General features: G+C 38.8%; 16 protein-coding genes and 1 long non-coding RNA gene across 41 annotated transcripts; 10 read left to right on the top strand and 7 right to left on the bottom strand.

Annotated features, from left to right (window-relative positions):
* The first annotated feature begins 367 nt into the window (after positions 1–367).
* Positions 368–13,069, top strand: LOC137127361 (LIM domain and actin-binding protein 1-like). 3 transcript variants are annotated; one of them, XM_067504243.1, is made up of 11 exons: positions 442–508; positions 1,598–1,686; positions 2,989–3,131; positions 3,382–3,427; positions 6,591–7,034; positions 9,161–9,215; positions 9,685–9,782; positions 10,215–10,278; positions 10,474–10,505; positions 10,618–10,751; positions 10,890–13,069. In XM_067504243.1, the coding sequence occupies exons 3-11, from the start codon at positions 3,010–3,012 to the stop codon at positions 11,941–11,943; spliced, it is 2,049 nt and encodes a 682-aa protein (XP_067360344.1). In that variant the 5' UTR covers positions 442–508; positions 1,598–1,686; positions 2,989–3,009; the 3' UTR covers positions 11,944–13,069. The 3 variants fall into 3 exon arrangements, with proteins under 3 accessions (XP_067360345.1, XP_067360344.1, XP_067360346.1); XM_067504244.1 differs by lacking the exon at positions 1,598–1,686 and having other exon boundaries at positions 368–508; XM_067504245.1 differs by lacking the exon at positions 442–508 and having other exon boundaries at positions 1,579–1,686.
* An 804-nt stretch (positions 13,070–13,873) lies between these two features.
* LOC137127362 (SPRY domain-containing protein 3-like) lies at positions 13,874–30,969 on the bottom strand. 4 transcript variants are annotated; one of them, XM_067504246.1, is made up of 11 exons: positions 30,861–30,969; positions 27,708–27,854; positions 27,445–27,520; positions 24,145–24,269; positions 23,152–23,284; positions 22,836–23,024; positions 18,684–18,833; positions 16,855–16,912; positions 16,120–16,239; positions 15,895–16,022; positions 13,874–15,813 (listed from the first exon to the last, which is right to left on the bottom strand). In XM_067504246.1, exons 2-11 carry the CDS (start codon positions 27,833–27,835, stop codon positions 15,679–15,681), a joined length of 1,242 nt encoding a protein of 413 aa, XP_067360347.1. In that variant the 5' UTR covers positions 27,836–27,854; positions 30,861–30,969; the 3' UTR covers positions 13,874–15,678. The 4 variants fall into 4 exon arrangements, with proteins under 4 accessions (XP_067360347.1, XP_067360348.1, XP_067360349.1 ...); XM_067504247.1 differs by lacking the exon at positions 30,861–30,969 and adding an exon at positions 30,670–30,814; XM_067504248.1 differs by lacking the exon at positions 30,861–30,969 and adding an exon at positions 29,735–29,802.
* Positions 30,970–35,725: 4,756 nt separating this feature from the next.
* LOC137128286 (insulin-like growth factor-binding protein 6) lies at positions 35,726–38,607 on the top strand. Its single transcript, XM_067506153.1, has 4 exons — positions 35,726–36,184; positions 36,764–36,792; positions 36,889–37,008; positions 37,123–38,607. The coding sequence occupies exons 1-4, from the start codon at positions 35,875–35,877 to the stop codon at positions 37,225–37,227; spliced, it is 564 nt and encodes a 187-aa protein (XP_067362254.1). The 5' UTR covers positions 35,726–35,874; the 3' UTR covers positions 37,228–38,607.
* Positions 38,608–42,041: 3,434 nt separating this feature from the next.
* On the top strand, positions 42,042–49,298 carry LOC137128233 (phosphatidylinositol 5-phosphate 4-kinase type-2 gamma-like). 2 transcript variants are annotated; one of them, XM_067506061.1, is made up of 10 exons: positions 42,049–42,399; positions 42,491–42,588; positions 43,370–43,466; positions 43,931–44,080; positions 45,521–45,667; positions 45,962–46,000; positions 46,781–46,894; positions 46,966–47,218; positions 47,338–47,441; positions 47,576–49,298. In XM_067506061.1, the coding sequence occupies exons 1-10, from the start codon at positions 42,196–42,198 to the stop codon at positions 47,654–47,656; spliced, it is 1,287 nt and encodes a 428-aa protein (XP_067362162.1). In that variant the 5' UTR covers positions 42,049–42,195; the 3' UTR covers positions 47,657–49,298. The 2 variants fall into 2 exon arrangements, with proteins under 2 accessions (XP_067362163.1, XP_067362162.1); XM_067506062.1 differs by lacking the exon at positions 45,521–45,667 and having other exon boundaries at positions 42,042–42,399.
* Positions 49,299–49,608: 310 nt separating this feature from the next.
* LOC137127694 (arf-GAP with GTPase, ANK repeat and PH domain-containing protein 2-like) lies at positions 49,609–70,142 on the bottom strand. Of its 6 annotated transcripts, none has more exons than XM_067505009.1 (20): positions 69,366–70,141; positions 67,605–68,829; positions 59,194–59,252; positions 59,016–59,103; positions 58,703–58,788; positions 58,460–58,601; positions 58,251–58,385; positions 58,032–58,153; positions 57,723–57,884; positions 57,328–57,411; positions 56,952–57,056; positions 56,692–56,851; positions 56,044–56,172; positions 55,823–55,960; positions 55,600–55,659; positions 55,160–55,311; positions 53,706–53,796; positions 52,412–52,634; positions 51,787–52,090; positions 49,609–51,302 (listed from the first exon to the last, which is right to left on the bottom strand). In XM_067505009.1, exons 2-20 carry the CDS (start codon positions 68,743–68,745, stop codon positions 51,021–51,023), a joined length of 3,663 nt encoding a protein of 1,220 aa, XP_067361110.1. In that variant the 5' UTR covers positions 68,746–68,829; positions 69,366–70,141; the 3' UTR covers positions 49,609–51,020. The 6 variants fall into 6 exon arrangements, with proteins under 6 accessions (XP_067361110.1, XP_067361114.1, XP_067361115.1 ...); XM_067505013.1 differs by lacking the exons at positions 67,605–68,829; positions 69,366–70,141 and adding exons at positions 60,667–62,758; positions 62,836–62,978; XM_067505014.1 differs by lacking the exons at positions 67,605–68,829; positions 69,366–70,141 and adding exons at positions 60,667–61,728; positions 62,836–62,962.
* A 203-nt stretch (positions 70,143–70,345) lies between these two features.
* On the bottom strand, positions 70,346–80,794 carry cdk4 (cyclin dependent kinase 4). 2 transcript variants are annotated; one of them, XM_067505016.1, is made up of 8 exons: positions 80,546–80,794; positions 75,408–75,642; positions 75,189–75,324; positions 74,878–75,045; positions 74,339–74,448; positions 73,073–73,123; positions 72,835–72,970; positions 70,346–71,783 (listed from the first exon to the last, which is right to left on the bottom strand). In XM_067505016.1, the coding sequence occupies exons 2-8, from the start codon at positions 75,623–75,625 to the stop codon at positions 71,682–71,684; spliced, it is 921 nt and encodes a 306-aa protein (XP_067361117.1). In that variant the 5' UTR covers positions 75,626–75,642; positions 80,546–80,794; the 3' UTR covers positions 70,346–71,681. The 2 variants fall into 2 exon arrangements, with proteins under 2 accessions (XP_067361117.1, XP_067361116.1); XM_067505015.1 differs by lacking the exon at positions 80,546–80,794 and adding an exon at positions 77,735–77,845.
* Positions 80,795–83,942: 3,148 nt separating this feature from the next.
* On the top strand, positions 83,943–93,543 carry LOC137128116 (E3 ubiquitin-protein ligase MARCHF9-like). 6 transcript variants are annotated; one of them, XM_067505842.1, is made up of 6 exons: positions 83,943–85,559; positions 86,195–86,420; positions 88,119–88,208; positions 91,648–91,803; positions 92,350–92,542; positions 92,715–93,543. In XM_067505842.1, exons 2-6 carry the CDS (start codon positions 86,376–86,378, stop codon positions 93,029–93,031), a joined length of 801 nt encoding a protein of 266 aa, XP_067361943.1. In that variant the 5' UTR covers positions 83,943–85,559; positions 86,195–86,375; the 3' UTR covers positions 93,032–93,543. The 6 variants fall into 6 exon arrangements, with proteins under 6 accessions (XP_067361943.1, XP_067361941.1, XP_067361942.1 ...); XM_067505840.1 differs by having other exon boundaries at positions 83,945–86,420; positions 92,715–93,540; XM_067505845.1 differs by lacking the exon at positions 83,943–85,559 and having other exon boundaries at positions 86,362–86,420; positions 88,119–89,972; positions 90,108–91,803; positions 92,715–93,540.
* A 1,427-nt stretch (positions 93,544–94,970) lies between these two features.
* Positions 94,971–103,485, top strand: mettl1 (methyltransferase 1, tRNA methylguanosine). The gene is made up of 6 exons (XM_067505560.1): positions 94,971–95,190; positions 95,639–95,766; positions 95,891–96,075; positions 98,751–98,864; positions 102,319–102,420; positions 103,120–103,485. Exons 1-6 carry the CDS (start codon positions 95,111–95,113, stop codon positions 103,234–103,236), a joined length of 726 nt encoding a protein of 241 aa, XP_067361661.1. The 5' UTR covers positions 94,971–95,110; the 3' UTR covers positions 103,237–103,485.
* A 9,195-nt stretch (positions 103,486–112,680) lies between these two features.
* cyp27b1 (cytochrome P450, family 27, subfamily B, polypeptide 1) lies at positions 112,681–120,014 on the top strand. 2 transcript variants are annotated; one of them, XM_067505945.1, is made up of 10 exons: positions 112,681–113,046; positions 113,623–113,813; positions 114,121–114,311; positions 115,219–115,419; positions 115,945–116,112; positions 117,163–117,326; positions 117,417–117,583; positions 117,666–117,747; positions 117,870–118,067; positions 118,699–120,014. In XM_067505945.1, exons 1-10 carry the CDS (start codon positions 112,819–112,821, stop codon positions 118,810–118,812), a joined length of 1,704 nt encoding a protein of 567 aa, XP_067362046.1. In that variant the 5' UTR covers positions 112,681–112,818; the 3' UTR covers positions 118,813–120,014. The 2 variants fall into 2 exon arrangements, with proteins under 2 accessions (XP_067362046.1, XP_067362048.1); XM_067505947.1 differs by lacking the exon at positions 115,945–116,112 and having other exon boundaries at positions 112,682–113,046; positions 118,699–120,013.
* A 1,084-nt stretch (positions 120,015–121,098) lies between these two features.
* On the top strand, positions 121,099–127,298 carry mcrs1 (microspherule protein 1). Its single transcript, XM_067505674.1, has 14 exons — positions 121,099–121,279; positions 121,974–122,128; positions 122,262–122,400; positions 122,488–122,652; positions 122,779–122,888; positions 123,010–123,118; positions 123,262–123,400; positions 124,491–124,566; positions 124,746–124,774; positions 125,683–125,775; positions 125,865–125,947; positions 126,084–126,171; positions 126,618–126,745; positions 126,832–127,298. Exons 2-14 carry the CDS (start codon positions 121,974–121,976, stop codon positions 126,916–126,918), a joined length of 1,401 nt encoding a protein of 466 aa, XP_067361775.1. The 5' UTR covers positions 121,099–121,279; the 3' UTR covers positions 126,919–127,298.
* Positions 127,299–132,248: 4,950 nt separating this feature from the next.
* Positions 132,249–139,897, top strand: LOC137128242 (uncharacterized). Its single transcript, XR_010914526.1, has 4 exons — positions 132,249–132,315; positions 134,012–134,086; positions 135,270–135,481; positions 135,583–139,897. It is a non-coding gene; the product is annotated as an uncharacterized lncRNA (long non-coding RNA).
* Positions 139,898–141,815: 1,918 nt separating this feature from the next.
* suox (sulfite oxidase) lies at positions 141,816–147,734 on the top strand. 2 transcript variants are annotated; one of them, XM_067505216.1, is made up of 5 exons: positions 141,816–141,947; positions 143,407–143,477; positions 143,793–143,966; positions 144,579–144,851; positions 145,367–147,734. In XM_067505216.1, the coding sequence occupies exons 1-5, from the start codon at positions 141,848–141,850 to the stop codon at positions 146,588–146,590; spliced, it is 1,842 nt and encodes a 613-aa protein (XP_067361317.1). In that variant the 5' UTR covers positions 141,816–141,847; the 3' UTR covers positions 146,591–147,734. The 2 variants fall into 2 exon arrangements, with proteins under 2 accessions (XP_067361317.1, XP_067361318.1); XM_067505217.1 differs by having other exon boundaries at positions 141,825–141,947; positions 143,786–143,966.
* Positions 147,735–151,557: 3,823 nt separating this feature from the next.
* Positions 151,558–156,497, top strand: mmp19 (matrix metallopeptidase 19). Its single transcript, XM_067505484.1, has 9 exons — positions 151,558–151,768; positions 152,048–152,133; positions 152,279–152,409; positions 153,282–153,494; positions 153,583–153,828; positions 154,523–154,648; positions 154,854–155,018; positions 155,108–155,235; positions 155,333–156,497. Exons 1-9 carry the CDS (start codon positions 151,676–151,678, stop codon positions 155,561–155,563), a joined length of 1,419 nt encoding a protein of 472 aa, XP_067361585.1. The 5' UTR covers positions 151,558–151,675; the 3' UTR covers positions 155,564–156,497.
* A 150-nt stretch (positions 156,498–156,647) lies between these two features.
* On the bottom strand, positions 156,648–168,080 carry LOC137127922 (transmembrane protein 198-like). 2 transcript variants are annotated; one of them, XM_067505486.1, is made up of 5 exons: positions 167,650–168,080; positions 159,880–160,126; positions 158,663–159,238; positions 157,657–157,734; positions 156,648–157,414 (listed from the first exon to the last, which is right to left on the bottom strand). In XM_067505486.1, the coding sequence occupies exons 2-5, from the start codon at positions 160,028–160,030 to the stop codon at positions 157,362–157,364; spliced, it is 858 nt and encodes a 285-aa protein (XP_067361587.1). In that variant the 5' UTR covers positions 160,031–160,126; positions 167,650–168,080; the 3' UTR covers positions 156,648–157,361. The 2 variants fall into 2 exon arrangements, with proteins under 2 accessions (XP_067361587.1, XP_067361586.1); XM_067505485.1 differs by having other exon boundaries at positions 157,586–157,734; positions 167,650–168,074.
* A 2,687-nt stretch (positions 168,081–170,767) lies between these two features.
* Positions 170,768–180,526, bottom strand: timeless (timeless circadian clock). Of its 3 annotated transcripts, none has more exons than XM_067505796.1 (30): positions 180,390–180,526; positions 179,767–179,906; positions 179,516–179,669; positions 179,252–179,366; positions 179,077–179,139; positions 178,856–178,957; positions 178,596–178,751; positions 178,384–178,517; positions 178,200–178,287; positions 177,911–178,087; positions 177,184–177,401; positions 177,000–177,103; positions 176,713–176,882; positions 176,462–176,587; positions 176,158–176,309; positions 175,870–175,967; positions 175,082–175,229; positions 174,739–174,940; positions 174,491–174,630; positions 174,217–174,296; positions 173,977–174,097; positions 173,811–173,893; positions 173,530–173,684; positions 173,190–173,415; positions 172,991–173,059; positions 172,715–172,833; positions 172,299–172,530; positions 171,851–171,902; positions 171,684–171,748; positions 170,768–171,494 (listed from the first exon to the last, which is right to left on the bottom strand). In XM_067505796.1, the coding sequence occupies exons 2-30, from the start codon at positions 179,846–179,848 to the stop codon at positions 171,367–171,369; spliced, it is 3,759 nt and encodes a 1,252-aa protein (XP_067361897.1). In that variant the 5' UTR covers positions 179,849–179,906; positions 180,390–180,526; the 3' UTR covers positions 170,768–171,366. The 3 variants fall into 3 exon arrangements, with proteins under 3 accessions (XP_067361897.1, XP_067361898.1, XP_067361896.1); XM_067505795.1 differs by having other exon boundaries at positions 170,778–171,497; XM_067505797.1 differs by lacking the exon at positions 180,390–180,526 and having other exon boundaries at positions 170,769–171,497; positions 179,767–179,862.
* Positions 180,527–181,523: 997 nt separating this feature from the next.
* Positions 181,524–187,500, bottom strand: prph (peripherin). The gene is made up of 9 exons (XM_067503986.1): positions 186,953–187,500; positions 185,187–185,247; positions 184,654–184,749; positions 183,880–184,044; positions 183,666–183,791; positions 183,337–183,557; positions 182,672–182,724; positions 182,393–182,466; positions 181,524–182,254 (listed from the first exon to the last, which is right to left on the bottom strand). The coding sequence occupies exons 1-9, from the start codon at positions 187,498–187,500 to the stop codon at positions 182,174–182,176; spliced, it is 1,425 nt and encodes a 474-aa protein (XP_067360087.1). The 3' UTR covers positions 181,524–182,173.
* Positions 187,501–190,716: 3,216 nt separating this feature from the next.
* Positions 190,717–198,622, bottom strand: pmela (premelanosome protein a). Of its 3 annotated transcripts, XM_067503984.1 has the most exons (13): positions 198,496–198,622; positions 197,484–197,579; positions 197,245–197,391; positions 196,856–196,990; positions 196,219–196,380; positions 195,841–196,125; positions 195,339–195,754; positions 194,735–194,828; positions 194,474–194,647; positions 194,256–194,358; positions 193,742–193,947; positions 193,567–193,657; positions 190,717–191,245 (listed from the first exon to the last, which is right to left on the bottom strand). In XM_067503984.1, the coding sequence occupies exons 1-13, from the start codon at positions 198,551–198,553 to the stop codon at positions 191,089–191,091; spliced, it is 2,124 nt and encodes a 707-aa protein (XP_067360085.1). In that variant the 5' UTR covers positions 198,554–198,622; the 3' UTR covers positions 190,717–191,088. The 3 variants fall into 3 exon arrangements, with proteins under 3 accessions (XP_067360085.1, XP_067360083.1, XP_067360084.1); XM_067503982.1 differs by having other exon boundaries at positions 194,735–195,754; XM_067503983.1 differs by having other exon boundaries at positions 190,717–191,242; positions 194,735–195,754.
* Positions 198,623–209,216: the final 10,594 nt, after the last annotated feature.

Below are 209,216 nucleotides of genomic sequence, written 5' to 3'. Positions count from 1 at the left end.
TATTGGTTGTGATATGCTGATAAGCTGTATTTCGCATATAAAAGCATTTAAAGTCATTTTAAGAGAGTTTATTATTATGTGTGGTCATAGTAGTTGTAGAAGTGTCATTTTAATGTAACCCGTTGGACCAAAGTTAGAGCGAAAACCTTATGCTCTGTCACACGGGGCAAAGCCGAGGTACCCAGCATGTCTGCTTCTACTCATTCTCTTGCATCATGCCTGAAAAATGAGCAAGTATTACCTGTTTTTCTCAGGAGTTGTGGAGGGTGGTATGCAAGTGCATCATTTGCTTCCACGCTCCCACAGACCGAAACGTACCAGGTAGAGGTAATGCAATACCTGAGGTAGTTGGTGCATAAAACCACGTGACCTGGCTCTTCCACTCCCGTGACACCTTCTGTTCACTCCACCTCTGGTTGTCCGCACCGGGCGGTGACGCAGTGGCACCAGCAAGTGTCAGGTGTCTCGGGGCTTCACAAGAGAAGTCACCCAGCAGTGGTTCGCACAGGTAAGACAAAAATAAATGTAAGAACGGGAAACGTAGGTAGGCTAAATAGCTCCAAGCATGGTTTTTGTAATTACTCTTTAAATTTGATTGTGAACTTGTCAGCTTCTAGATTTAGGTGTTGGTTTTCACAATAACGCACGTGAACTCTCAGAGAGCTCACTGCAGTCCGACATTATGACAAACCAACCGAGCTGCTGTTGGAATCCCGGCGGTTTTTCACTTCACGCTATATTTCATGGACCTCAAATACAATACTAATACAACGATGTAGGCTATAGAGGTATATAAATATATTTGAACTCATATAGCTTTTTTGCAACCTGAAGTCACAAACGCTCTCTATCAAACACCTGTAAAAGTTTTTCAGGTAACTCGCCTCCTACTAGAGCTACGAGGGACAACGTAACCCGGGTAAACGCGGATGTTTGAGTTTAAATTAATTTTCTTCATAAACGTTTTTTGTTTTGTTTTAATAATTATTGCGTCCTATGCCAATTGTTTGTTAAGCATTTATGAACCCCTCCTTACTTACGAGTCATTATGTATCCAACTGAATGAGGTTGATTTTCGTTAAGGAGAACTTAAGGGGGCGCAAAGGTCAATATCTACTTTTCACTGATAACAAATGATTAACATGAAGCTAAATGCTGGTGTTTATAGATTATAAGATTTTCAAACGTTCATAAATCAGACAGCCAGTAATGGCTATAAGGTTTCAATGCTAAAATTCGGAGCAGTAATGCATAATGGTAATGATATCATCTAGGTTTTTAGTGCAGTATGAAGCTGATGGTGTCATCATAAAAAAAGTGACATTACAAAATATACTGATATTTGCTCCTTAAGCAATAGCGTTTTTTGTCTACCCTCAACTTCACAAACCAGATCATGTTTATATATACAGGAACAGAATGCCATGGCCCCACCCTCTATTTAAATTCCTAACATTTCCCACTGTGTATTGATTTTCAGATCAGAACTCTGTAAGGCTCAGCTATCCTCTGTCTATGTACCATGAGAAGGACTTGTTTTTTTTGTAGAGGTTTCCATGTTTTCCCTGGTTTCATCCATTGCTTGGGCCTTCTCTAGGGTTTAAGGATATTTAAAAGAGGTGAACTGGCAACTCTACACTCAAGCCACCTGTGGTTTTCCTGTGACGGACTGGTGATCTGCACAGGGTGTGTCTCTACCTTTCTTGCACTGCTTCTTAGAATTGGCTTCAGCTCTCTTGTATCTGGCAAAATGTATGTAAAAAAAAAAAGTAAAAGATTTTTGAGTTTGTCCATTAGCAGTGTTTTTGTGCTCAGACTCACTAGGCCCCCAAACCTACAGTACCAACATTATAGACATAATAATCCTTATCAAAGTACCTGAGACTCACTGTGTTGTGTGTAACTTATGACTTTTCTTTCTCCTCGCTGTTAATTCTTGACCCAAACATCTGCCTGACAGTAAACAAAATCACTTTAACATCTATAATTACATGGTATTAATATGTATAATGTGAAATTATTTCTAAAGTGATGTACATCAATTACTCTGTAGTTTATATAGTCAGAGACTTTGACATCTTTGACCATTTTTGAGTGTTAGAATCAGACAAATCAGAGCTATGGTGGAATTCTGCTTTGTCCAAAGTCCTCACTGTATGTGTCAACAGTATTGCTTTTTTCTGATGATGTAATAGGTGTACCTGGAAAAAAAAACAAATAGTAGGAGAAATAATTATTACCATTTTGGCACAGTGGTGATTTAAACACATTATTGCATACACTAAAATTTGTATTCATGACTGGTTCCACCCAGTCACAGAAACTGTGTCAGAGACTCATCGCATGTCTGTAGCACTAACTTAAGTGTGGGTTTGTGTCACAGTGCAGTTGCGGTATTCAGCGTTTGTCTGATCCTCTTGTAATGATAATGTTCTCATGCTGAGCTTTGCATTTTGCATGAGCTGGAGTTCAGGTTTGAACATGTTGACATGTGTGTTTGCATGCATAACTGTAGGAGCACATACACAATAAACGTGCACTGTTTCGCATATATATCAGCTCATCAGGGAGTGACAATAAGTGACCAGACTAAGGACTTGTTGCAAATTTTAAAAATCAATTATCTCAGGCAGAAGACAGTTTCTCTTTAAGTACACATCTGGATTTCGGCACTAGCCTTCTGAAGAGTCTGCAAACATGAAGCTAGATTTTAATCTTTAGATTTTATCCTTTTAAACAACTAATTTTTCCTATATATGCAAATCCTGTTGCCATGTATGGGTGTCATTATACCAGGTGACTAATGTCTACAACACACAGCTGCTGTATGCAGGTGGATTGATTACAGAGACAAAGAATAAAATAACCATTATTTTCTCCTTATGAATGTTCTGTTAGAATTAAAGTTTGAAAAATTATTTTGGAAGTGGATTGTAACAACAGGAGTCAAATAAATGTTTCTTACAGTTTTTTGTGTTTCTGTTTTAGGTATTAGATAGTTTGCCAGAGATGGACAGCGGACCATTCAATCGAAGGTCCTGGGCGACTCAGTCCCTGCGTGTCACTGCAAAGGAGCTGTCACTAGTCAGTGGCCGAGGGAGAAACAATGCCATAGCTGAACGCTTCTCCAAGTCAGTAACACGCTGGTTTTATTAAAGTTTGGATTTAATTTCTATTTGTAGAACTATGTGCCAGAAAAGAAATTATTATTAAACACATTGCTAGAAAATATCAATGTAGCCCACATCAAAAAGACTCTCCTTAAATGCTTTTACAGATATCATGTTAAAAATAGGAGTTTTGTATGATTTTTGTTTGGTTTTATATTGTAAAACTTTGTTTTGAGTCACCAGAGGTCAGTGTTGTTTCCTTGTTTTTTAGGTACCAGAGAGCTGCTGAGGAGTCAAGTGCAGAGAAGAAAAAAGGAGTAAGTGTTTTTGTTAAGCCTGTTGGCTAACATTTTAGAAACATTTCATTTCCCAGTGACATCAGTTATGAGATATCTCTAACTTGGTGTTTATGAATTTGTAGCAAACAGCTGTTCCTGAATTTGATAGACAGTGAACAGATGATGATTAGTGTTTCTCACAAATATATTAAACTGTGTAATTCGCAATTTAAAATTTATGATATATCATGTTCACTGCATTCTGATAAGTGTGCATGTGCTACATATCATGCTTCATTTGTTCTGTAGCTGCTGGAGGGGGTAGACTAATTGCTGCATGGTGAGAGTCGGAGTGCACACAAACACACACACTCACCATGCCAACACATTGTGTGTGCCAAATGTCTTGTCCTGGCTGACCTCTCATTGGCCACTTGTTGCGATGAGCAGGCTACTAAATCCATAATCCTACTTTAGTGTAATCCCTTGCAGAGCTTTCTGTAGTTCCAACTGTAAGTTAGCTGCTTTGTCAGTGCGAAACAAACCTGGGCTGAGATTAAATGAATTACTGATCAGCTATTAACATGCAGAAATATAAGGTAATGTTGTTGTTGTGTATTACTTAATATTTTTTTTATCACTGTGTGTGAGTCAGCTGTGTGAAAAGAGTGTCAGGTTCTTTAGTCTTTACTTACTGATGAAGCTGGTAATAATATTGACAAGAAGGTTTTGTTTTTTATTTCTGTAGGTGTGATAGGATTTCTGTGTTGTGCATTACTTTTTTGTGTGAAATGTTTAACAGGCAGGTTTTGTTCTGAGCACCAGTTTCTGTAAGCAATGCACATTTTAAACTTACATTTTTGTGTGTTTCCTTATAAAAAAAGATTATAATATTTATCAGGGACCAATGATAATTTGTTTATATGTGTTAATGGCACATTTACAGGGAGACAAAAATCCCATTAAAGGGTTTGAGGGATACACTCATGTTCTGATTTGTCTGAGCCAAGTTAGAATGAGCAGCATAAAAGACCATCTGTCTGTCTGTATGTATGTGTGTACGTGTCAGGGAGGGTGTGGGAAGGGTTGACATTTTTTAAATAAAACAATGAAACTATTAGGACAGTAGATAAATTACATATATAAAATGCAGATTTAAAAAAAAACACACACACAAATTTTTTTCGTCAATTGCAGCTTCTTAATATAGGAAGAGTTGCTGCTTTTCTCTGTTATTTGTCTAAAACAAATTATTTGGGATTCTTAGAACTTCACTTTAGGTTCCGGTAATGGGCTTATGACATTATTTTTGTCAGTTTAGAGAGAAAATAATTCATCATAATATGCCTAAATATATCTTACCCTCACTATTTAGATATTCTAAAGTTTTACACTTCACGTTGATGATTTTTTTATTGTGCATGCTCTTCGCATAATTATATAGGAAATTTTCACACTCTGACACACTATCTACAGGGAACTAATATCTGTGCTCAGCCTTATAGCTGTGAGTCAGAGGTGACAAATTCATCTATTGCAGCATAAGCAACTTGTGATTACAAACCACAAGGGTTTGGTACAGTGGTCTTTCTTTCCAGGACTAGGTAGTTTTGTGTGTTTTTTGAAAGAATGTGTTGTTTAAAAGATGATTTGTTTAACCATCCATTTGTATTGGAGCAGGCTGATTTCTAAAGTTTGCATCAGCTCCCTTGTGTCTTCACATCTTCACACATGCATCAGTTAAGTCCCTTGTAATGTCCATCTGGCAAAGTAATGCATTTTCAGTGTTTTTAAGGACAATGAAAACTGTTGTACAGATCAGTTATGTAGGTTTATTGTTTTGTGTTATTGTCACCAGAGATCATCCAAGATGGGAAAAATGTCAAAGCTGAAATAGTGTTCAAAGAGTTAACGTTGCCCTAAATGTATCATTTCCTCCTCTGGTTTCCTGGGTATTCTGACTCTCTCTCATTCCTTTTCCTGGTGTTAAAGGGGTTGGGTTAGCTCTTACGCGTAGATTGTGTCTAGCTGCAAACATCTTGGAGAGCTTCACGTTACTCTGTCTCACACAGACCTGTGCAAAAGGACCAGACGTAAGGACTCTTAACTTTACTTGCTAAACAGTTGTTGACCTTGTTTAATCACTCCATCGCATTCAAAGAGATTTCTTTTTTTTTTTTTTCATTCAGGGAACAATCACTGTCCAGTTCTTTCGTCCACTGTGGACATGCCTCACAAAGACAGTAATTGTGCATCTTTTTTCCCACTGTTGTTAGTTTTTAGTTCGGAATTCTTTCCTCCCTTCCTTTTCTCTTTGTCCTTTTCTGTTTGTCTGTATGCACTTGAATATAAGGTATTTGTATATATCAGGGTAACTTTATGCACTAATTTGCTTTTATTAGTTATTTCAGTAAGTCAATCTTTTGGTCAGAAAATGTGAGGCTTGGTTGTGATCTCCAGTCATCTCTAAATTAAATTGAAAATTGTATTTTTTTGTATTTGTTTGTTTTTGAGGAATTCTGGTTTTAATAATATAGTAGTAGTTAAATAGTTAAATGTCGCCTGCTGACTAGGCCTCAGTCAGAATGTCTGCCTACAAAAGCTCACATTGTTCACTTTGATTTTATTAGTTTATTAGTTCACTTATTCTGTGGTGACTTTTCTCAAGTCCACATCCCCTTTCTTCAACGGGTCATTCCTCTTTCATATTTAAGGAAGTTCATTTTGCTCATACTGGAGTAGTCTGCCTCCTATTGTCATGCGGTGTGCTGCCAATCATGTTTTTTACTTTTTTTATGAATGGCAGAATGGTGAACAGAGCCCTCCTCAGTGTTTCTTGGGAATAGATGAAGTTGTTGTGTGGAAAGGAATGCAGTTAAAATTGTGCCTGTGGTTTTCCATCTTGCACATATTGTTGCATTTCAGCAGCCACAGTAACAAATGTATTTTCTGGACCAACGTTTGAACAGCTGTTCACCTAATCTGTCAGTGAGGCCAAGTTCAGATTTAGGCATTTCCTTTCTCCCATCACGCTGAACTGCAATTTAAGCTGTATGTTTGACACAGTGATTTGTTGCCAAATGTAAAACACAGAGTATAGAACAATTGCTTTTGACTGGAAGTGCTCTTGTCATTGTTTTAAATGTGATTTTGTTAATTGCACAGTTTAATTTCTTTTAATCTCATCTTGTCTTTCTCACAGTCTTTTGAGAGTGTGACACCCTCCGTGCGGTCAGGTAATCTGAGTTCTCTAAAGAAGCGCTGGGAGAAAGCAGAGAACCTTGACCCCAACAAAGGTTCCTCCCTCACACCTGCTAACCAATCCAGCATTCGCAGCAGGCCTCCCTCCTTGACCAGACCTCCTTCTATCAGTGAAAACACCCCTCCATTAAAGAGCCCTGGCTTGCTGACTGCTCAGGAAGCTAAGCCTGTAGCTAGTTGTGTCCAGCAGCCCTCTGCCACTCCAGAAGCATCCAAAGCTGAAGAACAAAGAGGGATGGATAGGGATGTGCTGACAAACAGGGGAAGACCGGAAAAAGTCGAAGACCAAACTCCAACCAGCCCCTGTGCCTCTTATGAAAAACCCAGAGTGCCACTGAACAACCTGAAGATGAAATTTGAGAGGGGAGAGGATGCCATGGGCAAGGTAAAACATTTTGCTTTTGCAGTGCTGTTATCTTGGGAGGTAAATAACATGAAACATGAAAGGCTATTAGGTTTTAGCAGACACTTCTTCAAGTTTATTTGGGGCAGAGTGTGATTAACACTTCACCAAGAATTAAAATTAGAAACTTTATTGACTGTCATTGAATACATATATATGTATATATATATATATATAATAAATATGGATGCTGCAATCAAAATCACTCTGTATTTAACCAGTCCCCCAGGGGGAGCAGTGTATAGCTACAGGCAGCACCCGGGGAGCTAGCATTGCAGTCCATGACTGCTGAGTGTCTTGCTCAAGGACACACCAGGTGCATTGAACCAGTAGATTAATTAGCACGTCCCCCCAATACATTAATTTTTTTTTGTCCTTTCTGCTTATCCCGTGAGTTCAGGGTCGCCACAGCGGATCATTGTCCGCATGTTGATTTGGCACAGTTTTTACGCTGGATGCCCTTCCTGACGCAACCCTCCCCAATTTCTACCGGGCTTGGACCGGCACTGCACAGCTGGGGAGGGGAATAGGCTGTTGGGGGTTCAGTGTCTTGCCCAGAGACACTTCGACAGGGCCGGGGATCAAACCACTCACCTTGTGGTCGTTGGACAACTGCCCTTACCAACTGAGCTACAGCCGCCCCTCCCCTCAATACATTAATAATTACCTTATTACCTACAAAACTGCCATAGTCCTGGGACATCACAGAGAAATGTCATCAATCAATGTCAGCTAAAAAGGGTCTGATACCTTTTATTTCAGGGAACATAAGGGCTGTAGGTAGGGTGGAGAAGGTAGTGGGTTCAAATCCCACCCCACCAGGTGTTGCCCAGCTACCAAGAGCCACCTTGGTGCTGGTCCCAAAACCGGATAAGACGGAAGGGTTGTGGCAGGAAGGGTTGCGGCAGGAAGGGCATCCAGCGAAAAAACACATGCCAAAACAATGTGTGGAACATGTTCTGCTGTCGCAGCCCCTAAGGGGACAAACCGTTGATTCTTTTTTTGAAGTGCTGTAGGTAAACACATCTGTTGTCACACTAGTGAAATTTTGAGTTTGTTATCATTTAGCTGGGGGTTGGATTTGTGTGACAGAGGAAATTAAAGCAGCCTGAGGGCTGTGCTGCTTCAAATGGACAGAGAAGCCAACTGTTTTACCTGTTGGTGACACAGGGACAATTATGTGCACACGAACACACCTACACACACACATACACACACCCATAATACTAGGTATTATTAGATATCAGTTTGCTTCACTTTCATTTTTCTTCCAAAACTTTGTCTATGGTGTCCTTTTCTCTTACAGTAAATATAATTCTTTACTGCAAAGGGCACTTCAGGCTGAACAGATGTGAGGCTAAGTAACCATTGTTAATGATTTTAAGTATGTTTTATTGTTTAAGTGTTCAGAAGACTTTGTTTTGACACTGTTATTTTATAAACACAAAACATTTCCACTAGCCTGATGGTAAAGACTGGTGTTCTTGTGATGTTCCTCCCTCACTACTGATCGGTATGAGATGTTTTTACATCAGTACTGATGACCTGTGATATTCCTGGGTATGCATTCATGTGAAACCTTTGAACTATAGTACTTCAACCTTGATATCAGTAATCATTGCCTGAGAAATGATTAGAATTACTCCTTGCCTTTACACGGTCATTTAGACTGAAATACAACCACAATTCAAAAAAAGTTGGAATGATGTGTAAAACATAAATAAAAACAGAATGCAATGATTTGCAATCTCATCAAGCTATATTTTATTCACAAAAGAATATAAACAACATATCAGATGTTGAGACTGAGATATTTTACCATTTCATGGAAAATATTATCTCATTTTAAATTTGATGGCAGCAACACATGTAAAAAAAAGTTGGAACAAATTTTGTGAATGTAAGCTTTACAGTAATATTTGTACTGTATGGCTGATAGATAGGAAGGAAGTGAAATGTTTTAGATGTTGTTACAGATTAACAAATGTAGCCATTGATTTATGCCATAAACTAAAATAAGGAGAGTGAAGGAACCTGTGATTGGTGCACATAGGAGTTGCTAATTTTGATCTGGCTTTCTTATTGTACCACTTATTGTACTCTTACAGGGTGGCAGGACAACACTACGCAGTTCTTCCTCAGAAGACGTGGACCAACATTGTGGTGTGACATATGACACAAACACACAAATTCTGAGTGCTTCATGTACAAAAAGATTTAAATGAATTGCAGTGTGCAACTACTGTTGCACACTGCAATTCACACTGCCCAGTGTTTTGTTGTTGCTTTTTGTTCCTCTTTTCTTTTCTCTCTCCAATTTCCACTCTCCCCAACCAATCAAGGCAGATGGCAGCCCACCCTGACCCTGGTTCTGGTGGAGGTTTCTTCCGTTGAAGGCAGTTTTTCCTCTCCACTGTTGCCTAGGGCTTGCTAAAGAGAGATTTGTTGGGTTTTCACTACACACTTTGAGATTACTTTGTTGGGAATTGGTGCTATAAAGTTGAATTGAATTGAACTGTTAATTCATAGTATCATTCAAAGTAATTTTAATTAAAGACTAAAAATTATGTTGTGGTGAAAAACAGCATAACAATATTCAGTGCAATACTTGTGATCTTCTCATCTGCTTTAGGTCTGTCTGTGTCTGAAAGAGTGCTAGAATCATCATCCCTGAGGGAGAAGATGGCCAAGTACCAGGCTGCTGTTTCTAAACAGGGCAGTGCACGATCTGTGAGTTCATGCAATTGTTTCTGATTAAAGCACCTGTTCAACTCATTACACAAATGCTCTGTTTTGTATTTGCATTGGTTTAAGAGATCCAAGCATTTAATCAAAGTCATCATATTGTGTTGAAATTGTTTTCTTAAAATAAGAGTTTAATAAACTTTTTGTGAAAGATGATTTAATGAGCCATAAGCAAAATGTTTTCATTAAACAAACCACAAGCAATGATTTTCAAATACCATGTGTTGTACTGTGTATTAAGAATTATGTATTTGTAAATTATTTTAATAAAAAAGCTGTAGTTAATATTGGCAATCAAAAAACAACTCTTGAAAATAACTAATACCTGTTGTTGTTAGACATGTGAGTGTCTTTAAAAATCACACATTTAAAACATTTACCGGCCCGTAAATGTGTGTTTATTTGAACTTTCTCTAGGGTGTGATCCCAGAGGTACTGGCTCCTGCACCTCAGAAACATGAATGTGCATCTGAATGCAATGGTAAGTCTTAGTGGAGAATAATTATTTATACAGCATAATTTAAAATATAAAATGGATAACTTAACTACAATAGTCATATCCCCAAATTACCATGGCACCCAGATAGAGATTTTGTTTTGTCTTAGTCCACTTTGTGTTTTAGTGGCTAATAATGAGCAGCACAGAATAAAACTTTGTGTGTTTTGTGTATTTTAGGTGAGAAAAGTGAGCCAACCAAAGCATTAAGGGTGAGTTAGCTACAACACGCAAGAGACATGCACGAATCATTAGTAGAAATCCAATTTCACCCCTTGTTAATTTTGGAAAAATGTGGCAACAGTAGAAAATTTGTTTATTTAGAAGTTCTGCCCGCCGGTGAAAGAGACGTGCGTTGCCTGTCTGAAAACTGTGTACCCACTGGAGAGAATGGTGGCTCATCAGCATGTCTACCACAAAAGCTGCTTCCGCTGTGTTCACTGCAGCACAAAGCTCAGGTTAGTCTCTCAAATATAAACGTACTTCATAATTTACATCATCAGGTTGTACACTCCAACTGTAAGTCAATGGAAGAATCAGGAACAGGAAACATAGCAAATAGCTAAACATTTCTTTACTACTCTGTGTGTTTCTAGTCTTGGGAACTATGCCTCTCTGCATGGTAACATCTACTGCAGGCCCCATTTTGATCAAATGTTTAAAGCCAAAGGCAACTATGATGAAGGCTTTGGCCATCGGCCTCACAAGGAGTTGTGGGAGCCCAGAGCTGATGGAGAAGAAGGTGAACAAGCTGTGAAGCACCAAGAACAAGAGCGAGTAGCAGTGAAGCATCCAGGTGAGAGTATCGGAGACAAACAGCCAACAACAACTGTGGAAACATCCTCACAGGTAAAGGTTACAGACGTGACTGCCTTACTGGAGACACCTTTGCAGACACACGGTGAGAAGCATCAGTCTACCGAGAGGCCAGCTGAGACACGCAGGCTGAGGATCGCCTGGCCTCCTCCAGCTGGTGAGAGCCACTCTGGTACAGCAGCACATAGTCCAGTCAGCGAGGGAGTTTCAAGCCGACCCTGGAGAGCCAAGTGGCCCCCAGAGGAAGAGGTACAATCATCCATCTGTAGCTCAGAGCGGGCTGAACTGAAGAGCCTGAGGAGGAGCTCCTCTCTAAAGGAGCGCAGTCGACCTTTTACAATTGCAGCAAAACCCAGTCCTGTGACCAGTCTAGGTTCCAGGGAGCCTCGCCGCCCTCTCAAATCCCTGCTGGAATGGAGATCATCATTCGAGGAAAAAACCTCATCGCAGGAATCACACAAAGAAAATAAACCGGGGCTCGAGCAGGTGAGAAATCAGGAGAAGAAGGAGAATAAGATGCCTCAGACACAAAGTATGGAAGCAGCAAACACAAGTTACAGTATGTCAAAGACTTTACACAAGCAGCACGAAGAAAAAGAAGAACAAGTGAAGAGAGAAAATGTCTCTGATGAGATGGTGGTAGAAGACATCTCCCTGAGAAGCACCTCCCCAACCCCCTCTCCTCCTTTGCAGCCAAAACAGAACCATACTTCCCAGGATGTCAGATTTTGGGAGGAGGACAAAGAAGGAAGTGATGCTGAAGAGCTAAGTGCAGAGGATATAATCAAGAGGAACCGCTACTATGGAGAGACGGAGGATGACTCTGAGTCGTAGGAACATGTCTTACTGTAATGTTCATTCACATCATAACACATCATTTTTAGTTTTCCCAGTTTGATCATACATTTAGCTTTTCCACACTTAATAGTGTTATAGAGTGGTCGCAAAAGGCATAATAGGTGTTTGTGTGTTTGCATGTATGTTTTAACTGCCATTAGCTTCTGAAGTACAAATATTAGATTTTTTTCTTTTTCTACATTTTAATTACATTCTAAAAATTGTCTAATGTATCCTTTGATTATAGCCTCTTGAATATGAAGTTGGGCCTCTATTAAAGTGCATTTCTGAAACTCATCTACTGATGTTTATATGCACCATCAGTGGTGGTATAGTTTATGCAGTGCTTTTGAAATGTAAGCAGTACCAGAATGCTTCAAGAAAAGAGAAATGATAGGAATTAAAATGCAGGAAAGAGTTAAACCTGAAACCAAAAAGGGAAGACCACATTGTATTTTTAAGGCATTGTCTTTCCATATTATAGTTTATATTATGGCACATTTCCTCAACTTAAATCTAAATTAAGGGAAAAAAACTCAAACAGGTATACTGTGGAATAGGATTTGTCCTAATCCTGTGTGAAGATTGCACAGGTTGTGTCTTTTCTCAGGGATGAGGACACCATTAGTGACAGGGCTTTCTTATGTCCAGATGCCTTTGTACAGTAACTTCTCTCATGGGACTCAGTGATTAATACTAAAATTTTGTATATTTGGTAATTACTTTTTTCTTAATGACTTCTATCAGTTTACACAGTGATCAAACCAGAAGAATACTGTATAGACAATATCATATAGTTTTATATTCTGACCATTTCTGAGCCTTTACCTTCTCCCAGGACATGAATAATCATATGACATATATGTACGTTAATCAAGGCTTCTAATGAAAAGTATCCTTACAATCAAGTATCTCAATATCTGTCATTTTTCCCCAACATTTTCAAATATGATCCAGTTCTAATTGTATGTAAAACACTTTGTATTTTACTGTAAAATGTGGAATATACATTTGCTTTGCATATTATTTTTTACGTTTGTATAATGACACATTGAGAATTAATGTCTGAGATGTAATTGGATTGAAATGCATTAAAATGTAATAGTAGGGAAGTTTTCACAAACTTGCCACCATCTCTTTTATTATAAACCTTAAATAGTTTAATATATTAGACTTATTGTGTCCTTGCTTTCCATTTTTGATGAGGAACAAGAGTTTTGGACCATGAACCCTAAAGTTAACCAAAAACCTGGACTTTTGCTTGAATTTATAATGAAACAAATGGCAGTGCACTTTCTTCACACAAGAACAGATATATCAAGATATTGAAATACAAAATACATTATCTTTCCAAATGTATGTTAATTTTTGAAATTGTTTTAAAATTGTTAATGTAAGTATTTTTTGGGCTGGAGAGGCAGTCATTTCCATTTTAGTGGAGAGCCAAGTTATATAACCAGTTAGGCCAAAGAAAAAGCTCTCTTTTTTTAAACTCAAAGATATTACATTTATCAAGGAAACATTTTTAATTTTGAGATCCCTATACTTATGATACTATTAATATTATGCACTACAACTACAACTGTGAGGAATAAGCACACATGATTCATATTAAACTCTCTAGTGAAAGAAAAACAGTACAGAATAATGCAGTGTATGCAAATATTTATTTTTTAAAATTATTTTTGGCTGGTAGACAACATTTGTTGTGAACAATGGCTGAATTCAACATATAGCAAAAATCTCAAAAATGACCTCAGAAAAGGCAAGTTACTTTTGATTTTCAAATATACCTGAGAGCAATACATTTTAATAATGGCATAATCTTCAACATTCAGACCTTCAATAAAACATTCAGATGTTCAACAACTTCGAAATATCTCATAATATCTTGTTTATTCTTCGCTTGACATTTTCATACTCAAGAAAATTGTTCTTCATGATTTCTCCAACTGAAACAACTCGTATTCAAGTTTAGAATTATCTAAAATTATTTACTGCTATTAGATTCATGTTTTTTTTTTTTCATTCATGTTAAATTTACCAAAAAGTTCCAACCTCTCCGACTCATGTAAGCTCTGATTTCCCATTCAGAAGAAAAGGATATCAATACATTTTGTATCCCTTTCATAACCACAATGGGGGCTTTTTTGGTTGTTGTTTGTGTATGTGTGTCAGGCAAATGATAAGCTACATAGTTAAAGCTAAAGTACGCAATTTTTGGGGATCAAGCTAGTTGTAACATGAGACTCAAAATCAATCCACTTAGTGTGTAAAATGCTGACTGTGTCAAAGACTGTGGTGTGTTACAGATATGCACAAGGCAGCATTTCAGTTTAGCATGTGACACACAGAGTTTGACTTTTCTTGGACAGATGAGATGACACTTCTCCACATTAAGGCAAATTATGGATCTTATCTCCACTAAAAAAATTTAAAACATGTTACATACTAAAGCTTTAAAGAATATATAAAGCATTAGTTCGATTTCTGTTGAGGAAAAAAATGAGAAAACAATTTACAAGAGACAAATAACGAAGCTTATACTGACCCTACAGTAAATGTCAGTCTAAATAAGTTTGGGGTTCTTCTTCTGACATGGTTTTGGTTTTAACGTAACATCTTTCAGATATTTATCACAAATAATACCTTCATATGTTCTTATGGCATTGTCAACAATATTTGTGATGCATTTATTTTTTTTCTATTGTTATTACACATTATTAGCCCATACATTTCAATAAATGTAGCTTGCAAAATTGCTATGAAGTATCCAATAATAACTATGGATTTTTTTTATGTCAGAACAAGCACCCCCGCTTGTACAGAGCAACAAAGATACTTTTACTGATTTCGCTTCACATAGAAAACTCACTTTATTGTGTTTATTTGGTGCATTAAAGTTTGGCTGAGGCATGATTTTGCAAGACTTTTCACTCTTACCACTGAGTGTCAGCACTACACCATCAATAGGACCAAGCACAGCAGACCTCTGCTAATGAGCACTCCATGGCTGCAGGCTTTGTCTGTGGTGCTACACCTTTCCTGAAAAATATTATTGCAGATAATGTTCCTTCTGTTAAAACAAATGGAATTTATTTGTTAGCTAGGGCCTTTTCTACCTGGATTTTTACATTCATTATTCTGGTAAAATCCTTTTTTTGGCAATTTTTTAACTATGGACCATAAACATTATAAAAAATAGTGTTTTACCCTTAAACATCTCTGGCTGGTTTAACTAATTTACAGTATAAAACCATTATAGGCACATACAGTATGTAAGATTGACATACATTATTTTGATAATTCTTAACAAAAACTTATGCCAGCATGTTAATTTACTCTTACAGCATAAAGGAGCCACAGTGACCTTTAACACTGAAGCAACTTTCAAGTAACACCTTGGAGTCTGTTTAGAAGGACATATTTATTGTCCAGTTTCCAAAATCAGTCCCTCCAGGACCTTGCAATGTTGTGTGTGCAACAGTTAATTCAACCCACCCCCAAGTCAGTTCTACACGACTTTGCCATTTAAAACATCTGAAAGTCATTGCAACACAACATGCATCACAATTTTCTAAAGAAATATTGTCACAAAATAAGGCTATTTTGGGCTGCAACAATCACAAAAATTTCCGGGAAATCCTGGAGGGGACTGAATAATGTACCACAGCCTCCGTCACTGCCATTTTCTCTTGTTTGACCTCTCAGTTTTCATTTACTCCACCGTGCTCAGCCACTGAGTGGGTGCAGGTCCACTCTGACTTTCTCCCCAGTGCTCATCATGCCAATAGTGGGGTAGAAGCCTTCTACCGGTAAAGCCACTTCCCTCCGGCCCACAACTTTTCCATTTCGAGTGAAGAACACCTGTTCAAACAAAAGGCAGCGAAGAGATTATATGAATGTTTGCACTGGTTTTTATTTTCCTAGATTTTGACTGCATCTCACCGTGACCTTCCTCCCCTCCAAATTTTCTCCCTCATCCTCCTCCACCTCGTCTTCGTTGTTTGCATACAACTCATTCTGCACCTCACCAGGCTTTGGAAACTCATCAAGGTCCCAGTCTTCTACATCATCTGAAAGAAACATAATTAGAGCTTGCACCATCTGACAAGGCACAGTGTGTTAAAAAAAACAGGGAAAACTGAAGGAAAACAATGTAACAATTTCCACCTCCACCATCAAGGTTAAAGTCACGTGGAAACATGATCCCACAGCCCATAATGTCCCCTTCAAAACAGCGTGGTCCAAATGGGTCCCCGACCCCACTGCCCTGGAACAACTTTCCATCATCTACGAGGAAAAAAGGTCGCTAATTAGTGCTTTATGTGAGATACAAAAGAAAAAGATTCAACTTTCAAACTCAAAACATCATCTGTCAACATTTATGTAAATCTTTTTGTTTGGTTGAGCAGCAAAAAACAATCCATCCATTTATTTTCAAAACCTCTGATCCTGTTCAGCCAACACACATTGGTTGTGTAGACAGACAAACAAACTCCCACTACATTACAGTCAAGTCAGAGTTTCCTGTTCACTTGAACTGCATTATTTGGACTGTGGGAGGAAACCAGAGCAACCAGAGGAAACCCACAAACACAGGTGAGAACATGCATCAACTGTTAATTTGCAATAAAAGACCTGTACATTTATTAGGAACTACTTTGAGTGGTGAAATAAAAAAATAAGCTACACAGAAATAAATTATAATTATTATTAATTCATAATAATGACATATTCTTTACTATCTGCTGATTCAACAAACACAAATGGCATTAACAGTAACTATTTATGACACAAAAACATATGCACACTTCAAAAAATAATAAGACACTAACGATGCCCATAATCTTATTTGAAGTCCAATGTTTACACAGTGACAGATCATCATGATCAGCCTACCCTCACCTGCATGATAGGCTATGGACCCTCTGCTCCAACCTGGATGTCTGTTTTTAGGGTAGTCCTGTAAATCAAAAGAGAAAGGAAAAACATCTTAGGAGACAAGAAATACAGGTGATTTTCTAACTAACTAACTAGATGTCATCAGGTACAGTGAACCAAACTTATGTGTCCACATTGTTTTATTTCATTGGATTCAGTCGATACTGATAATTATAATAATATCTCAAGTCAATGAAGCCTTTCTGAATTAAAGGAGTTTGTTACCGCCGTTGCTCTAACATCTACCATGACCTTTGTGTTAAACCTCTTCTAATGCACAAGCTCAGCTATTCAACACACTTTTGTGTGTTTCCTTCCTGTAGTATATTTTTAATCTTTAGACACTCAAAGATATATTTTTAGAAAAGATGAGTAGTCCAATCAAATTAATCTTTCACAAAGCAAAATCATCTCTTGACTAAGGCTATCTTCTACACAGGAGGGGATTCTTGAATTGGATTTCCTACAGAATAGGATGCATTTGTACTAAGAGGTATAAGCAGAGTACTTCTGTGATGCTAACCATAGCACAAGGAAAGAAAACTGGAAGCATGACAGGAACAGACAACTGTGTAAAAAACTTATGTTATGACTTTCCTTGCAACAACACAAGAGAAAAGGGCTGCATCATCAACAATTTCCCCTTTATCCATCTTAAGGAACAACTGAGCATCTAGTAACTGTTGGGTATGTTGAGTAATAGAAAGGACTTTTGCTTTGATTATTGTAGCAAAAGATAATGCTTCCCATCAGCAAACTGAGACGTCTTGCAGGAGATGACGAGGAAAGGAAGAAAACCTGAAGAATGACCATTTGATGGATTTATAACGCTTAACTAAACCACAGACACCCTGTGAAAAACAATTCCTGACAAACAATCATTGAAATGACAGAGCTCTATTCTCCATGCTGTCTTAACCCAGGGGCATAACATGCCCACGCACAGTAAGTAAAGACACAGGAGTCAGGGGGAGCTTAAAGTCAAGGGTGAGCTCAACAGTGATCACCACCTTCTAGGCTGTGAATGCAACCACAGTAGAAAGAAACAACATCTGACCCATACTTCATTTTGTACCTGTCACTTAAATGACGCGCTGACTGCATCGACAGCAATTGTTGCCCTGATTTATTTATATTAAACATCATGGGATGGAAATGATGAGTTCATCATGATTTCATGCAAGGCCAAAGGCAACTGGTTGTGTCTTTGATGTGTAAACATTCAGTCTTCTCTCAGACCAACTTATTTCCAAAATATGAAACATGGCTTGTCATTATTTGTGATTAAATACCACAGATCTGAACAAATTAATTAGGATATCAATCTATAATTGACTAGCCTGAGGAACTTTACCATACTTTGATTCTTTTTTATGTATTCTTGTCATGTGTAGTGTACGTGTATGGAAAGAGAAAACAAAATAAACATATATAATTACAAAAATCAGATGTTTTCATATGTTATTTCACATACTTTCCTGCTGTATTTCAGTTAACATGATAGATTAGCATATAACTGGAAAAACCTGCGTTCTATGGAAAACCAGACATGAGGGTAAAATGAGACAATATTTATTCTGTTGTTAGCTTTTCCACTTTCGGTCATCCATCACTCAGACTGGAAACTGTGAGAGCAGGTGGGGCATATAAGTGCAAGGGATATCAAGGTGTTAGAGGGGGGAAAGAGAAGTTATCTTTACCAACAAATAAGAACAGAGTGTAGAGAAAGGAACACTGTGCATCCATGTTAATGACAAGTGATCATTATGATCAGAAAATGAGATGGATTTTACCCTGCGTGCCAGCCCCAGGGCAATGTAACACTTCTCCCCAGCATCTGTGATTTCTAGTTCATAGTAGTGGAAGCGTGTGTTAAGAGGTCGACGAGCCTGAGCCAAGCCCACATCCATGATGCTCTTCCCCTTCCCTGTGTACTCCAGCAGCTGACGAAACATACACAAACATACAGGTTATGACAGTTCACAGGGACTGCATTAAAGGGCGACTTCACCAATTTTCAACTTGCTTTCTATGACTTTAGTTTAGGGTATAAATGTCCATTAATGCCTTTAAACTCCTCTCTGACTTCCCTGTATCAAAATATTTCTCTGACTCTAGCTGGAAAATTCCTTCAGATGACATCACCCGGAGGAGTTTTTCATCATTAGATGAGTTCAGACGATGTCATCTGGAGAAGCTCTGGAAAAGAAGGTTGACCATAATTACAAACTCCATAGTATGAGTGATGAGATGACACAATCAGAAATGAAGGTTCCTCCAAGTGATGTCATCTGGAGGCATTTTTCAGCTAGACGTAGAGAGATATATTAATATAGGAATGTCAAAGGGAAATTTAATGGCATTTGTGTACATGTACATGTACCAAACTACAACTAAAAGAAGCTAATTCAAAACCAGTGAAGGCGTCCTTTCCTAGTATGACCATAAAATCTAAAACACAAAGAAGACAATTTAACACAGCATTAGGCAATATGCTGTGGGGTCTATCTTTATTTTTATGATTGTGCTTTCAAGGTTACTGTCAATAATGGAAGGAGAATTTTGAACTGAGTAAATAATTTTAAAGGACAAAATGTCTAATATTGATATTAAGAATTCTAGCTGCATTAATAAATACTTTTAACAGGTTGAATGACTTGTCTAATGTGAAAGCTTCCTAGTAGTGACAAACCAATTGACAAATATCATCAAGCTCTGCAGTTCTTCTCAGCTCCTGAGAGACGTTTCGTAGTAAAGATAGTAAAATTCAATAGACCCAGAGGTATTATGCTGCTATAGCTACATCTAGAATTACATGTGGATACCAGTGTATGTAAGCTTACTATATCTGAAATGCTCAAATAGTATGCATGAGTTAAGAAGGCATTAACTACTCCCCGTATTTAATTTTCCTTTCAAAATAATCTGTTCATCACGTCTTTAGTCATTTGTATAGATTAACTGAAACGCTACCTCATTTTAAGCAGGTGGTTAAAGGCGTGTCAGCCAGACTGGGCAAAATCTACCCAGTCCCCCCACACTGTACACCATGTTTTAATGCTTGGATGTCTAGTTTTTCTGCAGCTGCTTTTTGCTTCTCAGGTTGGGATGGAATAAAATCAAACAAGTTGAGTGAGTATGTTTTATTCAAACTTACACTATGACGAGATAACCAAATAGTTTGCAACATCATGTAATCCATCCTTTCTGGGAAAAATAGTGCAGGGCATAATGTTTTTTACTATCTGCAGCAGATAAAATCACGAGAACAATTGATTCCTTTCTAAGGTGATCTTCCCAAAAGTGATTAGAAGTAGATGTAACACAAAGTCTATAATTTGACCAACTGAAGATAACAATATCAGTGAAAACAAAACATTATTGTATTGTAAGTGTCTAGGCTGCTCTGCCCAATATCTTACTGCTAACATAGTTGCTAATTTGCCTGGTTGATGTAAGTTGCAGCAACACCACCACAGGCTGCAAGGGATTTCAAGAACAGACCAATACACGTGCATTAAATCCAACACCTGTCAGCAATTCTAACATGTTAAATATACATATGAAGAAACACATTCACATACAGCCACTCCAAGACAGAAGATGGTTTGTGTCAATTTTGTCTATGCTTCCTGGTGTCTGGGCTTCATTATCTACATGAGCCTAATTTGCAATTTAGTTTTCTCCCCATTTTATGCAAACAATATCTTCAAGTGTTAGTTGCCATGCTAATTCAGGCATTTGGACACAGATGTAAAATGTTGACTTACAGGTATGTTATACACTCATCTTTATTGGGACACAAGAAATCCAATATTGTCTACAAATAAACTGTAACTGGCTCAGCAGTAGTAAGTGATTTACAACCGTCACCCAGATGAAATTAGTTACAAGCCTACACCAATCAGCCGCAACAATTAAACCACCCGGTTGTTTTAAAATAAGATATAGTGTCGTTTTTATAATTAATATTATGAACCAATAAATGCTGATATGGCTTACCCCCGGTCAGCACATACAGTCGGGAAAATCCTCTCCACCTTTACTAACAGTAATCTTTGACCACTGTTTTATTTTATTAATTACTGTGCGTGTTTTGCTATAATTACCATAATCAATATTGTTTAAATACAATTTCTCAGTGGTGTAATTTTACATTTGTACTTTAAGGAAAATCTATATTATCTACAGGTGCTTAGTACTTTTGCTTGAGCAAAAGATTCGATTTGGTACTTGTAGTGGAGAATTGTTTTAGACCAATACTTGCACTTTTACTTGAGTATTGAATTTATGTACTTCTACCACCTCTGCACACAGTGTATCACATTTTCTATGTATGGGACTGTGTATCTGCAGACTGCTCAGAGTGGTCATGGCAACTTATGTCCTCCATGACATTATTAAGACCACCATTGTTAATGTTGTGTCTGATTGGTGTAAATTTCCTACATTTAAGTCTGTGTTGTAAAGTTTTGCAGATTCATCTTCTGGGAATGTGTGTCTCCTTCTACGCCTTCTCTTTCTTGTTAGTATGTAATCATAACCTCTAGAGGCAAACAGCTGCTACGCTGTGCCCTGTAACTGCAACTAACTTCATCTGGGTGACGACTGTAAATCACTCACCACTGTGTAGACTGCTGTGCTAGTTTCACCGTATTTGTAGACAATATTGGATTTCTTGTGTTTTAATAAAGATAAGTGCATAACACACCTGCATGTCAACATTTTAAATCTGTGTCCAAATGCCTGACCTAGCACGCAATCACACAAGTCTCAGCAAATTACAAAAGATTAACACTCGAAGATATTGTTTGGATAAATTAAAAACACACACACACACACACACACACACACACAACTGCCAGTTAGGCTGATGTAGATAAAGACACCAAAACACTAGGAATTGTGTATAAAATTGATACTTTAAACTATCACAAATTACAGCAAAACATCAAAATCAATGCTAACTTGATTTTTGAACTGGTTTATCCCTCAAATCTTATAGAAAACCACTTTTTCTTTGTTATTGGAATGTTTTGTTTTCTGACAGCTTTCATGAAGATTTAAGATCTGCATATGTATAATTGATGAGTTGCAGAGTGTTCAGACTTTGATTTGTGGGTCCTGCATTCTGACAGTACAGGGCCAGATTTGAAGAAGAGAATGATAAATAAATGTGGGGGTGGCATGTAGGATACTTGCTTGTGCCTGAGGGCTTTTCAGCTCCTCCCATCCTCTTTCAATTCAGGTTTTGTGCGTATTAATGCCTGACTCAGACACAAACACTGCAGCCCTGCTGTCAGAGGGAAGGGCGGAGACCAGAGCAGATAGAGAGAGAGACGAGGTCAATGAGCACCTCTAAGAAAATCTCTATCTCTACCCCTCTATTTTGTGCTTAGCAACAGCTAATATTTATGTCTTATTTTCTTTATCGACTGGGTTTAAGAATTACAAGTTGGAACTTTGCCTTATTGATATGGATTTTTTTTCTGATTGTGGATATGACACACATCCACTAATTCCATATAGAGACACTGATAATATGTTTTTGGTCAGGTTTGATGTTTTTATAGATTCCTGTTATATTTAAAGACCAAGAGTTTTTGATAACACCAACTGAGAGACTGACAGCAAAGCTGAGTGTCAGTAGACAAACACCTAGTGTTATGTATGATCTAATGGGTTCTCATAAAGTCTTGATCAAAAGAGAACTCCACTGATTTACCGCTGCACTCCTTTAACATCACACAAAACAGTTTAAAATAATCAAAAATCACTGCAGCAAAATCAGAGCCATAATTATTTTTCTTTTTCAAAACATGGCACCTATTTTACGCACAATGCAACTACAGTGGCTGTTAGCCGTTTGTTGGAGATTCTAGTGTAGAGCCTCAAACAGAGATCAGAGGTGGACGACAACCAAAGACCAAAGTGTGGAGACTTACCGTCCCAGTCACCTTGATGTCATGGAGACGGGCCCAGTCCTCTTCATGACTGTCCACTATCATCTGTCCATCATCCTCCTCCATCCCCCATTCTGCATTCAGGTCCAGCAGCACTTCTTCCCCTAAAGAATGCATTCCCACAGCCGGGTAGAGAGCATCAGGAGATGCTGGGACTTCCACACTGCCAACCTTAACACACAATCACAAACAATACTGTTAAGATAAGTGTAAAATTAATAAAACAAGACAAATTTGTTTATGAATTTATACTGGTTGAACATGGTGCGTAGTAATACACACGTAATGAAGTACTTACTTCTTTACCATTCTTGGTAAAAAAGACAGTTAACTGACCATCGTCAGCATCCGCAGATATTCCACAGCCAACTTTGTCACCTCTACAGCATTTTGGACCAAACTGCTGCCCTATAGTATTGCCGTTATACAGCCTGTGGAAAGATAGTAATGTTAAGATTATTGATTTTCATATTTTGCAGATGTTCATAGAAAAACCATCAGAGTAGAATGTAAAGGAAAAAAATGCACATAATCAGCAGCTTATCTGAATTATCTGCCATGCTGTAATTCTTTCCAAATAATAAAAAATCTAATCTAACCATACTGCAAATGTTTATTTGACCTGCTGTCTGTACTGACAATTGCCTTGTCTCCTAAAGCAGATTTTTCTATTACTGAATTTCAAAACACTTTACAGAAACTCCAGATTTTCAATACAGGACACAGGGGGTTTAAGATGCTGTAGCATGAACCAAAATGTGAATTGTTTGAATCCAGATATAGACCTTTTCTGCATGTTTATAACATCATTTCCTCCCATATGTCTCCTGTCAACACTCTAATGAATAGATAACAAAGTAATTAGTCCAATCCATGTGGTAATAAAAAACACAATTATAATTAGATCGAATGCCTTTTATATCTAATTTCCTTGCAATACAGAGATTATTGCCTTATGCTCATGGTTCCCATCAGAACTGTGTTAGTGTTTTAGGGGAAGTGCAACAGTTTGTATGAATTAACATTAGTCTACAGTTTATTCCTAATAAAACCAGGAAATTCTCTGTTACACCTCCCCAGATTCATTCAACTGAATTTTTTATACTGGAAAAGAAAAAAGTATTCTGATTTTAGTTCCTCAGTGTGTATCAAGAGCAAAGACTACTTAAAATATAAGCAAAGGTTCAGTTATGTGAAACGAATATAACATGTACAGCAGTAAGTTATATCAGAGCTCATGTATCCTTAGAACATGTTGTTATATACAAATGAAATGATCAGTTTCACATACTTGCCATCATCTGCATGAAAAGCCACAGAATGTGGGAGCCAGCCTGGCTGATGGTCTAATTTATACGACTGAGGCACCAAACCAACAGCTATCATACCCCTTACTCCTGTGTCGAGGATGGTCACCTGCAAACAACACAGATGTATCTTAATTACAAAGGAGCAAGAAAAGAATTATCGTTACAATGTAAAATATCCTTCCATGTGACAAAACCATTTATTTTATATTCACACAAATGTATTTTCATCTCACTTCAAACAACAAGATATTGGCAAAACCTGGGCACTGCCAGAAGCTGTAAGTATTAATATTTATTCTTAACAAAGTGAAGAGCCATTTTTTCCTTTCTCTGGCACATCTTTAAATGCTAACCTAGAATTGGAAAAAAAGCTGTGAGATCAACGACTCATTACGTGTGGGAGGCTGTGTAACCGGGGCAAACTGTGAGGAATAGGAGGCATAGGAGAGAGGGACGGTCAGGGTGAAGGGGAGATATAGATATAGATATATATATATATATTTAATGTTTTGGATTTATAAGGTGTTACACAGTCCTCACATTACAATGATAATTGGCTCTGGTAGGTTGATTCACTTAGTCCTAACTACCTTTGACCAGAGCTCCTCCCAGGTACCTTTTTACCAGTGCCTGCAAGGCATGAGGTCGCAAATGCAACAGGCTATCATCTGACGTGTACAGGTTGATAACCTGGCTAGGCTACAAATGGCTTTTCTGATCCATCAGCTGAGCATCTCATTTCCTCAGTGAGACCAGAGGCACTCCCTGCCAAAGCAGGGAGCCCAGCTAGTGCTTCCACAGCCCTCCTGTCTTCTCCTGGCTATGGAAGTGTCACAATAAAAACATATGTATTTTCCACAAGCAGTGAAGGACTTTCTCTATGACAGGCAACATCTTACACTATTTATACTATTTTCACCCTCTCTCACTCTGCTTATATGAACTTCCTTTCAAGTAATATTTATACACATTTTAAAATCTAAGATGACATTCAATATGACAGTCAGCATTATCAAAACATGTGCTTTCACAGTTATGTGTGTAAGAACAAAACTCTTGCTTTACCCTTGAACCCTTGTTGATAATATTTATCTCTCCAGCAGTTTACTCTACAGTACGGTATGGTCTGTACAGACAGAAAAAAAAATAATTTATGAAATATGATTACCACAGTCATCCCCATCATCCCAGATCTTAAATGTCCAGTGACCTGCTCTTGGTATATTTACAGGAAAAACTTAGGCTCATAGGCTCCACCTCAACATGTTCAAGCCCTTGTGTTGTTTTTCACTTTCTCAACATGTTCAAGCCCTTGTGTTGTTTTTCACTTTGGGGTTGAAACTTCTCTTTCGCTTCATTGAATTTCCAAACCAACCTGAAACTACATAGTTTACATAATGGTTCAAAGTCAAAACACCAACCAGCACCATTGTTTCCATAACTAAATAGTGGCCATATGACATTATCCCTGGGGATCCCTACATGAACAGTCTCCACTAGAGCACTGCTGCAAATCCAGAGCAAAGGATAGAGGAAATTCTTCTCTCCCATGACCTCAGCATTTGTCTCCTGGGGGTGAGAGAAATTAGATCCCCTTTTTCTGTGTCACTGTAAAATATACAGAGGACCCATGCGATACACCATTAGATCAACAAGCGGCTTTCACTTAACTATTATTCAATAATTCCATTTCAATGCCCATTTACGCAAATCTTTTTCTAACCACAATCGCGGTAACTTCCAGAGAGTGAGTCAGAAGGATGAAGCACATGCAAGTCTGAGAGGTTTAGTTACTGTTTCACAGTAGACCAGCACAGGATGTGTATGTTAGGCACGTTTGAACACGGTTTATTCTAAGAAACAGTCACTGTCCTGAGATATGAACTTTAGTGTCTATATTACCAAGAACTGTTAAAAAAACGCATGTGGTTTGAAATGCGCATACATTTTTAGATATGTGAAACCAATCTGTCAGGAGTAGAAAAGTAACACATTCTGAAAGAAAAGCACCACTGAAACTGAAGTGTACTGCATCTGCATGTGATGCAGTTAGTTAACTAACAGCAGTTATTTTAAAAACAAGTCAGCTAAAAAGTCAGCACGAAACAGTGTTGGACCAAACCGTGGAGCTTAAGTGTAAGCTTTCATAAATAGAAAAGTGCAGCTGTTAACATCTGCCTGTGATGGTGCGTCTGTAATCAAAGACATATTTACTCATATTATTGCGTTATAAATCTGCCACGATTTATTGTGAACTGCGGTCATACCATGTTGGTATGAGATGGTAGGCTGACAGTTGTAGCAACAGTAACTGAGGAGTACAGGACTCTGACATGTTGGCTGAGGTGAATCAGCAGTCTCTAGCATCAACTTGGCAGAAAAAACACAAAATGGGATCCTAGTGACTACTTTACTGAGGCTGTTTCTGGAAGATGAAAAATTAGAAGTTCAGCATGCAGAGGGAATTCTGTGTCAATTAAAAATATTTATATTTCAAATATTTTGTGCCTGGGGGGGCTGGTAGCTCAGTGGTAGATAATTGGGTTGGGATGCAGAAGGCAGCAGGCTCGATTCCCACCCCACCAGACGTGGCCCCGCCCAGCCACCAAGGGCAACCTTGCTGCCGGTTGCAGCAGGAAGGGCATGCGACGTAAAAACTCTTGCCAAATCAACGTGCCGACCCCTGAAGGGACAAGCCGAAAGCCATTAATATTAATTGTGCCTGGGACTTATTTGCTGAAACTGCTTCTGGTTTTGGAGTAAATGATTTTGGCATATATGACTTGATAAATTAGCAACCACGTCAGGATGATCTGTGCTCTTCCCAGGAGGTGTCATGACTTCTTTTTTCATTCTGGCTCAAGAAGATGAAGGTCAACAGTCAGACACAATGGCTTGCCAAGTCTCCTCTCACCTCACAGAATGAATGAGTCCTACATTACCAAAACAATATGTACTTACACAATAAACTTAACACTCTGTGTTTTATGTTGTACTGTTTTGACAGATAGTACAAAGGAAATAATAATGAAGCAGTTGCACCTTGTAGGAAACAAAAAAAGATCCAACTGATCCAGTCAAAATTGTGGTTTTGGCCCTCATTTTCAAAGAGACTCGGGCTAACAAATGTTCATTTTTCATGATGCAGAGTCAAGTGATTGAGCTGAAAATGTTTTATGTAAATAATATGTGAAGCTGAACACCTTTCATATCTAAGTGCTCTAATAAATGTAATTGTCTTATGCTGAATCATGAACTGAGAGGTAATAATCAACTCTTACTTCAAAATAATGATTTCTTCTTGACAGCGGCCTCGCCGCTACAAAACAGCCCACTTCATCTGAATTTCCATGATATCTACAAAGAGTTTAAAAATAAAAGCAAAAATATTAACATAATAATAATTTCCACCAAAGGCAATAAAAGTAGGATATTTACTCAGGAGGCACAAGATAGGCTGTAACATGAAGTCAGGAAATAAAGTACATGACTAATAGATGTCCTTAGGTTGAACTTTCACAGTGGCATTGCTCATCACTGTTACCTGAGTATGTCTCCGTCTCTAAGCATCCTTTTGAGCCGCTCCCTGTATCTCACTGCACGCACCTCACGAATTTCTCTGATTCGCCTCCTCCAGTTCAGAAATCGATAATGAAGGTTTATGTCATCCATGTCTGGATATCATTACAATCTAGAATACAAAAAACAAATACAAAAACATCAGTTACTGCATTAGAAAATATCCCCCAATTAACATTAAGTAACTATCCTAAAGACAAATTCCATTTTCCACATCTATTCATGGATGTAAATCATGCCCTACAATTGATATGACATATTCAACATGGCATATTCAAAGACGCTAGTGATTGTTTTGTCATCATTATTTATTATTGATGCACACATCATAACAATCATGGTCAGAACAATTCGATATTGGTGTATTCCTAAAAGCTTTAAGCCAAAATAGCGAGAAAATGTAGTCAGTAAAAGAAGGGCAGCACCCATCTCTGACCACGACATGATTACCACAGCTGTCTGAAAACAACAAAGGACCTGGGACTGTTCACCAGGCCAAATGCTTCCTTTGTATGTTTGTGTTTTTCCATTTACGTTTAATCCCACATTCCACAGACAAGCAAAGGCCTGGACAGTGATTGTACGCTGCCAAGAGGTATGAATGTGAGTCGCCCATTTGCGTTATTCCCATAAGAAAGAAATGTTAATTTAACAGTTTTTCAGCGATTTTATACCGTATTGGAACATACTAAAATAAGAAACTGCTCAATTAAATCTGAATAGATTAACCCAGAGAGGCCTCAGATTTATGTTACAAATTTAATAATAGTGACAAGGAAAAGTAAGTGAACTATGTCAAATTTCATCAAATGTGATTTGATCTTCACCAAAATTACAAACATCAACAAACTCAGTATTTCATGTCATTCTTTACGTCATTTCATTTCTTTATTGAACACACCCATTAAAATACAAAGTGATGGTGGAAACAGCCTTTTATTAATTGGCTGAAACACTTTTGCCAACAATACCTTTAAGTGAGCATTTCTTGTATCTGTGGATTAGACCTGCAGGATGTTCAGAAGGAGTTTTCACCATTATTTAATAAATAACTGCTTGAGATCAGCCATATTCTTAGGACATCTGGTGTGAATGTCTATTTTGAGTTCATTCAGAATCAGAAATACTTTATTAACACACATCTCACAGCCTCTCAGGTCTGGCCTCTGCCTGACCTCTTTATCTTTATCTTTACCTTATTTATTTTGTATTCATTAAGCATTCTGTACCTTTAGAGTGTTCTTTGTCTTGGTGCCCTTTCTACAAAGAGTATGTTCAAATGTTCAAGTTCAAATCACCTCCAATTATACACAATATGTCTAAAAAAGAGATCTCAGAAGACCTAAAATCAAGAGTTGTTGATTTGCATGTACCTGGACTATCTCATTTTACAGAATACAGGTACATGCAAATCAACAACTCTTGTTTGTCGGTCTTCTGAGATCTCTTTTTTTTAGGAGAAATGGCTCACGTGAGCTGATGCTGCTTGTGAATACCACACTGACACTGTTTAATTGTTTTTAAATGTCGTGGTAGTTCTAAAGCCCAGTGTTTCATTAACTGTTCAGAAAAGCATTTTAAAGTGGTAAAAAGTTACCTTTTTAATATGTTATTTTATGTTTTATATGTTTCTATGCCTGACATGTTTTTTACATTTTATTCTTACTTTTAATCTGCTTGTGTAGCACTTTGAGATTTGTCGTAAATATATAAAGTGCTTTATAAAATAATTATTAATATTATCATTATTATCATTATTATTATTATTATTATTATCATTATTATTATTATTATAACTTTTCCACCATCACTTTGTATGTTTAATGGGTGTGTTCCATAAAGACATGAAAGATCATGAGGATTTGGGATTTGTTTTTGTTTTTCAGTAGAGAAATACTGTGTTTGTTTATATTTATGACTTTGATGAAGATCAGATCACAGTACCTCAACAATTGATGCAGGAAACCAGTAAATTGCAAATATTTCACCTACTTTTTGCTCACTGTGTGGTGGCTTCTAATCATCAAGAGCTGGGATGGTGTTGACTGGATGTAATAAAAGCAGTGAATTTCTTTTGGGTTTTTTTGGCAACTAGAAGGAGCATTTCACACGTAAAAAAGTAATGTGAAAAATAAATAAATAAATAATGCTGTACTTTAAATCAAATACTGCATCTCTGGGTCAGATAAATTATTCTGCAGTTGCTGAATACTTAAACAACTAATCTCAAAAAATACAGAATGCAAAATGACTTACTTAAGGATTTACCTTTTATATTTACATTACTACATATATTTGAACTTCAGGGACAGCAGCATACATTATTTTGAAAAATTGCATTTTAGTAGTAAGGACCAAGTACAGCAACGTTACATCAAGTACAGTAATATGTTACTTTTGGTACTACTTCTTTCTAATATTTTCACTTTTACTTAAGTAAAATGCTGAATGCGGACTAAAACTTGTAACAGAATACTTATACACAGTGGCATTACTGCTTTCACTATTACAAAGTAATAGGTTATGAAAAAGCAAGGTTGACTAAGTTGGACACACCTATGCAGTTATGTAGGCAGTCAAATTTAGCATATACTGTTAAAGTGCTGGTGGCTTTTTATTTCTAATAAGGTAATAAGTAATGAGTTTATTTTTAGTAAAAATCTAGTGAATCTGTGCATTGCGGTAACAGCGACAGCACCATAAAGAGGTGTATGAGTAAAATATGCCAGTACAGTTGAAAGCCTTGAGATTTTGTCTGTTCCTCTTATGACATGGACAGTGAAGGAAATCATAAAACTGAGTTGCGAACCTTTAGACAACTGAATAAAATAATGGAGGTTCTACATTGAAATGTGTATTGGTGCTGTAAACTACTAAGCGACATACGTTGTCCTATTACTTTTTAACGTGTTAACTTAACGAATTACCAATTTACGAGTTTCCATTCAACGCAGCACCACAGTTCCCAAACTACAGGCAGTTCTTGGTTGGCCGGCTAGCTGGTTTCAGTGTCTTTACATTATCGTCCTGTACGGCTACTAAAATCGAGTAAACATGACTATACCGCTGGATATGCCCACACGGTTTAAAGCCCATTTGTCTTATTTGGATTTCTTACTGTTTTCAAACTTGTAAAGCGTCGTCCTTCGGTTTTTCTTCCAATTTTAAGGAGGTGAAGTCTGTCACTTTACGTCCGACCTGCACTGTCGGAAGTCCCGCCCTCTCAGCCAATCACATGAGAGTAGAAACACTGCGTCATTAACGTGTGTGTGTGTGTGTGTGTGTGTGTGTGTGTGTGTGTGTGTGTGTGTGTGTGTGTGTGTGTGGGATGGTGTGTAAAATATAACTCAAGAGTATACTGAGATTGGGTATAAAAAGCATCCTAGAGAAGCTAAATCTTTCAAAAGTGGGGATGGGGTTTATCACAATGACTTCAATGTTAAATTGCAAAGAATTTAGGGATTTCATTACCTACATTACATAATATTAAAAAAAATTAAGAATCCAGAAGGGCAAGGCTAAAAACCAATTGTTCATGTGAATGATCTACAGGCCTTCAGGCAGCACTGCATTAAAAACAAACAGTCTGTAGTGGAAATCACTACATGGGTTCAGGAACACATCTGGAAACCACTGTCCTCTCTTACTACAAAGCCATTTTAAAGAGTTTAGACAATTATCTCAGTTAGAGTAATTATGTTATGATGATTAAATTCCCTAGCTACTTTCCCTAGAGGTGTGAACCCAGATGACTCCAAAAACACAGCAAAATGTTGGCAAAAAACTAAGTGAAAAGTGAAGCAGAAATTACAGGCTCTGACTAAACAAATCATTGGAGCTGATTAACATCAACATCAGTGGACTGGTTCTCTGGACATTCTCTTTCAAATTCCAGAGCAACCAGTGTAAACCACTGTCAGACTTATAAACATAGTACAAACAGCCATCATTATTAGTGTGGTGGTCAGTGTTTACTTTAAATTGTCCTACTACTAATTGAGCTTCATTATGTTGAAATATCTCACCTGGTGTGGAAAGGTATCATTGTTTTAGGCCATTCATGTTAATGCAAACACATTTTAAAATATTCAAAATAATAGTTTTACAATAGATTTAATAAAATGTGTGATTATTGTTATTGAAATGCTTTTTATGTTTGGTATCAGCAGCAATAGAAGAACCTGGGGAAGAGTGAAAAAGTGGAAGAAATTGAGGGCCAGGGCCAGGCTATCAAAGTGAGAGCTGTTTCTCAGACTAGAGTGGTAAATATTCCCTTCTTGTTGTAGCTATTGTATCACTTAAGTCTGAGTTTAGATTCTACATGAAAGAAAGTAACAGAAGGTGTAGCATGAGCAGTCTGTCAGCATGTCTGGAGGCGGTGAGGGATTGTACAGAGCGTAGCTGTGTACCCTTGGCCCAGCCCACCCTAGACTGCTCTGAGTCAAACTGCAGAGCTGTTTTCATCAATGTTTTGAATGTTGTAGGTGAAGTGTACTATAGTGTAATTTAATCATGCTGGAATTTGCATGGAGCATGGTGCTCATGGCAGAACACCACAGAGAGGCCAATGTTCTCCAATAAAACACTGCTGCCAAAAGTCTCACGACAGTGCTTGTTGGAGAATAGAAGCCATCATTAAAAAATGTATCTGGATGAACTTTTAATGTATCTTGCAAATCTATTTTGCCTGTCCATTGGTGTGCGACAGGGCTCATTCTTGGGCCCTCTTCTCTTTTCCATCTTCACCAAATCCCTGCGTTTTATCATACGCCCACATAGTTTTCATTGCTGTAAATGTTAGACTAAATTGTTTGGCAAGAACATGCAGCACTTATTATAGTGTAAAAACAAACTGTAGAAAAAAGAGCATTGAGATATGGAACTGCCTTTTTGCCTCTGGACAGCTTACCATTATTGCAGAGACAATAATGGTCTCTGCAATAATTTCCCAAGGATATCAGGGGGACAATGTTTGTGCAGTTGACTGCCAGCTGAGGCTCCCTGGAATTTGGGTGATGTAGCTTAGTAATGACTCTTAACATCAAAGTAAATCTACAAGGAAAATCCAAGTTTTGAAAGGTCCATTTAAAGCCCTGACCTTAACACAGTACGGATTCTTGACCTCAATTCAGTTATTCACATCAGACAAAGAAATTCACTGAGATCCAGCAGTAAGTTAGAATAGTACAATTTTCCCTTTGAGCATTGTACAGGTGAGATCTGCAGCTACAGGAAGACATTATTAGATGTTATTGCTGCCTAAGGGTTCACTTACTGTTTCCAATACAGTGAATATTTAATGGGTGTGTTTAATAATGACATAAGTTTATTTTTAGCTTAAGCACATTTTATTTGTCTGTACTTGTGACTTACACGAAGATCATATTTTCTGACCAATTATAAAGTTATAGGTCAATCCAAGGAGTTCACAGTACTGTGTACAAGTTTCAACCACTGAAAGTAAAATGTTTTTAAAGCATGAATGAATAGTTTATGTTTATCAATTTACATTACACAAAGCAAGTATAGCACAGCAGGTGCCATCCTTTGCCTTGATGTGAGGTCAGGGCTTGGTGGGACCCAGACTCCAGATCTGTTTCCAAACTCCTCTTCTTGTTGTGGATAAAGATAAAGTTCTTTATGTTTCTGGCTGAATGTTTGGGGTCACTGTCATGCTGAAAAATTAATTTTGGGCTCATCAGATGCCTCCATAGTGGTACTGTAAAATGAATGTGAACATGCCACTCTCACGTTTTTCCAAGAAACAGTGTAAAACCTGAATGAATTAGATTATAAATTACAGAAAATCTATGAAGCAGCAAATTGTAACACTGAAGATGCCGGAATTTGAGAATTTCTTCATCCATGAAAATGTATTTAAATTAATAATTTGTCCGTTTTTGTGCTTATTTAGTTAATAAATTCATCATTAAAACATTTTAATAGTACCATATATTTTATTATATAGTGCATAAAAAAACATAAAAAAAACAAAATGTTTATTGAATGGAAGTGGGAATGTTTGCGTCTGGCAAAAAAATTGCATAACACACTGATGCAAAAAAACAACAAAAATCAATATCACTCTCAGGCTTAATACACCCAAAGATATTAAAGGAATAAAGGGTAGGCTATGGCAGATTCTTTTGCGGTTGACAAATTCGTCTCAGTATTTTGTAATTTTGCTTGATCCGGTAGTCTTCCAAAGAGCTGCCTGTCTACTTTTACTGAACTTGAGTAATCTTTAAGACATGCAAATGTATTTTGGCATGCATGTATCTTGTAGATCCCCTTTAACCCTGAGAAATACTATGTTGTGTACACTGTGTTCTCATACACATTATCTGAGTGGGCACTGGATATTAATGATACATTAGGTTAGAAGACACCCTGTAAGATTCTTGAGATCCTGTCTTTTAATTTAATGTTTTTGTGACTCACATAGTGGAATTTACAGGGTGGGACTATTTGCTTGTGGCTATTAATGTCTTAGTCATCCAGCCTCTGAGTGGCACTCCTTCACCCTCTCGGGGTCGACCATTTCTTATAAATCTTTAGCCCTGCAGTCACAGACTCTCTGAGCAGTGTTTGTTTATTGGTTGCTATTTAAAGCAAAGCAATAATGTCAAAAACAAGGATGAAAAAGTTGGAAGCAACCAAATATTTGCTCAGGGTATTATGATGATGCGTTTTTATTTTATGAAGCTTTGCTGTTTTTTGTATACTTTTTAATTTAGTTTTTTTTAACCAATCTAAAAGTATAATGTTATCAGCTCAATATAACCTTCACAAACTACATAAGATTAGCTAAATTTTTGTAGCAACATTTGCGTTATTTTTCATAGCGCAAATATTGCAGTAAACTCATTTTAGGTAAATTTAGTATTAAACAATTGCAAAAAATAAGCTATTGCAGCTGCCGGGCGCCTGCAGTAGAGGAAAAATTTCAATATTTGCATAAATATTAAATATATTTAAAGTTAAATATTTAATAACATTTTAAATAAAATGTATTGGAATAAAATATTACATAAAATGGAGGCACTTAACTGAGTTAGGAATACTGTAAAATTAGATTATATACAGTATTTGAATTGACTTGCTGTACCTGGAAATTCGCATCACTGCTGATGGTTTTACATTTGCTTTTAGTCTGGAGTTGCTTATATCCGAGTACTGCACTATCAACACAAATTAGTTTACTTGACTAGAAAATTCAGTGGTAATACATTAAACCAAAGGTGAATCTAAACCAATTAAATTATACTGACACATACAGTAATGTTAATGCAGTAGACATATCAAGTTGATGTACTCTTTTCGTTTCTCAGTCTAAATTCACCAATAACATTTTATTATTACTGAGAAATGAAACAAGTACAATACACAGAAAGTTTCCATCATATTTTAAAGAGTGAAAGGTTTTCGCTCTCAAACAATGCATGCTGGGAAGTCTACTATTGTGCTAGCTTTGTTTGTTTTATAAGTTAATAATCAAGCATAATTTCATTCATTCAACGGATCATTTCAAGTTAAAAGACCTTAAGTCAGGACATTTATACTTCATTAGTTCTGACAGGTAAAAAATAGTCATATTATCTTAAAAACCACTTGTACCTGATTATATAACGAATACAAAACACAAGCAGTGATTTATTTATTTATTTATTTAGGCTGCTGAGCCATGGTTGGTTGGTCACAAGAGAAGGCAGAGCAATGGAATAGCATACAGAGGAATCACTTAATCATTTGTGATTTATGTCTGTGTAGAAAACATTAGTATCCTGCAGGATGACAGACACAAATGGTATGAGACTACGTGAGTGTGTATGTGTCAAAAACAAGGGGAAACAGGGTGTGCTCTCCTGTGTGGAAATGACAGGGAAAGCTAACATTCTCCATCATGTACCCTCCCATACCTTTCCCCCCTGGTTTGGGCTCTTTAAAAGCTGCTGCCAGCGGTATCTGTCAGCCTCATTTTCCTTTTATCGTGACTTGAAGGAATTATAACCACCTTTCGACACATAGACACCGCAGTCTGTGGAGCTAAACAAAGATTATTAATCTATATTGAAAGCAGGAAACTAGACTAAGGGACTGTTACCAATCATTAGTGAGTGACTTTCATTAAGATGTATCAGTATTTAAAAATTCTGGTGCTGCTCCTTGTGCCACCATTTCTGTCAAGCCCAGTGCCACTAACCACATCGTCCAGAGGATGTCTCACCTGTAAAGGCAACCAGAGTCAGGTGTCTGTAGATTTAAATGCCACCACACTGGCCACTGGAGAACCATGTGGTGTGTACACTCTGAGCTGTGCCCACGGTCTGCGCTGTGCACCTCCACAGGATGAGCCAAGGCCCCTCCACGCTCTGCTGGAAGGCAGAGGAATCTGCAGTAATGGCAGCAGTGCCAACCCGACTGAAGAGATCCAAACTGCAGGTAAGTCTCACACAGTGCCTGAAAGTAGCATGAATGAATAAATAAAGCAGGTGAGGAATCATGGTGGTCGTTGTACAGCAACTCACACTGGGTACTTTATCTGACAACAGGCTATTTTATTTATTAACACCAACACTTATTAAAAATGAAATGATTAGATTTCATATTTAGTATACAAACAGCCTGTCAGTCAATTTTCCTGTACCAAGATTATGGGTTCGTGCTGGTTGTGAGAAGATCTTACCAGAGAAACACACCTTTTTTACACACAGTGTTTGTTTTTCCATGGTCCAGTTCTGTACAAGCTGTTAATCTGATTAAGCTAATGTTATGATAGTTGGTTGCATGGAAATATTTTGTACGGCTCAGCGGCAGTAATATAATCATTGATGCTGTTTTCAATGAGTTTTTCTATGAATCTGATTTAAATAATTGGAATTTGGAGTGTTGAATCTGTAAGTAATTCTATTGTGGTGTGTGTGATTAATAAAATAAATAATTTGTAAATAGAGTATTACTAAAAAAGATCAGTTAAAGCTCAGATCAGTGTTAAACATTGTTCTTATTATTTGACCCCAGCCCCAGCACCTACTGAGAATCCAGAGGAGGTAAAAGATTTCATGTACTTCGATTAATATCAACACATTCAGTGAATGTCAAATATGCACTTACTTGTATAATTTGAAATATGTATTTTCCTAAAGGCTCCATGTCGTAAGCTGCTAACTACACTAATCCAAGGCCTTAATGCCCACGTATTCAAATCAAATCATGACATTTACATGCCCAACTGTGACAAGCGTGGTTTCTTCAGAAAGAAGCAGGTGAATTTCCAAACAAAACTAATTTCAGAAAATGTATCTAATTATATTTATTACATTAAGTATTTTTCTCTGTATGAGGGTTACAGAATCTATTTGTTTGTTCTTTTTGTGCAGTGTTGGTCATCTCGAGGTAAGCGGCGTGGCGAGTGTTGGTGTGTGAATGAGAATGGCATGCCAGTCACTTCAAACAACAGAAAGAAAGGCAGCCTGAGTTGTTAGGATGCACGACGACTGGACTGAAACAGAGGAGGCTGACGTTTTGTTACCAATTAGAGAAGAAGATGAAGGACCACCATGGAAAGTCTAAAGGAACTAAAAACAGTTCCTCACATTTAATTCATCATCAGCCAGCTGCAGCTTTACAAGCTGTTTCAAAATTAGGCATAACTTTGTCTCCTTGCGCCCTCTACAGAAAATATTGTATTATATTGATCTAACATCGTTTCATGTCTAATCTACGTGTTGCAACATATTATGCTTACGCAAAAGTGATGATGTGCCATATTGGAGCGTGATTCTTTATTGAGAAAACAGAAAATCTTTCTTTCCCCATATCTTTAAGTCTTGAAACTACACCCATAGTTTGGGCTGCACAAATTCAAGAAGTTTACTTTCAAAATGTTTACTGTCATTTCAATTGTATAGGAACAACTGGAAACATGTTTTTATTATTACTGGATCTGTACCATACACACTGTGCAGGTGTAATATGCTGTTTTGTATGCATTCAATATATTATATTTATATGTTTGAAAATTTGAAACGACTCGACGACTGTAATTACTGCACATAATCCCTGGATGTAATCCTATTTATATTATTTGAATATTTTATTTATGTTATGAATACAAAACGTTAAGACTGATAGTAAAGGACAGTATAACAAAACAATTCTTGGCAGGATGTATGCATTTTCTGTTGTTTCTGAATAATAAAAAAAAAAGCTTGTGTGTCTCTTACTCGAACCTTGCTGATTAAGAGAACAGATGGAAAAAAAGCAAAAGAAGGCAAAGAAGAACATTGTGGCTAAATGAGGGTTTTAAGGTAATAGATTACTTTTAATGTATGTACAGAAGGCAAACAAAGTAAGTCAAGGACACATGCCCATTTTCTTAGAGTCGCAATGAACTGTCGCGACCATTTTGTGGTGACTCAAGGTATTTTTTAAACCACTTTCAGAACAAATCAGTTTTGCATAAAAGCTTATAAAGTCTTGACATAGATTAAAGATCACATTTCTGAAGATTACTATAGATTTTACTGTATGTTTTGGTGTAATAAACCACTATGACATATTCATGTCTGTCTGCTTTCTGAAAGCACCATAATGTTTATGATAACTTATAACTAAAACACAACAAATGGAAAATATATGTACTGCGTGTGCAACAGAATACAATGCAACTATGAAAAAAGAAAGACCCTGATAAAAATCTTTGTGGTAAAACTATAGTTTATTTACAACAAATTTAACATTTTGTTTTTTCAACATTTTGCACAATTTTCTTCTGAATTCCTAGACACAAATAAGGGCTCTTTTTTTCTTTCTCCATAACTTTTTAAACAGAAATATACTGTATTTGAAAGACCCTTTAAGTCATTAACACCACACACTGATTTACACGTCAGATTTGACATTGTCTGTGCACATTATGTGTGTCTGTGTGTATGTAATTTAATTGTAAAATTAAAATACAGTAGATTCACAGTATCAAATGCTTTGTTAAATCATTAAATACTTATATTATATATATTATATTTTTTTCTTTCTGATGCTGTTGTAATTTCTTCCATTAGTATCATCAGCGCTAAAGTTGTTTGTTAAAAATCAACATTGACTCTCTCTCAGTAATTGTTCAATACAATTATTGTATTTTTGTACATTTTTGTATTTTGTACTGTTTGTCAAACATTTTTAAGATCTGAGAAACAATGACACTGGTCTGTAGTTTGCCAAAATGTGTTTATCACCTGTTTTAAAAACTGGAATCACTTTTCAAAGTATCTTTAATATTATTATTTTCTTCCATCCACCATTTACCATAATTGTCAACTTATTTTTAAACTTTATACTTCTTCTTTGCAGTGTTAGTTCTAAGTCTCTGTGATTTCCTTACATGTATTTTGTAGGACTATCGTTATCTAAACTGTTATATATATATATTTTTAACTCTAAACTAAACAGACAAATCAGTACGCACAAAAACAACCGGAGCATTTTGCTTATTTTGTGCATATACACTGTTGCCCATAAAGCTAGAATAAAATATTTTTTACCTCTTCTCATGTAATTATTGTGATAATGTGATTTTTTTTTCTTGATAGAAAAAGTGTATATATTCTCAAAACTTTATTGATCAATCTCTTCCAGTAAAAATAAAGCCACAATTACCTTGTATTGTACCGTGTTTACAGAGTGGGAGAAAATACAAACAACAACCTAAAACCGGGTTCATGTAGGAAGCATTTATTGATGTGATAACATATAAGAGGTTACTCCTCTAACAGACCATATTGTAGGGATTTTGGTAAAGGTTGCTGAAAACACAATTGCAGGTGTTCCAGTCCTTCTATCCAAAAGGAAGGGACCAAAGGACAGTTCCACTGAGTATGAAAAAATATGCCAAATTCCTTAATGCATTTCCAACATTTAGGATCTGGGGTTAAGCCCATCTAAAACAATCTCACCAGCAAAACATAATATCTATGCAAACTATAATGGATAAGGTTATTCATAACATCTCTTATAATTACATAATGTGATCTTATCTTACAATTGTATAATATTCTTGGACAGCGTTTATCATAAAGCGATAAAAAAGTATGTAAAAATACATTACATGCACAGTTTACTTCTGGTACAGACCATATTCCAATCATTCTGAAAATTTTTTATTTCTTCGTCAGTTCTTACTCTCCCATATACCCACCATCCTCAGTTTTTCATTATTTAACCATCATATGTTATAAGTAAATGATTAAATATATAATTTATTAGTAGCCTATTATTGACATTATTTGTAATTTTATTTATAAAAAATATATTGTTAATCAGTAATGCACTAACTGAGGTTATTCTGCTGGGTTTGGAGAATAATGGATGAAGCCCTCTACTATAAAATCTGATGCTGTTTAGCCATATCTGATAGGTCAATTTTGAAAATTCTCAAAAATTATATACTGTATCATCTCAAAAACTAAAAAAAAAGTTTATTTCTCAAACACAATAACTGATATAGTAAATGACACAGCATGTTCTAGCTGCTAAAATAGTTTGAAAGCAAATTAAATCTTAGTGGGCAAATCCCACAAGAAAACTATGCAATGGAACTTTACTGTGCTAAACAATCTAACTTACACACTGTGAGCAGTTAAAACAACTCTATATGGGACTATGGCAGAATGCAAAACCCACTAAACTGTTACCTGCCCTAAAACTGAATACAGGGAACAGTCAACAGTAAAGTCACAACCCCCACTGTAACAGTATTGTGACATGGTTAAGATGTGCATTACCTGCGACTACAGTATGTACCACATGGCTGTGACCACATGAACCCTCCACAACACAGAGCTTGCTTCAGGCCTATTTAAATGAAAGGCATCTCAGTAGAATATACAGTTAGAATATACTGTGATCTACAACACAACATTTTATACAAGTCTTTTACACATGCATACTTTGACAAGATGTGTGCTTATTAACTCTTTTTACCCACGCAACTCTCAGACTTCTCCACACAAAATAGGAAGGACAAGCGTGCACTTGCTGGCAATACTACGATCAAAGTCAGAAACAACTTGTGAAACACTTGGAGCTCACTCCTGATAGATATAAAATCTTCTGAGATAGCAAAACAAGATTATACAGAGTAATAACACTAAGTCCCCACCAATTTACTCAAAACAACATAGAAAATGGTATTATTAGTAGAAATAGTAGTAGTAGTATGAGTAGTACTAGAAATAGTCATGGCCACATGCAGAGTTTTGGAAATACTAAGGTCCAAAAAGAGAGCTAGCAAAATAAATGTAATTTCCATGGTTTACAAATGTACTTTTTAAGATGTTTTGTGGGCAACAATTAGGTAACAATAGCTTTAAAACCATGTCAGTGGGCAGTGGGGTAAATTAGCACTTAAGTTGTAATGACTCTTAAATGTTGCAATGAACTATTAGCACATAACCTGCTCCTTCGCTCTTAACGCTTCTCCTCTGTCTTTAAAATTATATTCTTTGTTCATTTTTTTCTCCCTTAATTTTTACTGCTGTTCCTTTTCTTTGTGAGCCCTCACTTATCTCACCTGCCAAAGTGCAATTTCATATACATACTGCCTTTTTTTTTTTTACATCTTTTAGTCTACATGAATGTAAGCAAAATGCATTTTATACACATACAATCTATAGCATAGGCTATAACAATGAATATGCCAGTTTTTTATTGATAAACCGAGACTATAGGGCCCAATGTGATAATTATACCTCAGTGGTAATTGGAATGTGATCAGGTCAGTAAGTTTTTGTTTGTTGATGATGCAGTTGTTTTATTTTCATGTTGTTTAATTAATTCAAGTGAAACTAACCATAGTAGGCATGTCGAGGAACAGCCAATCCGAAGCTGTTTGTCAGATGATGTTTGAGGATAAAGACAATGCATCCGTGGGTATATGAATAACCATGAACTACAAACACTTGTTAGTAAAACCCTTTTGCCTGGATCGGCTTCAACTGTCTGTCCACTTCGTTGACATAATCACTGAACCACCCTGTTGAGCAAAGGCATTGTAGTAAGGACGAGATTATTCACTACACCTGAGCTAGCATAGCTTCTTTTTATCACTAAAGTGGAGTTATTTAGGTGATTTGCACTTCGGAAACTGGCCATGTTGAGAGTAGTAGTAGAAGTAGCAGGCTAATAGTTATGTAGTAATATTTACAGGTATGGCAAAGCGTTTGTTAGCTACCTTTAAAATGAATAAATATTGTCTTTGTGTCATCACACAGACTGTATAATGTTGCGGAGCTAAGCACCTGCTTGATTAGTTGTTGGACTGAACAGACGCAACACGATCACAAGCCGCTTGGCCGGGAGGCTGCTTCTGATCCTGATCTGATCCTGCTGCTGCTGCAGAGCCTCCACCAGGCGGACTTCAGGCTACTTTACATATAGGACACAGGACGCAACAGATGAAAACGGAACACCTGCTCACAGACCGAGACGTGGATACCTGTGAAAGCACGATGTCTTCTCCCAGTGTCACGTCCAACCCCCTGAACGCATTGGCACCCAAAAGGAAGACAAAGAAGAAACAGTTCGTGCAGCAGAAAGTCCAGGTTTTCCGAGGCAGTGACCCCGTGTTGAGCGTGCTGATGTGGGGAGTCAATCATTCGGTGCGTATGTGAGCTGCTTAATGAATCAAATATGTGGTAAAGCTGGTCTGAGTGTAAATATGTTCATTAACTATCCATTGATCATGTGAAGATTAATGACCTGAGCCAGGTGCCCGTACCTGTCATGCTGCTCCCAGACGACTTCAAAGCCAGCACCAAGATCAAAGTCAACAACCACCTCTTCAACAAGTAGGATACTGTGCTCCACTCATCTGTCTGCATCATTGTGGGAACTTTTATCTTGCTTCCTGTCATTTGCACAGATTTTGCACGATTCTTTTGATTTATTTGCCTACTTGTGCAGACAAATAATGGGAACAACAGTGCTTTTCTACACTAACAATACATTCACCATTACTACCAACACCACTACATTAGTACTACAACAACAGTGATGAAAGAAATGAAATTCTGAGCTTTACATCACAGAGGCTGAGCTTCAGTAAGACAAAATGTTTAACAGAAGCTTATTTAAAATAATTGTTTTTAAAGACTACAGAGTGCACTCTGTCTGCTGTGTGGGCTCTATACAAACCAAGTCTAGGAAAGTGAGTAGCTTTCAATAATCCTATAATCCATCCAAGAATCCAGTTACTTATAAACAGAGGTAAGAAGAACAATAAAACATTTTCTCAACTTTAAGTGTTGTTGCCTTGGTGAGATTTTACATCGCTTCACATGTAACGTGAATCTGAAACAGCTGCATGCTCAATAGTGTAAATATGGCCAGTGATGCAATTGTTAGACAATTAAACGTTGAAGTACTTAACACATGGCGCCAGATAAATTATACGTTATAGGGTTAGGGTTAGGGTTATATTTTATCTCTGAACTGAAAAGAAGACATCAGGAGATAGAGAAAATAAAAACAGAAACCTTTAGTGATGCCAGCAATATTGCTCATGCTGAATAGATCAACGTTTTTTTGTTTTTTTTTTATGTTATGCATTTAAGCTTCTTTGCTCCTTAGAGAGAATCTTCCTGGGCAGTTCAAATTCAAAGAGTACTGTCCACAGGTGTTCAGAAACCTGCGAGAGCGCTTTGGCATTGAGGACCAAGATTATCAGGTATGAGCTAAATCCACCACAAATCAATACTGAATTGTACAGAAAAAGACTTGAGGTTTTTAAAAAAAAAAGCACAACACAGAGCATTCAGTGTTTTGTAATGTGTTCTTTTTAAATAAAAAACTTTTTGTGTGCATTGATAGACTCTTTTCTAAATTTGCATCTCTTTGTATGATATTTGCATGTGCCATGTGGCTCACAGAGACATCTGCCTGTCTGCTCAGTGCACATATGCTTAGCACACTCTAATGTGAGGCAGGCCGTATGGATACTTTATAGCAAATGCGCTGATAAATACAGTCATACAGACAAACAAACAACACAGAAGAGACTAGTCAGCATCACTGCAGATACAGTTTTTATGTTGCACTGTGATCCACAACACAACATTTTATACATTTCTTGTTGCATCACACAGCTTATGTTACATTTGCTCATGATGTTGTTCTTTCATTCACCAACAGGTGTCTCTAGCTCGCAGCCCTCCAGTCAAAGATGAGGAGGGGCAGTGTGAGGGGCTGCTGCTGACATCGTATGACCGCACTTTGGTAGTAAAAGAAATCTCCACTGAGGAGGTGGAGGAAATGCACAACATTCTCTCTGAGTACCACCAGGTATGAATGACACAAGTTCGACAACATTGTTTTAAACCTCATATTAGTGAGTTATTACGTTTCCTTCGCTGGTGTATAGTTTCAGTACATGAAATCTGAGGATGAATCGTATTAGTCAAAGAGGTGCTTTTTTAAAATAAATGATAATCCTGGTTACCATGGCAATGGTTTTACAACTTCAAAGGCACAAGATGAGCGTTTGAATTTCAAACAGAGGGAGTTTTTCTACAAAAGATGCATGAACAGGGCTCTTGTTTTTGTCATCTAAATTTTAGTTTATGAAAGGTACTCTGTTGTAGCTTTTTATGTTTCTACACACAACAAACCGATGGGAATAGCGCTAGTGCATTATAATCACCTCACTCCTTAAGGATGTTTTCACCTTTGATCCTTTACGGCACTGAATATGGGTGGATTTAGACTCACCTACATCATCACTGGCACAACTAATTGATTTTAACACCACACAATTGGTTAAATAAAGATCACGTGACAGCAGTGTATTTCAAATGATTTTAGTATAAATTGACCTTTATCTTTAGGTACCAGTTACTGGTGAATCAGCATCCTGGGCATTATCTCCACATTATGAAGACAAAAGAACACGCCAAGCAACTGTGCAAAAAGGTTCTAAGAGAACAGTTCCAACTCAGTGAATATCTCTTAGTGTACAGTTAATTCCATCATTAAGGAAAATTGAGCAGGTTGTCAAAAACTGATGAAGACTAGTAAAGGAGGGTATTGAAACAAGTTTGATTCCTCTGAAGGAGTTAAAATCTTAAACATACAACAACAGTTTCCTGGGTTCATCAGCAGTCAAAGCTTTATGGGGGGGTGGTAGAGAGAAAAAAGACTCATATTGAATCTCAACTAGAATTTGTCGGAAGGCCTGAGGGAGATTCTGAAGTTATTTCGAAGATGGTCGTTTAGTCCGAAGAGACCGAAATTGAGCTTTTTTCCAGCAAGACAATAACCCCCGGCATGCATCCAAAGCTAAATGGTATAGAGACAACAGGGCTGGTGTTCTGGAGTGGCCATATCAGTGCCCAGACGCAGTACAGGTCAAAACTAATAGATGGATTGAAGATTGAAAAGGTAAAGGTAAATCAATCAACCACGATTCAATGTTGTAAAAAAATAAAAGGTGAAAACTACCAAGGGAAGCGATTCCTTTTTTGGCCACAGTTGTTATAGAGAAGGTCAAAACAATTTAAATTGCATGTCATATTGGTAGTAAATATGTTTTGTGTAATAAAATGCATTTTGCATTTTGCATTTTGCATTTTAACATGTCACTTTAGGAAACAACTGCTAGGTTGCATTCAAGTACCAGAGTAAACTATAACAGTGAGCCAGTGAACCTTCTGTTGCTCACAGACCCAGTAACGGGGAGGAGCGTTTAATCAAACACCATTCACTGTCTACTCACTTCTTATGCAGCATATTGTCACGTGCCATGGCAGTACGCTGCTCCCTCAGTTCTTGGCCATGTACAGAATCACTGTGGAGAGTGAGGACACCTACCTGTTAGTTATGAGGAACATGTTCAGCCACAGACTGCATGTACACAGAAAATACGACCTCAAGGTAAATCCTGCAGACGTCATGTAGCTAGTTATATTCACAGACTGTAATCAACACAGAATACTGATAGGACGTTATCTGTAGTTGGCTTTAGTTCATTTTACTACCTGTTTTCATAAATTTAGAACATTTGAAGTATCTTTACATACCTTAAATTATGACATATGGGCTTCGGTCCTCCTGATTTTAAGTTTATGATTAATCAGCAATCGGATTAATCAGCAATATATGTGTTATTTTTCATGGACTTTTAATGATAAAAATTACCCATGATAGCAACTGTCTTTTCTTTTTTAGGGGTCCCTGGTGTCTCGGGAAGCAAGTTTTAAAGAGAAAGTGAGATAAATTATAATTATAAACGTTGTGTGACAAGCTCCTACTTTAACTGTAGGTTCTCTATTGTTAATTTAATGCAGATTAAATAAAAACAAGCATGTTTGGTGTTATTCGATATAGACTAATTTGAACGATGATGAATTAGGTCTGCGAGACTAGCTGAGTATTCTAATATATAATTTATTTATTTTTTTGATAGTTTTTTCTAGCTTGGCTTGGCTAAACTGACTTATAAAATTGGCGGAATGGCCCTTTATCAATCCTACAAAGCCCTGTAAATGTATTAGTTTCATATTTAGAAAAACACATAAATTAGAAATCTTAAGACCCTGGTAAATGTTAAAATTATAGCGCAGTCAGTTAAATTAAGTCTATAATTGTTTCCCCCAGTTTGACAGGCTTTTTTAAGGACAGAGTGTGAAATCACATTTCCTATAGTGTCATACTAATACTATGTGGCAAATGTGATTTTAAGATGCGGTTCTTAGAAGTGTTTTCAGTGAAAAAATCCCTAAGAGGTAGACAGTTTAAATAACATCAGAGCCCTTGTTCTCGCCCTATAGCAACTCTGACCTAGATAAAATGCTGGAAATAGGTGGTTTAATGGTTTAAAATAATTGCACAGCTTTGATTTGAAAAGCAACATTTAATATTATTTGGCTCTTATGTCAGAGGACGTGAGACAGACATGTCTTAACAAGAAACATGCTAACGAAGTTTGTGATTATGTGATCTTTATACTAAATGAAACGCTTGATACCCTTCACTTTGTATTTCCAGGTGAAAGAGCTGCCCACTTATAAAGACACAGACTTCAGGAATAACATGCAAAAAATTTACTTAAGCAATGAGGAGAAGGATAAGATCATGGAGAAGCTCAACAGAGACATTGAGGTGAGAAAGGAGGGTTAAAGAAATAAATGGTTTCCTTTTGTGATTTGTGCTTGTGTATCCTCTTTCTGCAGTTTCTGGTGCATATGAGGATCATGGACTACAGCTTACTGCTGGGTATCCATGACATTGAGCGGGCGGAGAGGGAGATGGAGGAGGAAATGGACTCATCTTTTGAAGACGAATACAAGGATGAAAATGACCTAGCTCTTCCCTCACTCTCTGTCTCACCTGAGGGTATAGCTGGCTGCATGAACTCCTTCAAACCCATAAGTCCTGGGGAATTTGATCCTTATGCGGATGTGTACGCTATTCAAAGTGCTGTAGGTGAGTCCTCACAGCAGAGACATCTCGGGTGAATGTAGAAGGACTTAATACATCTAAACCTCATCTCAAACATGCAGAGTAATATCACCCATCAAACATCGTGAATCACTGTCATGTAGGTGCACCCCAGAGGGAGGTGTATTTTATGGGTCTGATTGACGTGTTGACACAGTGCGACACCAAGAAGAAAGCTGCTCATGCTGCCAAGGCTGTCAAACACGGGGTGAGAGATCATTGGTTTTTAAATGGATTGGTACGCAGAAACTGCATACTTTACTTTTTATATTTCACTTATCACATCTCAGCCGTGTGCGTGTGTTTGTTTATGCGTGTGTATGTGTGCGTGTGTGTTTGCAGGCAGGAGTGGAAATCTCAACAGTTCATCCAGACCAGTACGCCAAACGCTTCCGAGAGTTCATCACTAAGATCTTTGCTTAATTCAAAGCTTCAGTCCACGCTACCATCATCATTTTAAACTAGTGGAGTTCCACTATGCAATATATACAAAGCCAAATCAACATCACGAAGCACAGAAAATTTACGACTAAGTTATGATTTGATAAATGATTTACATGCTCTTTGAAGATTGACTGTATTATTATACATAATACATATACATATTATTCTGCACTACGTAAAAGACAGGTGACGTTATTTTCTTTAAGAACTTGAATTTGAAGTTTTCCTGCCAACTCATTGTTGTTGTTTCTTTTGTTTTTACTTAAACTCTAAGACTCTGCCAGAAATACTGGATTGTTCAAAGTGATCAGTGAGGTCAAAGTACAGACCTCTGAGTTACATATATATATATATATATATAATTTTTATTAAAGCAGTATGTATTTTGCTTTAAAGAGGTAAAGGAATTGGAAAAGTTGATCATCAATAAACATTAGTAGTGGTTTTCCAAATCATAATAAAACCTAAATGAATGCAGCAGAATACAAATTTCATCTGACTATTATACCATTGTGTTGCCCTTAACATTAAATAAATATAAATGTATCACTATCTGTAATGATTAAAATAGTCTCAGCTCAACTCATTGTTCGGTATGTATTGTGCCACAGTACATCCAGTGCAATGCTGTGTTAGCTTTAGTAAATGCAGCACACAAGCTTGCACCATGTCAAAGTAAAGAGCACAATAGAGCACTGATCCATTCACAGTTTGAGATTTCAAGAGCTTTTATGTCAAATGTTGTAGGAGATCTATCCTTTGCTTTATTCACTTTATTTATTCACTTAAATGAGTTTCAAGTTGTGTAACAGTCGGCGATATGAGAAGGCTAATATCATACATTCCGTATCTAACGTGTTCCTATAAATTGTATTCTCAGTGGTGAAGCGTTAATTTTTGTCTTTATTTAGTCCTCTCCCATCTCCCACTTCTCTTGGCACACATTCCTGAATCTCCTGCTAATCTCCTGCATGAGATTTTTTTTGGACATTAAACTTGTAGCCGAGTGGACAAATATAAAAGAGATGATGGACAAGCTTCTTCTCCTTCTTCAGTTCAGTGCAAAAATACAGACAGATGTGTTTAGAAGCTAATATGAGTTTTTAGCATTTACTTATCAACTGATAAAATTTTTATTATAATATTGCCTGTTTGTGTTTGAAAGGACCATAAACTGGGCAGTGGGTCTATATGGGCCAGTAGCCCCGCTGAAATTTACAATAGCTCCACCAAGAGATTATCTGATGTCTGGCAATCGAATCTTGACTTGTTTCAACCATTTCTCTTGTTACCGTCCAACAGCATTCCAAGTTGTCATGGCAACCAAACAGTCCAAGTACAGCTTCTTTTTCCTGCACAATTTCTAGCACAGATATCATTTGTCGATCTTTGGCTCTGTATAGCTCAGGCTGTTAAACTCAAGACTGTGTGGTTTGAATCATTCAAACTTCGTCGCTGCAGGTTCAGTGATTCATTAAATTACACTATTCTGCTGGGATTTTAAAGAAACTATTCACAGTGAGTCCATCTTTGACAGGGAGCGACCTTGAGGTTGATGATAAAGTTTTTATCCTATAATATTGCACAATTACCCTCACCTTGTTAATTTGAGAGCTATGCAAAGACCAGATCCATTGAGAGGATTCTGTTTGGATGGAGGAGATAAAAGGTGAGAAGAAACTGATGTTTTATGAGTTTTGAGCAGGTGAACTGTTCCTGTAAGGTTCATCATGTCTATAAAACATTTTGGCACAGTTTTTTACGTTGCCTTATAATTATTGTGTTGCTTATGTCACTTTTGCCCATAAAAATCCCTTATTGTATGCTATATATTTTTATCTGAAAACATATCTACTCGCTTATTAAACACAGTCTGATAAGAACAGGAAACATAAATAAATACACACACAGCACTGAATCAAACACCAGAGCTTGGGCAGCAGCCTTGATGTATTGATAATGAATGCTCTACGAATCATTGCATGAGTAAAAAAATACAAGAGAGAGGAGAGAAATGTTTACATCACAGACATGTACACTCATTAGAGTCTATGGATCAACACAAAAATACATACAATACTGCAGGAGGAGGTTGGTTTTTTATGACATTTTTCAAACAAGAATGTGGGCTCTATTCTGCTATTTCATGTTGACTTTCATTCACTTGTAAATACAATCATTGACATTCAAAGGCCCAGTTTTATAGCTCAGAACATTTTTATCCATTAAACCATACTTTCAATTTGTATTAGTCACAGCAGGAATAATATTGTTTTAATTAAAAAATAAAACATCCTGACATTCTACTAAAACAGCTTCATGTGAAAAAAACACATTAGTATTTGAAATAATTTACTCAAATTCTGTTTTTGTATACATTCATTTAAAAATCAAAACATTTGTTACATTGCACATCTCTTAATAAACTCATCTTGATAATGACCTGTCATAATGCACGTATCCTGTACAGTGTTTAATGTCACACACAGTGATGATCTTTCTTAATCAGGTGGTTTTCAAAGATAAATCAAACCAAGATGCTGCACAATAAATCTGAACAGCTGAGTAACCCTTTAAGTTTTATACAGAGAGCCAACTGTACAAATCTTACAACTGCAATCTGGAAAACGAAGCACTTTTAAATTTTTTGAATATTTTAGCATTTTATTAATGCATCTCTATACAGTTATTTTGTATATGATTAAAACAGCCTCTCCTTTCAGCCACTATTTAAAAATCTACTCAAACAACACTTTTATGCACTAAATGACCGGCTGTGTGTAACATAACTCATTTTATGCACTCTAAATTTGTGACATTCGTGGTCAATAGTTAAGAAGTATGAATTTGTTTACTATTGGAATTCCAAGCAACATACACTTGAAAATAGAAACATCCATCTATCGAATAGCAAACTTATTGCACTTCGTTACTACTGGGCTCTAGATGCTCAGTGAAGCGGTTTGAAGATTTCCATTCTTCAATAATAACTGCATGAGGAAATATAAACCATACCAGCAGGTATTCAGTGCAATACATTCCTATTAAATCTGAATGTTGAGGCATCAGGATGTCATGTCATGTGTAGGCAGAAAATGTTTTGTTTTGGTTATATCTTTCTAGCAGACTTAACACATCTGTGTTATTACCAGTGGGTAATTTCAACTCAACCAAACACTCACGCATCCTCTAAAACCTCAAATGGATTCAGAAGTGCAACATCCATGTTTTCAAGCCATGTTTTCACAATTCCCGCTGGCCTGTGTGAATGTAGAGGACATTATGGGGGCAAAGCAACAAGCTCACACACACACACACAAAATACACCACACAACATTTCCAATTATGACACTGTTCTTCTAGTGGTGCTGTAGCTCAAGCTGGTGCCACTGCTCTTGTGCGAGACCTTGTGTGTCGTGGCAACTGTCAGACTCTGTGTCATGGCAACGGGGAAGCTGGATGTTCCAGCTGCTGCAAAACTAGCTGTTGTGGCGATGGAGGGGGACGGTTCATTCGGACATCCATACTGCAACAAGATGTCGACACACTCCTGGCTACCAGCACTGTGAGCCAGAGCCAGCGCCGTCTGCCCCTGACTGTCCCGATACCGAACATCACAGCCATACTGAAATGAATTTGAAAAGAAAGAGAGATTAAAAATGTAATTATTTTATAACAAGCCCTATATTTTATATTTTTGGGAAGATTTATCACGTCTAACAAACATGACTCAGCTGTCTTAAATGAAGTTCAAGGTTTGACCCTGTGAGCTTGAACTCTTTTTTTGTATAGAGAAAAATATAGACTCAGCTTGAGTACTCTGCTGAGTCATCTGTTTTAGCACTTTGTTTTCTTGCTGAAGGTCTGACTTAGAGGATATTAAACGACAACATTATTATTTTCGCTGTTTTTCCTTAACCTAATCTGATGATTTTCTATGGATGAAGAAATTTCACACCTTGTTGAATTAGCATTTTCACAATACCAAGATCACTTTTCTTGTTTTAGTCTTTAGTGACATGATTTGGACCAGCTGTAGGAAAGACTTTTGTTTTTATTTTTACAGCACAACTGACAAAACAGTGAGATAAACAGTGAGGGAAACCCACCCAAACTAGAAGCTGTGTCATCACCACATCAGCCTGGTGACAGGCAGCGTGCAGGGGAGAGCCGGGAAGCCGCAGCGCTAAGAGTGACCTGGAGGAGGGTGCCAGGCTGAGAGGGGCATTAATGTCCTCCTTAGTGCAGTGGGCCAAAAGGAGCAGCAGCTTGGGAAGGTTGTGCTCCATCACTGCCAGCAGAAGACGGCCGGATAGTGTGATGTCTGGGCCCTCGCTGGGTGTGGGAGGAGACAATGGTGCCACAAACAGTTTCTGCTCATATTTGGCTCTGATCCAGGGCTCTCGCTCCTCTCTGCACGAGCAAAAAAGCAATGAGAAAAACAAGATGAATAATCAGTGTAATGCATCTACAGTCTCTTATCTGTCATCTGTTTAAGAATGACAACAATTTTTTCTTATTATTACACATAACTCAAGTTATGGACTCTTTGCATGTGTGGATTGCATTGGTAGTTACCAACATCCGGTGAACATTTCATGTCAATATAATTACCTAGGAAAATGGTGACGCGTTCAATACTTATTTTAACCACTGTATTGTAAAAACATTTAAGTAAAGCAGTTAAAGTTACATCTCATATACATATTGTCTTTTTTGACTGCATGTCTTTACCTTGTAGCATCAGGTGCAGGTTTACGGTGGCCCAGTGTGCGTGCCTCCCATATACTGTTGACCATGTGGTTGCCAATGGCACTGAGAACCAGCGTGAGCTCCCGTGGTAAATCATCCAGGTCCAATGAGCGAACACGTGACAGGTGGGTCCCTAAGTTTCGATGGATCCCAGAACATTCAATGCATATGAGGGCTCCCAGATTCAGACTGGCCCAGGTTGGATCTTTGGAGAGGGAGGGTACACACAACAGATTAGGCTGCCACTACATCTGAAACTACACTGAGTGTGTATGGTTAATAGATTTTCTACCATTTGCATTACACTGTGTCAATATCGACATGGTATGGAAAAAAAGTTTCTGATGTTGAAATCCTGTTTCGAGAAGTCTTGAAGCAGAGCTAATAAAATGTTGACTGTGTTGACAAGAATATTACACATTTGATTGTGTTGTTGTTTTTTGGTTAGTGACATAAAAAATATCATAGGGTACTATGATATTAACAATAGTTGCAAAAGTACATCATTATTATACTTTGCATGGTATGTTGGACAACATCTTAAAACATATACCTAATTTACTCATTTTATATTTGCAGATATTTTCCTTTACAAAGCTAAAAGGAGCTTTTTGAGTCCAAAAGTGACTCTCCAGGGGTCACAAACATTTTTCTCAGTAATGTGTTTGTTTAAAGTCGATTTCACCATCTTTCAACTCACTTTCCGTGGCTTTCGTTTATGGTGTAAATGTACAACAATAATGCTTTTAAACTTCCCTCTGACTTCCCCATATTAAAACACTTCTCTGCTTCCAACTGAACAGCTACTCCGGATGACATCACCTGGAGGAGTTTATCATCATTAGCAGTTCAAATAAAGTCATCTGCGGGAGCTCTGAAAAAGGAGGCTCACCATGATTAAAAAACTGCATACTAAAAGCACTGAAGGTTCCTCCAAGTGAAGTCATTTGAAGGTATTTATCAGCTAGACGTAGAGAGATATTTTATAGCAGGAAATTCAATGGGAAGTTTGATGGTATTTATGTACATCTACCACCCAAACTAGAACCACAAGAAGCAATTTCAAAATCAGGGAAGGCGCACTTTAATTTTAAAAGGTTTAATATTCCCCACAGGTGTGTCTGGTTAATTCTTGGTTCACAGACTTTGAAATGAAAAAGAAATCAACTGAAGTTTAAGGAACAAGGACAGTTTGGAATGATGACACATTTACATGGGTAAAATTAGGCAAGGTACTACAAACAGAAACATGCTTAAAGAAAAGTGTATGACTAACTTGGAGCATCACAGTCAACACAGAAGTTGTTGCCCCTAGCGTTGCGGATCGCCTGCAGAACCACTGCTTCACTCTGGCTGTTCTTGCGAACCTGTGAAAACACACACACACAGAAAATGTATGGTTAAATGAAAGTAACCCCAACATAATGATTATAATTTTCAAATCTCCCAAAGAAAAAGCTGTTGTAAATGACTATTATCATTATAATGACCATTTAAAGCTGGAGAATTAGGGCTTTTGGCCTCCTTAGACAAACTGCTTTCAAGACTCCCATATTGGGGTTTAGGTATTTATTCATCATCCATTATAAATGTGGAAATGATCACTTATTACAAATTACTGAAGTAATCCATATTTGCATTGGGACTGTTAGCTTATCAGGTGCTGGAGATAAGGAAGGTTCTAGTACAGCAAATTAGCTGCCATAAACCATTTTACAGTAGCAGGAGTAACAGTTTTCCAATGGGCTGTGAGGAGACTCCAGGTCCACTTTCTCTTTATCCAGAAGTCCCAGAGTGCAAATATACGGCACACAATATAATTACAAAATACTGCAGTGTTAATGTACCTCCAAGGACACTTAATGTCAGTTTTGAATCTGTATTTACATTTATGGAGATATTGAAACTGCTTCACCTTGGATTTTCCATAAATTGTTGCACTTTGTTGCGTAACTGCTGCAGCCTGTAATATAATAAATGTGCTTCAATCATTGCAATCTGTTGCCTATATTTTCCTGACAAAAATAGTAATTGTTACCTTCCATTACAGGAAAATTTGAAAATGATTGCTGTAAATCAATAGTCAGTTTAAGGAGTTCATAAGACAAAATTATAATGAAATAAAATAAATTATATTGTGTTTATGTCTCACCCTGCAGACATTTTCCAATAATTTCACAATATAACCTATAACGTTTTCTGCAATTTGTGCACGAGCCTTTGGCGAATAAAGCCTTTAGAATTATACTGCTGAATTAGGAGAAGGTGGTCAGAGCAGATGGAAACACAGGCACAATTTCATGCCAATATAGGTAACAATATTGTGCTACATCCCCTGATCTGCATAAACACAACCTCAGATTACCATTCCCACCTTGATGCAAACAGGAACACCTGAGACCAAAGCACATCTGCAACTGTCATAATATTTTGTACTTTGTCATTTATCCCACCTGTTTGAGGATATGCTTGGAAAAAGCAGTAGTGGTATTTTATTACTTTAAATATGGTAAATAAAAACAGTCTTTTTATGTCAGCACTGTAATAGATTGGCAACCAGGATGATTGCCTCGTGTTAACATTGAGTAAATGTGTATTTGCATAAGTTTAAAGGCTAGAGTTCTTATTATTACAACAACAACAGTAAAAACATGTTGAATTAGGGGTTACAAAACAATTGTTTTCATTGTAAAATACAGTGAAAGCATCAAGTGCAATATATTCCTCTACCTTGTATTTGCTGCTCTCACACAGCTGCAGGCTGGCGAGGATCTGGCTTTCGATGGCTTGGACCCAAGAGTCCCTCTCCTCTACACTCTGGGCTTCAAAGTGCCACGTCTGGCCAGTGCTCGACACAATGAGGAAGTCAAAGTTATCCTCATCTGACACAAAAAATGTAAACATAGAACAATGGGGTTTCATGAGAGGTTATTTTGCCCATGCATAAAGCTAAGACAGTTATATACATGTACAGAAATTTGGCCAAAACCCTAACTTAGATGCTAAAATTGTATACTGTATAAAAGGTATGAAAACCTATATGATAAATGTGCAACAAATTAAGAATAAGCGTAGAATAGTAGTAACAGGAACAGGTGCCAACAGACAGATTAGCCCTTGCAGAGGGTCAGTCAAAGCTTGATAGATGCTGTGTAGGACATTAACATTACCTGTCTTGCTTACGTTTCTTAGGCTACCAAAGCTTTTAAGTTTCCACATTTTGCGCTTGGCTACATGAGAAGATAGAAAACGAGAAAAATCAAAGAGATTAAATAATAAATTAATCAATATATTCAACTCAATATAAATCTTTTACCAAATTATCATCATATAAAAATAATTACTAATAGGATTTGCACAGTGCTAAATATAAAGACAGTTGTTTGAAATTACCATCCGCTTGCCCAATTGCTGCATCTCCTTTCTGATTCATGCTCTTCTTTCTCCGATGCTTCTTCCTGTCGGTCACCGGGGAGGCAGAACCTACATCTTTGGTGGAAGAGGAGCTGGAGACTCCCTCAACTGCAGAGTCTAGCAAAATGTAACCAAATTATGTGAATTTTGAACAAATAGTGTTTAAGCTAAAAAAAAATGCATAAAATTCATTTACTCACCAACACTTTGAGCATGGTTAGATAATGTGGAAGGACACCGCTGTACCCCTCTGTTACTCCTCAAGAACAATGCGCCACCCAACCCTTCCATTTCCTCCACTTGGAGGAGGCTACTGGCACTTACAGGGACTGAAGAGATGATCGTGAGCATATAATCAGTAACAGACACTTTAGCACCACTTACATGTATTTTAGTTTTTAAAATAAATCACTTCAACAAATAATTCAAAACAAAGAATCATATACAGTGTTTTACTAACTCTTGAAAAACTTGAAAAATCCCCTTTGATACTTACAAAGTCTTCCCTCCTGCATATTGTTTTTCTGGTAAAGAGGCTTGAGCACCCAACCACAAAAAGTCTTAAATTCGAGCAAACATTTACTGTTCTACGTCCAGCTTTTCTCCAACATCATTTTATCAAAACTGCAGAAATAAACTGCTTTACGAAACAGCATTAACCCCTGATGTTTATTGCTCGGTTTTCCACTCATAGTTGGAACATAGTAGATTTTTGTAGTATTTTCTGTAAATGCATTTATTTATTATATGTCTGTAAAGGAAAGGTTTAGCCAAGTGTATTATTTGTGAGGCAGTCCCCACATGTTCTTGTGACATGTAGCATGCAGAAAATGTATTTATTCTTTCACCTGGGCTGACACCCTCAGGTCCAGACAAATCTTTGGCCCGCCCGTTGAGTCCTGCTGGAGGTCCACAGGCAGGTACAGCTCGGGGCGGCCGTTTTCCCGGCACTTTCACGGTCACTCGCAGCAGGTCCATCTCTTTCCCAGGGGTATTCAGCATGTAGTCCTGCCAAGCCAAACATCAACCATTACCATCTACCACCAGCCATCAGAGGTGCTTTTAGCAGCATAATGCTTCAAAGGATTTTGTCAACTCTCTGACTCACATTGACACTGGAGTGGTAGGACAGTATGCCGTCGTTGGATAGCGTGACATACTTCTTTTTCCACTCTTTGTTGAGTGAGTTCCCGCTGCGCTTCAGCAAGATGCCCTGATGGAGGTGACAAAACTGAAGAGTGAGAAATTATTGCTAATGTCTTATGTGTTCGTGTCACACGCTTCGGCAGCACAATGACTGCTGGCTGCCAGAAACACCCACCATCTATTCATCAGGCCAATATGAAAGATCACAACACTACATCATTCCACATGATGAAACTGCTTTCGCACATTTGATATCAAGAGACTGTCTGTGCAAAGTCCTCTGCAGAGGGTCACAAAAAGGATTATATTTGTTTCTGCAGATCTGTGTCCAACTGCACCTGCTTGATAGGAATGGAGCGTCCACTGCCCAGGTCTCCCTTATAGTCTACACTTCTCCTGTTTGAGTCACTGCCCCTCCGACCCTAGATAAAAAACAGTAACTGCATAAGACGCAAGAAAAAGGCAATAAGTTAAAAATGCTATTTATAAATGATAAAGCATAGAAGCTTTTTCCTGTAAAATGGAGGTGGTACTGCTGACTGTAAAAAGTGGCTTTCAAATGTACATAATATTTATTGGATTAAATGAGATTTAAAAAAAAAACACCTGAAGAAAAAAAATGAGGATCATCTTGCAAAATGACTTGTTAATAGTAAAGCCTATAAAATAAATCTATGTCATAGCAAGCATAGACCTTGGGCCCCAATACAGCAAGGATTTGGACAATTTGTACCGCAAATCGAGATGTGCGTCTTCTGGTGGCACTGCGGACTGACCCAGGTGTGGCACTGTCCTGTTTCTCCCCTCTTGTTGTCCTGCCAATCTCTTTATGACTGATCACAGGAGTGGAAGGAAGTGATGAGGAGTAATCACTGCTTTGACCACCATTACTGGCCTTAACAGAAGGAAGAGTGAAAGCAACAGGAGGGAGTAAGGGCCGATTGACTGATAATTGAGTAAGAGGGAAAATTTGTTTGATCAGTGTGCAGCCCTTTAAAACAGCTTGACAACAAACCTCACACAGTGTCTTTAACAGTTTTACCTGTCCTGGAAAGACTCCTGACACTGGGGTGGAGCCTCCAGAATGACTGGGCGAGTTAGGGAGAGATTTACAGGTAGCTAACAGAGCAGCTTGTTTCTTGGCTGCCATGATCTTCTGGGCAGCTGTAGAACAAGTAAAGAAAGACAACAAAGGAAAGGAACATAAGTATATTCTACAGCAGCATTCTCTATATTTTTTGGTTTTGACAGGGACACATACCATCAGTAAAGACTCTGTTAACATTGAGGCCGTATGTTGCACAGGTTTCATAGTAAGTGCATCGCCGCACATCTGAGCACAGCTGTCGAGCCCTGGCATCGTCTATCACTCTGGAGTTGGTACTGCTGATCTTATCTAGAATAAGCACACATGTAACCACAACAGAGTTCAAAATTACAAACCAACTTGTATGTACGCGAGTGTCTTACCCTGAGTGCCGACTACTATGAAAGGTATCTCAGTGACAGGCCGGTGGATTGCAAGCTGGTTGTAGATTTTGTAAACTTCCTGGAAGCTGGCCTCATTTTCCAAACTGAACACCAAGATAACTGCATCCACCCAACCTGCAAACTAAAGAAAAGGGAGAAGAAAATAGCGTAAAATGTATGAAAGCAAACTGTGAGCAAAGATTTAATTTTTAATTTTCACATTCAGGTCATTTCTGAACTCACCTGAGCACCTGGCAGTTCTGTTTCTTCCCTGATTATCAACAGGTGGCTCTGTCCATCAACAAGGACGTCTTTGATGTACTGACGCCCTGCAAATAGAGAGAAGATGTTACAGACTTTTTCTAAGAGGATATTTTCACTTATTATAGCAAGAAAAGCACATTGCAAATAACAATAACAACAACAACAGAGGCCTAAAACATCTAAATGGAATATAGTTATATTCATGTATTCATTCAAGGTCTGATGTGTTCAGATGTGATGCTGACAATGTCATAGACAGATAGGAAGGTAGATGAGGACATGCAAAACCAACCCTCAGAGTTCTCCAGTGGCAGGTAGCTCCCTGTCAGGTGTCTGTGAACCAAAGCGGACTTCCCACTGCACAGACCTCCCAAAACTCCCTGGAGAGAACATACAAACATAGAGTAAAAGAAATAATTAACTGAGAGTTAAATCCCTAACAGTGGTTTGTAAAAGCATGTTGTCCTTACCAGGTGAAGCTCTTGTATAGGTTGACTCAAGGCCCATTCCTGACTGCTGGTACATGTTGCTAAAAAAAACAGAATTAAATGTATAAATAAAAGGTTAAAATCATTCTATGGTGTAATTGCAATTTTAACAGTGGTTTAGGCTACTAACTAACCACTAAAGTACTTACAAAAATTATAAGACTTCTTTATAGTCATACAAGGATCTATGATTATACAAACCAGAAACAGAGGTGGTTACCTCTTGTTATGTGTGGGAAAAAACAAATCCTCAATCCAACTTAAACTAACTCTGCTTTCAGTTCTTGTGCTAACACTACTTCAATACTCAATGAACAAATAAAGAATTGATATTCCTCTTGGCCTATTTACAAAAATGTTTGACTATTCTTTTAAAACATTTTTAATTATCTTTCAGCCAGTTTTAATCTGGCCGCCCGTGCACTCTTTGAGGATAGTCGGCTTGAGCAAGACTGTAGCTTTCAGTGAAGTCATTCAAGTGTGCAAAAGTCTACAAAAGTTAGCTAACATGCCAGATATATTTATTTCACCCTGGCACTGTTACATGTGAAAAAACGAGTTTAGCCAGCTGTAGTGAGATCATTCATCTTGTTTCCAGCAGTTTCCCTCATTTCATGAATTTTATAGGAGTCAGTGTCAACTGAAACATGACAGATTGTTCCATTTGGTGCCTGGTAGTGTCAAGATGATGAAGCCTGAATTCTAAAAGATTTTTGAACCATGCTGATCAAAGGGCGTAGAAGAAAAATCATTATTACCATTTTTTTAAAGTTTTATCAAAAATATCTTAAAGAACGCCTTCACCGATAATAGCTTGACTAGTACACGTAAATGAATGCCATTAAATTTCCCTCTGACTTCTCTATATTAAAATATCTCTCGCTGAAAAAAGCCTCTAGATGACATCACTAGAAGAAACCTTAGTTCAGATTATGTCATCTTGTTGCTCACACCATGGAGTTTATAATCACGGTCAAACAGCTCTTTCCACAGCTCTTTCAGATGACATCATCTGAAAACTGCACTTGGAAATATAATAAATGGTAAGTCAGACCAAACAACTTGTTAGGAGTAATATTTTTAGTTGACTTTTTAGTTGATCTCAATGCATTATATTCACCAAAGAAAAAAACTATGTAATTATGAGACCTTATGATGATCTTGTAATTAGTAGTTTTGTGATAGTTTTCATTACTTCCAAAACTCTATAGTAAAAAAGAACTGCTGATAGATAATTCGATGGCTTTTCAAAATGTCAACAAATCGCTTTAGACTATAAAGCAAGATTCAATTAGCAGCCAAAAGTGTGACTCTTGGCATTCATGACAACACATTCTGTTTCCTGTAGAAGTTGGTCATACTGGGGACACTGGCTGACTCTGGAGTGCAGGTTTAACTGGAGAAACATGAAAGGTTAGGTGAATGCGCAGAGTTTTCGGGAGCCATGGGAATAACCTCTTTGGAAATGGTTAATGATCTGAGGAATCAGGGAGCCAGTTTCTTGCATTTAACTTTGAGGGGTAGGTCACTGGTAGATAAACACTCCTTTTGACCAGGTCGGTAGCAGTGGGCTGTGGCGCGACGTTTGTTGGGAATAGTGGTGGTTGGTAGCCAAAGACTACTTGGAAGGGGATCATTCCTGTGGCAGCAGAAGCTAAAATGTTGTGCATGTACTCCACCCAGACCAAATGTCTGGCCCACGTAGCTGGGTTCCAGGTGCACAAGATGTGGAGTTCGGTTTCAAGATGTTAGATGATCCTCTCCGTCGACGTGCTGACCGATATGCCCAGGAGCTGAAAGAATTTGGACCAAAACCTGGCTGTGAACTGGGGCTAACAGGTGGAGACGTTCTCATGGGGGAGGCCGCGTAACCTGAAGACCTGGTGGATCATGAGTTCAGCAGTTTCTTTGGCTGAGGGGAGTTTAGGAAGCGGAACAAAATGTGCCATTTTGGAAAACTGATCAACTATGGTGAGTATGGTGGTGTTCCCTTCAGAGGAAGGTAGGCCAGTCATGAAGACAATTGAGATTTGGGACCAACTACTTTTAGGCACAGGAAGGGATCGGAGTTGATTACCTTGGACCTGGTTTTTAGGGGCGTATAATTTATTCCACGGGGCAGGCTGAAGGTGCTGGGCACTTCTCCAGAGTGTGGACTTGCTTGAGGATAAAGCCTTTCCAATCTTGGGACCCAAGGCAAATTGCCAAGCCAAACGAGGGTTCAGTGTTTTTGCTGAATGGAGGTACTCTAGATTTTTATGATCTGTCTAAACCACAAACTGTTGCTCTGCCCCCTCTAAACAGTGTGGCCATTCTTCCATGATCTCCGATGCTGTAGTTCCTCTCAGCTGGGGACAGGTGCCAGGAGGTGCCGGCTATAGTTTTTGATGAACGGTAGAAATTGGCAAACCCCAGGAAATTTTTCTAGCTGCTTTCTAGTCTCGGTAACTGGCCACGAGCATACCGCTTCCACCTTGGCCGGGTCCATCTGAATGTGGCCCGCAGAGATGATGAAACCTAGGAAAGAGACCGACGGTGCATGAAATTCACACTTGTTTGCTTCAACAAGTAACTGGTTCTGCAGGAGCTGCTGGAGAACCTGATGAACATGATGGATATGCTAGGTTACAAGATGGGAGAAAATAGGAACGTCATCAAGATAAATGAAGACAAATGTATTCAGTCCAAAATAACAGTCAATGAAACTAGCATCAGCGCCTTAGTCGATAAACACAGAGACAAGAGTGTGATTGGGAACAACACTGATCTGAGTAGGAGTGAGAGGACGGGAGGCTGGTGGTGACAGAGATTGGCTCAGCAGTGACCCCCGACCCGCGCTGAGCCCCCCTTTCTACTGGACATGAGATGGAACAGTGACCTGAGCTGCCGCAATATAAACATGAAGCATCCCTGAAGCATCTCCCTCCCCCTCTTGTTGTCTCTCTCAGACAGATGGGAGTGGTCCAGCTGCATGGGTTCAGATGTCTTAGCTGGCTGATGTAATCTATCACCAATTCCCTTGTGTCAGCATGAGGAGAACATGAGTAGCCTCGGTAAGAAGTGACCGCACTTATGCGACCTTAGCCCATTCAAATGGAAAAGCAGGTGTAGTTCGAAAGTTACTTCACACTGAGTGAGGAAGGCTCTGCTGAAGCCCGCTTCCCCACCATATCTCTCTGGCGGGGACAGCTTGGGTTCCCAGTCCAACATGATTACAGACTTTGTCCTGCTGCTGTAGGTGGGGCAGGAGCTGATGTCAGAACTGTTTTCCACACCTGCTGAGATAAGTTATACAACCTGACTTCCAGGGAGTCTAAATGGGCTTCCTGGCTTATAATAGCCCCCTTAAGCGCCACTCCTGCACACTGGGGCTGGTCAGGTCCATGTTGGCCAGATTGTACTGTGATGGTGTGCTTACACACACCAAACTAAATAGAATGACCCAGTTAAATTACTGCAGATTCAGATAGGTTTTAAAGAGTTTACTGAAAAAAAAAGTGCGAGGAGTGTAGGTGATCATCAGGTGGGGGAGACGCTCAGCCGGGATCTGGGATGACAGGAGAGATCAGTACGAAACAGGTCGGTGCAATGCAGATGATCAATACAAGATGGCAGTTGACTTACTCAAAATGTACTGCAGTAGGCTCCAGGTGAAGGGAGGTGGATGGAAAAGGCAGTAGTTGGCGTCCGCCACATGGTCTGGAAGAGAGGCAAGGGGGAGAAGGGTCGAGTTGTCCAATAATCCGAGATCCAGTTCACAATCCAATAGCCAAAAACAGAGTCTGAATCCAGGGAACCAGAGACCGAGAAACAAAGAGTAGAGGTATCCAAGGGAGCAGACAAAAGCAGAGCCGAGAAACAGAGCCAGGGTAGATAACCAGAGAGGCAGAGAACTAGTAGTACAATGCGGGGCAGAGGCAAACAAGACAGGTCCAAGGTCCAAAGTTTCAAACTCCAAGGTCCAAGGTCCAAAACGCAATGCAATGCAATGCAACGCAATGCAATGCAACGCAACGCAACGCAATGCAATGCAACGCAACGCAATGCAATGCAACGCAACGCAATGCAACGCAACGCAATGCAATGCAATGCAATGCAATGCAACGCAACGCAATGCAATGCAACGCAACGCAACGCAACGCAATGCAATGCAACGCAACGCAATGCAATGCAACGCAACGCAATGCAACGCAACGCAATGCAATGCAATGCAATGCAATGCAACGCAACGCAATGCAATGCAACGCAACGCAACGCAATGCAATGCAACGCAACGCAATGCAATGCACAAAGTCAGATATGAAAACACAATGAGGAGCATGGTGGAGAGTCAACAAAAAGTGATCAGACAATCTGGCAATAGGAGAGAGAATCTGGGCTGCTTAAATACAGAGATGGAGACAGAGGTGAAAGCAATTAAACTGATAATGACAGTAAAGTTGGGGCACTGTAGAACGGTAGAACAGGAAGTGATCATTTCAGAACAAAAGTCCAAAGGTGGAAGTGAAACTGGAGACTGTGACATTTTCACACATAGCAAGATTAAATGTGCCGAATTGGCTATTAACAATTAATTTTTGCTTTGTACAACTGGATGTACAGATAACTCACTGATTTCCTCGTATCACTGAAGGAAACTTGAAAACGTGATGATTCTTAGGCAAGTTCTGAAGTGTAGTCTTCAAATTCCTGCCTTAGAAGAAACATGCAGCATTATACTATATGCTGCAAATTTAATCTCACTTTATAGCCTAATTGTTGACATCTTGAAAAGCAAAGTCCACCGAATTATCTATCGACAGTTCTGTTTTTCTATAGAGTTTTGTTTTGGAAGTACTGTAAACTATCACAGAACTATCCTAAAAACCTGCTTAACCAAAGGCAGGTTTTGAAAGGTTCTCATATTTATGAGATCCCTAAGTCCCGTATCTCGAGAAACATAATTCGTAAATACGAGATCCGGATCTCCCAATTATGAATGCAAATGCGCCACCATAGATCTCAGTTGTTTGCACAGCTTGACTGTGTATCCAGTAGAATGGAAATTAATCTTTAACAAGTGATATAAGATACAGTAACTGATATCAAGTGACTCATCTCATTAAATTGAGGTAATCGTCAGCATGTCTAGAAGTGAGCAAACTCATCCCTCTGCCAGTTGCTTATTCTTTGAATTTTGAACTTTACGAAATGTAAGAACTTACATGAGGATGTGGAACAACTTCATAATCAACTCCTTTACACAAAGAAAAGCATAACGTATCTACTGTAATTGAACTGAAATATAAAAATATTCGTAAACAATGCCCATTGTTTCATTGCAATTTTTTCTTACATTACTTACCTAATCTACCAATAAGTTAATGTTTAATAACTCAAACAGAGTTGTATTTGCATTGGATTTTTGGCTTTGTATCATGGTGATAATAATATCTGCTTGGCAGAGACAAGTGTTAAACCTAAAGACTCACATTGTGTTCAAAGTGTCAGAATGATAAATATCTGTGATTATAATCAAACCCATCTAGTTCATTGCTCTTTGTTGTCTTAATGACCCTCCAGCAGTGCTGACTTATTGCATAGCAGTTACAGTAGTTCAGTAAGCTTTATCACATTTAGTACTGAAACGGTTTAATCATATGAAAACCCATGATAAAGAAGGAGTAGGCAGTACAGTTAGTTACATTTCTTCTTAGTGTGGCAATTAGCATGAGTTGCTTGCTTCCACTTGACATTGTGGTTTGAATGCTTTAGGTTTGCATTTACCGATGTTCAATGCTACACACACACACACACACACACACACACACACACACACACCCACGCCTACCAGTGTAGACACAAATATAACATCCTCAGTTTGTAAAAATATTTACAGATTTAATATAGAAAACACATCACCAGAGAAAATGACACAGTAACTGTATGTACACATACACACACACACACACACACACACACACACACACACACACACACACTCACTCACTCATAGATCAGTGCTGTGGTGTCACTCTGCTCTCTGGGGACACAGAATCTAACTTTAAACCCCCACGATGCTCCTTTATCCCCATCTTTGGGCAATCCCCACGCCCACACTTGCCTCCATCAACAGCGTCACACCACAGACCAAATAGCATCGCTCATGGTTTGCTGTTGCCATGGCAACTCAATTTTCCAGAAGCCTCCAGCCCCGGTCTCTATACAATAAATGGTCTCTCGTGGATACAGCGACATGTGTCAGAGGCAAAGACACATAATGCCCAGTTGTATTCATGAAATCATAATATGCAACAGGCTGTCTCACATTTCACATTATTTTCTGAATTAAATTTGATCAATAATTTTTATCTGTCATCAGAATACTGACATAAAATGCTTAAAGTACAGGTTTGATATGACAGGCTGTTGACTATGCTGCTCATGTGCTAACACAATGGAGTGTCGATGAATGAATAGGCTCCATTCGTGGGCTGATTAACTCTATGCACAGAACAGGAAGTAGCAGGTTCCCGCTCCCCTCACTCCAGCAATGAACACAGCTCTGTGTATCCCCAACCTTAATTATTCATGTCCCACTTACTCCTGACAAATTATTCAGAGCTTACTCCAAACCTACACTCTCTGTCAAAGATGATTTTCTTTAAAATATATTCATTAAGATAGTTGACATTGTATCATTCCTTTTATTTTATGTAGAGAAGCCTGAATATTTCATTAAGTGTTTTTGTAATTTTTGACAAGACTGAACTAATTTCTATTTGTTCTGAGTGTCATGGTTTGAGAAATTCCCCAGAACAGGCGTCCAAATCACGGAGTACATTAGAGAAAGACCAGAGAGAGATCATAGCATTTTCACTTTCTTTTTTATTACAATGCCTACAGCTTTGCCTGAGATGAGATCCACACATGCAAGCTTTGTTTTTAGAGATTATGATTTATATTGACATTCTACAGCAAATCAAATGATCATAATGTTTGTTTTTTCCATAACTAATCAATGTAACAATTATTGCCTTTGGTCATTAGTTGTTTGTTGGTTAAAATGTCAGAAAATAGTTTTTTAAAATGTAAATGAATTCCAGTGACATCTCCAAATAGCTTGTTTTGTCCTGTCTCACATTTAAGAAACTAGAACCACAGAATGCCTGGTAGTTTTGCTTGAAACATATTGTAAATAACTCCCCGTGCTTGTGTGGGTTACCTCCGGGTACCTTAGTTTCCTCCAATAGTCCAAAAACATGCAAGTTAGGTTAATTGGTGTCTTAAATTACCCATAGGTGTGAATGGGTGTCTGTCTGTGTATGTCTCTCTGTGTGGCACTAAGACAGACCTGTGACCTGTCCAGGGTGTACCCTGCCTCTTCCCAGGGGACAGCCAGGGTAGGCTCCAGCCCCCCTGCTACCCAAATAGGATAAGCAGTGACAGATATTTTAAACAAACAAAGCATCAAAATGTTTTTCTTTATAATTTCATAGATTGTTCGTCTACTACTTTCCTGTCAAGTGAAAATTCAAATAAATAATTGCTTAAGCCGTAGACCGAATCTGAATTATAGTTGTGCAATGACAAAGTAAATTTTAAATATTAAGATTAAAATAAATAAGACAATGAAGGGTTATATTTATGTGGATCATTGAAACCACAATTGTGACAAAATCAAAAAGTCATGATTGGATTAAACATTCTAGTTTATGCTAGAACACACAAGTAGTTATGGACACAATGAGAATTCAGGACAGTAATTAAACTGCAAAATTAAAAACTAGAGTTTAAATATGTTTTATGGCCCTCCCTGTTATAAATTCATTACCTAGCATGTCAAAACATTTAAGAGCGAGCATTTGTAAAAATAGAAAATACACATAATACATGTATTCTGACTTGATTATGGAAAATGACAACTATGTATAATTTTTAGCGACTGACTAAAATAAATTAAATGTTTTCTAAGAATTCAATGAATTCTAAGAGCTAAATAGTTCAGGTCCACATGACTCCAGAGAAGGCGAATAGAAATAAATATTTCATAGTAATAAATATTGTTTAATCACATTGAACAAAATGGTTTTCCTAGCAGCTTAATACCAAACCACTTGGGCAATGATGGGTGAAATGAAACAGCAGATGGTGACAGTGTTCTCTGTAACTGTCACTCACGGATAATATTAAAAATAACAGCATTTTATATGAATGTTGTTCTGCTGGTTCGTGTTACCAACTCATTCTGGGTTTTTTATTTTAAGTGTATTGCCAGCATTGACAGCTCAAAATAATTTGTTTCACTAGAAGACGACTAATGTATGAAACTACGTAAACAGAAATGATGTATGTTTAATTTTACATGCTTTACATTAAAAGCTTGATATTATGTTTGCAAGAGGTGAACTTACCTTCCTCCTCACTTGAGCCTCTTTCCAGCGCTGGATAGAGGGGAGGTGCAGTGTTGACACTGGGTGGTACAGCTGTAGTCTTGGTGAAAATCCCACTAATGAACTTGAGCATCTTGCGGTCCCGAGGAGGAGCTCGCTGGATTGTTCCTCCCTGGGGCTCCTTCCCCTTCTTCAGGTCTTCAGAGAGGGAATGTAGGTCGCTGTTGTCCAAGGTACGACTTGTAACTTTTTTTTGTGGCCTGGAAATGTTGGTGGCAGGTGGTGCAGGCGAGGAAACAGACACCGTCTTAAATCTCTCCCCCTGGGGGCTTTCTCGTGCCATTATGCCTGAAAATCCTCCACTGCTGGGAACTCCAGGACGAATGAGCGTGCCCCTGCCATCACTGTCAGCCCAGGATGCCCTGTAGGGCCCCAGTGCTGTAGCTGCCATTAAGGGGGACTGATCCCCCATACGGTTATCTCTTCGATCCAAAGTCTTAGCAGAGTGATACAGACTTGTATTGGCCTCTCTAAGTTCCCTCCAGCATGCAGAGTTGCCTCCTCCATGTGGTCTCATCATGACTTCAGGACGTGGGCTAACCTGTGGCGGAATGGAAAAGGGGAGGCTGCAACGTGAGCGACTGTTCAGGTCTGATCCATTTTCTCCCTTTAGGAAAAGCATGGGGGGCTCTCTGTAGAGCTCTGTCTTGGGGCGCAGGTTATCAGAGCGAGGTCCCTCTCTGCGCACAGTCCCCTCAGAGGTAGTTCCTCCATACACTTTGACCATTTGCCTAACAGGTGGATGGACAAAAGAAGTGTCTTGGCTTTTACTGACTGATGCAATGTCTTTTTGGTGTCTGTGAGTTTCCCTCCCCTCAGGCTTCCCCTGATTCTCCGTGGGGCTGCCATATTGGACCTGCACCTGTTCAACTTCCACCTGTGTGTTTTCTTTTTCCACCACTTTCTCACACACGGGTGCTTCTTGCTTTTCAGGGGCATTGCTCGTTTCCTCCCTCTCCTCGGCTTTCTTAGGGCTCTCTTCCCCCTCTGGAAGAGCCTCCTTCTGATTCCCTGCTACATCCTCTGGCACAGCCTCAACCTTCACCAGAGTGAGGGAAATGAGGTAGGTGGTGCGTCTCTGTGGGTTGCCTGCTTTGCTCATGGAGACAGCAGACCTCAGCACAGTGGCACCTGCTTTCTGACCTACCCAGATCTGGACACTTCAGTCATGGCAACCAGGACAAGACTGAAGCAGAAGCGAAAAAAGCCTTAAGTAGCTGAATTTGTCTGGTATAAGGCTTGTAGACTTGACAGAAATACTACTTTCTTTTTAAAACCTTAATAAAGACAAGAACAGTCAAGGGGAAGAGTGATAACTGAGGAATGTTTCAAATAGCAAATTTTCTAGAATATATGTTAAAGGCTGACCCTGTGGAGAAACAAGTCTAGACTGTATTTCTAATGCCTCCATTAATCCTCTTCAAAGCACACCGCTACTACTGGTCTCTACCCCGATTCATTCATAATCCTTTCCTCTCTCAGCTTTGCTTTCCTTCTTAAACTCATTTATTCTGAACATATCTGATGTGTAAAATCTGAGAATGAGATAAGAAGGCATTTCTTTCTACAGTGAGGATACCTTAGCCAAAGATTTAGGGCTGGAATTATGCAACAGTCAATACATTCAGTTGATCCATTTTTTTAACTAGGACTAAAAATGAACACTGGCTGAATAATGCCACCTTACTACAGTGTGTGTCTTGGCTTCTGCTTATATCATACCTTAATTTTTCCTGCAGATTATCCATTGCACAGCTCTGTGTGCACTTGATTTCATGAAGAATTTAGCAGATTACCATTCAAAAGCCACATCAAACAAGATTGATGGAAAAAAGAGCTTCAGCTGATCAATCCAAGAGAAACGGCGTGAAGAAAAAAAAACAAAAAACATCAAAATGAAAATCATTCACTTGTCACGACTCTTCTGGCAGCTGAAGCCTTCATTCGACAATGTCATGCATAGAATTATGTATGCACGGTGTGAGGGTCACTGGGAGATGCTGCAAAACATCTGTTGTTATGTCTCCAGAAAATTTTACAAAAGACATAAAGTAGCTGGATTTACGCAATTCAAGCAATGCTTCCGTGTGCCTGTATCCCTCCTCTGGAGAGCAGCTCCTCTCGGTCACCGCATCCTCTCCTCCGAGTGCCTCATCCAATTAGCAAGTCAATAAAATGTGTCTGTGAGGCAGAGGAAGCCCACCAGCTCACCACGGCCCCTCCTCCTTTTTCTTCCCTCCTCTCTCCCCTCGCTGCCACAGAGCCTTGCAGCCTCCTGCTAGCCTGCCGTTAGCCCTCCCTACAACCAGCTCCACACTGGGATCCAGCTCAATGGGCTGGGAGTGAGAGGCTTGCACTGAGGTGGTGGTGGTCTTTGCCCACATCCATCAGATGTTTATCTGTGCCGACACAACAAAAGAGACAGGAGGGAGAACGAAAAAAAAAAAAAAACTCAGCTGTGCTCCTGCCAATGCATCTGCTCTGTCTTCAGCTCTTTCTCTCCCCTCTCCTTTTCCAAAGCAATTTATGGGCAGCTCCTGATTTCTCTCCCTGCCTCACTCCCTGTCTCCTCAGAGGAAAAAAGAAGTGTGGATACACAACACAGAAAAATCTGGATGCATATTCACTATTACAATAGGTGAAATAATAATAATAGAAAATAACAAGCAGATGTTATTGACAACAAAAACCTCAGTATTAACGAAGGGAAACAAAATACCCTTTAATTACATTGCATGAGAAAAAATGAAGAGCAAAACTGAAGATGCTAATGAAATCAGGGGGTTTGGAACATTAGATGCAAGACTAAATAGGACAATAAAGAAAAAAGAGGGAAGGACAAAAAAAAATAAATAAAAGCTTCTTGGAAATAAAAATGCACAAAATAGCCTTTGACACATGTGTCTATTTGGTGTACACTGCTTTTACAATGGGAGGAAGTGACTGTCTTTTCCTAGTGTTTGTCTCCTTATCATGAATCTGCTTTTTGCGCTTAAGTTTCCTTCATAATATTGTAATTTACCAAAAATACAAAAAGTTGTTAGAATTTTCTACACACACTTGGGACTAAAATTCAGGATATTTTGGCTTCAGCTAGTCTTTAACATCCATCTCTTGTAAATCTGACTTAGGAGCAGAATATTAAGTCACTATATGTAAAAGCAAAAGAACCTCCTGGAAGCACAAAAAAATAAATCTCCCATTGATTTAGCCAGGCACATCGGTTAACTGTTTATTTGGTCAATATTAAGAGGACAAACAACATGTAGTGAGAATACGTTTGTTATTGTTAGTATTTAATATAGCTAATTGAGTTTTTCACATACATCAGTACATTCCTATTTTTATGGACTTACATCAATTAATTTTGTATAGACTGTCATCTGTATAATAATACAAATGAAGTCTGAAAGTGAATAAAACTGCTTTATTCAGTTGTACTTACAGTGCTGGTTGATTTCAGTTGTTTTAGTGAAAGAACACATGAAATGAAATCCAACCAAGATTAGGAAGAATTTAAGAGCAGCACCACTGTCTTTCTTATGGATTACGACTTCAAACTATTGTATTCCTGATTAATAATTTGGTTACAGCCCTTGCCTGTCACATGGTGTTACTGTTCATCTTCTATGATAAACGTTAAAACAAATAGAGTAAAACCCCTACGTGTGACTGGCTGGCCTAACCCTATGAAATGTGAAAAATAAAGGGAAACATCTCCACATCCTTCTGTCTAAATAGTGAAATCACAAAAATACTGATGCTGTCATTGAAGACACCACACATTGGCATCATTAACTTTGACATTTAGTTGAAAATCATGGCAGTGATTTTTAAATTCTCTCCTCTTCATTTTTTTATTCCATATCACAGGCTTAATCCTTTTATGATGCAGCAGTAACAAAAATATCCCAAAGCAGAACCCACATGTCTTGAAAGGCAATGTACTGACTGAAATTGAAATCCCCTGATGATTAGGTCAGGTCAGGTCTAAACTTAGACCCTGTTACTTCTTTCTGCATGTTTCACTGCATCACTCTAGCTTTTTTTCTGAGTCAATGTCTCCTCATCCTGGAAATATGAATGTTCTAGTGCATTCAAGGCAGATATCCGTTTCAAGGGGTCGAAGGTCAGCATTTTCTGCGGAAGTAAGAATAGCAGGATGTGACACAGTGTACATTTCAAGTGTAATGGAATAGTTAGTTAATGGACAAGATCTGTCACGTCTTCATAGCACATCTGTAGCTGGAACTAGCAACCAGTTAGCTTAGCATAAAGGCTAGATGGAAGTGAGCCTGGTTCTGCCCGAAGGTAACAATGCCCCCTCTGTAAAGTTCACTAATTAACACTTTATAATTTTAATTTCAATCCCTGGAAAAGTGAATGCAATAAAGTCACAAAACGGAAACATATAAATGATTAATTTTTAATCATTTAGTTGTTATTTCAAACAGATTTGTACCTAAAATTGTACATTTTGGTAAAATTTTATAATATAATATATTAGAGGCAATAAAGAAAGGAATGAGGTATTTAAAATGAATGAGAGTCACTTCTTTTTACATTAGACGCACCTCTTTTTATGATGCAGTCAGTACGACTCCACTACCCACTTTGACCTCAATAATAAACACTTAGTAGAATTATCACCTTTCTGACAGTTTCAATCAAAAAAATGGAGAAATTATAACCTTCTACAAGAAGTGTTCACGGCAGAGCCATTGGTGGGTATAATGTTATGACTGATCTCTGTGTGGGAAATATTCCCATGCACCCTAACTTGAGGATTACTTTTCAACATTCATATTGAAACATCAGTGGCAGCACTGTTAACACACGAGTGACAATATGAGTACAATTGCTAGGTTTTAGCAGCACTTGTAACCACAGCTTGGACACAAATTAACAAGAGTCCAAACTAAGGACACTTTCTTGTCAGTGATAAAAACAACCTTGGAAAAAAGAACCAATTAAAGATCTCCATAAACTAGGAGACCCTTTCTTTTTCCCAAATGGAAAACTTCATGCACTCATGACCCACAAACTAATCAGTTACTCTAATGAGAGTGGTGTGAGCTTTTTACATTGGGACTAATAATTTGGACAAACAAAACAGCTCCAACAAACTCTGAAAATGAATCAATTAGCAGGCAGGACAGACTAAAATGTTTAAATTGTGGTCCTATCTTACCATCAATAGTTGCGCCCCCTGCTCATTTATTTCTGGAACAAAGTCAGCGATTGGGCGAGGCATGAGAGGAGGGAAGTTTGTCCTGGATAGTGTAACATCAGTCGGCCACTCCTCCTCAGGTGGCAAGCCAATAACTCTGAATTGAAACATCATGACAATTATTTTTAAGGAAATTGGTATGGATTACATTTCATTGTCTTGTTGTCATTTAATGTGATGGAAAAGGCTTGATACTCACTCAAAAATTTTCCCAAGTTGGTCCACTTCTGATTCTCCACAAAACAAAGGTCTAATAAAGCAAAGTTAACAAATTAAAACTTAACTATCACCTACTGTTAATGGTTATACACACATACACACACACACACAGACACACACACACACACACACCAGTAATTTCTGATGAAAACAGAACCCAAAACAGCAACATCTTGTTATACACAAATGGGAAGTTTGCAAGTAAAGCGTAGATATATTGCATGCAAAGTTATGTTGGATCATTCTATTGTTTGCGGCATCTCACTTGGATCAACCAATATATTCATGAGACAAAGAGATACAACATTTTAAATGCAGTACATCTGCTCTATTAGTGAGGAATTAAATTGTAGTTATGATTACATTAAACAGAGCAAAAAATTTTGAGGCATATACTGAAAGTCTTCTTCCAATTTCATGCAATGTGTCATTTATTACAGTAGATGGAGCTATGTTTCATATCACTGCACTGAACCACACTGGTGATTTCCTGGCCTGGAAGACTGCAAACAAGTGGGCACACATCACCTCAGGCAGCAGCGTCATAGCATAGGGGTTCTATGAGCTTTGTTTCTGTTTGTATGTTTGCTTTCTTGAAGAGCAGTACAACTGAAATAATATATTTTATTTAGCTGTAACCAAATTTGTCTGGCACAGCTTAGCTGTTTTTAGCACTTCACTTTCTGACAGCCTGAAGCTCAGACTAGATTTCATCAGGGCCACACATAACCTTGTGATGTAATCCATCTACAGATAAAATATGAACTGCAAACTCAGCAGAGGTGTGTCAGAGTTCAAAACTGAACATTCACATCTCTTAGTGCACAACTTCAGTCAATGAGAGAAATCTTAAAAAACAAATTTTGGTTGTTTTTTCACAGAAATTCATATATAGAATGTGTCTATAAATTCTTCACCACAAAAGTGTTGGTGTTTGATTTTACAACAATATCTAATTGTTGAAACTTTAAGATTAGTCATATTCATATATAATTGTTTTATACAGTAAATTTGTTTGATTAGACAATACAAACAATTGTGATAATCAATATAATAAGACAACCATTAACTTCTGATGCACTGCTCAAACCTAGTCTTTTCACTACATTATTATTTTTTACTGATTTAAATAAAAACAATTGACACAGATCTTGGTACACAATCAGGTTATAATCTCATCATAACATCATGCTCATATTACACCGTGTTTGCCTTTTGTTATCCAAAATATATTCTGCTAACTCACTTGCGTCTGAACATCTCAGCAAAGATGCAGCCAGTGCTCCAGATATCTACAGGTGTGGCGTAACTGGACTGTAGCAGAACCTCAGGAGGGCGGTACCACAGTGTCACCACCTGACAGACACATGTATGGAGTCAGTAAGGCCCCACCCAGCCCCTCAAAAAACAACAAAACAAAACAAAGCAAAACAAAAAAAACGTATAATTAGAAGCACATAGTAACACGGAAAAAAACTAAACAAACAAAACAAAACAAAAAAAACACACTCCAGTGCATTAGTGGTTTTGCATTGCTGGCATTTTCCAAAGCTTAACGCTACAATAAGCAAACTACATGTAGCAGTAGTATGCTTATTACACACACTCTGCCCAGCTCTGCTTCTCCCTGCTCAGCTGCTATTCTTTATTGTGTTCTTGAGGTATATGTGTTTAGGAAATTACTAAATGGTTAAAATACAATTTTTTACAGATAAAGTTATGGTATGCTATGGAAAACACAACACAGACACAAAAACTTCCGATATGGACCAGGTAAGTTCTTACCACAGGAGTGAGGGCCATGTGGCAGCTGTGGATCTTGGCCAGTCCGAAATCCGCCAGTTTCACCTGGCCCTGGCTGGTTACCAGAATATTCTCTGGTTTCAGGTCTCTGTGCATCACGCGGTTAGAGTGAAGGAATGCAAGACCACACAGTAACTGCCTCATGAGGTCCTGCAAAGTAAAAAAAAAAAAACAAACAAACAAAAAAAACAAAGGAAAAGCACAAAGCCACTGAAACAAATGATTTCATAGAATTGCCTTAGGACCTACCGAAACAATAAATTATGCAGTTTTATTTTGACATTGTTTCTCACTTTAATGCGTTCAGGAGATAGTCCAGGAGATGGAGTTTTCTCAAGGTATGTCTTAAGATCTTGGTCCACATGTTCAAACACCAGAGTGACTTTAGTCTCCTGGTCTGACCTCGTTGTGGCACACACATCCATGAGCCTGGCATGTGCAATAAAAATACAGTCACTCTATGAGTGATGCTCACAATGAGCTGTAGGAAAACCATTTGATTGCCGTCTCACCTGACTACATTTGGGTGGTCAAATTGCTCCATCCTTTTTAACAAAGCCACCTCTCTGACTGTGGAGATGGGCAGGCCATTTTGGTCTGTCTGGACACGTACACTCTTCAAAGCAACAAATTGCCCACTCTCTGTGTCCCGAGCCTTATAGACTGTCCCATAGGCGCCTCCTCCGATCTCTGCCACCGGCTCATACTGGATACTGGTGGCGTGGGCCATGGCCAGGATCAAACAGACTGAGAGACAAAGCATAACATACAAATTGGATAAAGAAACTGCAACTGTAAATAAATCTTGATAATGCACCACAGCAGTATCTGAATTTAAAATAAATTATTGTCACTGCAGTGGCCCTTTCACTCTTCTTCTTGACAAGTACAACACTGGAGAAACTGACCATTTTCACAATTCTGTTTGATAGCCCAATAATCCAAGTAGTTACAGTATAATGCATCTTAAGAGGAACATTACGTACGTACAAAACATTTACATAGATTTCATAGCTGTTAAGGCATTTCCTTGAAAAAGGCAAATGTAGCATCGTTTTGGCTCAAGAGACAATTTAATTGACAGAACAACAGTTAATAACGTCTCACAGTACAATAAACTCTCCATGAACTCTCAGGTCCATCTTGGGTGGGGAATACATTCTTCTTTTGTGGCTTTGAGAGGCTGATGGATCCTCAGTTGTAATGATAGACTTCTCCTTAGGCTAAAAATAACACGTTGCAGATGCTAGAATTTGTATCACTTCTGTCCAAACCTTTCACGTCCAAAATTAACGGATGCTCCTCAACAGCTCTTTCTGAACATCTGTTTCTGAATGACAAAATCTATCTTCAGTCATGCAACCAGCAGCCGATCTCAAAAGTCATAGAAGTCACTTTCATGTTTACAAGCTGTGCACATGGAAGTCTAGGCTGCTCATATTTTCATAGGTTTTATTCATTTAAAATGTATCCAAGCTTTAGCACCAAAAGGCCTTAGCTTGTTGGCTAAGTTGTCATTCCTGAAATTCTCCAGTGACTCCTCAACTGCAGGATGCATCAGTGCCAGGACAGGGAGGACACAGAGTGTGGGGGAGAGCTTCTTTAGCAGCTGATGAGCAGTAAACCACTGATGCTCATCAAAGAGAGGAGGTAATCAGTGGTAGTATTTCGTGTACAGCAGTATACTAACAACAAGCTGAGCTACTGTACGAGGACAAGACCAGTTTTTCTGCTCATGTTCAATTTATAACAGACTGCCAAATGCTGTTAACCAGTGTGTAGTGCATGAACCATTCTATTGTACACAGAGCAGGCAGCATCAAAGAGGAGGGTGTTGTATAGCTCTGTGCTAAATGCACAACAATTGCAAAAAAAACAAACAAAAAAAACATTTCAGCTATTGAAAGCCGGTCATTTAAATAATAATGTGACATTTTGTATGAGGTCAGAGACATGTTATGATTAAGAAATGTGTTATAAATAAAATATCTAAATAGTATTCACTAAAATCAAAACCTAAAAAATAATCAAGGTACTACTTTGCAGTGATTAAATATTTTCATGAACGGCTTTACTCACTGATTTGTACCACTGCCCACATTCGAGTAAAACACAATAGAAAAATCTCATCTCCCACAGCATTTTCTCTTTTTGCTCAATATTCTCAATTTTAATAAAAAGCCAAACAAACTGGACAAAAATAATTTAGTCTCATTTCAGCTCAGTTGCTCCACAAACTCCTGGGGAAAATATCTATGTTTTAAACCTGTTGCTAACTTTGTGTGCTGTTTGGTTTCTGGCTCGTAACTTACTGTGGGTTCATTTGCACTAAGAACTTAAACAGTGTAGTTTTTCAGAAAACCTAAACAATGATGCTGAAATGCTGCATAGCCTGGAGGAGGAGAGCTATTATTACAAGGATAAAACACATGCAGTCATTTGAGTCTTTGCTCATATAAATACAGATTGGTTGCACTTTAACTATATACTGCAACTGTACTTTAAATTGTCATTGGTACCTAGCAATACTTCTCAATATAGTCCAATTATCTTTTTTGGAGCAGATGGTATTTATGCTCAACTCTATTAGAGTGAGGCCTCTATGTGCTTTGCTAAATGTTGAAACATACCCACAGAGGACTGTGTCATGGTCTTCCACAATCACGTGATGCTTTACAGAGCACGGGCTATAGGACAAAGTACCTGACCTCCTCGAAGAAGTCAAATGTCGTACTAAATGAGGAATTTTAAAACAAATACACTTGACACAGGACTTTTGGCCACTGCTCTGCCGACACAGGAAGCAACCCAAACAGTTTTCTGTCCCATTTCCTCTCACCTTCCTCTGGCCCCTCACCGACTCCATCCATTTCTTTAGTCTCCAGCCAAGAACAATTTCACACCTTCCTCCCCTTTATTCAGGTGTCAGCCTTTAAGCTGTCAAACCAGTTTGGTGTATTTCCCATCGACCAGAGGCTGTTCGCTTAGCTCGTCACCTCTCACCCAAGTTTTCATTATGTAATACACGAGGGTGTCAGAGTCCATTGGTTTTAGCTGTCTGTTTTTCGTGTCCTTTTTTGAATCTTTAGAATATCTTAAATGTTGGATCTCAGGAACACAGTATTGTGGATTCAGACAACTAATACTGCAAACACTTAATTTCTCATAAAAACTTTAGCTTTGCATTTGAATTATTCATTGGGTAAAATTGTTCAATTATGAATGTCACTTTGGGACCTAGGAAAACGCCACTGGTACACTTCACTGCTGTTTGATATTTTATAAAAAAAAAAACGATTGATCAATCAATCCACAAACTATATTCTATATTTGAAAATAATTAATTGGAGCCTAACTCACATGTGTGTACATATATATATATATATATATATATATATATATATATAAAGACTTAAATACTATCAATAGAAAATGTTTTAATGTTATTCTGTATCACACTATGTATTAACTATTATGTGAGTGGAAAGGGTGTGGAAGAGATCAAGTAGGGCTGACAACTCAAGGTTTTTTAGAGAGGCAGTTTGTTTAGACTGTCAGTTTGTTTGCATGACTGCTTTATGAGCCCAGAGAAGAAAATTAACGCAGCTGCCTTTACACATACCCTATATCTAGTTGGGGCAGATATTAACATTTGAGTTAATTTGCAGATGCAGATTCTTAATATAAAATTACAAACCAAGTAATAAATTATGGTGTGATAACAGTGATGTCTACACATTAATGCACCAATTATTGTACAATGCACTAAAATTCAATACGGAAGCTGCCATGCACACTGTTGCCGTTTTATCAAGAATCCTTTTACTGTTTTTGTAGAATCAGTTACCCATCTGCATTTAATACGGTGGTCTCCATTTTTGCCTCGGGCAAAAGTATAACTTTCCAGGAGCTGGCTGCTAGGTGTTTGGATACTGACAGTGGATGGTGCACCTCATACGCCAACACAAACACGTAAACAAACAAGGGATACATACAGGGCCAGGAGCACAAAGAGAAGTTACAAAATATAAATTTTGTGGTTTTCATCTGATGTAACCATATCTCCAACTCTTGCTGCTCAACTTCCCGATATGTTCTGATGTAAAATACCAATTCTTATAGTCCTAATATTTCTATAAGCTGCCAAAACACAATAATTGAAGTGGTCAGTATAAACTGTAGTTAAAGAGGAAGTGATGTTCTGGTATTGATGTTTAACACACCACATTTCTTCCTGTTAAGCAATAAAAATTGAGTCAGAGTGTCTGTAAACAACTGACTGCATTCCTGTGTATCTGCAAGAAATACAAATTCCTACCGACAATATTCATGTGGGAACTCAGATGTGAATCAGACTTTAAACAAAAGTTTCTTTCTCAGACAATAAGGTAAAAACCAAAGAAACAACATGCAGCAACATGTTTTATTTTCCTGAAAAAGAATCGCCTTTATGACACTGGAGATTTGTTTAATTTACAAAAAATAAAAAAATTAAGTAATTAAATAAATGATTTTTCATTTAATTATCTTGTTTTTCACTTTAAAGACAGACCAACGCTAAAATCACACATTAAACAGACAGCATGTCAAACAACATTTATTTTCATTCTGGTTTCACTTAAGGTGAAAGTCGCAGCTCACTTTAGTCTTTTACCATTCACAACTTATTGTGAATACACAACTTCCCTCAGTAGGCAGACAGCCGTGTGTCAACTGGACTCGCAGTCTGAGAAATACACTAACTACTTAGAGAGAGAGAGAGAGAGAGAGCGAGGGAGGGAGAGAGGCCTGGAGAAAAAATATATATCCAGGTCAGTTTTATTAAATGTCAAATGTCAGAAAGTTTATGAATGTTGAACATTTACAATTTGGAATTAGTGTATCATTATCTATGACCAGTGTTTTTCATTTTTTAAGCATAATCAGATAACTAAAGCTTACATGTGGTAAATTGAGATGTTTGCCTTTGAGGGCACAGTTACACAATAAAGCAGTTAGTGCTCTTTGGATCACAAACTAGTGTCCCTGTTTTAAACTACCTTTTACATATCATTGTCTCCAACAGGAAGTGGTCAGGCTGTACACGACTTGACAGCATGAAAGCATCCCCCCCGTTTCCTTTTCTGTGACGAGAGCAGCTAACAGCGGAGCGGACAGATGTTGCCACAACACCTGGAGGTTTTCTCTGACACTGAGGTCTTTAACCCACCAGTCTGTATCGGCAGCTATTGATCACCGGCACAGCCTTTCACCATTGATTATCGGACAGGCGGAAGCTCACACTTCTCTCCCACGTTTCATTCATTATTCTGCGTGGTCAACCCAAACGGAGTGGGCGGAGGCAGAGAGGAGCAGGCCAGACAGACGGAAACCCGTCAGTCCCGACACGTGGTGGCCCTCCATAGCGCTTCTTTGTTAATTAACTGTTAGAAAGAGTAACAACAACAGGCCAGACGGAGTTTACCTCCTCACCTACACGTTCTCTGTACTAGTCAAGTTCAGGCTGGAGCGGATGAGCCAGGTCCCCGCCTGCAACTTCCATTTCTTGCACATATAATGTAATGTAATATAGATTAGTGCTCGCTGCTAAAGTGTCACAGACACACACACTTCCACACAGTGTAGACGACAGCTCAGATACTGCACTCACCTCGCCTGTTTCTTTTCTTTGCCAGGTATTTTAGCTCTGTGAGGAGGACATGCTCCTTAATGTGCCACGTACTGTCTTGCTCCCACAGAAACTGGTCTCAAGTGGCAGGTTGGGTGCAAGCTTGGGTCCACAGCCCCGGCAGTGGGCCTGAGGGTCTGATCTGAAGACAGATGGAAGACAGGGTTAGGCCTCCGCAGTTTTTGTCTTTCCCCAGCCTGCACCCTTTTTGGGTTGTCGCTTCCTGTTGCTTCTAGCATATCTGGCGAAGGCGGAGCTAAAACCACCAGCAGCCCATCATGCAAGAATAAGTCAAAGCTCTGCTGTGGCATCTTAAACTTTTAAGTGACAGCAATCCCACGATCCAAGCTCCACATATTATATATATATATATATATTATAATATATATTGAATGACTTTGGTCTGTTTTGTATCCCAGAGAGCCTATAAATATCAGACTCCTGTTTAATTCGCGAAGTACAATGCAGCAAAATAGTTCGAAGCAAACAGACAAGAACAATATACACATCAAACAACATCAGTAACAATTGATATAATTATGAAATTTACACATAAATGTAGAGCATAAGAAGACGCTGTGTGTAAGAACCTAAAAAAAATATAATAATATTAGCAAATAAAACAATGTACTTATAAAAGTAGAGAACAGACAGTATTTTATCTGTATACTACACAAATGAAATTGAAAACATTAAAAGCTAAGTTATATTGTGTATGTGTTAAAGATAGCTATTGCCTTAGGGAAAACAAGCTTTAAAACTGGAAATAAATATATTACATACATTATGTTTAGCATTTTTAACAGTATTAAAAGTGTAATATTAATTTTTTTTGTTTTGTTTTTGTTTTTTACCAGATATTACCTAGTTGAAATCAAAGTTGATCCTCTTTTACTGTATTGTCAACATGCACTTTGAGTGTCTGTGGAAAGTATATGTATAAAGATTATCAATTAAAAAAAATGTATCCAAGAATAATGTCAACACAACAGGGAGAAGAAACTAAAAAACAAAACAATAGTTTATATGGCAAAAAATGAAATAGGGTAATGTAAATCAACAGCTAAGACATAGAGACTCATCAAATTACTTTAATTTCTGAGGTTTTTGACAAAAACTTTTGTTTAAGTTATACAACTAAAATAAAATATATAATAAATAGTTATACAACTGAGAAAAAAGCACACAAACATTTTTCCATCTTTGGCAGATTTTTAAATTATGTATTCTTCTCTCTAATCAGCGGGAAAAAATGTACGTATGTACATTTACATTTAGCTTTTATTCAAAGCAACTCACATCTAAGGAACTATGTTTTCTCTATGTACAATCACTATCTCTATAAACACACATACACAACAACACGACACGACATTATTATGGGCAGCAGGGTGGTCGAGTGGTTAGCACAGCTTTCTCACAGCAGGAAGGTCCAAGGTTTAACGTGATTGTGAATGGTTGTCGGTCTGTGTATGTCTCTTTGTGTTGACCCTGAGATATTCTGGTGACCTGTCCAGGCTGTACCTTGCCTCTTGTCCAATGAAACCTGCTCCATCCCCGTGAACATGATTATCTATTATATCCTACAACAGTATCCATATTTGGGACAAACGGTATGTGTGAATACAGAGTAGAAATAAAAAACATCATTTCCCCTTTTTTTTCTGAGCTCACGTAATTTATTGTTCTTCATAAAATCTTTTTTTGGTTTAAAGAGTTAAAACCTCAGAAATTATATTTTAAAAATGGCCGGACATGTCACATTTAGAGATTTTGCTATAATATATCAATATATAGTACTACTACATTGGCCAATTTGGCCATTTAAATATTGGGAAGGAACACTTGGATCCTATGATATACCACTGCAATATGTGTACTTTAGGTTATCGAGTCTCAAAACCCAGCAGACATGATAATCAGATTGGTCAATCCACAGTCGTGCACATCCTCTCAGATGGCCTCTGTCGTTGCAACGAGCAAAGTGGCAGAAAAAAGACACTTTGATATTTATTGTTGGGGTCTAATCTGTGATGAGAGTGCACCTTAAAGGCAAGGACTCATTAAAGGTGAACTGCTGTTGCTCCATGGATGTTCACTGGATATCAACAACAACAACAAAAGCCAAGCATGCAAACATACAAAAAAGAAGATGTTTTGGTTTTAGCTTTTAATACAACATAGTGTAGAGATTAAATGAGCAGAAAGAAATAATGTGACAGTGAAGGTGGGATCAAAACTGGTCCTAAAAAGAAAATGTATTTTCTAGTGTGTTTTGTGTATATAGCAGTTTCCTTCCTGAGGGAACGTCAAAGATCAAATATCTGGGGTAGGATGAGTCAGAAATAATCTTGCTTAAACTTCACTATGCCCAGGAGGAGTGCAGCTGATCAATTTTTATAGTCAATGATCTTAGCCTCTGAGTGTCCTGTTTGGTTACTGCACTGTATCAGACACTAATAAATGTTGTGAAGATGGACTCCATGATAACAACTGGATCATTGATGCCTGTGGCAGGTTGATCTCTGGACCTACGTTGATCCAATTTATGATCCTTGAAAGGGATAGTCTCAAGGGAACTTAAATGACCCCACAGCTGTGATTGTGGTGCTGCTGAAAGTGAGGGGTGGTGGGGCTCTCCTAAAGTCTATTATCACTGTCTTAAGCTTGTTCAGCTCCAGGCTATTTCTGCTGCACTAAAATGTTTGCCATACTACAGTCATGTCCAAAAATTTCGGCACCCTTCTCTTAGAAAAGTCTTCCAATTGCAAATTTTTTGGTTTTTTACATGCTTATTGTTTTTGTTTGCACTGGAACAAGAATCAGATAGGATTCGCAGAACAGTTTTGTTTTCAGCACTTTGTTTTATTGTTAGGGCAAAGATCTTCTGCAGAGTGTGGAGGCTCTTCAATTACTGAAGACCCAGTTTTGAAGCTGATGCTGTGTTGTATTGAAGGCTGAGCTAAGGAAGTCTCTCTTTCATCCAAGCATTGATGTCAGACAGACAGGCAGGAATGCGTGATGCGAGTCCACCTTCATACCGTCAGTGTTCAGAGCAAGAGGCCATTACTTTGTCAGTAAGCTCTGTGTCTTTGCAAATGCAAGTTAAAAAGGGGGGGACTGTGCAGAGTTGCAGTGACTGACTGCATATGTCTGTCTATACAGGGACTAATTGACCAGTACAGTACATTAAAGTGGACAGGGACAATTTGTCTGGTCCAGCTGCTTTGTGGGTTACTAACTGGATTTACACATTAAAAAACATAAAAAAAAAAAAAAAACAAGAATTGTGCACAAGTCTTGCTCAGTTTCATTTTTTATTTATTTTTTTGTGCTGGTGTCCTGAACAAGAAATTCAAATGGAATACAGTGCTTCAGTGCTTCGATAGCTTTTTTCCCAGCCACTGCTCCTGCATTTGTGTTCCTGCTGAATGCTAGAGGGTAAGAACGTAGATGCTGTCAGTATCTGCACTTGTGGCCAGAAATGGGGATGTAGTACAGTGACAGTTGCATGCAGAGTATAACGGTGGATGGAACAAAAGTCTAAAAGAAGACAGCGCTTTTCTAAAAATGTTTTGTTGCTCCAGGGCTTTCTGCCCTACCAGGAGAACTGCTGAAGAAACACTTTCTGTTGTAGAGCTTTTTAACTTTATAGAACTTTTTCACAGCAGACATCTTGACTTGTCAACAAACATGTATGTCCCATTAAACCACAGTATTGTGATAGTGAGACAGCATGATCAACAGGACCTTGCAACAAATTAGGCTAAATGCAATTCAACCATTATCATTATTATGCCTGCTGTGGAAAAGGCTCATTACAATTTTCACATATCTGTTTAGTGTATGTTTATAATGATTAATAATGAATAAATGGTAACAGTAATGTACTTCACAATAATATTTACAACATAAATTAACTGTCACGTTTTACACAGGCATAAGCACAGAGGTCAGAGAGGTCAGGGGTCAGTTAGCCTGTTCAGTAATTCATCCATGTTGCAATGCTGCCAGGCTTTTCAATTAATTTAGGTCACAGAGCCTTTTGCCTGCATTTCTTTACATTGAGATATCATTTACATTACATTTATAATAAAGAAAATATTTTAAAAAGCGAAAAGGGTGATAGTAAAGCAGGCATTCTGATTATCAAACAGTAAACTAGACAGTCTTCTCCGAGACAATTGCCAGGACAGATGTGAGACACACAAACACACACACACTCCCGGGGTTTGTTATAATAATAATTTTTCTTCACTGGATCAGCAAATGAGCACGTGGCCTCGTTGTCACATGAGTATCAGCACCTTGGACAGCAGCCTCTGTCAGCTCACTGCTTACTATGGATGGAGATCTCCCCAGTTCCCAGCCGCACACAAGCAGGGTGTTATAATGGAAAGTGTTACTCTACAGTCAAACAACTTTGTGCTTTCTGCTGCTTTGCCTAAAAAGCCCCGTCAGCTAACTTTAAATATTCTTGCGGGCACATCTGCCTGTCACGTGAAGAAGCATTTTATTTTCCCACTGATTCACTAAGGCCTCGTTTTGATGCGGAAAAGATGTGATGATGATGATGATGATAATGGGGGCTGCTTTTAACAACTCGGGAGGGACAATTGTAGCCTGCCTTCGGCTCATGTTGTGTTTGCAGGAATCCATATCCGGCGTCCTCGCGCTCTTCCTGATTTGTGGTGCAGAGATGGATGGGGAAAGAGGAGAACTGCCATTGCAAGTTGTCGAGGATATCTTTTTGTATTGTTCATCAATCTTTTATTTTTTCGGCTTCCAGCGCAGGGAGAGAGTAACTTATAACCGGGCTTCGGGACCTGCTTAATGAGGGACGGTGTGGATGACACCCGCTCCATCTACAGTGCGAGAGAAAAAATAGGCTTTAGCGAAGATGAGGAGTCTAGAGGAAACAGTGTTGAACTGATAGATGCCACTGCGAGACAACAAAGGAAACACGCTTGTCACCTCGTGTAATTTAATCTCCCCAGTAAGTAAACCAGAAACTCAAATATAAATCGGATTTACTTGGATGTTAATGGGATGTAATATTAACTCCCTTTAGAGACCCTCGCTGCTTTTCCTCGCGGAGTAAACAGACTCCAACAGCTTCTGCTCTTTTAAAGCATCCGGAGGACCATTAGGGATGCAAAGGAAAAATGGGATGAAAATGTAGGCGTGAGAGGATCGTGCTGGACCCCTCTGACTTTAATGTTGGTCCCCGATAGTTCGTGGCTCTCAGCCTCCATTGAATCCCGAAATAAAACGCCTATATCCATGAAAAATAATTCCTCCCTATTGGCTGGACTGCGGTGCACATGCTGTAACAACAGGATATGCAAAGAGCTATGGGCTGATCTAATAGCCTATCGTGTTTTTCCTATGCTTTTTTTGATCGAGATTTGTAGTGTATTTAACAGGATGTGAACTGTCTGCTTATAGCCCATGAAAGAGTTCACATGCAACAACAATACAATAATAATAAATTACAATGGAGCTAAAGGCTGTTTTGTTTCACAGAGCAGTTGTGCCTGTGTAGTAAAACTGCTGAAGAATGTTTAAGTATCGGATCCGGTTATTTTTCAATGAACTTAAAGTGTTGCTTCTGATGCGCTCTGGATCAAGCAGGAGGACTGATACGGGCTGTGGTTGGCCGCCGTTGAACTGCTCTCAGCGGGACGACGAGGAGGAATATTATGGCTCTGACCCCCGGCCACGGAGTCTGGCATTTGAGGATAAAGAAGGAGCCAAATCTCAGGAAGGAGGCCTGGACGCTGCGTCCCTCCCGAGCCTCTCGGAGAGCGGGATGCGATCACCGCAGTGCCGGATCTGCTTCCAGGGACCGGAGAAGGTAAACTTAAACAATAACGGGATAACTGTGGGGTCTTGTGCTTTGACAAGGGAGTCAGCATCTCAATGAGAGCCTGGTCCCTTCTACCAAACCTCCGATTCGAGGTTTTGGTTTGGGTTAGGGTATTTCGGCGGGACAAAGTGTTTTCTTGCTCATGGGAGTGCCCAAGAACACGTGGCCTTTACAGGGGGGAAGTGTCTTCAAGCAAGTAACAAATCCAAGTCCTCTACTCACGTGGGAATCAAGACACTCAGAAAAGGGCATATCAGATGCACCTATCTGCGAGCAATTTGAGAATATTTAGTTCAATATATCTACAAACAAAGCCTTTGCTCCCAACCTTTTGGCACCAGTTGGTGTCCCTTAAGCATTAAAAGAATAATCCAGCAATTTAGAATTACTACTTCACAAATTTTAGAGAAGTGCATAAACAGATTAAAAAAGGGTTCCCCAGAGTAAAGCAGCAGAGGCCAAAATTCCTCGACTTTGGACCGCAATATGATACTGTAGTGGCTTAAGCCCTTTTTAATCATCAGCTTATTGACGTTCTCATTGAGACCTCTGAACTAATGACAACATATATGTTTACAATATATAATAGACATATATACATGTTCAGGCAATAACAATACAATGAATTCACCCAAGAAATCATGAGCTTCAATCACCAATTTGCTTTGGTGGGTGTAAGTCTGTAACAACTTCACCCTCTGTTCTTCTACTCTTGAATCTGATAAGCAAAAACTCCCCTAAAACCCTCTAACAGGAAAAAAGTTAACAACTCAAAACAAGCAAGAGAGAATGGATCCCTCTTCTAGGATGGAAAACAGCTGTTGTGTGTACAGAGCGAAGCAACTTAGTGGATTCTTGTCATTGAAAGAATGACAACAAAAATACTGTTGTTGTTCAAAGATATGAACTGGGGGGCACTGAGTAAACCCCAAGTGCTGCCAACAGATATACCTGAGGTACCTGACCTCCGATATGATCCCACAATCACATGCAAAGGTGGAAAAAACTTACCTTTAAGAAACTGAGTCATCTTTTTTGAAATGTTCTCCCTAGTTAGTAAATTAACAGTCTTTAAGCTTGAGCTGAAATTTACCCAGACTTGAAAAAATGGACCTGCACTGATTTACACATATGTGGTGCATCAAGCCTGTAAAGTAAAGCTCTAGATGGACAGAAAATCTTCCCATGGGTGGGGAAGTAAAAATTTCACTCGTGATACAATACTTATTTGTATGTGTATTGTAGGAGTTACAAATGTAAATGCAGTGTAAATCAAATCTGTACTTGTATCTGAATGTTTGTGCAAAATCACATTTGTAAAGTCATTCTCTCAAGTACAAATCTTGATTTACACATTTCTGGATCTTGAATTGATCATCTCATCCTGTCAATACAAATCCACAGCCACACAATCTGTTTTGCACTTTCCTCCCACGGGTGGGGGAAAAAAATAATCCACACTCGTATCAGCCAATCAGGTCGCTGTTCCTCCAGCCAATCAGAGAGCTGTGACTTTTGAACTTTGAACACTTAATGTAAAAAAGATGGAGCTAACATGCTAACAGGACTTCCAGGGAACATCCCGGGTAATGTGCAGGTGAGTTCATATTTAACAAACTAAACATGTTGATGGAGTATTGTTGAGGAATATGTCAAACTGTTTTTTGTTTTTTATCTGGATTGCAGGATGAAGTTGGGGTCCAGGACGCATTACATGAAGCTACAACCAACATCTGTTTTCTTAGATGGCTAAGGCTTCTGTTTCTCTGCACTACAGTTATCTATATTTTTAGAATTCAGCAGAGCTCTTCTCTGTACATTAGTACCAGTTACTGTATATATATTTAAAATGTTTTATCGTTGTTTACGAATGCAAACAAGGAAGTCAACTCTGCTTTTCAGTAGCTCTGTGTAGTCAATTAGACATATAAAGTACCTTAAATAAATAAATAGCTGATAAAAATAAAATCTAACCTCTTTCATCTTGGTTATAACGTAATGCTAGATAATTTTTGTTTTCTTTTACAAATTACTTTTGCTTAGTCCACCTTTTTACCCACACAAATTGTGTCCTTCTCTATTATTTGCCCTGTTCAACTTTGGAGCAACATGGCCTTAAACAAGTTTACATGTAAATTTGTATGAAAATTGCAGCACACAGCAGAATTGAATTTTTGCAGATGTGTTGATTGTTAGCAGCTGCATAAAGAACACTGAAACAAACCTCTGAGAGTAACACAGACAGCTTTTCCTTTTTATTGTTGAATCAAAAGTATAAGAAGTACAGATATTTATAGAGTTTATTATTTACATGAGTACAGGTGGTCATAATGTTATGTAACAGTAAACCAAAAATTTGGAAGCATTTTATGTTATTGCCAAGTAAAAGTTTCAAATACAAATCTTCAAATAAGTTAACGGTAAGTTAATGCTTAGAGTAAGACCACAATTGTACCTTCTCTAATGTATTCACAAAATCCTTGCATTCTAGGAAACTGTGTTACTGCTCCTAGTGTTGTATTCCCTTCCCCTGTATGTAATCTGTTAATCCATGGATATGCGTTTTTTTTATCTTAACAACAAACCATCATCTCTTGAGATGCTTAAGGAGATATCTCTATTATGTATAACAACAACCATAAAGTCAACTATAGGTTTGGACGGCATGGAAAACGCAGAGGGGGGAAGGCTTTGACACAATGCCCTCAGCAGTGATGCTGACCGCAGTTATTTTAATGGACATATCCAACCTCACCTGCAACTGCCCAATTTCATGGTGAACCCGAGGCAGCGACACTGTCATCAGCTGAGCCACTTAGCACCCAATCATAACTGTAACTGTGTTTATTTATTTAACACAGAAACTAATGTTAGAAGGCAGCTACATGCATCAAGACGTTTAGTTTGTTAAATATGAACTCACCTGCACATTAGCTGAAATGTTACCTGGAGGTCTTGCCAGCATGCCAGCATTTGTAGGCAAAATGTGATTTGTACTTGAAAGAGAGCCTTTGTGCACAAACATTTATGAATGTGACTTTGCTCAAATGCTCAAATACAAGTACACATTTTATTTACAATGCATCTAAATTTCTAAATCACAAAATACAGACACAAATATTTATTGCACCGAATTAGCTCCATAGAAAAACTAAAAAACTGGATTAGTCCTTCTGAAAATAGCAGTGGGCATCAGTTAAGAAAAGGCTTGAAGCAAGAGGAGCTTTATGCTTACTACTGTTCCAGTGACGTCCTTGTGGTAATAGATTCAGCATCTGATGCACAAAATTAGGCCATAAAAAAAAACAAAAACAATGAAAACAGGGATCAGAGAAGCAAGTTAAAGGACCATTAATAGCAGTTGCTTATTTATATTCATTATTAGTCAGAATGATTTGTGTAAAGGTGGCAGCATGAGTTCAATAACTTGCTAAAAGAATCTTTTGATCATTGCTTTAGGCCACAGGGACGTGACACACAGTACAACTTGTGTCTTTCGTACTCACATGAAGAGGAAGAAAGTGGGTGGATACACTTAAAGTAAATGTTTTTTTTTAAAAAGTCATTCTTGTCCTTGACACAGAGGTTTGGAGCAAGCCCAGCCTGCTGAATGAAACCACCCTTGAAGAGACAGACTTTGCTAAAGGTCTCAGAAAGTTTTGCTTTCCCCTCCAGATATTCAACTAATTAAAGACCCAACACATCACCTAGAGTCAGACAGAAAATAAAGTGAGATGTGCAAGAGATCTGTCAGTCCAGGGGCCTTAGGGAATCTCATACTGACAGCAAAATCCTAAGCCAGATGTCGTGGGATTTCTTTGTGATAGTAACAGGAGAGATGCAAACTATAAACAGATGAAGGTAATAGTGAAATGTGTCTGACTTAATTACAATTTGTTGTTTGTTTTCAATCTGCCTGTAGCATAGTATATAAATGCATGTGTATCCTTTAATTGGTGATGCGGTACTTTAGCCAATAAGCACATCAATATTCCTTCAAAGTCGGGTAACTGTACATTCAGATTTCGCAATGTGTGAAATATCTTCACAATAAAGAGTAGCACGTTATTCTACAATTAGCTATATTTAACTGGTGTGTCAACTGCCAAAAGCTTTCCTCAGGATTTTTGTCCTGCGTTCACGCCAGTCTTTTCTGCAAGTGTGTCAAGTTGGAATCTTATCATCCCAAATGTTCATCTGGACTGAAATGTGGTGACCAGGCAAACTAGAGCAATTAGATTAAATCACTGGAAGTATTCCTAGACCATTTATAATGATGAAAACCTTCTTAATTGGTGCCTTGAAGGAATGTGACTGACTTAAAATGATGTTCACACATTTAATGACATTCAAATGTACTATATTAGGGCCAATTTTGTGTTCAAATAATAAGCCTCACAGCACTTAACCATCATTTAACTGACTGCTATTGATGCATGTACTTGTTGTCTTGCTCTGTGCATCCATTCTTTGAGAGGTTCACATATACTGCAGCCACATAACCCCACGTAGTTTAAAAGATTTAAAACCTTGCTTTTGAAGATGTAGTTATATTTTATTTCTTCTGAGTATTTAATCAAAAAATACACTATTGTACAGGATTTAAGATTACTTCAATTACACATCAGAAGACGATGGTAAATGACAGAAGTAGAAGAAAAGTAACTGCTTGGCATAATGTTTGAAGTAGCAGGAAGCTTTGCAGTCTGTCAGACAGACGATGGAGAGCCAACAACATGTTCTGAAAAGAGAGATTGGAGGTACAGAATCCTACAGTTTTATGCACATCTGATGGGGAGATTAACACTGTGGCAAACGCACATTGCAAAGCTGCATATTTTTATGCAATAGTGCTTAATTCCTTACCACATTGAAATCGTGTAACATTTGAAAAATGTTTAAATTTCCTAAAGGTATCATTACATTTGTATACATGGAGTATGCTTTCCTATTAATTATATATATTTAGACAAATTGTCTCTTTTTAAACCCCTTTTCTGCTACATAGCAAAAAGAACATCTAATGCCCTCAGACAATATCTTCAGCAGATAAAATCTTTCAGTCTTTGTCAGGCCTGGAGATTTCTGAGTGGGCTCATTCATGACAACAGGTTTTATCTTTATTTTTACTGCTATCTTCACCAAACTAAATCTTGTAACAGGAAAATTCAACAACAAGTGTCGGTCTCATGCAGCTGCTGTTTGTGTTCTGCAGGGGGAGATGTTGAGTCCCTGTCGATGTGATGGGTCTGTACGCTGTACGCACCAAACCTGCCTCATTCGCTGGATCAGTGAGAGAGGCTCCTGGAGCTGTGAGCTTTGCTACTTCAAGTATCAAGTCCTGGCCATCAGCACCAAAAACCCACTGCAGGTACACTGTTTAAAGTTTAATATAGTAAGTAAAAGACTGACATAATATTTGGCAGAAAAAAACATGCACAAAGCTGCCAGATTTAGCACTGATCATAAGTTGAATGAAAGGACAAAAATACATGCATCAGAGGTTGTGCAATGTTTGTATTACCACATAAGAATCATTATGGTCTAATGTTGTCCCGTATATGTTTATTGATTTCCAAAAAAAGCACATTAATGGACAAAAGGGGGGAAAAGTGGCAAGAACAAAGAGTCAGAACTCAGCACATGATTTAACTAAAGGGTCCAGCACATGTAGATTCATAGCCAAAATCACTAAATGACGCTATTTGAGTGTTAGCAGATAAAATGATTGTAATACTTATGTAGATGACTGAGGGTACAAAGAATAAAACATCTAACTCGCTGCTTTTTAAAAGCTACAACAATTGGAGGATGTTTTTTCCCATTGTGTCTAAATTGAGAATACTCAGGTCAGGATTTACATTTTTGCTATTAGTGTAAAAGCTCTGAATATCTGTGTGTCACTGTCTGTTTCTAGTGGCAGGCTATCTCTCTGACTGTGATTGAGAAGGTGCAGATTGCAGCCATTATCCTGGGCTCTTTGTTCCTCATTGCCAGTATCTCCTGGTTGGTGTGGTCCTCTCTCAGCCCTTCAGCCAAATGGCAGCGGCAGGACCTTCTCTTTCAGATATGCTATGGCATGTATGGCTTCATGGACATAGTTTGTATAGGTAAGACAGATACCTACTGCAGTAGGTAGTAAAATTATCAGGACATTTACTTCTGAAATATCAACTTATTGTGATGTTAGTTTTCATTAACTCTTCACCTATTCTCCGCCGCTTATTGAACAACCAAGTATTTATATTTGACCCTGTTTCCCACCCTCTACTCCTTGTTCAGGTCTTATTGTCCATGAAGGATCGTCTGTTTATCGGATCTTTAAGCGCTGGCAGGCTGTGAATCAGAAGTGGAAAGTTTTGAATTATGAGAAAGCAAAGGACCTGAGTGACCCCATCAGTTCCAGCAGTAAAGATGCTGGTTGTGTTGAGAGCTCTTCTCCCACCGTCACAGACAGTGGACAGAGGGCAAGACGGCATGTCAGGACTATTCTCCACCACAACTGTGGCTACACAATTTTGCACATCCTCAGCCAGTTGAGACCCAACAATCTGAACAGTGCCAACCATGAAGTGGTCATGAGGGTGACCACTGTATGAGGTTGGGTTATACAACAGATAAATGCGCTCCAGTGTTTAAAGAGGAGAGAATTTCATAAAAAAAAATCCTAACCTGCCACATACACACTGCCATTAACTTCTAGTCTCATATTTTCTTTGCAAATTCTCCCTGAGCTCACAGAGGAAATATTTCTGAGGTTTGGGAAAAGGACAGTTTTATAGCAGACTCTGAAGAAAACAACTGAAAAAAAATTAAATGAAAAGCTTGAAAAAGCTTTAACTCTTAAAGTAATTATTCATTTTTTACAATAATGACAAATGTAATTGAACAATTTTTGGATTTGCATTCCTAAAAAATATACAAATTTATACGAAAAATACGAATTTTTTTAGTAAAAATAACTGTTTCCCTATCATGTGCACCCCGTAGTTTATTTTTGAGGGTTCACCCTGACTTGGTAGATCATGAATACCAAGTTACAAAACCCAAACAAACTCACACAGTTGGTTTTAATGTATACCCCTAGTACAATTATTGAAAAAATGTTTTGTAATAAAGGTTTGTCAATCTTAAAAGAAAATGTGCTTTTTTTTGTCTCATTTGTGAACAACACAATTGATCTTGCCCCCTTTGTGGCTTAAAAACTGACATGTGATACAGTTAATGTATGCCGATTGAATTTTCCTGTTAGAACTGCAAAAATATCAAAACATAAATAGAAAAATGGACCTTTTTTTAAAACAGGAAAACTCATTAAATAGGCTTTAAAAAAACAGACAATAGTCAACAATCATGACTTCATTTCCTAATTTCCTAATAAATCCTAATTCTAACAATGCTAATTTCAAAACTACTGCCTACCTCATTTTGAAGTTGACAAAAGTACACACATTCTTTATTGCAGTAAAGAATGTGCAGTCTTATTCTTTCCTTCAATCTCGGGGGGGCAGATTTCAACAAACCCCGTTGCCACCCTCCTAGAACTGACCATGACTTGATATACTTAGATACTCACACCCACACTGGAATCACAGACTGCAACCAAGACACCCATGCTGGGGAAACAAGACAAGTAAAGCTAACGAACATGAATCTCTCTCTCTCTTGCTCCCTAACCCCCAACTCTAATGCTACAAATACAAGACCTTCAAAAAGGTTATAAGCAAACATGTTAGGAGCCTCATGTAGGTAGTGACTATAGCTAAGCTAAAGTCAGATTACAGCTGGCTGTCGAGGTTAACATGCTGTATATAGCTGTTAGTCAATTTGGACTGTGCAGTGATGAAAAAAAATCTAGAAATTCCCCTCAAATGCATTAAAACTAAAGTTTTGAAATTGAAGGATTGTGTTAAATGTAGGCAGTAAAAGTAAAAAGAAAAATATGGAATGTACTGATACTGTACTATAGATTCTAAGTACAGTAAAAGTAAGTATTTGTAGTTCATTACTTCTCACCTCTGTGACCTTACAGCCCATAGGCCTATATAATAAATCAGTATGAGAGTAGTTTTGTGTTTTGGTTAAGGGAGTACACAGTGCATCTGGTGAAATATTTGCAGCCTTCAGAACAAGAGCAAAAATTAAGAAATATTCTCATATTAATCAGTTATTTCATACCCTAAATCCTGCGTACTATATTTAACCCACTGGCCTACTCTCTGTGATTTGGTCAGGGTACTTTTATTTATTAGCATTAAGCTCACAAAACTACACAGCCTTCGGGGTTCACTTTAAAGATAGGAGGAAATGGAAGAATAAGGATGATTATGTTTATGACTTCCAAATTGTTATAGCAATTTCACTAATAAAATCTCTGAAACAGTTAATATTAAAAAAATACATCTAAACAATGAATACAATAGCTAACTTGGCATTTTAATGAACTAAAATTAGCACGTTTATGGTTAAAGCTAGCTGACGTTTCTGACTTTCTACAAACCTGGCAACTCCGGGAGGACGGTTGATGATGACGTATAAATCCCGCGACTCACAACAGAATAGAAACAAACGTGACTTCGAGGGTAGCTGCAGAAATAAGTGGATACTAGTTTGTATTTAATAATAGTTAGGTGACGGATTGAACATTGTCTGCAGTAACATCAGTATTTGAAGCCAACATGAGTTCGTCGATGCCTCAGAAGCGTTACTACAGACAGCGAGCTCATTCAAACCCGATGGCACACCACACGTTTGATTAGTGAGTGATGTACATGAGTCTGACTTGGATTTCTAATGTTAACCACTGAAGACAGAACCCTTTGACAGTACTTGCTGAATCTCTACATTTACAAATGTTGAAGATGACAGGAAAGTCGGGTTGTCCGTGTTGTTATCCCGGGAAGCAACTAATGGAATAAACGTTTAGCTTTACTAGCCAAGTTCAAAAATAAGTCTCAGATTTCTCACTCAACTCTAATGCAATTCAACACAGCTGAAAAATTACAAATCAATATTCAGCAACACCATTCGAGGACAGCAAGATTTTATTCTGAGTAATTTTAAAAGAAATGTTAATTGGATTTCCTTACTCAAGCATTTTCTATTTTTATTTTATTTTTTTTGTCTTTTCGGCTTATCCCGTGAGTTCAGGGTCAAGCATATATTACAGAAAACACTGTTTAGAGCAACGTTTCTTTCCTCTTCAGCCCTGTATGTCCTGAGGAAATGGACTGGTCCAAACTGTATCCAGACTTCTTCACTGGTAACCCCTCTGAGAGAGAGACCCCACAAGTTGAGTTTGCGGACATTGGATGTGGCTATGGGGGACTTTTAGGTAGATATGTTAAGTCATGTGAACAACTTAAGTCTTCAAAGGTAAACTTTTGCTCTCTGTTGATGTCATGTCTTCTTCGTTCATATCCTTGTTTGTGTCTCTGTGCATCTTTACTTTCTCTCAGTGGAGTTATCTCCACTTTTCCCAGACAAACTTATGCTGGGAATGGAGATCCGGGTGAAAGTGTCTGATTATGTTTGGGATCGTATTCAGTCACTGCGTGCCTCTGAACCCGGGAGCTATCAGAACATTGCCTGCATCCGTAGCAATGCAATGAAGTACCTCCCAAACTTCTTTTCTAAAGGACAGGTATGCAGCTATGTGTTTGTCTGACAATAACTTTAAGATAAAAGTCATCAGTCATTTCATGCCACAGTTAGCCACTGAAGATTATGTGGTAATCTTCATTGGTTTGTGGTGAAAGAGAGACATTTTAAATATCAAACTGTTGTAGTATTTATCCCAGAGTATTCCCCCTAAAAATTTCTATTTAAATATGCATGCAAGGGACAAGGCCATCAAAACAAAAAACTTTACATGACAGATTCAAATGGGCAAATATTTTTCAAAAGACCGTCCAATTTCTCAGTTTCAATATTTTAATATGTTGTCTCTGTATTATTTCCATTTAAAAATAAATGTTAAGTGATTTTTGAATCACTTTATTCTATTTGCATTTACATTTAATATATCCTAACTGTTTTGGAAACTAAGTTATGTGTGGGATATACAAGGAAAACGAATATATTACATTAGCAGTCTATGGAATAAGGTAAATTGTATAGGATTTATCCACAAAAGTATGATTTAAACAGGACAAGCATAGATTATAACCAAATCCAGGCAAACAGCAAACATACTTGAAAATATGTTTGCATGATTCTCATTAAGAATCTAGTTGGCCACAACACTAGCTCTAAACTCTCCAGCTCTGTGTCTTGCATTCGTTTACCTACACTTTTATTGGCCAGACTGCACCTGTATTTATAAAATATGGGGTTATGAGACATAACCAACATTACACAATGTACAGTATATTGGATTATGTAGGCAACTTAACATACACCAGAAATGATAAGATGCCCTATGATGCATCTGTACCCAGCCACTACACCACTAGGTAAAACCTTTACTTTATGTTCTTGTTCAAGAATCAGCAACATTCTCACTTCAACTGTGATTCAGACATTTCTACAAACAGTTTTATATGAAAATGTACACGACTTTTACTTTTATAATTTAGGACTGGAGGATAAGATGTTATTGATTATTGTTGTTGATATTTCTAAGGCTAAAGATATAAAACCAAAACCATATCTGCAGGGATAAAGCATTACATGAAGTACTTTTCTTTGCTAGATTTGATTTAAAAAAACTTGTCCTCTTATTATAGCTTCTATACAAAAGGCCTGTAAGTCTTTATTAGCTCTTTAAATGTGGCCCATAATAACCTGGCTCTGCCAAGACAATATGATTCCCAGGCCAAAGGTCTCACGAAAAAAAATTACATCCTCATGTTTATTATATGGACTGAATCACTTTATGACGATCACTCAATTGGGTCATTGACAATTGAAAACAGAGCAGTGCAAGACATAATTTATCTGTTCCAATTAGGTGCTGTACTCTGTGACCTGTTGAAACTTGCACTAGATTACACAGTGGGTTTAGTGTACTGGAGTTAATTAGGTACACTGGATAAAAAGCGTCACCTCAAATGCCCTGAGCAAGACTGGGAAAACTGAGAAATGAACACAGGAGAGTAAATTCTTTAACACTGACACATTTATGGACTAGAAATTTCATAGGTGTTTCATATAAAAACATTGATCTGTTTATTTTTTTTAGTTTTTAATAATAAATAATAATATTATAATTAATTAAAAATTCCGCGACTCACAACAGAATAGAAAACAAACGTGACTTCGAGGGTAGCTGCAGATATAAGTGGATACCAGTTTGTATTTATTAATAGTTAGGTGACGGACTGAACATTGTCAGGAGTAACATCTGTACTTGAAGCCAACATGAGTTTGTCGATCGCTCAGAAGCGTTACTACAGACATTCATTTGTACAGTTTAGCCAAACTGAGATTTGAGGTGTGTAAGAGAAGCATATTACAGTTTAAAACATGGACAGATTATTGAATGGGCAGAGCCCAATTCTTGATTTAAAAAGCTCATTTAGAAGACAAAAATGGCCAGAGAGAGATATATACCCATCACAAAAAGATGCAAAAGAAAACTGAAACATAACTGGCTGTCATTTGCATTAAGTTGTTTATTTTGGAGATTAATTCACCAAGAACGTTTTTCATCTTCAGCACTGATCGTGAGAACTCCACTGTCCTCACTTAAAGCAAAGAAATCAAAGATGATCACCCAGACTAGAAAATGTCATCCCTACTTAAATGCATGTGGTGTTTTCAAGCTTTGAAACAACATATTATAAAGATGTGAAATACTTTTTTTAACTTCTTCTTATGATTTTTTTAACTGAAAAATAAAAATTCTAAGTGCAAAGTGATTTTTTTCCATCTGCTCACTGAAGCAGCCCCTGAGGCTACACCAGTCCCTTGTGATTATTCTCCAAATCTGTCTGTCTATACTTGACATTATTTATTTTACTAATAACAAAAGAGTTAGTGGAATGGAGTTCAGCCAGACTGATCTCACTGGAGCCCGCACCTGTACACTTGTTAAAGACAGAGACATTGGGAAATTTATGGGGACAAAAAGCATTTAAGGAGGGAAATTCCAGTTTTGCAATCCATGGTGCTTAACAACCAGCCAGAAAATATTATGGGGACAAATTTGAGTGACTTTATAGGTATTAAGTAGCAGGTATCAAGGTAAAAAAAAATTCTGTTTTGATTTAATGTGTTTGAATAAAACCAAGTGATAACTAGACTTAATAAGAAAAATATTTGCTTTGTGCTAATTTTAATGTTTCTGACCCTTTCTTCCTTCCTTCTTTCTTTCAGCTCAGTAAGATGTTCTTTCTCTTTCCCGACCCTCACTTTAAGAAAACCAAACACAAATGGAGGATTATTAGTCCTACGTTGTTGGCAGAGTATGCCTACACACTGAGAGTCGGGGTACGTACAGAAAGACTTGTCTAATTTAGTTGATCAACCAAAATGTAATTGTAAATTATTACACAAAAATCCACTTGAACTTCACTTCAGCTTCTGAAGATATATCATTAAACCATATTTTAAAACGCACTCATTGGCCACTTTCTTAGGTACACCAGATATAAGCATGTAGACATGGTCAAAACTGGTCAAACACAACAAAAGAATAAGGGGTGGGGGTTATTCAAGTGACTTTAAAATGGCTTAGTTGTTGGTGCCGGAGTCCTGCAGGGGTCTAATTTTGCAAACCCACACCCTCAAAGCTTGTTAACTGATTTTAAATCAAATTGGCAGCCAGACTGACTCATTAATATAAAAGACAACAACCCAACCCCTCGTAACACATACACCAGCCAACTACAACATATAGACAGAGCTCAGTATGGGCAGTCTAAAGGTATGCAGCAAGCTGTGACAGTCAGCATTAAATATTTCCATTTCTGAGCCCTGTCCACCACAACATGAAAACCACCAGGTGGTGTTAGTGTTGTGGCTGGTTAGTGTCATAACTCACTTTAGCACATCGAGTTCGTAGCCTGTTTATAAGCAGGACCTGCAGACTGACTTGTCTGAGCAAACTGTCCCATTCAAATGTTTGAGACACTTGAGCAGTCAACTCCAGTTGTTTAAGAAATGCAACATAATACAAATATAACAGATTTGCTAATTATAGGCCACATATCCAGTTGCATGCTCAGTTATGGAATCACAATTAGATGTGATAAAACTTTCCTAGTTAGTTACTTTTTCATTTCACTCAGGGCACATGCGCATTTTGTTAGTTTTTACTTGTGCTCGGGATTTAATATCATTATTTATTATTTAATTTAATTCAATTGAAATGTATTTATTAAAAGCACTTCACAACAAATTCACCTTAAGGCACGTCACATAATAAAGTCTATAAAGCTATATAGAGAAAACCAAACAAATGCCCCTTGACCAAGCTGTAGGCAACAGTGGAGAGGAAAAACTCACTTTAACGGAAGAAACCTCCAGCAGAACCAGGCTCAGGGTGGGCAGCCATCTGCCTTGACCAGTTTAGTGGATAAAGGAGAGAGAAAAGAATAGAGCAACAAAAAGCAACAAAACATTGAGCAGGTTGGTAGGACCAGTAGCTACACACTGGAAAACGTACAGCTCCAAAGCCGGGGACAGCTGACAGGGAGACGGAGAATGACACCTATAGGAGAAAGAAGATACAAAGTTCATGTTATACGGTGTATTCGAACCTGCTGCCTTCTCCATCACAACCCAGTGCTCTACCACTGAGCCACCAGGCCCCCTTGATGATATCTAGTACCAATGTTTCACTCGTTCCAGATTACTGTTTTTGCAGGTCAGCTGTGGGTGCCCAACCTGGTGCAGAACTCTGAAGAATATTTACTCTGTCAGAATATTTTAGAAACTGCTGATCTACTGTGATGTTTTTTACAGAGAATGGTCTGAAAAGGAGCAAATATCTAGTGAGCCACATTTCTGTGGGTGAAAATGCCTTGTTGATGCTAGAGGTCAGAGGGAAATGGCCAGACTGGTTCGAGCTGATAGTAACTCAACCACTCATTACAACCAAGGTTTGCAGAAGAGCATCTCTGAACACACATGTTGAACTTTGAGGCAGACGGGCCACAGCAAACAAACAAATCTGCATGATGCTGTCATGTCAATATGGACCAAAATCTCTAGAGAATATTTCCAGCAGCTTGTTAAAACTTGGCCTGTAGAATGAAGGCATTTCTGAAGGCAAAAGTAGGTCTAACCTGGTAGTAGCAAGGTGTACCTAATAATAAAGTGGGTGGTGAATGGGTATGACACGACAATTGGAGATTCTTTAGTTTAGGTGGCCTGCTCTTCAACACAATTATAACTTTTTCCTCTGATAACAAATAGATGCTAGTGTTGATTTGCTGGGAACACAGAACATTTTATCTGTTCTAGTCAATTGTGGACACGTGACATCAACAGATCCTGTTCTGTGCACAAAACCTTTTCCTCCTCAGTCAGCTGTGTAGAGCATTGACCACAGAAATGGCATCTGTTTCCTGGTGTATGTTGACTTTGGGATGGTCCAGTCACCTCTCTGTATCCAGCCTTTACGCTTCCTGTTACAGTTGATTTTTCTATTTATCTATAAATTATTACTGTTTATACTGCAATTGCATTTAGATTTTAGGTTCCTTTGAAGACTGCAAAAGTGCAGTAAAAATCAGTTTCACACATGTAAACAAACCAGTATGTGCAGAGTGATTAGTTCAGCCAGTTAGTTGCTCTCAGTGTAGATCCTGTAATAACATTATGTTATGTCATATAATAACATAATGGCCACCACAGACAGCTAATTTCTGTGTTTACTTTAGCTGAGTTAGACCCTGATTCAAATTATCCGTATAAAATTCACGTTTATTTGGAAAGGTGTGTGTGAGGCTCGTACTGATTGGTGTAATGTGTGTTCTTTTGGGTAAGTTCTCATTCCCTGAAAACCACATATCTGGGAGATAATAGGGGGAGTTTTGAGCCTTTAATGGAGCATTAAATGGCACATGCTTATGCTTGAAGATATTCTACTTTTTCTTGTCAGAATTTTTAAATAACTGCTAACAAAATTAAAAATAAAGTTTGATTTCTTTCAGTATCACTGAAAAATTATAAAACCATCTAATAGTTGAACGGTAAATTGCGTCTCTTCTCATAATTTTATCAATTGATTGCAGTGTGACGAAATGGCAGAATTCACTGAAATAAAATTGAGCAACTAGCATGGCATGCAGCTGGTTGACGTCTGTACACACCCTCCTTGCACCTAGAGCTGTCAGGGCAGCAGTGGCACAGTGAATAGGCTGGGAGTGCTGACGAAGGTTTTGGTAATCAATGGAATACTTGTGTCTAAATTTAAACTTTATCTTTTTCCTCGTGTGTGTGTGTGTGTGTGTGTGTGTGTGTGTGTACAGGGGGGCTTTTAGCATTGGCACATAGTCATAACTACGGGGTGGGGGGGACTGTCAAGAAAATTATTATTTACAGAGGCAGATTCATACCAAAAGTATTGATTGTGTTTTTAGTTTTTCTCTTTTAGATGAAAATTAGACACCACCTGAAACAGTGAACTGGTTCGTTTAACGTGAGGCAGATCATGCAGTATCTCATCCTCCTCACCCTGGCTTCTCTGAAATAAAAAATGTAAATGTCGACATGCACTGGTGTGGAAATCTGTACCACTGCTCAGATTTCTAAGAATTCCTTTTTCTAATAATGTTATCTGTCCAATTTCTAAAGTAAACTACAGTGACACAGGTGATTAACCTCTGTGAATGTGTTGTCAGTGGGTTATTTTTATCTCTTCAGCAAGAAACCATTTCCCCAATTTACTTTACATAGAATTGTGTTAGTGATCTCTGTCTTTGTCTGGTCATTTCAGGGTTTGGTGTATACCATCACAGATGTGGAGGAAGTCCACCTCTGGATGGTGAAGCATTTCACTGAACATCCACTCTTTACACATGTCACAGATGAGGAACTGGTATGTTAATATAAAGCTTTTCATTGGTTTCATTCTAAACTTGGAAATGTTCACACACTTTTCCAAAAGGGTCAGTCCCATTGAAAGCCTTGATGTTTTAACAGATAAATAGAAATTGGCATCTGTCATCTGTTGTGTTATGATGCTACAAACTATAAGGGCACCTCCACTGTTTTCTTTTACCTGCTCCCTATGGCTCTTGTTAGGGGAATAAATGTATACTAATGCCATAAAATGTCTGTCTGCCTTTCCTGTATTTAAATATCTCTGTGCTTCTAGCTGGAAAATGCCTAATCAAATGACATCATCCAAAGGAGTGTTTTAGGTCCAAGGAGGTCATCCTGTTGGTCCTAATACGGAGGCTGTAGTCTTGGTTGACTTGCGTCTCAGAGCTTCTCTGAATGACCTCATCTGAACTTCTGATGTGGGAAAAACTCAAGCCAGTTTTCCAGCTAGAAACATAAAGACATTTTAATATAGGGAACGCAGACAAAACTTTTGAAACATTAATATACACGTGCTTATGTTAACAACAGGATATTGCTTAAACCATTCCAGGTATTAGGGATTTTAAAAGTAAATAAGAAATAAGTTCTTTTTGAATTCAATGAAACACTGGTGATACAGTGACTGTCTGCTCATAACACAGGAAGGCAGTGGCTTTCCTTGATGTAATTGTTATTAATGTTATTTTGACAGGTTGCTGATGTCATTATAAATCGTTTGGGTACCTGTACAGAGGAAGGAAAGAAAGTCCAAAGAAACGGAGGGAAAAATTTCCTTGCAGTTTTCCGTAGGATTGAAGAGTCGGACTAAGACCAAACAGTTTGGACACAATGAGAGACAGAAATAATGATTTTCTGCATTCACACATGAACAGCAGGGGAGATGCAGCTGCTGATCTGTGTGTCTGGAGGCTGTGGGTTGTACCTCCAGCACACAAGGTGTTATGTTTTTATTTTCTGTTATTAATGGACATCATTAGAGGAATTGGGGCACTATGTATTTTATTCCTCAGATCATAATGGACAGCACAAGGGAAATAAATCTTTTAAGAACCCCTAATGTCACTGTCACTAATAATTACTGCATCTTTTTCTTTTTCTTTTCTTTTTTTTTTATGATAAATTAGATTCTTCTCTTTTTTTTAATTTTATGTAAAGCTGTAAAATATTGCAGCAATTGTACTTCAAATGACAGCAGAAACAGGTACAGTATGTTTTATAGCAAAAAAGCTATGTCTTTGCATTAAGATCATCTTGGGCCCTTTCTCACAAAATTCCTTCGTTGAATCAGTGTTCTAGATGTGAAGAGCTATTTAGGCTTTACTGATACATGGACTTGGCCTTTGGTACTAATTTGAATACTTTAAAATTACTTAAATCTGTATCAGATCCATTTTTTAGGTGCTTCAAAGTGGATTTATGCTTGGAGAGTATTTTGCCTTTAAATGGCTTATTTAAAACCACAAATTGACCAAGTTTAGCTCCTTTCTGTTATATGATGTCGAATTAAGATTATTAGTCTTTAGCTACTTGACTACTGTCTGGTAAGAATCTTTATGAAGTTCAGATCAAAGAAGTTTCTAACAAACACTGGTTTGTGCTTTTTGATTTCAGCTGATTGTTATACATTGGTATATTTGTCTGTCAGGAGTTTGGAACACGACAGTGCAGGTTTAAAGACTTTTGGCTGCTGCAGGGGGTTGTGATTAAGAACAAGAAAGACATGTCTTAATGGTAATCTCTGGAAAACTAGATGATCACAGGAGATAACAAATACTAAACTAAAAAGTCTACAACTAATTCTAATAATATTAAGTAACATTTTACTTTTGTGGCCTTTGCAAAGTTGACATTCTGAGGATACTCTGCAACATCTGACTGATTTGTTTCCTGAAACCTTTTTCCAAATCAAAGTCCTTGCATTTTGTCCCTATTGATCAATTGCTGCTGGACGCTATCTTAGTGATACAAATGTATGGATTGGATTCAATACTGAGAGAAAAATGATGCTGATGCAGCAATTAGTATTCGTTATACAGTGAAATATGGAATTATTTTACACAAGCAAATGAAGAGCATACATGTAAATACCCAGCAGTTTTTGTTCAACCCCATTTTTGTTTTTATCCTAATGAGTGTGTCATTAGGCATGAATTATAAATTAAGATGCAGTCCAACTAACAATGTAGGCACAAATATTTGTTCATGGCCATAATGTTCAAGTACGAAAACTGTCCCCTTAAAGCATTGTCATGTTTTAAGAATGACTGTTATATTTCTTATTTTTGCCACAAAGACAGAATTTCCCTTTAGCTTGCCTGATGTTTGGTAGATTTTACCCTCACAGAGTCACTCTCACAACTGATTATATAGCTGGCCCACTAGATGTGACTGAAAGCTTTATAAATTGCAAGTAAGGGACCTTTATGTTGATATGTTTTTGCCAAACTGCTTTTCTCAAGATTAAACCTTAAATCTCTGGCATATTGTCATCCTATGTGCATCTGTTGAGATACATAAAGGAAGTATTTGCAGAATGTTTGTATAGTATAAATATGTTGAACAGTCTAGTCCATAATATCTGGGATGTTGTTGAGAAGCTGCTGTTCTGTTGTCACATCAAACAACAAATTAATCGCAGAAGATTTAACAAAAAGTAAACTTAATGTTTAGCATTTAGCAACACTAGTAAAGCAAAGTGTATGTTACCTTTGCTTCATACCCAAAGAATCTGTTGCATCTGGATGTCAGAACGTTATTGAGGTCAAAGGTAAATCCCTCTCTGAACATGTTTACCGAGGCAGCTGTCCACTGCCCTCGTTAATACATAATCTAAATACCCCTTAAGCAATTTACTTTTGAAGTTTTAACACAAAAGTCTTAGATCGTTAGTCGCTGAGTTCATCATCACCTCTCTTGATCTGTTTTCTTCTTAACTGTGCAGATGATTTGGCTTAACGGTGCTTTCCTCTCCACACAATATTAAAGCAATAGTTTGACAATTTGAGAAGTATACTTACTTGGTTTGTTACCCTTAGGTGATTTAAGTCACTAACAAAGTAACAAAAAGCAAAAGAGCTGCATAGACCTGTAGGATGTGTTTATGCATTATGTCAGACTATTTTTTGGCCAGAGGTAGTAAATTCCTGACCATGAAGTAGTCCAACACATGTCACTGTAAAACTATCTGCATGGATTAAATAACATTTAACATTTTAACTGATGAGCATTAAAGGTGCTGGTAGGTAGACTTTGTTAGTGTTGGCTGAACCGGGCTGGTTGTTTCCCCGTGCTTCCTTTGTGCTAAGCCCAGCTAACAGGCTCCTTTGTTGTGTCATGACAATTATAGCAAGAAATGGAAAACATTTATATTTTTAGCAAAATGTGCAACTATTACTTTAAACAGCTTCATCTTCCTAGACTTGAACAAAGTCTTTGATTGTGTCGACCACCAGGTTACGACACAAGCTGACATCAGGATCTCGTTATTCACCATAGACTCCAATAGCTGTCCTAACTTACATTATATTAATGTAAGCTCACCAATTTTCAACTTGCCTTCTATGACTTCAGGGTGTAAATGTACATTAATGCTTTTAAACTTTCCTCTGACTTCCCTATGTCAAAATATTTCTCTGCTTCTAGCTGAAAACCTCCTCCAGATGACATCACCAGGAAGAGATTTTCATCATTAGGAGTTGAGATGATGTCATCTGGAGGAGCTCATGGCTTGGCCATGATTACAAACTCCGTAGTGTGAGCGAAGAGATGACAATCTGAACTGAAGGTTCCTCCAAGTGATGGCAGTGGGGGCATTTTTCAGGTAGAAGTAGAGAGACATTCTTATGTATGGAAGTCAAAGGGAATTTTAATGGCCTTTATTTACATGTACTACTCAAACTAGAAGCAAATTCCAAATCAGTGAAGGCGCCTTTAACGTTACTTGGTTGCCAACAATACACACTTCCTACTAGTTTTAATCAAGTTCAAATTAATTGCAGGGCAGACAAACCCATTTACTTTCTGCATGAAGCCTAAAACATTCACGTACAGTAGCAATAAATGAGTCAATGACACTGCTACACCAGTGGGAAAAGTGGGAAAACTTGTAGGCAAGAATCAAGTTGACTACTGCCCTTTTTCTGCTGTTTATGCACTGGCATTTGCTAAGGATGAAGTGAGGATTACATTTTTTTTAGAAAGTGCACTGCTGCAAGTAAAATGAATTTCACGTTAATGCAGTACATTGTGATGTACACTTTACACTATGATATGACAAATCTGAGCAGTGAATCATTACAGCTCATCAACTTTCTCACTCTTACTTGTGCACAGCAGAGAAATAAAAAGCTTTGGGGAAGGTTTGGAGGGGGTAGTATATACTGTACTGTATAGTAATGCACGTGTATAAATTTTGGGGGGGAAGTGGTTAACAAACCATAACTGGAGACAATGTGACAAAAGTAGAAAGTTTTGTATAACAGTTGTTTCTTTAAGGCATTTTTTAGCTTGGTTTGACCAATAGCTGCAAAGGTGCAGGAACTGTCACATTAGTTGGTCTAAATTAAATAAGTGTGTTGTTTCAGGGGCATCACATCTGCTGCAACACCAACCACTGGGCCGTGAGAGGCCGTGTCAGGATAATAATGTTTACATTTCTGTTTATTTTATTATGGTTGTCATCATAGGTTATCACTCTCTAATCTCTTGCCATTGTATGCAATAAAACCAAAGTTTAAATACAAGAGACAGAAAAAAACAGAGCAACACAGGTGGCGGTTTGTTGTGGGATGATCTAATCCCTCCTAATGCTGACTCCATGGCTACAGCCATGCTCTAAACTGTCTACAGCAAAGTTTCATATAATCCTCCTCTCTCTCTCTCTCTCTCTCTCTCTCTCTCTCTCTCTCTCTCTGACACATTTACTAATTTTGGCCAAGTCAAAGACAGTTAACTCTACTTTTTCCCCCTTCTTGATCCTGGTTAAGGCTTGCATTCCTACTGCCTGCCTGACATCTCCCTTGCATTTAGTTAAGCAAACTCATCTTAAACCAAAAAATACAGTACAAACATCCTTCTTAAAATCACAAAATCCAGTCTACCCTCTCAGAAAAGAGTTCATTTCTTTTAATAGGGTCCATTTTGGCCCATATGTACTGCGCATGATAATTTGTAGGAAATCCAATGTGTTTAAACTTCTCTGTTGATGGACACCAGTAATTACTTTGAGGTGGAAAGCAGCTGCAGGCCTTTCTAACTGTTACACCTGGTTCTTGTGACATCATGACTGACTCATTATCTAAGACAGCTCAACATTTTATGACTAAAATATGACACAGTGCCAGTTGGTCATATCATGTCTACTGCTGCATGCATGATGCAGGTGGTGCCAAATCCCTTACTTTGTCTTTTTATGATAGATAAAAAAATAGTTTGTAGCTGTTTGAAATATAGACTCTGGATACCTCTTTGCAACAAACAATGAAAAAAATCTGTCAGTCAATCTTGACAGCTCCTGAAGTATTTCCATCACCACAGCAAACATGAAATATGCAGGAAATTTTTTATTTATTTTTTTGCCACTGTATTCAAATTTTTTTTTTACACAGATCCGGCAGCTCCTAATTTACTAGCTAGTTTGACTTATTAAAGCTTCTTTATGTTCCCATTTTTGTTTTTCCTGGTGTTTTTTATATGGCCTCTAGAGGTTGCTACATATTTATATGGCCTCTAGAGGTTGCTACATTATTTTGTCATGAGAATACGAAATGTAAAGATGCAGCGTAATAATCTTACTATAACTCTAACATAACTTAAAACATCCTTAGATCTATTACATTAAAAATTAGGTATAGGATATTTATCTACCTAAGTTTTTAATACTGCTGATCACATATACTCTTCAAAGATATTGCTGCTTCCACAAATGTTATATGAGCTAAAACATCAGAATAAAAACAAGATCAGGCATGATGCTGTGGATATAATGAAACTACTGCCAAAAGCTGACTAGCACTTTTCTGTCTAGATGTCTTGATGTCTCTTGGTGAACATGACCAGGCAGAGTGTGTCATGGAAATTTCTCAGATCACCACTAAATGCATACTTAAACGATTTGAAACCGCCAGGCGTCTGACTGCTTCACCTGCAGAGTAGATTTATTATACTTGCATGTAGGAGAATCAAAGTTTCTCCATCAGTCCACGGTATCTATCAAAGTAAATGTTAAATAGTCTGCACTTATATAGCACTTTTCTACCTATTGGCACTCAAAGCACTTTACACTGCTTCCAATTCACCCATTCGCACTTACAGCTGTGCAGCAGGCTGTGCACTCAGCTGTGCAGCTACCCAACAATCACTGGGAGCAACTAATTTGGGGTTCAGTGTCTTTCTCAAGAACACATTGACATGTGAGGAGCCGGGGTTCGAACCAGCAACTGCGGGATTGGTGGACGACCAGTCTACCTGTTTCTATGTGTTTTTATATCCACATAAGTTTACCTTAGGGTAGTTCAGGTAGCCACAGCTGCATTTCTCCTTACATTTAAATCTGCACAGGTTTCCTGTTTGAAACAAGTGTTTTTTTACTAACCAGATACACTGCAGTATACAACAAACACTTATTACTTTAGCTTTTTACTGTTGGTTGTACATGAATGATAATATTTAATATAATTACATTTTAGTTTCTTTCAAGTGTTTTTTATCGTACATTTTGGGCAAAAATGATTGTAGAGTGTTCTGTATAATTACACATAATATACAGTAGGTGTGCCACAGCCCAGAAACAAAACAATCCATTACCTATCAGATGCTGTCACTATAGACATTCAAATGTGAACTTAATCCAACAGATGTCTTTTACCACATCTGAAATGCCTATTGACATGAAAGTGAACAATCTTTATCAATTACCACATGTGTGGCAATAAAAATCATTATTCAGTCATTTTTATTGCTGTATTGTTATTCTTTATTACTTCATCCTTATGTCCCATATGCTCACAAGCAGCTGTCTAACATTTATTTGTTGTTGTTGTTAGTGACTCTTTGCACACCTACATTCTTTAGCTTTTTGTCATACAAGTAAAATTTTTTGTTTGAACTTGTCATAAAAAACATAAAACTACAATTTTAACTGCACTGACCAAACAAACAATCCAATTGTAAGAACAAAGGTTTAGTAACATTATACCTGTTCGTAAGAACATTTTGCAACATCACAGTTATTGCCAGTGTAGCATTTTAGGTCAATTTATCTGATAGAACTGGGGCCATGACTTAATGCATTTGAGTGAAAACTAAAACACTCTCCTTACCATTCTGCTGATTGAAGGGAAACATATATTCATTCACTTCCACACACACACACACACACACACACACACACACACACACACATATATCTATCTATGGATAGATATAAAGATATAGATACATCTTTGTGTGTGTGTGAGTCTATGTGCATGTGCAAAGACAGTCCCCTGATACGACCCAGACAGGCAGACTGCCGTCATGAACTTTAACACACTAGTCTGGGAGTGTAGTGGTCTCATTTCTGGGCACTAGGCCAAAAAAGTAAAGGGAACTACCTCTCAGGCTCTCCCTCCTATGCTCAATACCATGAGCCACAAATGGACCACATCAGTTCACACTGCGGGACAACACAAAGAAACCATTCTTTTCCAGGAATGCTTATGCTTTTCATAATAACTATTAATCCCCTGTTTTTTGGGCAGGGCTGGGTTTATAAAAAATTTCTGCTTTGGTAGAAAGTTTAATTTGTGTCAGCTTCATGTATGCTCTTCAGTTACCAGCCTGCTGAAAATGAAAGTGTAGACGAGCATCTGAGCCACAGTGCCAGAGCAACATATGGAGTTTTGTGCATCTTTCTCAGACAAGACCAGAGGAGCGAGAGGTGTATAGGGCAATTTGAGGGATTTTTAAATGTTCATAAACCTTAGGTTACATTTCTTTGCAGTGTGTTGTGTAAGGCCACTCATCAAGGTACTGGCGACCTTAAAAGTTGTTTATGTGTTCATGTAAATTTCAGAGGTCAGTGATTATCTTTCATCCTTGAAGATAACTCTGCATCTTTGAATCAGGAAGTCTTGTGTACATGCCGGCTGTATAGATGTCTGACAGGGCGGTTTTGATCTTTGCTCCATGTTGCTTCTAAAGCTAAATGCTTCTAAAGAGTTATCTTCTGATTGACATGTTCAGGTCAAGTACTGTAAATAGTGAGGGCAAATAAAGTTGGGATTGCTGCCTTAGTTGAAAAATGGTCTGCCTATATTACACTTTTCTCTTAGTGGCAATATTCACTGGAGCTGGTGTTTTCAAATCTACACTGATTTCATGTTGATCACCTTTAGTGTTTCTGATCACAGTTTTTCAAACATAATATAACTTTGTTATGTCACTGTCTTTCTGCTACTGATGTTCCTATTCAAGCCTTTTGCATGTATCAAGGTTTGGAGACAATTGCATATATATATCTTGAACATTGTATTGCTGCAATACCTGCTTCAAAGCTTTCCTAGAAGCATGTCACTGATTTTTTTTAAGAAAAACTATTTGTTCATGGCATTTTGTACTTTCAATCAATTAGATTTAATCACAGTCTACACAAGCAGGATATACTCATGGGACTAAGTCCTCCTTCAGCCCTCAGCCAAATAAATCAAGCACACTTCACTTATTGTTTGTTGGGTGTCACATGAGATTGGACCAAAAAAAAAAAAACACAGCACCCAAAACACAACACTCTGTGCTAGATCCTACAAAACCAGCTGCTCAATTCAAATTGTCATATATCATGTCAGAAAAAACTGGGCAACAAGATGACAGTGGCCACAACTTCTGTGGAATAAATTTCTCTTTATGACTGACTGACTTTGTAGAACTGCACACTGGGGATGAACATCAAAAGGCAGCAGGCATGCCTGTTGTAAATCCAATGAATGCTCCTTTATAAATAATATTTTGAACTGGTTCAACAGCTTTTGGCTTGTCCCTTCAGGGTTCGCCGCAGTGTTCCACACGTTGATTTGGCATGAGTTTTTTTGCCTTTCCTGTCGCATCCCTCCTATTTTATCCGGGCTCAGGACCAGCACCAAGGTCGCCCTTGGTGACAAGTCTGTCAGTTTGGGAACAGGCTTTAGCATGCTGTGGGGCTCATTTTCAGGTGCAAACCCTTGTTTATCCTTTTTTATCCATTAGGGTGCACACATTTATAGGATTGTAGGCTCCAGCTGATATACTTTGGTCATAACCTATAGGTTATGGTATTTTGTGTATTATATGCAGCTTAAACACTGGTTTTAATCACATATTTCACCCACAATCGTATAATAATCAGACAATACAGTATAATCGCAGTGGATATAAAAAATACATCAAGAAAACTATACATTTGCAAGCAGGGATTGAACACACTCACTCCACCGGGAGTGCAGAGGTCTTCCATTAGGCCTCATTATTTTATAGCTTAGGCAACCAGTCAATATGCTACGTTTCTCTGAAACTGGGTGATCTAAGAGTTCTAATTAGAACATACCAAATACAGGGGCAAATGTCAAAGCAGATTCTGAGTATAGCCCCAGGGTTGTTACTTCACAGTCCACACACATGGTGCCTTGGAAAACTTCCATTTCAAATGAAATCAGGTCAGGATTTTCTCTCTCACTAGGAAACCCTCCAACTCAGCAAAATCATGGCTCAAACTGGGTAAACAAAGCACCACCAGGACTCACTAAGGCTATTCTTGCCCCTTTTTCCACTTAAGCCTTAATAATGTTCATATATAGTTGTTTTTTGAGACCCTCTACAAACACACATGGAGCCTTACGAGTTTGACCAAACCATCATTTCTGAGACCTGGTTCTGCTTGGTCTTTTTATGGTGAAACTAAACTCCAGCCATCTCATCTCTGACAAACAACCTGGTTTATCCTTTTAGATAAATTGAATCTATAACAATACTTTTAAGGACACAAGACACCAATTCCACAAGTGCGTGATCAGTCTAAATATGTCAGTCTGAGAGCAAAGTGCTTCACATGGCATCCGAGAAACAGAGGAACTGAATTACACAGGGAACAGAGAAACTAGCTATTGTTTTTCCAGGACCTCCACATGTGCGGTCTGGGCTGGTCCGAGCTCAGTCCTCTGATTGGACACACCTTCCTCACAGCTCACGCCTTCGCACTCCCATCCAGGCGGGGCGGGGCCTTCGCTGCATTTACACCCGTGATTGGCCAACAATAAGTAAATTTACAGCTTTATCTCTGCGGGTCCGAGGAGCAGGTCGCGCCTTATAAATACAGCCACCAGTTAGGAAAACAAAATGAGCACAGACAGCCAAAGGAGACGAGTCAGGGCACCGCTCTATGATATCTGTGAGAAGGATGCTGCAGCAAGCTCTTAGAGTATCCGGCCGGAGCGCCTTCCCCCTGGTCAAGTGGATGGAGAGATGGGCTGAGGCTGCGTCTCTCGGTCCTGAGGGGACCAGACGGCAGGCTATGAGGTCTCTGGACGACATGCCCGGGCCATCGGTCGCTAGCTTTGCCTGGGACTTGTTCGCCAAACGGGGGTTATCACGGCTGCACGAGTTACAGGTAGGATGGTGCTGACGTTCAACGTGCATTACTTTAAATGAGTGGGGGAAATTTTAAAGCACGCAAGTTTTCACAAGGCTTGCATTTAAGAATAAAGTTATGGAGCATCACATTAGGACATCGAATCGCAAGAAGGATGCACGGGAGGCGTTAAGGGGACAGATTGAATGCAGTTCATACAGATAGTTGGGGATGGGGGACAAAGAGATGAGGAGTGTAAAGTGGTTACTGGACACAACGTGTCTCTTACTTGACTTAAGATTGACTCTATTTGTACACTGGAGCTTTCTGTTTTGTGTAAATTGCATATTGCACCATGACTCATTCTGCACATACATAATGATGGACAGTGAGGATCGGAGAGCCAACTATTACCTCATTTTTTAAATGTAATATAAAAAATAAAATGTAATATAAACATACACTGTAATATAAAAACATGCCTAATTAATTTAGGCATCACCTATCAACATGTCATCAGGGGTTAAGAAAACCCTGGGCTTAAACTAGGCCAAACTTGTCAGTTACCGCAATGCCCACAGAGTTTTAAGGTCAAACCTTGTTCTCATGCTCCAGCTGGAAGGAGTCCAGCGATTTGGCCCCATGTGGAAGGCGAGTTTCGGCCCCATCCTGACAGTCCACGTGGCTGATCCAGCACTCATCGAGCAGGTCCTGAGGCAGGAGGGCCAGCACCCCATGCGCTCTGATCTGTCCTCCTGGAAAGACTACAGGAAGCTCAGAGGACATCACTGTGGGCTCTTGACATCGTGAGTGGTGCATAATCACCTGCATGTAACTGGGATAAGGGCAACTTTTCAGGCAGTCAAATGTCTTCTTCTAAATGTATCTAATATATTTCTATGGCATAATTTTAATCAAAGCAGAACAATTAGCCCTTTAAGGCTTCATAACGTAAGACTTCTAATAATTTAAAAAGCACTGTAAGAGAGTCACAGTGTCCAAGTGTATGAGGCACATTGGATAAGCAGCAGTTAACTATTAAGGACAACCATTCAGCTGTTTGCACAGATGTCAGTATGTATTTTTACTGTGTGTCTCTGTGTGTGTTTATAGCGAGGGGGAGGAGTGGCAGACAGTGAGAAGTCTCTTGGGGAAGCACATGCTGCGGCCGAAGGCGGTGGAAGCTTATGATAAAACCCTGAACAGCGTGGTAACTGACCTCATTGACAAACTTCGCCTCAGCAGGAGCCCTCAGGGCCTCGTCTCTGACATCGCCAGCGAGTTCTATCGTTTCGGCCTCGAGGGTAAGTGTCTTAGTGGCACTGCCATGCTTCACTATGGAATGTGCCAGACATTCTGAACACTGGCAATTAGGGCCAGCCACAGGATGTAAAACTGAGAAAACGTTTTCTGTCTTTGATTCACACAGAAATGTATGCAAAAACATAACCAGATATAATGAGATGGTTTGTTTGTTTTTTTATCTGTTGTCAGCTTCCATAACCACAGCTTACTGAATACAGCTCATTGCATTTTACAGATAACCCTTCAAAAGAAAAATGCACAGAGCCGACATACACTAACAACATTAACACTTACGCTTGCCGTAAGACACAACTATGTTCATTCAATATCTTCTCCCAGATCTTCTCCAGTGCCTCTGTGGTCACATGAGTAGTTCTCAAACATTTACTCTACTGTTGTCAAGATGACTGTGTCATGGAAACTGGACCGAGAACTAGACTGTGGATATTGATACTGTCAAATACAACTTGACTTAACTCACAATGAAAGGCCAAGTGTCTAATGACTTAATGTATAACATGTGTCATACACAACCCCCATTGTTTCACTTGGTCATAGTGTTTTCTGTAAAAACCAGACATAAATACTGAATACTTTGTGTATATCAACCATGTACACTTTAATGAAACATTTTGCTTTCTGCTGTGAAGTTATAGTTGTCATGAAGTTATCATGCTTCTCATATTATAACTTTTTATTTAATTTTCAAGAAAAATATCTCTTGTCCTCAGGTCCCCCTGACCATATTCCTATAGCTCAGTTTAATTTAATCATAACAAATTGTAACTTGTGGTTACAAAAGGCTTTATTTCCTTAAATGAAGATACAATAACCTTTGTACCATCTTGTCCTAACCTTCTCGTTTTCTTTCCCTGTTTTGTTGTGTGTTTTTATTTTTTTTGACAGGCATTTCCTCTGTGTTGTTTGAATCCAGAATTGGTTGCTTAGATCAGGTTGTTCCTGAAGAGACAGAGCGTTTCATCCAGTCTATTAACACCATGTTTGTGATGACACTTCTCACAATGGCCATGCCAAGTTGGTTGCACCAGCTGTTCCCTAAACCCTGGAAGATCTTCTGTCAGTGCTGGGACTACATGTTTGACTTTGGTAGGTTACATGTCCCTTTTTTTGTAAGAAAATGTTACAAAATTACACAAGGAACTTTTTCTTTTCCTTTCGGCTGTTCCCTTTCAGGGGTCTCCACAACGGATGATCTGCCTCCATCTAACCCTGTCCTCTGCATCCTCTTATCTCACACAAACTCACTTCATGTCCTCTCCCACTACATCCATTAATCTCCTCGTTGGTCTTCCTCTAGACCTCCTGCCTGGCAGCTCCAACCTCAGCATCATTCTACCAATATATTCACAGTCTCTCCTCTGAACATGGTCAAACCACCGCAAACCTCTGACTTTATCTCCAACACATCTAATGTGAGCTGTCCTTCTGATTTCCTGATTCCTGATCCTTTCCATCCTCGTCACTCCCTGTAACCTCACTGTTCCACTTGGATCCCTCTCACTCAAACACATGTATTCTGTATTGCTGCAGCTAACCTTCATTCCTCTGCTTTCCAGAGCAGACCTCCACCTCTCTAGATTTTCCTCCACCTGCTCCCTCCTCTCGCTACAGATCACAATATCATCTGCAAACATCATAGTTCACGGAGATTCCTGTCTAACCTCATCTGTCAGCCTGTCCATCACCAGAGCAAACAAGAAGGGGCTCAGAGCCGATCCTTGATGCAGACCCACCTCCACCTTGAACTCCTCTGTCACACCTACAGCACACCTCACCAAGGTCTTACAGCTCTCATACATGTCCTGCACCACTCTAACATACTTCTCTGCCACTCCAGATGTCCTCATACAATACTCCTGCTCGCCACCCTGTCATACGCTTTCTCTAAATGTACGAAGACACAATGCCTGTGACCTTCTCTGTACTTCTCCATCAGCATCCCCAAAGCAAATACTGCATCTGTTGTACTCTTTCTTGGGATGAAACCATATTGCTGCTCACAAATGTTCACCTCTGCCCTTAGCCTACCACTACTCTTTCCCACAACTTCATTGTTTGGCTCATCAACTTTATTCCTCTGTAGTTACCACAGCTCACATCTCCCTTGTTCTTAAAAATTGGCACCAGTACACTTCTCCTCCAGTCCTCAGGCATCCTCTCACTCTCCAAGATCTTGTTAAACAAACTAGTCAGAAACTCTACTGCCACTTCTCCTAGACACTTCCATACCTCCACATGTATGTCATCAGGATCAACTGCCTTTCTACTCTTCATCCTCTTCAACGCCTTCCTCTTTGTAATCTTTGCTACTTCCTGCTCCGCACCATTCATCAACTCTTCAAAGTACTCTTTTCATCTTCCCATCACACTCCTGGCATCCACAGGGGAATACAACCACAGTGGGGCACAAGTCAGTGTCTACTTGTGCCAGTCCCAAGTCTGAATAAACGCAAAGGGTTGTGTCACGAAGGGCATTCGATGTAAAACATATGCTAAATTAAACATGCAAAATTATCCTGATCACTGGATCAGGAAGCAAGAGATTAAAGTCCTTCACCCTCACGCACGATAAGATCATCTGAGCTGAACCAAACATAAAGTCGGATGTTGAACATCAGTCAGGATGACAAAAGAGTGGATGTAATCAACCTCATAGTTGAGTTAGTTATCCCCAGATTTGCAAATCAAACATTTCAAATGTTTGAGAAGGTCTAGCATTTAATCACCAGGCAACATATTAGGTGATTCAAACATCATGTAATAGAAGCGATTACAACTGACATATTTTTATTTCATTGCCATAACAGCCCTTATTATCTGTGTCTGTAGCAAAAGGTCACATTGACCTGCGTCTGACAGCTGAAGCAAAGAAGATAGCTCGTGGAGAGAAGGTGGAGGGCCGCTATCTCACTTACTTCCTGTCCCAAATGGGCCTGCCAATGAAGACTGTCTACAGTAACGTCACAGAGCTTCTTCTTGCAGGAGTCGACACAGTAAGAAGGACTGCTCTGTCCCCTTCTTCACCAGATTCTTTTGTCAGTCTGACAGATTTTTAAACTCTTTTGTGCTTTGTGCATTCCCAGATCTCCAGCACGATGTCTTGGTTTTTGTATGAGCTTTCCCGTCACCCTGAGGTGCAGACCTCACTCCGGGAGGAGGTGTTGAGTGTACTGGAGGGCCGAAGGATACCTGAGGCGGCAGATGTGGCTCGCATGCCACTCCTGAAGGCCACGGTCAAAGAAGTGCTCAGGTATAAGTCTAAATGTTAAACCTATATCTAGTTTTCTTACCCCAAGTGCTTATGCTTACATTATTAAACTTTTATTTACTAGGTTGTACCCTGTTATTCCTGCTAATGCAAGGGTGATTCCCGAAAGAGATATCCAGGTTGGAGACTACCTCATCCCTAAAAATGTGAGTGTTTGTCTGGAATCGGATGCTATTGGTATTTACAAAATAGACAAACTTGATTCCTGATGTGGCCTTAGTAGAATGAGCTCTATTATTTAGCTAAATATAAATGTGCTTCCACCCAGACTCTGATTACCTTGTGCCACTTTGCAACATCACGGGATCCAGCAGTGTTTCCAAACCCAAATGAATTCCAACCGCAGCGATGGTTGAACAAGGACCAGACTCATCACCCGTATGCCTCGGTGCCTTTTGGGGTTGGAAAACGCAGCTGCATAGGTCGACGTATCGCTGAGTTGGAGCTCTACCTTGCTCTTGCCCGGGTAAGTTGGCTGAACTTGATCTTCAGTCTTTTTAAGCTTTTAACATATACATAGATTGGGTTGTACTGATTGCTGAGATTACTGAGTAGCTTTTGAAACACCAGGACCCAAATCTGGTTTTATCCAGGCTTAATCAATAGTTTTAGTGGACACAGAAAGACTGCATAAAGTACATGAGTGGAGAACAATTTGTTTGTGGACAAATAATACCCACAAGTGGGTTGACAAGTGCTTCAATGTTTATTCAGCTGTAGTTAAATCATATTATTATATGATAGCTTTTCTAAGAAACAGATCAGAAGAAAATAAACACACTCTTTTAGATGCTGCCTGTATGCAGATTCTTTGAAGTATTTAACAAGGGATTAGCCTGTTGGAATAGTTTGTCAAAAACTGCAGTATTTCTGGCCAATCCTCTTGCTGCACTTTTTCTTGGAAGAATGGGGAAAAACTAAAAGAAGGGGCTTTAAGCCACTGTGCAAATTCAGGTCTTAATGAATTAATTTGAAAACTTAATCCAGGGATTTCAGTTAAGAGTCACTACCCAACATTAACCACATGGTGAGCAATTGATTTGTAAATTTCAATCACCCTGTAGTAAAACTGTGTTCTCTGTTTCTGCCCATATTAGATCCTAATAGAGTTTGATGTGAAACCGGACCCTGAAGGGGTTTCTGTGAAGCCAATGACACGGACGCTTCTAGTTCCTGAAAATATCATTAGCCTCCAGTTCATTGAACGATGACCTGCTCTCCCGAGCTGCTCAGTTACCTGGAGTCAAACTCAAGTCTTTCTGCAGAGGGGGGCACTAGAAGGCGGAGTTATCACCAGCCGTGAACATGCTGCATGTAGACGATCGTATCAGAACAGACCTTCAAACTTTGACATGACAAAGACCAAAGCCCTTGGTACGTGTAACCTATTTTCTAGAGACTGACACTTGGAGAAAGTCAAATAAAAACAGGATGAAGAAGGATGGCTTATCACTAAGGCACTGGGCATTGTGTAACTCCAAATTTAACACTGTTTTTCAAAACATAAAATCACCATTAAGCACTTATTTGCACAGAGACAAAGAGCAAAGCTAGTTTGACTTTTATTTTATCCTTAAAGTGAGCCAGACCACGTTACATTTCCTGGACTTTACACATCAGCATTTGAAGCAGTTTTTTTCCTGAATCTAGTAACCCTTCTTTAATCTGATTATGAAGTGTGATTTTCTGCACTGTCAAATACATACAGCAGCAATATCAGCAATCTCCTCTGTTTTAAGAACCTAATTCTGGTGTACTAAGGGGCACATTACATGTCTGATTGAGAGTTTGAGAGACACATTGTGCTGTACATTATTCAAGGCTATTAGCTTATTAACCTCAGACTAAATCGTGGAGACGGTGTTTCTTATATCAGGAAGTCTTATTGAGCTACTATGAAATTGTTATCTAGATATGATGTTCATTAGTGTATATTTAATGGTGCTTATAGTGCAACGTTTTAGTGATCAGTTCCTTTTGGTAAAGGCAGCTCTTGAAATTATCCTGTGTCAGAATAAATGGTGCCACTGAAATCCTCAGAATAGGCTACTCTGTGTTCAGGCTTTGCAAATATGTCTGTAATGTTTTTAAAATGTATGCCACAGTTCAATAGTGCAGCACATCTTTTTTTTTGTACTAAACCTACTTTAATATACCATCATTTTGTAAACTTATAAACTGAATGCTTCAGTATCTGAACTTATTGTATTTATTTTTTATTTAACACATTTTGAAACCGTTACTGTAAATGTTAATAAAATATTGCTAATAAAACTGTTTGTGTATTTGATTTCTGCTATTTAAAGAAAACCTATTAATGTCAATAATATTGTTTCTTTTGTGTTAACATGATACCTAATTATGTTCTGCAACGATGCAGCTTTTAAATCTGCTTTGACAACAGCTGTATCACATTAAGTAAAATAAACACATTAAACATGTTTCTAAATGTCATTTCGATGCCAGTGAACTACTATCGAGCACGTAGGCATTAACTTCCAAGAAACACAACACTGAGTACTAACCTTCCTGTGTGGCAGATGGTCCAGCAGCAGTGGATCAATAATTTGGACCAAACCACTCTACTGCCTTATCACATCTACTTTTACATGGGGAACTGTAACCTATATCTATAATCATGTTAATTTCGGAATTCATGCAATTTATTTATTTATTTCTAATTAAACCCTCGTGCAAAATCAGGTATGATAAATAAGATCCTGTTTTAAGCTATTAAATAATTTGATTATAGTCCTGGATTTGTGGGCTTAAAAATATTGTAGTATTGATTCTTACTTTGGTGTAGTCTATTTGATCTGCGCACTACTTACTAGAAGTTTGATTTGGACTGACTGAGAAGGGACTGTGGAGAATGCCATTATAATTGACAGAATAGTGCTATCCTATAGACTATTACTACTGTGTAAAACCTGCAATGGCACTGGAAATATCATTCAAGTACAAAGGAAAAGTTTTAGGTTCCTTTTGGGAAAAGGATCTACAGTTGGTCTGATAGCCAAAGCAATAAACTGATATTAAAAATAACTCTGTTAGTCTAACAGAACAATTTCCTGTGGACTCCCGTTGATCTTTTATGGTGCTAGGGGTGATTCTGGTTTATTAAAAAGTAAGAAGAGATACACTGAGTTGCTCTAAAATTCTATTCAAAACATCCTTGTGGAGTCTAGTCGGGATGGGGGTCTATTCAACATGTTAATTATTTAAGTGAAGCAATTGTTGACATTAGTTTATTGAAATCTGTAGGGGATAAGCATTAAGTATGAATGTGGTCTACAGCTGTTCTACATGAGGGTCCGTCTGTGACTTTTTTTGCAAAATACCATCACAACTAAACAAAGATATTTACCTTGCCAGAAAACAAAGCACCATAGTCTATCTTAAAAAATGACAAGGTTCTTATAAAATACTTAACTATTCATGCAGTCCTATACTCCAATCCAAAAGGTGGCGGTAGTGGCCCATGAAGCCTTGATGAATCCTTACAGGAAGAAAACATTCAGACTAGCAGAGATGCTAACGCTAACAGTCATACGTCAAATTTATGTTACCACTTAGCCATGTAGCTAGCAAACAAGTGTTGATTAAAAAGTGTAAGTACACTAGATAGATACGGCTTAACAGATCAGAAACCATAAAAAAGGACAGTAACAAAGAACGGTGAGTCATGAGAGCGGAAAGCTAGTTGTATTAGCTTCCCAATAAACAGTGTACAGTTAGAACGTTGTATTAGCTAAGCTAACGCTAACTAGCCATCACAATGCTAAACCAACGCTATTTTGATCACATTATGTTATCTTAGCAAGCAAGTTGAAGTGTCAAGTTGTCTGTGCAAGCTACTATTTTTATACTAAATTAATTTCATATTACTTATTATATATTAAAGGAAGTAGAGAGGTTAATTTGCTACGCTTAGACGTAAACAAAAGGCGTCGTTAAATCAATGCTACTTTTAACTGCTAAACAAAAACAGCAAGTTAAGTTAACTAATGTCAGTTAAAAATTATTCTCACATAACTCTAAAGTAGTGACATGTTCAATAAGTCATTCTGACACGCAGTTGGTGCCTGTACCTTATTATGCCTGTTAATATTAAGGCATGTAACAGCCGTGCTGGTTAGGTACCCAGCAGTTTTGTTGGGTATTAATTCATCTAAAAAAATACATGTGAAAGTGAGACTATATTTAAGTTAAGGGTTTTCCTGCTAATCTCATATTTACACAAATCTCTGCTTCCAGATACTCTTAAAATAGTAATTTTTATGTGCGACCTGGAACGATATATGTTCCATGGAAAGGAATGAATGGAGTGTTTAAAATATTTCCTTTTATCATCCACGTTATCATTGGCCAGATGCAAACAGGTGACTCTGTTGTCAGTGCTTCCATGCCACTAGCTGGTGCTCAGAGTCGGTCAGAAGATGAAGAGTCTCTCGGTGTAAAAGATGTGAAAAGGACGGCAACTCAAGCATTTGGGAGTGGTGTTCCCAAACGCAGAAGTTCCTCCAGGTTGGACATATTTCCCTGAATATTGCATACTTGGCAGTCAAATAGATATTAAAGTAGAACAATGGATATAGGTTTGTTTTAGTTCATCTGCAGATGGACTAAAGAGCTGTTTTGTACGTAACACTTCTCTCAGGTCAATAAAGAGGAAAAAGTTTGATGATGAGCTGGTGGAAAGCAGCCTTGTGAAGTCATCCAGCAGAGTCAAGGGCCCTCCTGTCATGGAGCCTGTCCGCTGTTCAGGGAGTGAACCTTCGTCGAGTGAGAAAAAAAAGGTACGTATGAATATAAAATCAACAGATTGCACCTTAGCTTTTGTACATTTGATGGTTATTTTTCTACCTTCAATACACCTTTTTCAGGTGACAAAGTCAGGAACTGCTCTCACGCCACCTCTGACTATGGTGATAAACCCTGCACCTATCACTAAAAGAGTGAAGAAAAGCAAGCAGCCTCTACATATAACTAAAGATCTTGGCCGATGGAAACCCACTGATGATCTGCTGCTTATTAACGCGGTTTTGCAGGTGAGTAGTGCAAAAGTTAGGATCATTTTGTTTTATATTAGTCTGTTTGTCAGTTTATGAAAAACCAATATGTGATGAGCATTGTGTTAATCTTGAGTTTGTTTGTTTGTATGTATGTTTCTCTAGACCACAGATTTAACCTCTGTTCATCTGGGGGTCAAGTTCAGCTGCCGTTTTACTTTGCGGGAAATTAAAGAGAGGTGGTATGCTCTGCTCTATGATCCAGTCATCTCAAAGTAAGCAGGCAGAAACTCTTATCGCTTACTCAGAGTTTCTATAGTTCACTTCTTTTTTTCTTCTTTTTTTTTTTACAATAACTTTATTTAATTCTCATTGTCCCTGTTGTCTGTCTGATAGGCTGGCATGGCAGGCTATGCGACAGCTTCACCCAGAAGCCATTGCAGCAATCCAAAGTAAAGCTCTCTTTAGTCAGAATGAAGAGGCATTGCTGGCCAAGATTGGTTCAGTAAGTAAAAGGATTAGTTAGGATGACCATAATTCTTTAGTAAAATATATGATGGCCATATATTAGCAACAGAGAATACTTTTTTTTTTTTTTAAAGCCCATGAATGCTAACAAGTGTATTTGTATTACCTTTATCACCTCAGACTAGTCAGCCCAAACTGGATGTGTTCCAAGATCTTTTGAGCAAACACCCAAGCGTTTTTCATCCATCTCGTACTCCCAAGAGTCTGCTGGTGCACTGGCAGCTGCTAAAACAGTACTACCTACTGGATGACCAGAGTGGTGAGTTAACATGTCTGCACATTTATAATGAACTTGTTTGGACGGCAGACAGACACAGGAGTATGACAAAAATGTAATGGTGTTTGCTGTCTAAGCAAAAAAGACAATTTTGAACAGTAAAAAAATGTGAAACTTGTAAGTATGTAGTTTGCTTTGAAAGCCCAGCATTACAAAATGAATTCTAGGCAAGCCAGACTAATGTCAAGTAGAATTAGAGGAATGGACCTAGGTGGTGTCCATTACAATAAGTTATTTACATTGTCAAAGCAGCTTGGTCAGACTTACTGCAAACAGAACTGCATATTTTTAAGGGTATTCAAAATAATTAAACCAAAAAACATTCACAACAGGCACTAGGAAAATATTCGAGTAGGTTCTTAAAATATAATTCTACAATAACAGATTTCACATAAAACGATAGTGAACTGTTGCTAATTTTGCTAAAGCAATGAATAGGTGCATCCCAAGAAAGGGAGAAGGTGGTGAATTGTGAATGCGAAGCAACATTGTAATTTGCATTGCATAAAAAGCTAATTTCCATCTCATAATATAGTATATCAGTTATTTGGGCAAATGATACCTTTAACTGAACAGTGCCAATAGCTGTAATCAGTCATTACTTTTAAAAGCTGACTGTGCCTCTGTAAAGTGGTAAATAAAAATCATGGTACCTAATAAAGACAACACCCTACTGAAATCAGCCATTCATCCAATTGATTGCATTTAATTCAGCTGTTCTCAAACTTAAAAATGTCATAGCCTAATTTCACATATAAAACTCTAAGTATTTATTCATAAATATTCTAGGGTAGTTACAAAAAGAATTACAAATAAAATACTTTTTTAATTGTAAATGGTCCTACTGCTTACCTGCAGTACCATCTTGGGCCTACACTTTGGAGAACACTACAATATGGTATACTGTGCCTAAAAAAGGATTCTTCACTATTGGGAGTTTTCACCTTTTGTTTTATTACAGCATGGAATCATGGTGTAAAAAGTATAATGTATGAGAAATACAGTGTGGGTTTTCTGAAATGGTGTAATGAGCTCTATAGTTATTAATCTTGTTTTTGGATGTCTTTTGCAGTCCAGCCCCTCCCTAAAGGGGACCAGGTCCTCAACTTCTCTGATGCTGAGCAGATGGTTGATGATGTAAAGTTAAAGTAAGACAATCTTTTCACTTTTTATTTCTTCACATTTTTGCTGTGTGTTAGTGTGTCTGTGTGTGTGTGTGTGTGTGGCAATGGATGATACACAGATGGTTGTCCTTCTACTCAGTGAAGCATTATATGTCCATGGGTTTCCAATACTGATCTGTTTTCTGCTGTTTCTCGTCACACAGGGAGAGCAGAGATGAGGTTTTGGAACATGGTAAGAAATCATCATATGTTAAACAGCATCATTTACAATGTGCGTCTGTGCATTATAACCAGCCATATCAGGAATAAAGGCAGATATACACAGTATTTGTCTAATTTTTGTATGTAATTAAAATTTCTGTTTTTAAAATTAGCTTTATTCTTCTTGGATTTTGGCTCAAAAAAGTATATATTAACTTGACATTTACGGATGTTGACCATAGGTGTTCTCTGTTTTGTTGTAAAAAGTTAACTACAAACTACCTTAAAGGACACCTTCACTGATTTTGAAATTGCTTCTTTTGCTTCTAGTCTGGGTAATACATGTACATAAATACAATTAAAACTCCCTTTGAATTCCCTGTATAAAAAAATTTCTCTACTTCTAGCTGAAAAAAGTGCCTCTAGATGACATCACTTGGAGGAATTTCAAATTATGTTATCTTGTTGATCCCACTATGGAGTCTGTAATCACAGGGAAATTACTCTCCATGATGACATCACCTGAACTCCTAATGATGAAAAACTCTCCCAGGAGATGTCATCTGGAGGAGCCTTTCAGCTAGAAACACAGAAATATTTTAATATAGGGAAGTTAAAGGAAGTTTAAAAGCATTAATGTACATTTACACACTAAACTAAAGCAAGTTGAAAATTGGTGAAGTCACCCTTTAATACAATTTGTCCTAAGTAACAATGGACATATAAATTCTAAATTGACGACGAAGCTGAAATTCTTCATGATAAGTTAATGACTAAGCTGAAGTCATAAGTTAGTTTAGTTATGGTTCGGCTGTGATAGTCAAATTCATGCATTCAGTTCTTAATACAGCTAACAATAAAGTCAGTTATTTTTCATTAACATATACAAGAAATTCCTTATTCCTAATAAATTAAAAAAATCCTTCTCTTTCATTTCAGAGCTGATGATATCTGATCGCCACCAGAAAAAGGAGATCAGACAGTTGGAGCAGGAGTTGCCTCGTTGGCAGGTCCTTGTGGACAGTATCACTGGTACACAACACTTTACCGATCAAGCATGTTACAGTTATGTTTGTTGTAAGGTGTTACGGATTGGTGTTCATGTGTTTTGGTGTGACCAGGAATGAGCATGCCTGACTTTGACAACCAGACACTTGCTGCGCTACGAGGACGAATGGTACGCTACCTAATGAGATCACGAGAGGTAAGTAGTCTTCTCTCAGAAATAGTTATTACAGAGATACAATGTGGAGATTTTTGTGTTTGAGTGAAAATAAAAATGTCTGTGAAGATTCTTTCACTGTAATGCTAATAATTGTTTTTAATTCACCTTGACACAGATTACTTTGGGCAGGGCAACCAAGGATAAACAGATAGATGTAGATCTGTCACTAGAGGGCCCTGCCTGGAAAATATCAAGAAAACAAGGTGGTTATCAGGCTGTAACATGACACACAAATACATGTTTAAAAACAGTTTCTATTTGGTTATTGAAAACAACAGAGAATAGAAACAGCAGAACAGAAACCAGATAAATATTATCACATTTTAAGTTTTCTGATCATATTTTTAGTTTTTTATTTCTATTTATTTTTATTTAAAATATTTTTGTGATATTTACTGTTATTTTCAAATATTTATACATTTGTATGCAACATTTTTAGTAATATCATTTGTATTTAGCCAGGATAATGAACAACAACACACAACATTTGAGTTATCTACAGTAGACATGTGAAAAGTATGCATTTATAGTTAGGCTGCTGGATGCTAAATAATAGTTTTATCTAGCAACATTTGATAAACCTGTGATTCTTCTGAGAGTAAACTTGTAGTAAGAGTTAAAGTTATAGTGCTTATGGTGGTGTTTACAGGAATTATTAAACTAAAGAACAATGGAGACTTCTTCATTGCCAATGAGGGCAGACGACCCATCTACATAGATGGCAGACCGGTCCTGTCAGGCAACAAGTGGAAACTCAACAATAACTCAGTGGTGGAGGTTTGTGGAGGGATTTAATCTAGTCATGTGTATTTGAGTGCTTCAGAGTGAGACATAGCTCTAACATACTGCATCTGTTTCTTCAGATTGCAGGTCTTCGCTTTGTGTTTTTAATTAACCTGGAACTCATCTCACTAATAAAAGCTGAAGCGGCCAAGATGACACAGCAGTGAAGGCCAGCAGAGGAGCTAGCACACAGGGCTTGCTAGCAGACAAATGGACAAGTCGCTTCTAAGGTTCTTATCTAGGTTAACAGCTGTTCTGACAAAGCACAGTAGTGTTACCAAGAATGGGACTACAACAAACATGCTAACCGGAATGTGAATAGTAAAACAGCTACATTTTACTTGGTGTTTGGACATTTTTCATGTTGTATTGTTGGCACTCTCATTGTAGAGCCCTGGTCTTTTTCCAGTTTCTCAGAATATGGTATTTAAATTCTGTAGTAAAGCTTTTTCAACATATTAAACTTGTATACACAGTTTTTCTGAGGTGCTCTTTAAAGCCCAGCCCACACTAAGTTTCACATAATAAAAGAAAACTGTGAAAACCAGCACATGATGATCCTGCCATATCTCCATCTGTAAAAGCTACATTTTCATTTTAACTGATGCAGTGACAGCAAGGACTGCTACAAAGCCCTATAGAGGACACAATATTCAGCATGAAACAAACTCCTTGTTCACTTGATGTATTCAGCTTGCTTCTGATAATTATTGAAATTCTGTAAGCACTTTTATTAAGGTAGCAATTTGCACACATCATTAACAACAAAACCATTTAAAGACATTTACAGCTCCAATACATTACTGGTTTACACTGTTGAGGCCAGAAAAACGGATATCGATTGTAACCTGAGAAAGCCTTTTAGGCCTCAAAATAAAAGTATTCTGGAAATAGAGGTATTTTACTAAAACCAGCACAGAGAAACAGAAAAAGAGCCATGACAAGCCCATTCTACAACTAAAGAGCCAGAATGGATTGATAGACCCAGTATACAGGGAAGAACCAATGTGGATCTGACAGTAAGAGGAGATAGAGGTTGATTTTCATATTAATTAAAAGAAAATGTATAAGTTTAGTTAATCATTAAAGAAGCATAGGAGAAAAATGGAGGAAAAAGGAACTACCTTGACAAAAATGGAATGATGGGGTCATTGTAATGAACAAATCTGTGGATTGCATAGTCGGTATCCGCCTGACTAGGCAAGACTGCTGTCCATGGGGCCTGGAGATGAGAACTCCAACATGAAGGAGGAAAAGAGATAATTGAATCATGCTGCAACCAAAGATTTTCAACAATCAATTTGTACAATTTTTGATTTTTACACTCTTCAATGAGAACCACCAAGGAGGTTGTACGTAGAATGATGTAAGTAAGTAGAATGAAGCCAAGATAGGGGAAGAACACTTTTATTATTTGCTGTTAGCTTTTGCGTCTGCTAAATAAAGTAAATCTGCAGTTAAAGTAAACGCTTCCTTGCTTTAATTGTAATTTTATAAGGTTTCCTTAGCCTCTCCTCGTTGATGAACTAAACTATTTTTAGAATGCAACTGTGGAACTGTGTGGATTGTTGGCTTGCTCTGTGGGTGGAAAGTCTGCTTGATCACTCTCTTCCATCTTTTGGAATGGTTTATTTGAGAAATGTTTCAATGGGTAGCACGATACTCTGGCCCATTCACAACTAACATGAACAGGTCAAAAGTTAAGTTACACATAAATGAAACCCAAAATAACCAAACCAAAACCAATTCAGAAAATCTACTACTGCGTTTAAAATTGTAAAATGTAGCATGTGGGTTAAAAATAGTGTCATCAAAACACAGATGGTGCAGGCCAGGGAATCTGCTGTTGCCATAGCAACATACTCCTAAATCTGTATGTGCTGCAGGTTATGTTTCCACTGCATACTCCAAACCTGACATGTCTCATACAGGCAAAGTTTAGACAATTTATACAGCCCTCAACCACATTTTACACAAAAGTGGTCAAATCCAGACAATTTACAACAACATTCATTTGTCTTTTATCATTTAAGGTTGCTAGACTTTCAGCAGGGAACACCCCAGACTGAATTGAGGGAAGATTGTAAAGAGCAATGGAAACTGGGAAGAGTGTCAGTGAATTTTGTGTTTATTTTGTCTACAGATACAGAGGTTCAATTTCCTCCGTTGCTTGGCCTCTGGCTGTAGCATAATGAACCAATCCCTGTGCACGTTACGCCAACTGAAGCAGCATAGTCCAGGCCCACTGGTGAGAGGGCAAAAGTTGCTACTTTATTGTTCTCATAGTGCGCTTAATTACGTCCATAGTTGCATCATAAAAGAGGGCTGTTCTTTTTCCTTCAACATTTATACTTTTCTGCCTGTACCTGTTTCCACGGGTGCTGGACCATGTTACAGAAGTCTCACTGTCATCCTTGCAGCCCCGAGGTGAGTGGGGGCACCGTGGTTTCCGCACTATAAGAAATGTCTGTGAAATTAACATTAAATTGATGTAAAATCATTACATCAAAAAATGTAAAGAGAAAAACACTAATGCATTGTTTAATTTACAGTAGAATTGTGTAAGGTGGCGAACAAAACACAGCTGTTAATTCTAAGGTAAATATATGTTAAAATATATATTTTATTGTATAATTGACAGAATACTGTATGCTAAACACATAAAAACTGTAATATAAAAACCAATTCAATACAGTTAAAATTACCTAATGAACAAGACTTAAAAACAAGATGGTGTTAATATAAAGATTTTTGTCCTTTTTTTTACAGAAAGAAACTGCATTACAATCTACAAAATCATGTGCTTTACTTTACGGATAAGAATGTGAAAAATTACACTAGAATTATGTAAATAGATTGCATTGCATAGCCTTTAAGAGATATTATACTTCCAAAAAGGGAAGTCATAAGTAATTGGAACTAATACATTTTGAAACATTTGAGTGTCACATTGGGTACAATGGGCAGCATGGCAGTGTAGTGGTGGGTGCTGCCACCTCACAGCTAGAAGGTTGTGGGTTTGCATCCCTGGCAAACCATGGCCTTTCTGTGTGTGTGTGTGTGTGTGTGGATTTCCTCTAAGTACTCTGATTTCCTCCTCTAACTTCAACTTTATTTATATAGCGCCCAATTCAGAACAAAGTCATCTCAAGGCACTTTACAGAATAAAGTCAAGACTCTAAAGGTGTGTAGAGAGAACCCAACAATTCCCCCTTGAGCAAGCCCTAGGCAAGGTGGAGAGGAAAAACTCCCTTTAACAGAAGAAATCTCCAGCAGAACCAGGCTCAGGGTGGGGGGCCATCTGCCTTGATGGGTTGGGGTGAGTGGGAAGTGAAGAGAGAAAAGAAAAGGCAAAAAAAGCAACAACAAAACATTGGGCAGGTTGGTAGGACCAGTAGCTGCACACTGGAAAACACACAGCTTCAAAGCCCAGGGACACCTGCAAAGAGGCACAGAGATAGGGGGACAGAGAAGGACAAAGACAACTACGGCAGAAACACACAAAGTTAATGTCATACAGTACTGACAATTGTGGGGAGCTGGTTCCACAGGAGAGAAGCTTGATAGCTAAAGGCTCTGCCTCCCGTTCTACCTTTGGAAATCCTGGGAACCACAAGTAGGTCTGGATTCTGAGATCGAAATGGCCTACTGGGATAATATGGTGCTGTGCGGTCCATTCAGAGCTTTATATGTAAGAACAGGGTTTTAAATTCTATTCTAAATTTAATGGGAAGCCAATGGAGAGAAGCTAGTGAAGGTGAAATATGATCTTTCTTGCTAGTTTGGATTAATTGCAGGCTCTTTAGGGAGTTACTGGGACATTCTGAAAGTAGGGAATTGCAGTAGTTCAACCTAGAAGTAACAAATGCATGGACTGGTTTTTTGGCATCACTTTGAGACAGGATGCTCCTAATTTTGGCAATTTTCCGTTGGTGGAAGAAGGCTGTTCTAGATTGTCTTATATGTGAGGTAAGGGACAAATCCTGGTCAAAAATAGCTCCAAGGTTCCTTGCAGTAGTACTGGAGGCCAGACTTATGCCATCTAGAGTAACGATATGGTTGGACATCATATTACTGAGATTTTTAGGACCAAATACTATGACTTCAGTTTTGTATGAGTTTAAAGGTAAAAAATTGTGGGACATCCAGGCCTTTAGGTCTTGTAGGGATGCTTAAAGCTTGATTAACTGATTTTTTTCATCTGGTTCCATAGATAGATATAGCTGGGTATTATCAGCATAGCAATGAAAATAATGGAGTGTTTTCTAATAATGTTGCCTAAAAGAGACATATATAAATTAAAAAGTATTGGTCCTAACACAGAGCCTTGTGCAACTCCATAGCTAACCTTTGTGCGCATGGAGGATTCATCATTAACATTAACAAATTGAAATCTATCAGATAGATAAGATTTAAACCAACCAACGTAACACGTTATTATAGTAAGAAAGTATTTGTGTGACTTGTCACTGTATGTAGTGTTTCGTTTGTATGTAATCTGTAGCAGCTATAGCTCAGTTTGTAAGGCAGTCGTCCACGACCATAGGGTCAGTGTTTCGATTCCCCTTAAGCGGCCATTTAACTAAACCATACCCTGAATTTTTACTGCCTAAACCTAGCCAATATTGTTGTAGCATAACCTTACCCTAAGATAGTTTTTTCTAACCATAACACAGTTTTGTGTGTATGTAAAGTCACTTCAATGACATCAAATGGTGGGGCTCCTGAAGTGTCCTTTAGTGATGCCTAACTCAGCTGTCATTGGGCAAGAGGCGGGGTACACCCTGGACAGGTCTCCAGTCTGTCTCAAGGCCTACACAGAGAGACATACAACCATTCACACTCACATTAACACCTACAGGCAATTTAGAATCACCGAAGTAACTGAAGTACCTGGAGGATACAGCTGGCTGTGGCTTTAGACCAAGGGGCTTGTAGCTGTGAGGCAACAGCGCTAACGATTTCACCACTGTGCTTCCCAAAGATATTTCTCCCATTACATTAATCTTAACCCAGTAATATTTACAATTAGTTAATGTTAAATATCTCAGTGAAAATGTACAGTAAAGTCTGTTATGCTTATGATAAAGTGACTGAAAAACTGTATGTCCAAAAAACATAAAATGATTTTTTTATAATAAAAAAAGCAGCTTATGTCATAATGAGATATTTCAATTTAATGGACTTTCTGAAACACTGAGATAATTTTCATGGCTGTTTAAGGTGACAATGTAATACTTATGTTCTATACAGTAGCTGTTAATTTGTTTTACATTTTTCATGATACAATGAAAAATTTCTTAAGTTAATTGATTATGGGTATTTTAAATGTAACAGTTATCGTTTTCAATTTTGTGACATTCCCGCAAAAATAAACGCTCTCGTTTCAAGTTGAGCTAGTCTCGTCAAATCACAGAGCAGCAGCGTTTTTTCCCGTTCTCTCATTGGACTACTTGATTATCGCGGGAGCAGCAAATTTGTCACTGCCTCCGTCTATGGGCGAAGTGCGCGCCCAGTCTGCTGCTGAATGGATTTGTCTGTACGGGAGGACGTAGCATTGGCTGGTAACCTAACAATTAATTTTCTTTAAGCTTGAAACACATAACATTTTTTCAGCAAAATACTAGCTTATGGTTTTGAGCGAGGGTTTACTTTGTAGTTTAGAATAAGGCTCACTGACTGGGTCTGTCTAATTAGTGGACGCATGAACTTGGACTGGTGTTTTTTTTTTTGCAGCATTATTCGAGGGTGAAAATGTTCTAGGGTGAAAACGGACGGTTTTTACTGGTAGTCTGATTATAAATGATTAACATTATCTGCTGTTTTTGCAACAAAACACTACAGATTTCGAGGGTTATTTGCTGCATTGTAGAGTTCATAGGAACGAACCCCATTGTTTTTTCACATGTGTCGGCACACACTGCAAGCGGACATTTTGTACTTGCACAGCTTTTAAAGCTAATTGCTATCGAGTTCACAATGTGCCTGCTCCCTCTGGTTGTGCTAGAGCAGTTGTTACAGATTTCAAATGTGCAATTTCGCTCTGTGCGCACCAAAACACAGTGAAAGAACTGATATCCCACTTAAAGCAGCATGTAGTGGAGGGGCGAGCTGTGGCGTGTCCAGTAGCTGGTTGTAAAAATACGTTCACCGTGAAATCCTCATTCACTGCACATATGTCCAGGAAGCATAAAGCATAAGTGACATCTACAGGGAAGCTATTTTCTGTTGTCACTACGTGTGAAGATGTTTCCCAGAGCTTAAATGATGTAACAACAAATGAAAGCACTGATTTGCCAGAATTTCAGTGAGACCTTTCTTAGGAATATATGTTTGTTCTATCTAAAACTGCAAGGGCAGCACCTTCTTCCCGCCTCAACAATACAGACGATTGTTGAAAAGATGCAAAATCTGCATGAGATGGAACAGGATTACAGTTTAAGCTACATTTACTTTTAAAAATGACATGGGTGTAACAGATGATGCTATTGCTAAAATTATTGATTGATTGTGTAAAGGATTCAGATTTCTTCTCTGTCTGTCATCAGGGGCCGCTGAGAACAACATATACAAGAGCTCAGACATTCAAAAAGATATTCAAATACATTGGGCCTAAAAAAGTAATGTTAGGAAGAGATGAAAATATGGTGCAAAAGTTTGCTTACTACATACCAGTGAGAGAAACGTTAAAAAGCTTATTAGAATCAGGATTCTGGAAGAATTTGTCCCAAAGGTTTTGTGAAACAGACTCAGAGGATTTTTGTGACATAAGTGGTGGCCAAAACTTTAAGACCAACAAGTTCTTCACAGAAAATCCAGGATGCCTAAAACTAATTCTATACCAGGATGCCTTTATACCAGGATGCCTTTGAAATTGTGAATCCCCTCGGCTCTGCTAAGAAGAAGCACAAGGTTGTTGCAGTCTATCTTTCTGTGGCAAGTTTACCTACTCATATGCGGTCCAATACTGATTACATGTCTCTTGTACTACTTTGTGGAGAGAATGACCTAAAACAATTTGGAAGTGCTAAGATTGTCTCTGAGATGTTGGTAGATTTAAAAGAGTTGGAGGACAATGGGATAACTATAGGTAATGAAACAATCAAAGGGGCTCTGTATTGTATTGCTGGTGACAATTTGGGTTCACATAGCATCGTTGGATTTACTGAAGACTTTAGTAATTCTCAGTACTTTTGCCGGTACTATGAAATCACACAAAGTGAATTTCAAAGTGATGATCCAAATGTATGTGGCCCACAGCGTACTCCTGAGAATTATGATTCTGCTGTTGGTGATCTACAAATCAAAGACGTCCAGAACAGCAAAGGCATAAAGGTAAACTCAGTTTTCAATGTTCTGAAATCATTCCATGTTTGCCAGCCTGGCCTCCCACCTTGTTTAGGTCACGACATATTTGAAGGTGTCTTATCCTATGATGTTGCACTGTACCTGAAGTACTTTATAAGAAAAAGAAATGGCTTACATATTCGCTTTTGAACCGGCCCATGAAGCAGTTTAAGTACAAAGGATCTGATACTCTCACAAAGCCATGTGCTGTCAACTCTGAAGCATCCAAGCTTTCAGGTTAGGCCGTTCAAAGTTGGAATTTGTTAAGGTTGCTGCCTGTATTAATTGGTCACAAAGTGCAAAATCCAGAAGATGATGTGTGGCAGTTAAATTAAAGATATAGCCCTAATAGCCCTAATTTTGAAATTTGGTCCCTTGATTCGATTGTGAACAATGCGTTTTGAAAGTAAACACAGCTACTTCAAGAGGTGTGCCAGACATCTCAAAAACTTTAAAAACCTTTGCTCAACTTTATCTGAAAGACATGAGATGTTTCAGACATATCTTTTAGCTGGATCAGGATGCAGACAGCATCTGCAAGTCAAAGACAGTTGTACCGCTTACCTCAACATTTACAGTGATGCATTTAAAGAAGCATTAAGAGAGTTTGACTTTACAGGAAACAATACTAGCGTTTCCACAGAAATAAAGTATAAAGGCACATTATATAAAAAGGGGGATTTCCTTGTGTCAAAAAAATGAGGAGTCCATGGAATTTGGTGAGCTGCTCATCATTTTAATTAAAAATGATGAAGCTGTCTACTTGCTAATGGATATGCACAAAGCTGATTATCATTCTGAATACCATTTGTACTTGGTGACAAAACAGAGTATAAGGTTGCAATGTTTTAACATTAATGACTTGGTAGATTTTTATCCATTACCATCATACGTTCTTAACAGCCACCAAGTCATTCCGCTAAAACACAGTTTGTTATCAAAATAAATGTGATCTTTGCCATTGTAGTAGAGAAACCGTAGTATTGCACATATATACCTACAGACATGGAAAGTGTTTTTTTTTTTCTTCCTCTAGATGTACCGAGATTAAAAGTGTAAAGATGAGGCTTCTCTCATCTGTAGAAATGTTGTTACTCGACAGAATGTCTTAATTTATTTTGTCGTCTTTCATTTGTAACCTTGAAAATCTGTCATACTTTTTTGATTCCAGAAATGATGGAGCATTTGAGCAAACATTTCTATGCACCGCCATCACTGAGGTCATGCCTGACCTTCCAGAAGCAGGGAAAGATATTCTTGAAGAAACCTTACAGCTCCTTGGGGTGGAGACGCATGATGATTTTTCGTTTGAGGAAGGCGATTTGCTGTCATTATTGAGGCCAATTCATGCTTGCAAATTCCTTGCTGCTTGGAAGCTGAAATGTAAGTTAAGTATTGCAGTACGGAAGGCATTCAATGGCCAAAATAGTCTTTGTAAAAGATTGAGAAATATAAAAATATTTCTGTTTCTGTGTGCTTTGCAGGCCAGACACCTGAAACTAGTAGCTCATCTGTCCATGCCTCGCCAGGACCTGTAACATCCTTGCAGTCTCTTTCACCCAGAAGTTCTTCCTCAGCCCCCTCCAACAGCAGCCAAAGCCCAGGTGTAGACTGGATGGATACTTTTATGATACCAAGTTCCCAGAAGAACTGATGCAATCATTGGAGAGAGGGAAAAGACCAAGCCCACAAATGAGAAGGGAGATGGTCCGGATTTTGGTTCGCGAGATGATGCAAGTAGATTCTTGCATGAGTAAAAGGAATACTACTGAATTTGCCGAAAAGATTGTGGCTAAATATCCAAAAGATGTTGTAGAGGGAGATGTGATTGGCCCAGGGTATCACTCTCTAGTCAAGCAAATGCAAAATAGGATAGAGAATGTGAGACTGCCTATGACCCCAAAAATAAGAAAACAAAGGCATCGCACTGATGATTCTGACACAGACGAAGCCGCTCCAGAGCAAAGAGCAGCAATTCAAGACACTTATGGATGCATTAACTGGGATTTAAAATTCCTTCCCCGTGGAGAGACTGGAGGTCAAACGTCTAATGAAATTGACTTTCTACACACAGTGTAAACAGGTCAAATAGGGGACAAATATAAAACACCTTCAGGAAGAGCGGCCATTTTGGTTCAAGGAACTTGGCTTTACTTTTAATTTTTTTGAAAATGTTTAAGTCCAAATTGTTTCATGAAATGTTTCCTGAACATTGTCCCATCGTAATTTTTATTTAATCGTGTGTTTGTATATGCTTGCTTTTGTTTTTTAGGACAATCCTGCATTTCCTCAAGACGTTTTATGCTGAGTGTTGAAACATTGTGCATGACAATATAACCTGCATCGTTTCTGCCCTGTGCATGATTTTTAGGAGCTATTATTGCTTTAACATCCATTACCCATCACAGCTGGCATCAACCCTGGAGTTTTTGCAGAGCTGTGTCTTTTAGATGGCTTTATCCATGCAAGTGTGAGGAGGTGTGCAGAAACCTTCTAAGGTTATGACTCTCGACCTAAAAGAACTAGTAATGCACTTGGGCATGAAAGCAGGATTAGGTCGGAGAACAGCCAGACTGAAATCCCCACGAATTGAGAGACGCTCCAGGGAGACTGAAAGGGCAGAGAGGTTACTCACTCTCTTCATGGAGGTGAGAGTTAAGAGAAGCACCGTCTTCCATGACAGGAGCCTGAGGGGAACCTTGTCCAGTGGCTCAAACGGGGGAGGCAAAATAGGCCGCTGCTGCCTCACACCCCTTAAGAAACGTTTCAGCAGGCGGTGACTGAAAACAGACCTGTCTGCAAATCCCTCATGACATCAGGAGATCGCAGCGGCCTAGGTCTTCACAGTGCCGAGGGATAAGCCTCTGTCCACAAGGGTCTGAAGAAAAGACAGAACTTGAGAAGAGGACATGAAGGGACAGACACGCCCCTCTCTGAGGACCAGCGCTGAAAAGATGACCACTTTGCTACATAGGAGGAAGTGGTGGATGCCGCCCTCACACCCTAAATGGTGGCCACCACGCAGGGTAAAAACCCCTGGTCGCCTAGGCACTCCCTCTCAGGGGCCAGACCCACAGGCGCTGAAGCAGAACTGGGGGGCTGCGGATCATCCCGTTGGGCTAAGACAGCACGTCCGCACGCCATGGGCAGGCCTGGCAGGCGTTTCCCCAGGAGATCGGACAGCTCTGACATAAGAGCTGTCGTCTGGGCTGGGGATAAAAGCTGGGTTTCTAGGATCCCCGCGAAGCTCGGCGGGGGTGTGGCAAACTGGAGAGAATAACCCTTCCGTATTATTCTGTCCATCCATTTCTCCAACACACACAGTTGCCTCCACTGATGGTAAAGTTCCGACAACGGGTGTGACAGCGTTCGTCTGCTATAGTGGCAGCTAGCCAACGTTAGGCCCTCTCCGCCGCTGCTCGGGGAATTAGAGCAAAAAGGACGCAGGGTGGACGGGAGAGAGTGACTGTCTATCGGGAAAGCCCCAGCTGTAGCTGAACAGCTAGGCGGGCCAGTGGGGAGGGACGTTGTATGGAGCTTAGGAGAGAAAGTGTGCTGCTTAGCAAGAACTAGCCGGCTCGTAAAGTTAGCACAGCGGCTAACAACGAGCGGGCTGGGGTATTCTGGTTATAGGCAGCTTTGCCCTCTAGGAGATGTTTGGTTTTATTGCAAAAACAAACAGAACAACCACATTTAGAACAAAGAACAATTAAATCACACATGTCCCCCCCAACCTGTCGGAATCTCCTCTGCTTCCGGGGAGGCTCCACCGGAGGGCGAGACCATGAACAAGCCAACTTGCGAGGCTAGGCAGGTCTGGGATGTGATGCTTCCGCCTTGGGGGCAGGTGGAGGAGTTGGAGGAGCGTGCTGCACCGAAGCAGGTCGCGAAGCGGGGCACTGTGAGAAAAATCCGGCGGAGCACGAGGGAGCCATGACGTGGCGCAAATTTTCTCCGCTTCTTCTGAAGCCGTTTGCATCTCTTTAACAAGGTGCTGAAAGTGGGAACCAAACAGACCATCAGGGCTGATGGGTCTCTCCAGCACATCCTTCCTGAGGGCCTCTGGGATGGAGCCAGACGTTCCTCGTGATCATAGTTTGCCGTGCCGAGATGCGCGCCGAAGCGATTGCTATCGGGGCACACATGGCGAGGATGGTGCTGGAAAACTTGCTGATCTCTACGGCGTATTTGTCGGGAGGAGCATCACGTAGCAGAGCCAGTTCAGAGACTACATTAGGTAACGCGCACTGATGTGAGCGGTCAGCGAGGCGGGCCGTCAAGGTGTCCTTAGAAGTGGGTGGAGCGGGGTGTCGGGCGCCTCTGAGGTTACACTTGACTCCGAAGAGAGCGGCGAGGCTCGGTTCCAGGATTGGGACTGGGGGGAAGCTGTCATCAGTGAGACCTTTCACCTTAAAGATAGGAGCAAAGGAGGAAACTGTAGCTTTTAGTTTTGCCGGCTCGTTGGCAGATCCGTGTACGTAGGCGGCTACCGTAGGGAATAGCGGCCAGTTAGTAACAGGCCGGGATGCTCGCCCGGGGTTATAGCAGCCAATGGCAGCTTCCTGGGGTGGCGTCGTGGCATCCTCCGGCGCAGAAAGATCAATGTGAGTGCTGGCGATCTTAATGATGTCTGGAAGCTCTTGCAGTAGCTGGACCATGGCGGGGAGCGGCGTAGATGATTCAGAGTTAGGACGTAAAGGGTAGCTCGGAGGGTGCTGCTCCAGCCCTGCAGGTGGGAGAGGGGGGAGCAGGGGGGAACCCGAAGGGGAGCCGTGAGATGAGTCGTCTGACCCCGGCTCCTGTAGATGTTGCTAAGTAAGCAGGCAGTCAGGAGGCTCAGTGTCAAGGACATCGTTCAGAGTCCAATGCTGGTTCGGGGCTCAGAGAAAAAAATCAGCCCAGGAGAGTAGGGTGTCCTCAGGGAGAAGCCTGCAGAACATGCAGGAAGCCCGCTTGGTAAGAGCGAGGTCCACATGCCGGGTTCAATGTAGCCATCATCGCCACCAGAGGTGCTGCCGCTGTGTCGTTCTTTAGAGGGCATATTATATTTAGTAGGAAATGCTCTTTAGCTGGCACAAGGCTGAAGGAAAACGAGGGAAGAAGTGCTACAGTCACTGCTCTCTTAAGGTGTGATTGTGAACGTAACTGAGCGCACCATGAGAGCCATAATGTAGCAACTTTTGACCCACTCACCGGTGGGCGTGGACTATACTGCTTCAGTTGGCATGAGCACGCAGGGATTGGTTCATTATGCTATAGCCAGAGGGCAAGCAACATAGGAAATAGAAACAGTAGTTTTTAATTCAGTTGTTACTGAGTTTTAATATTGTTGTATTTCATCTTTTTTATGTCTTTTTCATTTTTAATGGCTTGTTTAAAGATGTTCATATTTTTGTACAATTCTATTTAGTCTAAGGAAATGCAATCCTTAAGGGAGGAAAAATAAGAGTTAGAATACTTTGAATAACAAAATTTTAAAAAGTAATTATGCAGTGACGGTCCAAGCCCGGTAGAAATTGGGGAGGTTTGCGTAAGAAAGGGCATCCAGCGTAAAAAAAAAAAAAAAAAAAATGCCAAATCAACATGCGAACAATGATCCACTGTGGCAACCCTGAACTCACGGGATAAGCTGAAAGGATAAAAAAATAAAAATGTATGTAATAAATTGAGTATTTACTGTGACATTTTTTTGAGGAAAGCCTCCCCCACTTTTTTCCCAACTTTGGTATTTCAGTTCAAAAAGCAGGATTTCAAATATATCACATGCTTTGTTTTTTACATAACACAAATACATATGTTGAGAATTAACTTGAATGAAAATAATTTTTGTTAACTGTTTTGAGATGAATAAATTCTTGAAATGGCAAGGTTTTTTTTTATTTCTTTTTGCACAATAACTCCATGCTTGAGCTGTGTTCCCTGGGTTATATTAAGATTTCTGGTGCAAGTCAAATATAAAAGGACAATGCAGTGTAAATAAATGAGCCAACCTGCATGTAATGTATGTATAGAAACTATTTTGGACAGAGCAATGATCATAGTGGTCTTTAGTTTTTCAGATTGATACTGAAAATGATTCAGAACAGAATTTTATGCCTTTAAACTTTTCTGTAAAACTCTTATCATTATAACTGGAGAAGACACTACATTCTACACAACATTTGATTAAAATTTACAGAATAATTCAGTTAAAAGACAGCCTTATAAAGAGGCTTTTACAGTACAATTGTGTTGCATGTTGGGTGTTTTTCAGTAAAATAAAATGGGATTTAATGCAAAATAAGCGACAACTGTACATAAATATTACTGAAAGAATCTGTAGTTTTTACAGCATTGTCATGTTAATACAGCAGATAGGAGCCGTTATAGTTGCAGGTTTAAAATGTAAATTTTCTGTAGAATTTCAACAGTTTTGAAGTGTAAAATGTACATTTGTTCCTGTAGAGGTGTTAACAGTGGTACTTTTTTTTTACAGAAATATTCTGGCAACCACAGCTGCCGATATTTTTCCATTAAAAACAACAGTTTTTTTGTTACAGTGCGGATCTCTGCCAGACGCTGGCAGTCCAGCTCTGGGAGCTCCCGTGGCATGCGGACATGCTGTCTTAGGGTTCCTCTGTTGTGCTTGTATCAGTGGAGGACATCTGCCTGGTGGCATCACGATCCTCAACTCATTCTCTCCTCCTTTTCTGTCTTTGAGACATTTTACGCCCCTCCCTCTCCAATTGAGTGCTTTCCAACTGCCGGAGTGCCCATTCTGGTGAAGGTTAGTTTGTCTTGTCTTTCTATCCTGGTCCCCAGACCCCCTTTCTTTCAGGCACCTGAGGGAGCAAGAGGTTGGTTTGAGGGAAGAAGTGATATGAACGCCCCTCTTTTACGATGCGACTGCATTTGTAATTAAGCGCACCAGGAGACCAATAAAGTAACAATTTTTGGCCCTCTCACCACAGGGGGTGGTCTATGCTTCTTCAGTTGGGGGAAACGCGCACAAGGAAGGGTTCACTATGCTACATCCAACATAGTCATAGAAGTTGGGGTTACAAACGTTATCCCCTCAATCGTAGTATTCCTGTTAATTTCCTATCAACAATCCCATTTGCTGTGAAGACACTGAAGACCCTTTGGGTCTTGAAGCTTAAATATATTTAATATATACATAATATATTCTTATGAGTCAGTTTATAGTACTTTCAGCAACTTTGCCGATATTAGTTAAAGGTATAACATTATTGATTTTTCCTGAGGAGCTCTTGCATTTGTTTATGATATTTAAATGTCTGATGTGAGATGAACACACTATATTCTATAGCCCACACGTGGGTCTACTGTTTCATTATTTGTTTTTTAAACAGAAATTCAGTGCACTGGTGGCTTATCTTATCGATATTGAGTTTCATTCAAACCTCCCAGACTTTTACCACATATCTCTCTGTGTGTTCACCCTGTAAATTGAGGTGCGTTCAGGATTTGGCTCCAAAGATGAAATGCTGGGAGAAACAAATGCTTATCTTTTGTATTTGGCAGCAAAGCAGTCATAAATGACGCCAATAAATTAATAACCTCCAAACTGATTTCCAGATAATTGACCGCCAATCCTAAACACTGGAAAAACTCATATAAAAGGATATTTTCAAAGTGTTTTTCTGGGGGGTTGATATCTGGTCAGTCTGTTCAAAAGAAAGGCTTTGGGTTGTCACACAGCGAATCGGAGAGAAGTCACCTAACTTTACGAGTTGTACTGAACGCCCCATGGTCAGCGTTCGAGCACCTCCTCCAAGCTCTGCAGAGTTGTTTACACTTCGGATGTGGAAAGCAGCTGCGTTCAAGCAGGGGGCCGAAGTAAGCAGAAGTAAGTGCTTTGGTTTGGTTTATCTAAAGGATCAGAAGTTAATATTAACGTGTTTACGAACACATGTGAGTGAGTGGGTTACACGCTGGCAGTTAAGCTTGCTAACTTGAGTGTTAGCAAATGTTAATGGTTAGCTACGTTAGCAGTTAGGATGGTGAACATGAGGCGCTTGAGAATAGCGTCACATATACAGAAGTGTTTCGTTTTCGTTAATAGACAATTTAAGAAATGTGTCTACGTTGATGCTGTGCTTGCTCATCACTCCCCCTCAGCTGGTTGGCTCCTTTTGAAGGTTGACGTTACTGCTGGTTGGTCAATTCACAGGGAGAACTCGAGTTCATCTTCCAAAAACACAGAATAACACAAGCTTTAAAGCGAAGGCGTGTTTTGATTTGTGCTGAAAACTGTAGTTAGGTGTCAGTGCAATGCTGCAATGTTTGATGCTTGTTTGATAACTATATGAAGCAGCTGTTATTTCCACTAAAGCTAGATCAGACACCATCATCTACCTAGTCACTAAATGCTCTGTGTAAAGGGGAATTCCCCTTCCTAGGGGTCAAAGGTACAAGATGATTAAATTGATAAAAAAAAGAAACCAATTTGTTTCTTCTAAGACCTCTGTCAGTTTTTCCTCCCTTCTCATATAATATTGGGTAATTAATTCTTCTAAGGGCCATATAAATGATTTAAATAAAACAATCAGAAAAGCAAAAAAATAATAAATGTGTTGTTTCACAGCTCAGACATGCAGAACATATGTGGTAAAGTTTTAACAACTCTACAAAATATGGAAGTGCACCTCCTACTGGGGCTGTTTATGATGTGTCCTATTAACATGTCAAAATACTTTTTGCTCCTGTGACTTTTAATTTGGCAAGTTAATCTTCATATGAACATCTGCCATTGTGTCTCTGAACGTTGAACTCCATAAAGTCCAGTTTCCTTTAGAAACCGTTTTATGAGCGGCAGTGCTTGGTGCAATAACGACTTTGTGCACTTTGAGCTTGTTAATACAATTTGTTAGTAGCAGCCTGAAAAAACATACCAGGTGACAGTATTCAGTGCTGGAAAACAGCACTGTCAACTGTGTTTTGGAGTTAATAATTAGATAATCTATGTTTTTAATTAATTTAGTGGTATTTATATTCTAGAAAAGATGTCACCTTTCATATTGATTAGAGTTGTTAAAACTAACAAAGTGCAGCATAAACTGGGTGTTTTGCATATTGCAGATTATTGATAAATGTTGCACACGTGTCATACATACAGAAATGGTAGTGGAGGTATAGTGGATGGAATGGCTGGTCTATGGAATGAAACAACTGCTACTATTTTAATTCAACGGTTTAAATTTCACTGTAAATTTTGTATTATATCTAGTAAGTTTAGTGATCAAACTTTTGCATTATATGAGTCAGAAATAACTTCTTGTCTTCCACTACCCACTCCTCCTCCCCAGAACATCAATGCAATGCTGCTTCTCAGACGCATCCACAACCTGACTCGTGTTGGCTCTCTCAACACTCACAGGTAATGTGCTGTTACAAAATGAAAGAGGTGTTTCAGCTGTGAGTTGGTATGATTTTCAACGACAAAGTAGTTTTGTCTGCTCTGAACACCACCTGCTCAAAGGTCTCAGTTTAATGAAGAAAACTAGAACAGAAAACTTAAGGTTTGTTTTTGCAAATTAGATTTTTAAACTTAATGTGATTAGTGGTTTCAATCACTTACGTCTTTTATTTATTAGTTTGTGTATAGAGTACCAGATTTGTGCAATTATTCTTAATCATATTCAAGACTTAACGAGTTTCTCTGGATTTTTGTTTGATTTTCGCAAGGCATCAGGTTGCACCTGCCCTGGCATCGCGTGTGCTTCGCTTTTGCAGCAGCAGCAGCAGCAGCAGTAGTGATGACCAGAGATCGTACCAGCACACCTATAGTCCCAGCTGGACACATGCACTGGCAGGACTGCTGGCTGGTACAGCGACTGTACTGGCTTATGGCCTCTACCACCACAATGTCAGGATGAGAGAAAATCTGTGAAGACTGCCATTGTTTGATGTGATTTTGTTTTCTCTGGGCCTAATTATGTCAATTAAATGTGTTTAGGAGTGTAACTATTCAGTTTAAGTGATATCTTTGACTCTAATAACCTTTAAATATGGATGAACAGAAAAGAAATCAAGTAAAATAAGAATACATTAATTCAAGATGGCAGCTTGCTGTTGCCTTGCAGATAAATAATCCCCATTACTTCCGTTGAATGTAGTGTTGCAGGAAATCAATTTGATCAGAAAGATGTCAGAAATCTTATATCAGTTAATATAGAGCGGTACAGATTAATAAACTGTAAAAGGATTCTATTTAAAAGTATGTGGGTGGTAGACAAGATATTTATTTATTTCAAATTTAATATAAGAGCAAATATATTTTTCATCCCCGATTTACTGCAATATAAATGATTAGTGACACATTCATCTCTCACATGTACATTAAGAAAGCATTAATCTGTAACACAGTAAGTGTAATTCTTCTCTATAGTTGTTAACACAATGAAGCTACAGAATGTTAGTGCACTAGTTTGTCACGCACAACTAATATAAGTTATTATATCTTTTATCTTTTGTGCAGGCTGAGCGAGCAGAGACCAGGAAAGTGAAGACCACAGAGAAGGCCGCTGCTCTCTCCATCTTTAGCCAGGAAGAAGTCACCAAGCACCGCTCTCTGGAAGATGGTGTGTGGGTCACTTATAGAGGCAGTGTCTATGACATCACTGAGTTTGTGGCCATGCACCCAGGGGGAGATAAAATCTTGTTGGCGGCGGGTGGGGCTCTAGAACCTTTTTGGGCACTGTATGCTGTACACAACCAGGAACACATACTGAAAATCCTCTCAGAATATAAGGTGAGAACACAGTTGGTTTATGCTGATAATGCAACTAAGTGATAATAAAATATGTAGTTTACCTTTGCATCAGGTTCAAAAGTTTCAAAAAGGACACAAAGGTATTTCCTTAAACTGTAAGAAGAAAAACTTAAATGTCCAGGAAATGGTATAACAGTTACCTAAACTGTCTCTTGAAAAGCTTTCAGATTTTTCTGATTCATGTTTGACCTCTTACTGACCTGCACTCTTAGTAGGCTATAGTGTAGAAATTTACTTTTGTGTTTGAGAAATTGAGTGATTGGACTCTATGGCAGCCATTTATTGGAAGTGAATTAATTCTTAAAAGAACATGTAATTTCATTTCCCTGTGTTGTATTTTATTACTGAAGGGACGTGAACATGCCTTCTACATACTCTATACTAAATCAGCCACCAACAACAGCTAAATCATGAAGAGACCAGTAAATATTGTGTGCCTATGATTTGAATAGTGCATCTGGTCTAATAACATTTTTGCTTTTGTTTAATCCAAGATTGGTGATCTAAGTGCAGAAGACTTAAAGAAGCAGCAAACTATTAAATCATCAGACCCCTACTCTTCTGACCCTGACCGTCACCCCGTCTTGCACATCAACAGCCTCAAGCCCTTCAATGCTGAACCGCCTCCTGAGATCCTCTCTGAGAGTTACATCACCCCCTCTGTGTTCTTCTTCAAAAGAAACCACTTGCCAGTTCCTCGGGTGGACCCTGCTTCTTATCAGCTCCATGTGGAGGTACTACCAGGAAAAGTGCTGACTCTGTCTTTAGAAGAATTGAAGACTCGGTTCCCCAAACACACTGTCACTGCCACGCTGCAGTGTGCAGGTAACCGCCGATCTGAGATGAACAAGGTCAAGCAAGTGAAAGGACTGAATTGGGGCATTGCTGCAATCAGTAATGCAACATGGGGTGGCACTAAACTCAGGGATGTGCTGCTGGCAGCGGGTTATGAGCCAAATGTGGCTCAGTGGGCTCGGCATGTTCAGTTTGAGGGACTTGACAGAGATGTGACGGGGACTACCTATGGTGCCTCCATTCCTTTAAACAAGGCAGTTAGTGAGGAAGGTGATGTCCTGTTGGCTTATGAGATGAACGGCGAAGAACTCCCTGCTGACCACGGCTTCCCTGTCCGCGTTGTGGTACCGGGCACAGTTGGTGCTCGCAATGTGAAGTGGCTGGGAAAGATTACAGTGAGCGCAGAAGAGAGCCGCAGCCACTGGCAGCAGAATGACTACAAAGGTTTCTCCCCTGGAACAGACTGGGACACAGTGGACTTCAAATCTGCCCCAGCCATCCAAGAGCTGCCCATTCAGTCTGCGATCACCACACCAGCCGACGGCGCTGTGATTTATCGCAGTGCAGAAAAAGTGACTGTGAATGGCTACGCCTGGAGTGGTGGAGGCAGAGAGGTGGTTCGAGTGGATGTTTCTTTGGATGGAGGGAAGACATGGCAGGTAGCCCAGCTAAGGAGCAGCGACAAGGGACAACATGACAAACTCTCACCTCAACCGGGACGAGCTTGGGCTTGGAAACTGTGGGAGGTAACCGCTCCTCTTCCACCTGAGGCTCAGGAGCTGGAGATAGTGTGCAAAGCTGTTGACAACAGTTACAATGTGCAGCCAGACACAGTCGCTCCCATCTGGAACCTGAGGGGTGTCCTGAGTAATGCCTGGCACAGGGTGAAGGTTGAAATCAAAGAGGATCAGAATGAGGAATAGATTCACTGATTTAAACCAACTTAAAAATGCAGCAATTTGTGCATAGTACAGAGCAGCAGTGGACATCGTTCTAAATCTGTCACTTGAATTCAGCAGAAAAATTGATCTCAAAAAATCTTAATGGAGACATACCAAGCACGGTATTTTCAGGTGCTAAAAAAAAGACAGAAGGATTTTTTAACACACGGCTTTGAAGAGCTGTTAATAACCAAACCAAAGACGCGTACATACACTTTGGTCTTAAGTGAATGTGTGATTCCGTTTATTATGAGGCTTTGTGATTTAGTAAAGAGAAAATGTTTATTTTTGTAACACTGTCAGCAATCTCATTGATTAAGAAGAACACACTTTTAAGGGTGTAATACATTTTGTGATTAATATAATCTTATCATTTGAAGGCCTGAATTTCATTAATATTATAAAATCCAATTGAAATGTAGAGAAGTAGTGTATTTTTTATTGCTAGGGTAGTAATAATAATACTAGGGTAGTAGAATTGCTTGATATTCAATAGAACTGGAAGGTTTGTTTTGGTACCTCTGACTTCTGCAAGTGCAAAGATAATTAAATAACTTTTCCCAGGAGAAGTTTTAGCAACTTAAAGAAAAAAGTGCAATAAGTTACTGTCAGTGGTTGAGATCACTTTTTGCTTCTAACCAGCAAATCAGAGGTGAGTTGATCTTTCACTGTCACTTTTATGAAGAATGTTAGACTTTCCAACTACAGCTCTTTTCAGAAGTTTGGCCATTTATTGACCACAGCTTTGACCCACTGTGTGCTAGACAGGCTGTTCTGCTCTGTAGGTGAGAGGTGAGTGTTAACATATGTTGGTGATGATTCGGGAAAGAAGATAGTAGCTGATGGTGACTCCCTGCAGGGTAGTAAATATTGTTTAACGTGAGGTGAGCCACTGTTTTAGCGTTAACTTAGATATTTGCCTGTTTTTAGAACACGTCTGAACTGGAATTACCGCTATATTTTTCATAAAAAAACGTTGTTTTACGTCATGGAGATTTTCAGTTGTATTAATGTTAACTCATTGAGTTCATATTGAAAGCTGATTCTATCCAAGCTGCTGAATTCCTGTTTTGTGTAAAATGGTGCATTATCTTTGTAGATGATGAATAAAAAGCTCTTACTCACACATACTGACTCTGTTATTGTTTTGTGCTTAAACTGGTTAGCTATTGTCTATTTATTTAGACAGAAAACAAAGCGTATTTCAAGAATGATCATGAAAACTGGAGAGTTCATATGAATTCAAGTTAATATATAAGAAATAGATTTTTACTGATAAAATATTTATACTGCCCTAATAGAAAAAAAATTATTTCACAGTACCAGTGATTTATTGTTTACATCTATGGTGTGATAAAAACCTCTTTGAATATCAAGTAGAAAACGTTGAGTCCTTTTGTCTCTCTGTCCATAGTTAAGGACAAAGTTAAACCCTTGAATAAGTTGTGCAAGTGTCTGCTACAAATATTGATGCAAAATATTATATATATATATATATATATATATATATATATATATATATATATATATATATATATATATATATATATATATATATATATATATATATATATATATATATATATATATATATATAATTAATTACATGTTGATGCCAAAAAATCTTATTTTAGATTTTGTTGTTTCGCTTTGACATCAAATTAAATTTATTGGTGTTCAGCAAATCTTCAGTGTTGTAAGAGAGGAAACAGGATATGAACTGACTCAGTGTCCCAAAAAAGGATGCCGCATCTGGCAGGAAGATGAACAAGAGGAAATGCGAGGGAATCATTTCTGAGCAGTTAACTACATTTAACCATGTAGTTCCTGATTTGTGTGGTTTCTCGATAAACTGAGTTATAGGGAGTTGTCATGATGATGAGCAGCCTGACGTTTTGCTCTCAGTATAGGGGATCTGAATTTCTTTTTGCACATAATTTTCTCTGACTGCAGGGTATTTGTTTATATGGTATAACTGAATATACTCCAATATTTTCCATGCATGATAAATTTCATGGGCTTATTTGTTCATTAGTATCTTGAGGCGACTAAGCCAGTGAGAAAGTTCTTTGGCAGTCATGTTTGTTATAAACATAATTTCTGATCTGCCTCTGACTCATAAATGACTGGTAAGCAGTGTTATGTTTATGTTATGTTTATAAGGTTCAGCGTTTGACACAAGCTGGAAGAATAGATGTATTTTGTTGGTTTCAGACAAAATAACCATGACACCAGGATGAGTACGACCATGTACTAAGCACGTCCCAGCAAGAGTGCCAGAAGAAATGACAGAAAGTGTGGTACCCACTCATATTAGTAGCGTATGAAAGAAGTTGCAAACTACAAAATATTGGTCTGTTGTTCTAGATTCTCAGTTTACCAGTGATTACACCATTTGTATTAAAAAATACAAAGTTTTCAAAAATACAAATGCTTTTCCTGCTTGCTTTTTCTTTTTTAATCCTGTCACAACTTTGTCATACACAGCAGACAGAAGGTACAGTGTCACATTCTTTGCAATTGCAAACCAATGCCCAGCAGCTTTTTTAAATCACTCCACGTGATGAGTTGTGATAGACTGAGGAATGTGCCACATGTGGATGAAGGCAGAATGTGGCTGTTTTGAAGGATTTGTGCAAAGTAGTTGAAAAACAGTAAAATAGGTTTAACTAATATTGTTTGTATGACTCATTCTTAGCTTAACGCTCTTGTGCAAATAAATGCTATAGAAGCTGTTAACAGCTAGTGAAGCTGGGAATTTGTTTATAGTGACTTTTCAGGCTCAAGATGTGATGGATCATATAATTTAAATATATAGTAGATGAAAAATTATTTTATTTTCTCCCCTGGAAATTTTTTGCAATTGGCAAAGACAAAGACAAACTTTGGTGGTGTGTAGTCTGTGTGGGAGCTTTGAGGCCATATGACGCCAGCTCCGCACTTACTGACATCTTGAGACCAGCTGTTTTTGTCGACCTGTGCTACCACAAAATTTATACCAGTTCTGTACAGAACAGTAGGCACCAATATACATATCAGTATGACTACATTAAATTCATGTCCCTCCTAACTGAATATGTATTGCTGGTAGAGACTTTGCATTGTTTAGGGGTTTGAATGGAAGCTACACAGCTACTTTACAAAAACAACTAAATTACATAAAATTATATCCCTGTTGTTGTCAGATGAACTGAATAAAATGGAAATAACAATTGACTGACAAACCCAAAACTAAACTAATGAAATAGTAACAAAAGAAAAAAACACCTCTGTGTCTAGTTCATGACTGGCAGACAAAATCCATCATCAGCCCACTTTCTTTCGTCTTTAAGGAAATTATTTAGGAATCAAAGGTATGCATTGCACAAATATCAATTAAAATAATAGACACACTAATAATTGGTCGGATATCATTATCTACTGTTCACAAACCTGCAAACAATAATTTTAATTCATTTGTTTTCCAGAAAAAAGTAATAAACCATTGTTAAAGGTCCCATTTCCCTCTTTAGCAAACTTTGGCCTCACGGCCAGCAGAGGAACTCAACAAAATGCTAACAAATACACATCAATGACATACTTCTTTTCTTGTGACTATTCATCAGCGGAACAGTTCTATGACACACAGGGCAACATTATCTTTGAATTGTAGCTTCATTTCTGGTCATATAATGAAGTTAAGTGCTTTATCCTTCTTATCATCTGTCAACTTTAAGACCAGTATCTGGCTCTTGTGCTTGTTACACAACAGACTTGCCAGTTGTAATGCCAGTATGTAGTAATGTTGGAAAAAATTTCGCTCCTAAAACAAGCTAATATTTTAAAATATTGACTCATTTGAAAACATTTTATTGGTTAAAACATTAATATCAAACATGTAGTTCCTGTCCAGTAATAAAACACATCATTTACTTTAGGGGTTTTGTATTTGTTGTTTTGTAGATAGATTGGTGCCTGAAAATCTGTCAGATTTTCTAAAAAAAGGAAACAATTGGGCTTTTTCACGACAATCACAAAGTATTGTTTTTGCCAACCAATACTTGCTCTGTCAGCAAAGAGAGTTTAATAATAGATCTATTTGTTGTTATGAGTTGCAAATATCAATATTTATCCCTTCTGGGATAGTATGGATGACAGGAATGTGGACATCAATGGAAAGTACTGAAGAAATACTCCTTTATAAGTTAAAGTATCAGGAAAATGTACTTAAAGGAAACCTTTACTGATATTTAACTTGCTTCTTTTGGTTCTAGTTTGAGTAGTACGTGTAAATGAATGCCATTAAACTTTACCCCGACTTCACTATATAGAAATATCTCTCTACCTCTACCTGCCTCTAAATACCTCCAGATGGCATCACTTGGAGGAACCATCATTTCACATTCTATTATAAAATGTTGATGTATATGCAGTTAGTGTTAACTACTTTTTAAACCAGTTGTTCTAAAAATGGGACTAAAGCTAGAGAGAGGAGAACAATAAAATATCTTCTGCATAATTGAAAAAACTCTAATCTTTGATTTTTGCAATAAATATATTATTATTTATTATTGATATATTTACCTCCAGCTACCTGGATGAAATAAGTGTAAATCAAGCTGTGGTAGAACTGCTAACAGGTCAGCGCCAGAAACAAGGTGCCCCAGACTCCAGTTTATTGTTTGGAGATTATTAGTTTGAAAAGAAACAACTACAGCTATTTTTAAAATGTGTAAACGCACAATATTTAAAATAATATGTGTAACATAGTGAAAAATAAGTATTGAATTAAGTATTTAAAATGGAGATACCCAATTAAAATACAAGAATCTCAGACTGATGGAGAGCCATGTCCTCCATGAACAGCTGTACCTTTTAACAAAAGACACGTTGGCTGCAGGTCAAAAGGCTGCTCTCATTCTTCAGAGGTGGATCATCGTAGCCACAGGGCTGACTCATGCATCGGGTTGAGTTAAAAGCTGCTGCCTCGCTCTAAGAACAGAGTCTGTGTCTTTGGGACTCTGCAGAGGACTTCGGCAACATTAGCTCTGGGCATTTGGAACAGGCACAGTTGATAAAAACGTGAACATGGGCTACACAAAGCTGCTGGTGCTGCTTCTGCTCAACCTCAGTGGAGCATTTTGTGCAGTGGTGCGATGGACAGAGTTAGACGAAGCAAAGGTAAGATTGTTTGTCATGAATTCTACTTTTACAAGGTTATTTCTCAGTTTTTAGTTGAAAGTGAGAGAGTGAGTGAGTGAGAGTTTATTGTAAAACTGAGAAATTATGAGCTCGGAAAAAGTAGAATTCATGGCAAAACTGCTGCACTGGATTGCATTAGATTGTACAGATGTACCTAATGAGGAGGCTGATTGGTGTATACCCTGTTCATAAAAGACCCTCTCTAGTTTTTGTGTTAAATCTGTTGTCTGACTAAGCACACCATTTTCTACTTGACAGGCCTATTTAAGGCAGTATGGCTACCTGAATGAGCCTGCTGATCCACAGGACCCGCATTACCTGGAGGAGATCATTGAAGCTCTCAGGTAACACAGAGGAAAGGAAAAGCACACCAAACATTAGATCTAGTATGTTGGCTTGTTTTGGAACCTCTATAACACATGGGAGGAGCTTGTAGGCAGTCCTTTTGTGAAGTCAGTTTGCAGATGTTCAGTCACCCTCTGTTTCCAGGGTCTTCCAGGGTGTGAATGATCTGCCACCTACTGGAGAATTAGATGAAGCTACAATTGAAGTGATGAGACAGCCCCGCTGTGGCATGGAAGACCCCTTTAACAAGAAATTTCACAAATACAGAGTGATGGGTGAGTCACAAAGTATGAACATCAAGATAAAAGATTTCGATACAGGTGTATTTTGAAGGCAGTCATTTTGCATCATGTTGATTTCAATCGGAACAAGAAAACTGCTAGAAAAATGTCTAGCTGGAAATAAAAGTACTAGTCTAAATTTAACCCAAGCAAGCAATATTAAAACCCTAAACATGTACTCAGAATTAGGTGTATGTGATGCGACCCTGTCAGCGAGAGAAGGTACTCCATATATTCCAACTTTTAGCCCAAAAAGAACTGAGCAAATCTGAGGGTGAAATAAATCACATTATAAATAAAAAAATAAATCACATTTATTTATTATATTACATTTAAGGTATTTGTAGAAGTTTTCAAATATTTTGTCATGTTAGATATTTGTAGCAGCAGCAACCAGGGTTTTCATCTTTCCTTATTTAATATTATTTATTTAGAATTATTTGGAGTTAAAACTAGTACAAAAATAAGCATTTGGCAGTATAAAACACATTTTTAAAAATATACAGTTTATTTTATCTTAAAAGGTTTTTACATTTGAGTTTAAAATGTTCGAAATCAATGTGTCACACTATTTTGAGCATGCACAATTGTTTGGATCACCATCAGATGTTACCATTGCTGTGTGATGTTAAAATCTAATCAGAAACAGAAGAACGATTAAAAAACGTTATTGAGCTACATCTTACTCTTTCTATTCTTATTCAACTGAACACTTTGTTATTACCCAGTTTTAGATGTTTAGGAAGAACTTACAACATTTTTAATGGTGCAATTTTAAAGGAGTTTTACTAATTAAAGATACTTTAAACACTATCTGGCTTACAGACACACACAGACACACAGACCAAACATATTATCACTTTCAGGTCGTTGGAGAAAGAAAAGTCTGACCTATCGCATCTACAACTACACACCTGACCTGAAGAAGACAGAGGTCAGGGCTGCCATCCGCTCTGCCTTCAAGTACTGGAGCGATGAGGCTGCTCTGACCTTCAGAGAGGTTGACTATGGCAGAGCAGATATAAAGATCTCTTTCCATAGCAAAGACGGATATTGCACTGTTCCTTTTGATGGTCGCGGTGAGTTTGATCTATTAATACAAATATACATGTGAAGAATTAGGCCCCTTAAACACAAACTTAAACTGTTTATTTGTACCATGTGCAGGTCATGTACTGGCTCACGCTGAGTCGCCAGAATCTGGTATTGTTCATTTTGATGAGGATGAGTTCTGGACAGAAGGAACATATTATGGTACTAATCTGCGTATTGTGGCTGCCCATGAAATCGGCCATGCCCTGGGCCTGGGTCACTCTCAGTTCAGGAGCGCTCTGATGGCACCGGTTTACTCTGGCTACCGTAAAAACTTCAGGCTGCATTTCGATGATGTGACAGGCATTCAGGCGCTATATGGTAAGTGTACCAAGAAACTGTAACAAGATGATGTTGATACTGAAACAATGCTGTCAGTGTGAAATATATAAGACACTGTGTCAGTTTTTGTAGATTCACATTCCTATCAGCTTTTGTGAATTAAGCATTCACTCAGATAGCATCTCTCTTTACTGCTGACCTTCAGATATAAATGTCTAAAGAGATTTCAAACATTTGTTGATAATGTTGGAGAAATAACTAAAGAAGTTACATTTTCTTTGATTAACAACTAGTATTGGTTATAGTAGTGCTTCTCTTTCAATTAAATGTCACAAACTAAGCAGTTGCTCGGGGCCCCATGGCTCAATAGGTGGCCCCCCATGTGGTCATATTACACACAAAAGTAGACTAGAAAACACATTGTACCTGTTACACCTTTATTTGGATATATTATTACAAAATTAAGTAATTTTTTTGGTCTAATTACTGTTTCCAGGGTCTGAACTTTTATTATGGCCAAACCATTACTTCTACTGGATTTGATTTTGAAATTTAGTGTAAAAGGACAGAAGGAGACATTGTTGTGCAGAGTATAAGACCCCTTGAGGCTAATTTGAGATTTGTGATTTTGAGGCTATATGCATAAATAAAACTTTATTTGACTTGAAAATTTTAAATACAGTAAGTAAGCATGCATTTATTCTAAAACTTGTAACTTTTATGTTTTATATAGGCAAACGCACCCCCAGCACTTTAGCCAGTCCGACATCCCCAGACAATCAGTCACCCACAGAAAACAGCCATTACGCAAAGATCATCCCTGACCCCTGCACTGCCTCGCTAGATGCCATCATGTTGGGTAAGTTAATGAAAAGCCACTGTTAATAGAATAATTAATTAAACAATTATGAGCCCTATGAGAAAACTAACTTATGCATTATTATGGTTATAATTATGACATGATTCTGGACTATGAGATCACACGATAACTATGTTTTAAGTAAAATAGCAGGATCACAAAAAGTGTCACAAACAGTGTATGATCTGACTGGATGCTCAATCAGGTCCATGGAGGAAAACCTTTGCTTTCAGCAGCGATTATGTGTGGACAATCTCTGATCTGGGACATAATACACCAATAAAAATTGACAGACTGTGGAAGGAACTGCCTGGAAACCTAAATGCAGCTGTGCACTCCCCAAGAACCAACAAAACATACTTTTTTAAAGGTACATTTGATGTCCAGCACCACTGTTGTATAACTTCAGCTCTCTAGCTACGAGTCGGGTGTAAATGTTTGTACTCTTTCCGGTAACAGGCAGTAAAGTGTGGAGGTATACGATGTTTCGGCTGGACTATGGCTACCCCAAGCAGGTGAAACGGATCCCTCCTAATATTGATGCAGCCTTGTACCTGGAGAAGAACAGGAAGCTGGTCTTTCTTAAGGTATCTTATGATCCGAGCATGCCAGGAGCAGCACTTTAAGTGTCTCTCGCTGAAATCTTGAGTTTTTCTTCCTTCTCCTTGCTGTCGGCCTGTCTAGGGATCGGAGCACTGGCAGTGGGATGAGCTGAGGTACAGTGACTTAACTATCTACCCCAAACCACTCTCCATTCTTTTCACCGGAGTGCCGTCTAGCCCCGACGCAGCATTCACCTGGACCAATGGCAAGATCTTCTTCTTTAAGGGAGATAAGTACTGGCGAGTAAATGAGCTGCTGAGAGTCGACAAAGGATACCCGCTGAGCAAGAAGGAACGCTGGATGCGATGCTAGGAGCAGACCATCAAGGGGCAGCAGACACTAAGAGGTCTTCAGCAGGGGTGCTGGTTCCACTCCAAGGACACTGACAACCTCATAACAACAACCTCAACAGCAGTGATCAATTGCCAATAATCGTTTACCACAAAAGAAGTGAGAATACATTTTACTTCACTGGGTCTACTTACAGCTGAGCTACTCGGTCCCTATGAAGCAAGCTGATTTTTGAGAGGCTTATTTCTTTAGCACAAATGTCTGTTTTTTGTGACTGCAGGAATTATGCAAGTTTTTGTATGAGCTCAGAGTGCAAGCAGGAGGCCTCGTGTTTTTCTCTCTAGCATATGTGTTGGATTATGTGTCATAATACTTTCAGTACACTGTAATAGGATGATGGGAGTGTTCATTTTCTGTTTTTTGTTAAAACAACTCCTTGGACCAATGTTCAGGGCTCTTAAATCTGACTAAACACTGCCACTATTTCACGAATCACACTGCTCTGCGCAAAATCAAATGGCATTCAACTGTGTTTGGATTTTTTGTGTGAAAATCTACTGTTTTGTACAGTTAGATGACACAATGTCAGCATTAAAACAGTCTTTATGATTTGAAAGCTCTGTCATCACACACTGGCTTACATTCACATTAAAATTATATGATAAAATATTTAACGTTCACTATGATGAAAGGCTGGTATTGTTTGTCTGCAAAAAGAAAAAAAAGGTGCCATGGCAACCCCAACCAATTGCAGAGTAGAACACCCTCCCCATGACCTCTTTATTGTCTATGAAAAATCTGGTGAGTAATGCTGCCAGTGTTGCTAAGAGCCAGTAGAGACAAACAGCGCAACTGGTCCGACTCAACAACGAGTGAAAATTGTCTTTGTATCAAACACATTTATTTATCTTAATTGTTATTAACAGGTATGTACAGATTCAGGTAACAATTCTTTAAAAATCTAGAAAAACAACAAACATGCTTTGTTTTTTGTCCTTTTTTCAACACTACCAGGTCAATATATAAATTAAATTATAAAACGTTTACTCCACAAGCATACACAACCGTCTACAGTATAATCTTCACCTACTGTATTCTAACAGGAACTACATTGCAACAACAGAAAGTCACATAATTATTAGCGTACTGCAAGAAAAGATCCTGATAAAAGCGCCTGCAAATAGCTTTTAGAAATATAAACTGTCCTTTTTTTCATCACTTTGTTTTGCTTCACTTTGTCATACTCATGGCCTCGTCTGTCTGCATGTAACCATTCATTGACTCACTGACACAGAGTCACAAATTGTATTGCCACATAGTAAAACAGCAAATCTGGAAATACCAACTCTTCAAGGCACTGACCAACTTTTTTGCGTACAGTACATGTAATGTCAAACAAACTGCTTTGTCATATTCATCACCATCTGTTATGCATTGAATACATGAAGTCAGGAAATGGAAGACCTTACTTTCATAAGTGTCTCTCTGAGAAACATAGTGTGGTTGCAGTGGTTATCGCGTTCACCAAACTAGAGCTTGACACCTCTACCTGCTCCTTGGAAAGCAGCACTCTTTCACTGAACCCCCAAGACTGACACACTGATGGGGAAAAAAAATCCATCCTCAAGGGCAATACAAACCCTCAGCTGAGTGGAGTAGTTTTTAGGTTCTACCCTACATTACACTCTTAGAGAACCATAAGTATCTTCTTATCTGTGCTGCTCAGATTCTAACAACTGGGGTTGTAGCAGTGAGGGGCACAGTGGACCCGGTGTCAAAGTCCACGTCAATCACAGTGTTGCTGGCAGTGACCTGGCTGCTAAGGGAAGCGCCTGTGCCCGTCTGTCTGTCCCGCAGACTTTGCAGGTAGCTCTGTAAAGAACAGATAGGAGAGAAGGGTGAGATACACATAATTAAAGTGATGTCTCAGATGAAAAAATATCTAGCTTTAGTGTTCATTTTTTATGTTTTTATGCCTCGCTGGTAAGCACAATTGATGCCATAAAAACACAAAATTCAGTGTCTACAGCACACGCCACTGACCGGTGCCAGTAGATCCCCAGCGTAACGTTTCACTGGGGTGGGTTTACGGCGGTATGTGCCTTCCTGCCCACCTGCCTGCTGTCGTTTCTTGGCCTCCTTCTCTCGAATTCGCATCAGTTGGACTCTCTTCTGTCGCCGACTGATAACAACTATGAGGAGAGGGGGAAAAGTTCAAAGGCATGAAATGTAGCATGCTGTTAGAAACAAACTAAAACACATGTGACCACTTTTGGGCATAAGTAAAAATCCTTTACTTCTGCTCTTTGGCACACATTGCAGTATTAAAATTACTGACATTGTTTAAATGTGCTCCTAAACTTAAGACAGAAACAAAGGTCCCTAAAGATGAGTGAAAGAATAGCCTCAGTAACTGATACAGAAACAGACGAGCACACACCCTCTGCATGATCGTACACATCAGAAGGAGCAGTGCTCATCATTAAATCTCATATCTTTGACTTCCCACAACAAGAGTAAAGCTGCATCGATTTTATAAGAGAAAACATCTTCTTCTGCACTGATCTTGTCTAACGGGTCTTTTGGCAAACAAAAGGTAAAAAAAAAACGCAGCACACTACAGTAAAACTAGTACAAACACTGATGTCACCAGATATAATGTTGTTTCAGGTCTTTACAAACAAATGGTATCCATTGCTGATTTTTTAGTCTGTTTTGATTGAAATTATTTCCAGTGCATCTTTATTTCCATGTAGCACTAGGTTCTCCTTGTTATCTGTTTGCTCCTTTATTACATATTTATATTTATGTATTATAAAAATAAAAATACAAAAGTATAATTGACTAAAAATGAGATTTCTATTTGAAAAAAAACATTTATTAAAACAAATAAGAGATATGAGTAAATTCTTGCCTCTGATTGGCTGTTAATGCCTTGAAGACACACGTTATTGATTATGACTTTCTTAAAATGTTATTCTTGCACTGAGTAAGTAAGGAACCTTTTTACTCCTAGACTGGTTTTAAGTTTATTTATTCTGGAGTTGGATAAATACAAACTCTGAGCCATCTCTACAACAGAAATAACTGAGTAAAAATCTCACAAATGTTTTTTCTTACCCTCAGTGTGTGAGAAACTGTTATCTGTCAGTTTCCACTGGACCAGTAGTCCTATGAGGCTGAGGGCAGGCCAGATGCCCAGAATCACCCAGCTGTACCAGCACAGAGGTGGCCCGTGTGTGAGGCGCAAGCATTCATACACATGCATGCCCAGAGCCAGCATCTCCACAAAGTAATCAGCACACACTGTCATGATAGCTGCCCCAAACACAGCTGTAGAAAGCATAGTGAGGAGTTTTTGCCACTGCAGTGTCAGCACAGCAAACAGCATGCCTGTTCCCAGAAGAGACCCCAGGGGCACCCACACTGAGGTTGGAGGGTAGAACTGGTGAGCGACTATCAGGGCGGCGAGGGCAAGCAGGAGGCCCAGCAACAGGCCTGTCATGAACAGGCCGACGCTTCGCACCAGCATAGTGACCAGGCCGCACAGCAGGCCTATTCCGAGGCCGATGCCCGCGCTGGCCTCAACGCTCAGCTGGGTGTCCAACACATGCTCCTTGTGGCACAGCAAGAAAATGATAACAGAGCCGAACATCAGACCTGACAGGAACATCACAGCCTTAAAACAGCGGTAACCTGGAAGACAAGAGACAGGGAAAATCTACAATTAGTGACTGAAATTTAGGAGAAATAGAGTAATAAATAATTAAGGTCATGTGTCGACACATACACTACTCACATTCTCATGGATATTCAACTTTCGGGTGAAATTTCAGAATGCACTATATGACCTTCTCTAAACTTTTGAACTGTTCAGTTTTTTCCAGTAGTTATTGCATAACATGCTGTTCGTGGATTGTGTCTGATCCTTGAATTGACCACTAAATGTTCTGGTTTAATGACAATTTAGATTCAAACAGTCCTCTTCGTCATGTTCACATTTTGACACTAGAGATCAAGACGACACCTAACAATTGACAGGCTATTGAGACATTGATATATTTTGTTGTGGTATATTCACCACTGTTGATAGCATAAATTGTTTGAGATGAAGAAATTACCATGGCATGTTTATACTTAAATGCCCTACTTTCTTGATTTAATATCAGTAATATCACTTTAGCATTTACATTTTCCATAAATTTCACCCTAAAGTCAAATATCCCTAACTTTTGGTGAGTAGTGTATGTATATGATCAGAAAAATGACAGTTTGACAGAGTGTTACGCCCATGTTTCTGCTAGCTTTGTGCCTGTGAGAGGGGAAGGGATACTCACCAAAGAAGCAGTAGATGATTCCAAACAGGCAACACATGGAGCAGATGACAGAGGGGATGACATCATACTTCCTCTCTATGTCCAAACTACAGGCAATGTCAGCCACACCTGCCCCCACCCCATCAGAACTCAGCCCAGTGGGATCTGCCATTCTGGCTGAATGTGGGAGGCTATGGGGCTGGCTAAGGCTTGGGACAAGGGCAGAACCTGTGGTGGCGTTATCTAAATTCCATAGCAGGTTCGGGAGCTGTAAGAGAAGAGGACATGCTGATTAAGAAATAAAAGGAGGAATGGCTGCACTGAAAGCTACTGCAGACGTAAAGGTGAAGTGTGAAATCTTCAGGTCAACTGTGACTTCTCCCCAGCTGCCCTGAATGTTCAGCTGTCACAAACCGAACACATATGTGACTCGGTGCAATCATGTACAGTCTGCCAGAGCAAACACACAAGCAACTCATTTACTCATGTAATCTACATGCCCTGTACAGCTCTGTTCCCCCTGAATCATTCAGGGTCATGAACTCTTACTATTACGTCATAATTCAGCTTTACTTAAGCTTCTTTTAACACAAGAGTAACTAGTGGACACAGTATCTAGGTTCCAAATTACTGCAGAGCAGCAGATGTGACTGTCCTGTGAAAGTCATCTAGCACTTGTGAAAAGTCCATATGATATTTCTGCTGGAAAATTCGTGGACAACCACAGAGGACCACAATGTGGCTCAAGGCTCATGGGTGGACACGTCTTTGTAAGGCTGCCTTGTGTATGATCTCACCACAGCTGAGATCCGATTACAGCCACCTCACGTTTTCTACTCAAGACAAACAGTCAGTCCCACCTCTGCTCTTTGCCAGATCTTTCTGTTTCTCCCCAGTCTATCTCCTACCTCCCCTTCTTTACTCAAATCTATTGCCTCTCACACGCTGAAATGTGACTTTTCTCAGACACAAGACTGTGTAATTTCTCTGTCATGCCTATGAATGAATGTACTTGGAAAAAATGAAAGCCTATCGGAAAGTTTTCTTTTCTTCTTTAGTCACTTGCAGTTCTTCTCTACCCATCTCTTTCTCTCCTACTTTTCCTTCAGTTACAACCACAATGTTTCTTCCCCTTAAAGTCATAGCAAGTGTAGACACCATTGTATAATTTCAATAAATAAGCATACATATAGAGCTAAAATTAGTTGAATAATACATGAGATAATTAACAGTGTTTAGAATATTTGGGCATTTGTAAGAAAACATAAAATACTTTAAAAAACCAGGCATCTGGGAATTGACAGAGAGTCCTAAAAAGACATTTGCATCTTCAGATCCAACCAACTTAAACTGATGAACCAATCTCTACCATGTAATAATATACAACTACACACGCCTTAGTGGTTAGCCCTGGCCCCTTAAAGCAGAAAGAGTTAAAAATCTGGCTGGCAGGGGGGCATCTCTGCAAGGGGTAAAGGGTACCCCTACAACTGCAGAAAGTCACACTGAGTTCTAAATGTCAATATATGAATATGAGCTTCAGTGTGTTTGTCAATATGTGTTGTGACAGAGTGACTTCCCTTGTCCACTGAATAAGGACTCCAGTCCCCTGTGACCATGAACAGCACAAAAGATTTCTTTTTTAAATTCAGACAGTCATAGAAACTTTACTGTTTGGGGCTTCTGTTTCCCTCTGGTTTGGGTGTTACCTGCTTTTGCATGTTGGTGTTAATTAAGTTGTATGACAAGAGGAGTTTTGTAATATTATCCTATGTGGAACTATTTAAATATTATCTCAGGGCATGTTGCCTCAGTCCGCCTTTGTCCAATATGATATGAATGCAACACAAAGCCAGCCAACAAGCTAACTTTAGGGATATTCATTTGTAGAAGATCTGTAATTTGAATCTGTTCTTTTGTCATTTAACACTCTTGCAAATAATTTACATACATAGTTGATAATGTTGTTCACCTAAAAATATGAGATGAATTTTATGTTCCGCCACAAAGATGATTCCTCTAACAAATACAATATGCACTTTTGTAGTGGACAACAGATTGCGTGTACAGTTGGAAGATAAGTAAATTAGCGCTATTTAAGAAACATAGAGAACAATCAAATTTGAATTTAGCCTTTTCCACAAATTTGAGGACACATAATGAAATAGGCAACAGATCACATTACACAGGGACTTATATCATATACAGTACTCAATGTTATTTGATTCTAACAAAGTTTGCCACAATGTTCTGCAAGTTCTTAGAATGAATGTTTTGTGGTCAGCGTATCACATTTAGTTAAGTCACGGAGGTCATCAATGTTAATAGAAAACCATTAAACCCAATTACCTCCTTTCTGGAACCAATTTAATTACTGTTAATTTTTTTATTCCAAATGTTAAAATACTAGGAGTAAAAGTGTTAAGTGCTTCTCAGTGCCATAATAATTCTATTTGCTTTACTCTGTAATCACACCCATGGACACTTCCATGTCTCTGGGTGCCTCATGTTGTCCCTCTGTGAGTCACAATGGTGTCCTGTGTCTATCAGACTTGGAACTCCTTGCAGTTCGGGAAGAATGGAGCCATTATGGGCCAAGACAAAGACTTGGAGGCCCATGCTGTGACCTCTAGTGGCACTCAGAGGAAACCATGCAGACAGAAAAGCAGACCAAATAAAGATAGCTGAGAGCACCAAGGAAACTGGTAGATCCCAAATGTTTGCTTTAGGATGGGTGCCAAGTATTTGCCTTCATAGGGCTGCTGAATGATGGAGGGAGGAGGTCCTAACTAGAAACAGAGCTATCTATCTTAATGACTAAATCCCAGGAGGCCACCAAAACTCCCGATGCTTTCTAACTAAAATGTTTTAGAAGTTGAAGTCGCCTGGCAACAAATCCACTACAAGTCAAATAGCCTTCACAGTGATGCTAAAATTTCTATGAAGCCTGAAACAAACAACATGCTTATAGAAAAAAAACATAGAGATAGACATTATTCTTTAAGGTTTTAGATGAGGCAGGTGGACAAGTTCAAAGTTAAGCCTAATGACAAAATCTGTAGGAATTATTCTCTGGAATTATTCCAGACTCCCTGGAAATTAATTCTTTAACTGTTGAGATATTTCAAAGTGATGCACTGATTGACAGACTTCTGCAACATTTTAACTCTAACATTGACTAGTTGACCATTATAGGCCTGTGGCCTATTCCGTTCAGTTTTCACTCTGACCATATAACGTCAACATATATATCCCGTCAAAAAGTATCAGCTGCAGATGAGCTATTGGAATAATAGGTTTCTCTTGAAACCAAAACTCCTTCTAAACAAATGTTAGGGGGGCTGAGTAGCACAATTTTGATTGCTCAGCTAATGAGGAATGGATGGGACTGACTAGAAGTTCCCCTCATAGCTAATTTGGGTGTGTTTAATCAAGGGGCGGGCTTGTGTGATGATCACAGACAAGGATTGTGCAAGTGTTCCTCCAACTTGACAGCAAGGGCCAGCTGAGAAGCTGAAAACCTGCAGTGTTATGACTTGGCTGTCTGACAACTTCACTTGGAAGACTCTACGAAGAATGTGAGATGCGCTCGGCAGTTGCAGCTATAAATCATGCCACCTCCAACTGGGAACCACAAACAACAGAGAGATAAGTCTAGTCAACAGGAACTAAAGTAATAACGTAGCATTTACAGTGTGACTTAAAATAGGAAAAGCTAGACAAACCTAAATAAATTTAACCCAATCATTACAGTAACATTGGCTTTCACTCTGTAGCTTATGAGCAAGACATCATATATAAAGTTTCCTGCCCCTCCAAAGCAGGAAGCTCTGGATCAGAAGAGGAAGTAGAACATCAGCTTTCAGCAGGAACTCAACCTTGTGTTTGGGACATGCAGCAGAGATAGATCGCCAACACAGAACGCTCTAGATTTCAGCTGAGAATCTGGGGCTTTGCATTGGAAAGTTTGCATTGTCAAAAAAAACGGTATCGAGAGACATTTTTTTCTGATACAACCCACAGGAAAGGCCGGATTTCAATATGAAGAAAAAAAGCTCGTAATCGTTGTGGCTCGCAGGCTAATTGACATATAACACTTGTCATTGTGTCACCAAGTGCCTCTGCTTGCCAGACTGAGACTATTCAAGCAGAATGTTTGTGCATGGTAGCTCCTTGTTGTTTTGATGTGCTGTAACAACTTGCATGTTGAACAGTGCACCACATGATAGCCAGTTTCCATACCTTTTCCAGACTGCTCAGAAATGCCCAGCTCATTCCTACTCATATATTTTGAAATTGCGCTCCAAAGGAGAGGGCATTAAGATCTTTTAGTTTTTAATCCAAATTCCACTTTTCTGAGCCACATGTCCTCACTGCAGAAAAACTAAACACACAAAAAATAAATGAACACAGAAGTTTCTCTTTAACAGCTGTCTTGCCTGGGAGTCGCATGGTCTACCAATAGCTGCTAGGCCTAAAACAGTAACCAGGCACGTCAATCACATTTGCTAACTGATGGGTTTAATGTATTTATCTAACATGTTATAACATAAAAAGAGTACTTTGTGGAGTTTTCTATTTTAACCAAAGAAACAGAAGAAAAATATATTTCACTATACTCTTTAAGATCCAAAGATTTTTAACTTCTATGTAATATGATGTTTGATATTTGCCTCATGATTCTGACTTTGTTTTTCAAAGAGAAAGTTTGAGTACCTAAATGTTAATTGTTACGCAGTTATGAAAACTCACATTATTCTGCAACATCTGGTTTCACCCAAAAACATTTGTTAAAGAGACAGAACTTAATAACATTTAAGTGCCAGTTTGTCAGACTCTGTCTCCCTGGCTTTTATAATTCTTAAAATGAAGTCTTCTTTTTGTAATTGAAACGTTACAAACAAAACTAGCTGACCTGCAGCTCTAGACCCCAATAATGCTCACTCGTGGCAAAATGTTATTTGTAATATCTCATTTCTTACTCCCTCATATTGTCTCAATCTCATGGCTGCCTGACTTTGGTCTAAACAATAGAGGCCTTTCAACTTAAGACTGCAGAGAGCCGCTTATAGTGCGTCATGAAAAAGACCAAAAACACAATGAGAAGCTCTCTGAAGAGTCACGTGGCACTGTTGCATATTGGGTTACAGTAAAACAGAGCTGCACATAGTCATTAAACAAAGTCAAATCCATATTCAAATTCAACAACTGCACCAGGGTAATGCTCCAGTGAATGGAGTTGTGACCCAGCAGCAGAGGATTAAGCGTATGCAGTGTATGCAACAAGGAGTGGCAGCTCCACAACGCTCTATTAGGGTTTGTGGTAGAGAGTAGCATTTAGTAGGCGTTGTGGAGAGTCTGATGTCCATATGTTAGAGACAGTGTAACAGTATAGCACTATAAGATAATGTGTACTCCTGATGAACACTGGGTTGGAGCAGAGATCCTAACTGTAACCACCCACTGTGCACCAACGCCCTACCATCTCCAGGCATGTTCTGACCTCCCTGCAAAGACAAGCTGGAGCAGTTTCACTGGGGTATCATAATACTGTATCAGCTTGCTTCTCATATGTATGTTTTTATTTGTTTTATACAGTGGGAGAGACAGAGTTCATTAGTCAAAATGAAGTAAAAACAGAGATTGAACTGTGATCGTTTATCGACAGATTAACAGTAGAGACTCAGACCTCTGTCCAGTGCCTATGTACATGTCTGCAGCCCTTCCACTGCAGCTCTGTCATTTACAGCCACCATTTAACCTTCTTTGTCAAATTCCAGTCTGCAATAATTGTACCTCCTACAGCGATCTCACAAGGCTAAAATATCACATATGTCCTACATTTTCGAAGCCAGCTCAACACCCTTTTCATGTCACAACTGTAACCAGTGTTTAAAGTGCTAAAAGTAGCATATGGATGGACGTTTCAAAATGACTGGTATCAGTTATTTATGTGGCTTCCATGTGACAATGGGTAGCACGGAGCGTCCAGATCCTTCCATTCTGGCAAAAACTCGTGCTTGTGCAAGGCTACTTAGAAGAGGACAGAGTAGTTACACCCAGTGTTGAGTACTTTAAAAAACATTCACGTTATAGTTGCCGTTTACTTCATGGAAACCACATTCAGTATGACACATCAATCAAACTCAACTTTCCTGCACAACAAACACATAACATATCTGGTGTTTTCACCTTTTTAAAAGATATTACTAGACGTAAACAGTGATACACAAAGACAAAAAGACACAGGCACAGAGCATAGAAATCTCCTTTAGAGATAGTCTTTACAAGAAAGTCTTGTGGAGATTACAGGTTACAGCTCTTCCTTAACACTGCTCTTATTCACACTGACGATCTCAGAGTCACTCATCAGTATATAGATTTGTCCATGTGTAGTGCTTATGGTCAGATACAAGAGGCCTGGCCCAACACAGCTAGAATCTGTTGATACAGAGGAGGCCAGTCATGCAATAACTTTATCAGGAGAATAAACCTATGCCTATAGTTGTGTTGTGTTAAAGGAAGAAAGACTGCTTATGTTTCAAGAAGAAATCAGATACATACACAATAATTACCCCAACATCAAATTAAAGCAGGCCCTCAAAGAATCAGAATTCCTTCTTTGCTGTGCAGGACATCCGCTCTTACTGTGCAGACTCACTCTGTATTTCCACTGTTGTTTAATGTCAAATACTTTGTTCTTCAATATGGTTTTGGGTGATTAATGGTTGACGATGACAGTTAGCTTGGTGTTAGACTTTACTAATAACAAAGATGAGACAAAAATATAACATGCATGCTAATTAAAGGAACCATTTAAAACACCATGTGTAATGCAACTTTCATCAGCCCCTGCTTCTCATGCGTCCTTTCCTGCCTTCTCTTTTCCCCAAAGCATGGAAGAACTTCCTGCCTGTCTTTTCAAAGGGGTAAAACCATCTGGTGTAGGCTTGCAGAGTACGTCAAGTAGATGGGGGGTGTAAATACAGACTACACTCCCCAGTAAAGACAGAGAGCAGTGCTCCCACGCTGGATCACAGGCCAGAACCACAGGACCAGGGCTTTTTGCACGCTATGTGGGCCATAAAGAGGCACTTAACGTTGGCCTTCGAAGATGAGTGACTTTTCTGTGTAGTTTGACTAGAGAGTATGTTTGGATATAAAAGAAAAGGAAAAACAGACTTTGTTTCACTGTGCGCACATATTATTCAAACAACATGTGGAGTTAAGATCACAAGTAGTTGAATAAAAAAAAACACATAAAAATTTTGAATTGAATAATCATCTTTAAATGAACACAAGAGCTGGAGGCTGCTCATCTTCTTTTATAAGCACAACTACAAAGTTCAAACGAACCTAGGCTACAACCTGGAGCTGAGTAAAAAACAAAGTTGCTCTAAATGCCACTAAACCTTTATTATCGTGGATCACTGAAGGAAAAGTTGCATTTTGTTGCATTTTGTTCATTTGAGGAACAGCCATGGAAGCAGCCTGGACAGCTACGTGTTATTTCAAACAAATTCAGCTGTAGAGTTTGGCACTGATCATCCTGGATCTGGATCGGAATTGCTCAACCGCAATCAATCATCATCAATAATAAAGTATGTGGTTATTGTTCACACGGGCGGACTGAGGTTAACTGAATTCAAATGTCCTTTGGCTTAGAATAACATAAATATTCTATATAGGACCGAAATGTCAAGATTTCAATGTAAAAGTTGCGCAGTGATCTACTCGTCTGCAACACAAAACCAGTGATGTTTATTTCAGTCAAAGTCCTTAAAAACCTACCGGTAAGAGTTCGCCAGCTGTAACGTTGACTTCTTCTTGACAATCGGCTCCGTCAGACAGGAAGAACACCCACCATTCACCAGTGCGAAACCGCGGTATGGGATCAGGGAAAACCGGTTCTTCTCCCAACTTCTCCCTAGGCTCTTTCTGGCTGCACTGTTATTAAACGGACAACAACAGGCATCGTTTTGTTTTACCCCGTCTCATGCAAACACGTTTCTGAGCACAGATGTGAGGACGGTTTCCACACTGCCTCAGGCAGACACACAGACAGACAGGCAACTTTGTAACTAAAGACTGAAGTGACTCCCCGCTAAACAACTCCAAGTCCAACTCTCTGGAAAATCTTAGCCATCCTCCCTCACACACCTCCCCTCGTCCTTTCCCTCCACTGAAGTAAATGCCAGTTTAAAACAAAGGAGGAAAAGTTTTTCCCCTCCCTGCGAGGTAATCCCCTCTTTCTGTCCACCCAGCGTCGTCACTTCAGACCGTTGCAGGGGCCGCAGGAGGGGAGGGCGGTGGGTGCACAGCAAAAAAAATCAGGCCCCAGCTTTGATGAGCTTCTGTTATAAACTAGACTGGGTCACCAACTACCCAGGGGCCCCAGATCCCCCGGGAATGCCCAAATGTTTCCACTCCTACATTATTCCTCTATGCATACTTTGATTGATCACAAATTTGCACCACTGAAGAAAAGATCAACTGATCTTAGAGGAAACCTGTGACCAGTTTTAAGACATATTTACACATTTATATATATATTTAGTAGTTTGTTACAACAATTTGACAAAGCGGGATTTCTGGATCAGCCCCAAGGCCATTGGTTTTGGCAGTTAGATTAAAATGTGATTTGCATCACAATGTTTACTAAGGCTGGTCCTGGGCTTTATCAGCTGATTACTGTGCTGCAGAGGGGCCCTAAACGCTGCAATACAGGGTCATTTATAGTTTTTACTTCTTTGTTCTCCTGTGTAGCATATTCAAAAATAAATCAACACATAAAGAAATCACCACAATTTTATTATTTAGATATATCACTGGTAAATTGTAGTTCAGGAAGTCCAGAGGACTGGTTGTGTTGGATTTGGAGGCTGCATGGTCCAGCACTGAGTAAGTGAGGGCCCAAACTAATGGCTTGATAAATGATGTCTCACCTTTGCAAATCCATTTACTTAAGATTCAACATTAACAAGTTCACAACTTCAGACTGACTTAATTCAATTTATCTTACTGGGCTTTGCCCGGATAATCAGATCAACACCTTTTCAGGAAGTCTAAGTTAACAAACACAGACAATTAGGAGCCAGTTAAAACTCAATATAGTTAAATTATTAAAATGCATATGACTTAGTAAAGTTTGATGTTTTGCTGGGCTAAAGGAAAGCGAGAGCCCCCAACACCTTGATTAACATTTATACCTACTCACTGTAATAATGACTTAACTATGGCTCCATGTGTTGAGAGTGTGACCAGTGTTGAAGGCAGAGATAGTGAAGTATGAAGTAACTCATTGTCTTTTTTACTTTTATATTGATAGTTACATACTGAAGTTCAGAGAGCACAACCTGGCGACACAGGATCCATGGATTGTGTTGATACACTAGTCTGAGCTGTGAGTGCTCAGACTAAAGGAGAGATTCCAGTGTGTCATGGATAAGTTCACTACCCAGATATTTTATCACCACATTATTCTAATAAACAAAGAATTTCCAGAAAGATTTAACATTTAGTGCTTGGCTGAACTACTGCGAATAAAATGGACTGTATTACACAGTACTGTAATGCATTAATACACATACACAAACAAGGCAAAGGGAAGAGAGTTGCTAAACTTCCCCATGAAACATATATGAAGCAGATAGTAGAAAGGTAAAGGCATGACATGCCTTGACAGGACTGTCACCTCTATTGCAAATGAGTCCCGACAAAAAGAAATTATGTAACACACATTTCTTCTAGTCCTCACAACTGAACAGATGTCCTGAGATTGTTTGTACGTATTAGATTGTGCATTTGAGGCCATTCAGGTTTTTTACATTTCTTGATATAATATAACCAAGATTAATAAAATTGCCTTCTGGTGAGCACATGGGGGCTCACCCGTTTCTAAAGTCCAATAAGATTTTTAACATCCAGCTTTAAGCTCTCACTCGAACAAGACGTCCTCCAAGTGCTAAGAAAAAATAAATAAATTCTAGCATTTACACATGACGTTGGAAAAACTCCATGTGCTAATGAAGATCATCAGGCATGTTCACAACTAAAACACAAGAACAGATACACTAAACAAAGTTAAAAGTTTAAATCAAAGCATTTTGAACTGTTGCACAAAATTAAGCATAAGAAAACGTGTCAACTTATACGGGATTTCTGTCACTTTATGTGGCTTTTAAATGAAAGTTTTTAAATAAGAAAAGAATGGTTTCCATTATGTGAAATTATTTAATGACTGTATAGTGCCATCTGTTACTCACATGTATGCAATACAGCCCCTGGACATTGGCTTTTATCTTGTTGTTACACAACAGTAAGTCATTGTGTTATGTAGAAGACATGGTGTTCAAGCCTGGTTTAGGATAAATTTAGTCATTTTGAAACTCTCTCCATGTACTGAAGAGATATACTTTTATCCTCCTAAATACATGAACTGCACACACCCACTATTGCACTCACATGCTTAACTCATATTATCTGTGGACTTTCAGGTCTGTTTCTGGCTTTCAAAGATGGGGGCAGAGCAGATGTTGTGACAGGATGTTACTAACATGGTCCAGATGTGAGGACAAGAGACCACCTCTGACAAAACTGGAAAACAGGGATGACTACAGGCAGTGACTCTAGCCACGCATAAGAAATCCTGCAGTGAAGAAAGCTCTGACTAAAGGCTTTCAAGGTGTTAATGTCATTTTTGTGCAACTGTGACTATAATATCAAATTGGGGGTTTGGGTTAACAGATCACCAATCTATTACAGGACTGACACACTGATGCAAACAACTATTCATACTCACATGTACTGAATGTGCAGTTTAGAGTTGCCATTTAACCTAAGCCCCATGTATTTGGATCATGGGAGAAAACCCACAGAGAAAGGCCCAATTATCAAAGGAAACCATTCCACATTAAAGTGCCCTCTACTGTCCAAAATGATGCAGTGCAACAAACATAGCAAGTGAGCATCTATATTAACAACTGCTTTTTTATTAATTAGTGAACAAGAATTTTACTAAAGTCATTAAAAATTACTTAAGTGCAAAAGTTTTTTTATACACAACAACATCTTTTTGATCAAAGATAAATTTACTGAACTACAGACAAAAGGCCTGTGATGTAAAACTTTCTCCATATATATTTATGCTGGAAATGATAAGAGAAACAGAATAACTTACAAAACAGTAGACTGACAAAAATTACTTGTCATAACTTTATATTGAGATGATGGGGCAGGGCTGGAACTAATGTCTGAAGACATTCTGCAAGAGGCAGAGTAAACCGTGGACAGATCACCATTCACCCACAAGACAGAAAATAAACTGTCTAACTGCATTTCAGAATGTACAGAGGCTAAGAGACTATTTCTTTTGTGTTGTTTCTAATTTATTATTATAGTTTCTACTGTCTGGTGGGCAGATTCTCCAGAGGGCTGCATTCACCTCACAGTAATTTGACAGACTTATGTCCCCTGTTGCCACCTTCTGCAATCCATTAAAGAAAATCACTAATCCTCCTCATCCTCTTCATCAATCAAGACCATCTTTCGTCTCCGCTTCACAGGAATAGAGACATCCTCATTGTCTGATCCTGCATCACTGTTGGTGTTCACATCCTTTGCAACTGTGGAGTCATCTTCTGAAAAAACAGCAGTGTGTGAGCCAATCAGCAGCAATAAAAACATGATTACACACCAGTGCAGTCAGAGATATATGGCTGGAGTAACAACCTAAACCTGCTTCCCTTTGCACCTTAAAGAATTAATGTTGCCATGTTTGTGCTCAAAGTAAAACTCTAGATTTTCCAACAGTAAGCACAAAATACCATTGTCTTCATCATCGTCCAAAAGTCTGCTTCTGCTTCTTTTAGTTGAGGTCTTCTCTTGGGACCTGATGTGAACAGATTAAGATTTAAGAAGATTAAGATAAAAAAAAAAATAGACATTTCTCAGCTGTGGTTTGGTTTAAAAGTAACACAAGGCAATTTCTCACCTCTCCATTGTACCGTCCATAACCTCATTGGAGGCAAAATCTGACACAGAGGCTAAAAAGCAAACAAACATTATATTAAGCCTTGACCCATCAGACATCTGATTTCATCTATCCATCTATCCATTATCTGCAACCCCTTATTCTGTTTAGGGTCACAGCAGGGCTGGGGTTAGGTCACAAAAGATTTTAACTTATGTAAAAATGTTCCATTTTAAATACATTAGGAAAATTTACAAAGGGAATATTTCCCAGTGGGTTTAGTTAGCTTTGCACCAGCTTCATATTTTGCTTTAAAGGTAGTTTAAGTACTTTTAAAATTTATTTTTTACATAAAATATATTTACTTTCAACATCAAAGTCTAACATACTATAAACAAACAAGAAAGACCAAAATAAACTGGTGTCATTTGACTTGACAATGCAATTATTATGAAACTCCTATAGATACCTGTATCTTCAGCAGTGTGGCGTTTCCTCTTGCGTGCAAGCAGCAGAGCTCTCAGAGCCTGAGCTCTCTGTTCACCTGAGAACTCCTGATCCTCCTGAAGTTCTGCAGTTGGGCTACTAGGCCCCTCTTGCTCGTCACCACCCATAGGTGTGTCCTCTCTCAGAATAAGAGCTGCAGCTGCACTCCGTAGCTGGGATGAGCTGATCTTTGCTGGAATTCTCCAGAAAGCCTCCTAATTACCAGCCAAAATAACTTCAATTAACTCCTATGTACAGAGTCAACTACAGTGCACTACGTTATTTTGTACAATATTTTTCCAGTCACAGCTTCTATGTTTTATCTATGATTTAGATTGATTTCTGCAACCAGAGAAACTAGAAAACTGTTTCAAATTTAAAGAAAAAACAAAAACACACTTGTTCATTTGCAGGTGGTCGTATCCCCAGTTTACGTAACAGCTTCTTGAAGTGCTTGTTCTCCATGGCCTCTTCATTTGACTCTGTCAGGGGAACCAGTGGCACAGGCTGGGAAAAACCTGGAGAATTAATCAATTTAATCATTTAATAATTTTACTCATGTATAACTTATCCAAACATTAAAACAACTTGCAACAAAGTAAAGAAGTAACAGTAACAAGAAATTATTATGCTATAAGTAGTTTTGATTTTTGTTCTTCCCCCACTTGTATTTACCATCTTCTTCACGGTCGATCGCTGTTTTGTTAAGGCAATTCTGTAGCCACAGCAGGGGTCCAGTCATGCCTGTTATACAACAAAAAACAAAATGAAACTACTACCTTGTTCCTGTTGTCTAAAGAAGGTTGTTCTGCATCTAACAAAGTGACTATTTGCTTATGACAAATAATTCAAAATTATTCTAGCAGTTTCTCACCTTCCTGTTGTAGCATGTTCAGCATGGTGCCTAGGTCAGTTCTCCTTTCCACTGGGGAATGTAAGCTTGGACTTTTTCTCAGATTGGTTTGTGATTCTTTCCTCCCCTGATCTTCATCTTCTTCTTCACTCTCTTCAGACTCATCCTCTCTTTCCTCCTCATCATTTCTGTACACAGATTCATCTGTGAAACCTTGTGTTAGTCCTGCTAGGAACTCCTCTTCAGTCTATGGCAGAAATCACAGTATTAAACACTGCAATTTTGCAAAAATGTTAATGTATATATTTTATAAAGGGTAGATTATTTTTTAGTGAATAAACAACATACAAAATTACTTTACCATTCCTTTTCCAGAGCTCTTGCCTTGAGTATTACGACTTCTCTTCTTATAAAGTTCTCGTCTCTCAGACACCAGGCCCATACTGAGCAGCTTGTCCACTACACGTGCACGGGAACGCTTGGCTGTGATCTTCTTGAGAATATTACCGAGCACATCTGTGAAAATACAGTTAGTTCCCATCACTGAAGAGAATTATCACTCAAAGCATTACTGAGACATTGTTGAGACCAGTTAAACAGAGGTAGAACATCCTCTCCTGCATGACATAATGAGTCCAGTACCGTCAGAATCTTTGTACTCCTCAAATAGCATGTGCAGCTCCTGTTCCTGGTCCTCAGTCCACAGAACGATGTGAGTACCTTTCCTTAAAATAAAAAATAAAATCATTTAGGATTTGCAGTGTAGGTGGCATGCTAATTCACTCATTATTCTGTAAAGTTTACATACTTTGGTTTCTTCAGTTCCTTAGCATTGTGCACAAGACCCATATGCACAAGCTGTGTAACTACCTGGCGCCGACTGCGGGTGCTACTGAGTAATGGCAGCAGAGTCTCCACTATGTCTGGCACTAAGAACAACAATCAAAAGTCAGTGACACAATTTTGACTTAAGTACTCAATGTGCAACCTCATCTTGTAAGGTATAACACAACAGACAGAGAAAATGTGCAAGGAAACAAAAATAAACCATCAGATTGGCGGTGCTCCTCATAGAGTTTGCGCAACTCCTCTTCTTCCTCTTCAGTCCATGCTGGTTTCTTCTCCTCTCTAAAAAGAGTAAGATGCAAAATTTGTATTTGTATTTAAGTTTCCTAAAAAACATTTAAAGTCTAATGTTTTAACAAAAATTAAAAAAAAAAAAAAAAATGGCAGTGCAACTTTCACTTATAACTAACTATAAAGTAACAACTGTTAATTTAAGACAACTAGGAACTAGGAAATACAGAACAAAGAGAACCAACCCCTCTTTGCTGTAGCCCTCTGTCACTTCACGTACAGCCCTCGCATTTTTCCAAAACAGCAGTTCAACATATGCCTTGTTGTTTTGTGCTGCCAGTGAAAAGAATCGGTTCAGCACATACTTGGTAAAGGTCACCAGTTCCTGAAATGGGTATGAAAGCTTTGGTGATTAACGTGAAGTTGTCTTTATATCACGAAAAATTTACATGTCAACAGCATACCTTTGTTTTCTCTTATGTTATTACTGTACCTTATAAGCAGCTGCAGCAGGGTCACTCAGTATCTTGTTGAAAAGGTTAAAGACAGACAGCTGGAAAAGCAGGGCATCCATTTTGAGGTCAACAGCCAGGCGGTGCAGCATTCGAATAATGCAATGGTTTGTATGAGGTGTGTTTTTTGAGTATGACTTTAATAGTAGGAGGTATGGATGCACAATAGCAGGGTTGGCAAATCTGTGAAAGGTAGGATAAAGGTAACATGCTATTAGGAAGATTAAAAAAATGAACTCTAAAATACTATTTAGTATGCAGCAAGAAGGGGTCACTGTTTTAAAAGTTTTTTTACATTGTGAGTTGGTAGAAATGTTTTATCACCTCTTGATGAAGTCTAGAAAGTTGAACTCTGTTTCAGAGACATGGACAGACTCAAACTCTTCTTCCTCAAGCTCTGCTCCATCATCATCATCATCATCATCATCGTCATCATCCATGTCCTCTACCACAGTATCAGGAGGAGTGGACCCTGAAATTAAAAATGTTGGTTTAAATTGCCACATAAATGCTGTGGTACAAAAATGAGCTGCAACAATTACTCAATCAAAAGAAGGTATTACTCACCAACTAAGTAATTAAAAAATAATGAAAATCAACAAACCTATATTTGACAGATCAGTTTTTAAATGTAAGCATTTCCAGCTTCTCTTGGTCTTACATTGGTATTGACTTTTGGTCAATGGTAAACGGCAACTTATATAGCGCTTTTATCCAAAGCGCTTTACAATGTGGATTCCCATTAACCCATTCACAACCACACTCATACACCAATGGCGGTGGTGCTCATCTGACCCACTGGGAGCAACTTGGGGTTCAGTGTCTTGCCCAAGGACACTTCGACATGCCAAGACCAGGAATCGAACCACTGACCCTGTGGTCAGTGGACGACAACCTTATCAACTGAGCTACAGTTGGCTACAGCCCCGCAAAACATATGACGACATTGCCATGTTGTATATATTGTTATTTTAACTTTTTTCTAAAACTTTATAAACCAAACAACTACCCGATAAATTTTGAAAATAATCTGCAGACCATATTCATACTGATATGGATTATATTGAAAACAATCATTAGATGTAACCCTAATGCTATTTTTAAAATCTTACTTGGCAGGTTGGCATGCAGGATCTTCTTGAGGAGCTCCAGCTCCTCATCAGTCTCCACATCAGCCGAACCAAACACGTCTCCTTCAGGCCACATCTCCCTAAGAATGACAAGAAGAAAATCCTGTGATTTTACGTAACTAGTCTAAGAGGTTGATGCCACTAAATCTGAGCCATGCTGATATAATGATATCGCCAGTAGCTTCTATATATACACAATACCTTAAATCAATAATCTAAAAAGTCACAGCAAAGACATTGCTAATAACAATGATGGTGACTCTCACTGACCTGGCAGCTCGCAGCAGCCCCAGTGCTTCTGGACCAAATCGAGCCAGCAAGGCATCCTGCACTCGCACCATGGCCTCAGTCCGCTGCTCCTCAGGAGGAGTTTCAGATGTGGCATCAAATGGCACAATACTTTCAGTTAAAGATTCTGACAGCTACACATAAAAGATAGAAAAGTGGCATTTTGTGTTTGTTAAATATGACTCTTTTCAATGCTTACTAGTGTTGGACTGTTATTATTTTTTTAAAAGCACAATAAATAGACATATGCTGTCTTGTACTTGATGAGGGTGATTTTCACACTGACCTGAAACCCTGTAGCCTTCAGCTCTTCTTCCACGACCTTCCAACTGTCTGCTAGGGCTTCTGGACTTGTTTCCTGAGCTAAAGTCTTCTTTTCCCCTCGAGACTTTTTCCGCCTCACCTTCTTCCTCTGCAGTTACCATAGCCAGACATTAAAATATTAAGTAGGCATTAATGTCAATTATGCAAAAAAAAAAAATTATATATATATATATTATTTTTTAAATTAAATAAATAAATAAAACAAAAACTTACCTGAACCATCAAGTTTTTGCGACCTTTGCAGAAGCGTTCCAACATGCGCAAGAAGAGATGAGTTGATTCCACCAAATCCTTGAGGTATGAGAGAGGCTGCCTGGTTTCATCATACTTCCTCAGCAAGGTCAAAAAAATCTCCCTGTATTCCATTAGATAGAATATGTTACCTAGAAAAACAATGAAAAACATGAAGAATGCAAAACCTCCTACATTGCTGCCACTTATAACAACAATTCAAGCTGGTAAATATCTTGGTAGCGCACACATATACTTAAGCATCTTACTTTTAATCACATTAGAACTTTGACGGATACTTTCTTCCTGTGAGCGGTCCATCTCATTCACAGTTAGCAATAGCTCTTGATATGCCTTTAAAGCCAGGTGCATCCTAGTAGCCACAAAGGACATCAGTCTCAATCCAACACAAAGATCTGTTTCCTTTAACCTACTATTAATGACCAAAACTACCTGCGGGACCAGGACATGCTGTCTTTCCGGTCATGAAGCATTATCTCATAGTAGTTGGTGATGTTGCGTTCGATAAAATGGAAAACACGGACAGACATGGTCTCAGAAACTAGGTCAGCACGGAACCCATTGCCACGATTAAAAGCCATGAAAAAGCTGAGCGCCCAGAGGTAATATGTCTCATCATGTTGCTGAGCCTGCTCTCGAATCAGGCTTTGCTGTAAAGGAAACAAAGAAGACCAAAAGGTGTTGTGAGTATTTTACAGTATTTTTAAACATGCTCCTCAAAAGTACACAGCAAACAAAAAACAATATTCAAATTATCAATAAATCAATCAATATTCTAGATTATACAACGAATAGTTTTCATTATGGCTGTAAGAGACATATTTTGGAAACCAGCTTTCCTATTTAAATGACTGTTAAGAAATCAAGCTTTCCAGAGAAAGCAGGCTGTAAGCTGGTTACTTAGGTGCATGTAAATGCACTGACTGTTTTTGTTTGGGTTCAGTCACAATGTCACTTTTCTTAGTGGCAGGTGATGCTATGAAGAGAAAGCAATCTGTTTTTGGCCGCTTAACTACAAAATACTGCACCACTTCATGCTGTGTCTGTGCTTAGCCACTAAAATAACTGTGTTAAACTGTGCATTTGATGAGTTGGTGTGTCTTGCTTGTGTTGTCGTGAGTCTATAGAAGCATAAATAAATGATATGACAACAGCTTACTTTGACAAGGTACATGAGATGATTGTAGCAGTTCTCCAAGAAATCCACACAGAACTCTCGCAGAAAGAGTCGAACATTTAAGGCTGAACGGCGCTGGTCTTTACATTCCCGAGCCAGTCGATTCCTTTTTGGAACACGTCTCACTGCTTTGCCAAGGTCATGAGTGTAGTTTTTGAACTTTTTATGTTTTAGAAAAAAAAAAAAGAAATGATAAAACAGTAACTGTTAAAATCAAGATCACTCCTAATACCAAGATGCTTTTATAACAAAGAAGAGAGGGGTTACCCACATTATGAACCGTTCTGTGGTAGATCACGTCTTTTTCTCCAATTGACTTGAGACCTTGGACTACATAGGACCCTCCAAAGCGAGAGTGTCTGAAAGTCAAACAGCAACACTTTAACTGTGAAACAGAATAGAAAATATTTTTCTGTCTACTGCGTAATACTATGGAACATAAGCTTATTCCTCACCTGGTTCCCCTTTGCAATGTGCGAGAACGTTTCTCGGCTTGCTCCTTCTGCCTCAGTGCCTCCAGCTCCTCAGAGTCTCTCTGCTTCTCCTCTGCTGAGCGAGCATGACCAGCGCTTATCAAAGCTTCTGGTGTCTGTAAGGAAAAAACTACAGCTCAAACACAGACCTAGCGCTTTTCTGCATTTGACTAACAAACTTTCGTAATACAAACCTGGTCTCTGAACATGAGTGAAATTATTTCCAACACATGCATACTCCACTGCTGTTCATTCTGGGCAGATGCCAAGAACTTGACTAGGTCATCAAAGCCACTCATGTGAATTGCCCACAGTAGCCTATCATGGACGCTGGCATCATCGTCTACTTTCTACAGCCAGAAGGAGAGACAAAGAACAAGGGAAGAATGAAAATGAAAAATAAAATACAGGGCTTGTCTTTGATACAGATTCGTTTGGTAATCTTGTTAAAGACCTTCTCTTCACAGGGATCTGCAGGTACGTGAAGCACATTCCTGACCAACAGCAGAATCCTTTCTATCAACATGTTGTCCTCCTCCTGCCTCTGCTCCCAGTCCTGAAAGAGAAGAAGGTGAGTAGGAAGATTCAGGAAGAAACACAAGAAAAAAAATGAACATATGCAATTAAGTAAACGGGTGGAATTATAGTTAAAATGTATACCAATAAAGCACTCACCAGTTGCAGAAGGTTGTACAATGTCTCACTTAAAATGCCAAACACCTTTTCACTGGCAAATGCCTGAAAGCAAAAGAGTAAAAAATACATGCAAAGTAATACAATCTGTAGCAACAAAATCATATATTAGTATATACAAAATAAATTGTGATATTAAAACTAAAGGTGACAATACCTCTTTATAGGCCTGTAAATGAGATGTGACTTGCAAAAAGTGATGTCTAAACACCGGGTCATCAGGGACTTTACCAAAGCAAAGCATGGCAGGCTGAGTGAGGTTGACCATTAGTCTTAAAAAAAATTGATGATATGTATAATAAAGCAATACTGTGTGCGAACACAACAAAATGGTATTACAATATGATTATTTGTTTATGGATAATACAGTGAATATATATGCATTATTAAGATATAAGAAGGTTCAGGTTAGGGTTTTTACCTGATGCAAGTATCAAACAATACTCTGTCTTGTCCATGTTGAATGATAATAGGTAGAAGATCATTCTGTAGAATCTGGCCTTCACCTAGCTGCTGGCGGACATCACGTGTGTCATCTTCATACCGTAAATACCTGATTAAGTCTTTTACACTGTCTGCAGCACAAAGACAAACCATTACATACATAAAATGTAAAAAAACATATTTATTAAGTAATCTCAATATTTGTTTTCTCATTTTAAAAGCACCTACCCAAGCAATCTGCCTCCTTGTGATAAGTGTCTCCTTCAAGATAGCCAAGAGCACTGCACGTTGCCAAAAGTTCACAGTTCATCTCGAGTAATTCGATGCACCATCAGCCAGCCGAAAGGTGAAGGTTTACTCTATTCACTCTTACAGTCAAAATATAGAAAATGAGAAATTGGGTGAGGGACAAATATGCCCTATATAAGTAAGGTAATGAATAATATATCGTGAAATAAGCCAATGTGGGTTCTTTAGTTATAGTAATATATATATATATATATATATATATATATATATATTTCTACAGTGAGATGCACACTATGGTTTAAAGTTCATTGAAAGATGTTTAATTCTCCAACTGCCTGTGAATCTGAATAAAATTTTAAACTGTAACAGTATATTGTTTTTTAAGGGTTGTATGCAGAAACTGTAAAATGGGCTATGATTATTAGGGATACTGTTATTACATACTTTCTAACTAGTTGCCGTTGCTGCTCCAGAATTTAGCTACTGGCTAATGTTGTGTAGCGGAGGCAGGTAGCTTCAGTTTACAGCTGCCTGACCGCGCTCTGTGTTAATGAAATGAAATTCTTGGTTCCGCAGGGGAAACACAAAACAGACTAACTCACCAAATCGCCCGGATGCTTTTACACTGCAGCTGTCGTGTTCAACAAACGGTGGCATATAAAATAAAGACCTTTTACACTAGTAATGTTGTAATGCTGACTTCACTATGTTGTCTCTAATCGGACAAGTCTCGCGCCAAGACAGCGAGCGAAAACTCAGAAACCGGATGTAGAATGGCGTCACAATAAACGCAGAGCCCTCAATTTTGATTTTCAGGCACCAAGGGTTTCAGGGTTGTTTATGGACACTAAAGGTTTCACCAGTGACGGAATTGCGTTAGGCTTCTGTAAAGAAGGTTACATTTAGCACTGAAGCCATGATTGACAGATTTGTTTTATTGCAACTTGAGTTATAGTCTCGCCTGAGAGGTTATACTTAGGGCAACAAGTTGACGTACAGATAGAGGAAGCGCGCAACTGTTGCTGCATTTTTAAAGAAAAAAAAAGTTTAGTTTGATGCAGTTTGTTTTTGGGTTTTGGTGTGATAAATATTGATTCTGTTGCATTACTCGTTTTTCAAATAAGATGTCACCTATTTTTGGTCATTATAATAAATATGGATGTGATGTGACCTTATTCAGACTCCCAACAGCCCATTCCCCTCCCCACAGCTGCGCAGTGCCGGTCCAAGCCCGGTAGAAATATGGGAGGGTTGCATCAGGAAGGGCATCCGGCGTAAAAACTGTGCCAAATCAACATGCGGAGCCTGTTAAACAACTAGACTGCACCAAACTATTAATAATTATTACATGTCCAAGGCCCAAGTGGAGAGAGGCAATATAAAGGTATTGCATATTTTTATAAGAGCAGTGCAAAATGTTTGCCTTGTAACTGACAGTTTCTCCTTTACATACTTAGTTTGCAATTGTTTTAAATACAGTAAAAAGGCCTGTAAAGGGAGGTAGTACACAATAGTCCAGGTTTTAAGCTTTTGTGTTCAAAGTAGCCTTTGTAGTGATAGTGATTTAATCATGTGCATGCTGTTGATTCTGATTGACTAATACTAATATTGCTCTAAGGTCTAAAATGTATAAATGTAAAGCTTATAAAGACCTTGGCTTCTAGCCTTGGCAGCAAAACCAGCTAACTACTTTAACATCATGACAATTGTTCAATTTCTGGACGGACAACATAATACAGATTTGCTACAATTGCATTTATTTGCACTTACACATATTCATTCATCAGTCGTGGCAGATACACACAGCATTGCAAAGCACATTCAGCAAATATCTTCAGTTTGCGACTGTCACATTTTCGCTGTCCTGTGTGTCACATTAACGATCCATGACCTTGGTTATTTGATGGTTTGCACAGTAGGAGGATTACAGCAACTTCTTAAAAAATGCAGATGGGTTTATTTTTTCTTGGTCTGTCATTATAGAGGTTGACCAAAAGGTAGCTTCTACAGGTTTATATCAATGACACACACTTCTGTATTTAAATTACCTATTTTTTTCTGTAGTTTAATATGCTGCTACAAACGTGTGTTCATCTAAGGATTCCAGAGGACTGAACTGTAAATCAAGGCCTCAGGTGGTATGTGGTCTACAGATGACACAAGTAGCTAGCAAAATATGGGCGGCTTAAATAGCACCAAAGTGACACTGTCTAAAGGGATTAACTCAACATTGCATCTGTACTGAAAGACTCTTTGCTAGACAGATAAACACATAACTACTGGGAAAGAGGAATATATGGATCAGTCTTTTTTCATGTTTTTCTGTTTTTTAATGTATTTTTATCCATCATGGCACTGGCCTTAACATTTTCTAATTATTTTTTCATTACTCGTCCTGCTCATCCTTGTCGGTTCTATCAGTGCGGCCTGAGTCTCTTTCCTTCTCCCTCCTGGATTCCTTCACCACCTGATGGAAAAGAAACAGATTAGCTCAAATTCACTTTTCTATAAGTAAATATATTACTTGTTTTCTTCAGAGATACCTTAATACAAACAATTTTAAACTAGTTATTTTTGCATTTTATCTTTGCACATAGTATTGTACCTCCCCATCTCTAGTCTCAACTGTCTTTATGACCACAGTCCTCCTGGTCGAGCTGTCTGGTGATTGTTGGTAATCTAAAAAACAGAGAGTAAAGTGAAATTTGATACATTTGCATATCACTAAACAGAAATTTACTTGTACTTTTAGGATTCCCCTTAAAGCTTTAATCAAGACTGCATTAGTTTTTATTGGACAAAGAGTAGATGAAAAATTGACAGGAACGAGAAAGTCCTGAGACTGTCATCGTCTTATGTTTGAAATGGGAAAAGTATAGTTTACCTCGGTCTCCAAGGTGATTGCTCATGCCAATATTTAAGATGGGCATAGTAATCCTATATAGGAATAGAAAACCATGGTATTACTTATTTCAATTGCTCTGAAGTTTTTAAGTGACATATTAAAATTCTGACCACAAAGTAAATGCATTGCATTTTATAGTTTTAAGGCTACAAAGCTAATTGGAGCATGACACCCAAAATCAATCCACGCAGGGGGTTTAACACTGACGCTTTGTCAAAGCACATGACATCTCATAGACATAAAGTTAATTTTAGCCTCTCGACATTAAGGTCAGTCATGGAACATATCTCCCTAAAAATAATTAAAATAGTGTAGCTTTAAAAGTGAAAATTTTAGCGTCCAAAAAATTCAATCACACAAGAAAGTTCTGCTATATTTGCTCCCAGCATTTTTAAATTACTTACCAACTCCTTGCACTTGTTCTTCATTTAGTACACAAACACGTAAATCTAGATCAATGAGCATTTGAGATTCTCCCTTCAATTTGTCCTTGTTTTTTTTTTTTTATTTGAAATGAAACTGGATTATATCAAGGAATCTAATTTGAACTTTACACCGTAAAGGCTGGCAAATAAATTGGATGCTTTTTACTGCATCTTGCACACTATGACCTAAGACCGGAGACATGACATGTTCTCTCTCACCTATTCTCCTCCCCCTCCAGCAGTTTACGGTAAGTGGCTATCTCAATGTCCAGAGCCATTTTGACATTGAGGAGATCCTGGTACTCCCGAAGGTGGCGAGCCATCTCCTCCTTCAGATGGCGGATCTCATCCTCCAGTCTGCCTACATTGTCCTGATAGTTGGCAATCTCATTACCAAACTGGTCCTCCATTTCACGCATCTGCCTCAGCAGAGCCTCATTCTGAAAAACACAGGAGCCCATTAGGCTGAGTAACAATTATTTAAATATTTTATCAGCTTGATAACTGATATAATAGTTATTTTTATAATAAGTTGTGTTTGTTCTCACAGTGTTCTTCAGTGCATCAATTTCACAGTTGAGAGACTGAATCTGCCTCCTCGACTCATTGGCATCCTGCTTGGCCTGCCTCAGAGCATCAGTGTTGCGCTTTGCAGACTCTGTCAAATCAGCAAACTGGAGGAGCAGAAGATAAAGCAAACAAGCATGAAGGTGTGTTTTTGTGTTTGTGTTTGTCAGCATGTATGTCTGTCTGTCTGTCTACCTTGGACTTATACCAGTCCTCAGATTGCTGCATGTTTTTCAGTGCAATGGTCTCATATTGAGCTCTGATGTCCCTCAGAGCACCAGTTAGATCAGGCCTGGTGCTGCTATCCACCTCCATTTTCAGCTGCTGAGTCTGGACACTCACTTGTACATCCTGGATTTCCTGAAAAAAAAACAATATGGACAAAAAGCATTGTCAGAAATGCAAAAAAAGCTGACAACAATAAAAAATGCAACATTCTTCCATGCTTAAAATATTTATAAAGGGGTTCTATACCGTAAAATAAGCTGTCTGAACCTCATTATTACGGCCATTCAGTTTTCAGCTGATGACAATCATATGATCATTTCTTTTCCACAGATTCCAGTTCTTGCAAACTATTTCTGAGTACAGAGGTTTTTCAAACTCAGACTAAAATCTTACATTCTTAAATGTATCCATATGGATACCATCATAGTGCCATGTAGAAGAATTAAATCATAATAGTTATAAATTATATTCCCTCTGCAATTTGTGTTACTGTTTGCAAATCTAATTTATTCTATAGATTTGAAAGTTGGCTTTAAATTGAAAGGAGTTGTACTGGACAAGTTAATGCTTGTAGACATCCAAGTCAGCTCTCCTGGTTTATCATGGATACTTGGGAGTCAGGAGCTTACAGTACAGTATACTTTGCATGCAAAGCATGTTTATTAAAGTTCTCTAGATTTTGTGAAAATGACTAATAATGATATAATAACAGTGGAAATACACAGAGAGAGCTTCTCTTACTTCATCATGGAGTTTCTTAAGGAATTCAATCTCATCCATAAGGGACTCAATCTTTCTCTCCAGCTCTAGACGGGACAGTGTGGCATCATCCACATCCTGTATCATATGAGATGGACATAAAATAATTCAGTCATTTTTTATAATATGTATGAGCTTGCATTAAAATATGTTGAATGTTTTTTGCATATGATGTAACAGCTGGCCTTCTATGTGCATATAAATGGTTAAACTAGACCTATAGGACAAAAGCAAACACTATAAACATAATGAGTCAGGTTAGTCAACAATACATTTGATGTAAAATTTGATGTAAAATCATTTAGGTTAAAATATTATAACACAAACAGGCCTTCACAAAATAGTATCTGTCCTGTACTTTAGTGGCATTTTAGAAATCTGCTTTCATATTACTGTGTCACTCTAATAGTGTTAAGGTTGATAACGTAACCAAGCTGTTTATTCTGACCTGTTACCTGAGTTCGAGGATACTGTAATCAATATGATAATCATGGTCCAGTGAGTCAAGTGTTTACCTTACGGAAGGCAGCCAGGTTATTTTCAGCATCTGTCCTCTTCTGGGCTTCATCGTCCAACCTTGAGGAAAAAAAGACAGAATGTTTCGACCAATGTACAGATTTCCTTGAGACTTCTAAAATTTCCTATTTTACACATTGTGATAGAGAAGAATATTCTTTTACAAGAGCACTATGTGGGAAAGGTTGCACTAGGACATCAGCTGGCCAACATCTTTCTAGATCAATTTGTTAATTCACTGTCCTGTAAAAAGCATTGTGGGAATGTACCCAGTGGGATCAGCAGCTGGTCCTTTCAACTAATGTGGCTTCCCCACAGTTCAATAAGGTCATCTACTAACAGTCAATAAGGTTATGTACACACACTTCCCCTCTTTTTAAAGATTTTAAATGGTCTCATTTGGCTCGAATGCAGTGAAGAGCCAAAAACTGTTAGGCTACAGATAAAGGGAGTGACATTTACAAGGCAGATGTATTGGATCTCTGTCTTTATGCTACAAAAAAAAAACTTAGCATACATGAAAATGAAAAATTATATTTCATCCAATTTCATCCCTGATCTCTCCTTTAGCAAATTTAATTATAAGTCCTGTGTCACTGGGATGACTTATCACAAACTATATCACAATTCACAGCAACCACGTTTCCTCATTCTCTGGGCTGCCTGTGTGGTCGATGTCTGAATGCTGTTGACTCCTGCTCCATCTGTCCTGTCAGACACAAGTCATGCTCAGCCTGGACATAAAGTAGATTAGTGGGGAAAGCATCACATAGTGGGGCCTTCTGCCTCATCTTTAATTCATGTGGTGTTACATGGGGCCCTTTTGTTCTAATGGGGTTTCTGGCACCATCCCATCAGCAGAAGAATGGAACACTGAAAACTCACCTAATGGAGTCATTGAGTCACATTGATTTTTCCTGACACTGTGCTCACCACGCCTGATACTCAACCTCACTTCCTCTGGTCCCATTTCCTCTCTCACTCCCATCTCGTTTCTCAGCCAGCCCCACCCTGTGTCTGGCACATCCACTTTCCCATCTCATCTGCCTTTGTGCATACATTATGATGCATGTTTCTACATTATAGTTATTTAAGGAGTCATTTATCACCTTCCTCTTAAACTAGGCAGTCCTTGCTACCAGCAAGGTGTGTTTTGTTACTATTTTCAGTTCTTCACGTTTCTGTCATGTGTCTTACTCAAAATGTTTTATGTTTAATATGGAGCATGGATAAAACATTTAATAAACATATACAGTCTGATACAGATAATGCAGTGTGGTTCTGTGGTGTACAGTCTTCCAATGGGCCACACCCTACATCACTCTACATCAGTCTTTTACTGGAGTCAAGATGCATAGGCACCTTTTCACCTCCTCTGTGGTTACGAGTACCGGGTGCAAATATTACAAATGAAGGGGATAGTGTTGGTGGTAAGCTAAGCAGCCTAGACCCCTAACTCAATGTATGTGAGCTACAAACCTTAAACAGGGTGATACTGAAATCAAAAGCATAAATACTTTTCTTATTTGAACATTGAGGCACTAGCTCTGTAGCTCTCACAGATCTGTAATTTGAATTAGGGGTCAGATAATAACTCAGAATATTCTTCTGTTTTTTCTTCTCCTTAATTATTTAATATTCAGCCAAAATATCCTACATTATCACCCATTCACAAACCATCTATTAATCTGTTTATAAAATCCAAGTTCCAGTCATCACTTCACGTAACCATGCCGTGCTTCTGTCTTATCAGATTGATACCTACCTCTGTTTGAGCAGAGTCAGGTCCTCAGCCAGGTTATCTCTCTCCATCTGGTACTGGTCCCTCTCCTTGCTGATGGCATCCATCTGGCGCCGCAGCTCCCTCAGCTCCTCCTGGAAGATCTCAGAAGCGCGGTTGGGCTGGCCCTGCTGCTGCTGGCCCTTGAACTGATTGAGCTCTTGCTGCAGTGCACCATTCTGCTGCTCCAGGTAACGCACCTTCTCAATGAAGCTGGCAAAGCGATCGTTGAGCTCCTGCAGTTCAGCCTTCTCGTTGCTGCGGGTGGCTAGGAACTCCTGGTTGATGGCTTCAGCCAGAGTAAAGTCCACTTTGTCGTAACTGATGCGAGGGGGTTGAGGGATGGAGCGGGACCGCTGTTGGTGGTAGCTGGTGGAGCGAGATGCCACCACAGGTGACATCGAACGCATATAGCGGCCCCCAGAAAGAGGCATACGAGAAGACACTTGGGAGTAGGAGGACATGGAGATTGGGTGTGGGCTTCCAAAAGTGCGCCTGTAGGAGGTGGAGGTATGCATGGAAGAGTGGCTCATGATCAGTCTTGTTTTGTTCTTTGTCAAAAAGGTGGAGAGCTGGAGTCTTGGTGATGCTTTTGAAGCAACAGGACATCAGACTGAAGGGTGCTAGCGGTTTTTATGCTCTCAAGCTGACTATCCCATCACCCCCCTCCCATATTTCTCCTCACCCCACCCACACAAACTCTTCTTTTCTTAATCACTCATCAGTTTACAGGCTTTGGCCACTCCCTACCCTCCAGAGATAGACCCTGCCTCTCTCTGTGCTTTCACCGGTGCTCTGTCTTAGTCTTTGTCTCGACAGTTCCACCTTTTTTACCAGAACACTTGGCAGGAGGCCAGACTGGCTTCCACCACTTTTATAGTTGAAGATGTCACCTTAATCTCATCCCTCCGCTCTAAATTCTGCCCTCATTGACACTGTGCATCGATCCTCAGTTTTCTTCTTCATATGTTTGAGGTATAGAACTTTTATCTTGCTTCCACTTTTGATTATTTGATTTCTATCAAATGTGTCAAGGATTCTGTTACCTCCCCAATAAGAAAATGTGAAATTGTAGTCTAAATTGGATCACATGGATACATTGATTTGATTCTTTCCCCCCTTCCATTTGTCTCCCTCCCTTTCCCCTCTCCGTCTGCCTCTCCTTTTACAGTAATGGAATACTTTATTGATATTCAGGGCGTCTGGGACAGAGCCATGACTCTGCAGTAATTCTACCCTTTTCAAATGCAGTAATCCCTGTCTGAGTTTTCTAATAACTATTTTTAATGGACAATGGGTTTTTGGTGCAGAAAATGTATGCAAAGTCTGAATCAGGACAGAAAGATGAGATCACAGAACAGTGACTGTTCTTTCAGCAGCTCCATGACCTCAGTGACTTATCCAGCACCAGCTTATATCGATATTTTTTTTGTTTGGTTTGATGTAAGTTGAGATTGAATCATAGCATTGGTTTTTGCAAAATGGAGCCAACTTACAGTCACAATTAATCCTTGATGATGATGCTCATCAACATTCACATTATCAAACTGTGTAAAACCATGTTTCAGAAAATGGTTCTTTAAATTTGCTCACATTTGGTAACCTTATATATGTGCAAAAGTGTGACTAGTTATTGCCAACAATGGCTAAAAAACGAGAACTAGTAGTTTTAAATAATTATATCCCACAGTACTGCTTTGACCACTGTGGTCACTGAGTGAAGCATTAAGCATTTTTTACATATACGAGTATCTAAAACCAGCATCACATCCTGTATCCATCACATCCGGTATCAATAATATATTAGACAGTACCTGCAAATCTATCTCTGATTGTGTGTCTGGGATGTTTATTTATGAGCTCGCATTGTTATCTTGAGGTGAGGTGAGGAAAAATTTCAGGTTTAAAAGATCATAGAAATAATTTCTGCTGTGGGAAGATAAAATGTTCAACACTTCAAAGGACAGTTGGAAGGTAATGATTTGGCTTGGATTTAGGAGAGAGGGGATGCATTATACCAGTGAGGGTCCTCATAAATACAGAAGACAATTTTGTGTGTGTGTGTATGTGCGCGTGTGCGTACACATGTTTGAAATCTATACTTTTTTTTATGCAAGTCTTCAGACAGGCTGTCATCCCAGCATAAAGTTGACGTCATTCTGAGCATGCCCTGTATTGCCTGGGTGTGGCATGTTCTTTCCTTTGTGATGCTTAATACCTTTAATCCTGTCCTATCTTTTATCTACTGTAAAACACAATCAAGTACAAAATATTCTATTAAAAAATATATGTAACACACATGCACCTTCAGCAATCAGCAGCTTTTATTCTAGCTTGTTCTCAGCACCTTTTCTAGTGACACTAACTTTAAGTGTGTCCTTTGGAACTGACCATTTAAATTTGAAATCTATAATGGAAATCTCTTTCTGTCTGTCATTCACAAAAACACAAATACATCAGTTCTATGGTTGACACTGCTGGGGTCTGGCTCTCTGTGTAATAAATGGTCCTTGTTAGTCTTTCCTCTGTAATCTAATCAACCTGCCTAATGGCCAGTAACTCCCCTCTGTCACCCTCCCCCTCTGTCTCTTCCTCTATTTAGCCGCTCAGAGCACATCTCTCTTTCTATCTATTCCATGCTATAAACTCCCTACATGGTTGCTGCCACTATTTTATATGATACTATATCTGCATTTTTGCACTATAATTAATATTATGTATATCAGAAACATGGACATATATAAAAACAGACAACTTAAAAATGTTAGACTGGGCTGCATCAGTAATGGCAACCATCAGCCAGATGTTACTAGTATTAATTGATCCCTTTATTTCTCTGAGAATTCCCATAGGGTCAGACTAGAATATCTTCTCTCATTTCCTCACATTGAAGTCATTGAAGGCTACATATGTATCTCTGTGTGGAGGAGAGATAAAGGAAACTGCATCCAATATAATATCTGTTGCTAGGGAGTGGTTAGCTCCTTGAGAATAATCGAGTTGCATAGCTACTCATGTGCTGTAACCTGATTGACTCATCTGTAGGTAGTCAGAAAAAAGAGCTTGTCATGTGACAAAGAAAAATGGAAACCTCTCTTTTAATTGCAGCTAGTAATGGGTGTTTGCTATGACTGGGAGAAGGGGTCAGGATGTTGTGACCCATGAAAAGCTGCAGGGCTTGTAAGATCCAGGAGGGCAGTCAGGGCCAACAAAGAGATCATCTGTGACTAATAATGGCCTTCCAGCAGAACTGTTGCATTGATTTTTGTTTGCACGTCCGGAGTGAACAGAGATAGCTGAACATTATTTAGTGCACGTCATCAAGAGATGCTAATGGGCAAGAATGATTAAGGGCTTTGCTTGGTAATTGCTGTAATGGAGCATTAATTTGGAAATTTGGTGTGTAAATAGAGACCAACAGTGAAAGGAAACCATGCAGTTCCCAACACAGAAAAAGCACCCTGCTATTGTGTTCAAGCCCAGAAGCTCCTTGTTGTGAGCTGACAAGTGATACCTACTGCAGCACAGCAACACCAGCCCAGAGGGAAACATAAGTCTCTTTAGCTGCTAAATGTTTCAGTATCTTTATAAGCAAGTTGTTAACTTTCTCTGCCATTTCATATGGTTTTTATGTTCCAGAAGATTTTTTCTCTGAAACTATCTACCTGTTGACAGCAAATGCTGATCTAGATTTTTTTATTGGGGTGGCCAGACTAGGGCACACACTCAACAGGAATGCAACCTGATAATAAAGTTCAGTTTTATTCATTTCGGGGCAGCAAACATGATTATGTTCTGTTATGTAAGTGATTTAAATTACATTACATACAAACATTCAATTGCCTTGTTTAGATTTCCAAATTGCTTAGTATAAGTAAGTAACAAATTATAAGCTATCAGTACCAACAATAAAAATACTGTAAGTCAAAATAAATATCACTTCTCAACATTTTTATTACATGCTTTTCTCCTTTCTGAACCATGTTGCTATAAATGGGACTGGTTCAAACAATTGCCTCTGGTTAAATACACAGACTGGGTGCTAAAGCATTGCTACAGGTTTTTATGTCTAAAATTTATCACATGTTGTAAATGTTGAGCATGTGAGGTGATGACAATATTCACACAATCCTCCCTTGAAGCAGTGGACGACTTTCTCCTGGTGACTGTCGGCTCAGCAAACTCCACAACAGCAAAGGCACTGATGTTACTGCTGATCTTTCTCCATTATTGTCATCATGGTCCTCTCTAAGAGGCTGGTACTGCTTGAAGCGCCTGCTTAAATATGTGGAGCAGGTGAGACAAATAAGGACATTTCACTCATCACAAAGAAAAAAAAAAAAGAAAAAAGATACTGTACATGACAATAGAAACATTATACAGGGAAAATGTTATTAGAGTAGGAAGAGTTGGACATATAGCCTATAGCTCTAGTGGACTGATCGATAAAGGACAACACCAGGTAACAAAATGCCCCAAGAGGTAGCCATGCACTGTTTTATCGTGCATCATGGAGAGAGGAAGACCTTTTTTTTAAGGAGTTAGATATAAGTTATCACAAGATCTAGCAAAAATTTAATCCACATTGAAAGACACAAAATGCTCCTTGCACTCTGTGTTCATTCAAATACTTATATTAATACTCATATTGGCCCCTTCTTAACTGATTTATTGTATGATAGACATCGAGACATAACAACAAAGTCAACTAAAAACAGCTATAAAGAAAGTACAATGACAACTACTAGGCTGGGCAGATGATACTAACAAATAAAGTAAACCTCATCTGTTTTTACATTATTGTTTTTGTGAAATTAAGGGCAAATCATTTCAAGTTATTTCAAATAAAGTATTTTCTTTCAATTTAGCCAGATGTGTATGTGTTTGTATATGGTGGTTTCAGGCCACCACATTATTTGAAACATTTGTCATTTAGAGTGACAGAGAAAACGCATTATTAATTACCCAAGTCATAATTTTTAACAAGCTAACTTCATTTGTTTCTTTTTACAATGACATGGAAGAGTTTGAAGCAGACCTTGGCATGCAAGTGATGAAAATCGCCATCATAATTGACCAGCCCACCACAGGATATCACCATAAGACAGCTACCAGAACTAAAGTTCTGGAAAATTCAATTTCCCAAGGTGCTGTGCTTTGCTGATTGGCATAATATATGCTCTGAAGTTGAGCTATGCCAAAGAACTTAAATACATTGTTGAAGTGTTTCTCATAACCTGTTCCTTGAGCTTGATGGACTGTAAGCCAGTGCAAAAGTAATCTGTCTAAAGTGCAGCAGGTTCTGAAGATTCTTTGTGTTCTACGGCACTATCATAGTTTTCTCAGAAGATGAAGTCTACTGAAGAGGCTAAGAAACTGATGTTACAGGAAAAGGAACGTAGGATAGAATTTGAGATTGTTTTGTTCAGTTAAGACAAAGCTTCCTCCAGATATATCATATACAAAGCAGCAAATATGATGATCAAGATATCAATATTTCAGTTCACAAATTTGCTGTCACAGGTAAATTAGCAGAAATAGTAATTTTTGAATTTGTAAAATTTTGCATTGCCATGTAGCTACAAATACAAAGTAGGGATAGAATCTTAAAAAAAGTTTCATTGTCAGTAACTGGGCTTTGGCTGTTAAGAGACAATAAATTAATTCCTCAGATTGTTTACAAATATTTCACAGTTGTTTTAATATGCGAATTGTATTTTATGTTTACATTTGGCACTGTGGTTGTATATAGGGTATGTTAATCATGTAACTGTAATAAAATGATATATAGCTTTATGTTTAGCATTTATTTTCCATTTATGTTTGTTTAATACTGAATATGTTACTGATATCAGAATATCAAAAGTGCCTAACAATTCTATTGTTGAATAAATTCACATGTGATATATAGTATGCAAAAAAAAACTAAACCAAAATTATATTAAAAACATTATACCAAAACTCTATTTGGACCAACTCAAGTTTTATCTGCTGGTAAACTTTAAAAAATATGTGTTTGTACTTGTAGTAATTAAGTACATGTGACTTGAAAGTTTCTTATAAAAAGTAGATTAGAGCTATTTGAAGCAACTAAATATTCATGAGTTGTTGACTTAAAAAGATGTGTTCATAACACCAGTAGTTAAGTGCGTGGTAAAGAAAATTGCATTTATTTCAAGCAAAAATGGTAATTCTCTCAACGCAATGTAGTTTGTTGCTTCATCTTAATTTCACCAGACATTATCATAACTCAAAAAGTTTGACGCAAACACAAATTTTTTTTGTTGAGTCAAAACACTATTTTTTTTAGAGTGTTGATAAACAGCAATAAAATATAGCACATACATTTATTTAGCTTAGTGGTAAATGTGAATTTAAATACTTCGTAGGTGTAAGAGTGAATGGTTGTCTTTCTTTCTGTGTGTGTATCTCTGTCTTGGCCCTGAGATAGACTGGTGACCTCAACCAGTAACACCTTGGATAGGCACCAGGCATCATGACCCTGTTTAAGATTTTAAGATAATAAATGGATGGATAGTTTTGTATAACCATTGTTCTTCAATGACCCCAGATTCATTTCCAGTAGGTTTGGTACTCACCTGTACATCAAACCAACACAACAGACCACACAGGCAAGCACCATAACACCCAGGACTATAGTGGCAGCTCCTGCTGGTGAACCACTGGAGCCTGCAATTGAAGCGTAACATATCAATGAGAAAGAGTAACCTATAGATTATTTATTTCTTATTAATAATATTTTTGTCCACTCACCTACTGTTACACTGACTCTAGCACTTGTCACAGCAAGACTGACATCATTAGTCAAAGAGACATTGATGCAAAATACCCCAGACTCATTGAAGAACTGACGAAGGACCATTTGACAGTCTGGAGAAGGTGTGGCTGCAGTACAGATGGTTTCTACTGGTGTGATACAGTCAGCATCAGAAATGACTGTACAGACCTCTCTTGGCAGACTGAAGAAAAACAGAACTATGAGTCCGTATCATAAAACAAAGCTTGATTTTGGTGGTGCATGTAATATATAATTAAACTAAATACACGTTATATTTCATTGTGGGGAAACCAGCAGCTAATGCAGTAGTAAGTGATCCTCAGTGACCCCTGTGCTATCTGTCCTACAGATGGAGCCAATTTATGTCTATTTCCAGACCAGCAGTTCAAAATATGACCTTCTGGACAATGTACTGCAATGAGTGATTTGAATTAAATTCAAATAAGAACAATATGTCTTAACTAAATCAACAATAGCCCTACTTCTTACCTGCCCTGACAAGTAACAGTGACGTCCACAGCATTTTGATCCAACTCAGTCTCGACTGATACAACATTGGACACCTCCACAATCTCTACACTTTCAATACCCTCTGCAGAGTTAAAAGATGTATGAAGAAAGACAAGGAACACCAATCATACATTTTCAAATATGTCATATATTATGGACAGGTATAATGTGAATTAATTACAAAAAAGTTAACTTACGGACAACTTCTACAGAGGTGGCGAGGGAGCCATAACGGTACACCATGCAGTCAGGTGTCATCTCTGGTGCTTGTCTTTTGGCCACAACCAGGGCAACCTGGGCTGTTTCTGTTTCAACCTCTGCTTGAACCTCACTTTCAGCTGGAGCTACCTCTTCCTCACCAGCTGCTTGCTCTGCAAAATATAAAAAGTTATCATAGTGCTTTATTACAATAGCCGTCTTTTTATATAATGTGCACATAGTTTATAGCAAATACTCACCTTCAGCAGCTGCTGCAGCTACCGTGGCTGCAGCTTCATTCTCAGCGTCCAGTATTTCAGCATCAGCTGGTGCTGCCTCTTCAACAGCTGTGGTCTGGGTAGCAGGAGGAACAACAATGTTATCAACAGGTGCTTCTGTTTCAGCTTGCACAACCCCTGCAGCGGTAGCAGCTACATCAGCATCCATAGCAGCAACAGCAGTATCGATAGCAGCAACATCAGCATTCACGCTGTCATCCACAGTAGCAACATCAACCTCAGTAGCAACTTCAGTCTCAGTAGCAACTTCAGCCTCAGAAGCAACATCAGCCTCAGCATCCACAGTAGCTACTTCCGCCTCAGCAGCAACCACAGCCTCAGAAGCAACATCAGCCTCAGCATCCACAGCAGCAACTTCAGCCTCTGGAGCAATATCAGCCTCAGCATCCACAGCAGCAACTTCAGCATCTGAAGCAACATCCGCCTCAGCATCCACAGCAGCAACTTCGGCATCTGAAGCAACATCAGCCTCAGCATCCACAGCAGTAATAGCAGTATCAACAACAGCAACATTAGCTTCTGGCTCAACTTCTGCCACAGGAGCAACTGTGACAGTGGTAACAACCTCTACTGCAGTTTCTTCTGCTTCTGCAACAGGGGCAACTGAAGCAGCTGCATCAGTATCTGCTTCTTCAGCTGCAGGGGCTACCGGAGCAGCAGTGATCTCATCTCCTTCTGCAACATCTGCTTCCAAAGCTGGGGCAACAGTGTTGGGTAGATCTTGTTCCTCTGGAACAACTTCTGCATCAGCCACGGCAGGGACCACTGAGGCAACCTGTACTGCCTCTGCATCTGCATTAACAGCTGCTTCTCCTTCTTCTGTGTCTGCAGCTGCATCAACTGGCTGCACAGACACAACAAGTGGTGTGGCATCAGAAGTGGGAACATCCAGAGAAATTATATCTCCCTCTGCTGAGGCAGGTGCAGGGGTGGAGGCCATCACAACTACTACTGGAGCAGCAGAGGCATCAACAGGGACACCTGAAAGAAGTTTAAAAGTGAATTCACACATCACACTAGATGACATTTGTATAAAAGATAAACACAAGCTTGTTTTGAATTCTCACTAGCAGTCGGGTTCTCGCAGCCGTTGGGGATGCTTGCAGTGAGCACCACCTGAGGTCTGAAGGTCCCAACGTAGAGGTATGTGTGAGTGACAGTGAGGTCTCTGGAGATCAAAGTTCCACTGTTGTCCCCAAAGTCCCAACTAAAGTTGATATCGGCATTGTTAAGGTACTGACTAGGATCATGGAGCTTGATGCTAAAAGCAATGGCTCTGTTCTGAATGAAGTTCTGGTCATCCTCATTTACATCATTGACTTGGGCCAGTGATATGGTGAAGGGAACCTGGTCTGTAAAGTTGTTACGATAAGGATTGTTAAAAGAATGCAAACACTGTGGAATTTTATTCTCCAATTTAAGTTAGAAATTGTTAGACCGGTCACCTGTGATAGTGAAGACTGAGGAGGCATAGCCAAGAGGGATGAACTTGTTTTTGCCACGGCAGTGATAGATGACAACCTCCATGTTGTAGGAACCAAGGGGGACGTTGTCTGTGCCAATGGTGAGGGAGGAGGACGGTCCATCGGCCACTTGCCAGTAACGCCCTTGATACAGAAACAAAGGGATTATGTCTGAACAATCTCTTCAGCTTCACCCCCAGTGCACAATTTAGTTCACATCGTTTGGACATCAGGGGCCCAGGGGCCCATGAACTGTGGGCCCCTGATCTGTTTGTGATTATCTGGTTGAACACAAATGTATTAAAAAGTATGCACCATGTAAATTTTGACACGGGGCCAACAAGCTAATAAGGAGGAGCCTTGGGAGCTCCTGAAGAACTGGACCCACAAGACAGCTGATCGCTTTGCCTGCTTGACAATCCATCTTTACAGGAAGCTGTGATTATAATTTGCTAACAAAAAATTTCAGATAGTGTCAGAAATTGTATCCACATACACTTTAAATCCAAAATTAAATTTAGATATAGCGATTTCATACAAAATTGGTATTGCTTTAAAAAGGAAAAGCACATATACTTAGTAGCCAACAAGTAGCTTTTTTAAACTAAAAATGTTTTACCCCATGTCTTCCACACAAACACATAGTGAGGTTTCTTGTCCTTGGTCCTGGTGAATGGTTTGCCGTCAGGGAACACTCCTTTCGATTCAGCGTCCTGCTTTGGATACACAGCCTGACCCTTCCTATAATGTTGTCCTAAAAAAATCCAGACCAATTAATAAAGAAAATAACCTAACAGGATAAAACTACCCTAAATAATATTGTTCATTCATTTCATTAAAGTCTCAGTGATTTGATTTGATAATATAAATGTAATAAAGTGATAATGTAATAATGTTGCCATAATAACATAAAATGTTATAAATGTTATATAAAACAATCCTTTTGTAAGTACCGTGCTACTTGCTTTACCAAAGTAAGTGTTTTCATTTTTTTAAAAGTTATTTTACCATTGATAGTGCAGTTACGTGCCCAGACGACCTGTCCATCAGACTGGACTGTCTGGTTTGGTGGGAAATTAAGTTTAATGGTGAAGGTTGTTCTTGCTCCAATCAGAGTGGGTCCATCATTCTTAAGATCAAATGTCACTTCACCCCCTGAAAAAAAAGTATAGTGTAATATCTTTAGAAAAGGTGACAGACAGAACTATCAGCAAACCTGTTTTTAAAATTAGAGAGAAGAAGCTCACCAAACCAACAGTTCCTGAACCTTGGATCTCCCTCTTTCCACACAGGATATATCCGTGAGTTCCACGAGGGATAACGGGTGAACTGACTTTTTTGCTCTAGAACAAATATTACGAGCTCTTCAGTAAAGAACAAACACAATCACTGAGATTTTCTACTGTTTCAACATTTGTAAAACATGGTGAAAATTTAAAGGGTATTATTTTTTTATCTTATAATAATAATCAAACTGGTTTAAAACACAAGTGTTTTGGTGTTAAGGAAGGATAGGGAATGTAAAGGGGTTTGGCGGCAGGAGTCACACGACCTGCAATCCCCCTCAATCCCTTTCATGTGACCATCAGCTGAGCAGCAACATCAGTAATCCCAGTGAGAGGAATGAGGGATCTCAGGCACTGGCTCACTGGCTCACTGGCTCTTATCTCATCTTGTGATGTGTGTGTGAATGCAAACATGTAATGGTTTCTATATTTTGGTTTCTATAAGTGTGTGAAAGAATCACAAAATGAGAGATCAGTCCATTTGCTGCTAAATTTGTAGATCAAGTAAAGAAGTAAACACTCCATGATCAAAATATACACTTGTAATTGAACCATAAATGTGTTCCTTTACATTAGACACATAAATTGAAACGGATAGTTTCTCTGTTGCTTAGCTGTACTAACAATGCGTTTTACTTCAGACACAGAAAAACTACTTAATTTAAACTATTTAATTTACACTAATATTGAGATTCAAACCTGTGGTAATTAAACAAAACAAAAGCATTGTGCAAACAGAGCAAATAATCTCCTTGCAGCTCCTGCATTAACTGCATCAGGAAATGTTCTTAAAAAGGTTTAAAACAAAAAATTTTAACTTTTCTGATGGCAGACAGTAATAAATGTGGGGATCATGCTTTGCAGAATAAAGAAAACATTTTCTTTATCACAGCTGGTAAAATTTTACATGATGAAAAAATGTAGAGTCACATGTTAAACTAAATGTTTTATCTGTAATTTCTAATGTACCCACCTGAAGTGTTGGCAGTCATAAAAGCCGACAGCAGCAGCACCAGTGTTAGAGTCCTCATCCTGTATTGGGTAGTTTGGTTCCTCTCTGAGCCCTGATCCTTACCCAGCAGTCCTGAACCCCAACACTATTCGCTGAGAGACTTTTTGTTTCCTTTAAAGGCGGCATTGGACCTGAATTAACATAAGGTTTGTTCTCACCTCTGACATCACTAGGAGTTAGTTAACTGACACCACCCCTTTTAAGAACAAAAGTAATTTTTCTTTAAATATATTTGTGTATTGGGCAAATTCTTGTATTTGGTCATTGCTTTCATATGTTTTATATCTATTTTAATTTTTTCTTTTCCATGAGGAAATTTTCCTTTTACTGTATGCATACTAAGTGCGTATACTCGTAAGCCACATTTAAAGCACTTTTGCCTTTTCTGGTGATAGAAAACATAAACGCAATATTTCCAGAAAGTAGACAGAAAGCTGTACAGTACATTATTAAAGTGTAATGGATACCGTGCATGTAAATATTTCAAATGAACACAAAGTAACAGACAAGCCTCAAGTTAAACAATATTTTCTAAGTGCATTATTTTAAAATGCACTTCTGTGCTTATCTGCACGATGTGAATCAAAATGTTACATGATGCCTGCTGTATGACAAAGAGTAATGAGAGCAAAGCTCAAGCCATGCCTGTGTTTGACATATGACCTTACAGCTGTGTGTGCATGGGCATCACAAGATGATTGTGTGGATGGCTGATCAATAGCATCCTTTTATTTCTCAGTTATTCCTCTGTATCCTGCTGTGCACCTCAGGCTGCTGCTGCTCTAAGAATCTGTGCTCATAGCAGCACAGACACACCCATGATCAGTTTATGACACTTATCCTCTTGAATAAAGTTTCATTTGAACGGACACTGACAATACATTTAATGATTACAAGCGAATTATTGCATTGCATGCTTTGTATGAATTTAATTTCTCTTAACAAATGTGAACAATCTAAAGTATGCATGTGTAATGTAAAAGCATGTAAAAGTAGTTAATTCACAGATCTATAACTCTATCATAAAGTAGAATGTTTTAGAATTTGTCTTTAAGGTAAACACATGCAATACTATAATAAAGATGCAGGATCGATCATTGTTGGTTAGAAGGTTCACTTTACAGATATAAATTAGATTAAAGTTTTTTTATAATAGCTTTATGAAAAACTGCTCATCTTTAATTTCTTGGTTTTTAATGCTTCTCTTTGTTTGTAATGTTTCTGTCTTATTTTTTTACTTTTTTGTGTTGTTTTGTTTTATTCCTGCAACTGTAGATGTGTATGTTGAATTTTTTCAAAGACATATTCAAAACAAAATAATTACAATTTGAAAAAATGTCTATAAAGTTGTATAGAATGTATTGAAAAGGATTAGAGCCACTATAAAGCAATTACTTTAGTTTAGAATTTTTTCTCAGAATTCTAAGAAAGGGACCTATACATTTTTATAGGGCCCTAATCCTAAGATGTTAATGTCATCATATGTTACTGAGAAACAATAAAGAACACACTACAAAGAGCTTCACTCTAAAGATGTGTGTGATGTTGTCTCATGCCCATGAGACTGTTCAAGCTGCACTGCATGTGACCTCTCATGTGCTAATAGTGGGTTCAGGAAGAAATAAGTCTTTCCCTCAGAGCACCTGACCTAACATACCACAAATAGTCAGATACTAATATTTTTTTAGATTGGGTTCCACTATATATTAATAAAATTAAGATGACAAGGGAATTTGTGGAATTATTGTAAACGTTATGGGAGAGCCATGGGAAGTAATCACAAATATGAGAATTTTACAACTTTGCTTTCCAGGAATATTGCAGGATTAAATTGATTGTCTTGCACAGATTTTTTTTGCATTAGACTGCATGTCAAACTTCAGTGCCAAAATTATTAACAAGGGAAGGAATAGTCACATTTTAGCTTGTGGCTAAAGACCTAAAAATTACTTAAAACACACAACTGCAGGCAGACACTCAGACAAAATGTAATTTTTTTATTTTCTCCTCTTCATCTTCCTCTCCACCAGAGTCATTTTACACACCACCATCCTGTGTTGTCTGGCTACACTCTCCCCTACCAATACTTTACAGTCACTGATCTCTTTCACATCACAACGTCTACACAAGATGTAGTCTACCTGAGTGCTTCTACCTCTGCTCTTATATCTCCACCCTATGTTCCTGCCTCTTCTGGAATAAAGTGTTCACTACATCCATTTCCATCCTCTACACAAAGTCTACCACCACCTGTCCTTCTACGTTCCTGTCCTGAAGACCAAATCTGCCCATCACATTCTCATCACCTCTGTTCCCTTCACCTTCATGTCCATTGAAATCTCCACCTATCACCACTCTCTCACCTCTGGGATGCTCTGAATCATCTTATCTAACTCACTGCAGAATTTCTCCTTCTCTTTTAACTGGCATCCTACCTGTTGGGCATAACCACTATCAACACTGAACATCATACCTTCAGTTTCCAGCTTCATACTCATCAATCTGTCTGTAACTGTCTGAATGACATGTTTATTATTATGTTTCTGTCATAAGTTCAGAATTATTTATTACATACAACTGTTAAAATTTATTTGTAAATACATTTTTGTGAAATACAAAATGTTTGGTCGAAGTTGAATGGGCTTGTAAAAGCTTTTATTTTGATGGACGGGTCATGTGACTAGAGTTGGTGAGGGGCATCACGGTGGCATTATGGGTCAAGCTAACGTGCATCCTGAGGAAAGACACGAGGCCCCAAAAGAACTATTCTGCACTTGGTTCAAGAGGCGCACACGTTTTCACGGTGTCAAATGAAGAGAGAGAGAGAGAGAGAGAGAGAGAGAGCGGAAAATAAATACTTAAAAGACATCTGTATGATGCGTGGGCAGTATTTCTTTGGACCAGTGTAGCTACTGTGAAAACGTAACGCCAACACAGCCGAGAGTGAAAACGCACGGAGCATCATCGCTAGGGGGTAAAAAGGTCGAAGAAGACACGGGTCGATCTGCATTGGCGGCAGAGGGGGCTGTCACCTCTTGGCATGGTCTGGTTGAGAGTACCGCAATTCACCGCAAGAGACAGCGTTCGGCAGTTAAATATCCTTTCTACTGGTTGTGCAGAGTTTGCTGATCCAATTGTGGACGTCTGGCTGAGGACTGTAAATCTGCAGAGGGTAGCAGGTTAAGCTAAGTATCCTGCAGAGCTTTATGGACGCTTGAATAACTTTGCAGGCATTGCAAAGAAGATTACTTGTTAAGAATACTGGTTTATCAATCACCACTATAATTTAATGTTAAAGTTGATGCCTGTTGTTCCTATCTATAAGCATAATTGCTGTGAATGTTTAATAGTATTTGATCTTAAATTGTATTTGCATTACATCAGTAGACTGCATTAGAAGGTTTTATTTGAGTAAAATGCTGCTAATAGTCGATACTAGATTCAACAGTTACATAGCTATTTGAAGTGATCTATAAGACTACTGACATTTAGAGATAACAGGGAGTGATATAGTTTTCTCCAAAATATGTACAATGTCAGTTCATGAAGGAAATCCTCAGGGATGTAGACCTGCTAAACAAATGGAGTCTCTTCAAGTAGAATTATCTAAGCTATATGAGCAGTTAAAATCACAAGCCGATGTTGGTGAGAAGGAGAAATTAGAGTCACTCATTAGCGATATCCATGCTAAAATAGAGACCCACCAAACAGCAATGAGGGAGACCACCTCTGCCAGTTCAAGGACAGTGGAACCTAGGAAATCTTCGCGGGAGAGGAAGTTAACCCCAAAAATGATGGAGTTGAAGCAACAAGAGATTTCTCAGATGGAGAGTAAATTCATCAAACTATATGAAAGCTGGAAAGAACAAGTTAGAACCACACGTATTAGACTTAAGGATGAGTGCTCTGACCATGAACTAGGCAACATGATGGATGCTGTTGAAGACCTAGAGACACAAGTGAGAGATGTCTATGAAAGTATACGATCTCAATCTGCACCTTCTACTGAGATTAGAAGAAAGATGGATTCCTGCACAGCAGTAACAACAGATATAATGGGCCTGCTGAAAGTACGCATGAGTGAAGTGGGGCAAGATGAGTTTGATGCTAAGGCAGAAAACACAAGACTTCACATGGTGCTTGACAGAGAATATGCACAATCAGTATTTGGGACCATAATCTCCAAATCCACTGTTCGTAGCCACCATTCAAGTTGGTCATCAGCAGAACAATGTATCACAGCAAAAAGAGCAGAGTGTGCTGCACAGTTAGCTGCAAAGCAGGCAGAAATCAAAATGGAGGAAGCAATCGCTGCACAAAGGCAAGAGCTTAAAAGATTGGAAAATCAGAGAGATCTTGAAGTAATAGCCGCAAAGCTTAAGGCCTATTCCGAGACTGACTCAGGTGAGTCCTGTGATGAAAGAACAGCAGCATGCAGTGAGTTGGCTGGTTGCCCTCCAGCACCTGATAAGGAAACAAAAGGGGAACAAACATTTAAGAACAATAATAATGAACAAACCAACAACAACAATGAAACATCACTAATTCAAGCCATGCATGATACAATGGTTCTTACTAGACTTCCTGCACCCGAGCCTTCAGTCTTTACAGGTGACCCACTTAAGTTTTTTGAGTGGAGTACAAGCTTCAAGGCTTTGATAGAACGGCGATGCACAAATCCTGCTGACAGGTTGTTTTATCTACAAAAATACGTAAGTGGTGAGGCACGGTCTGTTCTGGAAGGAAGCTTCTACAGAAAGGATGGTGAAGCCTATGACCAAGCTTGGGAGATGATGAATGCTCGTTACGGCCACCCCTTTGTAATCCAGCGTGCATTTAGAGAAAAGTTGAATAACTGGCCAAAAATTGGTTCAAGAGAGTCAGTTAAATTGAGACAGTTCACTGATTTTCTGATAGCCTGCAGCAATGCCATGCCATATGTTAAAGGGCTTCAAGTATTAAATGACTGTGAAGAGAATCAAAGAATGCTACAAAAGCTTCCTGATTGGCTGACATCTCGCTGGAATCGTCATGTCACAAAGCAACTACGACAAACAGAAGAATACCCTGATTTCAAGGAGTTTGCTAACTTTATTGCACATGAAGCAGAAATTGCATGCAATCCTATAACATCTCTTCATGCCTTGAAATCCATGGAAGAGAAGTCATCTAGAGATATAAAGCGCCCAAAGGCCAATGCTTTTATCACTACTGTGAAAGCATCTGGAAAATCAAGTACAGTAATGAAACCATGCAATGCTGTGGAAAGCAGCTTAAAGGACTTTAATGGATCAAAGAAGGTAAACACTTCATTTTCATCCTTCAACCCTGTCACTTGCATGTGCTGTGGAGAAAGTCACTCCATCCACAAATGCCAGACGTTTACAAATCAACCCACTGAAGACAAAAGAAAGTTTATACTAGAAAATAACTTGTGCTTTGGTTGCCTAAGTAGAGGACATATTTCAAGGGACTGCAAAAATAAAGCTACTTGTGCCACATGTAAGAAACATCATCCAACACCACTTCATGAAGACCGTCCCGCTGTAACAGACACATCTACCCATGTCATGCAGGCAGAAGAAAATATGTCTTCCCTTTCGTGCTGTGTAGAGCAGGGGGGTGGTGGTAGCACATCCATGATAGTGCCTGTATGGATCTCCTCAGCTGCTACTCCTGAAACAGAGACATTGGTGTACGCTTTACTAGATACACAGAGCAGCAACACATTTGTAGATCAAGAGGTATGTGAGAACATAGGCGCATGTTCAGAACCAGTCAAGTTAAAGCTTACCACTATGATGGGCAAAGATTCCATTGTTCAGAGTGAGAGGGTTAGTGGACTTAGAGTTAAAGGGTTTTCCTCACAAAGCTTTATAAACTTACCACCTGCCTACACTAGAGATTTCATTCCCCTTGAACGTTCCCACATTCCTACTCCTGAAACTGCCAAAAGATGGAAACACCTGAACGCTATAGCGCAAGAAATACCAGAACTGATGGACTGTAAGGTTGGACTCCTGATAGGCTATGACTGCTCTAGAGCATTAGCACCACGACAGGTTATCACAGGAAGGGATGATGAGCCATATGCAATCAAGACTGACCTGGGTTGGAGCATTGTTGGAAGCTCACCTTGGGTCGCAAAGTCAACGGAGGTGACAGGTTTGTGTCATCGTGTGTCTGTTAAAGAACTCCCACCATTGACACCAGCCACTGTCATCAGAGCCCTTGAATCAGACTTCAAAGATACAAACTCAAGTGAAAAGAGTATATCACAGGATGACATACAGTTTATGCAGCTGCTGAACGAAAGAATACATCAGAACACAGAGGGGCACTTGGAAATGCCACTTCCCTTCAAGACACGCCCTCAGTTGCCAGAAAATAGACATTTGGCTCTAGTGCGACTGAAGTACTTGAAAAGAAAACTCGAGAAAAATTCCAAATTCAAGGAAGACTATGTTAAATTTATGGAAGGTGTTTTCAAGGATGGGGACGCAGAGAGAGCTGATAACCAACCTAAAGCAGGGAATGTGTGGTACATTCCCCATCAAGGAGTCTATCACCCCAGAAAGCCAGACAAAATTAGGGTGGTATTCGACTGCTCTGCAAAGTATGAGGGCACAGCTCTTAACGACCACCTGTTAACTGGACCTGATCTCACAAATGGGCTGACAGGGGTGCTCTGCAGGTTTCGCAAACACCCAATTGCAGTCATCTGTGATGTAGAAAAAATGTTCCACAGGTTCCATGTAAGCCAGGAAGACAGAGACTACTTTCGGTTCCTGTGGTGGGAAAATGGTGATACGAGTTTAGAGCCAAAGGAATATCGTATGAAAGTCCACCTGTTCGGAGCAGCATCCTCTCCAGGCTGCGCAAATTATGGAATGAAGTATCTTCCCAGCCAAAATGAAAAGGAATATCCTGCAGCGGCCAACTTCATCAGGAAGAATTTCTATGTTGATGATGGTCTCATCAGTGTAGACTCTGTGAATACAGCCATTCATCTAGTGAGGGAAGCGCAAAGTGTGTGCGCAAAGGGGAAATTACACCTCCACAAGTTCATCTCCAACAATAGAGCAGTATTAGAGACAATCCCTGACTCTAAACGGGCTGGTGAAATTCATGATGTGGGTCTTAACTACGATGAGTACCCAGGCCAAACTGTGTTAGGAATAAAGTGGAACGTGACCAGCGACACCTTTTCCTTCAAGGTCAACTTGGATGAGAAACCTGCGACACGACGTGGAATCCTGTCAACGGTAGCCTCTGTGTTTGACCCTCTAGGCTTTCTGGCTCCCTTCCTCCTGCTTGGAAAGAAAATACTACAGGAAATGTGCCAAAGAGGCATTGGATGGGATGAACCACTGTGTAAAGAATTAAAACCTCAATGGGAGAGCTGGCTGCAAGACCTGAAGAATCTGCAACAACTCCAGGTCCCAAGATGCCTTGTCCCTTTCGAATCAAGCAAAATTCAGAGAATTGAACTGCATCACTTCTCAGATGCAAGTAGCCTAGGTTACGGTCAGTGCTCATACATTCGAGTTGTGAGTGAAGACAAAGTGCATTGCTCCTTAGTTATCGGTAAGGCAAGGGTCGCACCCACAAAGGTTGTAACCATACCGAGGCTGGAGTTAACAGCTGCAGTAGTTTCAGCAGTAATCAGCAGCATGTTAAAGGAAGAGCTGGAGTTAAAAATCGACCAAGAATACTTCTGGACAGATTCACGAGTAGTTTTAGGGTACATTAACAACGAGGCCCGTAGGTTTCATGTTTTTGTTGCAAATCGTGTCCAAAGGATCAGAGAAACTACTAACCCAGCACAGTGGTACTATGTTGACACTGATCAAAACCCGGCGGATCATGCTTCCAGAGGCCTCAAAGTGGATGAGCTAATTAGCTCAAATTGGTTTACTGGTCCTAAGTTCCTATGGGAAAGAGAAATTGTTACACAAAAATCAACTCCTGAGCTTCTGGTAGGTGATCCTGAAGTCAGAACAATACAAGCACTACAAACAAGAGCTGTAAAAGAGGAAAGTTTTATAGATAGGTTTAAACTGTTCACAAAATGGCCTACAGCATTAAACGTTGTCGCTCGGATCCAGCAGCTGGTAAAAAGATTAAAAACAGCTGAACCCATAACCGTGGAAGATAGACGAAAAGCCAGTCTGGTGCTTGTAAAGCTGGCACAGAAAGATGCCTTTAAAGAGGAAATGCAGATACTGTCAAAGAATCAAGGCAGGCTGCCTCATAGCAACAAACTTTTTCAGCTCGATCCTGTTTTGCAGGGTGGGATTCTTAGGGTGGGAGGGCGCCTAAAAAGGGCTTCCTTACCTCTTGACCTGAGGCATCCAATAATCCTACCAAAAGATGGCGTGATTACGCGCCTAATCTTAGACTACTTCCACGGAAAAACTCAGCACCAAGGCAGAGGACAAACTCTTAATGAACTCAGAGCAAATGGCTACTGGATTGTCGGTGGCAGTAAAGTCGTGACCAACTACCTCAGACAGTGCGTTGCATGCAGGAGAGCTCGTAGGCCAACAGAAACGCAAAGGATGGCCGATTTACCTGCTAATCGTGTTGATCCCTCTCCACCATTTTCTTATTGTGGGATGGATTGTTTTGGACCACTCTACACTAAGCAAGGTCGAAAGGAGTACAAGAGGTATGGCCTAATCTTCACCTGCTTATCATCAAGGGCTGTTCACATTGAAATGTTGGAGGATCTAACAACTGATGCTTTCATAAATGCTTTGCGCTGTTTTATTGCAATCCGTGGGACCGTAAGACAAATCAGATCTGATCAAGGGACAAATTTTGTTGGGGCAAAGAATGAACTGGCAAAGGCATTAAAAGAAGTAGACAAAGACATACTAAGTACGTACATGGCAGAAAGGCAGTGTGATTTCATTATGAACGCACCTGATGCTAGCCACATGGGAGGTGTGTGGGAACGCCAGATCAGGACCGTTAGGAGCGTTCTAAGCTGGGCCCTCTCACAGAGTGCTGGAAGGCTGGATGATGCTTGTTTGAGGACATTCCTTTATGAAGCCATGTCTATTGTAAATAGCCGTCCACTCACCACTGACAACCTCAATGATCCCAAAAGCCTAGAACCACTTACACCAAACCTTTTACTTACCATGAAAACCTCTGTCGCACTGCCTCCACCTGGAAAATTTGTGGCTGAAGATCTGTACGCCAGGAAAAGGTGGCGCAGAGTTCAGTATCTGGCAGAGCAATTCTGGAGTAGGTGGAGGAAAGAATATTTGGTGAACCTCACTCTCAGACAGCGCTGGCACTCTCCAAGACGAAATGTGAAGATCGGAGATATTGTCATTGTCAAGGAAGAAGGTGTTCCTCGTAATGAATGGAAGCTTGGAAGAGTACTTGATGCTCGCATGGAGGAAGATGGTCTGGTGCGAAAAGCCACAGTACAAATAGGAAACAGAGAATTAGGAGAAGATGGTCAAAGACTTGTCAATCCATCTGTCCTTGAACGTCCTATTCACAAATTAGTTGTACTTGTGGAAAACAACTGAGATGTAATTCAGGGGACTTAATCTGAAAACTGCAATAGTTCTTCCTAAAGAGTTATATAAATGTCATCTATTTGGAAATTACTAGATTTATTCAAATATTTGTATAAAGGTTGTCATAAATCATAGTAATTTGGTGGGAGTGTAACTGTCTGAATGACATGTTTATTATTATGTTTCTGTCATAAGTTCAGAATTATTTATTACATACAACTGTTAAAATTTATTTGTAAATACATTTTTGTGAAATACAAAATGTTTGGTCGAAGTTGAATGGGCTTGTAAAAGCTTTTATTTTGATGGACGGGTCATGTGACTAGAGTTGGTGAGGGGCATCACGGTGGCATTATGGGTCAAGCTAACGTGCATCCTGAGGAAAGACACGAGGCCCCAAAAGAACTATTCTGCACTTGGTTCAAGAGGCGCACACGTTTTCACGGTGTCAAATGAAGAGAGAGAGAGAGAGAGAGAGAGAGAGCGGAAAATAAATACTTAAAAGACATCTGTATGATGCGTGGGCAGTATTTCTTTGGACCAGTGTAGCTACACTGTCTGATACTCTTTTCACCTCTAGAACATTCCTCAGAAACTCCTCTTTCGGGATAACTCCTTCACCATTTCTCTTTCTATAAGACCTATAGTAAAACAACTTGAACCCTGGTCCTAAGCTTCGAGCCTTTCTACTATTCCACCTGGACTCCTGGACACACAGTATATCCAACTTCCTTCTCTGCATCATGTCAACCAACTGTAGCCTTCTTGACCACAAAAATGCAGTCATTTTATTTTTATTTTCACTCTGACCTTCCATGTATAGGGTGCCTGGTGGCTCAGCAGTAGGCATGGAGATGGATGCTGAAGGCTGCAGGTTCAAATCCCACCCCAGCCGGTACTCCACCACTGAGCCACCAGGCTCCCTACTTACCAAGCCTGATAAAGCCCACAAAAAAGTTTGTGTCAAAGATCAATGGCTTTTGGCTTGTATCTTTAGTGGTTGCCACAGCAGAACATGTTCCACACGTTGTTTTGGCAACCCTCCCATTTTTTCTGGGCTTCGGGACTCGCCCTTGGTGGCTGTCCAGGGCGGGACATATCAAAATGTCTGCTGTGAAAAGGTGTATGAATGTGATTATTTTA

This window comes from Channa argus, chromosome 5 (genome assembly GCF_033026475.1).
Source record: "Channa argus isolate prfri chromosome 5, Channa argus male v1.0, whole genome shotgun sequence".
Lineage (NCBI taxonomy): Eukaryota > Metazoa > Chordata > Actinopteri > Anabantiformes > Channidae > Channa > Channa argus.
This window is presented reverse-complemented; position numbering and strand designations above follow the sequence as displayed.

Coding starts and splice junctions, on each gene's coding strand:
- LOC137127361 (XM_067504244.1), top strand. CDS start 3,010: ATGGACAGCGGACCATTCAATCGAAGGTCCTGGGCGACTCAGTCCCTG. Junction 3,428..6,590: donor GTGCAGAGAAGAAAAAAGGA/GTAAGTGTTTTT, acceptor TCTTTCTCACAG/TCTTTTGAGAGTGTGACACC. Junction 9,783..10,214: donor AACAGGGCAGTGCACGATCT/GTGAGTTCATGC, acceptor AACTTTCTCTAG/GGTGTGATCCCAGAGGTACT.
- LOC137127362 (XM_067504246.1), bottom strand. CDS start 27,835: ATGGATGACATAAACCTTCATTATCGATTTCTGAACTGGAGGAGGCGA. Junction 27,521..27,707: donor AGAGACGGAGACATACTCAG/GTAACAGTGATG, acceptor AACTCTTTGTAG/ATATCATGGAAATTCAGATG. Junction 23,285..24,144: donor TTTCATGCAGATGATGGCAA/GTATGTGAAACT, acceptor ATCTTTCCACAG/GCTGTATAACGGCAATACTA.
- LOC137128286 (XM_067506153.1), top strand. CDS start 35,875: ATGTATCAGTATTTAAAAATTCTGGTGCTGCTCCTTGTGCCACCATTT. Junction 36,185..36,763: donor TGAAGAGATCCAAACTGCAG/GTAAGTCTCACA, acceptor ATTTGACCCCAG/CCCCAGCACCTACTGAGAAT. Junction 37,009..37,122: donor GTTTCTTCAGAAAGAAGCAG/GTGAATTTCCAA, acceptor CTTTTTGTGCAG/TGTTGGTCATCTCGAGGTAA.
- LOC137128233 (XM_067506061.1), top strand. CDS start 42,196: ATGAAAACGGAACACCTGCTCACAGACCGAGACGTGGATACCTGTGAA. Junction 45,668..45,961: donor ACAGAAAATACGACCTCAAG/GTAAATCCTGCA, acceptor TTTCTTTTTTAG/GGGTCCCTGGTGTCTCGGGA. Junction 47,219..47,337: donor CGCTATTCAAAGTGCTGTAG/GTGAGTCCTCAC, acceptor ACTGTCATGTAG/GTGCACCCCAGAGGGAGGTG.
- LOC137127694 (XM_067505009.1), bottom strand. CDS start 68,745: ATGAGCAAAGCAGGCAACCCACAGAGACGCACCACCTACCTCATTTCC. Junction 52,635..53,705: donor TGTTGACTGTGATGCTCCAA/GTTAGTCATACA, acceptor CCCTCTCCAAAG/ATCCAACCTGGGCCAGTCTG. Junction 52,091..52,411: donor CCTGCACCTGATGCTACAAG/GTAAAGACATGC, acceptor TTGCTCGTGCAG/AGAGGAGCGAGAGCCCTGGA.
- cdk4 (XM_067505015.1), bottom strand. CDS start 77,765: ATGGATGGAGTCGGTGAGGGGCCAGAGGAAG. Junction 75,046..75,188: donor TATCTCCTGAACGCATTAAA/GTGAGAAACAAT, acceptor TTTACTTTGCAG/GACCTCATGAGGCAGTTACT. Junction 74,449..74,877: donor ACATGGCCCTCACTCCTGTG/GTAAGAACTTAC, acceptor TGTGTCTGTCAG/GTGGTGACACTGTGGTACCG.
- LOC137128116 (XM_067505840.1), top strand. CDS start 86,124: ATGTTTAAGTATCGGATCCGGTTATTTTTCAATGAACTTAAAGTGTTG. Junction 86,421..88,118: donor GCTTCCAGGGACCGGAGAAG/GTAAACTTAAAC, acceptor TCTGGATTGCAG/GATGAAGTTGGGGTCCAGGA. Junction 92,543..92,714: donor CATGGACATAGTTTGTATAG/GTAAGACAGATA, acceptor CTCCTTGTTCAG/GTCTTATTGTCCATGAAGGA.
- mettl1 (XM_067505560.1), top strand. CDS start 95,111: ATGAGTTCGTCGATGCCTCAGAAGCGTTACTACAGACAGCGAGCTCAT. Junction 95,191..95,638: donor GCACACCACACGTTTGATTA/GTGAGTGATGTA, acceptor TTTCCTCTTCAG/CCCTGTATGTCCTGAGGAAA. Junction 102,421..103,119: donor ATGTCACAGATGAGGAACTG/GTATGTTAATAT, acceptor TTATTTTGACAG/GTTGCTGATGTCATTATAAA.
- cyp27b1 (XM_067505945.1), top strand. CDS start 112,819: ATGATATCTGTGAGAAGGATGCTGCAGCAAGCTCTTAGAGTATCCGGC. Junction 113,814..114,120: donor CACTGTGGGCTCTTGACATC/GTGAGTGGTGCA, acceptor GTGTGTTTATAG/CGAGGGGGAGGAGTGGCAGA. Junction 117,584..117,665: donor ACGGTCAAAGAAGTGCTCAG/GTATAAGTCTAA, acceptor TTTATTTACTAG/GTTGTACCCTGTTATTCCTG.
- mcrs1 (XM_067505674.1), top strand. CDS start 121,974: ATGCAAACAGGTGACTCTGTTGTCAGTGCTTCCATGCCACTAGCTGGT. Junction 122,129..122,261: donor AAACGCAGAAGTTCCTCCAG/GTTGGACATATT, acceptor CACTTCTCTCAG/GTCAATAAAGAGGAAAAAGT. Junction 123,401..124,490: donor CCTACTGGATGACCAGAGTG/GTGAGTTAACAT, acceptor TGTCTTTTGCAG/TCCAGCCCCTCCCTAAAGGG.
- suox (XM_067505216.1), top strand. CDS start 141,848: ATGGTCAGCGTTCGAGCACCTCCTCCAAGCTCTGCAGAGTTGTTTACA. Junction 143,967..144,578: donor ATGGCCTCTACCACCACAAT/GTCAGGATGAGA, acceptor TCTTTTGTGCAG/GCTGAGCGAGCAGAGACCAG. Junction 144,852..145,366: donor AAATCCTCTCAGAATATAAG/GTGAGAACACAG, acceptor GTTTAATCCAAG/ATTGGTGATCTAAGTGCAGA.
- mmp19 (XM_067505484.1), top strand. CDS start 151,676: ATGGGCTACACAAAGCTGCTGGTGCTGCTTCTGCTCAACCTCAGTGGA. Junction 152,134..152,278: donor GAGATCATTGAAGCTCTCAG/GTAACACAGAGG, acceptor CTCTGTTTCCAG/GGTCTTCCAGGGTGTGAATG. Junction 155,019..155,107: donor CAAAACATACTTTTTTAAAG/GTACATTTGATG, acceptor TTCCGGTAACAG/GCAGTAAAGTGTGGAGGTAT.
- LOC137127922 (XM_067505485.1), bottom strand. CDS start 160,030: ATGGCAGATCCCACTGGGCTGAGTTCTGATGGGGTGGGGGCAGGTGTG. Junction 157,735..158,662: donor CAGTTTCTCACACACTGAGG/GTAAGAAAAAAC, acceptor CTCTCCTCATAG/TTGTTATCAGTCGGCGACAG. Junction 157,415..157,585: donor CTGGGGATCTACTGGCACCG/GTCAGTGGCGTG, acceptor TGTTCTTTACAG/AGCTACCTGCAAAGTCTGCG.
- timeless (XM_067505795.1), bottom strand. CDS start 179,848: ATGAACTGTGAACTTTTGGCAACGTGCAGTGCTCTTGGCTATCTTGAA. Junction 175,230..175,869: donor CCTGCATGCCAACCTGCCAA/GTAAGATTTTAA, acceptor TTTTAATTTCAG/GGTCCACTCCTCCTGATACT. Junction 171,749..171,850: donor ATGGACGGTACAATGGAGAG/GTGAGAAATTGC, acceptor TGTTCACATCAG/GTCCCAAGAGAAGACCTCAA.
- prph (XM_067503986.1), bottom strand. CDS start 187,500: ATGAGCCACTCTTCCATGCATACCTCCACCTCCTACAGGCGCACTTTT. Junction 184,750..185,186: donor ACCTGGCTGCCTTCCGTAAG/GTAAACACTTGA, acceptor CATATGATACAG/GATGTGGATGATGCCACACT. Junction 184,045..184,653: donor TTAAGAAACTCCATGATGAA/GTAAGAGAAGCT, acceptor TTTTTTTTTCAG/GAAATCCAGGATGTACAAGT.
- pmela (XM_067503982.1), bottom strand. CDS start 198,553: ATGAGGACTCTAACACTGGTGCTGCTGCTGTCGGCTTTTATGACTGCC. Junction 196,126..196,218: donor CTCAGTCTTCACTATCACAG/GTGACCGGTCTA, acceptor ACAACTTTACAG/ACCAGGTTCCCTTCACCATA. Junction 195,755..195,840: donor CTGCGAGAACCCGACTGCTA/GTGAGAATTCAA, acceptor AACTTCTTTCAG/GTGTCCCTGTTGATGCCTCT.